This window comes from Erpetoichthys calabaricus, chromosome 6 (genome assembly GCF_900747795.2).
Source record: "Erpetoichthys calabaricus chromosome 6, fErpCal1.3, whole genome shotgun sequence".
Taxonomy (NCBI): domain Eukaryota; kingdom Metazoa; phylum Chordata; class Cladistia; order Polypteriformes; family Polypteridae; genus Erpetoichthys; species Erpetoichthys calabaricus.
The window spans coordinates 205,042,740-205,331,097 of record NC_041399.2 but is presented as its reverse complement, the minus strand read 5'-3'; the positions used below and the strand labels follow the sequence as shown (position 1 = coordinate 205,331,097).

The 288,358-nt window shown below is 42.7% G+C and overlaps 2 protein-coding genes and 1 long non-coding RNA gene across 3 annotated transcripts; 1 reads left to right on the top strand and 2 right to left on the bottom strand.

Moving 5' to 3' along the window:
• Positions 1-24,739: 24,739 nt before the first annotated feature.
• On the bottom strand, positions 24,740-57,553 carry nell3 (NELL (neural EGFL like) family member 3). The gene is made up of 5 exons (XM_028804363.2): positions 57,373-57,553; positions 52,393-53,058; positions 46,511-47,049; positions 31,553-31,619; positions 24,740-26,719 (listed from the first exon to the last, which is right to left on the bottom strand). Exons 2-5 carry the CDS (start codon positions 53,033-53,035, stop codon positions 25,200-25,202), a joined length of 2,769 nt encoding a protein of 922 aa, XP_028660196.1. The 5' UTR covers positions 53,036-53,058; positions 57,373-57,553; the 3' UTR covers positions 24,740-25,199.
• Positions 57,554-141,327: 83,774 nt separating this feature from the next.
• On the top strand, positions 141,328-273,326 carry apbb1ip (amyloid beta (A4) precursor protein-binding, family B, member 1 interacting protein). The gene is made up of 14 exons (XM_051928803.1): positions 141,328-141,339; positions 143,740-143,799; positions 151,342-151,423; positions 165,141-165,418; positions 178,722-178,799; positions 184,852-185,011; positions 192,087-192,208; positions 195,858-195,923; positions 196,213-196,356; positions 202,436-202,546; positions 223,814-223,912; positions 237,609-237,723; positions 263,435-263,538; positions 272,911-273,326. Exons 1-14 carry the CDS (start codon positions 141,328-141,330, stop codon positions 273,298-273,300), a joined length of 1,821 nt encoding a protein of 606 aa, XP_051784763.1. The 3' UTR covers positions 273,301-273,326.
• Positions 255,167-262,418, bottom strand: LOC127528401 (uncharacterized). Its single transcript, XR_007935288.1, has 2 exons — positions 262,237-262,418; positions 255,167-255,268 (listed from the first exon to the last, which is right to left on the bottom strand). It is a non-coding gene; the product is annotated as an uncharacterized LOC127528401 (long non-coding RNA).
• Positions 273,327-288,358: the final 15,032 nt, after the last annotated feature.

The window sequence follows — 288,358 nt, the reverse complement described above, 5'->3', positions numbered from 1 at the left end:
CCCATCCATGCTGCAAGAATGTTTTGGAGCCTTCTGTACCTTGATACAATATTGTCTTTGAACTCTGCAGGCAGTTACTTCAACCTCGTGGCCTGTTTAACCTTTGTCATAGATGCCTGGGGCCCTTGCCTGGCTGGGACACCTCTGCTATGGATGGACCGAGGGAGTCAGTGTGGACAAAACACTACCTCCCCCGAAACACTAGATGGCAGCCCCCCTGTACCTCAGACTCCTGTGGGGCTTCGTGGGAGATGGAGTCAGGATACAGGCCTGTTGGGATCCAGGGGCGCTGCCAGGGGGCGCTGGAGCTGTTCCTGAGCCTGAATGGGCAGTTCTTCCTCCACACCCGGAAGTGCTGCCGGAAGTAGGGCAACGAGCACCTGAAGCACTTCTGGGTGCCTTATATAAGGGACCAGTGGACAGTACTCGGTGAGCCAGAGTCGGGTGGAAGGTGGACTAAGCTTGCTGAGGAGGAGTGGAGGAGAAAGAGAAGAGAATTTATTGTATTGTGTGCTTTTGTGTTGGTGGGACTGAGTTGAAACCTGTGGCTGTGGGAAATGGGAAAGGCGTTTCCCACGTGGTGAAGAAAAAAAAAACTTTGTTTTTATCAGTGTGCCTCTAGTGTCTGTCTGTGTCAGGCTGGGTGGCTGGCATGCCCCCTACAGTTGTTACACCTTCTATAGACTGGTGTGTGAACTGACCAAACTGACCACAGGTGAAATCCCATCAAGGTGTAGAAACATCTCAATGATGATCAGAAGAATGGGATTCACTTGAGCCACATTTCAAGAGTCATCGAAAAGAGTCTGAATACTTGTCTCAATTGGATATTTCATGTTGTGGCATGGACCCCGGCCAGGACACCCTTCGCTAGATGTTCAGGGGGAGCAGCCATGGACTGTGCAATAGCTCCCCCTGGATGCTAGATGGCAGCCCCCCTGGGTTGGAGCGGTGCCTCGGTTTACCGCAGGGCTCCTTGGGAATTGGAGTTGGGTGCAGCCCTGTTGGGTCCCGCAGGCGGTGCCAGGGGGTGCTGCAGCTGGCACTCCTGAGCCCTTATGGGCAGTATATTCGCCACACCCAGAACTTGGCAGTCAACCACCTGGAGAACTTCCTGGTGGACTATAAAAGAGGCCAGCAGCCACCACTCAATGGCCAGAGTCAGGAAGAGGAGGACAAAGATTGAAGGAGGAGTGGTGGTGCAAAAGAAGAGTGTTTGTGTTGGTGTTTTGGTCTGTTTTGGGACTGTGTTGTTCCTGGTGGGGGTCACGGGGAAGACGTGCCCCACAGGTGAAGAAAAATAAATGTTTCTGGGTTTTATACATGCCTCCGGTGTGAGTCTGTGTCGGGTCAGGTGCCTATATAGCGCCTTTTGTTACAATGTTTACTTTGAATAAATTTAAAATTGTGTTTTTGCTTTGACATTCTGGAGTATTATGTGTATTTAAATGATTAAATGATTTCAGCACAAGGCTGCAACATAACAAAATGTGAAAAAAGTTAAGACATCTGAATACTTTCTGCATCCACTGTAAGTGGAAGTGTACTTAAGTAAAATAAATTTAATCACATTAAATAGAAATTAATGTAATACTTTCCAACACTCTCTGTGATCCTTTAGTGGATGTAATGGATTCAGAAAATTGACGGGCGTGTTTATGAGCTGGCTGGAGGGCTCCCTTCATGCCCTGGTAGTCATCCTCAAATGATTTGAAAAACGCTTCAATCTTTGCATCATTCCATACGTCTTGTATCAGTGTGGCCAGACAATTTGTTTAGTTTTTATTTTAAGAATGATAAAGAAGACCCTGTTAAAATTAAAAAAAAACCACACAGTTCAATCAATCAGTAACAAAGATCTCAAAGAGTCCATCATTTAGCAAATCTGAGGTTTGAAACATTAAACGTTACACTAATGCTGCATTCTTTCTCCTTTTATTTTTATATTTGCTTTCTTTTTTTGTTTTTCTTCTCGAAACACAAATGGCAGAGAAGCATTTGTTTGATGTGAAATGTAAACCAGCTGCTCATCCTGTCGCTGCACATCCGCTTCCAATATACTCTACAGGCGAGGCCTTCTGTAACATTACTGTACTTCATAACAGATGAAGGGCTCAGTCAGTGATGATTAGGCTTTCTGGTACTTCATGGGAGTTTTTCTTTCATATCGAATTCACTTACTCTTTGTTTTTAACTTTCAAAAATGGCAGGATGCATTAAAAGTAAAAAACTTCACTACATTACATTGTTCCAGAACTATGAATTGGATTAAAGGGGTCTGAGAGTGTTATGTTATGTTATGTTATGTTATGTTATGTTATGTTATGTTATGTTATGTTATGTGAAATGGTTGACTTTTTCAACACATTTGAACAGGCACACAGTAAATCTTCACGCCCCATGGGAGTCTGAGGTACAGGGGGGCTGCCAGAGCGAATCTGTATGAATGAGAGGCAGTTGCATTGCTCCTAAGCTTGTGTGCTGACTTGGCGGGTATATAATAACGAGGAGGTCCATCTTTATCAATCTGAGCTGGAGATGGAACCCCTTCATCCAGGCTGAGATATCAGTGAGATATGCAGAAATTCTTGCTAGTACCGTGTGATCCTCTGGAGGTAATGAAAGGTACAGCTGCCCATGATCAGCATAGCACTGATAGAAGAAACCATGGGACTGGATGACAGGTGCCAGTGAGGTTGTATAGTTATGAGTTTTGCCTCAATATAGCTGCTTTATAGCTATATCAGGTACACCAGGTGTACAGTCTAACCTGCATGTGGACAGCTGCCTCAATCAAAGAGACTTACTAACTCAGGATAAGCAGATCTAACCATTACGTTACTCCTGTGCCAATCATTAAAGCAGGTGCCCACTCACTGTAATGCTACTATTAGAAAATGTCTTTTCGTTACCTGCTAAACCATCTGGGAATATGGCCATCACTCACACCAGGCGCTTTTATCACTATAACTTTGAATATATTATTATTTTGGTTCTCCTACATTACAGTTAATGACTGGCTGTTTACTCAGGTGACCTTTTTGCTGGCAGGTTCATTAGTGTTAGTTCACACAGTCGACATTTTGACTAGTCTTTGCAGTCCATTTCCTTATTTATATTTATATTTATTGATTAAAAGACAGTTCAGAATTGTGAGTTTTGAACATGAAAATCTTCATATGGTTTATTTTTATACCAATGCAGAGGTGGTGTACAGAGAGAAAATAATGAGGACTCAGCACCCGTCCTTGGGTCATCCCCGTACTTGTGTGATGCACCTTTGACATATTTTTCTAGATAAATGATTACATTGAGCATATAATATGGCAAAAAATCATTTAAGAAGACACAGCAGAGGATTGTAATTTTAATAATAAGTTATTGATGGAAGCTTATAACTCATTTTGCAAAATATGGGATTGTGCCCCACTGGCACTTAATACAGAAATGCCATGGGAAAAGCCCACAGGAACCAAAGCTCAGCCTGTAAGGCAGTCACACTAACCACTCTGAAATGTTATATATTAATTACAAGAGCAAAATAGAAAACATATCTGTCCATTTTTTAGATTACTGTATTATACAGAGGTAGATTCAATTCTAGAAGCTTCAACCATGAGAAAGATTCAGCCCTGCAATGGTACTCCAGAGGTAGAAATCTGTGTATCTGCAGGCAGTGTCTGAGATGTTAATATTAAGAGGCCATCAAAATAAGAGAGATGGTCATTTATGTGAAACAGGGAGGATCCATCCATCCATCCATTTTCCGACCCGCTGAATCCGAACACAGGGTCACGGGGGTCTGCTGGAGCCAATCCCAGCCAACACAGGGCACAAGGCAGGAAACAATCCTGGGCAGGGTGCCAACCCACCGCAGGACACACACAAACACACCCACACACCAAGCACACACTAGGGCCAATTTAGAATCACCAATCCACCTAACCTGCATGTCTTTGGACTGTGGGAGGAAACCGGAGTGCCCGGAGGAAACCCACGCAGACACGGGGAGAACATGCAAACTCCACGCAGGGAGAACCCGGGAAGCGAACCTGGGTCTCCTAACTGCGAGGCAGCAGCACTACCACTGCGCCACCCAACAGGGAGGATGCTAATGCTAATTATGGAAGCTATTCTTTAAATAAGACATACGGCCAGCGTGTTAAATAATGTTACTGACGGCAAGGCACCCCTTTTGTCTGAAATATATTTTTACTAAGCTAAAGAATTCAGGGGCGGCACGCTTATGCCTGGCAGTTAGGAGATCTGGGTTCCCGAGTTTGCATGTTCTCCCCGCGTCTGCGTGGGTTTCCTCCAGGTGCTCCGGTTTCCTCCCACAGTCCAAAGACATGCAGGTTAGGTGCATTGACGATCCTAAATTGGCCCTAGTGTGTGCTTGCTGTGTGGGTGTCCTGCAGTGGGCTGGCACCCTGCTCGGGATTTGTTCCTGCCTTGCACCCTGTATTGGCTGGGATTGGCTCCAGCAGACCCCCGTGACCCTGTGTTAGGATATAGCAGGTTGTAAATTGGATGGATAGATGGATAATCAATTCAGAGTTGATATGTTTACACTTACAATACATATTGTGATACAGGGTTCATAATATTCAGTATGTCCTCAAGAAAATAGGCAAAATATGTGAAAGGATGAGCTTCAAATCAATGAAATGAACAAAAAAGGCATTAAAAGATACAAACGTGTACATTTTTCAACCAAAAATATATTTTATTGAGTTTTGTGACAGCGAAACTGTAGGCACCGGAAGTATGCAAATCCTCTTCTAGAATATCGTGGTTGCTAGGTAACGACAGGGAGGGGAGGGTGGCAGTGGTGACGTTCTGGGTGCTGACTTGTCCAATGGTGTGTTTTAGTATGTGTTAATGTTGTAATGAGGGGACAAACAATGTAAGTGTTTGGGGGCATCCACCTTCCAGCCAACCCAGTATAATTGAAATGAAATTAAAAAAAAATGTATGTAAAACGCAATTCAAGTCTTCCGCAGACTTTTGCCTGACTTGGATGACTGTCCAAGATGGCGGCTCTTCCAGTTATCAGGCATTCTGGCAGGAAGAAGAGGGTATCTAGGTAGACGGAACCCAAGAAGTGACATCAAAGGTAGAAAACCATCAATCATCTTTTCTGCAGCAGAAGGAAAAGAGAGTTTGTTATTACATAGCGCCTATCCCTGCCTCGATGGAGAATTACCTTCACCCAGGCCTTTAAGCGGATGAACATGACGGTGTATTTCTGTGAAACATTTGCAGCATGCCACATTTGTAAAAAAAATGTTCTGCACTCCTCCACTGTGATACAAATGACAGGTATAAAATAAGTGATCTTACCAATGTGGTATGGATTACATTCTTTCGAAAAGAACCCAGGTAAACACGACAATGTGTTTGAGGCTTTAGGGAGCAGAATTCCTTGTTTCCCACTTAAAAACAAAGCCTTCAGAACTCCAAAAAACCCTTCAGTGAGTTTCATGTTTGGCGATTGCGAAATTGCCTGTATAACAAATTTCAGTGTCAGATTCACAAAGCTGTAGGCAAATCTAAACTCCCTAGGGAATAGGAAACATGACCCTAATTGTTTAGTGATTAGTGGGATTACAGCTAATCTTTATGGACTGGTGGCTCCAAATCAACCCCACTGGAGTTCGGTACAATACAGGGGAAAAGGCAGATATAGACATAGGCTGATGAAATTAGAACCTATTGTATTTTATACTATTATAAAACCAACACTTAATACTGTACATACAGTACCTTGCAAACATATTCAATCTTTGACCATTTCTCCAATTTCATTGATTTATAAATCCTATACAGAAATTTTATTTCCATGCACCAAATAAATGCTGAGTTGCCTCGGATTGTACTTGAACAACTTTTACAAAACACAAACTCCAAAACTTGATAAGCATACAAATCCTAACACTTACAAATCAAGGCTTTCAAAAATCTACATTTTGTTTGTGAGATCTAAACTTTTGAATAGCAATGGCCACTAGGGGCCGCCTGAGAGCCACTTTCAGCTACCTCTGTGACCCTTAAGCACTAAAACACCGGCTGGTCAAGCGAGGCAGCCATCTTTTCATTCACAACATCTTCCAGTCTCTCAGTACATCACAAAGTCCTGGCAAGGTGGAACTGATCCCAACAGTATTGTGTTCCATTGTAGAAAACACACACTCTCACACACATACACACACAGGTTCATTTATAACTGGTGATGAGCAAACAGTCAAGTTTGAATTTAAATAGAGCATCACAAAACTGGCACTAAAAGGAGTCTTCTTTTTTTCTAGCAATAAGTAAGTAAGTAAGTAAGTGAACTTTATTGTCATTCATACCATTCATCAGTACAAGAACGGATGCACAGCTGAACGAAATTGCATTTCTCCAGGCTCAATGTGCAGACATAAAAGGCAGGTGCATAAAAGACAAGTTCACGCAAGACAACATACAGACATTACAAACATTTCACTTCTTACACAGAAAGTAAGTAAGACAGCGTAAGGCAGCACAGTACAAACAATAAAAACAAAAGATATATATAAATGTAAGCCAGTCAGTTGGTGAAATATAACGTGAAAGAAAATATTGCACATCGTTTTACAATGATTGTGATATTGCATTATATGGATACAATATCTTAATGCATAATTCGCCAGCCTCCTCACTCACTCACTCACTCACTCACTCACTCACTCACTCACTCACTCACTCACTCACGTCCGTCCAAAGCCGAATGCACAGTCGCCTTCTGCACACGTCCGAAGCCGAATGCGCAGTCGCGTTCTGCGCAGCTGCCCGAAAAACCTTACGAGACCGACATCACAGCAGGCGGCGGATTTATGGCCGCGAAAATTCAAAGAGAAAGGCAACTTCGACCGCCATCCAACCCCAACATCGCGGCAGGCGGCAGATTTACAGCCGCAAAAATTCAAAGAGAAAGGCGACTTCGATTAAAGCTCTAGAGGCCTGAAAGGCGATTTCGACTACAGCTCGAGGCCTAATTACGCATTCTGATTCAATTACGCATTCATTCAATACACCTATATCAGGTTTGTGGTACTTACTGTATACTTATTACTATTCCATTCGTGCCCGTTTCATCTTACGTTGTCGAAACAGGCTCTTTGTCTAGTTTATACATAATATATACAATAAAGACAATGTAATATTGTACGATATTACAATACAATATAATGTAAACTTAAGACCTATTTGTGGTAATAAAGTGCACAGTACATAAGTGAGCAAAAGGTTATTTAACAGAGTTTAGTATTCTGATGGCCTGAGGGAAGAAGCTCCTGTTAAATCTGGTCATTCTGCAGTGCATACTGTGGTAACGTTTTCCAGAGGGCAGAAGTTCAAACAGCCCATGTGCCAGGTGTGTGGGATCTTTTATGATCTTAATGGATCTGCTCTGGCAACGTGAGTAGTGTAATTCTTGAACAGATGGGAGTGAGGACCCAATGATTTTCTCCACTCTTCGAAGTATCTTCTGTTCAGCGAAAGTACAGCTACCATACCAAACTGAGATGCTGCTGGTCAATACACTTTCTATAGTGCCTCCGTAGAAAGTTGTGAGGACAGGAGAGGGAAGGTTTGCTCTTTTCAGCCTTCGGAGAAAATGAAGTTGCTGTTGTGCCCTCTTGACAAGACTAGTGGTATTTGTGGTCCATGTCAGGTCATCTGTAATGTGCACTCCCAGAAACTCGGTGCTTCTCACTGACTCCACACTGTTTCCATGGATTGTAAGTGGCCGGTATGGCATGTGCTTTCTCCTGAAGTCAACGATGATCTCTTTTGTTTTGTTGACATTCAGTGCCAGGTTGTTTTTTTCCACACCAGGCAATGAGTTGATTGACTTCCTCTCTGTATGCTGAGTCATCGTCATTACTGATGAGGCCCACTACTGTTGTGTCATCTGCGAATTTTATGATGTGATTCGAGTTGCAATTGGCACAGTAGCCGTGAGTCAACAAGGTGAACAGTAGGGGGCTTAGAACACAGCCCAGTGTTCATGATGGTAGTCTCAGAGGTGTTTTTCCAAGACGTACTGTCTGGGGTCTGTCTGTGAGGAAGTCCTCCATTCACACTTCAAGTCAAGTCAAGTCAAATTAGGTGGTTTATTGTTATACCATTTATGCACCATACAGTGGCATGAAATGATGTTCTCCGACATATTCAAAAACTACAGGACAAGAGCAAGACAGGAAAAATATTATACTGCCTGTGTAAGGCCGTGATGTAAAAAGCCAGAGCTCCTAGAAACCATGGATTCTGGCATTTCAATCAATCAATCGTATCAGTTGTGCATTAGCGGCTAAGCGAGGTTCTCTTTCCTCGCTTTGCCGATGTGCTCACCTCGCTTGTGTATTAAAGGCTAAGCGAGTTTCTCTTTTCTCTGCGGTTTCACTTTGGTGACAGAGTCGCTTTCTTTGAGCGTCATGCTGTAGCCTCGCACTTCCAGGCCTAACAGACAGACACACACGTTTCCACGCGTAGACGTTTATATATAAGACTATAAATAGATTGTGACAGATAGGGGCCGCCACTGAACTCCAAGCAGAGACTTTTATGGTTAAAACTACCTCACAAACAGGTTTCTCCCAGGTCTCTTCTCTCTCTCCGTTCACCTCCCTCCAGCAAGTGTTGTCTTCCTTCCTCTCGACTCAGCTTTCTTTTATGTCAGATCCAGGACTACTATGAGTGCCAGGCCACAGCATAAAGGAAACACTTCTAGCTCATGTTACTCAATTTACCTGCATTGCTATCAATCTTTAATGTAATATTGTTTTTTGTATCAGTATGCTGCTGCTGGAGTATGTGAATTTCCCCATGGGATTAATAAAGTATCTTTATACACAGGAAAACCGGTCTGATTCAACCCTGAAAACGTCACTTCCGGTTCCGGTGTCCAGAACTCATCACTTCTGGTTCCTGACATCACTTCCGGTCTTGGCATTTAAAGCCGCCATCTTAACAACAATGATTCAGTTCTTGTTTGGACTCCATCAAAATACATCTGTGTTAATTCTCAAAACCCATTGCAGCCAGGGATATTATATGGGTGGCTGCCCCAAACCTTTTTAAGTGTGTCAAGTCTGATCATTTCAAAACTTATATATATATATATATATATATATATATATATATATATATATATATATATATATATATATATATATATATATATATATATATACACATATATATACATATACATACATTTATATAGCAGGATGGGCGCTCCATCCTCATAGGCTCAGGTCCAAGAAATGATGCCTCTTTCAATGCTTGCTCGGTTTTTAATATATTATATATATATATATATATATATATATATAAATGCAATATTTAAACACACTTTTTTACTGATATTTTTATGTATATGTATTTACATATTAATTCATTTTACCAGTTCTGTATAAATGCTTCCAGGAAGAGACAGGGACAGGGGCAGAAGAGAGCTCTATCTATCTATCTATCTATCTATCTATCTATCTATCTATCTATCTATCTATCTATCTATCTATCTATCTATCTATCAAGCGGCAGTCCCAAGAAGTAGGGATTGTGAATCACTGCAACACCCTCTGGTGTGGCCCCCATGTGACCCAGCAGGGATGACTCTTGGCACCACAAATCCCATCATGCCTTGTAGGGTCCCACTTGGTTACCATAAATGTGAATAATTTGTGAATTTCCCCTTGGGATTAATATAGTATCTATCTATCTATATATCTATCTATCTATCTAATCTTGGGATGCTGCCATCTAGTGGATGGGGGATAAAAATATACAAGATTAGGAGCTTTCCCCAGCTGTCCCCTTGTCTTGTCCTCCCATCTGGGTAAGGGTCCCGTACTCATCCCATCCTGCCAGATAATCCTGCTTGGCACTTACACGATAAATAAATACTACAGTAGGTAAGTGAATAGATAATAATAATTTGAAATACATAGTAATTATTAAATTAATAACAACAACCTATAATTAAAAACCACAGTAGCGACAAGTGTAACAGATGTACTGCATATTAATTTGTTACTGAGGGCAGGGGGCTGGCACTGAATTCAAAGTAGAGGCAGCCAAAGGGATAGAAGCTGTTGCAGAATCTGGCAGGACTGGTTCAAATGCCTTCTACCCAATGGAAGTGGGACAAATATACCATGAAATGAGTGGGAGCGGTCCTTCACACTGCTATAGGCTTTATAGATGCAATGCTTCGTAAATGTGTCTTCAATGGTGGGCACAGAGGTCCCAATGATCTTTTCTGTGCACAATAGGACCTTATGGTCAGAGGCACTGCCATTTCCAAAGCAGACAGTAATGCAGCTGGCATTAATCCTCTTGATAGTGCCCCCCGTAGAATGTAGTGAGAATGGGGGAGGTAAGTTTGCCTTCTTCAGCTGCAGAAGGAAGTGGTGACAGTGCTGCACCTTCTTGGCTTTGGAGTTTGTGTGAATTCACCAAGTAAGGTCAGCTGCCAGGTGCACACCAAGGAATTTGATGCCCTTGACCAGTTTCACCATAGAGCCCTCTGTGTGCAATGGGGGTGTGGACAGCATGAGCCTTCCTGAAGAGAAATGTTGGGGTGCCAACCACATTTACTTCCAAGACATAAATAAACAGAACAAGAGCACGATGGTGACATTTATAAACAAAAAGAAAAGTAAAAACCTCCCCAGCTCTTCGATTAAAGGGTCTCTGCACTGGAGCTCCGTGCTCTTTCCTAGTCTTGTTGCACTGCCTGGCTTTTATGGCCGTTGGACTGGACTTGGAGTCAGTTGTCGTCAGTGGGCGTGCTTAGTGCTGAGAAGGGAAAAGGAGACAACACCATTGGTGACAGTGCCACTTTTCACCGCAGCCGGATATTGTTTACCTTTGACGAGTCCATAAGGTGGTCCACGGGTGTGCATGAGTGACGCGGATGAAGAATGACACAGAATAATTAAAAAATATTTGCTATCTCTTGCTGTACATGTACCTTCAGTGCCTTCCTGTGGTATCTGCATGTGCCTGATCCTCCACTGACTGAAACCCCCTTCTCTTGAGCATCTTAGGAGGCGACTCTCTCAGCATACGTCTTTGCTTCTTCTTTCATGACATCACCAAGCCACACTGACCAACCAGATTGCTCTGAGGGACTGGATACACACACCTTAGTGATGATTGCTAGCAAAAGGAGGCAACATAACAAAATATATAAAAGGTGAAGATGTCTGAATACTTTCAAGTTCAAATTCAAAGTTTATTGTCACGTGCACAGTAAGGAAACACGTTACCCTGTACAATGAAATTCTTTCTTTGCTGTCTACACCAAATGACAAAACCAATGTATAAAGATAAATAATAAGTAGCAGATAGATAATAAGTAACAGAGGCAGCAGAAAGTATAAAAACAGAATAGAAGTATAAAGTGTAATGTGCAGGTAGGTGTGTGATGGACAAGTCCAATACAGTTGTGTGAGGATGATAGAATGAGGTGGACCACAGTTATAAACTCCAGTCAGTTATTTTGGAGTCTAATTGCTCTTGGGAAAGAAAGAGTTCTTTAGCCTGGAAGTCCTGCATTTCATACTGCCTGAGGGTCAAAGTGTGAACAGTTTGTGTTGGCGGGCAGGTGGGGTCCCTGAGGATCGAGGCAGTTCTCCTGCGGACTCTGCAGTTGTAGATGCTCTGCAGAGAGGGCAGTGGGGTCCTGGTGATCTTCTCAGCAGTCTTTACCACGCTCTGCAGGCGTTTGCGGTCCATAGCAGTAGTGTTGCCGTACCACACGGTGATGCAGCTGGTCAAGATGCTCTCAACAGTGCAGCTGTAAAAGTTGCTGAGGATCATAGTTGACATACCAAACTTCCTCAGCCCTCTTGACCAGCTGTGTGGTGTTAAGTGTCCAAGTGAGGTCCTCACTGATGTAGACGCCCAGGTATTTAATGCTGCTCACCCTCTTCACTTCAAGCCCACTATCATCTCCTTCGTCTTGTCTGTGTTGAGGGTGAGGTTATTGTTCTCACACCATGACACCAGACTGGCCACCTCCCTCCTGTAGGCCACCTCGTCCCCTCCAGTGATGCTTCCTATCACTGCAGTGTCGTCTGCAAACTTTAGGATGATGTCATCTTTGTGGGAGGCGACACAGTCATGGGTGAACAGGGTGGTACAAAACGGGACGCAACTCTGAGCAGGGCACACACACATCCAGCACATCAAGCACACATCCACATGTGCCCATTTTAGATCTGCATAATCGCCTAACCTGCAAGTTTTGGGGCATCCAGAAAATCCGACACAGACATGAGAAGACCAAGCAAACTCCAGTCAAACCCGGGACTCTGGATCTGTTAGTTAGTGGCCCACTGCACTGCCATCCCACCTGGGCATTCAAGATTAAAAATGTAAACAAGTGGATGAAAGCCGAGGCAATCGGGGGTCTTGAATCCAGCAGGGTTAGTTTAAGGAAACCTGAGCAGCACTCCAGTAATAACAGCGTCCAGATGCACACAGAGGAAAAGTAAAGGAATAGCAGGAAACGCTTGTCTCCTCCATGCAGGAGCTTTGGATAAAAACGGTTTTTTTTTTTTCCTCTTTAGAATAACCTTTTAAAAAAAAAAAACGATGCCTCATAACATTTCAATGCCTCGCCTCGCGTCTCTGCCGTCTCCACATTGCTGGCATATTGGGTTTCACCTCCTCTTTAACTCTGAATGGAAGGGAAATGCTCATGGGGTCCAGATGGATGTTGGTCTTACAACTGAATCCAAACATTCTGAACCAAGTTTAGGCAGCGCTGGGGGAATCTGAAAAATTTGAAAGTGATTTGTTTTCTTAATTAGGGTCAATACATCTGCACTTTTGCGTCTCTCGTTCTTTCATCGATGGGGATTGAGCAAAGTCACATTGGGAAGATTTTAATTGTTTAAAGATTTGCACATGCTCAAGTATTCATTCAGGTCGACACGAGAATAGGAACTCTGGATTCAGGAAAAAAGGAAAGGAATTAGATTGGGGGTAACCCACTTATGGCGCCTATAGAACATAATTCATAAAATTATTTCTTTTGTCGTGCAGCCTGACATCAAATCTGATAAAATTATCTCCAGCTTTACAGACTAGTGAAACACTCAGACCAACAGTCCTAAATTAAAATGCAAATAAAAACCAAGATAAAGAGTTATTGATACTTCTTATGTTTCCTAAACAGTTATTTCTTTCAGTTCCTCTCAAAGTTATACTGTATTTTACCATATCTGGTGCCTTCTATACTGCAATCTGAATGTTTCTAGTTTGGCAACACATTCTTTAGATAGATAGATAGATAGATAGATAGATAGATAGATAGATAGATAGATAGATAGATAGATAGATAGATAGATAGATAGATAGATAGATAGATAGATAGATAGATAGATAGATAGATAGATAGATAGATAGATAGATAGATAGATAGATAGATAGATAGATAGATACTGAATAGGACCGGAGAAAGTACAGTCCCCTGTGGCGCTCCTGTGTTGCTGACCACAATGTCAGACGTGCAGTTCCCATGACGCACATACTGAGGTCTGTCTTTAAGATAGTCCACGATCCATGCCACCAGGTATGAATCTACTCCCATGTCGGGGCGCCAATGCAGCCTTCCCCGTTTCTGTGTAAACTGGAAATGAATCGGAAAGGTTGCTGACTCAAATCCTGTTAACTACCAAAAGGGATTCTACTCCATTAGGCCCTTGAGCAAAGCCCTTAACCTGAAAATTGCTTCAGGGGTGCTGTACAATGGCTGACCCTGCACTCTAACCGACGAAATGGTCATGCAAAAAGACAATTTCCCCTCGGGGGATTAATAAAGCATATCAAATCAAAATCAACCAGCACTCAATAGCACAAATACAGACAAAAAAAGTCATTCACCCTCCGCAGTTCCAAGAAATGAACTGCTGCATTTCAAAGCTTCTTTATGAGATGTATGTATTCTGGGCTTAGTGGATCTCCATCTCTTCTGCCTCCCAGGGAGGCTGAGTTTTTATGGTCCTGGGACCAGAAGGGGTGGAGTCAGTTACCCTTACTGGGCAGTTTCTTGGCAATGTGGAGGCAAAGGAAGATGACACATTTAGTGGCAGTGCCCCCTCATTGCCTACAGTGGTATTAGATACCTGTGAGAAACCCAGATGGTGACTCTCTGATGTGTATGTATGACAGTGGGTGTGCATATATATATATATATATATATATATAATTGATTTACAAAATTAATAAAAATGTATGTTTTGTTGTAGATACAAAATACTTGCACACTACATTTATCCATTTTATTTTCTATGTACAGATGTTGCAATTGACGTTGACAATGAAATAGATTGAGTTTGTTTGTTATGTTATACACATAGATAGATAGATAGATAGATAGATAGATAGATAGATAGATAGATAGATAGATAGATAGATAGATAGATAGATAGATAGATAGATAGATAGATAGATAGATAGATAGATAGATAGATAGATAGATAGATAGATAGATAGATAGATAGATAGATAGATAGATAGATACTGAACAGGACCGGAGAAAGTACAGTCCCCTGTGGCGCTCCTGTGTTGCTGACCACAATGTCAGACGTGCAGTTCCCAAGACGCACATACTGAGGTCTGTCTTTAAGATAGTCCACGATCCATGCCACCAGGTATGAATCTACTCCCATCTCTGTCAGCTTGTCCCTAAGGAGCAGAGGTTGGATTGTGTGGAAGGCGCTAGAGCAGTCCAGAAACATAATTCTTACAGCACCACTGCCTCTGTCCAAGTGGGAGAGAGATCGATGTAGCATATAGATGATGGCATCCTCCGCTCCCACCTTCTCCTGGTATGCAAACTGCAGAGGGTCGAGGGCGTGTTGAACTTGTGGCCTCAGGTGGTGAAGCAGCAGCCTCTCCATGGTCTTCATCACATGTGATGTCAGAGCAACAGGCCGGAAGTCATTCAGCTCACTAGGACGTGATACCTTTGGGACTGGGGTGATGCAAGATGTTTTCTAAAGCCTCGGGACTCTCCCCTGTTCCAGGCTCAGGTTGAAGATGCGCTGTAGAGGACCCCCCAAGTCCGATGCACAGACCTTCAGCAGTCATGATGAACTCATTTTAAAATAACAGTCTCGATTCACTATACTAATTCCCTTCATAATTTTTAAACACTTCAATCATGTCACCTCTTAATCTTAATGTAGCCCTGCAATCAGCCTAGTCGCTCTTCTCTGGACCTTCTCTAGTGCTGCTATGTCCTTTTTGTAGCCTGGAGACCAAAACTGCACACAGGACTACAAATGAGGCCTCACCAGTGCGTTATAAAGCTTGAGCAGAACCTCCTTGGTCTTGTACTCCACACATCAGGGCGCTATATAACCTGACATTCTATTTGCCTTCTTAATGGCTTCTAAACACTGATGGGAAGTTGATAGTGTGAGAGTTCTCTATGACTCCTAAATCCTTCTCATAAGGTGTACTCTCGATTTTCAGACTGCCCATTGTGTATTCAAACCTCACATTTTTACTTCCTATGTATAATTCTTTACATTTGCTGACAATAAATGGTTAACAGGTTCAGCTCCTTCAATTTTTTCTCATAATTCATCCCCTGTAGTCTTGGTATCAGCCTGGTCGCTCTTTTCTGGGCCTTTTCCAGTGCTGCTATGTCCTTTTTGTAGCCTGGAGACCAAAACTGCACCCAGTACTCCAGATGAGGCCTCACCAGTGTGTTATAAAGCTTCAGCAGAACCTCCTGTGACTTGTACTCCACACTTCAAGGCGCTATATAACCTGACATTCTGTTTACCTTCTTAATGGCTTCTGAACACAGACTGGAAGTCGATAGCTTAGAGTCCACTATGACTCCTAAATCCTTCTCATAAGGTGTACTCTCGACCGCCCATTGTGTATTCAGACCTCACATTTTTACTTCCTATGTGTAATTCTTTGCATTTACTGACATTAAATTTCATCTGCCACAAATCTGCCCAAGCCTGTATGCTATCCAAGTCCTTCTGTAATGATATAACGGATTCCAAATTATCTGCTAATCCATCCATCTTGGTATCATCTGCAAACTTAACCAGCTTGTTATTTATATTCCTATCTAAATCATTTATATATATTAAAAATAGCAGCGGCCCTAGCACTGCCCCCTGCTGGTCACCACTCTTAACATCGGCCAATTCTGGTGAGGTTCCTCGCACCATCACCCTCTGCTTCCTGTGTCTGAGCCAATTCTGCACCCACCTAAAAACATCACCCTGAACTCCCAGTTCTTTTAATTTGATGCCCAACCTCTTCTTCCCTCAAAGATGTCTGTATCACAGCAACACTTGCTCCCAGTTTGGCTATTTTGAAAGTCCTGGTTGGATTGTGAACAATGGTAGGACTGTTATCTCTCAAATGAGGGGGTGTTTCATCTTTCAAATGACACCACATTCCATTTTCTATGTTTTTCACTAATGTTATGCCTCACGTGACCACGCAGGGTTATTGGTTTCAGTGTTACTTTGGACACCAGTCTGTTTTGATTAAAAGAGGTGTTGGCGAGGCCAGCAGGGGGTGCTTACCCTAAAATCTGAATGTGGATCCCAATGCCCCAGTGCATAGATAGATAGATAGATAGATAGATAGATAGATAGATAGATAGATAGATAGATAGATAGATAGATAGATAGATAGATAGATAGATAGATAGATAGATAGATAGATAGATAGATAGATAGATAGATAGATAGATAGATAGATAGATAGATAGATAGATAGATAGATACTTTATTAATCCCAGGGGGAAATTCACATATTCCAGCAGCAAAAATATTAAATTAAATTAAATTAAAGAGTAATAATGATGGGGGACACTCTGCTGTAAAACTTGTGTCATCTTTCAGATGAGACCTAAAATTGAGGTCCTGACTCTCTGTGGTTATTAAAGATCCCTGGGCATCTTCATAAACAGTAGGGTGTATCCTGATGCCATGGCTAAATTCCCTTCACCACCTAACAGCATAGTGAATGTACTGGCACAAAAATGTCTGCCATTGCCCCATCCAGGTGGATGCTGCACATTAGTGGTGGTTGAAGTGGCTCCCCATTCACTATGTAGAGCTCCATTTAAATGTGACATATTATTATTATTATTAATGTTAAATTTCCCACTTTCCCCATTAATCTATACTCAATATCCCATAGTGACAAAATGAAAACATTTTCAGAAAGGTTTGCAAGTGTATTAAAAATCAGAACTGAAATCTCGCGTTTCTGTAAGTATTCGGACCCTTTGGTGTGGCACTCCAAATTATGGGTCAGGTCCATCTTGTTGGCTTTATTTCTCCTTGAGATGATTCTAGACCTATGGCTGCATTCCATCTGTGGCAAACTGAATCAAATAGACATTGTTAAGAAAGGCAGACATGAACCTGTGTACAGAAGGTCCACATTACATGCTTTGACAAAAATCAGCCCATGACATTCAGGGAACTCTTTGTAGATCTCCACAAACACATTGTGGTGGAGCATAGATTGTGGTAAGCGGTTCAAACCATTTCTAAAGCTTGGAGTGTTCCTTGGAGCACAGTGGCCTCAATACTTGTAAAAATGGAAGAATTTCCAAACCACCAAGACTCCTCCTGGAGTTAGCTGTCTGACCAAACTGAGTAATCGGGTAAGAAGGGCCTGGATCAGAGAGGTGACCGAGAACTCACTGGTCACTCTAACAGAGCTTCAGAAGAAGTAGGGAAGGCTCGACTTTCTTTGGTCTTCCCAAAAAGTGGAGGCATTTATGAGCCTTCTTGTTAATACCTTAGGCGTTATTATTGAAGGTCAGGTCATCAGTCAAACATACCCCCAGAAACTTGATGCAACAGAATCACTGATGGTCAATGGAGAATGATAATTGGGGTTGACCTTCCTGAAGTTAATGATCATCTCTTTGGTTTAGACCAGGGATCCCCAACTCTGGTCCTGGTGGGCCCCAGTGGCTGCAGATTTTCATTCTAATCAGTGCACTGTTTTTGCTGCCAATTAACTCCTTTTTCGTTCATTTTAATTGACTTGGTTTTTAAGATTTGTTCCCCTGAATTTCTTCATCGTTCCTCTGAATTGCTTCATTTCTTACTTAAATGGCACCCAAACAGAAATTAAATGTGACGTGAGTGAGCCAACAGAAGACCAACTAAGTCAGGGCCTCAAACTCCAACCAATTTCACCCCAACCAGTTGCTTAATCAGGCACCGATTCTTGTTGTTAATTAAACGCGTTCTTTAATTCCATGGCTTGTTACTCCTCTCATTCTGCAATAGCAGACATTTACGAAATTGTTGATTTTGTCTTTTCGAAGAGCACTGGTCAAATGTTTTGTGGACCTGAGCAGATCAACATTCCTGAGACATTTCTTTATTTTCAGACTGTCTCCCATGGAGAAAAACTTTAGAAACCAATAAACAAACAGGTATTGTTAGCAAAGCAGAGGCAAGGTACACTCCAAAACGTGGTGAGAGGTACACCGACTCGAACAGAGGCTGCCACGTGAGTGAGGAGGGCTTCACTTGGCTCCCCACTCCTGACGTCACGCTTCCCCCTCCACTCGGCCCGCAGCAGCTCTCTCCGATTAGCGCGAATAAATTGCTGTCGCAAGTGAACTATGACACTTAGCGCGATGAGAGAAGTTGTGAAATCAACTGGAATGTTCAAGCAAATTATAGAAAAAATCCTGATCTAAATCCATTAAGTAGTTCTCTCATGAAAAGCGGACAGACAAACAGTTGGATTTTATATAGAGAGAGATATTGTATGAGTGACACAGTTTGCTGGTCATGTTTTGGCTCATTTTGTATTTCATTATTATTTGGTTGCTAATAAAGGAAAAAATAAACAATTAAGGGGTCTGTGTCTTTAAAATAGCGCTTGTGGTTTACAAAGCCTTAAATAATCTGTTCCATCCTACTGTATATCTCGGAATGCCTTTCACCTTACACTCCAAATCGTAACCTTAGATCTTCAAATGAGAGTCTGCTTATAATTCCAAGAGATAAACTTAAAAGAAGTGGCGAGGCGGCCTTATGCGGTTATTCATGTAAAATCTGGAATACGAGTTTACTGATAGAAATTCGCCAGGCTAATACGGTGGAGCACTTTAAAAAACTGATAAAAACCCATTAAAGTGGAACCTCGGTTTGCGAGCATAATTCGTTCTGGAAACGTGCTCGTGGTCCAAAGCACTCGTATATCAAAGTGAATTTCCCCATAAGAAATAATGGAAACTCAAATGATTCGTTCCACAACCCAAAACTATTCATATAAAAATGATTAATACAAAATATAAAGTAAAAATACATAAAACAAATTAACCTGCACTTTACCTTTGAAAAGAATCATGGCTGGTGTGAGTGAGTTTCTAAACTCTTGTGGGATTCCACCCAATGGGACGACACGCGGAAGAGCGTCCCAAAGCAATCACAGTCTCCCAGCGCTGTAGCAGTTCGCCGTAAAAGGGAATCTGAAAAGATCGCGGACATGCTATAAGCGCCTGCCATCGATGGGTGATACAAGGAACATTATAAATGTGCAGGGCCCTGCCTGACTGCTGTGTCTGTGTATAAATAACCGTGCTGTTGCTGTTTCAAACTGATCAAAGCTGGTGTTGGTAAAGTACTGAGACTCAGCTTCGTGTTTTAGGGTGCAAGACAGGGACTCGCACTTCTCAGCACACACACGCGCGCGCATGCACACACACACACATACACACACACACGCATGCGCACACACAGTCACAATGCTAATGCTGCAGTAAACAGTATAAGATTGTATGGATGTTTACTATGAGTGAGGCACGCTGACTCAGACGGAGAATAGAAGACGATTGCTCACAATCCCACAGCGAGAGAGAGAGTTGTGATCACATGACGCTCAGCCGACAAAGCGTATACATTTTTTTTCATAGTTCCACAATCCATACTAACTCCTGCTTTCTCTGCTGTTCTCTTTCCGGTTTTCTGTGGTGGTGATCTGCACCACCACCCCCTGATCAAAGCCCCGTGATGTCCCTAAATTGATGGATGGAAGGCCAGAGGTCCACATGACCATCATCGTCTAATTCTTCCACATGAAGCTTGAAAACCATGAGGACTGATTGAGATTATTGATGTTAGGTAGGATGCCCAGTGAGGGCTGGATGGTCTCGTGGCCTCGGAAACCCCTTCAGATTTTGTTTTTTTTTTCTTCAGCCCTCTGGAGGTTTTATTTGTTGTTTTTTTTGTCCTCCCTGGCCTTTAGACCTTACTTTATTCTTTGCTAATTAGTGTAAGAGCCATTTTCTAGTTATTTAAGTTATATAAATGTTTTCCTAAATATTAGTGCACCAGTAACGGCACACTGCGAATGCACTTGACACGAGCATTCCTAGTTTTCCTCCTCTTTCTTTCTCTGTACGTTTATCATTCGTTTGCTCAGAGGTTAATGTGCTTGCTGCTTCCTGAGCAGCTCTTTGTTTCTCCACCCTAGTGGCCCGCTTCTTCTCTTCTTTTGTCACCATCTTTTCACGTTAAAACTGATTAAGTCAGTGGTTGTGTTGCAATTACTGAGTACGTTTTTCTTAATTTTTCACTTAAGCTGGCAAGAGGTAGGGGAAGTGACGGCGAAGGTGGTAGAGATGTGCTGCATGGCCGCCCTGCTGCTGAGAGTTAATTCTACAATAAAATAAAATAAACATAAAAAGAGGAATAACCTTGGAGATCAATCAGCACCCAGAAAGTGGATAGTAGACATCACGTAGTATATGTGTACCAAATTTCAGGTCAATCGGTCAAATGGTTTGTGAGCTACAGGTGACTTAATATCCTGGACAGACAAACGTACAGCAACGGTAGCGTATTATATAAGAAGATAGTCTATGGGAGGTTCCTACAACCCCCATAAGTTTAATTCTAACTATTTCAAGCCTCTCTGACTGCACATTATACTCAGTTAGATGACCTGCTTTGCCAGGTGTAAGGAGTCAACAACAACAACAACATTTATTTCTAGAGCACATTTTCATACAAATAATGTAGCTCAAAGTGCTTTACATGATGAAGAAAAGAGAAAAAAAAGACAAAGTAAGAATCAGAATGAGACAACACTAATTAACATAGAATAAGAGTAAACAAAAACAAAAAAACTCCAGACGGCTGGAGAAGAAAAATAAAATCTGCAGGGGTACCATGAGACCGGCCAGCCCAAAGGAGTATGGTTTTAAACCATGCCTTGCGTGCATCCATCCATCCATCCTGCTATATCCTAACTACAGGGTCACTGGGGTCTGCTGGAGCCAATCCCAGCCAACACAGGGCACAAGGCAGGGAACAAACCCTGGGGGCACACACACACACAAACACACCAAGCAAACACTAGGGACAATTTAGGATCACCAATGCACCTAACCTGCATGTCTTTCAACTGTAGGAGGAAACCAACGCAGACACAGGGAGAACATGCAAACTCCACGCAGGGAGGACCCGGGAAGCGAACCCTGGTCTCCTTACTGTGAGGCAGCATCGCTACCCACTGCACCACCGTGCCACCCCTTTGCGTGCATTAAATGCCAAATAACATGAAAGACAACGCACTTTATTGAATGTACAGCGCCATACGTTTAAAGCATACAGAAGAAGAAGTAATGTATCTATAAGTATAGAAACAAGTAAAGTTTGACAAGAAAAGCTAAGTTTAGAGAAGATACATTTTTTCAATTTTTTTGCCTTTTATTCTACGTGTGTAACAACTTTTCTCTTTATTCTTGTGTGGATTGTTTGCTTTGGATTTTCACTACATATTTTAAAACAAAGTTTTGGACTGAGAGATTTCTTTCGGCACTTGTTTTACCCGCCTTACACTCCCGTAGCTACAGTTAGTATTGCCTAATTTTTATATATTTTTTTTTCTTTCTTTTTCTTGTGAAGCACTTTGAGCTCCATCATTTGTATGAAAGCTTGCTATTAGAAATAAATGTTGTTGTTGTTGAGTCTTCGAGAGGAAATCCAATACAATGAATTAAAAAAAAAATTCAAAATGAATTGGAGGGGTCCTTTCATCGGATTGGCTGGCCCAGCGCTGTTTCAGCTGTGGAATGGCCAAATGGGGGAGGCAGCTTGATGGATGAGGTCTCCAGGACTCTAAATATATCCAAATCTTCTTAAGTGATATCATCCATCCATTTTCCAACCCGCTGAATCTGAACACAGGGTCACGGGGGTCTACTGGAGCCAATCCCAGCCAACACAGGGCACAAGGCAGGAACCAATCCCAGGCAGGGTGCCAACCCACCGCTGGACACACACAAACACACCCACACACCAAGCACACACAGTAGGGCCAATTTAGAATCACCAATCCACCTAACTAGCATGTCTTTGGACTGTGGGAGGAAACCCACGCAGACACAGGGAGAACATGCAAACTCCACGCAGGGAGGACCCGGGAAGCGAACCCAGGTTCCCAGGTCTCCCAACTGTGAGGCAGCAGCGCTACCCACTGCGCCACCGTGCCACCCTATGTGATATCATCTACTGTTAAATTCTGCTCCATACTTCTAAAATTTTTGTTTTTATACTGTATTGAGGATTTGTTCTGTTCTGTGTATTGTATTGTATTGTATTGACCCCCTTCTGTTTGACACCCACTGCACGCCCAACCTACCTGGAAAGGGGTCTCTCTTTGAACTGCCTTTCTGAAGGTTTATTCCATTTTTCCCTACAAGGGGAGTTTTTCCTTGTCTTCTTAGAGCAGGGGTGCCCAACTCCAGTCCTGGAGGGCCGCAGTGGCTGCAGGTTTTCATTCTAGCCATTTTCTTAATTAGTGACCTGTTTTTGCTGTTAATTAACTTCTTTTGAATTAAGTTTAATTAACTTGGTTTTTAAGAAATGTTTCCCTGAATTTCTTCGTCGTTCCTCTGAATTGCTTCATTTCTTTCCTTAAATGGCACCAACACAGAAGTGATATGTGAAGTGAGTGAGCCAACAGAAGGCCAGCTAAGTCAGGACCTCAAACTCCAACCAGTTTCACTCCAACCAGCTGCTTAATGAGGTGCTGAGTCTTGTCGTTAATTAAGCCCTTTCTTTAATTCCATGGCTTGTTGCCGCTTTCATTGTGCAATAGCAGACATTTCCAAAATTAAGGATTTTCTCTTTTCTAAGAGCAGATCAGCATTCCTGAGACCTTCACCTTTCTTTATTTTCAAATATTGTATGATGGCCACTGTTTACTGGGCCTGTTTTGGCTCATTTTGTGTCTCGTTATTGTTTGGCTGCTAATTAAGGAAAAAGAAATAATTAAGGGGTCTGAGTCTCCAAGAGCAAGTCAAAGAAAATGAATTCAAAAGAAGTTAATTAGCAGCAAAAACTGGTCACTCATTAAGAAAAGGGTTAGAATGAAAACCTGTGGCCACTGCGGCCCTCCAGGACTGGAGTTGGGCACCCCTGTCTTAGAGAGTCAAGGCTCCGGGGCTGTCAAGAGGCAGGGCCTGTTAAAAAGCCCATTGCGGCACTTCTTGTGTGATTTTGGGCAACACAAAAAATAAATTGTATTGTATTGTAAAAGAAGTTGATTAGGAGGAAAAACAGATCACTAATTAAGAAAAGGGTTAGAATGAAAAGCTGCAGCCACTGTGAGCCCACCAGAAGCAGAGTTGGGGACCACTGAGCACGATTATGAATTTTTTTACCAAGTTACTGACTGCTCCACCTCTCTTCCATAAACGGACTCATCGTCATTACTGATTAGGCCTACAAGTGTGGCAAACTTTATGAATTTCCCCCTGGGATTAATAAAGTATCTATCTATCTATCTATCTATCTATCTATCTATCTATCTATCTATCTATCTATCTATCTATCTATCTATCTATCTATCTATCTATCTATCTATCTATCTATCTATCTATCTATCTCTCTATTATATAGTGTCTTTCATTACCCATCTATCTATCTATCTATCTATCTATCTATCTATCTATCTATCTATCTATCTATCTATCTATCTATCTATCTATCTATCTATCTATCTATCTATCTATCTATCTATCTATCTAATGTCATTTTTGTTGAAACTGGCGGAAGTGTAAGAAAAGTCAGTAATAAAGGGCTCAAGTCTTGAGGCGGTCCTGTGCTCATCATGATGGATTCAGATATATTGCTACCACCTCTGAATGTCTACCGTCTCTGCGTCAGGAAACCTAATATCCAGTTGGAGGTGCCAGTGTCCACATCCAGCAGCCTCAGCTTCTCTACCAGCTGTTGTGGCAACACTGTATTAAATGCCATGCTAAAATTAACCAAAATGAAACTGGCATAAGTGTTCTTGTTTTCAAAATGAGGTAGAGCCTAGTGGACATAGTGTCCTCCATAGAACAGTTAGCTCTGTAAGGGACCCTGGTCCTGCCACACCTGTTCCTAAGACTCCTCTTTATTCAATCACTGTATGATGACCTCTCTTTGGGTAAAATGTCTGCCAAGCAAACAAATGTCCAATACATGTAAAACATCTCAGTATCACTGATCACAGCCCTGTGATGTTTGAATGTTTGAATTGTTGTGCATTGTTATTCTTATCTCATTTTAGTTTGTTGTTTCTTTGCATGCAATTTTTTCTTTGACATCTTGTAAAGCATTTTGAGCTACAGCCTTTGTACAGAACTAAATGTTGTTGTTGTTGTATTAGGTGACAATGAAGACACTTGGTGCGTTGGCCTCCATTTTAGGAGAAAGCACAATTAAACGTTTATTAATACTGATGTATTGTGCTCATTAGAAAGCACAATCTTGTTAAAACACATGTGAAGCATTGATGTGGTTAATCGCATACATGTCATATCAACACATTTGGAGTTCTGTTCCCCTTATGGGGCCGTCTTTGTGGCCCAAAGGCCCTCTTGCACCATATGTCCCTGAGCATTGACATCAAGGTGACACAGAACACAGAGATCGTTTATTGCTATTTACTTATGTTCAGATCTGCACAACAAACTGCCTTATGACCTAAACACCTTTTTTGAGAAAACAAAATTCCTGGGAAGATCAACTCCACCGCCTTTGTTGTTGTATCCATGCTCTCTTTTCTCTTAACACCAAATTGAGATCTCAAGGGCATCAACCTGCAAACAGAATGACTTTACTTTAACACAAGGGTGCCAAAACTCAAGAGGAAATCCAAAGAATAGAGAGGTTGGTGCCACGTTCATGAGCAATTTGGTTGATTCTCCCCCTCACGCAGTCCAGGGAAATGTAAATCATCGTGCCGTTGCGGACGTCAAAGGAAGTGCGGAGGCTGACGCTTGTCCATTGGCTTCCTTCGGGCATGTGACCTCCGATTTGCTGGGCTATGCTGGTTGGCTGCAGCTGATCACCCAGCAGGCGATTCAGCGTAAGCTTAACGATGTTGCAGGAATGAATGAGCTTCAGATTAAAGGCAATGCTTGCCGTCCCGCTTTCCCGGAAAACGAAATACTTCTGCGCAAATTGTCCCGAACTCACCAGCTGAATCTGTTTCTCGTTGGAAGAAGCTTGATAGAAGTGGAGAGCTTTATTTCTCACCGCTCCTGTTGGTAATCCGTCCCGTGAGACTGTCGCCGAGAGAGCACTCGAAACTGCTGAAGGAATCCAGATGAGACTTAACATGCTAATCCCGGAGTTGTCGCCGAAATACCTGATGTTGCACTGTGACGGAGACAAGATCTCGAAGTTCATCATCTCTCCTGCGTTTACCTTGGCCGCGCCAGACAAGGAGATTGATGTGTCTCTGTAGTTCACTCCGGACTTGAATACGTGCATCAACTCTTCGTTAGTCCCATTTCTATTGACATAAGCAACCAGGGAATAGCCATCCCGAACACAGGTGTGCCCCATGGAATACAGCGCCTGCTGAAAGACAAACTTCACCACCCCACTCTCTGTAAACTTTACTCCTCGGCCATCATGTGACAAGCTTATCATGTAGGGATCGGATACAGAAATTATTTTAAAGGCCGGTCGATAATTAGTCTGATACTGCATGGACATCGATATCTGTGCCGTCATTGCCACCGCCCCCGTGTCATGAGAGAGCCAAAAAAGGCTAAAGGGGGAGCTGAGGTCATACGTAGTAAAGTCTTTGCTCTGATTACAGTACTGATTGGGACTCTTCAGGAACAGCGACAGAGTATAGTTGGGCTCCACCTCGGCGGTGGCACTTAAACTGATGCTCTGAAAGTACTTCCTTTCGGGCTGTTCGATGCGAACGGCACTTATTTCTTGACCTTCTTCACTGTCGTTGAGCCTGAGGGAGAGCTGAAGGAAATTTCGGCAGTTGTGCTTCAAGGCAAAATTGTAGTCAGTCCAAATGAGACCATGTTGCTGGAACAGGAGGCGCCCATCATCGCTCGAAAGAAGATCTGACTGGGCTTTCCCCTTTATATTTAAGATCATCCCTGGATAGATAGAATGGGAAAAGGACTTGGGGGAAGGCACAATCACAAGAGCCGTCCACGATTCCGAAAGCTTGTTTTCTGAAGAGACGGAGCAGACTGTGTCACTTGCTGCCGTGCAAGGAAAAGAGACCGACTCTCCCAGACACTCGGAGCACGCTTGACATTCCTGCAGTTCCCTATTGAAGAAATAGGCATGGCCGCAAACTCCTGCTGAGGCGTCTCTTTCAGAAACTCCCAAGCACCTGAAGCCCCCTAAAGCAGAAAAAGACATTTATGATTAAAGAAAATTGAGGAATGAATGAAAAGTTGAATGAAAGAACAGCCAGTCATAGAGGTTATCACCTTCTCTTGCTAATAAGGTCATTGATTTCTATCATTGATCATCAGCCATTACTAAGCAGTCTGTCCTCCTGGGGTTCAGACTTATAAAAATGTGCATATACACAACTTACGACAAAAAACTCAGGATTGACAAAAGAAAACTTGATGGGATGAAGCCATTCTTATAATGTGCGTTGACGTGACAAACATATAATACCTCAAAAGTGATGAATATGATATACAGCTTCTGTTCTAGTTCCCTTGTAAGAGGGTCAATAGTATACAGTGGTGTGAAAAACTATTTGCCCCCTTCCTGATTTCTTATTCTTTTGCATGTTTGTCACACAAAATGTTTCTGATCATCAAACACATTTAACCATTAGTCAAATATAACACAAGTAAACACAAAATGCAGTTTTTAAATGGTGGTTTTTATTATTTAGGGAGAAAAAAAATCCAAACCTACATGGCCCTGTGTGAAAAAGTAATTGCCCCCTTGTTAAAAAATAACCTAACTGTGGTGTATCACACCTGAGTTCAATTTCCGTAGCCACCCCCAGGCCTGATTACTGCCACACCTGTTTCAATCAAGAAATCACTTAAATAGGAGCTGCCTGACACAGAGAAGTAGACCAAAAGCACCTCAAAAGCAAGACATCATGCCAAGATCCAAAGAAATTCAGGAACAAATGAGAACAGAAGTAATTGAGATCTATCAGTCTGGTAAAGGTTATAAAGCCATTTCTAAAGCTTTGGGACTCCAGCGAACCACAGTGAGAGCCATTATCCACAAATGGCAAAAACATGGAACAGTGGTGAACCTTCCCAGGAGTGGCCGGCCGACCAAAATTACCCCAAGAGCGCAGAGACAACTCATCCGAGAGGTCACAAAAGACCCCAGGACAACGTCTAAAGAACTGCAGGCCTCACTTGCCTCAATTAAGGTCAGTGTTCACGACTCCACCATAAGAAAGAGACTGGGCAAAAACGGCCTGCATGGCAGATTTCCAAGACGCAAACCACTATTAAGCAAAAAGAACATTAGGGCTCGTCTCAGTTTTGCTAAGAAACATCTCAATGATTGCCAAGACTTTTGGGAAAATACCTTGTGGACTGATGAGTCAAAAGTTGAACTTTTTGGAAGGCAAATGTCCCGTTACATCTGGCGTAAAAGGAACACAGCATTTCAGAAAAAGAACATCATACCAACAGTAAAATGTGGTGGTGGTAGTGTGATGGTCTGGGGTTGTTTTGCTGCTTCAGGACCTGGAAGGCTTGGTGTGATAGATGGAACCATGAATTCTACTGTCTACCAAAAAATCCTGAAGGAGAATGTCCGGCCATCTGTTCGTCAACTCAAGCTGAAGCGATCTTGGGTGCTGCAACAGGACAATGACCCAAAACACACCAGCAAATCCACCTCTGAATGGCTGAAGAAAAACAAAATGAAGACTTTGGAGTGGCCTAGTCAAAGTCCTGACCTGAATCCAATTGAGATGCTATGGCATGACCTTAAAAAGGCGGTTCATGCTAGAAAACCCTCAAATAAAGCTGAATTACAACAATTTTGCAAAGATGAGTGGGCCAAAATTCCTCCAGAGCGCTGTAAAAGACTCATTGCAAGTTATCGCAAACGCTTGATTGCAGTTATTGCTGCTAAGGGTGGCCCAACCAGTTATTAGGTTCGGGGGCAATTACTTTTTCACACAGGGCCATGTAGGTTTGGATTTTTTTTTCTCCCTAAATAATAAAAACCACCATTTACAAACTGCATTTTGTGTTTACTTGTGTTATATTTGACTAATGGTTAAATGTGTTTGATGATCAGAAACATTTTGTGTGACAAACATGCAAAAGAATAAGAAATCAGGAAGGGAGCAAATAGTTTTTCACTCCACTGTATATTTGCACGGAAGAACATTTTGTTGTTTTTTTCGTCAGTTTATATTAGCTATCTGTTGTCACTTAGAAACCAAAACCATCACTTATCAATAACTGCATGAAGCAAAAACAGCGATGTGATTCACTCACTGAGTACAGAAGGCTATAAACATCATGTCCTAAAAATATGTTTTGTCTGACACTGCTTGAAGACTACAGTGCATCCAGATAGTATTCACAGCGCATCACTTTTTCCACATTTTGTTATGTTACAGCCTTACTCCAAAATAGATTAAATTCATTTTTTTCCTCAGAATTCTGCACACAACACCCCATAATGACAACGTGAAAAAAGTTTACTTGAGGTTTTTGCAAATTTATTAAAAAAAAAAAACTGAGAAATCCCATGTACATAAGTATTCACAGCCTTGAAGCCGAGTCCTACCAAGAAAAAAATTCATTATGTGTATTTATAATGACAATAAATAGGGTCTGCTGGAGCCAATCCCAACCAACACAGGGCACAAGGCAGGAAACAAACTCCGGGCAGGGCGCCAGCCCACCGCAGATCTATCTATCTATCTATCTATCTATCTATCTATCTATCTATCTATCTATCTATCTATCTATCTATCTATCTATCTATCTATCTATCTGTATGAGATAATTAAATCTCGATAAATAAAGTACATTATTTTCATTGCTTGCAAAGCTGTGTTTATGTGAATATCTCTAGGGAAGGGGGTCCGAAACTTTCATTAGATTCTTAAAGGGGTCCGATACTCAAAAAAGGTTAAGAATCACTGTTCTACAGGATAGCAGTATATTTTCGCCCATGATGATGACTGGCTTATGAACAGATTTAGATTTCCAAGACCAGCCATACCACCAGTGCTTGAGAAAAGTCAATCCACCTGAAGCTAAACATGTAGGACCTGAACCTAGGAAAGGTTTGGGTTGTTGCTGGAAGAGGTGTTGGCAAGGACAGCAGAGATTGCTTAACCCATGTTCTATGTGTGGATCCCAGTGCAGTCACAGGGATTCAGTGCTGTAAATACGGTTCTCTTCTTTCAGATGAGATGCTAAACCGAGGCCTTGACTCTCCATGATCATCAAAGATCCCTGGACATCTTTTGAAAAGAGTAAGGTTTATCCCAATGTCCTGGCTAAATTGCCTATCATGGCCTAGTCATTCTGGCCCCCTAACCACCACCCGTGTCTAATTGGCTTCCTCTCTCACCCTTTCACCTCCTAGACGTGTCTACACTGTTGCCCGGGTAATGTTCAGGCCTGACACTTACGCATGACACGCCTATACGGTTGCCCGAGTAGCGCTCATCATGAATGCTGTTGGCAATTTTATAGCCCAAGTAATCCTCGGATCTTATGTGAGACACATCTATATCGTTGCCCAAGTAAGACTCGGGACTAACGCTTTTAGCACTGTTTTTACTGCCCCACTGATGCTCGGGTATAACGCTAAAGAGATGTGACAGATAGGGGGTGCTATCGCTCCCTTGAACCCTCGGATCAGATGCCAGACACCAGGTAAAAGTCCAATTCTTGACTTTATGATAATAATAATGTGCACCAAGCACCCTCCACTCCACAAGGCTCATAAATATACACAATAACAATAATCAATAAACAATCCTCCACTCCCAGACGCATTGCCACCCTTCCTCCCGACTCAGCTCGTCCGTCTGGGATCTCCCACAATCCTTTATAGTCCTTGACCCGGAAGTGCTTCTGATCCCTCAGTTCATATGACTTCCCAGCACTTCCGGGTCAGGTGAAAACTCCTCTTCTTCATCCTGGAAGTACGTAATTTCTTCAGTCGCTGTGACTAGGACCTACTTCCGGGTTATAGTGCGCATAAAACTCCTTATGCCTCCCTGCATCATCCTCTGGTGGCCCCCATGGTATCCAGCAGGGCTGTGAAGGAAAATTCCAATGTCCATGATTCCCTGCTGGCATTCAGGGCACCTCCATGCTGCAGGGAGGACTCCATCTGGCGGCCTGGGGGTATTGGCAAGGATGAACAGCAGCCATATCCCACCGAGGTTAATTCAATATGGAACCCTGGCTACAGGGCAATTTTGGATTGGGTTTGTAGAGGGTCTGTTGTTGATAATCTATTCCTCTTTCAAAAAATCATAAATCTATTTTATATAATTACTAAATTTAACATATTGGGTTTTTTTTATTTTAAAAAACAAAGTGATTTCAATGCATTCAGGGGTAATTATGAACACAAAGGTTCCAAAGCCTGAAGATCTACACTCAGCACGTTTGAACAGGCTTTAGAAAATATCCACAGCTTGGAGAATGAAGAATATATGCTGGTGACTTAAATATTGCCCCGCACATGAGCATGGGGAGGGTCTCAAGGGCTCTGGTGACAGGAAACATATGGGGAAGATGAAGGATGTCGCACATTTCCTAACGAGGTTTCCATTTCCACCCATAGAGTAGAGGAGAAACCTCCTGTAGACACCTGCCATCACTTCTGCTCTGTCGCCACAAGCCTCACCTCTTCTGGTTCCCAGAGAATATAAACCACTACTTCACTGGAAGACGGCACTCCATTTTGGGAGCAGATTCTGAGAAGAACGGAACTCATATGAAGGTTGTTTGAATTCGGCAACAAATATTGGCCAGAAATACAAGAAAACAATGATGTCCTTCTTTCAACTCTGGACATTAAACAGAACTAGCCTGGAGCCCCAACTCTTTAGAGGTTTGCTTGCAGTTATTCCACAATACCATCACACTGCTCACGTCATGCAGATTGGACTCCACGAACAAGCCCCTTCACAACAGATTGTCACGTCACAAAAATTTGACGTATTTTGTTTTTTTACCACTGCATTGTTTCCTTACCTGGTGTGTTCATGCACTTGACTCGTTCACCACATATGCTCGGCAGTTCCATGCACTCATCTTTGTCCTGAAAGAAGAGAACAGCATTATGCATTCCAGCAGAATCTTACATTTCTAATTATTAGCAAACATCTGAGTTTGTTCATCAGCACCACTCCACTTGATAATAACAATAATAATAATAATAATATAATAATAATAACAATTCTTTAGATTTATATAGCACTTTTCTCACTACTCAAAGCTCTTCAGTGAGTGGGGAGCCACTTCAGCCACCACCAATATGCAACATCCACCTGGATGATGTGATGGCAGCCATTTTTGCTCCAGTACACTCACCACACATGAGCTATTAGGTGGTGAAGTGGTGCGAGACAGAGCGATAGCTAATTAGAGAAAGAGTATGATTAGGGGACCAGAATGACTAGGCCATGGTGGACAATTTAACCTTGACATTGGGGATACCCCCTAGTCTTTACAAATGATACCCATGAATCTTCTATGACCACAGAGAGTCAGGAACTCGGTTTTACGTCTCAGCTGAAGGACGGTGCCATTTTTACAGCACGGTGTCCACATCAATGCACTGTAGCTTTTTATATCCACATTCAGACCACAGGGTAAGTGGCTCCCCGCTGGCCTCACCCGCATCTCTTCCAGCAGCAACCCAAGCCTTTTCCTAGGTGGTCTTCATTCCAAGTACCCGCTAGACCCAAACATGCTTAGTTCCCTGTGGATGACCTTATTGTGTTGTTTTTCATATTGTTTTCATATTGTCTGGCTGGTGATCTTCTTAGATAGCAGCAATGTTGTGACATTATGGATATGTTGACTACCTGGTGAAGTGGTCCTGGCCAATTGAGTCCTTGAAGCATACTAAGATTATCATCTTTCCTGAATTCTTTTGAAAGTGAGTCAGTGGGTTCCGCTATTAAACATAATTTGTCAGGCAGTTGGAGAGCAGATTGGATCAGGAGATGGAACGTATAGTCAGAAAATGAGATAAAGGGTCGATACCCAAAGTCAAAACGATTGTAGGACTGAGACAACAAAAATTGAACGTAAAAAACCCTGAATTACTATAAGCAGCCCTAATTAGGGGTGTTCATAAGAAATGTAATGATTTAGTTCATGAGGTAGGTCAGGTCAGGTCAGGTTGAGGAGCATGCACTGGTACAGCATCTTGCCGCTTCCACCACACTGTTTGGGATCCTGGTTGGCATTCCCCCAGGCAAGCACACGGTCCAGTCCCACCCTCCGAAAATGATAGTCTATCTGCCCCAACCATGAGAGCGTCCCCTTGGCCTGGTCCAGCCACTCGGGTCCTCAACAATGAGGATTCTGCAAGCCAGATCACCCTTGTGGGAATCAAGCCACATGGCCGTAGAGCTGTAACTGAGGCTCCCTCACAATGCAGGTAATGTGCCTCTTTCGGGACTCCATGAGCACAAAGTCAAATCAGTGGTACCCAAGAATTCTCCGAAGAGAAACACAGTACAAAAGGAGTTCAGTCTTTGTCTTAGGTCACTGGATAACATCCATGTCTCACAACCATATAGCAAAACAGGAAACACCAGGATTTTAAAGACTTGGACCTTTGTCCTTTTGCATAGATATTGTGACCGCCACACACCCCTTTTCAGCAACCTCATGATACCCCCAAGCTTTCCCAATCCGTCTACTGACTTCATATAAAGAGCCGCAGGAAACAAGAATGTCACTGTGGAGGTAAGTAAACCTCTCAACAAGGTCGACACTCTCTCCACAGACAGACACACTGCTGATGGTTGTAGGTCATTAAAGGCCTGGATCTTGGTTTTTATCCAGGACACTCATGAGGCCAGACGTTCAGATTCCTTGCTCAGTCTCTCGAGAGCCCCAATTAGAGGTAACAAAATAAATCAAATATTTGAAATATTAAATGTTTAAAGTCGCAATATTCTGGATGGTAATAGAAATGTGTCATTTTTAACACCCTGATGGAGGTCCTTTAGAGGACTAGTTTCCTACTAAAGAATCAAAAATAACATCATATTCATAATTACTGACCTTGAAATAGTCTAAAGTGATACCCCGCATGCTTATGTTTGAAATTAAAATATAAAATAGCGGAGTGCCAATCTGTCACATGACCCATTTGCACACATTGGGCTAATTTATTGTCACCAATTAACCTTACATGGAATGTGAAAAGAAAACCAAAGCACCAGGAGAGACCCGGACATGGACATGTGGAGAGCAACCAGACACACTGAGGCAGCTGTGCTAAAAAGTGTAATACAAAAAGTAAGGCATGAATACGCTGCCCAACATTTAAACACCTTGTGCTGCAGACCTGATTAAGAATGAGGTGGGTCATACCAAAATAACGACTAGCGCTCCAACAGTCTTTCTTTTAATCTTTTTTTTACAAGTTTTTAAAACAAGCCAGATGTTCTAAATGAGCCAAGGAATACTGCAGGCTTACCCGGAAAATAAACAATGGATGCAAATATAAGAGCAGGCGTAAGGAAGAATACGCTTGTGGAGACGATTCTGTTTAGACTTTACCTTCAGGAGTGCAAACACAACCCTAAGTGGTTTTTTTTCTTAGCAAAGATTTTTATTTAACTTAAATAAAGAATTCTGTTTATTTATTTATCTTGTATTAATTGAAAAAGTGGTCAAACGAAGGTAATTAGCAGCAAAAACAGGTCACTAATTAAGAAAAAGGTTCGAATGAAAACCTGCAGCCACTGCGGACCTCCAGGAGTGGAGTTATGGATCCCTGTTGTAGACAAGCAAGCAGATAGACAGACAGACCTGGCTACCACAGTAGGTGCTTTTCGTCTACGAAATTACCAATGCATTCGTCTGTTTTCTATTTCTTTTTTTCTAGTCAACAGCTTTCGGCCAGCAACTGGCGTAAAAGTGTGACAGGATGCCAGTGCATTAGAAGGTGAAGCTCTCAGGACCAGTAAATTTAGAGTCCATAAAAACCTAAATGCACGTGATTGGTCTGTTAATGGAAGTCGTCACCACTGGAGATAAGCAGTGCAGACACCCAGAGAGCATGCTAACTCCTCACATAACTCAAATGAGCCAATCACCCAACCACTAGAGACAGAGAGAGAAGTTAGGAGCACAAGCTGATACAGCGCGTTGCCGTTCCCACCATATGATAAACCAACTCAGGATCCAGATTAGGACCCCAGCGCAGCCATGCAATGGGTGACACCTCAGCACCACACAGTTCAGATGGAATGGAACAGTGTGAGGTTTTTAATAAAAGCTGGAGTGCCAACTCTGCCACTAACCCCCAAGTTCCCCCTGAAGGTTGGAGGGTCTACATGCAGTGATGGTTGCAGATTAACGTCATACCCAGGACGGAGCAATTGCAGGTTAAGGGCCTTGCTCAAGGGCCCAACAGAGCAGAGTCCCTTTTGTCATTTACGGAATTCGAACCAGCAACCTCCCGACTGCCAGTGCAGATCCCTAGCCTCAGAGCCACCTCTCTGCTCCCCAACCACTGGGAAGTAAAAAAAATATTTTTACATACTTTAGAATTGAATTACATTTCAAAATTAGAGTTTGGTCTAAGGGTTCTCAATACATCTGTGGCTCATTTCTCTCTGTATGTTTACCGCCATCTGAGAAGCTTCATTCACAGAATAGAAAGGCAGACACCTGCAGTGTGCCAAGGTACTTTATTCCTACAGCACCACACATCTACAAGAACACAGAGAGCCATACAATGCAGCTTTGCATTATTGGAATTCACAAAACACACAAAAAGGGTCCAAATTTCACGTATCTGTGTTAGCAAACATGAGGCCACGACCTGGCAGCCTGGACTATGGGGGTCCATTTAGCCAGAGAGGTCATGTTGCCCTGAGTCACAGCCATGCCTTCTTAGCTCTTCTTTTTTGTTTCACACATCTGGAGTTCATTTGAGTGCATCAATGACTCCAGAAAATACACAGGATGGGCTTCATCTGCTTCGGTAGCCAGAGGGTAAGAATAACTGATGGAAACGGCTACATTTTCACGTCTGGCAATTGCATTTTCTGGTAATGCATGTCATTCAACATGGGTTGATGCAAACGTAAAAATGAAATGTTTAGTCCATAATTGAGGTATGTGTGATGGTCTGGGTTGGCTCCGCACTCCCTGGTTGCTTCAACTTGTAACCATCGATTGTCATAGACCGTGATGAACCGGGCAAAATGAGGGCTCACATGTTCATAAGTGGTTCAGTACTTTTATTAAAAACCAGACCAAAACAAAGTGTGTTCAATAGATCAGCACAAAAATGAATCGTCCATCAAATAATCCAGAAAATCAGGTGAATGTGGAAGTTAAAATATCTCATAAATATTTTATTAAAAAGAAGGTTAAGATCCATGGGCAGAATCCATCTATTAAAACAATGGCCAGCCAAAATGACATGCCCTCAGCTCACCCATACAGGACACCTCAGCATGAGGAAACATCTCCCCACAGGTACAGTCAACTCTTTAGCGGGGCTCGGGTCCTCATCGCCAGTTTTTCAGGATCTGCGAGGTGCTGCACCGAGCCTTACTTACCACCGGCACTCCTCGGCCTTACATGGGAGTCCACCTGGAGTGGTTGGTCACTCCTGCTCCCCGGGTTACTCAACAGGATTAGTCCTCAGCCCCCCCTCTTGATCGTCGGCCGCACACTCCTCTCCTGGGGCTCACTTTCGCGACAGCCTGCCTCCACTCTACATCGCACCAGCTCCTCTGCAGATCCTGCCATTTTTTTTATCACCTCTTTAACCTCCGTCTTGCTCTTTCTTTGTTCTCCATTTCTGTTCTGCTATTCCTTTGTTCCCATTTTTGTTGTGCAGGCTCCTCTTATATCCTGGATGATTGGGTGCAAGTGTGCTACACTGCCTCCTCCGAGGTGAGAATGAGGCACCTGACTGATCTGCTACCATTTGCACGTGAGTGCACAATGAATCAAGCACCCCATTCAACCCTAAAGTGACTTGTGCCTTTGCAGATCCGCACCCGATCGGAACCTGTACACTGCGGCACGTGATTATTTATTTATTTAAAATCGCAGATCGCCACGGAACTATTATCACCAACTCCCCACTTAAGTCACCAGCTGCAAGGGAAGGGTCCACACTCCTCCCTTCCCAGTGCAACTGGTAGTCCAAGTCTGTTCCGTAGCTGTAACACTACACTAAAACAATAAAATCACTAAAACAAACCCCTCAATAAAACAAATCCCCATGCCCCCTTCTAAGAACAGGACAATAAAAGAACAAGAAACGCAAAAAACAATAAAATAAGCAATAAATAAATAGTCCATAAAAAGTTCAACATTCTAAAAAGTCCTCTTCTGCTCTTCATGCCTCACTGCAACAGGATCATCCCACCGCTGCCACCATTTGTATGGTACAGGGAGGAGGGTGGCACACAGGTTCACATGTGGCAATGTGCCTGGCCAGGCATCACTAAGGCAAAGGAAAAAATGACCTTTTAAGTATCATTTACAGTGGGGCACAAAAGTATTTAGTCAGCCACCAATTGTGCAAGTTCTCCCACTTAAAAAGATGAGAGAGGCCTGTAATTTTCATCATAGATATACCTCAACTATGAGAGACAAAATGAGAAAAAAAATCCAGAAAATCACATTGTCTGCTTTTTAAAGAATTTATTTGCAAATTATGGTGGAAAATAAGTGGTCACCTACAAACAAGAAAGATTTCTGGCACTCACAGACCTGTAACTTCTTCTGTAAGAGGCTCCTCTGTCCTCCACTCGTTACCTGTATTAATGGCACCTGTTATCAATATAAAAGACACCTGTCCACAACCTCAAACAGTCACACTCCAAACTCCACTATGGCCAAGACCAAAGAGCTGTCAAAGGACACCAGAAACAAAATTGTAGACCTGCACCGGGCTGGGAAGACTGAATCTGCAATAGGTAAGCAGCTTGGTGTGAAGAAATCAACTGTGGGAGCAATTATTAGAAAATGGAAGACATACAAGACCACTGATAATCTCCCTTGATCTGGGGCTCCACGCAAGATCTCACCCCGTGGGGTCAAAATGATCACAAGAACGGTGAGCAAAAATCCCAGAACCACACGGGGGGACCTAGTGAATGACCTGCAGAGAGCTGGGACCAAAGCAACAAAGGCTACCATCAGTAACACACTACGCCGCTAGGGACTCAAATCCTGCAGTGCCAGACGTGTCCCCCTGCTTAAGCCAGTACATGTGCAGGCCCATCTGAAGTTTGCTAGAGAGCATTTGGATGATCCAGAAGAGGACTGGGAGAATGTCATATGGTCAGATGAAACCAAAATAGAAGTTTTTGGTAAAAACTCTACTCATCATGTTTGGAGTAGAAAGGCAGCTGAGTTGCATCCAAAGAACACCATACCTACTGTAAAGCATGGGGGTGGAAACATCATGCTTTGGGGCTGTTTTTCTGCAAAGGGACCAGGACGACTGATACGTGTAAAGGAAAGAATGAATGGGGCCATGTATCGTCAGATTTTGAGTGAAAACCTCCTTCCATCAGCAAGGGCATTGAAGATGAAACATGGCTGGGTCTTTCAGCATGACAATGATCCCAAACACGCCGCCCGGGTAACAAAGGAGTGGCTTCGCAAGAAGCATTTCAAGGTCCTGGAGTGTCCTAGCTAGTCTCCAGATCTCAACCCCATAGAAAATCTTTGGAGGGAGTTGAAAGTCCGTGTTGCCCAGCGACAGCCCCAAAACATCACTGCTCTAGAGGAGATCTGCATGGAGGAATGGGCCAAAATACCAGCAACAGTGTGTGAAAACCTTGTGAAGACTTACAGAAAACGTTTGACCTCTGTCATTGCCAACAAAAGGTATATAACAAAGTATTGAGATGAACTTTTGTTATTGACCAAATATTTATTTTCCACCATAATTTGCAAATAATTTTTCAAAAATCAGACAATGTGATTTTCTGGATTTTTTTTTCTCATTTTGTCTCTCATAGTTGAGGTATACCTATGATGGAAATTACAGGCCTCTCTCATCTTTTTAAGTGGGAGAACTTGCACAATTGGTGGCTGACTAAATACTTTTTTGCCCCACTGTAAGTCAAGAAAAGGGGAGGATGGAAAACTATGAAGCGCACTCCCCTTTCTTATTTAGCAGCAGTGAAGGCAAGGGGACGCTTTTGGTAGCGTTTTAGCGCCGCTTCAGCAGGGTGACATGGTGAGGCGCTGCCGGCTCGGCCACCTATGGAGCTATGCAGACCTATTTAACCTCACAGGGTGACCAGATTGAACACTGGCAGCTCGTGGCCCCCCGCCATTGAAGTAAAAAATAAAAAACTTGCAGAGCATTCGGTTTAGTTTACCGCAAGAAGTTAAAGGGATCCCAAAGGTTGACCTAAGCCAACGTTTCTCAACCTTTAAGTATTTGCGACCCGAGTTTTCATAAGTTTAAATCGCGCCCCACTAAAATTTTTTTGAAACCCTAATAAAATTTATTCCTATTATTTTTGCTGCCGATACACCGCTACAAGTTTAAAGTTTTGCCACGAATACCGAAATTACGTCACATATGGCAACATTCGCGCCCCCTTTTTTGTTACTTCAGTTTGAGAACCGCTGACCTAAGCAGAGTTTTAGAAAGCTCTTTAGAAAGCATGGCATTAAAACATTTACTTCTGGAACATGTATTACCAGTACGCTGCAGGAGAGGTCTATACATCTCTATCTATTTAAAATCCAACGTCTGTCTGTCTGTATGTTTGTCCACTTTTCACGAGAGAACTACTTTAGTGATTTAGATTGAGTTTTTTTCTAGAATTTGCTGTAACATTCTGGTTGATTTTGTGACTCCTCTTATTGCACTAAGTATCATAGTTCAATTGCAGAAACGATTTAATCGCACTAATCCGAGAGAGAGAGGCTGCGGGCCAAGGGGAGGGGGAAACATGATGTCAGGAGTGGGGAGTCGGGCGAGGCACTCCTCACTCACGCACCAGCCTCCGTTTGAGTCGGTCTACCACTCACCACGTGTTGGAGCGTACCTTGCCTCCACTTAGCTAGTGATACTTGTTTGTCACTGCTAGGCGGGCGAAGCCGCGGAGGACAACTACTATCATATACAGTGCATCCAGAAAGTATTCACAGCGCATCACTTTTTCCACATTTTGTTATGTTACAGCCTTATTCCAAAATGGATTAAATTCATTTTTTTCCTCAGAATTCTGCACACAACACCCCATAATGACAACGTGAAAAAAGTTTACTTAAGGTTTTTGTAAATTTATTAAAAATAAAAAAACTGAGAAATCCCATGTCCATAAGTATTCACAGCCTTTGCTCAATACTTTGTCGATGCACCTTTGGCAGAAATTACAGCCTCAAGTCTTTTTGAATATGATGCCACAAGCTTGGCACACCTATCCTTGGCCAGTTTCGCCCATTCCTCTTTGCAGCACCTCTCAAGCTCCATCAGGTTGGATGGGAAGCGTCGGTGCACAGACATTTTAAGATCTCTCCAGAGATGTTCAATCGGATTCAAGTCTGGGCTCTGGCTGGGCCACTCAAGGACGTTCACAGAGTTGTCCTGAAGCCACTCCTTTGATATCTTGGCTGTGTGCTTAGGGTCGTTGTCCTGCTGAAAGATGAACCGTCGCCCCAGTCTGAGGTCAAGAGCGCTCTGGAGCAGGTTTTCATCCAGGATGTCTCTGTACATTGCTGCAGACATCTTTCCCTTTATCCTGACTAGTCTCCCAGTCCCTGCCACTGAAAAACATCCCCACAGCATGATGCTGTCACCACCATGCTTCACTGTAGGGATGGTATTGGCCTGGTGATGAGCGGTGCCTGGTTTCCTCCAAACGTGCCGCCTGGCATTCACACCAAAGAGTTCAATCTTTGTCTCATCAGACCAGAGAATTTTCTTTCTCGTGGTCTGAGAGTCCGTCAGGTGCCTTTTGGCAAACTCCAGGGTGGGCTGCCATGTGCCTTTTACTAAGGACTGGCTTCCGTCTGGCCACTCTACCATACAGGCCTGATTGGTGGATTGCTGCAGAAATGGTTGTCCTTCTGGAAGGTTCTCCTCTCTCCACAGAGGACCTCTGGAGCTCTGACAGAGTGACCATCGGGTTCTTGGTCACCTCCCTGACTAAGGCCCTTCTCCCCCGATCACTCAGTTTAGATGGCCGGCCAGCTCTAAGAATAGTCCTGGTGGTTTCGAACTTCTTCCACTTACAGATGATGGAGGCCACTGTGCTAATTGGGACCTTCAATGCAGCAGAAATTTTTCTGTAACCTTCCCCAGATTTGTGCCTCGAGACAATCCTGTCTCGGAGGTCTACAGACAATTCCTTTGATTTCATGCTTGGTTTGTGCTCTGACATGAACTGTCAACTGTGGGACCTTATATAGACAGGTGTGTGCCTTTCCAAATCATGTCCAGTCAACTGAATTTACCACAGGTGGACTCCAATGAAGCTGAAGAAACATCTCAAGGATGATCAGGGGAAACAGGATGCACCTGAGCTCAATTTTGAGCTTCACGGCAAAGGCTGTGAATACTTATGTACATGTGCTTTCTCAATTTTTTTATTTTTAATAAATTTGCAAAAATCTCAAGTAAACTTTTTTCACGTTGTCATTATGGGGAGTTGTGTGTAGAATTCTGAGGAAAAAAATGAATTTAATCCATTTTGGAATAAGGCTGTAACATAACATAATGTGGAAAAAGTGATGCGTTGGGAATACTTTCCGGAAGCACTGTAAATTCTCTTTGTGAGAAATGGTTCACAATTTTTTTTAGCGATTCATTAATGCTATTTTAAAATACATACGTCAGGTCTTGGCCACACTTTTCTTGCTGTCTTAATGGACTGTATATGAGGAGCGAGATTAGACTGAGTCGAGTTCTATGAATTGGACAGGAGAAGCCGGTCGAGTCTTCTTTTTGTTTAAATTTAAATTTATAGGACACCTTTTTTTTTTTTTTACTGTTCCAGAAATCTTCTCCTTGCTTAGGTTCCACCAGATATCCACCAAGCCCCACATCCCCTGAATGCAATTATTTTTAAAAACACATATCAGGGGCTCCTGCAGCCTAATTACTACTTTCCTTGAGCACTCTTGAGTAAAATTTATCCGGTGCCAGCAATGTATTTGATTTCAGTGTTTTTTTAATTATAGCAGCACTCGTCTTTCTTTAATCTCTCTACACCATATAGGACTTCATTAATATATTCCCTCAAGTTACTGGAACAGTTCTAACTTCTTCATGTGAGCAGAATGTAGAAACACAAAAATAGCTTTTGCTATTTCCTCTTCAGCAAATTTTATTTCCCTCTGACGTTTTCAAATAAGTTTTGCCTCATCTTTGACTGACCTCTTGGTGCTCTAACTGCCGTTTTTTGGCATTTCATATTTCCCTTTCACGATTGTTAAATATAGACCCAGGGTTTCTTAATCTATGGGACGCAAGTTGCCTCAGTTGAGTTGTGAGTTACTGTCCTATCTAATGGTAACGGGTGAGTGATGGCTTGCAAAGTGGGTCACAGTGGGTTGCCGTGGGTTGATTAAGCAATCAGCATTGCTGTGACGATTGTCTTTGACAACCCCTGCCCCCCACACTCTGCCAATTTCCCACAATTCCCCAAGGGGGACAAAGACGATTGTCTGACCAATCAAGGAATGGGCCTCCAAGACACTAAAAAAAGGGTAAGATTGGGTGGCAAAAAAAAAATCTGCAGTAAGGGTCTTCTACGCTGCTCAAGAAATGAAGGGAACACTTAATCATTGAAAAACCCTAACCCTAACACTAAGTCAACGAAGCTTCGGAGATATCAATCTGTCTGGCATAAGTGATGGTGAATCAACTTCACCTGCTTTGGTGCAAATGAAAGTGACAACAGGAGTACTGGAGAGGCAACAGCAAGACACAGCCAACCTAAAAAGGAATGGTGGCCACAGACAATTGCTCTCTCCTGATCCTTCTTGACTAATTCATCTCTAGTTTTGCATTTTTCTGGTAGCATGAGGTGGTATCAGCAGCCAATTCAGGTTACACAGGCAGTCCAGCTCCTTCATATGCAAGAAGGTTTGCTGTGTCTCCCACGCAGTCTCAAGAGCATAGAGGAAATACCAGGAGACAGGCCATTACACAAGGAGAGCTGGACAGGGCATCATAGAAGGGCATCATCCCAGCAGCAGGACTGGTATCTGCTCCTTTGTGCGAGAAAGAACCGGCAGAACATGGCCAGAACTCTACAAAATAACCTCCAGTTGGCTACTGATGTGCAGGTTTCTGACCAAACTGTCACAAACAAACTCCATGAGGGTTGCGTGAGAGCCCAATGCCCTCTAGTGGGACCTGTGTTCACAGCCCATCACCATGCAGCTTCTTTGGCATTCGAATACCACAATTGGCAGCTCTGCCATTGGTGCCCTGTTCTCTTCACAAATGAGAGCACAATGAGCACATCATCCAACATGACCGGTTTGGTGTTTAGTTAGTGAAGGTCTGGGGTGGCATATCCTTGGAGGGTCGCACAGACTTCCATGTGCTAAGCAATGGTACCCTGACTGCTATTAGGTACCAGGATGAATCCTCAGCGCCATTGTTTAACCTCACAATGGTACAGTTGGCCCTGGGTTCCTCATGACAATGCCCAGCCTCATGTAACCAGAGTGTGAAGGCAGTTTCTGGATGACAAAAGCATTGATGCCTTTGACTGGCAGGCATGTTTCCCAGACCTGAATTCAATTGAGAACCTCTGGGATGTTATGTATCGGTGCATCTGATGCCATCAAGCAGCACCACAGACTGTCCAGGAGCTCAGTGATGTCTTGATCCAGGTCTAGAAGGAGATGCTCCAGGACACCATCTGCTGTCTCATCAGGAGCATGCAGGAGTGAATGCAGGCATCTGGGGGGCCATACACACTACTGAGTCATATTATGAGTTGCCATGATGAAATTCACACAAATTGGATCAGCTTGTGATTTCAATTTTTGACTTTGATTTTCGGTGTGATGTTGAATCACCCCTCAATGGGTTGGTAATTTTGGTTGCCATTGACCATTATTACATCATTGTCTTCTCCTCGAATGACACGGTCATTACTCAGTTAAGATTTTCCACTTGAGTGGAAAAGCAAAGCAGGCATCTGCCCTCATTCATTTTTTAATGGTGGGGACAAAAGGATGCAGTAACAGCCATTGGGAAACAAGTGGACCACTATCTTAATTTGAGCTGTTGGACTTGAGGTCACATGGTGTAGGCTTGTTATTAGACATTTTGGACTTTAGTCCATCTACATACCATGTCATTATTGTTCCGTGGTACTTCCTTTCTCGGGAGACAGACCTCCAGGATAAATTTATAATACCTCATCCTTCAGTGTTAAATTTTGTGATTAGAGTTCCCTAAATTAGGTTTATTCCCTTCTTATTTTTTAACTTTTCAATTATTATTTCTCCTGTATTTTTGGTTTTTATGCAGCTTTTTATGAAAGGAGTACCTCACCCAAAAATGATATTTTCTATATCTTACGTACTCCATGTAGTTTATAGCGATGGCTAAGAACATAATGACCTGTTTTCAAACAAAAAAAGGTTTTTGATAAAATAGGCATCTAATTTGGGGCCAATTAGTGAAGTCCTGGTTTCTCTCATAAATATAGCAAGAAGGAGAAATTACGCCTCCAAAAGACCCACAAAGATGGCAAGGACGTTCACTGGCCTGCCCAGAAGAGGCTCATCCCAAGTTAGCCAATCCCCAACTACTACAATCAGGCTTCAAAAATAAAATAAAATGCCATATTTCACCAAAATACCTTATATAAGGGAGAGAACCTATAAAAACTCTTGCTTGTAATTAACAAGTGCAACGAGCACATTTACAGTATAAATAGGCACATCTAACAAAAAATGCTCAAAAGAACAAATAGGAGTCAAATGCTAACAAGCCCAAATACACTTAACCGAAGGCAAAGATCTGGAGGCAGAAGCTGAATAATTCCAAAAACCAGAAAATCCAAACTGGGCATGGGACCTGGCCGCCCATCACAACGTTTACAGTGAAAGTATTCACAGCGCATCACTTTTTCCACATTTTGTTATGTTACAGCCTTATTCCAAAATGGATTAAATTCATTATTTTGCTCAGAATTCTACACACAACACCCCATAATGACAACGTGAAAAAAGTTTACTTGAGGTTTTTGCAAATTTATTAAAAATAAAAAAATTGAGAAAGCACATGTACATAAGTATTCACAGCCTTTGCCATGAAGCTCAAAATTGAGCTCAGGTGCATCCTGTTTCCCCTGATCACCCTTGAGATGTTTCTGCAGCTTCATTGGAGTCCACCTGTGGTAAATTCAGTTGACTGGACATGATTTAGAAAGGCACACACCTGTCTATATAAGGTCCCACAGTTGACAGTTCATGTCAGAGCACAAACCAAGTATGAAGTCAAAGGAATTGTCTGTAGATCTCCGAGACAGGATTGTCTCGAGGCACACATCTGGGGAAGGTTACAGAAAAATTTCTGCTGCTTTGAAGGTCCCAATGAGCACAGTGGCCTTCATCATCCGTAAGTGGGAGAAGTTCGAAACCACCAGGACTCTTCCTAGAGCTGGCCGGCCATCTAAACTGAGCGATCGGGGGAGAAGGGCCTTAGTCAGGGAGGTGACCAAGAACCCAATGGTCACTCTGTCAGAGCTCCAGAGGTCCTCTGTGGAGAGAGGAGAACCTTCCAGAAGGGCAACCATTTCTGCAGCAATCAGGCCTGTGTGGTAGAGTGGCCAGACGGAAGCCAGTCCTTAGTAAAAGGCACATGGCAACCCGCCTGGAGTTTGCCAAAAGGCACCTGAAGGACTCTCAGAACATGAGATAGAAAATTCTCTGGTCTGATGAGACAAAGATTGAACTCTTTGGTGTGAATGCCAGGCGTCACATTTGGAGGAAACCAGACACCGCTCATCACCAGGCCAATACCATCCCTACAGTGAAGCATGGTGGTGGCAGCATCATGCTGTGGGGATGTTTTTCAGCGGCAGGGACTGGGAGATTAGTCAGGATAAAGGGAAAGATGACTACAGCAATGTACAGAGACATCCTGGATGAAAACCTGCTCCAGAGCGCTCTTGACCTCAGACTGGGGCGACGGTTCATCTTTCAGCAGGACAACGACCCTAAGCACACAACCAAGAAATTCAAGGAGTGCCTTCAGGACAACTCTGTGAATGTCCTTGAGTGGCCCAGCCAGAGCTCAGACTTGAATCTGATTGAACATCTCTGGAGAGATCTTAAAATGGCTGTGCACCGACGCTTCCCATCCAACCTGATGGAGCTTGAGAGGTGCTGCATAGAGGAATGGGCGAAACTGGCCAAGGATAGGTGTGCCAAGCTTGTGGCATCATATTCATCAAGACTTGAGGCTGTAATTGCTGCCAAAGGTGCATCGACAAAGTATTGAGCAAAGGCTGTGAATACTTATGGACATGGGATTTCTCAGTTTTTTATTTTTAATAAATTTGTAAAAATCTCAAGTAAACTTTTTTCATGTTGTCATTATGGGGTGTTGTGTGTAGAATTCTGAGGAAAAAAATGAATTTAATCGATTTTGGAATAAGGCTGTAACATAACAAAATGTGGAAAAAGTGATCCGCTGTGAATACTTTCCGGATGCACTGTAGATATAAGACACACACCAAACTGCATATTAATGTGAGTGTCTACACCACAAAGACCACCCTTCTGCATTACCTAAGCCTTGGCATAGCTCTGTTTTCCTACATTTTCCTGAAAATGATTTTAAGAAATCATATTTTCAAATTTAAAATTCTCTTAGAGCTTGTCAGTTTCTACCCTGTGTGGCCAGTTCAAGAGATACGCTAAAAATATTTCCATTGTCATCCTGTAAGCCGAATGACCAGAATTTAAACTGAAAAGTAGGATGAAATTTATTACCTGGCAGATGCGGTCAGCATTCTGTGCGCACTCAGACACCAGAAAAAAGCCAGGTGGGCACAGGGTGCATTTTTCACAATGGGGCGGATTGCTCTGGAAGTTACAATACTGGTCGCGAGCACAGGATCCGCATTCTAGCAGAGGCTCTCCCACGTCAATCACCTTGGCATCCACGTCCACCTTATGCACGGCGTAGGACTTCTGCAGGTGACTTCGCACTTGGTTTTGGAGGCCCTGCAGGTGGCTTTCAATGTAACTCTGGATGTCCCCCTGCAAGCTTTGGAAGGACATCTGCTTGACTGCCTCGAAAAGCATGCCATACTGCACTTTGACCAGGTCCATCTGCTCATACATTTTCCTCTGCTGTTCCAGGATTTCCCTTTGTTGGCTGATCAGGGCACTTTGTTGCTGGGCCAGCTTCTGCTGTAGATCGCTTATCACCTTCTGCTGGCTCTTGAGGGCCTCAACAAACTTCTCCTGCCCTTTGGCTAGCTGGAGCTGAAGTATTAAAGCATCTTCAGAAGGAACTTCATTTTCACCTATGGAGAAGAATGAAGAGATTTAATGACATAAGGTCATGTGAAGCATTGGGCATTAGGGCTGGCACCAGCCCTAAACAGGACAATTTACTATCACAGAAAACATTTGCTCATTTAAAGTCACCAGTCAATTTCAAAAAGAACAAGTTAGAAAATATACACATGGCATAACATTCAGGTGCGCTCAAGAACTGTGCAGGCATTGAGACCTTCAAAGAACTGAGTTCTACAGCCTTCTCCATCCACTTCAGGGTTACAGGTGTCAAAGGCTTCCTCACCAGGATTGGGCAAAAGGTTGAAAATAGACCTGGACAGGACTCTAGTCCATCACTCTCACACACACACCTCATATTCACACACAAAGACAATTGGCAATCAACATAACCTAAATGAGAGAAGTGCAGCGTAGATTAAATAGATGGAAATCAAACAATTCACCAGGGCCAGATAAGATCTATCCTTGAGTTTTTAAGGAGGTTAGCGAGTACAGATATAAACCCTTGACACGTATATTTAGGAAGTCACTGCACACTGAGGACATTCTGAATGACTGGAAAATGGCAAATATTATCTTGTCATATAAAAAGGCAGATCCAAGCAATTATACACCAGTAAGCTTAACCTGCATCACAGGAAAACTAATGGAAGGAATTATTAAGGAGAAGATTGAGCAACACCTGGCAAGGGCAGAAGTTTAACTGAACAGTCAGCATGGGTTCAGAAGAGGGAGGTCGTGTTTTACTAACATGCTGGAATTCTATGAGGAGGCAACAAAAGGATGCAATCAAAGTAGAGGATATGATATTATTTATCTTGACTTTCAGAAAGCATTTGATAAGGTGCCACATGAGAGGTTGGGCATCAAACTAAAAGAAGGGAAGTTCAGGGTGATGTGTGTAGATGGGTGCAGAATTGGCTCAGACATCGAAGGTAAAGGGAGATGGTGTGAGGAACATGAATTGGATGATTTAAGAGTGGTGTCCAGCAGGGGTCAGTGCTGCAGCTGCTATTATTTTTAATATTATGTCAATGATTTGGGTAGGAATATAAATACCAAGAAAGATGGACTGGCAGATAATTGTGAATCCGTTGAATCTTTACAGATGGACTTATACAGCATGCAGGATTTGGCAGTGTGGAATATGACCTGGACACAGACAGGCAGACACGTTAGATTTACCCCACACACGTTTATTTAGGGTCTCCATTACAATATGTCACTCTCACAAACCCCAATACCCCACAATTCTGGCCAACACACAATGCCTTCAGACCGCCTCCTTCTCCCCTCCAGAGACCTCGTCCACTCTTCTCTCCCGACTCAAGTCATCCTCTGAAGGGAGGCGGCCCCTTTAAATAAGCACCCGGATGTGCTCTCGGTGCATCCCCGGCAATCTCCCACCGACACGCCCCAGTGTGGCATAAGTGCCAGCTGTATCCCCGGAAGCACTGTCCCTGTTCCTCTTCCCCCCAGCAGTTCCTGGTGTGGCGGAAGTGCTGAGGTACAGGGTCCTCCAGGTATTAGGGTGGCCCCTGGCAGTGACCATGGGCCCCTACAGGGTCGAGCTTCCCAGGTCTGTACCTGTGGCCCCCAGGGCAGTCGCCCACACAAGGTCTGGAGGAGGCACAAGCCCTCCTCCGGTCTTCTCGGGCGTCCCGGCTGGGTACCACCCCCATCCGGGTACCACAGCAGATATGAAACGGCACTAACACGGGTTGTAAATGACATTCTGATATCCTCTGATGAAGGAAAGTCCACTGTAATTATGTTGTTGGACTTAAGTGTAGCATTTGACACCATCGACCATTCTATTTTACTACACAGGCTAGAAAATGATGTTGGGCTTACAGGCACCATGCTCGCTTGGTTTAGTTCTTATTTATCAAATCGATTCCAATATGTACAGAAATGTGCTGACAGAACTCCATCATTATACACAGAAGTTCAATATGGTGTCCCGCAGGGCTCAGTACTGGGACCTTTACTGTTTTCACTTTACATGCTTCCACTGGGATCTCTCATTAGGAAACATCATGTTAATTTTCACTCGTATGCAGATGACACCCAGTTATACCTTTCATTTAAATCAGATGAAGTTTCTCCGATGTTCTCTTTAATTAGTTGTGTTAGCGAATTAAAGGAGTGGATGGATGAGAACTACTTGTCTTTAAATACAGATAAAACAGAGATGTTAATTGTTGGAGGGAATGACGCTGATCATAACAATATTTTGTCATCATTTAACTCAGTTGGAATCCCAATTAATTTTACTGAATCAGCCCGCAATCTAGGAGTTATCTTTGATTCTAGCATGTCATTTAAAGCGCATATTACAAAGTTGTCCAAAACATGCTTCTTCCATCTTAAAAATGTTAGGAAATTAAGGCGCTTTCTAAATAAACAGGATTCTGAGAAATTAATTCTAGTAGGATTGACTACTGCAATGCGGTGTTCACTGGATGTTCAAACTGTTCTTTATACAGCCTCCAGTTAATACAAAATGCGGCTGCAAGAATTATTACAAGAACAAGAAAATACGAACACATAACTCCAGTTCTTAAATCCTTACACAGGCTCCTGGTTAAGTTTAGGGCAGATTTCAAAATCCTTCTTTTAACATATAAAGCATTAAATGGCCGAGGTCTGGCTTACTTGTCTGAACTTATCATGACTTACAAACCAGAGCGCACATTAAGATCTCAAGATGCCGGTCTGCTTATGGTTCCAAGGATTAATAAAATAACAGTGGGAGGTCAAGCTTTTAGTTACAGGGCCCCTAAACTGTGGAATGGTCTGCCTGCTACTATAAGAGATGCCCCTTCGGTCTCAGCTTTCAAATCTTCAGTTTAGCACACCCTGACTAGAGCTGCTGATTAACTGTACAGACTGCATCTCTGTTGTTAGTCATTACAACTTAAACATAAGTAACATGACAGTTAGAATTGGATACTAACTCTCACCTATTCTGTTTTTCTTCTCGGTACTCAAATGTGGCACTTGGTGCCACGGCCCACCTGCCAAGTTGTTTTGCCTGCATAAGGTAAAGTCATCTCTGACGGAGGATCGCAGGAATCGTGAGAAAGAGGGGTCCTTTCATCGGATTGGCTGGCCCAACGCTGTTTCAGCCGTGGAATGGCCAAATGGGGGAGGCAGCTTGATGGATGAGGTCTCCAGGAGTCTAAAATTATCCAAATCTTATTATGTGATATCATCTACTGTTAAATTCTGCTCCGTACTTCTAAAAAAAATTTTATTTTTTATTTTTTATTGAGGATTTGTTCTGTTCTGTGTATTGTATTGTATTGACCCCGTTCTTTTGACACCCACTGCACCCCCACATTACCTGGAAAGGGGTCTCTCTTTGAACTGCCTTTCCTAAGGTTTCTTCCATTTTTTCCCTACTAGGTTTTTTTGGGAGTTTTTCCTTGTCTTCTTAGAGAGTCAAGGCTGGGGGGCAGTCAAGAGGCAGGGGCTGTTAAAGCCCATTGCGGCACTTCCTGTGTGATTTTGGGCTACACAAAAATAAACTGTATTGTATTGTATTGTATATGCAAAGATGAAATTTAATGTCAGTAAATGTAAAGTGTTACATGTAGGAAGTAAAAATGTTAGGTTTGAATACACAATGGGTGGTCAGAAAATCAAGAGTACACCTTATGAGAAGGATTTAGGAGTTATAGTGGACTCTAAGCTATCGACTTCCCGACAGTGTTCAGAAGCCATTAAGAAGGCTAACAGAACGTCAGGTTATATAGCACCTTGATGTGTGGAGTACAAGCCACAGGGGGTTCTGCTCAACCTTTATAACACACTGGTGAGGCCTTAATTACGCTTTCCCCATCATAGTGTTGGCCATGCTATTATACTTATATTATATCAAACTGGGAACAGGCTGCTGTCTAATCACTCCACCACAAACACCTGATTGATGGAGGGCTAGTTGCTGCTATCTATTATAGGCAATGAACGTCACCCACTATACACCACCATAATTAAGCAGAAGAGTTTGTTTATCTGCTATCACAGAACTGCCATACAGACAGACACAAAAATTCTTTTGCCCCCAGTGCCATTAGACTCTTTTACTCTTCCCAAACGGGGCAGGCGTTGGTTGATTTCAGGGCCTGATACTTCTTCTCTGCCCATAAGCTACAGTATATTAGCTACAGTATGTCTAGGGTTGCCAGACGTCCCTTATATACGGGACATTTCCCATATTTGATCATTTTGTCCCCTCTCCCTTACTGACCTTTCAGGGACACCCAAATGTCCATATTTAGTTCATTTTCAAATTTCGTAATAAAAATATATTTTTACTACCTTCTTAAGGTATTTCGTTGTAACTTTATAAGTTTCTTTTCTCAGATTCTCTTGATGAAAATAACCCAAATGTAACGAGGAAACGAGTGTTTGCTGCCTGTGTGCAGCTTGTTCAGTTGCGATGGTTGGCTGAGGACGACGACACTCTTACCGTTTTGGTCTCCAGCCACGCGGCTGTGCAGTTCTGGATCAGCACTACAACATACAGCGACTGTCGACAAAGGGTGTTGTTACTACTTGCCACGGCCCACTTTTTCTCTAACTGCCTGTATTAAATAATAATAATATTTCTCTGTTGTCTGTATTAAATAAATATTTTCAAATGATTTCACTTTTACTGAATGTTTTTTTAGCTTGCATTAAATAATTTTCAAATGATTTTACTTTTGTTTTCCTCATAACCCATTAAAATCCTTGCTTTATGTTTTTAACTTTTGTCTCTACTTTTATATAATATATTGGTCTGGGTGTGTAGGGGCCATGTATAAATTTTTATATATAGTAATATAGAGAGAGATTTTAAGAGTGTCCAGTATTTCTAATTTTCTAATCTGGCAAACTTAGCTATGCATGACATCAAGTATCTCACTACTTGGTCATAACTTTTTTTTCATAATGTGTCACTTTAAACAAAGTCACTATCTTTGACTTTAATATTATGTCACTTTAGTGATTTTTATTATGTGCCACCTGTCACTTTGGTGGTAATGTTATCTGCACTATTCCCACTGCACTGGCATTATTGGATGCACCATCTACATTACCTCTTTTGGACTGAAAGATTACAACCCCAATTTACTTACTTAATGTTATTTGTATCGTCTGTACTTACATGTTTGTATCTAACTTTGTAACATAAACAGCGTTTTAAATAAATTTTACTCTTTGGAAAACGTCACCAAAGCGACAGTTCCGAGATGCTGCATTATTTAATTATTCAATTCGGTTTCACGGAGCATCACGGTCCATTTTTTTCTCGATGAAAACTCAACCAAAGTAATTAGTAAGGAAACGCGACTCACCAGGTTTAATGTCACACGTAAGCTGCACTCCTGCAGAGGCGCCTCCGAGCTCGACTGGCGGATACCCAAAGTCTGGAATCTCTCCGAGAAACTGAGCAGCCCTGTCCGGCAGGTGCACCACAGTGGGCTGCGACTGCAGGGCATCAGTGGGACATCCTTCTCCAAAACACGGGTGTGGCCGTGGCCGGGGCTTCAGCCGGATCTTCAGAGGCAGTTTACATTCGATGCCCCGACAGTCCCTGGTCTCGTTGGCGGCCTGCCTGACTGCTGCGCCACAATCCGCTCCGCTGCACGCGGTCACCGGGTGATTGGCTGTGTGGCTACCGCTTGAATCGGTGAGAATGCCCGCTTGTGGGTTCAAAACGGCGTTGGGATCAACGCCGCTTCTGGAGTTAAAACCGTGCTGTCCATTGTGCTGACTCGGGAAGAAGTGCGTGTTCCTGCCCTGAACTCCTGAGCTCAGCGGCCGCACCGGTCTGGCTGAGCGCGCCGGGCAATGGGTGCCTAGGCACGGCCGGGAATCGTCCGCATCCGTCGAGCTGTAGCAGTGGGCACCTCTGCAGCCCTCGGGCGAGACCCCGTGTTGTCCAAATACCGGGACGAGCCAGAGCCAGAGCCATGGGGAGAGCCGCCGCAGCAGCATACCGGGCAACACCAATGCGGGATCTGGAACCAACAAGAGACTGAGTGATAATACCAAAGAAAGAAAGAAAGAAAGAAAGAAAGAAAGAAAGAAAGAAAGAAAGAAAGAAAGAAAGAAAGAAAGAAAGAAAGAAAGAAAGAACAGAGTAGTAATGCAAAAGAAAGAAAACAGCAATAATAAGAAAGAAAGAAAGAAAGAAAGAAAGAAAGAAAGAAAGAAAGAAAGAAAGAAAGAAAGAAAACAGCAATAATAAGAAAGAAAGAAAGAAAGAAAGAAAGAAAGAAAGAAAGAAAGAAAGAAAGAAAGAAAGAACAGAGAAGTAATGCAAAAGAAAGAAAACAGCAATAATAAGAAAGAAAGAAAGAAAGAAAGAAAGAAAGAAAGAAAGAAAGAAAGAAAGAAAACAACAATAATAAGAAAGGAAGAAAATAGCAATAATAAGAAAGAAAGAAAGAAAGAAAGAAAGAAAGAAAACAGCAATAATAAGAAAGAAAGAAAGAAAGAAAGAAAGAAAGAAAGAAAGAAAGAAAGAAAGAAAGAAAGAAAGAAAGAAAGAAAGAAAGAAAGAAAACAGCAATAATAAGAAAGAAAGAAAACAGCAATAATAAGAAAGAAAGAGAAAGAAAACAGCAATAATAAGAAAGAAAGAAAGAAAGAAAGAAAGAAAGAAAGAAAGAAAGAAAGAAAGAAAACAGCAATAATAAGAAAGAAAGAAAGAAAGAAAACCAGCAATAATACAAAAGAAAGAAAGAAATAAACCTTTTTGAGTTTTGAATTGAACTGTATTAATCAATAAACAACAAACAATTTACATTATCAAAAGTAATGAAAGCAAACAAAAAATAACTCAACCCCAAAAAGAAAACAATACCTAATTTAAATTTCAAATAAGAAAAATCAATTATACTCCGGTTTACAGATTGCCTCATAAACACATCATCTTTTCACAAAAGAATTCACATTTGCAGTCATTTTGTCGAATTTATATTCTAAATAAACTCGGGCTTTCACAAGTCCATGAAATATCCTCTTCATGTCACATGGCCTGTTTGACTTGACGTTCTCTTCTCTTGATTTATGATAATGGCCAACTTGGCTTCTCCAACAAGGAAATTTCCAATGTGACATTAATTTTGATTATTCTTATTTCCGGTAAAACCATAAATAAATCCACAATCGTTAATAGGTAAGTTAAGAACATTTAAAAGTGGTTGAAGCCTAATACAGAAAATTAAGAAAGAAAGAAAGAAAGAAAGAAAGAAAGAAAGAAAGAAAGAAAGAAAGAAAGAAAGAAAGAAAGAAAGAAAGAAAGAAACAAACAAACAAACAAACAAACAAACAAACAAAGAACAGAGCTCAATTGCTGATTTGGGACAGTGCAATATAAAGGAAAAAGTTGTAAGCAAGAGCTGTTGTTTAATTGTGGTGTCCTAAATAGCTAAAAGTTTCCGTAAAAATTTCAAACTTTCTCTGCAGGAAAAAAATCACTAAACAAGTGGAAAGGCTGAAAAAGCAAGACAAACAAGGGAAATAAATAACAATTGAGTAAGAATGATTATATGGCAAAAAATAATCAAAATAGAATTTGTGTTGGATTGTAGCCAGTTCAGAGATAGTTTTTGACTTAATGCCTGGTCAGGCTTATGTCCCAGAGACCCTGTTTTGGATTAAGCTGTTTTGAACATGTTATGTTACCATCCTTTCATCCATCTTCACAACCTGCTTATCCAGGAAAGGGTTGCACATCAAAATCACCGGACACAAGGCAGGAACAACACCTGGACGGGGGGTTGCAGTCCATCATTCTGTTACCTTATTTTAGAGTTGGACATACACTCTTACAAATAACGGTCTATACATTTGCATTTTACTGGGCTGTGTAGTTCTCATTTCCTCCCACAGTCCAAAGACATGCAGGTTAGGTGGATTGGCGATTCTAAATTGTCCCTGGTGTGTGCTTTGGTGTGTGGGTGTGTGTGTGTGTGTGTGCCCTGTGGTGGGCTGGCGCCCTGCGCAGGGTTTGTTTCCTGCCTTGCGCCCTGTGTTGGCTGGGATTGGCTCTGGCAGACCCCTGTGACCCTGTAGTTAGGATATAGCGGGTTGCATAATGGATGGATGGATGGATGTGTAGTTCTCATAGAACCATCACTTGATAAAGGACCATTTCATTCTGGGAAGAGTTCTTGGCATATGACATTGGATCTTTGGGCTTTGAAAGGGTTCCCAATATATGGACAAAACAGAAATCTTGAATGTATAGTAGACAACCTAGAAAGATACAACAGATCAAGCAACCCTGAAGTTAGCCTGTGGTATTGCATGCAGTGAGAGTCTCTTTTAGATAGATAGATAGATAGATAGATAGATAGATAGATAGATAGATAGATAGATAGATAGATAGATAGATAGATAGATAGATAGATAGATAGATAGATAGATAGATAGATAGATAGATAGATAGATAGATAGATAGATAGATAGATAGATAGATAGATAGATAGATAGATAGCAGAAGCTCTTTAAATAAATAAATCAACCAATAACACACACCACAATGACTAAAAAGGAAGACATTTTAAAATGAAAGCAAAACGTCTGACTTGGTAGTCCTAGTCCCGGTAATTCCTCTCCTTGTCTACTCCACCCAGGGGGTCCAGAGTGTGTCCAAAATATGAGCCTGCCCTTTAGCAGCCCCTTACACCACAGCATTCAAAATCCCACTGGCCACCCCAGACTTGTAGAAGATGTAAAGATGTCACTACCCAAACTAAAGGAACACAGTCTACTAAGAAAGAAGAGTCTGCTCTGCCCTTTCTTCTACAATTCCTCTTTGTTACGCAACCCATTCAACCTGTCACTAATGTGGACCCCCAAGTACTTTAAGGAGAGCACCACCTCATCATCCACTCCCTGAGCAGTGACTAGAAGTGGAGGCTCGTTGGTGCAGTGAAAGTCAATAAGCAGATCCTTGGCTTTGCTGATGTTAATCTGCAGACAATTCACAAAGTTCTCCCCCTGATTCCTCTCCTCTGTCTCATCCCCCTTTTCAATGCACCCCATAAGTGCAGAATCATCTGAGAATTTCTGCCAGTGCCCTGACCTGCTGTTATATTTATAGCCTGAGGTGAAGTGAACAGCAGACAGGTCTGTTCCTTGTGGTGTTCCAGTGTTGCTCACACAGTCCTTGAGTTCAGAGGTCTGTCCAGATAGATGGCCCATTATGTGGACACCATGTCATCCACCTGCATATCTCTGAGTTTACCCCTTAACAGGGATGGCTGAATGGTACTGAAGGCACTGGAGAAATCAAAACCCATACTCCTCACACTGCTGCCAGCTTTGTTCTGGTGACAATGAATCTTGTGGAGCAGACAGATAATTGCATCTTCCACTCCAATTTTTGTCCAATAAGCAAACGTCAGTGGGTCCAGGTGGTCCAACACAAGAGGACTCATATATTTCAGGACCAGCCTCTCAAAGGAACTCACTAATATTTCACAAATATGTTACAATCTATTCATGGCTATTCATGTCACCTGTTACAGATCTTAACAGATAACAGTTCTTTCTGGAACCTTCATGTGGATGGTTTGTTTTGGAACCAAAGATGGTTCCCCTATGGCATCACTCTAATAAGCCACTTTGGCTCCTTTATTTTTGAGAGTGTACAGTACTGATGAAGTTCATAACGACTTTCAGCGTTGTCAATATTGTAAAGGCATGAGCGAGACCTGACGCATACTGTAACATAAATAGCGTTTTAAATAAACGTGGCTCTATGGAAAACGTCACCAGAGCGACAATTCAGATTTGCCGCATCATTTAAACGGGCTTCACAGAATGTCACCTCTCCGCTCCCGCAGCATCCGCAGCAGCTCTGAACGGGACGCCAGTCCAGTGACTCGCACACAGTTAATGAAGTCGTGCACGTAATGGAGTGTCAAACGAAACTTCAGGACATACATGAGAATGTCATGTTCGCTGAAGTCCCGAGCCCACTTTCTGCGCCATTGCCAGTCACCCCCGAATCCCAGTTTCCTTGCGGATGGCATTTAGCATCAATAAGATGTCAGAAACAGTTAACAGTATAATAAAAGAGAAAAATAACGTCCAAGGCGCTATATATGTCAAATCAATCGGACACTAGAAAGTCTGCTGCTTTTTATTCCCGAAAAAATAAAACCTTGTGATTTTTTTTTGTTAAATATTAATAAGATTTAACGCATGCATTCCATACTCAGGCAGACATACGGTACACAGACGCGCCAGCTGCTCCAAGTAATTTTATTCTGAACAGCACCGATGATGTCTTTTGAAATAAAAATATCAAAAGTTACCTTTCAAGTGTCCGAAAAGAGACGGCAGAAGTTCACGGACAGATGCATGGAAAGCAAAGCTGAAAGGAGCAGAAACCGCGTCTGCTTATCTGAACTTCTTCATGCGTTTGAATGTTTTGCAGTTTGGCACTGCGCTCTCGGTTTTTTTTCCCCAGCGATCTCGTCTGACCTCCTCTGAAGTTTTGGGGGGATTGTTGTGCACGGCATTCCAAAGGCGTTCAATTAGAATCAGGTTTCTCAGCGGCTCCCAAAACTTAACCCTTTCTTAGCACTAGTTGCTGCATTGTGCCATAACCATGGTGGAGTTTTTCCTTTTTAGACTTCTGTTTGTTTTAAGGGGTTGTTTTGTTTTTATTCTGGTTGTCAATTCCTTTTTTTGGCCCCCACGCCCAACACCCCACCTCACCCCCCTACTTCTTAGAATCACAACTGAAACACAACTCTATCCTTGCTCACTATCAGATTGAAGTTTTCCGTTAGGGTGGTGCAGTGGTGGCGCCCCAGCTTCGCAGTGAAGGAGACCGCGGTGCGCGTCCGGCATGGGTGATCCCTGCTTGTGGGGGTTTTCTCCCAAAGACACGTGAGGAGCCCTTCAGAGCCACAGTACGTGAGTTACGTGGTTAGCTACGCTAAATTGTCACTACAATCCAAAAATAAAGATGTCAAAGTGATTCTTCATAGTCAAGCCAGCTTTATTTAAACAGCGCATTTCACACAACCGCAAGTTGACCAAAGTGCTTTACAACAAAAACACCGCTTCCAAAAGCTAGAAGGTGACAAATACACACGAAAAAATAAATGACTAAAAAACTATACAAAGTATTAATACATAAACATCTTTCAAAAATTAAGAATAAGCTCTTTCTTATGAGTTATGCCAGCTTATAAAAAATATTTTTCTAATTGAGATTTAAATGTAGGCCCAAACGTGTTGTGAGGGTCTGCTGGGAACGTCTGGCAGAGCCCCCTGTCAGAAGTAGCTTCAACTCCCACCTCCGGCAGAACTTCGACCATGTCCCGAGGGAGGTGGGGGACATTGAGTCCGAATGGGCCATGTTCCGTGCCTCTATTGTTGAGGCAGCTGACCGGAGCTGTGGCCGTAAGGTGGTCGGTGCCTGTCGTGGCGGCAATCCCCGAACCCGCTGGTGGACACCGGCGGTGAAGGATGCCGTCAAGCTGAAGAAGGAGTCCTACAGGACCCTTTTGTCCTGTGGGACCCCGGAGGCAGCTGATAGGTACCGGCAGGCCAAGCGGAATGCGGCTTTGGTGGTTGCTGAGGCAAAAACTCGGGCGTGGGAGGAGTTTGGGGAGGCCATGGAGAATGACTTTCGGACGGCTTCGAGGAGATTCTGGTCCACCATCCGGCGTCTTAGGAAGGGGAAGCAGTGCAGTGTCAACACTGTATATGGTGGGGATGGTGCGCTGCTGACCTCGACTCGGGACGTTGTGGGTCGGTGGGGGGAATACTTCGAAGACCTCCTCAATCCCATTAACATGCCTTCCAATGAGGAAGCAGAGCCTGGGGACTCAGAGGTGGGCTCCCTCATCTCTGGGACTGAGGTCACCGAGGTGGTCAAAAAACTCCTTGGTGGCAGGGCCCCGGGGGTGGATGAGATACGCCCGGAGTTCCTCAAGGCTCTGGATGTTGTAGGACTGTCTTGGCTGACACGCCTCTGCAACATCGCATGGACATCAGGGACAGTGCCTCTGGATTGGCAGACCGGGGTGGTGGTCCCCCTCTTTAAGAAGGGGGATCGGAGGGTGTGTTCCAACTACAGAGGGATCACACTCCTCAGCCTCCCTGGAAAAGTCTATTCAGGGGTCCTGGAGAGGAGGGTCCGTCGGATAGTCGAGCCTCGGATTCAGGAGGAACAGTGTGGTTTTCGTCCTGGTCGCGGAACAGTGGACCAGCTCTATACCCTTAGCAGGGTCCTGGAGGGTGCATGGGAGTTTGCCCAACCAGTCTACATGTGTTTTGTGGACTTAGAAAAGGCATTCGACCGTGTCCCTCGGGGAATCCTGTGGGGGGTACTCCGAGAGTATGGGGTACCGGCCCCCCTGATAAGGGCTGTTCAGTCCCTGTACGATCGGTGCCAGAGCTTGGTCCGCATTGCCGGCAGTAAGTCGAACCCGTTTCCAGTGAGAGTTGGACTCCGCCAGGGCTGCCCTTTGTCACCGATTCTGTTCATATCTTTTATGGACAGAATTTCTAGGCGCAGCCAGGGTGTTGAGAGGGTCCAGTTTGGTGGGCTCAGGATTGGGTCACTGCTTTTTGCAGATGATGTTGTCCTGTTTGCTTCATCAGGCCGTGATCTTCAGCTCTCTCTGGATCGGTTCGCAGCCGAGTGTGAAGCGGCTGGGATGAGAATCAGCACCTCCAAATCCGAGACTATGGTCCTCAGCCGGAAAAGGGTGGAGTGCCCTCTCAGGGTTGGTAGCGAGATCCTGCCCCAAGTGGAGGAGTTCAAGTATCTCGGGGTCTTGTTCACGAGTGAGGGAAGAATGGAGCGTGAGATCGACAGGCGGATCGGTGCGGCTTCCGCAGTAATGCGGGCATTGCATCGGTCTGTCGTGGTGAAAAAAATTTACCAGTCGATCTATGTTCCTACCCTCACCTATGGTCATGAGCTATGGGTAGTGACCGAAAGAACGAGATCGCGAATACAAGCGGCTGAAATGAGTTTCCTCCGCAGGGTGTCTGGGCTTTCCCTTAAAGATAGGGTGAGAAGCTCAGTCATCCGGGAGGGGCTCAGAGTAGAGCCGCTGCTCCTCCGCATCGAGAGGAGTCAGATGAGGTGGCTCGGGCATCTAATCAGGATGCCTCCTGGACGCCTCCCTGGTGAGGTGTTCCGGGCACGTCCAACCGGGAGGAGGCCCCGGGGAAGACCCAGGACACGCTGGAGGGACTATGTCTCTCGACTGGCCTGGGAACGCCTTGGGATTCTCCCGGAAGAGCTAGAAGAAGTGGCCGGGGAGAGGGAAGTCTGGGCATCTCTGCTCAAGCTGCTGCCCCCGCGACCCGACCTCGGATAAGCGGGAGACAATGGATGGATGGATGGATGTATTAATCAATGGAGCATCTCTTACTACTTATGGCAGAGCCCCGGGCCACAGCTGCAAATCTATCTATCTATCTATCTATCTATCTATCTATCTATCTATCTATCTATCTATCTATCTATCTATCTATCTATCTATCTATCTATCTATCTATCTATCTATCTATCTATCTATCTATCTATCTATCTAATAGTGCCTTTCATATCTATCTATCTATTTATCTATCTATCATATTGTGCTTTTCTCTATCTATCTATGTCGGTCTATCTATTATACAGTTCCTTTCTCTATTTAGCTATCAATTATATAGTGCCTTTCATATCTATCTATCTATCTATCTATCTATCTATCTATCTATCTATCTATCTATCTATCTATCTATCTATCTATCTATCTATCTATCTATTATACAGTGCCTTTCATATCTATCTATCTATCTATCTATCTATCTATCTATCTATCTATCTATCTATCTATCTATCTATCTATCTATCTATCTATCTATCTATCTATCTATCTATCTATCTATAATAATAATAATTCATTACATTTATATAGCACTTTTCTCAGTACTCAAAGTGCATCTATCTATCTATCTATCTATCTATCTATCTATCTATCTATCTATCTATCTATCTATCTATCTATCTATCTATCTATCTATCTATCTATCTATCTATCCATTGTGATACATGTGCATCACAGGACCTTCTCACATGCACTATTGAGGAAAATAATAATCTGCCAGGACAAGAGGAGGAGCTATTGCTAACACTGTCATCATCTTTCCCTAAAGTGCAGAGAAACCGCCCAGTGATGGCAACTAACCCCATCCCTTCCATTTCAGCATCCATAAAATCCTGAGCCTCCCAATAGTAGGTGTCATTACTGGCATGCGCAACCTACTGGGCAGAGCTCCGCTAACAATGTTACCTTTGCTCAATAGCCCAACAAGCCTTATCTATTTATTTTTTGCTACATAATGAGGAGTACACGCCAATTAGTGTCCCTTTTTGTTTTGCCATTTGTGTCCTCAGACAATAAATGGGATGACCCAGTTGGCACCCCAAATTTTATTGCTTCAAAGAACTGTCATTCCTCCACCAGGCCACACTGTCTATTCATCAATCGTATAGTGCCTCTATCTATCTATCTATCTATCTATCTATCTATCTATCTATCTATCTATCTATCTATCTATCTATCTATCTATCTATCTATCTATCTATCTATCTATCTATCTATCTATCTATCTATCTATCTATTCTAAGCACCAAGGTGGATGGACTAGCATCCCAAATGGAAGGAAGGCAGATCCTTGTCCAGCCAGGATGCAGTAAAGGAAGGACAGCATGCCAGGATGCGTATGGTTATTGTTTCCCATCTATCTCTTTCTCTTTTTTATCTCCGCTGAGGTGGTGTAATGGATAGCAAATGCAGTGAGATGGCCAACGGCAAAATAGGAAAAGAGTCTTCCTGGGATGGAGCAGCACTGCAAATGTTTTCTTTGGCCCTTCAAGTCACACCTTCTGTGTTTAATTAGCATTCAGCTGCAGCGGAGATGTTCTCTTCACTGAAATGAAGAATGAATTGCTTATCCCATCTGGGACTGCAATGTGTGCCTCAATTAACACAGGGGCGGCAGTTTGCTTCATAAATGTTACAGTTAAGCTAAGGTTTTGTCCTAAGCTCAAGTAAAGTTTTCTTCAATTTATTATTTATGTTTATCGTAAAATATAATTATGTATATTCTGTTATTGGTATTCTATCTATCTATCTATCTATCTATCTATCTATCTATCTATCTATCTATCTATCTATCTATCTATCTATCAAATACGTGATAAAAGACAATGGTCTCTTTGTCTAGTCCCTCAGAACAATCTGATTGGTCAGTTTGGCTTTGGTGTGATTGGTCAGTTTGGCTTGGGTGACACGATCGAAAAGGAAGTTTGAGTATGAGATGCTTGATCAGGAGTAATGCTGCATTCAACTAAAATTTCTAACCTTCGACTCACATTCCTATTACCAAACTCGGGCCAGGCCTCTCACGTCTGGGTTTGTCTGACTTTAGATTATGACATCAACCCAATGCACTGTGAGCAGTTAAGAACAGTAACGCTTTATAGGTTTAATTTATTTATTAGAACAACTTACTTTAAATGACTCCCCTCAATCCATAATACTGAATATTGAGAAAGTGAGCATTAGCATTACTAGAACGAACAGTAAAGGATTAATTGATGTTAGCTTGATACACACTATTGTTTGTACATTGTGCTAAATGGTTGCTTTGTGAAGTTTTTAAATTGCAGCTTCCATGCAGAAATAGAACAATTTATTGTGGCCAAGACAGTGACATGACAACATACTTTTGGTGCCTTTCTTGCTCATTGGTTTCTTCTTCAATCCCCACTATAGACCTGCTTAGTAAGTTTTTGTTGATGAAACACCACCATTCACGGGATGATCCGTGTTTTCTTTCCTACTGTGGGAATCACTTGTGTGCAGTGATGGCCTCTGACGGTTGTTCAACAAAACGTGAGGTTTTAAGGGTCCCATCATTTTTGTTCATGCCATTTTCATATGTGTTCTTATTTGAAATATTCTGTTCATTCAAAACACTAAAGCAAAGTCTCATTTTTGATAAATTTGAAATAAACAACGATGGGTGCCGATTCCTTTTGTCAGCTTCAAGTTATTTCAGAGACAATTGTGGGTTTTTCTCCTTTATCGTGGAGGGGTCCCAACAAATGTGTCTACGTCTGTAAATGGAGCCAATGGTCTTGGATATTTTGCAGTAATATTAATAGATGTAGGAGGACCGAATAGGCTGAATAGAATAACCTCTGTCTTGGATTTATTTAACTTTTGCTGTCCAAAATGTAATATCCTGAAGGTACTGCAAAAGGAAAGTTATTGAAGCCATCTCACCTCACCAGAACTTGACATGGCTTAGCATGAAATGCAAAAGTTCACCCAACTTATTTAAATCCAATTGAACTTTCCACATTTATGGAGACAGGCCAGTTCTGAGTACCTTCCACCTCACTTTTATCCTCGCTCCTATTCTTTCCATCTTTGGACGAGCTGCTCTTGTGATTAGGTGCAATGGTGTGGTGATCACAGTGCTACCAGCTGAGTATGGAGACATTTTTAATATATGGCACTTTATATTCTCAGAGTCTCTTACATTCTCAGATGTTTAGATGTCGGTAGCCATCAACGTGTTTTGATCCTCTTAACTCACCTTATGACAACTTTCACATTTCTAGCTCATCCAAAGGGCAGTTGATGCTTGCTGACCGCTTGGGTGATGTGATGACAGCAGCATATATTCAATTTAAAAATTCAATTAAGATTTATAGTAGCAAGGCAGGGGTGAAATCTTCATCTTAATGTTGATAATAAGTATAAATTGGTTAATAATTATAAAAAAAGAAGAAGAAAAAAGGAGACCCACCTCCTCCAAAAGAACTTTGGCACAGCACCTAATAATCACTTAACAGCCTGCTAAGCTTTTTCTTAAGAGTTTACAGCCACCTAATTAAAAGTCTTCAAAAGGTTAAATGAAATAATTAGACACCATTATGATCTCTGTGCAGCTAAAGGTAGGGTGGTTTGTTGTTCAAAGGAAGCGAGAATTCCTTTCTCCTTTTTATCTCCGCTGAGGTGGTGTAATGGATAGCAAATGCAGTGAGATGGCCAACGGCAAAATAGGAAAAGAGTCTTCCTGGGATGGAGCAGCACTGAAAATGTTTTCCTTGGCCTTTCAAGTCACACCTTGTGTGTTTAATTAACATTCAGCTGCAGCGGAGATGTTCTCTTCACTGAAATGCAGACCTGCTCATCCCATCTGGGGCTGCAATGTGTGCCTCAAGTAACACAGAGGCGGCAGTTTGCTTCATAATTGTCACAGTTAAGCTAAGGTTTTGTCCAAAGCTCAAGTAAAGTTTTCTTTAATTTCTCATTTGTGTTTATCGTAAAATATAATTCTGTATATTTTGTTATTGGTAATCTATCTATCTATCTATCTATCTATCTATCTATCTATCTATCTATCTATCTATCTATCTATCTATCTATCTATCTATCTATCTATCTATCTATCTATCTATCTATCTATCTATCTATCTATTGTGAGAGATGGCCGGCAGTTTATCCCGGACAGCACCCCCAGGCCGCAAGATGGAGTCCTCCCTGCAGCATGGAGGTGCCCTGGATTCCCGCAGGGCATCGTGGGAGATGGAGTTCTACTTAACAGCCCTGCTGGGTGCCGTGGGTGCCATCGGGTGACGCTGCAGGGAGACACAGGGATTTCTGTTTTCCCTATAGCCCGGAAGTACTCCCAAGTCACGGGGACGGAAGAACTGAAGTACTTCCGGGCTGAAGAAAAATAAGAGTTTTCATCTGACCCGGAAGTGCTATGGAATCACATGGACTGAAGGACACACACACACACACACACACACACACACACACACAGACATAATTCCAAAAATGGTATTTTCAGACTCATTTTCAGAAGGTAGAATTTTTGGACGGTTATAATACTTTCTGTCCGAGAAAGAAAATTGGACTCAGGGAGGTCTAAAACATTGAGATTCATAGAAATCTTGAGGTCGAATTTTTGGATGGTTACAATACTTTCCCTACGAGAAAATAAATCGGACTCAGGAAGGTCTAAAGCGTCGTGATTCATCAAAATCTTAAAAGCAAAATTTTAGATGATTTCAATACTTTCCCTACGAGAAAGTAAATTGGACTCAGGGAGATCTAAAATGTAGAGATTCATCAAAATCTCGAGGTCAAACTTTTGGATGGTTACAATACTTTCCATACGAGAAAGTAAATTGGACTCAGAAAGGTCTAAAGCTTCGTGATTCATCAAAATCTTGAAAGCAAAATTTTAGATGATTTCAATACTTTCCCTACGAAAAAGTAAATTGGACTCAGGGAGATCTAAAACGTAGAGATTCATCAAAATCTCGAGGTCGAACTTTTGGACGGTTACAATACTTTCCCTACGAGAAAGTAAAAAAGGACAGAATAAGAAATGAGACAATCAGAGGTACAACAAAGTGGGAAAGAAATCTAAGAAAGTACAGGAAAGTACAGTACTGTAGATTGAGGTGGTATGGAGATATGATGAGGAGAAACACTACATATGTGGGCAAAAGTGTGATGAGATTAGAAGTACAGTGGAAGGGGAAGTGGAGGTGGATGGATAAAGTGAAAAATGATTTGAAGGGAAAGGGTCTGAATGAGGAGAAGATGTAGGACCGAGCTGTCCTCCATGACCAAGGCCCTTCTATCAGTTACTGGACAACAAACTCTGGGAAGAGTCCTAGTGGTTCCAAACTTCTTCCAATTCACAATTATTATTACACTCTAAACTTAATGGTTTTAAACCTTTGCCCTGATTTATACCTCACCACAACTTGATCATGGAGGTCTACAGAGAGTTCCTTAGACTTCATGGTTTGGTTTTTGTCCTGACATTCAGTGTGAATTGTGAGACCTTCTACAACCAGGTACACATGCGCCTTTATAAATAATGTCCAATCAATTCAGCTGGCCACAGGTGAAGTCCAATCAAGTTCTAGAAACAATTCACAGAGAATTAAAGCAAACAGGATGGACCTGACCGCAATTAGGAGTGCCACATCAAAGGGAATGAGACATTTCAGTTTTTGATTTGTAATAAGTTTGCAAACCTTTCTGAAAACATGTTCACCTTTTGTCATTATGGGTTATTGAGTGTAGATTGGTGGGCGAAACTGGAAAATGTATCCGTTTAAAATTGAATCTACAACACAATATATTGTGCAGACAGTGAAGGGGTCTGAATACTTTCTGAATCCCCTGTAGATGTATCCTTTGTTATGAGTGCAGGTTCATGATTTAGTCAGGTGGGAGCCAAGGCTGATTCATTCTGGTTTCCGCTCTTTTCCTACAGGGCTACATCACCAATGTCAGTGATGAGAGTGTCCATGATGGGCACTACAACAGAGGTCCAGCACCTTTTAACAACTAAACACCCCTCATATAGAACAAGTATTTCTACGGTCAACTATGGAAACTGATGACAAACATCCTTAACTCAAGTACACTGGAAATATATAGGTAAGTAAAATCAATGCTTGTGACAGTGTCAATGTGTCCCCATGGTGGTTGGCCCAGTCAGAAAAGGCTTGTCATTGCAGAAAAGACAGTCAAGTGGAAAAAAATGAAGATGCCACATATATGGTGAAATAGACTATCAGGAACAGACCATCTATAGAAAAGTTATTTTAAGCAGAAGTGTGCAATTGATGTGTGGCAGCCACACGAACTGCAGGAAATGAACTGGCCAAAGAAAAAAAAATGGAAACAACCACAGCTCTTCTCTTTTTACAAACTCTCTTAACAGGAACCTTCTGACGAGAAGTTTAACATGCAGTTGAAAGTGTTTCAAGAGTATCTCAACCTTTGAAAGGGTGAACTGGGTGAGGGTTTACTAACGCCTGGGACCCCCAGAAGGCAGCACACCTTATAAAATAATAACACCAGGTTTGTGTTATGGTGCCACATCTTTTGGTCAGTACCTGAGGTATCTAGAGATCTCAGATGTAGGCCCTAGGCTTTTTCTGGTCTCCTGGTCTGAACGTCACAAGGAGGTGGTATTATGCTTAGTTGGAAAAATGGCCAACAGAGTAACATAGATAGAGATCAGGAGATCAAGAAACAGAAACATGGTCAAGAAGCAAGCCAGGTACCTGAGAACATCACTCAAAATGAGAATCAGAATCAAAAGGGAGTACCTTCTTCTTTGCCTTGAAAAGCTAAACCAATACATAACACTGACAATTGTTTACACAATCTTGGACGAAGTATGGTCCACCATGCCATCTTTTAACCGGACACAATAATAACATCATCACATGTGACTTCCATGAGCATACCGCCCTAGCGACAGGTTGTCGCATCATGGAAACAGCTTAACAAAATGGTGGCACCCATGAGAAAACAAAATAGCGTAGTCAGGGAATTCAAAACATTACTTTAAATAAATAGAACAAAGTAAAATGTAAGAAATTTAGTAAATGAGAGGAGAACATTCAGTCCATCAAGCCCATCTGTTTAGCTAATAGCTAAGCTGTCCCAAAATCTCATCCAGATTCTTTGTAAAGGTTGCCCAGGTTTCTGCTTCAATTCCATTGTCTTGGTAGTTTTTTCCAAAGTCCCAAAACCCTTTGTGTAAAGAAGTGCTTCTAGACTTCAGTCTTAAAAAAACCCCTTAAGTAAAAAGAATGTTGCAGAATCTACTTTATCAGTGAATAACAATTGTCACACATGCGTATCAGTAGATCATCCCCAGGGCTCTTCTGAGGTATGTACCCTGGGTCTAGAGGGTGCACTGGTACAAACCTTATCCTTTTCTGTTCCCTCCACAGTAATGGCATTTGACTCCACCCCTTCTGGTCCCCCAGCTATAAATCCCGCTGCCCCTGGAAGAAGGCATCACTCCATACAGGAACATACTGCAGGATGGAGTTCCTAGCTACCGTGACTAAAGCAGGCCTTGCAAGCTGAGAGAGATTCCTTAACTAAAGGAAAACCCCTGTTGGATTTGCTTTGGTGCTATCGAGCACGCATTTTGTTTGTAAGTTTAATTTAATTAAACGGGGATTACCAGGTTGGCACCCCAATGTTTCTACTTGTCGACCTGCAATTCTTCCATCGATCACAGAATATTAATAAAGGAAATACTAAAGTATTTAAATTCCTTAGCACTCCATACGTGAATTGGAGTTCTGTTTATGACATTATATATCAGCATATATGAGCATAGTGTCACATACGAGAAATCAGGAGCATCCCCAAGACATTGCTGATGTAAGGACACTGACACCAGCATCAAGGGAACAGTTGCTAACAAATGTCACAACAAACTGATGTCATGTCTGCTTTGCGGAGGTCCCACTTCTTCCACCTGTCACACACATGCACATGGGAAGCAGCTAGAAGGACCAAAAAAAGGTAATCCCATGCCAGGCCAGGGGGTGGCGGGGTGCAGTAAATCTTTCTTTTTTATCCCTGCAGACCAGACACAGGAAATTCTGCCTGGTCCCAATGACCTCACTTCCGGTTCCGGCCCCGATGACCTCACTTCCACTAATCTGCCTTAAAAGCAAAACAACTTCCATCCATACATTATCCAACCCACTATATCCTAACTACAGGGTCATGGGGGTCTGCTGGAGCCAATCCCAGCCAACAGAGGGCGCAAGGCAGGAAACAAACCCCAGGAAGGGTGCCAGCCCACTGCAGGCAAGACAACTTCCCACTTTGAATTCAGTTCTGTTTTGGACTCAACCCGTACACTTCTGTGCTACCAAACCTCAATTTTTGCAGCCTTATTCAGGTATACGTTTGGCTGCCCCAAACCTCTTTTTGTGTCAAGGTCTTTCATTTTACACACCCCCCTCAGCGAGAAAACCAGATGGAAGATGAGATTCTCGGAAGACGCCATTCAGATTGAATCCAAAGCTGAAGAATTCAGACTGCCACTATGATGAGAATCCCAAAAATATACACTCACGAAACAAATTATTAGTAACACCTGTACGTCTGCTTGTTCAGTCAATTATCTAATCAGCCAATCATGTGGCAGTAGCACAATGCATAAAATCCTGCAGATACAGGACAGGAGATTCAATTATATTTATTTTTGGTATTTGGTATACTTTATTAATCCCTGAGGGGAAAATGTCTTTTTGCGTGACCTTTGGGGGCCAAAGTGCAGGGTCAGCCATTGTACCACACCCCCTGGAGTGATTTTAAGGTTAAGGGTCTTGCTCAAGGTCTCAACGCAGTAGGACTCTTTCTGGCAGTAATGGGATTTGAACCAGCAACCTTCTAGATACGAGCACAGATCCTTAGCCTCAGAGCCACCACTAATGTTCATATCAAACACCAGAACAGGGACAAAATGAAAATCTCAGTGATCTGGACCATGGCATGATTGTTGGTGCCAGACTGACCGGTTTGAGTATTTCTCTAACTTCTGATCTCCTGCGATCTTCAAAGGGTTTACTCAGAATAGTGGGAAAAACACAAAACATCCCCTGAGCAGCAGTTCTGGGAACAGAAACACCGTCCTGATGTGAGAGGTCAGAGGAGAATGGCCAGACTAGTTTGAGCTGACAGAGAGGCTACGGTAATTCAGTGTTGTGGTGTGACATTTGCATATAAGTTGATAAATATTTTGCATGTCTTCATTTGTAACTTATAACACTAATGTCTATCATTGAACCTAAGAACCCCCCCACGCTTAGGACTGAGTCTCTTTGTAATTTTACGACAGGGTTGGGTGACGTGCCTCAAACCAGTGTGGTAAGTGATTCTCTGTAGGACTCTCTCAGTCAACCCCCACAGGAAAGCCAAAGCTACCTAGCTGGCAAACATCAGCTTGTAGCAGTGCTACGAAATAAGAACTGCATCTCCCAGCAGTCCTGTCAGGGGCTGCTGGGGTCAAAGGTGGTCAAAGGAAGTTAAAAGGAGGGCAGAGGGCAAAAGAAAAAAAATGTTTGTTTTGTTTTGGTGCGTTGTGTGTTGCGTTTATCTGTCGTGCTGCCTGCTGTTATTGGAACTTTAATTAATCATTGTGTCCTGGACTGTATTCGTTTCTTGGGGTCTGGTTCGTCTGTCTACCTGTGTTCTGAGGACTGCGTTTGGATTTCATTTGCTTTCCCGTAAGAAAAGGAGCACTCCTGAACAATCCATCCGACTTCATCCTTTCAGCAACTACCGGTAGGACTGTGTTTTCCTTCACCCTTTCAACCTACAGATCGCTGGACTTAATTTCGTCGCCTCTCATTTTTCATCCTGGTTTGGTTTTCATGGACTTTGCTGTGTGGTGTTTGTGTATATATGTTAAATGTAATATCGCCGAAGGGGTCAGGGGTAGTATTACTGTTTTCATTTAGTTAATTTTGTTTCATTATATTCTTAATTGTTTGCCTTTCCCAGCGTGCTTTATTGGTCTCTGTTGTGAGTGTGTGTGGGTCGATCCAAAGCTGGGGACATTCCTGGGATTTCCTCTGTTAAAATAAATAAATCACCGTCACCTTTGACGGTGTGAATCTCAGCGGCCCCTGACCGCTACAAACTGAACAAATGGTTTTGGGGGCAGGTGTAAAAAATATTGTGTGCCCCATTGGTCTAAAGTTGCCTCAAACCATTAAGCACCATGATGCCCCATTGGCTCTGGGTTTGGACAGAGAATCTATAAATTGGCTTGCTTTACCCCTCCCTCTCTCTCTTACCAACTGATGAAGGAGCATCTCACACACCATGAACTGAAAAGGACAACACAATGAAGAGCACAGCTCGGCGGCCATATTGAGACAGGCATGCGGCCTGGTCTGAAGAGAGCTGACCAAGAATGAGGGCTTAACTAGAGACATTTTAAGTAACTAACAAGTCTGTGTGCTGCCTGAAACAACAAATCAGCATTTATCAGGTTGTTTGGTTGCTAGTGTTCACTTGTACTTTGCTAATTGTTATTATTTATGAATATTATCAATAATACATTATTTAAAGTGTAATTTAACTCCTGCTTGTCTTTTACTACGCCTAATTGCATGAGGTTATAAATGTAGAAGGGAAGATGGGGAGAAGTTACAGTATATACTACAATGCCTTATAAACAGTGGTATATTTGTGAGATTTTAGGCATTCTGACAAAGGCTACACATTAATAATACAAAAGGGGAAAGTAGAGTAATATAATAGTCTACCACGACAAAACATTCAGAAAACAAACTGCGGTGAGCAGAAAAGAATCACAGAATGCACAACACATCAAACCTTGAGGCAGATGGCCGACAACAGTAGAAGAGTACGCTTGGTTCCACTCCTGTCAGACAAGAACAGAAAGCTGAGGTGGCAATGGGCACTGGCTCACCAAAACTGGAGAGTTGAAGACCAGAAAAATGTGGCCTGGTCTGATGAATCTCGATTTCTGTTGCGACACATAGATGGGAGGGTCAGAATTTGGCACCATGAGCATGAATCCATGCATCCAACCTGCCTTGTGTCAACAGCCCAAGCTGGTGGTGGTGGTGGTGTAATGGTGTGGATGAATGTTTACTTGTCACACTTTGGTCTTATTAATACCAATCAATCATCCCTTGAATGTCACGGCCTGTTTGAGTATTGCTGCTGACCATGTGCATCTCTTCATGACCCATATCCTAATGGCTACTTCCACCACGATAATGTGCCATGTCACAAAGCAAAAGTCTTCCGAAACTGGTATCATGAACATGACAATGGAGTCTGATGGCCTTCCCGGTTACTGGATCGGAAATCAAATTGAACACCTCTGGGAAGTGATAGGGCAGGAGACTCACAACATGAAGGTGCACAACAGCGAGGAAAAAATGTGGTGTCTGCAATTTCAACTGTTGGTGCCAGATGGGCTGGTTTGAGTATTTCTGAAACTGCTAATCTAATTGGACTTTTAACACAAAACAGTCTCTAGAGCAGACTCAGAATTATGAGGAAAACATCCAGTAAATGGCAGTTCTGTGGATGGATGTGCTTTGTTGAAGAGAGTGGTCATACTGGTTCAAGCAGGCTGGTAACTCAGATAACAAAACTGTGGTGAGCAGAGAAGCATCTCAGAATGCACAAGATGTTGAACTTTAAGGTGGATGGTTTTCACCAGTAGAAGACCCTGTTGGGTTCCACTCCTGTCAGCCAAGAACAGAAAGCTGAGACTGCAGTGGGCACTGGCTCACTAAAACTGGACAAGTGAAGACTGGAAAAATAAGGCTTGGTGTGATGAATCTCAATTTTTATGAGGCATGTGTGAGGGGGAGTCAAGCTAAAGAATTTATGAGGAAATGAAATGCAACTTAACAAAACTGATCATGTAATTTTTCAGTGATGTCTCCACCCTTCTCAATGCACTTGTGTCACCTACCTGAAAGTGCCAGGAGTCCAGCAGAAGAAAAGGTTTTGTCTTGTCCTCGCCGCCACTCATGCACCGCTTTCTTCACATCCTCATCTGTCTTGAATCGACCATCACCCAGATGTTTTTTTAGCAGAGGATGTGGCAATACCTCAAACTTCAGTTTCTCCAGACCAGCCTTGATGTTCTTAGCAGTGTGTAGGTGGGCGGGCAGGCATTGTCTTGCAGCAAAAGGACTCCTAGAGACAGCCATCCCCACCGCTTGGATCGAATAGCAGGCTTCACATTGGTCTCCAGCAAGTCACAGTAACTTGCACTAGTGACTGGTGTACCCCTTGGCATGTAGTGTTCGACAAGAACTCGGGTGAATGTGTGGTTGAGAGGATGAGACAAAGCCTTTTATTCTGCTGGAATCCAGGCACTTCCAGGCAGGGGGCAAAAATGCACTGTGAAGGGTGGCCAAAAGTCTTGAGAATGACACAAATATTAATCTTCACAAAGTTTGCTGCCTCGGTTTTTATGATGGCAATTTGCATCTATTCTAGAATGTTCTGAAGAGTGATCAGATGAATTGCAATTCATTCCAAAGTCCCTCTTTGCCATGAAAATGAACTTAATCCCAAAAAAAAAACATTTCCACTGCATGTCAGCCCTGGCACAAAAGGACCTGCTGATGTCATTTCAGTGATGCTCTAGTTAACATGAGTGAGAGTGTCGACGAAGACAAGGCTGGAGATCACTCTGTCATGCTGATTAAGTTAGAATAGAGAGGATCAATAGTGGTGAAGAAGGCTTCAGGGCGCCCAAGAAAAGCCACCAAGTGCCAGGACTGTCTCCTAAAGTGGATTTAGTTGTGGGCGCCACAAGGGCAGAGCTTGTTCAGGAATGGCAGCAGGCAGGTGCGAGTGAGGCGAAGACTTTTGGAAGTTGGCCTGGTGGGTGTCAAGAAGGGTAGCAAAGATACCAAGAAAAACATCAGGGACAGACTGATATTCTGCAAAAGGTATAGGGATTGGACTGCTGAAGTCTGCTGGGGTCAAATCATTGTGTCTGATGAATCCCCTTTCCGATTGTTTGGGGCATCTGGAAAAAAGAACAGGTGAAGAGCGCTGCCATCAGTCCTGTGTCATGCCAACAGTAAAGCATCCTGAGACCATTCATGTCATGTGGGGTTGCTTCTCAGCCAAGGCAGTGGGCTCACTCACAATGTTGCCTAAGAACACAGCCATGAATAAAGAATGGCACCAAAACATCCTCCGAGAGCAACTTCTAACAACCATCAAGAACAGTTTGGTGACCAACAATGAACAATCCAGCAGGATGGAGCACCAGGTCATAAGACAAAAGTGAGAACTAAGTGGCTCGGGAATTAAACATCGACATTTGGGGTTCATGACCAGGAAACTCCCCAGATCTTAATTCCATTGTGGTCAAGAGGTGGGTGGACAAAGAAAAAAAACCCAAATTCTGACAAACTCCAAGCATTGATTATGGAAGAATGGGCTGCCATCAGACAGGATTTGGACCAGAAGTTGATTGACAGCCTGCCAGGGCGAATTGCAGAGGTCTTGAAAAAGAAAGAAGGGCCAACACTGCAAATATTGACTCTGCACATAAACTTAATGTAATTGTCGATAAAAGCCTTTGAAACTTACGAACTGCTTGTAATTCTACTTCAGTATACAATAAAAACATCTGACAAAAAGATCTAAAAACACTGAGGCAGCAATCTTTGTGAACACCAACACTTGTGACCTTCTCAAAACTATTGGCCACGACTATACAGTACATTGAGAAATGACATGATCAGTTTTGTTAAGGTTCGTTTGATTTTGTAATAAATCCAATTTTCTAACTTTAGCTTGACTCCCCCTTATAGATAGATAGATAGATAGATAGATAGATAGATAGATAGATAGATAGATAGATAGATAGATAGATAGATAGATAGATAGATAGATAGATAGATAGATAGATAGATAGATAGATAGATAGATAGATAGATAGATAGATAGATAGATAGATAGATACTTTATTAATCCCAAGGGGAAATTCAGATACTCTTATGGATGGTACAGTCAGAATTTGGTGGCAACAGCATGAGTCCAGGCACCTAACCTGCCTTAGGTCAACACTTTCTGATAACTTCACCTTCATTTAATCCTGATACTCTGTATATTCAATTCATTATAATAACTATTCATGGTGGCTCTAAAATCCATACTAACCCATACTCTCTCTTCTGTTTCTGTTCCCGGTTTTCTGTGGTGGCGACCTGTGCTACCACCACCTAATCAAAGCACTGTGATGTTCCTGCATTGATGGATTAAAAGCCAGAAGTCTACATGACCATCATCATCATCAGGTCCTTCCATGAGAACCCTAAATACAAAGAGGACTGTTTCATTTATGTTAGGTTGAATGCCCAGAGAGGGGGCTTGGTGGTCTCATTGTCTGGTACCCCTGCAGATTTTATTTTTTCTCTCCAGCCATCTGGAGTTTTTGTTTTGTTTTTTCTGTCCCCCCTGACCATCAGACCTTACTCTTACTCTATGTTAATTAATGTTGTCTTATTTTAATTCTTACTTTGTCTTTTATTTCTCTTTTCTTCATCATGTAAAGCACTTTGAGTTACATTATTTGTATGAAAATGTGCTATATGAATAAATGTTGTTGTAGTTCAGGCTAGTAGTGGTGGTGCAAGGGCATGAGGAACATTTTCTTGGCACACTTTGGGCCCACTAACACCAAACAATCATCACTAAAATGCCAGGGCCTGTTTGATTATTATTGCTGACCGTGTGCATCACTTCAGGGCCGTAATTTACCCATCTCCCAATGGTCCATTAGTAACGGATACCTTCCAGCATGATAATGCATCATGTCGCAAATCAAAAATCATCTCAAACTGGTATTACGAACATAACAATGAGTTTGATGGCCTTCCCAGTCACTGGATCAGAATCCATTAGGGCACTTCTGGGGTGTGGTAGAGCGGGTATGAACATGCAGCTGACAAATCTGCAGAAATCGCAAGATGCACTCATATCAACATAGACCAGAATCTCAAAGGAGTGTTTCCAACATCTTGTGGAATCCATTCCATAGAGAACTGATGCAGTTTTGAAAGCAAAAGGAGGCCCTCCCCAGTGTTAGTCTGCTCCTCAGAATTTGCTCAGTGACTGCTGTTGTTTTATTTTTTTGTAATGTGTACAGGCAGCTGGCATCAGGGTGGAGCCACACTGCATCTTGACTGGGGCGGCTGAGGTGCTGAGCCTGCTGGTCTGATACAGATAAGCTGAACGTTGCCACATTCTCTTTCTGAAAGCCCTCTGACGTTACGTGGCTTTTCCTTAATCTTCAGATACCCACCAACCGAAATCAGAGACATGTGCTGACTCAATGTTTAGGGCCAGGCCTGTGCCTTCTTTCAATGTTTGTCAACGCTGACTTTCTATTCCTTTCACAATTTGAAAAACCTACCTTGGTGAATTTCCGCCAATTCAGGAAGTAAGAATAACTGAAAGAAAAAAAAAGAAAAGAGAAAAGCCTGACGGGCAAAAGAACAGCCAGCAGCAGAGAAAGAGGAGCTGCAAGATCCCAGCTAATGTGCTTCATTTGACTATTAAGTTGGACTCAAGACGAGATCTCAAGGTAAGAGCTCCTCTAAAATGTCCGTCTGTACCTACTGTACTCTATATGTTACATGTGAATACTGTACCTCCATATATATAGCGTGTATAGCTCACGTCTCGTACAGGGTATCTGGAATTTACTTGGACTTCATTTTATGTAATCACTATTTAATCTTTTTGATATGCTGCCAAATGTAAATATAATTAGAATAATTTGAAGCATTGCTTGTGATCTTATCATGTGCCTTAGGAGACATTTGTTACTTTAGCCTTAGCAGATTTTAAGCAAATGACAAAAGTTTTCATTTCTGAGTTTAACTAAATTGTACTCTTCAGGGTATATATACACAGCATACATATATATATATATATATATATATATATATATATATATAGCATATACACATGTATATGTACATACATACAAATTTGATAATACGCATACATACATACAGCTGTACAGGTACAGCATATACATAATACATACATTTCTACCTGTTATTCTATACTATGCTTTAAGTTTATCAAGGAAGAAAAAAATGTCTTTTATTTTATTTCATTGTGTTTTGTGTTTCCTTTTCGGTGTTATTCTAACGGACGCAAAAACAGGAAACTGAACTGTGGTTTTGAGCTATAAAATGTTGGTTCACAGTGGTGTATCACAACATGAGACTAAGGCGTTGGCACACGGCGACAAAGAAAAGCAGCTAATTACATGTTGTTCATTGCATTTCATGGCTTATATAATACGTCGGGCATGCTGATTGCCTATTCAACAAGACAGAGGAGTTGGGGGGGGGGGACTTAAATAAGAAATGTCGCCAGACTCCCCCTCTTTGTGTGTATCGTAACACCCTTAAGCTTTGCCGAGAGAGGGTGTTCTAATCTGATGTCCGCCTCTTCGCTGTCAGGCTCTTTGAGATTTCGCAACCACGCGCCTTCAGATTTTTTTTTCTTTCTTTATTGCTCTGTGCTTGCTGAAAAGAATTGAAAAACGTGTCTCCACACATCAGTGTGCTGAGAGCACACCTAATTTACCCTAACCCTTCACTGGCTGTTCCATTACGCAGTGGCAGCAGGTTTTCACTTTAACCAGTTTCTTAATTAGAACCTCATCCATCCATCCATCCATCCATTTTCCAACCTGTTGAATCCGAACACAGGGTCACGGGGGTCTGGTGGAGCCAATCCCATCCAACACAGGGCACAAGGCAGGAACCAATCCCGGGCAGGGTGCCAACCCACCGCAGGACACACACAAACACACCAAGCACACACTAGGACCAATTTAGAATCGCCAATCCACCTAACCTTCATGTCTTTGGACTGTGGGAGGAAACCGGAGCGCCCGGAGGAAACCCACGCAGACACGGGGAGAACATGCAAACTCCACGCAGGGAGGACCCGGGAAGCGAACCCAGGTCCCCAGGCTACCCACTGCGCCACCGTGCCGCCCCTAGAACCCCATTTATCTACCAATAGAGCTATTGTTTTTTTGTTTTTTTTTGGGGGGGGTGCTTAGTTTTAGTTAACAATTCAGAAGCCTTAATTGCCTGTTTTAGGTTTGAATTGCTGCATTTGGGTTTTAATGGCCACCTGTTTTCTCATCCAGCCATCGATTAGAGCACAGTTGTCGAACTCCAGGCCTGGAGGGCCGCAGTGGCTGCAGGTTTTCATTCTAACAGTTAACTAGTTTTCACTGCTAATTAACTCCTTTTCCCTTCGTTTTACTAGCCATATTTTTAAGGATTCAGTCCTCTCAATTGATTCTTTTCTTCATTAAATGGCAGCCCAACAGAAATAAGACATGAAACGAGCCAACAGATGACCAGCTAAATTGGGGCTTCAAACGCCAACCAATTTCACTCCAACCAGTTGCTTAATGAGAAGCCAATTCTGGCTGTTAATTAAACCTGTTGTTTAATTCCACGGCTTGCTGCTGCTCTCATTCTACCACAGCAGATATTTCCCAAACTGTTGATTTTCTGTTTCTGATTACTGACCTGAGAGATCAACCTTACCAAGACCATCACCTTTCTTTATATTCAGATAATGTGCTTAGCTTGTCCCCTGTTTGTTCATTTTGTGTCAAATTATTGTTTGGCTGCTAATTAAAGAAAAAGAAAGAACTAAAGCGTCTTAGCTGAGTTAATTCAAACTAAGGCAAAAGTTAATTAGCAGCGAAACAGGTCACTAATTAAGAAGGTGGTTAGAATGAAAACCTGCAACCATTGCGGCCCTCCGGGACTGGAGTTCGACACCCCTGGATTAGAGCATTAGAAAGATTTAGAGGAGACCAGGCCATTGGGCCCAGCAAAGCACAAATCTTATCCACTGTGATGGATGGCCGGGGATCGTGGCCTACCGGGAAACCTGGAGGAGCAGGAGAACAGGAGAAGGGCAATTTATACCCCGGGACATGAGAGGGCAGCCCCCCGTGCTGCACTGGGGCCACGGGCTTGTGGGCTTTGAAGCTCTAACCTGCTGTGGTCCGTGGCCACCACCAGGGGGCGCCTGGACAGGTTCGGAAACAAGATCTGCAGCACTTCCGGGTTGTGGCTGAAGTGGAGCTGGATTCATGGGCAGCACTTCCGCCACACCAGGAAGGCACCTGGAGCACTTCTGGGTATACTATAAAAGGGGCCGCCTCACTCCAGTCAGGGAGCCGGAGTCGGATGGAAGAGGATACAGTTAGTGAGGAGTGGAGTAGAGGCAGCAATAGAGTGAGAAGAAAGGACTGTGAGCATTAGTGCTGGTGGGTCATGCACTGTGTGTGAGGTACAAAGAACTGTGCAGTGAGAAACGAAATAAATTGAGTGTGCTTTTTGGACATCTGGCTTTCTCAGTGTCTGTCTGTGTTCGGGCTTCTTTAACACCACTTGATTATTCCCAATTAACATCAAGTGGAGTGTTGAAGGTCCCTGAAGTTTCCTCCCACAGGGCAAAGATACGCAGTTTAGAAGATTAGAAGATTAGAACAGTCTAGACAACAACAGGCCATTCAGCCCAACAAAGGTCGCCAGTCCTATCCAGTTCCTCCAAATTAACATCAAGTCGAGTTTTGAAGGTCCCTGCAGTTCTGATCACTTACTCCATGTGTCTGTGGTCCTCTGTAGGAAGAAAAACGTTCAAATATTAGCACTTAATAATGAGGTGTAAATGACAACACTAACATACTTCCATTAAAACCTGTGTGCAGGTATTTGTGTTCATACCGTGTTTTGATATAAATGAGAGAGAAGGGTATGACCACAAATGATATGCATGAAGTTCTCAGAAAACAAAAAGTATATAATTGTTGTCTTTGAAGTGTGAAAGCACCAACAACTAAGATTCATCATCTGTTAGGCCTGGCATCTAATTAACAAAGTTATCTGGAATAAAAACCTGCAGCCACCGCAGACCTCCAGGAAAGAAATTTGGGGACCGCTGCCCTAATATGCGTGTTTACACCTTGTTCAGGACTGACGCCCTCTTCAGGGCTGTTTTCTGCCTAGCACCGGCTGTTGCTGCCACCTCCGAATGTGTGTTTGTCTATGGAAATGTCACAAAATTTTTGGCTGTTATTGTTATGAATTGTGAATTCAAAATGTGGGTATTTTAGCTGTTTTTTTTTCCTCTAGTATCGTTCTTATGGTTCCCTCACAGTTATACGCTTCTTGAATATAACGGCTAATTACTCACGATTATTTTATTTGACAATTGGGCACCGCCATCACGTTATTATTACTATTACTACATCCTGATTAACTCTTTTGAGGGGGATGTCGACATTTGTCGACACAAGAGGTTGAGGGCAGATAACGACTAAAGTCGACATCCAGAGGCAGAGGACAATCTTCTTCTTCTTCGCCATATCTCAGTGTTGTAATTACACGTTGACGTGGGCTCCAGCATGAGGAGACATCAAACACCACAGATCTCTGTCTTGGGCCGTCCGCATTACATCTTGCAGTCCCATGTCATATCTTGAGAGTGCTGCCGACACCCATGTCATTCTTGGGCGCCCTTTCTTGTTGGTTCCATCCACTCTTCCATGTAGTGTGATGTTAGCAATCCTGTTCTTGTCCATCTGGAGTACATGACCTAGCCACTTATGTTGTCGTTCATGCACTCGTTGCACTATCGTTTCTGTCTGGTTGAGGGCCTTCCTGATGTCTTCGTTTCTCATGTTGTCTATGATGCGTACTCCAAGTATCTTTCTGAGCGCTGTCATCTCGAACACGAGCAGTTGTCTTTCTTCAGCACTTCTAAGAGTTCACGTTTCGCATCCGTACAAGGCAATTGGTACTATAAGCGAGTTGTATAGTCTCATCTTGGTTATCTTGTTGATGTTCTTGTTCTTCCAGATACTGTCCAGGTCGCTAATTGAACTTAAGGCTATGGCTGTTCTCGTTCTGATGTCTTTCGAGCTGTCACACGTTATGGTTAAGGTCGATCCTAAATACTTAAAACTGTCTTCATGCTGCAGTTTCTTTCCTCTGAGCAACATGCCCTCTTCAACTCTATTCTTCATTTCTTGCTCAGGCTTCGAGCTCAGCAGCATCCATACTGTCTTGGTGTCGTTTATCTCTTGTCCGTATCTTGAACTGACGCTTTCCACCTTATTTAGTAGGAGTTGTGCGTGACTGCGGAGTTCAGTTATAAGACCGATGTCGTCAGCAAAACGAAGGTTGTTAATCGTTCTGCCATTCACGCATGCTCCTTTGCTTTCTAGTCCGTCGAGTGCCTCCCGCATGATGTGCTCTAGATAGATGTTGAAGAGATCCGGCGACAATATGCAGCCCTGGCAAACTCCGATTGCTAGTTGGAACCACTCTGTCACATCTCTTCCAACTCTTATGGCGCTCTGCGTTCGCTTGTACAGGTTCTCCATCAGACTGATCAGCTTTGGGTGTATGCCGTAGTGATGTAGTACTTTCCAGAGGCCTTGGTGCCACACTTGGTCAAATGCTTTCTTGAAGTCGATGAAAATCAAGTGAAGCTCTTTATCCTGTAGTGAGAGATACTTTTCGCATAACATTCTGAGTGAGAAGATCTGCTCAATTGTACCGCGTTCTGACCTGAATCCGGCTTGCTCCTCCGTCATTTGCACTTCTATCACGTTCTTCATCCGGCTCCTGATAATCTCCAAGATGATCTTACTTGCGTGACAGATAAGGCTTATCGTGCGGTAGTTCTCTCGTTTGGTAGAGTCCCCTTTTTTTGGAATAGTAACTACAAGAGACTTAGTCCAAAGCGTCGGAAATTTTTCTGTGTCCCATATCTTGTTGCAGATCTCGTGCATGATTTGAACCATTGCTCTTCCACCGGTTTTGATTAGCTCTCCTTCAATGTCGTCTTTACCAGGAGCTTTCCGTGTCTTGATTTTCGTAATGGCTGCTCGTACTTCGCTTTCAAGAAGGTCTGGCTCTTCTTCCTCTCTCTTGCAATTAGGCCATAATTGTTCAAGAACGTCACCATCCGTTTCAATGTTTGCACTATAGAGGCCTCTACCGTATTCGTACCATCGCTTAAGAATGTCGATGTCCTTGGTGAGCAGGTTGCCATCCTTGTCTCTGATGTTGTTGCACCTTTCATTCAGCTTGACTCCTTTCTTGAGCGTTTTGACCTTTTGAAAGAGAGTGCGCATATCATTTTTTCGGCTTGCTTCCTCTGCCTCGCAGCACTGTCTATTAAACCAATCCTCTCGGCACTCCTCAACCTTTTTGTCTATGATGGTCCTGAGCTGTGAGTATAGTTGTTTCAAATTCTCGTCCTGTGGATTATTGTTCTTCATTACCTTCACAGCTCGTCGTTGGTCAGACAGATCGAGCACTTCATCACTGATCCATGGGGCCTTTCTGTATCTCTTAAGGCCAATTACCTCCTCCGCTGTTCTCTTAATCGTGTCGTTGATGGCCTCCAGTGCTTCGTCCACATTCGTTTCTTCAACTAGACCGCTAAGCGCTTCAAAACGATTTTTTAGTTCAATCTTATAACTTTCTTTGACTTCGGGTATTTGCAGTCGTTCGATATCCACCTTCTTTGTGACCGTTCTTTTTTGGATGTTGAATCTTAACTTGAAGTTGCCCATCACGAGGTTATGATCGTTGTGCACATTCGGCACTATTGCGCTTGGGAAGCTGCGTGTGTTATGGATACAGCTACGCCATCTCTGATCGACCATGATGTAGTCGATCATCTGCTGGGTTCGATCTCCAGGTGAGCTCCATGTCCATTTCCTTGATGGCTTGTGGTTGAACCAGGTGTTCATGATGTTCAGTTTGTTGAGCCTGCAAAATTGGAGAAGTCTTTCCCCTCTTTCGTTCATTGAGCCGTAGCCAAAGTGTCCTAGCACGCCTTTCCATGTGTCATGATCAATACCGACTTGCGCGTTGAAGTCGCCCATTATAATCTTGACATCCCTTCTTGGCGCCTTATCGATGACTTGCTGTAAGTTCTGATAGAAGTGATTGACAGCCTCATCACTATGTCTTGTAGTTGGTGCGTACGCTTGAAAGATGGTGATGTTCTGGCCTTGTCCAGTGAGCCGTGCACTGATGATTCTTGGCAACGCCGGGTTCCAGTCGATTAAGCTCTTGACTGCCTTTTTTGAAAGTAGCAAACCGACACCTCCTTGATGTACTTTCTCTTCGCCTGAGTACAGAAGTTTGTGTCCATCGTGTTCCACTAAGCCCTGTTTCATTCTTCTCACCTCTGACAGACCGATCACATCCCATCTGAACCACTTGTTAAGATGGTCAACAAGCAGTTCAAGGCTCTCGTCCTTCCAGAGTGTCCTCACGTTCCATGTTCCGATTGATGCATAATATTTTGCATCAATCAGCCTCTCTGTTTGTCTGGTCCTTCCCTGTAGCTTATTTATCGAAGTAAACCCCAGGGTTGCCCTAAGTCTGGCATTCCGTTTTGTTAAGTCGTCCTCTCATGTTTTGTTTCTTGTGGATTGTTTCACGAGACGGTTCCACAGTCCTCTCCTCGCTAAGCTAGTTCTCTAGCATAGGTAGACGTCGTTTACCTCTCTGTTAGGTTCATCCGCCGTTTTGGTAGCTTTTAACTACCAAGGGTATCACCACACCCTGCTCGCAACTAGCGAGTTAGACCAGTTACTTGACCGGCGCCAGTCGTTCGCCGTTGTTATTCGGCTCGGTTTAACGTCATGAGCAGAGGACAATAAAAGCTGTAAATGTCGATATGTAATGGGTTGACCCTCTTAACGTAGAATCCCTGAGTGTGTAAGTAGCGCAGAGTGAACAATGTCTAGAATGGCATCGACATCAGGCGAGAGAGCAAAGCAAAGCTCATTTATTGATTTATTATTCTTGTTGAATCGGACTCTGACTTATCGAACTCTGATTTTGATGCAAATGATCTGTAGATCGAAAATGAAAGTCAGGTACCTGCATTAGTTGATTGGTCACCTATGGCCTATGGCAGCGTTCACCTGGGAGGACTACACAGACTTCGATTTTGATGCAAACGATTTAGAAATCGAATATGAAAGTCAGGTACTTGCATCAGCTGATCAATTCCCTGCTGATTGTAGTGCTGAACACGCTCGTGTAGCTGATACGCCTATGGCAACGGTTTCCCTGGGAGGACTACACAGATGTAGATCTCTGGGAGGCAAACTGGCAACTGGACTTCATGAAACGACACAGAGTGCTGGTGGACACTATGGATTACCAGCCACTCGACTACTTCAAGCCGTTTTATTCCAGTAAGTGCCTTTCAGTTTATGAGTGATGAGACAAATGGGATTGTAATAAGTACGTGAATTTATATACTGTAGGCGCTCATGGAGCATAAAACAGAGTGACAACTGTCATAAATAAGTATTTTATGTTGATTTATGTGTGAAACCATAGCTTTGTGTGCTTTTCAAGAAATTGAGTTTTTTGGAAAAATATTCAGCCCTGGGATTAAAGGGAAAAAAAAAATAATTAGTTCTTAAAGAGTTATTATGGAAGTTACGTAGCACAACACCACACCTTACATCATAGGTGTGGCTCTTTACATCCGGCGTAAACAGTCATACCAACATTAACAAGTGAAACGCATATTCTTTCTCGACTTTCAGGTTTCTGATTCCATCGTTTCTCTCTCTGATTCTGATATCTGGGTTATGATTAGGCTTTGGTGTATTCATTTTACTTCGTTTCTGAATCATAGATGTTTCATCTCCTGGTCTTCTTCACACCTTTGGTTGGAATAGTTATTGTTTTATAATAACAATTATCAGCAATGCATTTGTTATGGGAGCTGATATCAATGATCTACTGCAGGGGTGCCCACACTTTTTTGGCTTGCGAGCTACTTTTAAAATGACCAGGTTGAAATGATCTACCTACATTAAAAATGCTATATTATATATATATATATATATATATATATATATATATATATATATATATATTGTGGGAGATGGCCAGCTGTTTATCCCGGACAGCACCCCCAGGCCGCTAGATGGAGCCCTCCTTGTGGCATGGGAGTGCCCCAAAGACCAGCAGGGAATTATGGACAGTGGAGTTTTTATTCCCAACATTGCTGGACACCGTGGGGCCCACCAGAGGATGCTGCAGGGAGGCTCAAAGACTTATACATGCCCTATAACCCGGAAACATGTCATCATCATATGACCAGAAGGGATGACGTGTGTCCGGGTTGCAGAAAAGGACTTTTAATCTGACCCGGAAGTGATAAGGACTCATGGACTGCTGGGCTGGAGCCACTTCCGGGTCGGAGAGTATAAATGGACTATGGGAAAGCCCAGACGCTGAGCTGAGCTGGGAGGAAGGGTGGCAACGCGTCTGGGAGAGGAGGATTGGTTTGATTATTGGAGAAATTATAGTATTGTATGTGTAGTGAGGAGTGTAGAGTGCTTGGTGCACATTATTATTGTAAAATAAATAATTATAGTTTTACCTGGTGTTTGGAGTCGTACCTGAGGGTTCAAGGGAGCACTAATACATCCTACTGCTACAATATATATATATATGTATACTGAGTATACTTTATACATAAAATATATGTTGTCGTACCTTGCATAACTGAATAACCTTTATAGCACAATAACAATTCAATACATTTATGGTCACTACAGTATTTGGATTTAATAATCTTCATGTGGTAAAAGGCTGACTCACATAAATAAGTAGAGCCGAATAATGCAGTCAAGGAGGTAGCACATTTCCTCATGTTTGGGTACTTTTCCTCTGTGTGTAAGTTCCAAAACTGTCCATGAGCCCCAGACTTCAGCTGAATGTCATCCTGTAGTGTCAAAATCTCATCCTCCACTGTAGAGGAGTTTTAGGTGAAGCAGTGTTGCAATTTTTGATGCGAGTGAATCCCCCTCAACATCTTCCCTAAATGGATAGCACTTAAATGTTGCGATTGGCTCAAGTAAAGCCGAGTCTTGAAACCGTCTGTCAAAGTCTGACAGACAATTTTCAATCTGCTCTGTGCAGCGTATGCTGTCAAGTTGCGCATACGCCTTCCATTGCGTCTCCAGCTCTGACGCCAGGTTTTGGATGTTCCCCAAATCAAGGTGCTGCAGCTTTGAGGACAGATATTGCATTTTTCGTTTGAAAGCATTAACTGAGCTAATCATATTGACCATGGAGTTCTCTTTTCCTTGCAGCTGTAAATTAAGCTCATTCAACATGTTGGTCAGATCGGAAAAAAAATGCCAAGTCTAGCGGCCATTGATCGTTATTAAGTTGCTTGCATTCTGCATGTTTAATGACAAGGAGAAACTCCTTTTTCTCTGGCCAGGGGTCTCGAAATCTCAGCAGGAATTTCTCCTTAGCCATCTGCCTCAACAAAGGCATCTTTTATCATCTCTCCATCTTGGAAGGACTTCTTATGCTTAATGATACGAGTGACTCACCCAGAACGATGCTTCGGTGTGTCTGCCTTTGCTTTTGAATTCAGCCGAGTGAAAAATGACGGCTGTCCGATTAACTGTGATTTTAGTTCCCTCTTCTTTCTCTTTCTCAGATCGCTTTTCGGAAGGAAGTCAGTTTCGTAGTTTTTATGAACAGTTCAAAAGTGCCTTTCCACATTTTCCTTCTTTGGAATAGCAATGATAGATTGACAGATCAGACAAACGCACTTCGATTGTGACATTGTGAGAAAAAAAAATCATCTTCCAATTCCACATCCAGCCCATAACCAACAATTTTTTTTCATATCCCTTCTTTAGTTGATATAAATTGGAAGGCTAACTAGATCACTTAGATAGCCAGAGTTTTGCAGTAGCTCGCGTGTTTGATCTTGCATGCGGGATGACCAGTGTGTTAAAAGAAAAGAGATCTCAGACTGGCCACCCTGTATGTCAACCAAGTGGCAAATGCCATAGGGAGGATATATGATAGACTAACATTTAAAAAAAATTTTTTTGAATGCAACGCAATCTACCTGCACTACCTTTCCGATCTACCGGTCGATCGCGATCGACGTATTGGGCACCCCTGATCTACTGTATTGTGAGAAGAAAGTGCCAGATCAATGGAGAAATATTGAGATATTGCCTAGTATAAAGAGAAGGAAGTCATCCAGGACTGTGTAAATTATAGGGGTATAAAGCTCACGTCACACACAATGAAAATATGGGAAAGGATAATGGATGAAAGGCTGAGAAGAGAGACAGCAATAGGGGAAGAACAACATGGATTTACATGAGGAAAATGTACAACAGATGCGATTTTAGTCTTGAGACAAGTTATGGAAAAATATAGAGAGGAACTGAAACGACATACATATGGTGGTTATGGATTTAGAGCAGGCCTATGATGGAGTCTCCTAGAAAGAAGTGTGGAGTTGTATGAGAGAAGGTAGTACTGGAGAAGAATATAAGGATAGATAAGGATATATCTGAGGGTGCCAACACACAAATGAGAAGTAGCGATGGAATAACAGACTTCTGCAGTTAAGATTTGGGTTACTTCACAGATCATCGCTAAGCCCATATCTTTTTACCGTAGTTATAGATGATATTGTTATGGGAATAGTAGATCAGACCCCATGGTGCATGCTGTTTGATGATGACATCATGTAATGTGGCACCACCAAGAATATTGAGGAAAGGAAACTGGAGCAGTGGAGAAGAGCTACACTCTTAAAAATAAAGGTGCCAGAGAGGCTCTTCAGAGCGATGCCATAGGGGAACCATCTTTCTTTCTCAAAAGACCCATCCACATGAAGGTTCCAGAGAGAATGTTTATTTATTTAGACCCGTAAAAGGCTCCATACATTGAATTGATGGTAACAGATTTGTGAAATACCAATAGGTCATGATTTTAAATGGATTCTTGCTACATACGTACAGTAACTCTGACTAAGTCCTGGTTTTCTTAATCTGTCAGTCTGCTAGGTAGCCTACCCACACATTAGAGATGATATATCCATCCATTTTCCAACCCGCTGAATCCGAACACAGGGTCACGGGGGTCTGCCGGAGCCAATCCCAGCCAACACAGGGCACAAGGCAGGGAACCAATCCCGGGCAGGGTGCCAACCCACCGCAGGACACACACAAACACACCCACACACCAAGCACACACTAGGGCCAATTTAGAATCGCCAATCCACCTAACCTGCATGTCTTTGGACTGTGGGAGGAAACCAGAGCGCCCGGAGGAAACCCACACAGACACGGGGAGAACATGCAAACTCCACACAGGGAGGACCCGGGAAGCGAACCCGGGTCTCCTAACTGCGAGGCAGCAGCGCTACCACTGCGCCACCGTGCTGCCCGAGATGATATATACATGTATATATTTTTTAATATATTAGAAAGTTTTTCAAAGCACAAAAGAACCAACAACATGTGCAGAGAACCCTTCCATGAATGAAATGGTGCTCAGTCAAGCACTGGCACTATGAGGAACCAGTGAAGAACCATGTAGTGCATTTAAGAACCAGGATTTTTAAGACTGTTTGAAGGATATGGGCCTTAAGAGTAGCATGAAAAGGACTTAAGGGTCGATAACAAGATGGAGAAATTAACCTCCAGGGGGAATGGCTGAAAGGGGTGGAAAAGGTTAAATATCTAGGTAGAATGCCCAGAGGGGACTGGGCGGTCTCGGTCTCGTGGCCTGGAACCCCTACAGATTTTATTTTTTTCTCCAGCCTTCTGGAGTTTTTTTTTGTTTTTTCTGTCCACCCTGGCCATCGGACCTTACTCCTTTCTATGTTAAATAATGTTGTCTTATTTTAATTTCTTATTTTGTCTTTTATTTTTCTTCTCTTCATTATGTAAAGCACTTTGAGCTACTTTTTGTATGAAAATGTGCTATATAAATAAATGTTGTTGACAGTAACAGAGAATGGAGGGCTACATTCAGAAATAATGCATAACAGGCAATCAGGTTAACAAAAACGGAAACAGGTATCAGGAGTGTTACGTGCAAGAGTGAACAGTAAACAGTGGTCTGACCAGCATTGTTGTTGGCATCTCCTCGCAGCTGTGGGTGACAAAGGAGACATCGATGTTAGCGACTGCACTCCCTCTCACCCCAGGGTGGTAATCGTTTACCTCTGATAAACCTGGTAGATAAACCGCTGATGCGCATGCGTGGCACAGTGTAGCTTGTAACTTCTTTTCAGTTTCCATAGGTCTCATTTGTCTTCTTGCACAATCATTTTTTTTATATGGCCTGCTTTAGGCAGATGTAAAGCTGTGATGATTGATTTCAGTGGATATTCAGCAACTTGGATATCTTCTTGTCTCCATTTCCCAACTTGTGCTTTTCAACACCCTGCTGGTTCAGTTCCTTTGTCTTCATTGTGTGTATTTTCTCATCACAAGCTGGCATATTTAAGTGCATTTATATTGCAACTGAGTAGGTGATCTCCATTGAACAAATTCTGGGACTTCTAAAGCCCATTGGCTGCACTAGTGATGATTTAGGGGTGAATACTTGTGCAATCAGCTTTTTTGTGTTTAATAATCTGTCTTTCATGTAGACCACTTTTTGGAACCATCCAGATGAGAACAGGCCATTCAGCCTAACAAGGTTTGCCAGTCCTATTCACTTAATACCCCCACATTAACATCAAGTCTATTTTTAAAAGTCCTACTGTCCACCACACTACTTGGTAGCTTATTCCATGTGTCTACAGTCCTCTGTGTGAAGAAAAACTTTCTAACTTTTGTGTAAAACTTATCCTTAATAAGTTTCCAACTGTGTCTCCGTGTTCTTGATGAACTCATTTTAAAATAACCATCTTGGTCCACTGAACTAATTCCCTTCATAATTTTAAACACTTCAGTCAGGTCTCCTCTTAGTCCCCATTTGCTCAAACTTTAAAGGCTCAGATCTTTCAATCTTTCTTCATAATTCATCCCCTGTAGCCCTGCAATCAGCCTAGTTGCTCTTCTTTGGACTTTTTCTATTACTGCTATGCCTTTAAGGAGACCAAAACTGCCCCCAGGATTCCAGATGAGGCCTCCCCAGTGCTTTATGAAGCTTTAGTATAACCTCCATGGACTTGTACTCCACACATCAGGGCACTATAAAAGCTGACATGCTGTTAGCCTTCTTAATGGCTTTTGAATACTGTCTGGCACTTGATAGTGTCAAGTCCACTATGACTCCTAAATTCTTTTACTCGGGTGCAATTTCAATTTTCAGACCTCCCATTGTGCATTCAAACCTCACATTTTTACTTCCTGCATGTAACACTTGACATTTACTGACATTAAATTTCAGCTGCCCAATCCTGCATACTGTCCAAGTTCCTATCTGATGATTCAATGGATTCTCGATTATCTGCCAATCCACCCAGCTTGGTATCATCTGCAAAACCTAACCAGCTTGTTATTTATATTCCAATCCAAATCATCTTATATACGTGAAAGTGTGCGTGTCTGTCTGTCCAGCCTGGATGGTGAAGAGAGGTGGAGTCGGGGCAAGGACTCCATCTCTGAAAGATACACAAGCGAGGCGAGTACGTCAGCAAAATGAAACCTCAGAAGAAAGACAGTCGCTTAGCTGCTAATGCACAAGCGATGTGAGTACATCAGCCAAGTGGTATCCCTTTCACTTTTCCTCCCGCCACTAATACACAAGTGAGGCGAACATGTCGGCCAAACGAAACATCCAAAAGAAAGACAAAGTCGCTTAGCCGTTAAAGCACAAGCGATGTGAGCATGTCAGCAAAACGGTATCCCTTTTAACATTTCCTCCCACCACTAATACACAAGTGAGGCGAACATGTCGGCAAAACAAAACCTCCGAAAGAAAGACAAAGTCGCTTACCCGCTAAAGCGCAAGCGATGTGAGCACGTTGGCAAAACAGATCTTCCTAGGAGAGAGACGCCCAGAGTAATTCCTTTCAATTATCTGACATCTCTACATTTAATTTTTTTTTCTGACAATTTCAATAGTTTTTAGGCCCCCGGGCTTTATACAGCACATGGGATTACACAGCTAGTTCATATATATATTAAAAACATCAGCAGCCTTAGCGCTGACCTCTGTGGGAAATGACTCCTAACTCACTTTGCAGGAATCTGTTTCTGTTTTCTGTTGATCAGTGTCAAAAAAGGCAAATTAAACCCACTGTGATTTAATGTCCCATAACAATAAACTGTGAAAACTTCCATGGAGTGAATATTTTCAAATGACGCACAACACACAACCCACTGTTAAGTGTCAAGTGACCGTCAACTGGCACAGTGATTGTACAGGTGGATTATAAAGAGAATACCACAGAAGGTTTAAACATTTAAAGCCATGCCAAAAAAGACTACAGTGATCCCTCGCCATATCGCGCTTCGACTTTCGCGGCTTCACTCCATCGCGGATTTTAAATATAAGCATATCTAAATATATATCACGGATTTTTTGCTGGTTCGCGGATTTCTGCAGACAATGGGTCTTTTAATTTCTGGTACATGCTTCCTCAGTTGGTTTGCCCAGTTGATTTCATACAAGGGATGCTACTGGCAGATGGCTGAGAAGCTACACAACCAGAGCACGTATTACATATTAAATAAAACTCCTCAATGATATACAATATGCTTCCCACGCGGGGCTTAAAAGCCCAAACAGCCCTATTGATTTTTGATTGTTTGTTTTTCTCTGTCTCTCTCTCTCTCTCTGACATTCTCTGCTCCTGACGGAGGGGGTGTGAGCAGGGGGGCTGTTCACACACTGGCCTAGAGGATACGGACGCTCCTCTAAAAAATGCTGAAAGACTACCTTCACATTGCTCCCTTCCTTGCTGGGCTTACTTGAGGCTGCTTTGTCGCGCAGTGCTTCGCATATTTAAAAGCCCGAATGGCACCTATCGGTTTTTGATTGTTTGCTTTTCTCTCTCTCTCTCTCTCTGACATTCTCTGCTCCTGACGCGCACTCCTTTGAAGAGGAAGATATGTTTGCATTCTTTTAATTGTGAAACGGAACTGTCATCTCTGTCTTGTCATGGAGCACAGTTTAAACTTTTGACTAAAGGATGTTATTTCATATCTAGAGGGCTCTAATAATGTTAAAAAAACGTATTTAGAAGGCAGTAAACAGGTTTTCTATGCTCTAACTGTGAAAATATTCGATTTATAAATAAAGAATCCTACTTCGTGGAAATTCCTTTATCGCGCTAGAGTCTGGAATGGATTAACCATGATAAACGAGGGTTTACTGTATTTCTTACGACCATGCCTTTTTGAGTGCAGATCTTTGTAGAATAAGGAATACTTGATCTCTTGTCACACTGGCTTTGCTTTACTCAAAGAACAAAAGAAGTTCTGGTTAATTAAATTAAATGAAAACCTGCAGCCTCAGAGGACCCCCAGGACTGAGCACGAAAGCCACCAGTCGAGGTCTTAATGCGAATTAATGTGAATTTCCCATTGGGATTAATAAAGTATCTATCTATCTATCTATCTATCTATCTATCTATCTATCTATCTATCTATCTATCTATCTATCTATCTATCTATCTATCTATCTATCTATCTATCTATCTATCTATCACATAGTGCAGTTCATTTCTATCTATCTATCTATCTATCTATCTATCTATCTATCTATCTATCTATCTATCTATCTATCTATCTATCTAGGTCAAGCAAGCATTGCAACATTTCCTTTCCTCTGTCAACAGGGCTGATTGAGTCATTTTATACAAATGTGGTGTTCAGGGTGGGTGAAGTAATCTGCTGCTTCAGTAGAGCAGCAGCAGATAAGATAAATGAATAAATGTTGAGTTTGAGGACAGTAGGGTGGCAAGAGGGACAACTGTTGCTGCCTCATGAATCCAGGATCCTGGGTCTGAAATGCTCATCTGGGTGTTGTATGTGTGGAGCCAGCATGTTCTTCCTGTGTTTCTGAGGGGTTTTCTCCAACATCTTCATAGGCTCTGTGTGAGTGTAAGCCTGGGTTTCTGCATGAGAGGGCTATGCAAAGCAGTAGGCTGATTCCTGCTTTGTACCCATGATGCAATCTGTCACCACCTCACCCTTGAATGTGACGTGGACAAATTTGTTGGTATCCTTCCACAAAACGGAAAAACCCACAATTGTCACTGAAATAACCTGAAACTGCCAAAAGCAAATGGCACCCATCAATTGTTTATTCCATATTTAGCAAAAATCAGACTTTGCTTTAAAGTTTTAATTCAAGAGAATATTTCAAATAATGACACAAATAAAAAGGGCATGGACACAAATGATGGGACCCTTAACCTCATATTTTGTTGCACAACCTTTTAGAGTTTGCGGTTTCTACACACAAGCGATTCCCAGAGCTCCCCATGAGACTTCTGCACCTGTCCACAGGTCGTTCGGCCCACTCGTTCTGATGAACTATTCCAGTGGTGACAAGTTTGAAGGGGTCTTCTCCAGACGACATGTTTCAGTTCTTTTCAGAGATGTTCAATTGGATTCAAATTATGGCTCATAGAAGGCCCACTTCGGAATAGTCCAATATTTTGTTATTAGCCATTCTTGAATGCTTTTTTCTGTGTGTTTTGGCTCCTTATCCTGTTGGAGGATCTATGACCTGCGGCTGAGACAGACCTTTATAACGTACTGGGCAGGATGTTTCACTCCAGAATGTCTTGATAGTCTTTAGAATTCATTGTTTCCTGCACAGACTTGAGGTGTCCTGTACCAAACACATCAGAGTAGCCCCAAAAACTAAGTGAACCTTCTCCAGGTTTTACACCAGGTCTGGTGTTCTTTACTGTGAAAGCTTTGTTTTTATCATCGGTGGACATAGAGCTGATCTGACTTGCTAAATTCCAGTCTGACATTGTTATGTGGAATCCTCCTGTGTTTCTTTATATTGATCCCACTGTCACTCAAAAGTGACGGATGGTGCGATCAGACACTGATGGACCTTGATCTTGAAGTTCAGCTTGTATCTCCTTGGGAATTGTCCTTAGCTTTTTGTCTGCCACTTTCACTATCCTTCTGCCCATTCTGGGGTTGATTTTCCTCTTGCAGCCACGTCTAGGGAGGTGGGCAACAGTCCCATGGACCTTAAAAGTCTTAATAATCTTTGAAATGATTGTCACAGGAACATCAAGCTGCTTGTTGATGGTCTTCTAGCCTTTGCTTTTCATATGCTTGTCTATCATTTTTTTTCTGATCTCCTCAGACAACTCCCTCCTTTACTTTCTCTGGTTCATGTTCAGTGTGGGACACACAATGTCACCAAACAAACAGCAGAGTGATGACTTTCCTCCATTTCAATGAGCCAAATGACTGATTGCAGACATGTGTGATATGAATTCAAGAATGCAGCAAGTTTCAAGAAATCACTCCAATCCAATTATTTAGGATCTTTTCTAAATGTGTCCAGGCCATGTTAGAAGATCTTTATAGAATAAGGAATACTTGATTTTTTGACACATTTGCTTTGCTTTACTCGATGATATGTCAAAGGCATGAAGGTACACAGGGGATTGACTTTTATTTCATCACTTATCAGGAGTCATACAGCACCTTTTGAGCAGTAAATATGGCAACAAATGTGTCCATATCTGTAAGTCAGGAATAGGGAATTCATTATAAACATCACCTGCTTTTAAATTACTGGCTTCACCACTGAGACATTGTCTAATTAACCTGACCATTACTATCCATATTTGTTAATATTTGGTGGCCTGTGTTGTCATGACTGAAAATAACTGCCTACAGTTATATATATATATATATACACCGAGAGGTCGTGAACGTGAAAGAGAGCATTGGTGTTGGTGTGGAGAGACCCCTTCTGATGAATGAGCGAGAACTTATAAGGCTGCAGGTCAAAGAACCACCTAGTGACCCGAGGCTTGGACTCCTTGTGTAGAGCCATCCACTGTAAAGGTGCATGGTCCGAAACAAGTGTAAACTCCTGACCCAGGAGGTAGTACCTCAATTGTGTAATCACCCACTTGATCGCAAGATCCTCTCTTTCCAGCACCACATACCTGGTCTCCCGATCCAGCAGTTTCCGGCTCAGGAACATGACGGGGTGTTCAGCACCATCGATGCTTTGGCTCAGCACTGCTCCAAGGCCTGAGTCCGAAGCATCCGTCTGGAGTGTGAAAGGAAGGGCAAAGTTAGGTACTTTCAAAACAGGTGCTGACATCAGGGCCCATTTTCATCCATCCATCCATCCATTGTCCAACCCGCTGAATCCAAACACAGGGTCATGGGGGTCTGCTGGAGCCAATCCCAGCTAACACGGGGCACAAGGCAGGAACCAATCCTGGGCAGGGTGCCAACCCACTGCAGGACACACACAAACACACCCACACACCAAGCACACACTACGGCCAATTTAGAATCGCCAATCCACCTAACCTGCATGTCTTTGGACTGTGGGAGGAAACCGGAGGGCCCGGAGGAAACCCACGCAGACACGGGTAGAACATGCAAACTCCATGCAGGGAGGACCCGGGAAGCGAACCCAGGTCTCCTAACTGCAAGGCAGCAGCGCTACCCACTGCGCCACCGTGCTGCCTTGGGCCCATTTTAAGTCACTGAATGCAGCTTCTGTCACACCAGTCCATAGCACAGTGTTGGGGGCCCTCTTCTTTGTTAAATTACTCAAGGGTGCCACTCTCTCCGAACAGCAAAGCACAAACCTGTATAATATTTCCCAGCTGCAAAATCTGTCAAAAGACAAAGACATGTGCACACAACTGAGTCCAAAACAGAACTAAGTATCATCTTTAAGATGGCAGGTTTTAAACACTCACGGAGGAAGTGATGTCATTGGCTACCCCAAAACAGGGCGGGATTTCCCAAGAATGGTCTGTAAGGAATTGAGAGAGAGGATTACCACCCCCTGGTCTGGCGTGGAACTACATTTATTCAGGCCCTTTGGTTGTCCCCTAAACACGCGTGTGTGACAATATATATATACTAATGGGCTTTGCCCCCTTCTCGCTTTTCTCGCCAACCCCCCTGGCCTGCGCTACGCGCCAGCCACTTCGTGTCTCTGCCACTTGTGTACGTGGATTTCACTTTCACCAAACAAGGAATCTTTTAATTCTCGCGGATACGGACACTGCTATCGTGGGCCGCATCAGGAGTGGGCTGGAGGAGGAGTATAGGGACCTAATCAATGACTTTGTGAAATGGTGCGACTCAAACCACCTACAACTGAACACCAGCAAAACCAAGGTGCTGGTGGTGGATTTTAGGAGGACCAGGCCCCTCATGGACCCCGTGATCATCAAAGGTGACTGTGTGCAGAGGGTGCAGACCTATAAATACCTGGGAGTGCAGCTGGATGATAAATTGGACTGGACTGCCAATACTGATACTCTGTGTAAGAAAGAACAGAGCCGACTATACTTCCTTAGAAGGCTGGCATCCTTCAACATCTGCAATAAGATGCTGCAGATGTTCTATCAGACGGTTGTGGTGAGCGCCCTCTTCTACGAGGTGGTGTGCTGGGGAGGCAGCATAAAGAAGAAGGACGCCTCACGCCTGGACAAACTGGTGAGGAAGGCAGGCTCTATTGTTGGCATGGAGCTGGACAGTCTGACATCTGTGGCAGAGCGACGGGCGCTCAGCAGGCTCCTATCAATTATGGAGAATCCACCGCATCCACTGAACAGGATCATCTCCAGACAGAAGAGCAGCTTCAGCGACAGACTGCTGTCACCGTCCTGCTCCACTGACAGACTGAGGAGATCGTTCCTCCCCCAAACTATGCGACTCTTCAATTCCACCCGGGGGAGTAAACGTTAACATTTAATATTATACAAAGTTATTGTCTGTTTTTTACCTTCATTATTATCAATCTTTAATTTAATATTGTTTATTGTATCAGTATGCTGCTGCTGGAGAATGTGAATTTTCCATTGGGATTAATAAAGTATCTATCTATCTGTCTATCTATCTATCTATCTATCTATCTATCTATCTATCTATCTATCTATCTATCTATCTATCTATCTATCTATCTATCTATCTATCTATCTATCTATCTATCTATCTATCTATCTATCTATCTATCTATCTCTATCTTCACTGGGAAGAAACACTACTTTTCCCTGATGGCAACACGAATTAGACGATCTACAAATCTCTGACTCAAAGTTTAAATCCAAACAATATATGTGATCTCTTTTCACTGCTCTGTTATTTCACCAAGTAATAATTTCCGTTTGTTTGTGCTAATGTGATCTTTACAATCATTTTTCAGAGACTTTTGAATTTTCGTACTTCCATTATCTCTAACCTGCTCTGCATGTGTATCATGCCAACGTTTTTGAATTCTTTACAATGTTCTACTTTTTCATCTACTCTTTTATTTCTGGCCCCGGAACGTGGTTAAATCTCTTGGCACAAAGTCTCGTCTCGTCTCATTTTGACTCATCAAACAAAACAAAGAGCAAAACAAGTTTGTACTCACAGACCACTGAGTGAAAACCCTTGAAGCATGGTCACATGTTACATGAAGCATATGTAGTTACAGTGTCGTCCGCTAGATGTAACGCACAGTACTCTTTTAACACAACTTGTCTAAATGCTTTTGAGTCGCACCTTATATTTATATATATATATATATATATATATATATATATATATATATATATATATATATATATATATATATATACAGGGTGACGCAAGGAAATGGGAAATTTTCAACTGACGTTCAATGCACGAATAAACACATTAAAAAATACATTTAATGATGAAATGTATTGTACAGGATATGAAAATTACTGATGGTAATCAATATTCATTCAATATTCACTTTATGATTTAAGAAAACATCATGAAGGTGTTGTCCATTTCTCTGTAGACATTCTGACAGCCTGTTTTGGAAATTCTGCATTGCTTGACATAACATGTCAAGAGGAATGCCCGTGATTTCCTCTTCAGTCCTCCTTTTTAGTTTAGCAATGGTTGCAGGACGTGTGCGGTACACTTAGCTAATAAGATGTCCCCACAGAAAAAAATCACAAACAGTGAGATCTGGGGATCTCTGAGGCCATGGAATGTCACCGTTGTGTGAAATTAAAACAATTGTCGAATAGCTGCCATCAATTATCGGGCAGTATGTGAAGTGACTCCACCTGGGGACTTCATTTTTAAGGCTGAGCTCGTTTCTTGGAAATTACGCACCCCTGTTATAATCGCATGTGCAGACAGGACACAATCATGAAGTCCTAACTGGTAATGATGCTGAAATTCCCTTTGCGCAGCAGTCACACTATCACCATTCTTATAAAAGGCTGTCACATTGAACGCTTGTTGCGCACCACTCCATTGCTCCATTATAACTAATGGCAAGTGGTTTGAAACGAGGTCACATTGGTCCCAAACAACTGCCAGCGCCCCAGGGTCACCAACCCCTAGCTCCAAAATTCCCGTTTCCCTGTGCCACCCTGTACGTGAATACAGTGCCATGTGCAGACTAAGCAAATGGTTAAATTACAGAATACATTTTAAAAAAGTAAACAGCAGATTACAAAATAGATGAAATTATACATAACAGCTATTTTAAAAATCACTGTATTCTGATAACATCAAAATAAATCAAAAAGGGAAGTCTAGGAGGTCAAGTTGCTGGAAGTCAGAGCTGAAACCATACCAAGGAAATGAACAAAATAAGCTTTGAGCTCAGTGTGAGCCTTTGGGCCAGAGGAGCTGCACACACAGACGTGGTCAGGTAACCATGGAGCTGGATGGCCATTAAGATGAGACTTGTGTATGTAGAGGCTTGTTGAGGTCAGTAAAGAAGTGACCAGATATAATGAGGGTGGTCAAAATGTGATTGTTGATCACAGCAGTCCACCAGCAATGCCAATGCTGCCTAACTAGGCTAGGGCATACCAAAGCTCCTTCTCTTGTTGTCCTCAGCCCCTCTTGTGGCTCCGTCTCCTGGCGCTGCCTTGAATGGCGTAGTAGGAATGATCTGAGTACCTTCAGCAAGAGGTGGGCTCTGTTTCGCTAAAGAGTGCTTGGTCAGACTCTTCAGTGAGCCCCACTGAACGAAAGCAAGACCAGATGGCAGATGAGGTTTCACTCATTGTATAAGTACATTTGGCAAGAGTTTTAAGATTTTCGTTGAAATCGGAATGTTTTATATTATGATTTATTTGGTGTTTTATATTTGTAATTAATTCAGACCACTTTGCAGAGATCTGCTTTCATGTCGAGTCTTTTCATCAGTGTCAAGAAAGCCAAATTAAATTCACTGATGTATAACAATAAAATATGAAAACGTCTGAGGGCTGAGAACTTTTTATAGACACTTCATGTGCAGTATTTGTTGTTATGATTGAATGTTCAGCAAACTTATGACCTGTGGGTAGAAACTTTCCCTGAAGCCACTGGTGCGAGAGTCAATGGTCATATACTGTTTTCTCAGACCAATCCCAAGAATTAGTCTTACTGCTGTTCCCTGCATGGTCCTTTCTGTATAAATGTCAATGGAGGCTCTGATTGGGGCTCTCGAGAAACTGAGCAAGGAATCTCAGTGTCTGGGCTTCCGAGTGTCTTGGATAAAAAACAAAATCCAGGCCTTTAATGACCACTTGGGCACGGCCATCAGCAGTGTGTCTGTCTGCGGAGAGAGTGTCAACCTTGTCAAGAAGTTTACTTACCTTGGCAGTGACATTCATGTCTCTGGTGACTCTTCCTACTAAGTCAGTAGATGGATTAGGAGAGCATGGAGGGTCATGAGGTCGCTGGAAAGGGGTGTGTGGTGCTCTTGAAATCTATGTGAAAGGATGAAGGTCCAAGTCTTTAGAGTCATGGACGCTATCCAGTGACCTGAAACGAAGTCTGGACTCCTTTGGTATTGTTTCTCTCCCGGAGAATCCTTGAGTACCTCTGGTCTGACTTTGTGCCAAATGATCAGTTACTCTCGGAAGTCCCGAATGAGGAACATTACTTGCATTGTGAGGGAGTGCCAGTTACGGCACTATGTGGCAAGTTCCCCCGAGGGTGATTCAGCTTGCAGAGTACCAAGCGGCTGGACCAAGCCACGGAGAACACCCACGTAACACCTGAACTGCGGCAGATAGAGGATCATTTCCGGAGGGTGGGACTGGACCATGTGTCTATCCTGGGGGGTTGCCAACCAGGATCCTGAGCTGTTTCATCGTGTGGTGTGTGTGGCAACACGCTGTACCATTGCATACTCCATGACCAGACCTGACCTAACCTTTATAAACATGGATTTCTTCCACCTGCTCCAGTTTCCTCCACATGTAGTTTAGAACATTAGAACACTCTAGACGAGAACAGGCTATGGAGCCCAGCAAAGCTTGCCAGTCCTATCAACTTAATACAGTGGAACCTTGGTTTGCGAGCATAATTCGTTCCAGAAATGTGCTTGTAATCCAAAGCACTCATATAAGAAATAATGGAAACTCAGATAATTTGTTTCGCAACCCACTAATATTTATATAAAAATGATTAATACAAAATATTCACTCTAAGTAATGGAATCCCTGCTATCTGTTGGCTCACTGGAATCTTTTTCTTTTTTTTGCGACTTTAACAAGGAACCTATCCAATGACAGTTGCTTTTCTCTGAAGAGTCACTAGATAGATAGATAGATAGATAGATAGATAGATAGATAGATAGATAGATAGATAGATAGATAGATAGATAGATAGATAGATAGATAGATAGATAGATAGATAGATAGATACTTTATTAATCCCAAGGGGAAATTCACATTTCACAGTCACTACACTTGGACACAAAATTTAAAAAATGCTTTACACACTGTAAGGTTTCTAAACTCTTTTGGGATTACCCCCAATGGGACAACACGTGGAAGAGCGTCCCGAAGCAACCGCAGGCTCCCAGCGCTGTAGCAGTTCGCCGTAAAAGCGAATCAGAAAAGATCACGGTCATGCTAATAAGCGCCTGCCATTGATGGGTGATGCAAGGAACATTATAAATGTGCAGGGTACAGAATTACTTAGCCACTAACCTGGTCACGACCCTGCCTGATTGCTGTGTCTCTGTATAGGAGAGCGGTAGATGTTGCTACAATAAATAACCATGCTGTTTCTGTTTCATGCTGAATAAAGCTGGTTTTGCTAAAGTACTGAGACTCATGTTTTGGGGTGCAAGACAGGGACTCACGTGGTCACCATGTTCTAGTAAACAGTATGTGCTCATATGGATGTTGACTATATGAGTGAGGCATCCCAACTGAGAACGAGCATGGTAGACAATTACCCACAATCCCCACGTGATGCTCGGCGGATAAAGCGTATATGTACTGCTCGTATTGCAATACCTCGCTCGTTCATCAAGTTAAATTATATTAAAAACTAGTGGGCTCTGCCCCCTGCTCACTCTACTCGCCCACCCCTGTGTTTGGTTTACCGGATATACAATACAATTTATTTTTTTTATAGCCCAAAATCACACAAGAAGTGCCGCAATGGGCTTTAACAGGCCCTGCCTCTTGACAGCCCCCCAGCCTTGACTTCCTAAGAAGAACTCCCAAAAAAACCCTTGTAGGGAAAAAATGGAAGAAACCTCAGGAAAGGCAGTTCAAAGAGAGACCCCTTTCCAGGTAGGTTGGGCATGCAGTGGGTGTCCAAAAGAAGGGGGTCAATACAATACAGTACAATATATAGAACAGAATAAATCCTCAATACAGTATAAATGTTCTGGTTCTAATTGTTTTTGCAAACCTTTGTAATCCTAATATAAAAATCCTAATGCTACTGCTGCAAGCAGGAAGCCATGTGACAGGAAGCAGGAAGTAGGAAGTAGGAAGTGAGTGCAGCAGCAGTAAGCATGGTGTGTTTATTACCTCTGTGTTTGTACTCTCAAACAATCCTTCGCCATCCTGCTTAGTTAGCCCTTGTGAAGGCATTCCCTGTAAGTTCTCTTTTTTCTAGTTTTATAGTCTTTGTTTAAGTAACTTTGGTTAAGGAGTGTCAAAGTAAATGTTGTATTTCATTACATAAATTTACTGAGCCTTTGGCTGTTAAGCTCTTAGTTATAAATGCTGCTGTATTTACTCTGTTACTTATACAAGTACTTATTAGTGTTTATTTGTATTTGTATTTACAGTTTCACACCATTTTTGTAATTAAACATTCTCTACATCACTTCGTGGTTCCGGGAATTATTGCATGAAGGTGTTTAGCTTCCTGGATAATTGAACAGGAGATTCAGTGAGGCCAGTACAATAAAAATAAAAATTCTAGAAGTACAGAGTAGAATTTCATATTAGATGATATCACATAACATGATTTGGATTTGTTTTAAGTCCTGGAGACCTCATTCATCAAGCGGCCTCCCCCATTTTGCCATTCCACATCTGAAATAGTGCTAATCCGATGAAAGGACACCTCATTCCCACGTCCCCATTCATCAGGGATGACTTTACCTTAGGCAGGCAATCAACAATTTAAAGAGATTGTTATTTTCTCGGGAATTGTTACATATGCATTATTTTCACTTTTACTTTAAAATCTTTTGTAAAAACAATACTTGTTTCTTTATTTCCTGCCCCGCACGTGGTTACATCTCTTTCTTGCCAGATGTATAATGCTGCACGCTAAGGATATGTGTCTGGATCATTAGCTGTCTCTTCTGCCTGTCGCATGTCGTTGTTTTAAGAGCTCAGAGCACATAGATAGATAGATAGATAGATAGATAGATAGATAGATAGATAGATAGATAGATAGATAGATAGATAGATAGATAGATAGATAGATAGATAGATAGATAGATAGATAGATAGATAGATAGATAGATAGATAGATAGATAGATAGATAGATAGATAGATAGATAGATAGATAGATAGATACTTTATTAATCCCAAAGGGAAATTCCCATACTCCAGCAGCAGCATACTGATACAAAAAACAATATTGAATTAAAGATTGATAACAATGCAGGAAAAAACAGACAATAACTTTATATAATGTTAATGTTTACCCCCCCCCGGGTGGAACTGAAAAGTCGTATAGTGTGGGGGAGGAATGATCTCCTCAGTCTGTCAGTGGAGCAGGACATTGACAGCAGTCTGTCACTGAAGCTGCTCTTCTGTCTGGAGATGACATTGTTTAGTGGATGCAGTGGATTCTCAATAATTGATAGGAGCCTTTTGAGCGCCTGTCACTCTGCCACAGATGTCAGACAGGCCAGCTCTTGGCCAACAATAGAGCCTGCCTTCCTCACCAGTTTGTCAGGGCATGAGGCGTCCTTCTTCTTAATGCTGCCTCCCCAGCGTAGAAGAGGGTGATACATACATACATGATGCTTGTCTGCCAAAAGCAATCCAACAACTGCTACCTTAGAGGTCTGTGGACTCCTTTTAAATGATGGCTCACTGCCTGGTCTCGCGTGACATTGTAAAAACAAGACTTGTCCTTTATTTCTGGCCCCGGGCATGGTTAAATTCTTTCTTGCAGGATGTATAACGCTGCTCGTGTTGTTGGTGGGAATGGGGGGGCTGCTGTCACGCTGCCCTTCAATCTTTTTAAAGCCTGTACAGCCGCTGTCCTTTTTGCTAAGGCCCTGGGACAATCTCTTGGCACCAAGTGTCATGTTCACGGTCCCGGCGAGGCGCACCATGGCAAGTCTCTTTGGTCTTCGCGGGTCTTTTAAATGTCTTCTGAGAAGATCACGTATTGTCGCATTGCTTTTGCTTTCCAGGACAGGATTTTCTTTTTATAATAGAGAGATTTTATCTCGTCTTGCAAAACACTCGCAGACCAAGTTACTCGCAATCCAAGGTTTCACTGTACTTCTAAAATAAAATCAAGTCAGGTTTTGAAGGTCTCTAAAGTCCTACTGTCTACCACACTAATTGGTCACGTATTCCACGTGTCTGCGGTTCTCAGTGTGAAGAAAAACTTCCTAATGTTTGTGTGAAATTTACCAATTGACCAAGTTTTCAACTGTGTCCCCGTGTTCTTGATGAACTCATTTTAAAATAACCGTAGCATAAAGTACCTGAAAAGGCCCCGCTTGGTGTTGCTAAACTGGCACTAATGTCTGCATGTGTGTGTGTTTTCACTCTCTGATGGACTGGCACTCTGTCCACGGGTTGATAAGCAGGTTAAGAAAGTGAACAAATTTATGGTTAAACGCACAACTTTCTGTATGCACAGATGTCCACAGCTCTTAACATTTTGCCTGTGAGTCAAATAATCAGCAGACACAAGTCATAGCAAAATTGACCTCCACCTGTATTCTGAAACCATTTTTTCCATTGCAGGATTGTGGAAAGCAGAAGCCTGTCTCAGCAGCCTTAATTGCATGGCTAAAAAAAAATTGAAGTCACGTGTCAATCGGTGTGACGCCAGGGTTGAGCCAGGGACATTGATAGTCATAAACTGAGATGGACGAGTGTGCAGCATTAACCTCCTCTTCAGAAAATGGTGTGTGGAGTGGAGTACTTTCAATTGCTAGTAGATATGGCCAAAGAGGATAGGTGCTGCCAATAGGCAGCCACCCCCAAATTCACCATCCACTGCCTTGGAACAGATTTCTGAATTTGCTCAGATAAATGCATCGTGGGTAATTGCAGGCCACTTTGCCATATATCTGTGAAGAGCCCTAGATGACTGCATATTAAATGCAGGTGTACGTAGGCTGCAAAAGGTCAGGCGTATGGATTAGCATGAGTGACCCATCCACCATTCCAACAACGCTTGGGATATTGGCAATTGTGTGTAACCTGATGTGACTTTCAGGGGAGGATGGAAATGCTATGTAGCTGTTTGTGTGGCAAAGACGAAGTCCGCAGACTCATTTACAATACAATACAATACTCAATTAAAATAAAATACAATACAATTTATTTTTGTATAGCCCAAAATCACACAAGGAGTGCAGCAAAGGGCTTTTGACAGCCCCCCAGCTTTGATTCTCTAAGCAGACAAGGAAAAACTCCCAAAAAAACCCTTGAAGGGATAAAATGGAAGAAACTTTTGGAAAGGCAGTTCAAAAAGAGACCCCTTTCCAGGTAGGTGGACATGCAATGGGTGTCAAAAAAAGGGGGGTAAATAGAATACAATACGCAGAACAGAACACAAGTCATCCTCGATACAATATAATAGTGCAATAGAAATATTACAAGTACAGAGCAGAATTCTACAGTAGATATCACGTAATACGATTTGGATTTCTTCAGAGTCCTGGAGACCTCGGCCATCAAGCTGCATCCCCCATTTGGCCATTCCACAGCTGAGTCAGCGCTGGGCCAGCCAATCTGATGAAAAGACCCCTCTACCCGATGATTCCTGCGATCCTCCGTCAGACTTTACCTTAGGCAGGCAAAACAACTTGGCAGGTGGGCAGTGGCACCAAGTGCGATATTTGAGAACCGAAAAGAGAATCAGAGTAGGTGAGGGTTAATAACAAACTCTATCATATTCCTTATGTTTAAGTGCTAATGACTAATAACAGAGATCCATCTGCACAGTTAATCAGCAGCTCTAGTCAGGGTGTGCTAAACTGAAGTGGTGAGTCTTCAGCCGGGATTTGAAAGCTGAGACCGAAGGAGCATCTCTTATAGTAGCAGGCAGACCATTCCACAGTTTAGGGGCCATGTAACTAAAAGCTCAACCTCCCACTGTTACTTTATTAATCACTAGTCAATTAGCCCGTTACAATAATGGGCGCTAAAACAGTAGTGCATAAACATTAGTAGGAACAGTCTATATTAAATGGCAAGGGACCTTGACCTCATTTTTTTTGTTGGTCATATTTTTCTTTGTCTTTCTGCCTTTCTTTTGTTGATGTTTACTTGCTGAGCTGACCGTTCTTCGTGGGCTGCCGCCGTGTATTGTGTGTCTTTAATTTTCTGTGACAATAATACTGTCTTGTATGTCTGCTGACTTCTACGTCCGTAATATACCATTAATTTTCTCTGGCGGTAATACAGGCGTGCGCATCGGTAATATGCCGTTAATCTCCATTGACAGTAATACTGGCTTGTATGTGGCTGTAATATGAGTCACTGTATTGTGTACCTTTAATTTCCTCTCACAGTAATACTGGTTTGTATTTCTGTAAAACGCCTCTAACTTTCTCTGACAGTAATATCGCGCATCGCATCGCACCGTGCCCTGCACATGCGCACTTCACCAGAAGACACACACACACGGATACCTGGACACACACAGGGATTTTATTAAAGAGGATAAGCAGACCGGCATCTTGAGATCTCAATGTGAGATTACATGACTTATCATGTAAGTCATGATAAGTTCAGAGAAGTAAACTGGACCTTGGCCATTTAAGGCTTTATATGTTAAAAGGAGGATTTTGAAATGTGCCCTAAACTTAACCGGGAGTCAGTGCTAGGATTTAAGAATTGGAGTGATGTGTTCATATTTTCTTGTTCTTGTAATAATTCTTGCAGCAGCATTTTGGATCAACTGAAAGCTGTATAAAGAACAGTTTGAACATCCAGTGGACACTGCTTTGCAGTAGTCAATCCTACTAGAAATAAATGCGTGAATGAATTTCTCAGAATCCTGCTTATTTAGAAAGCACCTTAATTTCCCAACATTTTTAAGATGGAAGAAACTTGATTCAGATATACACAGCTGCCAAGTGCATCTTCGACAGTCTGATGAAATCCTCTAGTGGTGTAATATCTCAACATTGCTAGGAGGTGCGCAGTAGGTGTCATGGCATAGTTCTGATGGGTGGGTCTGGACAGGTCTTCATCCTCCAGCTGGAGAAGTGCCATTATTTCAGCTCTTGCCACCCTGTACCTCTCCAATACTGCACCGTCACTTAAGGTGATCGAGCCTGTCCCGCTGCATTACCCCACACAAGTCGGCTCCGTTGACTAAGTAAACATCCTAGGATTCGTTTGCCTTGCTACTATTGTTTTCATAATGCCAATAAAGCCTGATTGTTCTTTTTGTAGCACTCGATTAAACTGGAATTTGTTCTTTTATATTTCTCTGAAGGCATTGATTAACTCTAGGGAAGTCTTTTCCACCACTACAACCCACTGAACCGTCATCACAGATGCATTATTGCATTACATCATGTATATATCTGACTTTGATAAACGTGACTTATAGTAATGCTTTTTTGTTTCATTTATTCATTTTATTTTTGCAGTGCCCTTAGCATTTCCAGCTATTTGTTATGCAATTGCTTTCTGACGCTCTCTTTGGCGGCCACATTCGGTTGCTTAGGTACTGCAGGAGGTTGCCATTTAACGTCTTTACTTTAGGATTAACGGATGAGTTGGGTCAGCTAATGAACGAGTTCAACGTACTGCCTTCGTTACCAAGAGTTTTGGAAAACCACCTTTTTCGCAACACACATACTGAATATTCCTTTAATGTGGGAAGTGACATCCTCCACATCTTCTACAACTCTGTGATGGCCCGAGTAGTTTTCTAAGCTGTTATGTGCTGGGCTGGTAACATCACTTCAGGAGAGGCCCGCCAAATCAGCACGCTAATTATAAGGGAAAACTCATCTATGGGATGAATTATAGACCCCTAGAGGTAGAAGAGGAGGAGAGAATGACGACAAAACACTGCCATTATGAACAATGCTGCACATCCTCTCTCTGACACACCAACACTGAGGACATTCAGACAACAAATTATTCAGCAGATTTGCGACAAGAAATGCTATGGGGGCTCCTTTATACCAAAAGCTATATGTCTGTGTAGTGATTCACTGGGACTGGGACATTCAAGTCAGAACTTTTCTTTCTTTTGAATTTTCTTGCTTTATAATCATCACAGTGTGTGTTTATTTATTTATTCATCCATCCATCCATCCATTATCCAGCCCGCTATATCCTAACTACAGGGTCAGGGGCGTCTGCTGGAGCTAATCCCAGCCAACACAGGGCGCAAGGCAGGAAACAAACCCCGGGCAGGGTGCCAGCCCACCGCAGGGTGTGCACACACACACAAAAAGCACACACTAGGGGACAATTTAGAATCGACAATGCACCTAACCTGCATATCTTTGTACTGTGTGAGGAAACCCACGCAGGACATGGGGAGAACATGCAAACTCCACACAGGGAGGACCCGAGAAGTGAACCTCAGGTCTCCTAACTGTGGGGCAGCAGCGCTACCCACTGCGCCACCGTGCTGCCCTTACTTACTTACTTACTTACCTATCAACTTATGATATTTATTTATGTAGAGAGCTTCCCCCCAGGGACAAGTAAAGTTCTATCTACCCTTCTTAGGTATGAGATAATGTTCTTAGTGCTACAAAGCCCCTGGAGCCCCCTGCAAGGCTGGCAAGTCCTCATACCACTACTTCTAGAGGGTTCGGTCCACTTAACTGCCTTCCTTCAGCACTGCCTTCTCTTCTCTTCTCTTCTCTTCTCTTCTCTTCTCTTCTCTTCTCTTCTCTTCTCTTCTCTTCTCTTCTCCAATCCAAGAAGGTAAATAGGAGTAACTTTGGCCACTTGTATCCCATTAGGGGGTTGGTTTCATGAGGCCTGCACAACTTCCAAGTCCTTTTAGTCATTTTACCACAAGACACTTATTGGTTTACTCTTTATCATAAAGGCGTCGTGTCATGCTACAAAGCCCCTGGAGCCCCCTGCGAGGCTGGCAAGTCCTCATACCACTACTTCTAGAAGGTTCGGACCACTTAACTGCCTTCCTTCAGCACTGCCTTCTCTTCTCTTCTCTTCTCTTCTCTTCTCTTCTCTTCTCTTCTCTTCTCTTCTCTTCTCTTCTCTTTTCTAATCCAAGAAGGTAAAAAGGAGTAACTTTGGCCACTTGTATCCCATTAGGGGGTTGGTTTCATGAGGCCTGCACAACTTCCAAGTCCTTTTGGTCATTTTACCACAAGACACTTATTGGTTTACTCTTTATCATAAAGGCGTCGTGTTATGCATAAAATATGGTCCAAAAATGTCCTATAATTGAGGATTGTTTTGAGTCTAGAGGCCAAAAATTAGGGGGGGGGGGGGGGGGACCCCAAAAAGCTCAACGTCTTCCATAAGTAAACATCAAGATGAGTCCAATGGTATATCATATGTGGAGGTTTTCTCGAGCCAGAAGGCGCCAGACAAGAAAATCTAAAGTGATTTCAAAGCATTCAGAAGTAATTCTTAAAGGACGCAAAATTTCTGAAACCTGAAGATCAGAACTAGAAGATCTACACTAAGCACTACTGAAAATAGTTTTGAAAATATCCACAGAGAATGAAGAACAACATGGTGGTGACTTAATTATTGTTGCACATGTAAACATGACTCTGGTGAAAGAAAACACTTGGGGAAGGTGAAGGACGTTCATCATTTTGGTAACCAGATTTCCATTTCCACCCATAAAGTAGAGGAGACGTGGAGGAGGAGCCACCAGAAGACGCCTGCTATCACCTCTACCTTGTCGCCACAGGCCTTGCCTTCTCTGGTTCCCAGGGACTATAAGGCACCGGCTCACTGGAAGTCGGCATTCTGTTTTGCGACCAGCCTCTGAGAAGAACTGAGCTCTGATGAAGGATATTTGACTTGACCAGAAATACAAGACAACTACGACTTTCTCATTTTTTTTTCCCTTCAACTCTGAATATTAAACAGGATTCTCCTGGAGACCCAACTCTTTATTTCACAATATCTTCATGCTGCTGATCCCACTGAAGGGATTTCAAAGTGTCCAGAAGTAATAATATTATGTTGCCCCTCTCTGGCGCCATATATGATGATGTCAACTCAAGTCAAGTCAGTTTATGAGTATAGGCTCAGAATTCCATATAATCGTGTAACAAATCTGAAGAGTGACTTCTGCTAATGTTCAAGTGGGCATTAGTCCCCAGCTGGTGAGGCCCATTTCCGGGTATGAGATGCATGATCTCCACCTGAAGGTGCCATCTTTCTGGCACCGATGACAATACATACATGAATGGGATTTAGTGACCCCTAAGTTTCTCCTGTGTGCAGTTTTGTCTTCTGTCCTCCATAATTAATTTGAGCTATTTGGGGCTGTGCAGTAGGATGGGCACCATGGGGCTGGCGCTTTATTCTGCATTGACGTTTTCATGGTTCATATTATCAATAAATAAAATTGATAATAAAAACAATGATAAGAGGTACATGATGCACCCTCACAGACTTATAGTGCTCAGTCAAGTGAGTGGTCAGGACAGTCCAAAAAAATATATTACCAGCTGCGGACCACCAGGCGGCTCCCCAACCCTGACACAAACACCACGCTTTTATTTAAGTTGGGAAGCGCTTTTCTGTTGCACCCCACTTCACAGCACATTATAAAGCACCAAATAGCACAATTACACCGTCCTTTCTTTCTTCCTTATCTCTTCCTCTTTGTTTCTCTGTCGCCTCCACTCCTCCTCACAAGCTTTGTCCTCCTCCTCCTCCTCACGACTCTGGCTCATCCTTGCGAGGCTGGCAAGTCCTTTTATATTGGCCAGACCCAGAAGTGCTTCTGCTCCTCTGCCCACATGGCCTGCAAGCACCCCATGCCATACAGCTCCTCCATTTTTACAGCACCCCAAAATAGGGCTGAGATAAAGAACTCCAAGTCCCATGGTGCCCTGTGGGAATCCGGGGCACGGCTGCAATCCAAGGGAAGCTACCATCCAGCATTCTGCCCTAAAGATGCTGCCTTCCCTGATCCTTTCATTTCTTGGGGGTCCCGGGCAGGTTGGGCTGCCGGCCATCTGTTACCCAGCGTACATGCTATCTGATCTCTTTTACTGACCTCTCCGATGTCCTATCATACTGGCCAGGGTGGGCAGCAAACACTTGCCTTTTTGAAAAATTAAATTGAAAAATCTGCCTCATGGGGATACGACAAATGTTCCAGAGCAGTGGCCTTATGAGGACATCTTGTTTCCCCCAACAAAACCCTGGCCCTGATGTTCTGACATGCAAAATTCTGACAGCTTTGTCAACCCCTAAACAAAATAAAGCAAAAAAGGGGACATTTATTTAAGATCTTTCTGCCACTCATAAAACATCCGAAATCACTGAGTAAAGAAGAAGTTTCTGTTCCTGCCAGCGTCTTATTTTTTCCTTTCATTTTTTTAAATATTTGCTGACCTAATTTCCATATTAGTTATTTTTAAGTACAGGAAAGCAGTTGCTTCTACAGTAGGTTTAGAGTGGTTACAGCGTATGTATTTTTAAACTGCATGCTTAAATTAGGCAAATGCAATAAGACATGCTGATTTTACACTAATGCACATTATTACGGGAATTTTGAGAAAGAGAAGAAAGAAATAAAAAAGGAACATGGTAGGGCTATAAAGACATTTTATTAGGATGCTAGTTAAACATACAGACCTATGGACCTAAAATAAATGGGGGGTTCATCTTGACCAAGCTGGAGTTTTCCATTTGAGTTGAGTAACACATTCTTTTGCTTTCAGCTTTTAAAAACGCAGTGACTACACTGGTGATCTAATTTTTATAAGCAGTGCTCTTCAAACTAACATTGATCTAAGGATGTAAAATCAATACCTGCATATGGATGGAGGTTTCAAGTATATGACCATGAAACTTAATTATGGCAACAAATTGTTTTGTTATCAGCATTAAAAATACAGAATAACATTGATCACATTGCTGATGTAACGTTTCCCTTCTGCTATTTGCCTGACGCTCAGCAGATGTAACTGCTTTTCTTCTTCTTCTTTCTGTTACTGACGCCCAAAGGTCATGCAAGAAATTCATTTCCCCTGAGGGATTAATCAAGTATAAAGTATGATGGTGGTTATCACTTCATTTTGAGACCACTTTGCCATAAACACAAGACCACAGGTCACTTTGACATCCTTTATTGATTTTTGATAAAGCTTGATGTTCCAGGATCAAAAAACACAATACAGTGGAACCTCGGGTCACAACCATAATTTGTTCCAAAACTCTGGTCGCAACCCTATTTGGTCGTGACCCGAAGTAATTTCCCCCATAGGATTGTATGTAAATACAATTAATCCGTTCTGGACCGTACGAGCTGTATGTAAATATATTTTTTTAAAAGATTTTTAAGCACAAAATTAGTTAATTATACCATAGAATACACAGTGTAATAGTAAACTAAATGTAAAAACATTGAATAACAGCCTTGAACAGAGAAAACTAACATTGCAAGAGTTCACGCTACAGCCTTACGAACTGCTCGCTGTAAACACTTTTAATGAGTTTTAAGCACAGGGGAAAAAATAAACATTTGAAAAATCCGTAATTTATACAAAAACTAACCATAAACAACCAAGAAAACTAACCTTGCATGAGTTGAGTTCTGGCATGAAGGAAGTGAGGAGGAACTGGTGGAGAGGAGATTACAGTTTTGAGGTAAAGTCCCTCTGCGTGATGCACGTCTGACCGAGAACAATGTACTGTACAGGGAGAGACTGAACACGTGCGGAAATCACCGGAAGGGAAACTGGCTTGTTCGTCACCCGAACAGATGCAAAAGTTTGGCAAACTTTTTGGTCGTAACCTGATTTGTACATGTTCTGAGACGTTCGTGACCCGAGGTTCCACTGTACTTGTACTTGATAATGACTTCTGAATATGTATGTACTGTGTCCTGGGGGATTATCTATTAATAGATGGATTTGCAGGGACCATGGATTTATTACAAGAAATTTTTTTGGCCACCAGGTTGTTGTGACCTGATTTATTTTTTTTTTTACTTTCTAGAAAATAACAATATTACCTCTTGCTATGTGCTTCATCATTCTTGTCTGCTTATTCTTTCTTGTTCTTTGTCACGGAATCAGACTCTGCAATTTGCTTGACACTCAGCAGATGTTACTGCTCTTCTTTTTCTTTCTGCTATTATGCTGGTTATCACTTCATTTTATAACCATTGTGCCGTGAACACACAAGAACAAGTCACTTTGTCATCCTTTATTGACTTTTGGTTATCAGGTCAAATTATGACCACCTTGCTGTAAACACAAAGCCACAGATTGTTTTGCCATGTTTTACTGATTTTTTGATAAAGTTACATGTTTGATGATCAATAAACACAATACTTACACTTGGTAATGAATTCTGAACATGTATGTACCGTGTCCTGGGGGATTTTCAATAGACTTGTTTGCAGGAACCATGGATTTATTACAAGAAACTTTCCTCTCTACCAGTAAAGTAGGCACCAGGTTACTGCAACATATATCATTTTTTTAATTTCAAGAGCATATCAGGCTATACTCAGGATTACCTCATGTTCGTCTATGTGCTTCATTCATCTTGTCTGCTTATTGTCTCATTCTTCGCCACTTAAGCACCTTCTGAGTTGTGCTTGACCCTCAGCAGACGTTGCTGACCTTTATTTTCTTTCTTCCTATTACGGCATTCTTTTTCACATAACCAGACTCTGCAGTTTGCTTGTTTTTCAACCGATGTCGCTGCTCTTCTTTTTCTTTCTGTCCTTATTGCAGTTATTACTTTTTTTGTGACTATTTTGCCGTAAACACACAACCACAAGTCACCATGACATACTTTTTTGACTTCTGATAAAGTATGATGATCAACAAACACAACATGTACACTTGAAAACTCCTAATTAGAAGTTTATATTATTGAAATCAGTGCAGGAAATCGCACAAGACAATTGACAATCACCTGTAACCACCAGAGGGCATTGCAGCACCCCAAACTACAAACACAAACGCACGGACACAAGTCTCTGTGTAAACAAAAGGTTAAATCTTGTGAATACCTTTACACTGATCTCAAAAGGACACAAGTACATACAACACACTCTGCAATATCCTCTCCTCCAGGCAATCTTCATCTGCTTCCTCCTGACTCTGCCTCAATCTGATTGAGGTCTAATGGCTCCTTTTATCTTGGACCCAGGAGTACTTCCAGTGCCAGGGCATAGCCCAATGAAACCGGAAGTCCCAAAAAGTAGGAATTGTTAATTCCTTAAGCTTACCCAGGCAGCACCCCCAGAATCCAACAGGTCTGTCACATGGGACTACAAGTCCCAGCAAGCCCTAAGAACAGCCGCGTGGGATTCCTAAACCAGGGAGGCTGCCACCTAGTGTACTGGTGAAGAAAATGTCCTGAATAAATTGTCTTCCATTGGGCGGCGCAGTGGTAGCGCTGCTGCCTCGCAGTTAGGAAACCTGGGTTCGCTTCCCGGGTCCTCCCTGTGTGGAGTTTGCATGTTCTCTCCGTGTCTGCGTGGGTTTCCTCCGGGCACTCTGGTTTCCTCCCACAGTCCAAAGACATGCAGGTTAGGTGGATTGGTGATTCTAAATTGGCCCTAGTGTGTGCTTGGTGTGTGGGTGTGTTTGTGTGTGTCCTGCAGTGGGTTGGCACCCTGCCCGGGATTGGTTCCTGCCTTGTGCCCTGTGTTGGCTGGGATTGGCGCCAGCAGACCCCCATGACCCTGTGTTCGGATTCAGCGGGTTGGAAAATGGATGGATGGATGGGCTTTTCTGTTATATTGGTTATGAGGGTCCCTGTTCAGTCTCGGGCCAGGATGTCAGTTCCTACCTGCCGTCCATTACATGTCCATTGTTAAAATTCAAACAGGAATTCACACAAAAATTGAGAAACAGCGCCGATCAATAACACAGTATGTTTCAATATTTTCTAAATGTATACTGTTAAAATCTCTGAATTCTCTAAAACATTTATAAAGCAACATTGATCGTAACACTAGGTATGTTTTCATATTTTCGCACTCATTAGAAAAGCTTTTATTAATTTGAATGCAGTACCCCAAACTCATACAGATGACACATAAATGGCTACACAGGAAGCCAAATAAGACCTGTGAGGCATCTGTTCAATTTGTATTCCATAACAGGAGCCACAGAAATTGCCAACATTATGCCAGTTTGAATTGAGCCCATCAAAGGCCGCTGAGGAATAGAAGTGGTCAGCCTTACAAGAATAACCGCTGTGCTGGCTGACACATATGCTTATGGAAGCCATCCAAAAGCTGCTCGCATTATGCTGCTGATTTCTTCTTTGAGCTTTGGCCAGGGGTTGACAATCTGCCGTAAAGTCAACTTCCTCTGATTAGTACTTTTTTTTTTTGGGGTCAAGCAGTTTCTCAGTCTCACCAGTAAAGCAACTAATATACAAAAAAACAATTCACACATTTGAACTAACAGGTCAAAACATGGCAGATCGGGGCAGCAGCACTAACGTGCATTCATCTAAATGGCAACCTCGACATGAATGTAGCATGTACATGAATGGAGATTTGGGGAGAAAACTGACATGATGGGAAATAAAACACATTCAGATATAGTAAGAACTGTGCAAACAGCTCCTAAAGACTTCTGGGAGATTTCTGAAAAATAAATTGTAATACAAATATATTAATAACTAGCCATGTGCGCCCAACTATGTTGCACGTGTTAAAGTTGTCTGTAAAAGGGCTCCCTGTTTAAACGCGGCTGCCAGTCGTCAACTGGGCCCTTCGTCGCACAGCATTTTGATTTTTTATAAGGGAAACAAAATTACAAAACAAAACCCTTGGACATTGATTCGATAGGAACGGCCTACTCAGAATCACTGTCCGAATAGTAATTATGTGGTGGTGGAGGAGCATTTCTGCTTCTCTCCGTTCACAGTCCGTCTCGTTTTCACAACGCTGTCGTTTCCTCTCACGATCTCTTCTCAACCTTTCTCCAATCTCGCAGGTTGCTTTGTGGCAATCCAAAGAGTAAGGAAGAACCAATGCTTCTTTCTTGAACTCCAAACGCCGACTGATGGAAAATCACAGAATTGTGTCCGACTTATATACTCTGACTGCCAACTCCAAGAAGTTGGTGAACATTTGATTTGGACGAAGTGGTGCCAACGACGGTCGATAGAAACAGAAAAAACCACAGTCTCGACAACGAAGCAGGTGTCGACGCCAGATCTAAATACAAAGCACGGTGTCGACGCCAGATCTAAACACAAAGAGTGCTATCGACAGTGTTTGTAAAGAAAAGTAACAACCAAGGTGTTGTGTATTCAGCCAGTACAAACAGCACGTAGTCTCCTTTAGTTCAATCCTCTTTAATCACCACACTCCAACCTCATCCAACAATCCTCCCCCTCACTTCCTCTCCTCGTGCATCACTACTGCCCTCTACTGAACACAGCAGGAACACCAAGGCATTGCATTCGCGGACAAACAAAGATCAAGATCCAAATGAAGATTACATACAGTATAAAGACTAGCCAACGAATAGGAACGGAAAACGGTGAGAAAGGAATTCAGAAATCAAGAAGAAATAAATACTTCTTGAAAGACGCATTGTGCATGTAGAATTTCCGGCCAAGCTGGATTACATGTGAAAGTGATAAATAAATCAGGCTTTCTGAATGTATATACTATGGCCATGGCATTCTGATAGTTTTGTTGCATGTATCTTGGACTTCCTGGAAATGTGGACGGTAATATGATCATTTTGCCTACATGTACGTTGTTATTTTCAGCGTTTGCTTGCAGTGCGTCTGATAGTCCTTTGTATTGTTCCACGAGCAGATCTTGTTGATGTAATCTAAGATAGTTGAGATACGCGCCCTCTGTTTTAACATACACATCTACGACATACTGTTGGAATAGTTTGCCGCTGGAGTGCAAAATACTAAATGTATTCCTCATTGCTAATCTGTACGTGTAAAATCGACATTGAGTAAGCCTTATTCGTTTGGCAGTTCTTTTATCGGGAACATGTTGTAAATCTTTGTGCCAGCCAATGTCTCCGTAAGGGAATAAAAGTGGGTAAACCATAGGATCGCAATTTATATTGAGCGTGGAAATCTGTTTACAGGAGTTGCATATGTGATAGATGCAAATGTCCCTTTTGGCAGGTGGTTCGCCATCTTCTCCGAAGAAAATCGCTGCAACATCGGTGTGACATGTCGGGGCATTGTATCGTCGTAAATCCTGCCTGGGGTTTTCCTTGAAAACCATTCGTACAGATGCTGTTGGATTGGACTGAGCGATTTCATGCATGTGTTTGTATGATTTAGCGAAGGGGTTGATGGTTCTGAGCATGGAATCTAGCTGGAGAAGTACATTTTCGTTGCATGCAGAGTTTGCTTTATTTTGTAAGCGTACTGCAGTAGCTTGCGCTGTGTCAAAAACATACAACTGTCCATATCCTGGAGAGGTGTTAGCGTATAGTGGAGAGATTTGGTGATAAATTTGTCCGTGTATTTTAAAACAGTATGGTCAGTGGTCAGGAGGTTGAGTTATCTGTGCACCCATGGAAGCAAATGCTAGAGAAGAGTTGTATTCTCAAATGTGTTCACAATAATTTTTAGCTTCTGATGTTTGCTGTGTAATAAGCTGTTGTAAAGACACAGGTGGCTCCCGCAAAGGTGGTAAAGTTACTTTACCATTGTGGCAGCACCTCAAGTACTTGTTGGACGTATTACGCTCAGCAGCCCAGTATAGTGCATGACATGGAAGACAACGAATAGGAATCGAGAAATGCCGTGTCGGCTGCGTGTGGGCGGGACTGGTTTTGAAGTGGAAGCAGGACGAACCAGAAGAGAAATATATATAAGAGATACATTTTATTCATTTGTAGGTGCCTTTCTAAACACTCAAGGACACCGAACAATAGGTAAAACACAGATTATAAACAAAAGTAAAATACAAAAGTTAAAAATCAGACAGAGCAATTGTAATCAAAGAGAAAAAGCAGTCTTAAACAAATGAGTTTTAAGTTTAGATTTGAAAAGTGAGAATGATTCAATATTTCTAAGCTCAGATGGTAGTGAGTTCCAGAGCTGGGGAGCATGGTGGTAAGATGGACGAGGGGACAATCAAGTGGATGGAGGAAGAGGATCTAAGGGTACGGGAGGGAATGGCAACATGGAGGAGGTCAGACAGATATGGAGGGGCGAGATTGTGGAGAGCCTTTAAAGTTAGTAGGAGAATTTTGAATTGAATGCGGAACTCAACTGGAAGCCAATGAAGCTGCTGCAAAACGGGAGTGATCTGGTGAATAGAGGGGGTTCTAGTAATGATGCGGGCAGCTGAATTCTGGACCAGTTGAAGCTTATAAAGAGAGAAAGACCAAAGGAAAGGGAATTGCAATAATCCAGACGAGAAGTGACAAGGCTATGAACAAGGATAGCAGTGGTGTGGGGAGTGAGGGAGGGGCGAATACGATTAATGTTACGCAAGTGGAAACACACAGACTGGGAGATGTTATTGACATGGGACTGAAAGGATAAAGTACTGTCAAGGATGACACCTGTGGGTAAGGGGAGACAGAGGAATTATCAATAACAAATGAAAAATGATCAGTTGTGGATAATGTTGATTTTGTACCAATGACTAGAACCTCAGTTTTGTCACTTGTTATTTAATTTAAGAAAATTTGAAGAAAACCAGGATTTGATTTCTGCTATGCAATCAATAAGTGAGGAGGGTGGAAAGGAAGCAGCAGGTTTGCTAGTGAGATACAGCTGGGTGTCATCAGCATAACAGTGGCAGCTAATGTTATATTTATGAAAGATATTACCAAGGGGAAGGAGGTAAATAATGAAAAGGAGGAGCCCCAGGACAGAGCCCACCTGAAGTAACAGCGGTGGGTTGGGATGTGAAAGTTTTAAGATGAACAAACTGAGTGCGGCCTGAGAGGTAGGATCTGAACCAGTCTAGTGGAGTGTGGGTAATGCCAATCGAAGATAATCTATTGAGAAGAGTCGTGTGACAAATAGTGTCAAAGGCTGCACTCAGATCAAGGAGGATGAGAATAGGAGTTAAACCAGAATCAGCTGTCATAAGGAGGTCATTAGTAATTTTGATAAGTGCCGTTTCTGTACTGTGAAGGGGACAAAAACCAGACTGGAACTGTTCATACAGATTATTTTGCGATAAATGAGAATGAAATTGAATTGCCACTATTTTTTCAAGAATTTTGGAAATGAAGGGTAGATTAGAAATAGGATGAAAATTACTGAGATTAGTCGGATTGGCACCAGGTTTTTTCAGTATTGGGGTTATTGCAGCAGTTTTAAAAGATGAAGGAACAGTACCAGTAGCGAGAGAAGAGTGGATTATAGCAGAGATAAGGGGGACCAGAGAGGAGAGGCAGGCTTTGACCAGAACTGTAGGGAGGGGGTCCAGTTGACAGGTGGATGGCTTAGACTTACAGACAAGATCTGAGATATCTGATATGTGAAAGGGCCTGCTCATTTAATTTGGATGAATTTGGAAGAAGAAATAATGAAATGTATATTTTGGCTCCTCTCTTATATTTTTACAATTAGTAAGAACATTTAACTTACCTGTTACTAATCAAAACATCAGGAGGAGCAGATTCTGCACACGCAGAGCTGCTGATAAGAGGATTGTCGTCCAGCAGACGCTGTGAGCTGGCTGACCACAGATCCAAACGGAACAAAGAATATTTGGGACATCAGCTGGGTCGTTCAGTTTAATTCCCTGCTTTTTGTCTACAAACTTAAACAAGTGCCTTCTGGCAATAGCTAACATAACCCCACAGGGTACAAAACAGAAAAGACAATCAAGCTTTTAGCTTTAGCCGTTGCAACAATTAGAGGTCTCCCTTAGAGCTCTGACTCATCAGGAACCGGTCTCAAAATTCAACTCAGCTGGGCTTTTAATAACAGGAGGACCAGAAGAGGCAGAGCTAGTTTCCCTCATTGGAGGTTTCTGTGAGCTGCAGGGAAGACAACACAGCGCCCCCTCTCACCCCGGTGGGTTACCATCTACCTCGAATGAGCCAGCAAGGAGATCCTCAGACACACATGTGTGACAACGTACACAAGCAGCCAACACTGAAATCGACTTCATACCCTGCACACACAGTCCACTGATTTTTCATTAAGTTGTATTGGGGATCTGTTTGCCATCAGTAGAATCTATCGGAGGTTAAAAAGAGGAAAATATGCAAGTCGGTGCAACTCTCTTCCAGGTAAAACTGAAACAGTGAATTAATTTATTGTTGAACTTACAGAGAACACATCCCTGTTTCAAGATGGATTAGCGTGTAAATTCACAAATGCTTTCCAATGGGAGATTTTCACATTTTAAAACTCTGAACAGTGCAATCTGTTTGAGGTATCTCAACGCAAATTGAACTGTCATGACAAATTGTAATTGTACCACATTTCAATAATATTGGTGCATGGGGGGCTGAGCTGTTTGAAATGGACAGACAGACATGGCTATCACAATAGTTGATTCATGCATTACATGTGAACACAACTAAAAAGTTTAATTTTATCCTCCAGGACAGACCCTTACTTCTGACATCACATAAAAGAATAACTTGTGCCACATTTCAATAATGTTGGCCCACAGGGGGCTGAGTTGTTTCATGTGGACGGACAGATAGATGTGGCTATCAAAATAGTCAATTCGTGCATTATATGCAAACACACCTAAAAATAAAGATTTTATCCTCCAGGACAGACCTCTACTTCTGATATCACATAATAGAATAAGTGTGCCACATTTTAATAGAATTGGTCCACAAGGGCGAATTGTTTCACGTGGACAGACAGACAGACATGGCTATCGCAATAAAGGATTCACACATTAAATGCAAACACACCTAAAATTGTGAACGCACCTAAAAATGCAATTTTATCCATCAGGACAGAGCTCTACTTCTGATATTACATAATAAAATAAGTATGCTACATTTGAATAATTTTGGTCCACAGGGGGCCGAGTTGTTTCATGTGGACGGACAGATAGACGTGGCTATCAAAATAGTTAATTTGTGCATTACTGTACATGCAAATGCACCTAAAAATAATGATTTTATCCTCCAGGACAGGCCCCTACTTCTGATATCACATAATTGAATAAGTGTGCCACATTTGAGTAATGTTAGGCCACAGGGGGCTGAGCTGTTTCAAGTGGACAGACAGACAGACAGGCAGACATACAGACATGGCTATTGCTATAGTTGATTCACACATATATACAGTACAAATACATCTAAAAAATAATGATTTTATCCTCCAAGACGTGGCCCTGCTTCAGATATCACATAATAAAACAAGTATGCCACATATGAATAATGTTGGTCCACAGGAGGCCGAGTTGTTTCATGTGGACAAACCGACAGACATCGCAATAGTTGATTCGCGCATTATATGTGAACACAACTAAAAATAATGATTTTATCCTCCAGGACAGACCCCTAATTCTGATATCCCATAATAGGATAAGGGTTGGTCCACAGGGGGCCAAGTTGTTTCATGTGGACAGACAGAAAGACACGGCTATCGCAATAGTTGATTTGTGCATTATATGTGAACGCACCTAAAAATAATGATTTTATCCTCCAGGACAGGCACCTAGTTCTGATATCCCATAACAAAATAAGTGTGTCACATTTCAATAATGTTGATCCACAGGAGGCCAAGTTGTTAAATGTGGACAGACAGACAGACAGACATGACTATCACAATAGTTGATTTGTGCATTACATACAAACGCACCTAAAAATAGCAATTTTATCCTCCAGGACAGGACCCTACTTCTGATATCACATAATAAAATAAGTGTGCCACATTTGAATAATGTTGGCCCACAGGGGGCCGAGTTGTTTCGTGTGGACAGACAGACAAACTTGGCTATCAAATAGTTGATTCGCACATTATATGCAAACACACCTACAAATAAAGATTTTATCCTCCAGGACAGACCCCTACTTCTGATATCACATAATAGAATAAGTGTGCCACATTTCAATAGAATTGGTCCAGAAGGGCCGAATTGTTTCATGTGGACAGACAGACAGACAGACATGGCTATCGCAATAAAGGATTCACACATTAAATGCAAGCGCACCTAAAATTGCGAACGCACCTAAAAATGCAATTTTATCCATCAGGACAGAGCTCTACTTCTGATATTACATAATAAAATAAGAATGCTATATTTAAATAATGTTGGTCCACAGGGGGCCGAGTTGTTTCATGTGGATGGACAGACAGACGTGGCTATCAAAATAATTCGTGCATTACATGCAAATGCACCTAAAAATAATGATTTTATCCTCCAGGACAGGCCCCTACTTCTGATATCACATAATAGAATAAGTGTGCCACATTTGAGTAATAGGCCACAGGGGGCTGAGCTGTATCAAGTGGACAGACAGACAGAAAGACAGTCAGACATGGCTATTGCTATAGTTGATTCAGAAATATATACAGTACAAATACATATGAAACATAATGATTTTATCCTCCAAAACGTGGCCCTGCTTCAGATATCACATAATAAAATGTGTGCCACATCTGAATAATGTTGGTCCACAGGCGGCCAAGTTGTTAAATGTGGACAGACAGACAGACATGGCTATCGCAATAGCTGATTTGTCCAGTACATATGAATGCACCTAAAAATAATGATTTTGTCCTCCAGGACAGGGCCCTACTTCTGATATCACATAATTCAAATACACAAAAAAAAAGGGTTTTCTGTATTTAGTCACATCTGCATCCACCTGCACACAATGACCTCTGGCAGTCTGATGACTAATTTCACACAACACCGCAGCCATAGTGTTTAAGAAGTCAGGGTATCTATGATTATACTATGTTAGTGTGGTCCATTACTTTTTGAATGGTGAGTTAAATATTTCAAATTTCATTTAGTATAAACACGTGTATGTACGCATGTTTGTGTGTGTGTGTGTGTGTGTGCGTTAAGTTCTCACAAAGTACAACCACATCCAGCTTCTACTGGACCGAGCGAAAATTTGAACACTCAGGAGAATCAGGCTGCCCAGCTTCCTGTTAAATGCATTGCAGCACATTTAGCTGAGAGCCACCACTTCCCTTTCACTTCCATTTCGGCACAAAGCAGAACTGAAATACTCCGTTTAATTTAAAAAAAAAATGAGTTTGGAATATAAAAATCATTTGAGATTCAAAATCCACCAACTTTTCTCTTGCTTGCTTTTCACAGTGTGAGGATTCAGCAGTAGGGTACCGTGAGAGAGTATGGTGATCACTGCTACAGAGCTTCAAACAAATGGCGGGCGTTGTGTTATATTAAAGGGTGTGCTCTAACACCCTTATAGGGACCACCTCGACAACCAGGGCACGTTCATGTGGATTTCATCCTGATTTTCTTCTGATTCAGACGCTGGTTCCTTCCCTTTGGTGATCCCAGAATCAGTAGGCTTGTCAATTCACAATAACTCAGCTCAAGGTGTGGCCCTTATTCTAACAGTAATAGGAAAACCTTATGGAACTACACACTGCAATTTTGTTGATGCCTCATATTTTCCATCCATCCATTATCCAACCCGCTGAATCCGAACAAAGGGTCACAGGGGTCTGCTGGAGCCAATCCCAGCCAACACATTGCACAAGGCAGGAACCAATCCCGGGCAGGGTGCCAACCCACCGCAGCCTCATATTTTCAGTATAATAAAAAAAAAAAATCGGGAGTGGTCTCCCCTCGACTTTCTCACATACTCAGATACGTGAATGGATATTTGAAGAGTAAACCATAAGATAATGATTGTATTTTTATATAATATACATTAAAGAACTGGGCGGCACAGTGGTCACAGTGGTAGCGCTGCTGCCTCACAGTAATGAGAACTGGGTTCGCTACCCGGGTCCTCCCTGCATGGAGTTTGCATGTTCTCCCCGTGTCTGCGTGGGTTTGCTCCAGGTGCTCCGGTTTCCTCCCACAGTCCAAAAGGTTAGGTGCATTGGCGGTCCTAAATTGTCCCTAGTGTGTGGTTGGTGTGCGTATCCTGCACTGGGCTGGTGCCCTGCCCAGGGATTTGTTCCTGCTTTGTGCCCTGTGTTGGCTGAGATTGGCTCCAGCAGACCCCCGTGACCCTGTGTTAGGATATAGCAGGTTGGATGATGATTGACTGACTGACATTAAAGAACCGTCAACAACAGATAAATTCAAATTAATAATGTATTGAAGAATTGTTATAAAAATGAAAGTTGAATAAATCGGACTCTGCAGCTGCATGAATAAAAAAAAAAATCGAGTATGTGTTCACTTCTGGTTAGCAAAAAATAGCCCAAAATCCATCCATCCATGTTCCAACCCACTGAATCCGAACACAGGGTCACGGGGGTCTGCTGGAGCCAATCCCAGCCAACACAGGGCACAAGGCAGGAAACAATCCTGGGCAGGGTGCCAACCCACCACAGGACACACACAAACATACCCACACACCAAGCACACACTAGGGCCAATTTAGAATCGCCAATCCACCTAACCTGCATGTCATTGGACTGTGGGAGGAAACCGGAGCGCCCGGAGGAAACCCACGCAGACACGGGGAGAACATGCAAATTCCACGCAGGGAGGACCCGGGAATCGAACCCAGGTCCCCAGATCTCCCAACTGCGAGGCAGCAGCGCTACCCACTGCGCCACCGTGCCGCTATAGCCCAAAATTTGACAGAAATCTACATTTTGTACCTAATACTTGTATGCAAAACTTGGGTGACCTAGCTTGTATTAGTAATTTGTTCATTTTCACATACCCCTTGGGGTCAGAGTGCAGGGTCAGCCATTGTACTGCGCCCCTGGAGCAGTTGCAGGTTAAGGGCCTTGCTCAAGGGCCCAGCAGAATAGGATCTCTTTTGGCAGTAACAGGGATATGAAATGGCAACCTTCCGAATACTGGCGCAGATTCTTAGCCTCAGAGCCACCACTGTTGAGCCATTTAGTTCTGTGAATGTTACTTCTGTTAATTATCTGCTGTATTTTCTTTGCCTGCGTTATTAGAACATTAGAACAATCTGAACGAGAACAGGCCATTCAGTCCAACAAAGCTCTCTGTTTCTATCCACTTAATTCTAAAATCACAACAAGTCGAGTTTTGAATGTTCCTAAAGTCCTACTGTCTACCATACTACTTGTTCACTTATTCCATGTGTCTGTGGCTATCTGTGTGAAGAAAAACTTCCTAATGTTTGTGTGAAATTTACCCTTAACAAGTTTCCAACTATATCCCCATGCTCTTGATGAACTCGTTTTAAAGCCACATTGTGTTCCATGTTTTTTATGGGTAGCCCAATTTAGGATAAGGGGTGGATGAAGCAAATCCATGCGGCACTGGGCACAAAGTAGAAGCCAGCCTTGGGACTTTGCACCAGTTCATCTCAATCTTCAGAATTTGGTTGTCCATTTTATAAAATTTTTTGACTAATTGTTTTCAGGTGTCCTACATACAATCAAAATGTTTTTCATTCATTCTGCAAAGTGCAGAATTACATTTCCCACTGATTTATGGCGACAGTAAGGTGACCCATTCAGTGATGTTATGCAGAGCCCAGCCGGTTTAGGATTTCTTCTGTCCATCTGGAACATTACGATTTCTGCATCTGCTTTCAAGAGGAAGTTTTTTCTACAAATCACCGGCATTTGTGTTTCTTCTTTCCAATGATTTCACCCTGCAACCCTCAGCATAGCAGCCAGAGAGCAAAACTCACCACCCGTCCTGTAGTATTTCATGAATCGCTGCGGCTCCAAGACTGGCAAGGCAGAGAACACATAAAATCACATCTGAAGTCCTTCTTTTGAACGCCTGGGATATTTATGAACACTCGTGATTCTGTGAGTCTTGCAGCATATTGAATGTCACAGGCCTGTATTTAAGCTGCTTTGATCTTGTGCGTTTTGGATGCTTGTCCTATTAAATCATTTATTCTATTTTTGCTAAAGTGAAATTCATAGTTTATTGCTATGGCGATGACTTTCTAACTTCAGAAAAACACTCTTCAGGATTTAGCCACTTCTTCAATCAAAGCTGAAGAAACATTTCAACTTGTCTAACTGTACTTGTGTGGTGAGGTTCAACTGCTCGGGCCACAAAGGTTAGTAGACAGGTACTGGGAGGGATGCAAGTGCTGAATTTTCCCAGGTGCTTATATAGCACAGTACATTTTTAAGTCCTCACTCTGCCAGCTGTGTCTTGTTCATAACCTCGACTATACCATGGCACTTCTGGGGGCAACATTAGCAATCATGGAAGCTTGGAATGAATCTGCATGTTAGACATATTATACTTTAGGGCCATAGGAGCTTGACAGACATCTCATTCCAAAAACCATGGGCATTAACATGGTGTTGCCCCCTCTTTGGCCTGAAATAACAGCTTCTACTCTTCTGGGGAGGCTTCAGCGTGTGTCAATAGAAATGTGTGCCCATTCAGTCAAAAGAACATTTATGAGGTTAGGTACTGATGTTCACAAGAAGATCTGGCATTCTAACTCATCCAGACTCTTGAATGATACTCTCTCTGCCAGATGAGTCTTCTTCACATCCTTGACTCTGCCATGGAACTTCTGAAGGCAATGCTAGCAATCACGGTAGCTTGGAATGAATCTGCCTGGGAGATTGTATTAAACTTTAGAGCCAAAAATTGGGGGCACCTGACCATTACTCTCATAGGAGCTGGATAGACATCACATTCCAAAAACCATGGGCATTAAAATGGCATTGGCCCCTGTTTGGTGGAAATACCAGCCTCCATTCTTCTAGAGAGGCTTTGGTGTGTGTCTATAGAAATGTGTGCCCATTCAGCCAAAAGAACATTTATGAGGTCAGGTATTGATGTTGGATGAGAAGATCTAGCATTCTAACTCATCCACCCTTTTGAATGATCCTCTCTCTGCCACATGAGTCTTCTTCACACCATTGACTATGCCATGGCACTTCTGAGGGCAACATTAGCAATACTGGTAGCTTGGAATGAATCTGTATGTTAGACATACAGTATTACAATTTAGGGCCAAAAATTGGGGGACACCTGACCATTACTTTCATAGGAGCTTGACAGACATCACATTCCAAAAACCATGGGCATTAACATGGTGTTGCCCCCTTTTTGGCCTGAAATAACAGCCTCCACTCTTCTGGGGATGCTTCAGCGTGTGTCTATAGAAATGTGTGCCCATTCAGCCAAAAGAACATTTATGAGGTCAGGTATTGATGTTGGACGAGAAGATCTGGCATTCTAATATATCCAGTCTCTTGACTGATCCTCTCTCTGCAAGATGAGTCTTCTTCACGCCCTCTACTTTGCCATGGCACTTCTGAGGGCAACATTAGCAATCATGGTAGCTTGAAATGAATCTGTCTGAAAGACTGTAATAAACTTTAGAGCTACAAATTGTGGGACACCTGACCATCACACCCATATGAGCTTGAAAGACATCCTATTCCAATACCATGGGCATTGACATGAAGTTGGCCCCTCCTTTGCAGCTATAATGGCCTCCACTCTTCTAGTAATGTTTGGAGTGTGTCTGTGAGAATTTGTGCCCTTTCAGCCAAAGGAGTGTTTGTGAGGTCAGGTATTGATGTTGAATGAGAAGACCTGGCATTCAAATTTATCCCAATGGTATTCAATAGGGTTGATGGCAGGCCATTTGAGCTCCTCCATATCTTCATGGACATGGCTTTGTGCACGGAGGCACAGTCAGGCCTGAACAGAAAAGTTCCTTCCACAAACGGCACAAAGTTGGAAGTGCACATGTCTTTGTATGCTGTAATACTAACAGTACCCTTCACTAGAACCAAAGGCCCTCACCCAAATTGTATTAAACAGCTCCAGACCATTATCTCTCCTCTACCAAACTTTACAGTAGACACTACACAGTCCAGAAGATAGCATTTTCTTGGTTCGTCCATCACTCAGATAACACTAACAGGACCCTTCATTGGAACCAAGGGTCTTAGTCCAAACTCTGTCATCATCTATCATCCATCATAAGCAGTCCAGGTAGCAGTGTTGTCCAGGCATCCCCCAAAACCCAGATTTGTCCATCAGACTGCCAGATAGTGAAGCATGATTGATCATTCTAGACAATATATTTCTGCTGCTCCAGAGTTAGGCTTGTGTGCAACTCCTCAACCATGGAAACCAGTTCCAAGAAGCTAACTGTTCTTGTACTGATATTGCTTCAAGAGACTGTTTGGATCTGTGCTGTGAATGATGCAGCAGAGGAGATGACATTTTTAGGTGTTATACACTCGGCAGCCCCTCTATGTGAGTTTGTGTGGTCTACAACTTCGTGGCTAACCTGTTGTTGCTCTGCGATGTTTCAATTTCACAATACTGCAGCAGATCTAGAGAGAGATAGAGAGAGAGAGTTTAGGTTGTCTGTTTGTTGCACTAATACTGTACATTGCTGCACCCACTACACAACAAACCACCTCAGGATCACAGATTAGGACCCAAGCTCAGCCATGCAACAGGTGACACCTCAGTGGCTGGACACAACAGTGGCTGAAGTGTCAATCCTGCCACCAACCCTTGAGTTTTCACTGCAATTTGGAGGACCTGCTTGCAGGGCTGGATGCAGTTTAACGTCATTCCTCAGGACGGAGCAATTGCAGGTTAAGGGCCTTGCTCAAGGGCCCAATGGAGTGGAATCTAGCAGAAATTTCATATACTGACGCGGCATCCTATGCCAGTGCCACATTTAAAGTTGTTGAGATCTGCAGTGTGTCCTGATATAAACCAAGATACAGGCCTTTAATGACCTCTTGGTACACAGCCATCAGCAGTGTGTCTGTCTGCAGAGAGAGTGTTGACCTCATCGAGAGGTTTACTTACCTCGGCAGTGACTTTCATGTCTCTGGTGACTCTTCCAATGAAGTCAGTAGATGGATTGGGAGAGCATGGGGGTCCATGAGGTCGCTGTGGTGGAGTGGTGTGTGGTGCTTCCAATATCTCTGCAAAAGGACAAAGGTTCAAGTCTTTAGAGTCCTGGTGCTTCCTGGTTTGCTATATGGTTGAGAGACATGGACACCATCCATTGACCTGAGACGAAGACTGGACTCCTTTGGTACTCTCCAGAGAATCCTTGGGTACCGCTGGTTTGACTTTGTGTTGCTCCTGGAGTCCTGAATGAAGCACATTACCCACATTGTGAGGGAGCATCAGTTACGGCTCTACAGAGATGTGGTGCGATTCCCTGAGGGTGATTCGGCTCGCAGAACCCTCATTGCTTAGGACACTGGTGGCTGGACCAGGCCAAGTAACACGTAACATCTGGCTACGGCACATACAGGGTCGTTTTTACGGAGGGTGGGACTGGACCGCGTGTCTGCCAAGGGGGTTGCCAATCAGGATCCTGAGTTGTTTCATCATCGTGTGGTGGGGGCGGCAACGCGCTGTAGCAGTGCTCCCCAACCTGACCTTACCTGACCTGAGATCTTCAGTACGACCCATTCTACTGCCAATGTATGTCAATGCATGTCAATGGAGACTGCATGGCTATGTGTTTGATTTTACATACCTGCTAATAATGCATGGAGCTAAACCTGCTAAACTCAGACATTTGTGGGGATGTCCACATACATTTGGCCTTACAGTGTACCTCAGTGTACCTCAGTAACCAAACACAGGCCAAGTCAGATGGCTTTCAAAAGGATTTCCACAGTCCAACTTAGGACGTATTCTGACACTGACAAGGTGACAGAGAATATTCAAATAAAGAGCAGAAGAAGAGATGTAAGCCAAAAGACAAGCAAAGATTCCTAACCGGAAAGTCAATTAAAAACTGTTGTCAAGGCAGAATCAAAACCTAAATCATTGTCGAAAATAAGTAGTGCAGAATTTGCAACATATATACTTGCAACTTGGGTACTTTTCTAGAAGAGGCCCTGCTAATTTCCACATGACACCGCCTCACATTTCGCACTGTCGTGGTATTGTCATAAATTATGAATTGCACTTTTTTAAAAGATTATATCGTTATATTTTGATAAAGTCTGCATGTTACCTCTCAAGAATTTAGCTAAATACTGTCATGAGAAAATCCGGCGTATGTTAACATTATTTTTAGTAAATTTGCGCGCAAGTTTATACAGTCCACACATACCGGTAACAGTATTTGATGTAACGGGCCCCAAGTGGGGTTGGTCAGCCCTACGCCCCGCACACCCCTAAGGCCGCCTCTGTTCTTATATCACACAAACCGAGTATGCGGGGCTAAGTGCCCTCACTGGGCAAGAGAGAGAAAGAGAAGAGAATTTTAGCAGCAGTGCCCCCTCTTGCCTCGGTGGGTTATTGCATACCTCAAATGAGCCCCATGAGAAGATCCACCTGACACTTTCTTTCCAGTATTGTTGCCTTCTTTTTTAGTAGACACTACGTTATTTTTCCTTATTGACATGCAGGATGTCTGAATGTAACTGAGCACATATTTAACATTTCATTCATACTGTAAGCCTTTAGTAAGGTGTCCTTGTTTAAGACACTGAATCATAAACCTTTAGATTTCAAGAAGACAATCCTTCTTCCATTTAGTAGTTTCTTGATCTTTGTGCACTCGACAAGTTATGACTTTTATCACGAAACAGATAGAGTTCACTGAATGCACAGACGGCCATCTTTGTCTTTTTTACCGAGGAGTCTTGAGTTGCAGTGTGGGCTGAGAAATAAGAACAACAGCTAGTGGCAACCTAGAAAATCTATGGAAACTGACAAAAGATTTAATCCTGTAAAATGTATTGCAGTTTTATTTGACATCCATCACTGTGTGTATTCAGTTAATGTTACGTGAACTTTATAAAAAAAAAATGGAGCAAAGCACAAGACAGGATAGAAATTAAGCCTTCCTAAGAACTTCTTTTGCTAAGTTCCTGCATCAATCTTTCTGACACAAACCCACGTCTAGAATTGTAGACGTGAATTTCTCCTCGGGGTGCTTTTTGGGTTATACTCTTTCTTTATATTGCTTTGACATGATTGTCAATTCTGTGATAAAGCTCTGTTCTAAAAGCCTTCATTCTCCTGACATTAGAGATGAATGTGTGCAGAATAACATTCAACAGAGATTTCCTTTTTCTGCCTGCTGGCTTTCCGTCTCTAGTCAGTCTGCCTGATTTTACTGACCTGTACATTTTTCCAAGGTTTTGGTACTGAATTTCTTTCTGCATGATACATCACCATCCTGATAAAACAGAAAACTTTATTCATTTCTGTATCCTTGAGATATTTAGAAATGTATTGTTTCATTATGTAGAGTTGAGTCATAAGACAGTACCAGAAACTAATGCTCTCTGAATGACTTCCAATAATGTTGTGCCAAGATGGAAATAAGGGGAGGAATTCTGAAGAAGAAGGATTGAGAAATTCATGAAACAAAATTTAAGAGTTTAAGCCTATCTGGGTTTGTTACCCTTGTAAGAAACAGACATGACAAGAATAAAGAGTTGGAGTACCACCCTGGCCAACCCGTATACCTGGTAAAGTCAAAAATAAGAAGAACACGGAGATGTCGTTTCAGACAGGAGTTCCCACTTAGTCAAGTCAAGTAGAGCTTTATTGTCATCCTAACAATATACTTAGAGTACACAGTGGGGCGAAATATCGCCCTCCAGAGTCAAAAGGTGCGATACAAGATATATATATATAACTATGATTTAAAAAATTAGGGTATTAAGTATTAAGTAGTATTATGTAATCCAGAGAGTGTGTGGAGTAGAGAGTCCAGTGTGGAGGAGGGCAGCATGGTGTTCAGGAGCCAGACTGCTTGGGGAAAGAAACTATTGCACAATCTCGCAGACCTGCTCCTGATGCTGCAGAGTCGTATTCCAGATGGAAGAGGAGTAAACAGTAAGTCAGAGGGGTGGTGGGGGTCAGCCATGATGCTAGTGGCTTTATGAAGGCAGCGTGAGGTGTAGATCTCCTGCAGACTGGGTAGAGAGCTGCCAATGATGCACTCAGCAGTCCGCACAATCCTCTGAAGGGCTTTGCGGTCGGAGGCATGGCAGTTTCCATACCAGACTGTAATGCAGCTGGTCAGGACGCTCTCTGTGGTGCCTCTGTGGAAGGTGGTAAGTATGGGTTTAGGGAGGTGCACCTTCTTCAGTCGTCGCAGGAAGTAAAGACGCTGCTGGGCTCTTTTTGTAAGATAGTTGGTGTTTTTGGTCCACGACAGGTCCTCTGTGATATGAACACCGAGGAACTTGGTGCTCTTCACTCTCTCTACTGTGACGCCATCAATGTTGAGTGGGAGATGGACAGCCTTTGTCTTCCTGAAGTCAACAATCAACTCTTTTGCCTTTTCAACATTAAGAGACAGATTATTGTCTTTGCACCAAAGTGCCAGCCGTTCCACCTCTTCTCTGTACGCCACATCATCGTCATTCTCGATGAGTCCCACTACTGTAGTATCATCGGCGAACTTGATAATGTGGTTTGTGTCAGAGTTGGAGGTGCAATCATGGGTCAACAGCGTGAAGAGTAGCGGGCTCAGCACACAACCCTAGGGGGCACCTGTGCTCAGTGTGATGGTGTTAGATCTTATATTCCCAATCTGTACTGTTTGAGGTCTTTCAGTGAGAAAGTCCAGAATCCAGTTGCAGGTGGCGGTGTTGAGTCCGAGCAGATCCAGCTTACTGATCAGCTTAACTAGCAAAGATGGCAGAACTTCTGGCTTTGAGTCCTTCAGGAAGGAAGAGGTAGGTCCGTGTGGCCAGACATTGGAAGTGACATCAGAAATGTTACAGCCGTCAGTCTTCCCATTTCCACAAAGAGGAAAAGAAAAAGGCATTAGTTCACAGCGCCATCCCCTGGAGCAGTGGTAGAATTGCAGTGACTAGATCCCATAAGTTGTCCCTTATGCACACTTGCCTGACACCATTTAAACACAAAAAATCATACGAGGGGCAGTAGAAAAGTTCCTGGAATTGTAATATAGTGGGAGAGTGAGAGATCAGATTGCGCATACATTGTTGTGCAGTGCCACTAGCGTATCTGAAGCTGATTTCCCCAATTTGCACATGAACTTGATGTTAGCAAGTTGTTCGAACTGCGACATTGCATCAAATGATTATGCACACGTCTTACTCAAATGGTAATTAAAACAATACTAAAAGCCGAAACCAATCCAGACCTGTTGTAATTGGTCTACAGACACAACAATGTGTGCATAACCTGATCTCTCCCGCTATATCAAAATTCCAGGAACTTTTTGACTGACTGTCGTTAACCCAACATATTAGCCAATACTTAAAGTTAGAAAAACATGCAAATGTCCTTTGCCCTTAGTCAAATCAAAGTCTCTAAATCACACTGTGGTTTGTCTTGGGGGTGTGACTGAGGAAGCCTACTTCACTTGTAATATTAATAATTTAACCATTACACGTTTATCTGTCAGTCACACGTCAGACTTCGATATGCTTCACTGACACCGATTACAGACAGACCAATCCAGGATTGACTGTACCTATCACTTATCTTTAACTTACTCAGAAACAGTAAACTGTGTGCAGCAATCAAGCAGAGTAGTGGGTACAATTTCTTATTCACTAATTGTAAGTCTTAATTATAAATGTCCTTAATGTCTAAAGTATGACTGATTTATAGATAGATAGATAGATAGATAGATAGATAGATAGATAGATAGATAGATAGATAGATAGATAGATAGATAGATAGATAGATAGATAGATAGATAGATAGATAGATAGATAGATAGATAGATAGATAGATAGATAGATAGATAGATAGATAGATAGATAGATAGATACTTTATTAATCCCCAAGGGGAAATTCACATACTCCAGCAGCAGCATGCTGATAAAAATAATATTAATTAAAGAGTGATAACAACACAGTGCAAGTTAAAAGTGCAAGGTGGAGAGTGCGAGGCAGGTATAACTTTCAATAACATTGTATAATGTTACCGTTGAGGAACGATCTCCTCAGTCTGTCAGTGGAGCAGGACGGTGACAGCAGTCTGTCGCTGAAGCTGCTCCTCTGTCTGGAGATGACCCTGTTCAGTGGATGCAGTGGATTCTCCATGATTGACAGGAGTCTGCTCAGCGCCCGTCGCTCCGCCACAGATGTCAAACTGTCCAGCTCCATGCCTACAATAGAGCCTGCCTTCCTCACCAGTTTGTCCAAGCGTGAGGTGTCCCTCTTCTTTATGCTGCCTCTCCAGCACACCACCGCGTAGAAGAGGGCGCTCGCCACAGCCGTTTGATAGAACATGTGCAGCAATGTTAAAGGATACCAGCCTTCCAAGGATGTATAGTCGGCTAAATTCTCTCTTGTACAGAGCATCAGTATTGGCAGTCCAGTCCAATTTATCATCCAGCTTCACTCCCAGGTACTTATTGGTCTGTACCCTCTGCACTCAGTCACCTCTGATGATCACGGGGTCCAGGAGGGGCCTGGGTCTCCTAAAATCCACCACCAGCTCCTTGGTTTTTCTGGTGTTCAGTTGTAGGTGGTTTGAGTCGTGCCATTTCACAAAGTCCTTGATTAGGTTCCTATACTTCTCCTCCTGCCCACTCCTGATGCAGCCCACGATAACAGTGTCGACAGCAAACATTTGCACGTGGCAGGACTCCGAGTTGTATTGGAAGTCCGATGTATATAGGCTGAACAGGACCGGAGGAAGTACAGTCCCCTGCGACACTCCTGTGCTGCTGACCACAATGTCAAATCTCCAGTTCCCAAGACACACATACTGAGGTCTGTCTGTGACATAGTTCACGATCCATGCCACCAGGTATGAATCTACTCCCATGTGTCATGTACCCTTACCTGACCAGGATGCCTGTTTTATGGAAGGACCCAGGAGAGGACATACACAGGGCATTATGTCCGCCAGAACACTAGTTGGCAGCACCCCAAGGTTGCAGCGTGCCTCAGATTTCCACAGGACTTCATGCAAGTTAGAGTTCAGAATAGCATTGTTGTGTCCATGGGTGCTGTCAGGGGGACTGCGGAGCCCTAATTTGGCAGGTTTCCACCTCACCCAGAAGTGCTTCCAGACCACACTAATGGGCCCCCGGATGTACTCCTGGGTGCAGCATTAAAGAAGTCCGCTACCTTCATTCCAGGAGCCAGAATTGGGAGGTGAAGGGCAAAGCTTGCTGGAAGAGGAGTGGAGGTGGAGAGAGGAAGAAAGGAGACACAGAGAACGAGGCAAAGACAAAGTGCTGTGTTATTGTGCTTTATAAACTGTGCCTCATTAGCGGTATTGTACTCTGCAGGTGAGAAGCGAAAAGGAAGCGTTTCCCACAACTAAGTAAAATCTTGTGTGTAGTGTTGAACTTGTGTGTGCGCCTGTTTGTGTTGGGTTTGGGGAGCTGGTGCACCCCCTGCAGGCCACAATGGATAGCAGTTGCTCTTATTGAAGGCTAGACATTAAGTGTGCCTAGCGCTCAAGTGGAAAAACTTCTTGCGTTACACAGTGAGCTGGTCAGTTTTTATGGCAGGGCCTCCAGATGCAAGGTTTGGGGTGGAAATTAACTTCATACAGAAGCTCAAGAAAATTATAACTATCAACAAACAATTATAACAGTCAGTCAGTCATTGTCCAACCCACTATATCCTAACACAGGGTCACGGGAGTCTGCTGGAGTCAATCCCAGCCAGCACAGGGCGCAAGACAGGAACAAACACTGGGCAGGCCGCCAGCCCACCGCAGGGCATACACACACCCACACACCAAGCACACACTAGGGACAATTTAGGATCACCAATGCACCTAACCTGCAGGTCTTTGGACTGTGGGAGGAAACTGGAGCACACGGAGGAAACCCACACAGACATGGGGAGAACATGCAAACTCCATACAGACAATTACAACAACTCTCCTCAAATGCATAAAACAATTACAAAAAAGAGGAAAACTGCAGACTTGACTTATGACAAAACAGCAGTCACAGTGGGGTAATAAGCAGACATTTTGCCACAGATATGAAGGAGCCCCAGTAGTGTTTTTTGACACAGTTCTGCTGGAAAATGAATTGGAGGGAAGTACTTCATGATAATCAGAGAGGAATGTGCAGTATTGTTCATAATATTAGTTTTCTCTTCATTCTCTCTTCCACTACTACCTCCAGCAGGTCCAGATGACTTCCCAATTCAGAGCCTGCTTCTTGATCAGCTTGCTGATTCTTTGGGCCTCTTTTGAGGTTGGTGTTACCAGCCCAGTAAACCACTGGTCATCACAGAGTTATGAAACATTTAAAGGATGTCACTTCCACATTAAAGGAGTGCAGTTTCCTAAGAGAAGAAAAGAGTCTGCTCTATCCTTTCTTCTACAGATCATCATTAACGTGGACCCCAATTTTTTGCAGAAGTGCTCCACCTCTTTTCAACAGTGATCGGGCATAGACTCGCAACTTTGTGGGAACAATTTTAGGATGGCAATATGACTGCACCCCAAAGCACAAAACAATAAAGAAATGGATAAGCAAGTTTGGTGTGGAGGAACTTGACTGGCTTGCACAGAACCCGGTAGAATGCCTTTGGGATGAATTAGAGTGGAGACTGCGAGCCAGGCCTTCTCGTCCAACATCAGTGCCTGACCTCACAAATGCTCTACTGGAAGAATGGTCACAAATTCAATTAAACACACTCCAACACCTTGTGGAAAGCCTTCCCAGAAGAGTTGAAGCTGTTATAGTTGCAAAGGGTGGGCCAACTCCATATTAAAGCCTATGTATTAAGAATGGGATGTCATTAAAGTTCATGAGTTGGCAGGCGTCCCAATACTTTTGGCAATATAGCTGTATAAGAAAATATGAATCTGAAATAATCGACAGGAACTGCAGGATGAGCCGGCCGCACATGTCCTGGCATCCAGCACTGTATAAAGTGGCTTATAAAAGACATAGATAGATTCCACTAAGTGTTTTCCCTGGCACTACAGCTACACTAATTAGAAAACCTGGAAAATACATGAAGGATGATTAGTGTGATGTGATCTGTGATGATTCAGCTCTGATATTTCAATAAAAGCCACCCAACCGTACAGAAGCAGAGAACACCACCAAGGCCCATTCACGCCACATAAGGTGCACGAGGGGAGTACAGTACATTCAGAATGGGCCGAGACACACATCAGGGGAAGGAGAGCACAAACATCTCTGATGATTTGTTTTCACTTCCATTCAGCCAGCTGCTGGTGTTCAGAGCTTCAAAGAGTCTTTGAGAAGCCAAAAAAACGCTGGGCCTATCACTGAGCTCAGAGAGAGAAGCATGAAGTCCCAGATGTTTTCAAAAAGTTAGATCTTAAGCCAAAAAGAAGGGTTTTTTGGCCCTTTCAAAAACAGTAGAGTGCTGATGTGCTAGTGTATCAAACACAGCCATTTGGGGGACTATTTCTTAAACTATACTTCTTACTGAGTGTGAGTGTGTGTGTGTGTGAGTCTTAAATTAAAGTATGGTGGCACTGTGACATGAAGCTTAGTGACTTGCCTGCTTGTCAAGCTGATTGCCTACTCTGCAGTGTCTATAAAAGGCATTCACCCTCTCTGAAGTTTTCATACGTTATTGTTATGCAATATTGTGGATTTAGTTTGGCTTTTTTGACACTGAGCAAAAGAAAAAGTAAAAATGGCACCTGTAATTACCTAACATCTCACAATTACTAACAGAACTTACACTAAAACTCTGACTAGGATAAGAATTTTTCCAACCCCAGAATAAGACACAAGAAGGAGATATGCAGCTTCCTACACCCTCTTCCAGCAACGATTAGGAGTTTGCATTGGGGAATGAATGACGTCACGATTTTACAGCATCCCAATTTGCAAAATGGCTCATATGATGATGTTTTGGAGTTTTCCAATACCTATGCTAAGGTTCCTTTTCATTATTTGATTTTTTGATATACTTATAGTTAATCCTCAAGGGGAAATTGTCATTTTGCATGATCTTTGGGGGTCCTCTAGAGTGTAGGGCCAGCCATTGTACAGCACCCCTGGAGCTATTTTCAGGTTAAGGGCTTTGCTGACGGGTCCAATGGTGTAGGATCCCTTCGGACAGTAACAAGATTTGAACTGGTAACCTTACAGATACCAGCGCACATCCTTAGCCACCAATACATCTACAAAGATAATAATAATAATAATAATAATAACAATGATAATAATAATAATGATAATATTCAAAGCAGTCGAAAAAGAAGTAGGATGAAGAAGGAACACATAAGCTGGACGTAATTGCTGCCACTTCCCAACAACATCAAGTTGAATGAGAGTCTTGCTGCGTTCCATTTGAAGTAGGAAGTCAGAATTTCCAGTTTCCTAAATGTGATTTTCAACAGTCCAACTCAAAGTCCTAATTTGTTCAACATCAGATTATGATGTCAATCCAAATTTGTGATGTACAACATGAACTTTAATGAAAACTGTAGACTGAAGAGTCTTCCAATTCTCTGCCTGAATGCCATCTAGCAAGTAAGGGCAGCTCATAAGCTCTTCTAAATCTTGGTGAAGTTAGGAGTAGTTTCCTAAATTAGGAAAATTGCTAAAAAGCTTCTACTCCTAATTGTAACAATAGGACGAAGTTTGTGTCTTTCTAAGAATTATTTTAAGCAAGGAGTGTTTTCCTGCTGAGACACATAGATAGATAGATAGATAGATAGATAGATAGATAGATAGATAGATAGATAGATAGATAGATAGATAGATAGATAGATAGATAGATAGATAGATAGATAGATAGATAGATAGATAGATAGATAGGAAAGGCACTATATAATAGATAGATAGATAGATAGATAGATAGATAGATAGATAGATAGATAGATAGATAGATAGATAGATAGATAGATAGATAGATAGATAGATAGATAGATAGATAGATAGATAGATAGATAGGAAAGGCACTATATTATAGATAGATAGATAGATAGATAGATAGATAGATAGATAGATAGATAGATAGATAGATAGATAGATAGATAGATAGATAGATAGATAGATGAGACAAATGAGAAAGAGAAAGAGAAAGAGCTGGAACTCCATACAGACACCAAGTTTAATGTCCTGTATTGAAATAAAGAAAGCTGGTAAATAATGAAAAGTTGCTCACAGAGCGTTGTAATTCAGTGCTGTAGGTTCAGAGCTCTAGGGATGCCATCTTTTCCACCTCTGGATGGGATGTCGGTCCGTTGTAAAGCATATCTAAATAAAAGAATACTTGCATGGTTGCACAGTGTTTAGTTCTCTCTCATCCTTGGTGGACAGGTTGGATTTTTCAAAGCTGAGCACTGTCGCACTGTCTGTTGTTTTATTTTAGTTTATTTGCATTATTCTCAATGTGTTTGTGTGCGTTTTAATTTCCAGACACTCCAATTTCTTCTTGCATCTCAAAGACCTACAGTGCAATACACATTTAGTTCATTGCCCTGGCATGTGTGCCAATGGTCGAGTGTCTGAGTGCGTTTTTCCACCTCATCCTGGCTGATTCCTGCTTTGTGCTCGATGTTATCAGAATTCAGTCCTGAGCCACACCACCCTAAAATGTACGAAACTGGTTTCAGCATTCAGAAGTGCATTAGTGAACCAGCATCCTGTCCAGGGTTTGCTCCTGCTTTGTGCTCTGTGCTTGCTGGGATTGGCACCAGCTTTCCCGTGATCATGGTGGGCTCAGAAAATGGATGGGTAATATTACAAATGAATGATTTTAGCCCCCTATACAAAATGTGTATCCATTCTTCCATGTGCTGTACTCCATAGTCTAAATGACAGACTTAAGGACCCCCTAATGACTCCTGTGAGTGTATATTTGGTATTTGTTGTACTCTCGGTAAAACAGCATTGATGCAGTTTCGCTCTGTTCCAACTTTTGCCATTAATGTTTCAACTGAGATCTTTGAATGTAAATCACAATGGCACAGAAAGGCGTTTTTATTCATTATAGTTCGCGTTGACTGTACAAAAGTCCCGAGACAGCCTTGGCAGTTTATAAATGAGTTATCTGCCACAACAAAGACGCAAGGATTCACTCAGAATTGTCGCTGATCCAGATGTGTGTGTCTTTTTCTTTTTTATTATCTGGCAGCAAATCAGAAAACACAGCCTGTTTGGCGCACTCTCGGCCGTTCCCTCGTGGGCCTGCACAGGCAATGTGAATTACTGGCAATCAGAGACCACCATGCAGGTCAGAGCTCAAAAAACTTTGGGCGCGCTCAGTTTGACTGCAGCTGTGCTCCGTGTAATTTAATAACACAGATGCCGTCGCTCTGCGTCTCTGCTCGTAATTTTACACCAGTGCTGCGTAAATGTAATTCCCTCCAATACGTTATTGTACCTTGTGCAGAATTTGTTTGGCAAGTTCATCACAGGTGTTTTGTTGTCTGCATTGGCCTCATATTTAATATAAATGGATGCTGGACAGCGAACAGCATGAGCAGGTAGCAGAACTTACGTTAATAGAAGTGACGAGCACAGTCATGGGAACAGGGCGATGGGGGACAGTTTAGTATCATTCATTCATTTTCTGTGTAGTGAGAAGTCAAGCAAAATAACTAATAACATTACAATATGCAAGCTTTCGAGGCAACTCAGACCCCTTCCTCAGGCAAGATGGACTGAATCAGTCAGTCAGTTACATCTTGCCTGAAGAAGCAGCCTGAGTTGCCTTGAAAGCTTGCATATTGTAATACAACAACAACAACATTTATTTCTAGAGCAAGTATTCATACAAATGACGTAGCTCAGAGTGATTTACAAGATGAAGAAAGAAAAAAGAAAAAATATGCCTGTTACTGCCTGTAGATGTATTGGTGGCTAAGGATGTGCGGTGGTATCTGTAAGGTTACCAGTTCAAATCTTGTTACTGTCCGAAGGGATCCTGCACCATTGGGCCCTGCAGCAAAACCCTTAACCTGACAATTGATCCAGGGGTGCTGTACAATGGCTGACACTGCACTCTGAACCCCAAAGATTATGCGAAAAGAGAATTTCCCCTCGGGGATTAGCTATAAGTATATCAAAAAATCAAATCATGAAAACTCCAAAACGTCATCATGAGAGCCATTTTGCAGCTTGGGGTGCCGTAAAATCATCACGTCATTCTATCCAGCAGGGGGCGCTAGCTCTCTGGTTGTCAAGTCAAGTCAAGTTGGGGAGCGTGCACTGGTACAGTGTGTTGCTGCACCCACTACACAGCAAAACAACTTGGGATCCCGGTTGGCAACCCCCCTGGCAGACTGTCCAGGCAGTCCCTGGTTGGAATAAGTTCTTTTGCAATTGCGGCATCTTAAGTAGCCTGAGCCTAAATAGATATATTATAAAGAGGCGATATCCCTCCCTTAGTGATACGGCGGTAAGAAATCACATAAGAGAAAATAACTTTAATGACGGTTTACACGGCATAACAGACGAGAAGCCATGACAAGACCTTTGTGTAGAGTCTGCCATTTTTGTCTCGGTGTTGGAAGGATTTTCAGGATCGGATGACAGCATCTCCCATCTGTCCGTCGGCTTCAAAGGTGTGCCGGGCAATGTTTCAAGGCTTTACATATTCTTTCTCCATGTGCAGGCCCTTACTTAGGTAAATCATGCCATTCCAAACAAGGCAAAGAGAAGATCCAATGTCATGCTGACTATGTCACACAGAAATAGTGCACGTTGCCCATTTGTCTTTATCTATCTTGTCCTATGCTTGGCCTAGCAGTTCAAAATGCTAAGCCCCTTTGTACTAAATCTGGCTCAGCTGTGCATATAGAAAGAAAAGAAAAACAGATTTACAATACAGAGCACAGTGTCATATTAAACATATAAATTTATTACAATCATTTATTCCCAAACGTCAGTTTCTAATCCTTGCTGGAAGAGGGTGTAGGACACTTCATATCTTCTTCTCCTGTCCTACTCTGGGCTTGGATAAATTATTATTTCCATCAGAGTTTAAGTGCAAATCCTGTTAGTAATTGTGAGATGTTTGATAAATATGGACGCCATGTTTACTTTTTCTTTTGCACAGTGTCAAAAAAGCCAAATTAAATCCACAACATTCTTGTTATCCAATAAAAGGTGTCACTTTACTTCAGAAATGATCAGAATTGCTAATTTGATACTTGACTTCACACTACATCCATAATGTGTAACACAGTACAACATCCTAGTACTACATTTATTTTCCAAGCACTCTACTACTGAACAGGGATGTGGGGAACCTGCATTCTCACCCAGAAAGCATGGGGCGCAAGGTAAGAAAAATCCCTGGACAGGATGCCAGTCCATCACACACACACACACACACACACACACACAAGGGCCAAGTTAGTATCATCAATCCACCTAATCTGGAAGTCTTCGGACTGCGGGAGGAAACCACTGTGGAAGAAACCTCTGAGGAAGACAGGAATACCGTATATACTTGCGTATAAGTCAGGTCTTGAAACCTGAAAAATCGATCATAAAATCAGACCCCGACTTATACTCCCGTTCAAAAATGCGACACTTACATTTTTTTTTTACATCTTCTTGCCTCCTCCAATTTCGCATCAGTTTCTCAGACACATTGAATTTTATTGCAGCAGCGTCGTTACCAATTTCTTTCGCTACTTCAACAACGTTTAATTTAAAACCAGCTTCATATTTTCTTCTGATCAAACGCTCCATCGTAGATAAGGGATGCTCTTACGATAAAGGTGTATGAGGGTGTGAGATACAAAAAACACAAATCTGTGCAAACATCATTTCGGAATAGTTTGGGTATCACTGTGTGGTCACTTAGGCACAATACACAGAAACAAAAAGGCTGTGTGCTCCGTGGTTACTCTCTCAGGTGGGCTAGCGTTAGCATATCGTAATCTCTTGGACCAACAGCAGGAGTTTTCCGCATTCGACTTATACGACCGACATTATAAAATACCAGAAATTATACGGTAAAATCAAGTTATGACTTATCCGCAGGAGAACTTAAACACGAGTATACACGGTAAGTGAAATCAATCAGCTTTTATTTAGTCGCAGACGAGTACGTGGATTCATGCGTTGCAAGGCAGAACAGCGCAGATTCCCCTTCTCGGTTGGCTTTTTATTTTTTTCCTTATCAAAAAGGATAATATCGTTTACCTAAGTATTTAATTTTATTACGCAAATGGGCCATCTCTTTTGTGTATGTGTCAGATGGGGCCCTAAAGAAGGAAAGATCATCTTTCCTGTGTCTAACAGATGCGTTCCTAAAGAGGAAATTGTCCCAGGTCAGCTTACTGCACCCTGTCTTATGACAGACGCCTGTTTGAATAACATGCACAAAACAGCTTTGTCAGCTTTTAACCCTTAGTAGCTTGTGAGCAGTTAATTTTTCTTTCACACCACAGAGCCAGGAGACAAACACAAGTAGAGAAGGGGAGAACATGCAGACTCCACGTAGGAAGGACCCAAGATGTGAACCTCCTTGTTGTAAGGCAGCAGCACTGCATTGCACCATCATGTCACCCATTTATAGTATCATGTTTTATGCCAGCGGTTCTCAAACTGTGGGATGCGAAGTAACAAAAAAGGGGGCGCGAATGTTGCCATATGTGGAGTAATTTTGCTATTTGTAGGAAAATTTTAAACTTGTAGCGGTGTATTGGCAGCAAAAAAATATAGGAATAAATTTTATTAGGGTTTCAAAAAAATGTTAGGGGGCGCAATTAAAACTGTTATGAAAACTCGGGTCGCAAATACTTAAAGGTTGAGAAACGCTGTTTTATGCAGTCATGTCAGAAAGGAATTCTGTTAGAATCACAACCCCACTTAGAGGTTGTGCGGTATAGCAGAACTGGAAAATTACCAAAAAAAAATAATTTTAATATGGTAACAGTATCAGCATTTTGGAATTTTCAGTACCAGAGGTAAACGTAAGCTTTTCTACCAATCTCCCGTCCCCCTATACTTCTCTTGAGACTCGCTATTGCAGTTGTGGATAAACATTGGTTTAGTAGACTTCACGAAAGAAAACTACATGAGAAACTCCTAAAATTGGTTCACTGCAATCTGGTTATCAAGAGGTAAGTGGTGCGTAGTGTGGTGTAACAGTGTGGCACATGAGAAAAGGTGAGAAATTATAAGGGAGCCTGGAGTAAGATGGGAGGTTTTGGACTTGACCATTGTTTGTCGTGAATGAGGAGTCCCACAGTACACAAAAAAACCTCAAAAAATTCCCATTAAAGGGGAAAAACATCAAATCCGGGGATAGTAACAAGCGCAAACACATAGACTTATAAAAATAAAATGGTTTCATTTTCACAAAAATGCTCAGCTAAACAGCGAATATCCATAGAGTACAATAGGCAGAATGGATTTGTCTTGAAAATGAAACAATCCCAAGCACAACATTTACAAATCCAAAGTAAGGTCAAAATACCAGGCAGAAGGTCACAAATCCAAAAATATCAAAAAGTGTAGTAGAAACACAGAAACTCACCAAAACTGCCTTCTCTGGGAAGGATTATAACTATATCTTTGTTTTTTAAAACTTCATGACATAGGTGCTCCTTTAAGGACTAGCTTCTTGTTATTAGTAAACTAGAAGCACATCTGGGGTTGTAGAACTTATGAAATTCTGTTATTTATGTTTCATTTTCTAATTTCCACTTTTTCTTCTTCTTTTAAAGATGGATGACATTGAAGCAATGTTTAGCGACTTATTGGGGGAGATGGACCTCCTGACACAGGTAAGCCATCTTCTAAAATGTCTTACTATGATCCACACATGAAGACATAAGGAATCTGACAAACAAGAAGGAGGCCATTCAGTCCATCAAGACTGTTTGTTTAGCTAATAGCTGAGCTGTCCCAATGTCTCATCCTGGTTCCCCTATAAGGTTGTTGGGGTTACTGCTTCAACTCCATGTCTCGCTAGTTTGTCTCAGAGTCCCACAACTGACAGGCCTGAAAACTGACTGATATAAAATGCAGGGATGGAGGGGAAATGAACAGAACTGAACAGAAGGCTGGGACATTTGTTTGCCACTGATGAAGACTGTTCCTTTATATTCCTTATGGCTATTAATTAATCAAAGATAAATTCTAAATGAGTGGTGGCAGTGGTTAGCACTGACACTCTGATCTCTCCAGAAACATGAACATGAAATATCAGTTCTCTGCCCGTTATGAATCTGATTGAAGTTATGTGTATTTTATGGTGTAAAGGACAGCCTGGTCCCATGCCCGGCAGGGACGCCCCTGAATCATCTGTCCCGGGGGAGCAGCCATGGACACTTCAATACTTCCCCCGGGACGCTTGGTGGCAGCCTCCCTGGCGGACGATGATTCCCCAACCTGGCGCATGGCTCCATGGGAGATGGAGTCCTCCACAGCCTGGTTGGGGGCTCGGATGGCCGCTAGGGGGAGCTGCATGGAGTTTGCAGCCCGGCTGGACGAATCTTCAGCCCCACCCGGAAATGCAATTAGGACCAGGTGGTCAAGCACCTGGAACGCTTCCGGGTGGGGTATAAAAAGTGCCAGTCACCACCACTCGAGGAGCCAGGGTCGGGAGGAGGAGGACTACGCTTGTGGAGGAGTGGTGGGAGAGAGAAAGAGAATTGTGCTATTGTGGTGTAGAAAAGAGTGCTGTTGTTGTTGTGGACTTGTGTTTTGTGGGACTGTGTATTACCTGTGGGTCACGGGGAAGACGTGCGCCCATGGGAGAAGAAAATAAAAAGTCCATTGATTTTATACGTGCCTCTGTGTCCTTCTGTGCCGGGGCCTTTTCACAATGGTTTATTGTTGTTTTTGTTCATTTTGAGTTATTAGTGTTGGGCAGAATTCTCTAAAACAGCGGTGGGCAAAGTCGTTCCTGGAGGGCTGCAGTGGCTGCAGGTTTTGGTTCCAACCCAATTGTTTAATGAAGAAGCACTTATTGCTCTAGTAACATTTCTGCTTCGTTTTAGTTGTCTGACTCGTTAGGATTTTGAACCCTTATTACTTATTTTAGTCTTAAACAGCTGTATTCTCGGATTTTAATTTCTCCTTATTAGCCATAAGAAGCAAATGACAAAAGAAACCAGCAGTTCTCTGTTTAGCTTGTTTCCATTTACACCTGTGTGGATTTATCATGCACTGTTTGGTTTAATGAAATACTTGGAAGGAAAGTGAAGAGAAAAAAGTGAAGGACTGAGAATTACTCCTCCGTTTTAGGCTTCCAATCATTTGAATGATATCCTGACAAAGAAAAAAACAATTCCAGGATATGAGAATGACTTGGCATAGCAGAGTTAAAGCTCCAACAAGCCATGAAACAAAATTATTGGCAGAGGATTGTTTTCAAATTAAGAAACTGGGTTGGAAAAAAAACCTGTAGCCACTGCGGCCCTCCGGGACTGACTTTGCCCAGCCCTGCTCTAAAAGGCATTGAATACTGAATATACAGTCCTTAATGTATTGTGAACACTTTATAAATAATTTTTGAATACTTTCAGAAACTGATATATAGCCTATATATATATATATATATATATGGGCGGCACAGTGGTAGCGCTGCTGCCTCGCAGTTGGGTGATCTGGGGACCTGGGTTCGCTTCCCGGGTCCTCCCTGCATGGAGTTTGCATGTTCTCCCCGTGTCTGCGTGGGTTTCCTCCGGGCGCTCCGGTTTCCTCCCACAGTCCAAAGACATGCAGGTTAGGTGGATTGGCGATTCTAAATTGGCCCTAGTGTGAGCTTGGTGTGTCTGGTGTGTTTGTGTGTGTCCTGCGGTGGGTTGGCACCCTGCCCAGGATTGGTTCCTGCCTTGTGCCCTGTGTTGGCTGGGATTGGCTCCAGCAGACCCCCGTGACCCTGTGTTTGGATTCAGCGGGTTAGAAAATGGATGGATGGATGGATATATATATATATATATATATATATATATATATATATATATATATATATATATATATATATGTATATATATATATGTGTGTATATATATGTATATATATATATATATATATATATATATATATATATATATATATATATATATATATATATATATATATGTATGTATATTGTGGAACTTGACCCGGACACAGACAGGCAGACACGTTGTAATCACCCCACACACTTTTATTACAATGCTTCATATTTACAAAAGTGCTTTACTGTCCCCAAAAGTCCCCAATACCCCACAGGTCTGGCCAACACACAATGCCTTCAGACTGCCTCCTTCTCTCCTCCAGAGACCTCGTCCACTCTTCTCTCCCGACTTAAGTCATCCTCTGAAGGGAGGTGGCCCCTTTAAATAAGAGTGCTCCAGGTGTGCCCCCGGCAATCTCCCACCAACACGCCCCAGTGTGGTAGAAGTGCCGGTTGTATCCCCAGAAACACTCCGGGTGTCCCTGTTCCTCTTCCCCCAAGCACTTCCTGGTGTGGCGGAAGTGCTGAGGTCCAGGGTCCTCCAGGTATTGGGGTGCCCCCTGGCGGTGACCACGGGCCCTTGCAGGGTCGAGCTTTCCAGCTCTGTACCCGTGGCCCCCAGGGTGGTCGCCCCCTCGAGGTCTGGAGGAGGCACAAGCCCCCTCCTCCGGTCTTCTCAGGCGTCCCGGCTGGGTACCACCCCCATCCGGGTACCACAGTGCCCCACCACCAGCGAAAAACACGTCGGTCGCAGCGACACGTCTCGTGAGGGCAATTGCTCCACGAAGTGGGTCCTACTACACGTCCAGGGTCCAAGCCGGCACCCTGAGACATACCCCTTCGGCACCACATCCCAGGTTTTCGTGCCCCTTTGGTCCAAGCCACTCGCGCCTCCGTAGCCTCTGCCAGCAGTGGGAGCACCCCATCGCCAGCAAAGAATCCTCCAGTGAAGCGTCCCGTCCCGTGAGGGCAGGTCTCCAACGAAGCAGGTCCTACTAAGCGCCCGGGGTCCGAACCGGCACCCCGCGACTTGCCCATCTGGGTACCACAATATATATACATGCTGTCAAATGAACGAACCACACACCGTGGCACAACGTAAGAGGCTTTGCCTCTGACGCTGATGTCCGAGGTTCGATTACCGAGAGGGGGTACAGTGAGTGTGTACGCCTGATGAGCCCAGAATGAGGGCGAAACACGTGTCGTGTACTCTTTGCATTATTTGACAGTAAAACTATTTTCAACCATTATATGATCTGCTTCTCGCAACTGAAAGAGGGCACCTTGGCAGATGTTAGCCGACTTGCTGACCAACCACAAGCGTTACCTGGCAGGTAACCACCCATACAATCAGATTGTGATTCAGACTACGAATTCCATGAATATATATATATATATATATATATATATATATATATATATATATATATATATATATATATATATATATATATATAGTGACCTGCAGAGGGCACTCCTGCCACCAAAATCCAACACAGACAGACACAGGACACAAGTTCAGCACACACATTTTTAATTTTTCTTCTTTGTCCATATGGGAAATGCCCCCATTTCCCACCTGCACAGCACAGTTCAAGCATTAGAATACAGAACAAAACATTTTCTTTTCTTCCTTTTCTTCTAATTTCTTTCTCTTCCTCTCTCTTTGCCTCCACTCTTCCTCCAGCAAGCTTTGTCCATCTCCTCCGGACTCTGGCTCCCAGAGTTGTGGTGCCTGGCTCCTTTTATAGGGCACCCGGAAGTCCTCCAGGTGCTTGATGACCTTCTTCCGGCAGCACTTCTGGGTGCTGTAAAAAAAGGCTTAGCAGTTCCTGTAGCACCCCCTGGTGGCACCCACAGAACCCAAAAAGGCTGCACCAAACTCCAACTCCCATGAAGCCCTGTGGGAGTCCAAAACACCCCTGCAATATGGGGGTGCTGCCCCCTAGTGCTCCAGGGGAGGTAATGCCATGAATAAGCTCTCTCCCCCCCAGTCATTCCACTGTGGAGGCGTTCCGGCCGGATAAGGGCCCCAGCCGTCTGCCACAATATATATAGGCTATATATATTCTAATATATATCTGTATATATATATATATATATATATATATATATATATATATGTATATACAGTATATATGTTTGAAATAGTTTACTGTCAAATAAATACAAAGAGTACGCGACACGTGTTTCGCCCTTATTCGGGGCTCATCAGGTGTACACACTCCACTGCACTCCCTCTCGGGATTCGAACCTCGGACGTCAGCGCCAGAGGCGATGCCCCTAACGTTGCGCCACGGCGTGTGGTTCGTTTATTTGACAGCATGTAGATCGGGGTAATTACATTCACGGCACTCGTAGTCTGTATCACAATCTGATTGTATGGGTGGTTACCTACCAGGTAATGCTTGTGGTTGGCCAGCAATCTGCTAACATCCGCCACGGTGCCCTCAGTTTGTGAGGAGCAGATCATAGAATGGTTGAAATAGTTTATTGTCAAATAAATGCAAAGAGTACAATCAGATTGTGACACAGACTACAAATGCCGTGAATGTAATTACCCTGATCTACATGCTGTCAAATAAACGAACCACACGCCGTGGCGCAACGTTAGGGGCATCGCCTCTGGCGCTGACGTCCGAGGTTTGATTCCCGAGAGGGAGTGCAGTGGAGTGTGTACGCCTGATGAGCCCAGAATGAGGGCGAAACACGTGTCGCGTACTCTTTGCATTTATTTGACAGTAAACTATTTCAACCATTCTATGATCTGCTCCTCACAAACTGAGGGCACCGTGGCGGATGTTAGCAGATTGCTGGCCAACCACAAGCGTTACCTGGTAGGTAACCACCCATACAATCAGATTGTGACACAGACTACGAATGCCGTGAATATATATGTTTGAATATATATATGAATTAATTGAATCTTTTATTCTGTAAAGATTCTACAAGACCGTTTATGTGTCTAGCCAAGGTTTTTGACGGGGTTTCCCCTCTAGTAGTGCTTTTGGGACTTTCATGCATTGGGACTCCTAGTTCATGACTGAAACACTCAATACTCAGAATGACAAAGCAAAACCAAGATTTTAGGAAGGTTTACAAATGTGTCAAAAATAAATCACTGAGATATCACATTGACAAAAGTATTAAGACCCTTTGCTATGACACATCTGGCTCAGGGGTATGGACGATCCATTCTGTTGATCACCATTGAGATGTTTCTACACCTTGTTTGGAGTCCACCTGTGATTAATTCAGTTGATTGCACATGGTTCAGAAATGCACACACCTGTCTATAGCGGGGGTCCCACAGTTGAGCAAGGAACAACCAATGAGTTCAACAGAATTGCCTGTAGTGCTTAGAGTCAGGATTGTGTCAAGGCACCAATGTGGGGAAGGCTACTAAATATTTGTGAAGAAGCACTGAAGGTTCCTAAGCACATTGTGTCCTTCATAATTCTTAAATAGAAGATGTTTGGAATACCCACGACTCTTCCTAGGGCTGGCCACCCAGCCAAACTTAGTAACTGTTGGAAAAAGGACATGAAAAGAGAGGTGACCAAGAACAAAATAGTAACTGTGGCCGAGCAACAGAGAACCTGTGTGCAGCTGGAAGAAACTTCCACAAGGACAACCATCACTGCAACACTCAACTGATCTGGGCTTCATGACAGAGTGGCCAGAGAGAAGCCTCTCCTAATTATAAGACACATAAAAGACCACTTGAAGTTTGCAAGAGAGGCACCTAAAAGCTTTCAGACTGTGAGAAACAAGATTCTCTGGTCTGATGAAGCCAAGATTAGTGTCATGTTTGGAGACAACCAGGCATCGCTCATCACCTGTGCAAATACCCTTCCAACAGTCAAGCATCGTGTTGACAGTGCTGTGAGGCCCACCACTAGACAGGGTTTAAGGGAGCAAAGTACAGAGATATCCTTAATGAAAACCTGCTCCAGAGCACTCCACACCTCAGACGTTCACCTTCCAAAAGGACAATGACCCTAATTACAAAGCAAAGACAGTGGCTTAGGGACAACTCTGAGAATGTTCTTGAGTTGTCCAGCCAGAGCTTGGACTGCCATTGATAATCTCTGGAGAGACCTGATGATAACTAAGAACCAATGGTATCCATCCAACCTGACAGAAATTGAGAGGATCTTGAAAATGGCAGAAATCCCCAAATCCAGCTTGCGGCATCAGACCCTAGAAGACTTCTGGTGGGAATCACTGCCAAAGATCTTCGGTTATACTGAGTTAAGGGTCCAAATACTTGTGTCAATGGAATATTTATGGATTTTTTAACACATCTGCAAAATTGTCTAAAATCCTGTTTTTGCTTTGCCATTCTGGGGTATTAAGTGTTGCTTAATGAGGGAAAATGGATTTAAATGATTTTACTGCAAGGTTGCAATATAACAAAATATAAAAAAGTTAAGGGGTCTGAACACTTACTGAACCCACTGTTTATGTGGGCTCTATGATAGACTGGCACCACATACAACATGGGTTCCTACTTTGTGCCCAATGCTGTTAACAATAACTTTTGGCCTTCATTACCTTGATCTGGCGTAAAGGGTTTGAGAATGTTATGCTATGGACCTAAACCTAAAGTTAAACCTGCAATCTGCTTGTAGAAACTGTACATCTCATCTCAATATGTCGGACTGGGTGGGAAAACTCCATGGAATGATCTCCTCAGAACTGGTCCTAAATACATTTGTTTTAATAGAATTCTGTGATGCCACAATGGTTAGCACTGCTGACTCACAGTTCCAGAGTCCTGGGTTCATAAAGGTGGGATGATGTAAAGAAGAAAGCAAAGTAACAAAGGATAATTTACTACCCTACTGGACTTTCCTAGCTTGTCAAGGTGAGCACCACCAGGTCTCATTGTGCCCCTAGAATATACTCAGAAGGTGATCATGAAGTGTGTACTTGCTCCAGTATATGGCTCTGAGGGTCTAAAAGGAAACCTTCTCTGTCAGACATCAACAGCGCAACAGTCTTTTAATATTTGCAAAGTGATACATAAATGCCAAGACTGCTAGACATTACATCACATTCATGAATGAAAATGCAGACACGAGTTTGGACTTCTTAATCTTCCATATGTAAATGCCATTCATCAATGGAAATGAGGGGGCAGCTGCTGTTACTTAATCTGATAATGGGTGCCGCAAAACAAATGGGATTCATTTATGTGCTGTAATCAAATGAGCCAATAGGGGCCGGAGGATCAAAACATGAGGGGAGCTGGTGAATCCAAAATTCTCTACTGATGGAAACAATCATTTAGTTTATTGTGAATATGACAGAACAATTAGACGAAGAAGTGTGACCTGAATTTTTACTGATGCTTATCCCATATTATTTCTTCCAGAGCCTAGGGGTGGAAACCGTCCCACCAGAGGCTCCCCTCCAGAAAGAAGTTAACTATTCAATTGGATTTAAAGATTTAAATGGTAAGTTCCATCTTCTTCTTCTTCTTCTTCTTAGCATTTGAAGTGACCAGCTTGAGTTGAATTCATCACTTAATGAGCATCCCACTGACAGGACAGATTGGAAAATGCTTTGGTTTCATTGCTTGTGCACATTGTGCTTGGCTGCTCTAGTCAATGTTTGATAGTGAAATTGGCCTGCAATGGAGCTCATCAGCTCATGAGTCTGATGCTGAAGAGGAGTTTGAGTGCATCTTCTGATGTTAAATGGCTACTCATTAAAAGATTTAATGATTCCACTTTATAAAGTTTTATATTTTACCATTGTAGTATATTGTGATTTTCTTTTTCTTCCAATGGCTGATGTCATTTTCCAGTGTTTCTCAATGACTGGATTGTGACAAATTTTGGGCTGCTGCTGGTGGCTCGTGAGTTGCTATTGTTTAAAATGGTAGTGGGTCATGGTGGGTCACAAAGTGGGTTGGGATCCCTCTAACGATCCTTCTCAATCCCCTCCCTGCTCTGAGCAATTGTTGGATTCACCAAGGGGGACCAAATGCTCTGATGATTGTGCTAGATTCACCAAGGGAGGGGGTAATTCATTCTGATGATTGTGCGCCATACATCAAGGGGACCCTTCTACCCTGTTCTGATATTTGTGCTTAATTCACCAAGGTTTTATCCCATTCTGCCGATTGTGCTTGATACATCAGGGGGACCTCCTGCCCTGCTCTGACGTTCATGCTTACTTCACCAAGAGAGAAACCCCGTCCGTTTTGGTGGGTTCTGAAGGCACTTACATGGGAAGAACTGGGTCACAATGTCATTATCAGGGCTGAAATTTAAAGCCCTATTATGGAAGCCATTTTGTACTGTTGTCAGGGTCCAGTCCTGTGATTCTAGGAGCGTGGTCTTGAATTAATCAGCAGACGGAATAAAAGGTCAGCCTTTTGTGTGTACCTTCTATACCTTCTGAATTCTTGTGTCATTATTTTTTGTGTCTTGCCTGGTTTTTGTCTTATTGCCTGATTACTTTCTGTGATTTTTGCTCCTCATATGGGTTTTGCTCCATTCATTTTATTTTTATTTTAGTTTGTTTTGCCTTTTGCATATCCATTGCAGGCCACTTTCACTATCAAATATTGATGCATCTTCCAGTTTGACTCAAGGGAATTGGTTATCTGTTTTCCTGCCAGGTCAGGACACATGAAAACAGAAAGGTTGAGAAAAACTGCTATATGCCATGGTTTATAAAGATAAACACCATTTTTAAAAAGAATAATAATAATAAATTACATTTATATAGCGCTTTTCTCACTACTCAAAGCACTTAGACAGAGGGGAGCCACTTTAACCACCACCAATGTGTAGCACCCACCTAAGATGATGCAGTGGTAGCCATAACCTGGTTCTGCTTCAGCCTCACTACAAACCAAGAGTGAGGGAGCTACCTGCAACCACACGCTCATTCAGGAAGTGGTCCCCTGAGGCAGAGCAGGTCCTGAGGGACTGTTTTGGAACTACGGACTGGGATATCCTGCAGGGATCTCATAGTGAGAACATTGAGGAAGTTGTTGACTGCACTACTGACTACATCAACTTCTGTATGGACATTGTAGTTCCAGTAAGAACAGTACGCTGCTATGCTAACAACAAGCCATGGATTACAAGTGACATCAAGGGCCTTTTGAAACAGAAGAAAAGGGCTTTTAAAGGCAGTGATAAGCATGAGCTCAAGCGCGTGCAGAAGTAACTCAGAGTCCAACTCAGGGCGGCAAAGGAGCAGTACAGGAGAAAGCTGGAGCAGAAGTTGCAGAATAACAGCATGAAGGAATTGTGGGATGGGATGAAGATCATCACTGGCTGCAGCTTGAAGCGGGGTGCCACCATCGAGAGAAACATGAAGAGAGCAAACCTTCTTTAACAGGTTTGACCACCCTAACCCACTCTCACCTCGGAGTACTGCACCCTCCAACCATCCTTCTGCTGATACCAGCATATGAGAGAGTTTCTCCCCACCCACAATTACAGCAGCCCAGGTAAGCAGAGAGCTGAGGAGACTTCGTGCCAGCAAAGCAGCGGGTCCAGATGGAGTATCGCCATGACTGCTGAAGGCCTGTGCATTGGAGCTGAGGAGTCCTCTACAGCGCATCTTCAACCTGAGCCTGGAACAGGGGAGAGTCCCGAGGCTTTGGAAAACATCTTGCATCACCCCAGTCCCAAAAGTGTCACGTCCTAGTGAGCTGAACGACTTCCGGCCTGTCGCTCTGACGTCACATGTGATGAAGACCATGGAGCGGCTGCTGCTTCACCACCTGAGGCCACAGGTATGCCATGCCATCATCTATATGCTACATCGATCCCTCTCCCACTTGGACAGAGGCAGTGGTGCTGTAAGAATTATGTTTCTAGACTTCTTTAGCGCCTTCAACAACATCCAACCTCTGCTCCTTAGGGACAAGCTGGCAGAGATGGGAGTAGATTCATACCTAGTGGCATGGATCGTGGACTATCTTACAAATAGACCTCAGTATGTGCATCTCGGGAACTGCAGGTCTGACAATGTGGCCAGGAACACAGGAACACCACAGGAGACTGTACTTTCTCCGGTCCTGTTCAGCCTATATACATCGAACTTCCAATACAACTCAGAGTTCTGCCACGTGCAAAAGTTCGCTGACGACACTGCTATTGTGGGCTGCATCAGGAGTGGGCAGGAGGAGTATAGGAACCTAATCAAGGACTTTGTTAAATGGTGCGACTCAAACCACCTACACCTGAACACCAGCAAAACCAAGGAGCTGGTGGTGGATTTTAGGAGGACCAGGCCCCTCCTGGACCCCGTGATCATCAGAGGTGACTGTGTGCAGAGGGTACAGACCTATAAATACCTGGGAGTGCAGCTGGATGATAAATTGGACTGGACTGCCAATACTGATGCTCTGTGCAAGAGAGGACAGAGCCGGCTATACTTCCTTAGAAGACTGGCATCCTTCAACATCTGCAATAAGATGCTGCAGATGTTCTATCAGACAGTTGTGGCGAGCGCCCTCTTCTACGCGGTGGTGTGCTGGGGAGGCAGCATAAAGAAGAGGGACACCTCACGCCTGGACAAACTGGTGAGGAAGGCAGGCTCTATTGTTGGCATGGAGCTGGACAGTTTGACATCTGTGGCAGAGCGATGGGCGCTCAGCAGGCTCCTATCGATTATCGAGAATCCACTGCATCCACTGAACAGGATCATCTCCAGACAGAGGAGCAGCTTCAGCGACAGACTGCTGTCACCGTCCTGCTCCACTGACAGACTGAGGAGATCAAACTATGCGACTTTTCAGTTCAACCCGGGGGGGGTAAACGTTAACATTATTCAAAGTTATTGTCTGTTTTTACCTGCATTTTTATTACTCTTTAATCTAATATTGTTTTTTGAATCAGTATGCTGCTGCTGGAGTATGTGAATTTCCCCTTGGGATTAATAAAGTATCTATCTATCTATCTATTGTATAGTGTCTTTCCTATCTATCTATCTATCTATTTTTGCGCCAGTACACTTACCACACATTAGCTGTTAGGTGGTGAAGTGGTGAGAGAGAGAGAGACAATTAGAGACAAGGGATGATTAGTGGGCCGGAATGACTAGGCCATGGAGGGCAATTTAGCCAGGACATTAGGATACACCCTACTGTTTATGAAGGATGCCCACGAATCTGTTATGACTACAAAGAGTCAGGCCCTCGATTTTACGTCTCATCCAAAGGACAGTGCCATTTTTACAGCACTGTGTCCCCATCACTCCACTGGAGCATTGGTATCCACATTCAGACCACAGGGTAAGAGCCTCCTGCTGGTCTCGCCAAGACCTCTTCCAGCAGCAACTTAAGCTTTTCCTAAATGGTCTCCCATCCAAGTACTGGCCAGGCCTGAACACGCTTAGCTTAAGATGGATGGCCACTTATTAAGCGCAGATGGTATGGCGGTATTACTATTCACATGCTCTTGACAGACCCATGCCACCCTTATTTAAAGAACTTCTCCACCCAAGAATGTGCATTTTTTTAAATGCTTCTTGACCCATGTGGTTTGCAGTGATGGCCAAGAAAAAAATTAAATCTCATATTTTCAAGGAGAATAGTGATAACTTTTTTGATAGAATTGGTGTCTATGCAGAACAATGGCAAACCACAGCAAACAATATAATAAAGTCCATGAACAAGTTTCACATTACTCGTATTACATAATTGACCTTTCAGGTTAGCCAGTCATGTGCTCAAGATGGGCAAAACCATGTGCATTTTTTGGTAAATTAGTGTTAAATAAATACAGAGAAGTATGCGCCAAAGATGACAGCTGTGAAATTGAAGACTAGTGATGAGTTCAGCAAAAACGCGGAAATGTTTGAGAATTTCGACAACCTCAAGTGAAATGCATTGACGTCAATTGAGTGGATTATAATGGTGCAGTGGTCTTTCAAGTATCACTCAGAACTAGGGAAGAGTCTGCCCGCTATGCCTAACTGGTTATTGTGGCCAAATAAGTGACCTGAGCTGTGAAGCTGCAGTGAGATAAAATTATACTCCAAGTTCACAATACTGCAGACGAGTGTGGTTCGGCTAGTATATTCACCCTCTTCAAAGGAGCCTGAGTAGGATAGTGAGGAGGACAGATGGAAAAGAAACCGCAAGGCAGGATCAGGAGAACAAGACAGTGAGGTGGAGAGGAGACAGTGTGGTCAGAGGGAGCGAAGGAAATGACTCTGAGGGGTGTCCAGGCTGAGCAGGCTTTAGGAGCAGGGGCACTAGTGAAGTCTTCGGTAGATGTCAAGGGAGCATAAGGCAAGAAGGAGAACCAGCTCCACGTGTAACAGTCACAGTGATGCTAAGATTAACACCATCAGAAAGATGGTGGTGACTCCAGGAACACACTCAGCCTTGACCCGGCACCCACACACTTACTCACAGAGACATAGTTATTGAACAAATTAATCAATTAATAATGAAAATATATTAATCAAATGAAGAAAAAAAACAAGCACGCAATATAACAAAAAATATGTATGCAAAAGGCCCTCCCCAAATACCTAACAGCGATTATAACACAGCTTAACAACAATAAACACTAATGTCAATATCCAATGTAGCAGAGGCAGATGATGATGGATGGTGAGTGGAAAATCCTATGAACGGTTCACTGTAAGCAAATGTAAAGCTTGTCCTACCAGTTTCCTGATGCGTTGGGGATGAGGTGATTGGGAGCGCCAGTTCTGACGAAGCCGTGTCCAATCTGTACAGACACTCACGAACAAGCAGGCCCCGTACATCCAGATAGGAACAGCATTCCAAATGGTAATCCAAATGTGTGAAACAGCATTTTAACAGACAGATAAATGATCGCAATCCTCTCAGTGTCTTGCCAGACCGTTTTTTAAAGGGCCCATCCGGTCAATCTTCTATCTAGCAGCCCCCATGGCCTCCAAAGCTGTCCAATATCATTATACTGTCAGGACTGCTGGGAGATGTAGTACAAATCAAAGTAATACTGCTACACGTGTGTACCAGAAAATGCCGTTGGAGGCAAGCAGGATGAGAACTGGAGAAAGAACACCACAGTGGTTGCCATCTCCGCCAGCTGAGAAGGACCCAATGGGGTGACCTGTGCAGAGAGGGGCATGCTAAGCTGGCTATAAATCGTAACACGATGCCTGGATAGTTTTACATTTGGAATTTAATCGTTGGGTTTTTAATCCTCCACATGAGTGCACCTCAAGAGACCCATCTGTTAAAATCCTGAAGTTCGCAGATGATATGACAGTCATTGGCCTCATCAAGGACAGTGACGAGTCTGTATACAGACGAGAGGTCAAACAGCTGGCCCTCTGGTGCGGTCAAAGCAACCTGGAGCTGAACAAGTTTAAAACTGTGGAGTTGACAGTGGACTTCAGGAGGAGCCCCCCAGTGCTGCCCCCTCTCACACTACTCAACAGCATTGTGTCTGCTGTGGAAAACTTTAGGTTTCTGGGATCCACAATTTTCCAGGACCTAAAGTGGGAACTAAACATAAACACAATTGTTAAAAAGGCCCAGCAGAGGTTTTACTTCCTGCGCCAGCTCAGGAAGTTCAACCTGCCTCAGGAGCTGCTCATCCAATTTTACTCTGCAGTAATCCAGTCTGTTCTCTGTTCATCTATCACAGTCTGGTTTGGCTCAGCCACAAAACAGGACAGGAACAGACTTCAACGGACAGTCAGGATTGCAGAAAAAATCATTGGTGTTGATCTGCCCTCCATTCAAGACTTATACAGATCTCGAGTCAGGAAACGGGCAGAAAACATCATTGCAGACCCATCACACCCTGGTTACAACCTTTTTCAACTTCTTCCCTCTGGTAGGCGCTACAGAGCACTGTACGCCAAAACTACCAGACATGTGAACAGTTTCTTTCCTCAGGCCATCACTCTCATGAACACTTAAGTCAATCTCACAGCATCAGGGACAATACTAGGTAAAACCGGAGTCCAATTCCTTGTATGTGTACATATACTTGGCCAATAAAGCTGATTCTGATTCTGATTCTGATTCTGGTTTTAAGAAATCATTTATTTATTTGATGAAGACTGCGCTACACTTTATTTTTGGTGCATTGTTAACTTTGCACCCTTCTCTGGCTGTGTCAGTGTCCTCATTGGCCAGCTCATCTCGGTCATGACTATTAACGGCGATGGCAGCTGCAGCCATCCAGGACCGTCACAGGTGGCGTTGCAGACACACAACTGTTCAAGGGAGACACTGTAATAAAGACCAAGCAAGTGCACCTAATGAAGTGCCGTCATTCTTCTGACCTCCATCTTTGAGTATACTGTATGTAGTGTAATAGTGCACACTGGAGTGATCAAAATGTTTTAAAAATTTTTCAACACAAATAACCGCCACGATTATTGTGACTGGGGGACAGAATATCACAAGCTGCTTCAAATGTTTGGGCACCAACGGATTTTCCCTGTTTAATAAACAGGATAAACAAAAAACAATGCAACGTGGCTCAAATGAAGCAAGAATATCTCATCCGATTCACTTTTCTGAAAGGGTTACACTATACAATATCTTAGCAAAGGCCAAGAGCTGCTTGAAAAACTGTACCCCTGCCGAAATTCATAGAAGTGGTGCTCTGCCCCCACATAGCTACCTTCGAAAGGGCTGCACAAATACTCTGCTTGTTATACAGTATTAAAACTCATCAGTCATTGATAAATATCCATAAACAACAAGGCCACTTCAACAAGGTAATACCCAAAACTTATTTCAATCATTACTTGGGGTTATCTTGCAGAAAAAACAGGCATAAAATCTACATATAGATAGATAGATAGATAGATAGATAGATAGATAGATAGATAGATAGATAGATAGATAGATAGATAGATAGATAGATAGATAGATAGATAGATAGATAGATAGATAGATAGATAGATACTTTATTAATCCCAATGGGAAATTCACATTCTTCAGCAGCAGCATACTGATACAATAAATAATATTAAATTAAAGAATGATAATAATACAGGTGAAAAAAACAGACAATAACTATGTATAATGTTAAATATTAACGTTTACCCCCCCTGGTGGAATTAAAGAGTCGCATAGTTTGGGGGGAGGAACGATCTCCTCAGTCTGTCTGTGGAGCAGGACAGTGACAGCAGTCTGTCGCTGAAGCTGCTCTTCTGTCTGGAGATGACATTATTTAGTGGATGCAGTGGATTCTCCATAATTGATAGGAGCCTGCTGAGCGCCCTTCGCTCTGCCACAGATGTTAAACTGTCCAGCTCCATGCCAACAATAGAGCCTGCCTTCCTCACCAGTTTGTCCAGGCGTGAGGCGTCTTTCCTCTTAATGCTGCCTCCCCAGCACACCACTGCGTAGAAGAGGGGCGCTCGCCACAACTGTTTGATAGAAACATCTGCAGCATCTTATTGCAGATGTTGAAGGAAGCCAGCCTTCTAAGGAAGTATAACTGGCTTTGTCCTTTCTTGCACAGCGCATCAGTATTGGCAGTCCAGTCTAATTTATCATCCAGCTGCACTCCCAGATATTTATAGGTCTGCACCATCTGCACACAGTCACCTTTGATGATCACTGGGTCTATGAGGGGTCTGGGCCTCCTAAAATCCACCACCAGCTCCTTGGTTTTGCTGGTGTTCAGGTGTAGGTGGTTTGAGTCGGACCATTTAACAAAGTCATTGATTAGGTCCCTATACTCCTCCTCCAGCCCATTCCTGATACAGCCCACGATAGCAGTGTCATCAGCGAACTTTTGCACATGGCAGGACTCCGAGTTGTATTGGAAGTCCGATGTATATAGGCTGAACAGGACCGGAGAAAGTACAGTCCCTTGTGGCGCTCCTGTGTTGCTGACCACAATGTCAGACGTGCAGTTCCCAAGACGCACATACTGAGGTCTGTCTTTAAGATAGTCCACGATCCATGCCACTAGGTATGAATCTAATCCCATCTCTGTCAGCTTGTCCCTAAGGAGCAGAGGTTGGATTGTGTTGAAGGCGCTAGAGAAGTCTAGAAACATAATTCTTACAGCACCACTGCCTCTGTCCAAGTGAGAGAGGGATCGGTGTAGCATATAGATGATGGCATCTTCCGCTCCCACCTTCTCCTGATATGCAAACTGCAGAGGGTCAAGGGCGTGTTGAACCTGTGGCCTAAGGTGGTGAAGCAGCAGCCTCTCCATGGTCTTCATCACATGTGATGTCAGAGCAACAGGCCGAAAGTCATTCAGCTCACTAGGACGTGATACCTTTGGGACTGGGGGTGATACAAGATGTTTTCCAAAGCCTCGGGACTCTCCCCTGTTCCAGGCTCAGGTTGAAGATGCGCTGTAGAGGGCCCCCCAGCTCCGATGCACAGACCTTCAGCAGTCGTGGCGATACTCCATCTGGACCCGCTGCTTTGCTGGCACGAAGTCTCCTCAGCTCTCTGCTCACTTGCGCTGTTGTTATTATGGGTGGGGATGTCTTTCCTATGCTGGTATCAGCAGAAGGATGTGTGGAGGGTGCAGTACTCCGAGGTGAGTGTGAGAGTGGGTTAGGGTGGTCAAACCTGTTAAAAAAGTTGTTCATTTGGTTTGCTCTCTTCACGTCTCTCTCAATGGTGGTACCCCGCTTCGAGCTGCAGCCAGTGATGATCTTCATCCCATCCCACACTTCCTTCATGCTGTTATTCTGCAACTTCTGCTCCAGCTTTCTCCTGTACTGCTCCTTCGCCGCCCTGAGTTGGACTCGGAGTTCCTTCTGCACGCGCTTGAGCTCATGCTGATCACCGTCTTTAAAAGCCCTTTTCTTCTGATTCAAAAGGCCCTTGATGTCACTTGTAATCCATGGCTTGTTGTTAGCATAGCAGCGTACTGTTCTTACTGGAACTACAATGTCCATACAGAAGTTGATGTAGTCAGTAGTGCAGTCAACAACTTCCTCAATGTTCTCATTATGAGATCCCTGCAGGATATCCCAGTCTGTAGTTCCAAAAAGTTCTCTCAGAGTATTCTCAGCCTCAGGGGACCACTTCCTGAATGATCGTGTGGTTGTAGGTAGGACTCTAACTTTTGGTTTATAGTGAGGCTGAAGCTGAACCAGGTTATGATCTCCTTTCCCAAGCGCAGGCAGCGGGGTGGCGCTGTATGCGTCTTTAACGTTTGCATACAGTAAATCAATAGTCTTATTTCCCCGGGTGTTGCAGTCCACATACTGGGAGAATGCAGGCAATGTTTTGTCCAGCGTCACATGGTTAAAGTCTCCAGCGATTAGCACAAGCGCCTCAGGGTGCTGCGTTTGTAACTTAGCAACAGCGGAATGGATGATGTCACTCGCTGACTCCACGTCTGCCCGAGGAGGAATGTATACAATAACAACAATGACATGTCCAAACTCTCTGGGCAAATAGTAGGGACGTAAACTTACGGCCAACAGTTCGATATCCCTGCAGCAAGTGGAGATTTTGACGTTAACATGTCCAGAGTGACACCACCGTGTATTAACATAGAGAGCGAGTCCTCCTCCTTTGTGCTTACCACAGGTACTTGCATCTCTGTCCGCTCTAACTGTGCTAAACCCGGATAGCTCCACGTTGGCATCTGGGATGGTGTTATTTAGCCAGGTTTCGCAAAAACACAACAAACTGCATTCTCTGTAGGTTCTGACATTTTTCACCAGCGCAGCCAGTTCGTCGATCTTATTTGAGATTGCGTTTACATTCCCCAGAATCACAGAAGGCACCGAAGGCTTGAAACATATGAAAAACATACAACGTGAACGATTCATATTTGGGGTCACACAGCAAGCTTTGTACCAGGTGGCTGTAGTTTTACCTGTTGTAGTCTTTGTCTTCTTAAAGGTAAGTTTAGTATTTTTGAAGTCAGTTATTTCTCCAAAAACATGACATATAGGCAACTGTGCGGAAATTGTCTTCTAAAGTTAAACATTTTCTATACATTTAAAAAAATACAGAACCAGTCCTTGTGTGAAAATACACGTTAGCTAACAATCAATCAGACCATGGGAGATCATCAGTTGTCCAAATTTGGTTGATGAAACATTTTACATAAAGTAGCCATCAATGGCACACTATAAAGGACAAGCATTTTCAGAGATATCACAACTGCTTGAGAGAGAAAACAACTCAACATCTCTCAAGCATCACACCTGGCTTAAAGGAGAAGTCTGGCACTTTTCAAGTCAAACTTTTTCCTTCACAAACATAGCATATATGCATTTGCCACAAGAAATTGTTTTCTGAAGTTTTTATAAATTTAAAAAATACACAGCCAGTCCTGGCATTTTACAATAAGTCCTTTAGGAGATGGGGCATCAATGGAAAATAAAACCAAATGTTAATGCCTTTTAGATGTAAACCTGTGGAACAACTAGGCAGATCTGAGTACATTACTGCCACTTACAAGCCTGTTAGCAGACAGTAGCAGCTCTCTTATTATCGAAGCCAGAAGTTCTTATGTGTGCTTGGGGACTTGTGCTTTGTTACAATATTTGTATTTTTCTTGAGCTTTGGTAAAGTTTGGTAAAGTTTTAATTTCCACTGGGAAATTATCTATCTATCTATCTATCTATCTATCTATCTATCTATCTATCTATCTATCTATCTATCTATCTATCTATCTATCTATCTATCTATCTATCTATCTATCTATCTATCTATCTATCTATCTATCTATCTATCTATCTATCTAATAATTAAAAAACAACACTAGTGACACGTGTAACAAATGTACTGCACCACTGGGGGTCAGATCTGAGGGCAGGGAGTAGTCACACAGATTTCAGTGTCCAGACTGCCTAGGCGTAGAAGCTGTTGCAGAACCCTGTAGAACTGTTTTGGATCTACAGTACCTTCTGCCCAATGGAAGTGGGACAAAGGGACTATTGGAGGTGTGGCCGTGGTCCTTCACACTGCAATAAGCTTTGCAGCTTTACAAAAGTGTCTTCAATGGAGGGCAGAGAGGGCCTAATGATCACACACCTGGGTTCTCATGTATAAATGGTGCGTATGCACAATAATGTTTCGTACGCCCGTTTCCACGCTCACTTCGAGATGTATAAAAACTAAACTTGGTGTAAAGCCATGCTCATTTTCACAGCAGCTTCACACTATACGTACGCACTTTTCTTCTCGGTTTTGCAAACGGACGGCACCCAGTGTCACAGCAGTGCTACTGTTTCTATGTGGTCTCCCTTTCTTTTTTAGATTCACATCCATGATGGTGGGCTGTTTCAAATATACCAAAATTAATGGCATATCGTTTACAAATCTATCATATAGTGTCTTTCATATCTATCTATCTGACATGGGAAAGATGCTATATAAATAAAATGTATTATTATTATTATTATATCATGTCTTTCATATCTATCTATTATTATTATTATATAATGTCTTTCATATCTATCTATCTATTTTATAGTGCCTCTCCTATCTATATGAGCATGGAAAAGGTGCTACATAAATAAAATGTATTATTATTATTATTATATATCCATCCATCCATCCATTTTCCAACCCGCTGAATCCGAACACAGGGTCACGGGGGTCTGCTGGAGCCAATCCCAGGGCACAAGGCAGGAACCAATCCCGGGCAGGGTGCCAACCCACCGCAGGACACACACAAACACACCCACACACCAAGCACACACTAGGGCCAATTTAGAATCGCCAATCCACCTAACCTGCATGTCTTTGGACTGTGGAAGAAAACCGGAGCGCCCGGAGGAAACCCACGCAGACACGGGGAGAACATGCAAACTCCACGCAGGGAGGACCCGGGAAGCGAACCCAGGTCTCCTTATTGCGAGGCAGCAGCACTACCACTGCGCCACCGTGCCGCCCTATTATTATATAATGTCTTTCATATCTATCTATCTATTTTATACTGCCTCTCCTATCTATATAAGCATGGAAAAGGTGCTACATAAATAAAATGTATTATTATTATTATTATTACTAGGGGGTTCGCCCCCTGTTCACTTTGCTCACCAACCCCAAAACAACCCCCCCATGCCCTCCCCTCGGGCTTGCACTACGCGAAAGCTACTTCGCATCTCTGCCACTTGTGTTGTGAAGAGGGGGGCTGAATGCACCTCAAGTGGACGCAGTTCCTCATCCGAAACCCCCTTTCAAATGGTGATACAATAGGAAACAAAAACAGTTTGTTTTTACCTCCTCTTTGCTTAATTAGCTGCTGAATTGCTGCTGCTGCCGTGCCGCGTGATCTGCATCTCACGCAGTGCTTCGAACATTTAAAAGCCTGTACAGCAGCTGTCCTACTCTTTGTCTTTTATTTCTGGCCCCAGGTGTGGTTAAATCTGCTGGCACAGAGTGTCGTCTCACGGGACGTGAGTTCTTGGTATTTTTTAGTTTATAATTAAAAATGGAATAAGAATCTGAAAATCTAACAACATCACATTAAAGTTCAATAAATTCTGAAAAGAATGATACCAAACATATATATGTAGGTTTTAAAATAAGCCTGATTTAACGCGTGACAAAAAACGTCACATAAAATCGTTGCACTTTTAGGCTAAGGATTTTATATACTTTATAGGGAGTAGATATAATGGCTTTCGTGTCTATCTATCTATTATACAGTACAGTGCCTTTCCTATCTATCTAACATGGGAAAGGTGCTACATAAATAAAATATATTATTATTATTATTATTTTTATTATTATATATTGTGTTTCCTATCTATCTATCTATCTATCTATCTATCTATCTATCTATCTATCTATCTATCTATCTATCTATCTATCAAGTATTTCATTCAGTTAATAAAATAACCAAATCTTTATGGTGTAATATACTGTACTGTTTGTACATAATTGTGAAGTCTGTGGAGTCCACCAGTGAACCTAACCTGCACATCTGTGAAATGTACAAGGACAACTGTACGGATGAAGGTTTCTATGCTTTTGCCACTGAAGGACCACAGAGGTCTAAGAAATTCTATACATAAAACCCCCTATGCTGCCCATATATAAATGCCATCCATTGTATTGGATTAATTTTTTGTTTCTTTTTTTGTTTAACTGTGGACAGCTCTAACTTTTCCTTGATCCCTGGTCACTATATTCCATAATGATGGGCCTTGCAGAAGTGTACTGATATGACTGAGTGTGCTTCTTTTATCAACAGAGTCACTCAATGCCCTCGAAGACAATGACTTAGATGCATTAATGGGCCGATTTGGCAGCAGAGATCGGAGAACCTCAACAGAGCCAAAAAGGACACAGTAACACCCTCGGTGTTGTACCAGGACAGCCAAGCTGCTTTGCTCCCCACCACCTCAGAGCTACTCAAGTGGGCCCCCCGGCAGCCACTACTCTTCCCCCCATTGCATACAGCAGCAGCGCCTCACCTGCTCCATCGTTTCCAGCTGCTCCTTCTCCTTCTCCAGCTCCAATTGTTACTTCAACTCCAGTGCCTTCTCAGCCTTCTAAGCCCCTGACAAAGGTATGTCAATGTCAATGTCAATTTATTTATATAGCACATTTAAAACAACATAGTGATGCTGTGGCCAAAGTGCTTTACAATAATAGAATAAAAGAAAAACAAAACAAATTAACATAAAACATAAATAGAAATAAAATATCCATCCATCCATCCCGCTGAATCCGAACACAGGGTCACGGGAGTCTGCTGGAGCCAATCCCAGCCAACACAGGGCAGGAAACAATCCCGGGCAGGGTGACAACCCACCGCAGGACACACACAAACACACCCACACACCAAGCACACACTAGGGCCAATTTAGAATCACCAATCCACCTAACCTGCATGTCTTTGGACTGTGGGAGGAAACCGGAGCGCCCGGAGGAAACCCACGCAGACACGGGGAGAACATGCAAACTCCACGCAGGGAGGACCCGGGAAGCGAACCCAGGTCCCCAGATCTCCCAACTGCAAGGCAGCAGCGCTACCCACTGCGCCACCGTGCCGCCCGAAATCAAATATATGAACATAAAATAAAATACATAATAAATAGAAGTAATGTTATATAATCACAAAGAGGAAACCATCAGTATTACTGAAGGTCACGGAATGCAAGTGAATAGAAATGAGTCTTTAGTCTTGTTTTGAACAGTTCAATTGTAGACGACTCCTTTATATGATGAGGTAAAGAGTTCCACAGGCGAGGAGCAGCAGCTGCAAAGGCCCTGTCCCCCTTAGTTTTACACTTGGTACGAGGGACAACCAGAGACAGCTGACCAGAAGATCTAAGCACTCTAGATGGCTCATGTAAAACACACAGTTCAGATAAACAGGCAGGAGCAAGCCCATGTAAAGATTTAAAAACTAGCAGCAAGATTTTAAAATCAATTCGAAAACTGACAGGAAGCAATTGTGTAAAGAAGCTAATATTGGAGAAACAGAGTCATACTTTCTTGCCCCAACCAGAAAGCAAGCGGCAGCATTTTGGACCAACTGTAACCTGTGTATCAGAGATCTGTTAATCCCAGAATACAGCGAGTTGCCACAATTGAAGCGAGAAAAAATAAAAGCATGAGTAGCTTTCTCAAGATCCCTAGAAGATAAAAAAGGCTTGATCTTACCTAATAGACAAAGTTGGAAAAAGCAACTCTTGACTACAGAATTTACAAGTTTCTCAAAAGAGAGGTTACTATCAAAGGTAACACCAAGATTGCGGACTTGAGGTTTGGAAAAGACAGAGAAAGATCCGAGAAGTCCAAGACCCATTTGGCCTTTAGCTGATGGACCCACTATAAGCATCTCCGTTTTATTTTGATTTAGATCAAGAAAATTATTAGCCATCCAGGATCTTAGTTCAGACAGACAGTTGTGGAGTTGATTTGTTGCAGAGTTGCAGACAGGAATATAAACCTGAGTATCATCAGCATAGCAGCGAAAAGAAATGTTAAATTTCATAAACATCGCTCCAATAGGGTGAAGGTATATGGAGAATAAAATGGATCCCTGAGGAACACCATATTTAAGAGGAGCAGTAGATGAAGAAGAGGAATTAAAAGTCACTGAAAAGTGTCTACCAGTTAAATATGACCTGAACCAGTTAAGAGCAGCCCCTTTAAGCCCAACAAGATGTTCAAGACGCAACAGCAATATCTCATGGTCAATAGTGTTAAAGGCAGCGGACAGGTCAAGGAGGACAAGGACTGCAGCGCCACCTGAGTCAGTAGTAAGAGAGATGTCGTTGAACACTTTCAGGAATGCCGTTTTAACACTATGAAAACGCCTAAAGCCAGATTGGTAGATCTCAAATAAATTATTGGAGTTATGGTGATCAACCAATTGATTATAAATAATTCTTTCTAAAATTTTAGCCAGTGCATGTTCAGCACTCCATCGATTGTCTACGACATCAGTCAGTGATGAGGAGGGAGTGAGAAAAATCTGTGGGATTACAAAGGATTGTGGGTCATATGGTAACAGATTGTGTGTTCATGGTTTCCTGCTAAATCTTTATTAGAACATTAGAACAGTCTGGACGTGAACAGGCCATTCAGCCCAACAAAGCTCACCAGTCCTATACACTGAATTCTTCTAAGAAAATATCAAGTCGAATTTTGAAAGTTATGGTACCCGCTGCTGCTTCAGAAGAAAGAATAGCCAAATAGTTAACTCTAAGCAATTTCTTTTTTTTTATTTTATCAATATTAATTTTTAGATAATCCTGTTTATTTAAAGTAACTTATGAAGCCCTGGCAGATGAAGCAACTCATCCAGAGTCACACAGTGAGGGTAGTTCAGGGGTGTCCAAACTTTTTTCACCTTGGGCCACATACAGAGAAATATGCGAAAGGCTAGGCCACCCACTACAGCTGAGGTATATTGCCTCACCCCTTGTGTATTAATCTAGCAAAATCAATCAAAAATAGGTCGATTATGCTTCATAATTGAATATACTTAAAGAAAAAACAGCATCGCAGCTCTCCATTAATGGGTTTTCATTTATTGTATTATTAGACATCTCGCCCGCGTGAATTAGTGAATCAGGACAGTGAGGAGGCCCCGCCCAGCTCTCTACTCCTGACGTCACTCTTCCCCCTCTCCTTGGCCCACAGTCTCTGTCTCGGATTAGTGCGAATATATCGCTCCTGCAAGCGAACTATGATTCTTAGCGCAATGAGAGAAGTCGCAAAATGAACCGGAATGTTCAAGCAAATTATAGAAAAAAAAGATCTAAATTCATGAAGTAGTTCTCTCATTCACTAACTAAGCGGAGTTAAGGTTACGACCCGAGGCAGATGTGTGAGTGAGGAGGGCCCCGTCCCCCTCCCCGTAGACCGATGAGTCTCTCTCAGATTTGCGCTAATAAATCGGTATCGCAAGCAAACGATGATACTTAGCACGATGAGAAAGTCGCAAAATCAAAGGAATGTTCAAGCAAATTATAGAAACAACCCAATCTAAATCCGTTAAGTAGTTTTCTCGTGAAAAGCGGACAGACATAACAAATGGGTCTAAAAAACTATAAGAAATTTCACACTTCTTAGCGAACACCAATGGGCCAAGGGTAAACCCACATTCCAAATTTCAAGTCCCAGGTCCTCATGGTTTGAGAGATTTCGTGATGAATGAGTCAGTGGTATTTGGCTTTTATATATACAGTATATAGAAGATAAAGTGCTCTCATCACATGCAAATGAGTAAAAATCAAAAGCACAAGCTTTATCTGACATTTGATGTTTTAAGTCAGCTGTCAAATCTTCAATTTGTCGCACATCTGCGTTTCTGGACAAGCGAACATTGTTGAATTCTGCCATTTTCTCCAGGCACATGATTCCTGCGACTTTAGTGAGGTACTCTTTTATGACGTCACCACCTGAGAAAGGTTTCCCGTGTCGGGCAGTGAGTTGTGCTAACTCGTAACTGGCTAATGTGGCATTTTCTTGTGTTTTGGTAGCACGGAAAAAAATAGTGTTGTTGAGCTAGCAGACTAGGGCTGCCCTTTGTCACCAATTCTGTTCATAACTTTTATGGACAGAATTTCTAGGCGCAGCCAGGGCGTTGAGGGGGTCCGGTTTGGTGGACTCAGGATTGGGTCACTGCTTTTTGCAGATGATGTTGTCCTGTTTGCATCATCAGGCCGTGATCTTCAGCTCTCTCTGGATCGGTTCGCAGCTGAGTGTGAAGCGGCTGGGCTGGGAATCAGCACCTCCAAATCCAAGACTATGGTCCTCAGCCGGAAAAGGGTGGAGTGCCCTCTCAGGGTTGGGAGCGAGATCCTGCCCCAAGTGGAGGAGTTCAAGTATCTCGGGATCTTGTTCACGAGTGAGGGAAGAATGGAGCGTGAGATCGACAGGCGGATCAGTGTGGCATCCGCAGTAATGCGGGCTCTGCATCGGTCTGTCGTGGTGAGAAAGGAGCTGAGCCGCAAGGCGAAGCTCTCAATTTACCAGTCGATCTAATGTCCAACCCTCACCTATGGTCACGAGCTATGGGTAGTGACCGAAAGAACGAGATCGCAAATACAAGCGGCTGAAATGAGTTTCCTCCGTAGGGTGTCTGGGCTTTCCCTTAAAGATAGGGTGAGAAGCTCAGTCATCTGGGACGGGCACAGAGTAGAGCCGCTGCTCCTCCGCATTGAGAGGAGTCAGATGAGGTGGCTCGGGCATCTGATCAGGATGCCTCCTGGACGCCTCCCTGGTGAGGTGTTCCGGGCACGTCTAACCGGGAGGAGGCCCAGGGGAAGACCCAGGACACGCTGGAGGGACTATGTCTCTCAGCTGGCCAGGGAACGCCTCGGAATTCCCCCGGAAGAGCTAGAAGTAGTGGCCGGGGAGAGGGAAGTCTGGGCATCTCTACTCAAGATGCTGCCCCCGCGACCCGACCTCAGATAAGCGGAAGAGAATGGATGGATGCATGGATGAGCTAGCAGACTAGACGCCATTTCTGCTCTCCCTCGGCGCCAGTGTAGGATTTATAGGTTGTTTGCGTAGTGTCAACGCACATTATACTCTTTCATCATTGCAAATCAAACAGACACAGTTGCCCTTGACTTCTAGGAAGAGATAGTCATGTTCCCCACCTTGTCTGAAATTTTCTGCAGTCACTTGCTATTGTGCGTTTCTTTGGTTCTGCCATTTTTGGTTACGCTTGTTTGTGAAGACGCTGACTTGATCAAGACAGTAGCTCCACCTTGTGTTAAGCCTAAGAAGTACAATACAGTTGAGAACAAGTGTCTTGTGTGGGCCATTATATTTTTAGAATTTGCTGGGGGCCAATTAAAAATGGACCAAGGGCCGCAGTTGGCTTGCGGGCCATATTTTGGACACCCCAGGGGTAGTTGAACCAGGGGCTCTGTTATAAACAGTCATATTATTGAATTATTAACCTACCCACTTTGCTAGAAACTGAATTACTGGCCTTCTGCTTTAGATTAGATTTGATTAACTTTACGAGTATTAATCCTGTGGGGAAATGCGGATGCATACAGCAGCAGAAATATAAAAAATAAGAATACAGACTCTGAGGACAAATAACACAATTGATAAATAAATGTATATTTTGCAGATATTTCAAAATAAACTTAACAAGTACATGAGGTGGAAGCATTGCATTTCCTGTAACAGTGGGCAGAAAAGATCCCGAGAGACGCTTCTTAGCACACCATGGTGGAATGATCTTGTGGCTAAAAGTGTTCCAAGAGAGCGCCTCCTGCAGTGGATGGTGTCCAATTTTGACATTATCCTCTTTCCCACAGCAGCTTCCAGTGTGCCCAGGGTTCACCCATTGATGGTGCAGGCTTTCCTGATAAGTTTGTTCAGGGGTTGTGCTTCTTTTGAGATCTTTTGAGTTTTGCTTCCCCAAGAAGCCCGCATTGGCTACTATGGACTGGTAGAACATTTCCAGTAGCTTACTGCACACATCAGAAGACCGGAGTCTCCTTAGGAAGCGGGGTCTTCTCTGGTTCTTCTTGTCCAGTGCCACTGTGTGGTCCATCCAGTCCAGTCTGTAGTTCATGTGAAGCCCCAAGTCCTTGTAGCTCTGCACCACTTCAACATCCTTCCCCTGAATGGTGACTGGTCTCCATGCCAAAAGTCCACCACCAGCTCTTTTGTCCTGCTGATGTTGTTCTCTCTGCACCACAATGTTCCTATACTCTGACACATCTCCATTACTAATGGACCCTATGATGAGGAAGGCATGTGGAAATTTATGTAGATGGCAAGTGCTGGTATTGTGCTGGAAGTCTGTTGTGTAGAGGGGTACACAGGAAGGGAGACGGGACAGTTCTCTGAGGTGCTCCAGTACTACGCACCACCATTTCTGACACACAGTCCCTCAGCCTGTCTGTTCGTCAGGTAATCCATGATCCAGGAAATTGCTGGCACATCAAGATTCAAGGCCTTGAAGTTTTTCCCCAGTCGATGAGGCAGAATGGTATTAAAAACACCGGAAAAGTCAAAGAACATGAAACTGACTGTGGTGCCGGCACAGTCCAAGTTGGAGTAGTCTGTGAGCATGCAGATCAGAGCATCCTCCATACCTGTATGTGTCTGATAGGCAAACTGAAGATGGTCCAGATGTTTTAGGACAAGACTCTCAAAGGCCTTGATGATGTATGAAGAAAGAGCAACTGGTTTGAAGTCTTTGGGATAACTGGAATGCCCTTTCTTTAGCAATGGGCCCACACAGGATATATTCCACAGCTAGTGGTCCTCCTGCAAATTCAGGGAAAGGGAGAACAGGTGTTGAAGCACCCTGCAGAGCTGACAGGCATCCTGGGGCTGATTTACAATGCTGACATGAAAATTGTGTGATTTGCTTTCATATTTTATCTCATAATATTATGACAAAAGTATGTGATATACAAAAAACTTGGAGATGCTTTTGTTGTAAGAGTACTTATTACTTTCCAGGTCAGATCTCGTTAATTATTGAAAGATCTTGAGATGCTGGGACCTGTTCCACTAAGAGAAAGAGAACAATCGTTTTAACCATTAGTAAATCTGAAGAAAAACTTTCAGATTTCAAAACGTGTGTTCTACTCAGAGAATACCAGATCAGAACCAGTATGAGCTAAAGGTATAAGTTAGGCCTAGCCCGGGGGGCTGCAGAGGAGGGCTGGGTTGGTAGAAGTTTTCAAGAATGCAAGTCATGACTAAGAGGGATCGGTCTAAGTACACAAGGCGTGAATCAGGGGAGCCGGCACTACAGTACAACGTCCCATTGGTCCAAGAGGGACATCAAGGAAGCACAAGACTGGCATAAATTCAGGCTAATCGAGAACTCTCTGTCTTACTCCATTGTTCTATCCAGAAACCAAGCTGGCTGATAAAGCTGAGAAAAAGAGTCACCTGGGGCCTCATGTATAACGCCGTGCGTAGAACTCACACTATAACATGGCGTAAGCACAAAAGCGGGATTGTGCGTACGCACAGAAAAATCCAGATGCAGGAATCTGTGCGCACGCATACTTTCACGTTCTTCTACTACATAAATCCCGATTTGCGTGAAAAGTAACGCACGTGCACGCGCCTTCTGTCCCGCCCCAACTCCTCCCAGAATTACGCCTCTTTGAATATGCAAATCAATATAAATAGCCTTCTGTGAAAAGACAATGGGAAAAGCACGGGAGAAAATATAAGAATTTCAGCGAATACCAAGTGGAGGCAAATGAAAAACGTACTATTTGTTGGTTTTAAACAGTGGTATAATCAACAAAAGAAAGCTGATCGAGTGACAGTGTGTCGGAGAAACTCGAAGGCTCAACTTCACAAAGTCGCACAGTGCCCGAAATAAAAAAGAAATCACATATCAAAGTCGCCGTGAAAAAGCGAGTCGTAGCCCACCGTCTGAGTGTCATATGAAAGCTTATTAGGGTACAGACTAAAAAAAGGCACACAGTGGGGAAAAAGCACGAAATGTCAACTTTAATCTCGAAATTTCACTTTAATCACGTAGTTTATTTTGCCATTAAAGTAGAACATCTTAAACTTCATCTTAAAATCGTTTAATTTACTAGTTTCTCAAATCCTATTGTAACTAAAGTGGCATGTTAAATGCTTTGTTCTGTATTTGATCTTCTATGTGCTCTATGTGTATGAATCACTACCTGCTTTTTAAACGGGCTTTCACTTTCTCCGACGGGACACATACTCCATTACATTCTTGATATTACAGCTCTCTGAATAATTAAAATACTGAGATGTATACGTGATATCTTTTTCATGATGATAGGAATGAAAGCATGTTATTAAACATGGGAACACGGTGGCGCAGTGCTTGTTCATGTCTCACGCAAGAGGCTTGCTGCGCCATGCGCAACCTTCAGTTAAATAATTTATCACAGCAGTACTGTCTCTTTCAAACGTACTAACCTCCAATTCCTGTCCTTACTTTTCTTTCTCCAAAAACTCAATCGCCACACAATAAGCTATGTAATAGACGTGAAGCCATCTGTAAGCTTAGAACTTCGATTCTTCAAAACTTTTAAGGAACATTGAAATATCTTAGTAGTACGTGTTTAATTATTATATCCGTCTATCTTTCCAGTGTCGCGTCAGCACCAGCAAGAATACAGCGCAAGGCAGGAACAATTACTGAACTAGCTAGCACTGCGGCACCGTGTCCTCACATGTTTAATTATTAACAATACAGATTATTTAAATGAAGTTAAAGTTTTATCTGTATAATATAATCAACATGTTTTGCTGCATTTCGTCTTAGAAATGAATACCGTCATCACATGTAAATACGCGCTTTATAAAGTGGCGCAGGTTGTGCAATATTATAACTGTAGTGCAAGTTTACAGTGGGGTAATTGTACTTATAAGTCCAAATATTTCTACAAGGAGCACTTGATGGACTGATTTAGTGTGTTTAGAGTTCTTGGGATGAAACTGTTTCTAAACCGCGAAGTCCGTACAGGGACTAAAGCGTTTGCTGTGGCTCAGGCAGCATCTGCTTCATGCTGTGTACCGATAATTCTCTTTCCAATCAGCTGCTGCTGTGATTTCCCACTCAGATACAGTGATATAAATACTCCGAGTGGTGCAGTGAGAGTAATGTGGAAAAAGATGATCTGCTGTGGCAACCCTTAACGGGATCAGCTGAAAGAACATGCAGTGAGAGTTATAACGCTAAAGCAGTTATGGTATTTGGAATACTATGGCTATTCCCTGGACCATTATATTGCTACAGGTTAATTACAATCAGATGCATTACACTAATAAACAATATGCAGTTAATTTCAGTGTATTTATAAAGCCGCGCCAGGAATGTGGATTTAAGAAAGAAAGAGTGATCACACAGGAACAGTAGCACTGCTTTGACACTGGGTGCCGCCAGTCTGCAAAACCGGGCGGATAAATTGCGTACGCCAAGGAATGAGTTACCGTGGAAATGTGCGTGGCTTTACGCCAAGTTTAGGTTTTATACATCGCGATTTGAGCGTGGAAAGGTTCGTACGCAACATTTCTGTGCGTACGCACCGTTTATACATGAGGCCCCTGGTGTGCTGAATAAAGAATATGTCTGTATTTTTCTTTATATAGAAAGAATCCAGAGAAGACGTGGTCAAGAAAATAAAGCAAGCTCGATAATGGAAAAGCAAAGAAAACCGGTGGTCAAAGGCAAATCCAATGAGCAGGGGTCAAAAACAAAGTCAGAAAGTAGTCCCAGGTTAAGGCTATCAGATCAAACCCCACTATTTGAATTGTGATAAGAAATGCACTCCAGACATCATAAAATTTTGGGACAGCCACCCGTATAATATATCCTGGCTGCAAAAAGTTAATTGACAGAGAGTCCAAAACAGAACTGCCTGACTGGAAGCAAGATGGCGGCTGTAAAGGCCCGTAGAGGAAGTGATGTCATCAGGGCCAGAACCGGAAGTAACACCATCTGGACCGAAAGTGACGTCATCTAAGGCCCCCGGAACCGGAAAGGATCTTATCAAAGGTGCCAGCAAACTGGAAGTGGCGTCATCAAAGGCGCCGAAACCTGGTAGGATTTCCCGGGAATGGTCTGCAAGGAACTGAGAAAGACAGCCAGTGCACCCTGCCGCCCCCGGTCTGATGTGGTATTACAATTACTCAAGCCCTTTAGCTGCCTCCTACTCACACGTGTGACAGAATATAAATCAAAATTATTTTAAAAAAGGTTTTCTTTGAAGGCTAACGATGACTTTTGATTTGTCCAAGAACACTTGCCCACTGGCTTTCGTAAGAAGAAACTGGCGATGCCATATCACTGGCAGATGAGTCCTATTAATCTTCTTATTAATGAAAACTCCTCCAGATAGACAATGTTTTTTGGTGAAAACTTCAAGCCTTGCCCTCCATTGCTGAGATGTTTCACTTGTATGTTGTTGAGCCTCACCGTTTGCTTCGTTTCGACGTTGTGCCTCTTCATCTGTGTTATTAGCACTGTAACGATGTTTCTCCTTCTTTTGTATGCGGGATGTAATTTCCAATTAATTAATTTGTTGCTTAGACTTGACGCAGTCCTTCCCTTTTAAAGTTCAACAATTTTATTTCGAACAATAACAAGTTAATCTTGTAACAGTTTGTAAAATTAAGACAGGGCCAAAATCTGTATTGCTCCATTTCCTTCTGCCTGCCAACTTCCCACTTCTCACATCCGGAATCACACAACACCTTTCTCACATCACACAAGAGCTCTCACTGAAACACATGAAATGGTGCATTTACAAATATTTAAAACTGCTCTTGTTTAAATTCAAAGGTTCACTTACATTAGGGCTCTTATAACCACGATGTTATTGCACGGCGGCATTTGCTGCACACACAAGTCTGTCATAGTGAGAAAAGAGGAGAAGGAGGAGGTTAGGAGCACACACTGATACAGCGCTTTGCCGCACCCACCACATAACAAACCAACTCAGGATCCCAGATTAGGACCCGAGTGCAGCCATGCAACGGGTGACACCCTAGTTCAGCTGGAGAGGAACCAGTGTGAGGTTTTCTATAATGGCTTCCAATTCTGCCACCATCCCCCAATTTTTTCCTGCTGGTTGGAGGGTCTACATGCAGGGCTAGATGCAGATTGACGTCATACCCAGGACGGAGCAATTGCAGGGCCTTGCTCAAGGGCCTAACGAAGTAGAGTCACTTTTGGCATTTACAGGATTTGAACCGGCAACCTTCCGATTGCCAGTGCAGATCCCTAACCTCAGAGTCACCACTGTGCCCATGTGCATGAAACTGCTGAAAAAATATGAAAGTGCATACATGCGCCATCTAGTGGCTGTGGTTGAGCGTGCGCACAGCAAACTGCTCTAAACACACAGGTCTTTTGTTTACACAGTGCATCCGGAAAGTATTCACAACGCATCACTTTTTCCACATTTTGTTATGTTACAGCCTTATTCCAAAATGGATTCAATTCATTTTTTTCCTCAGAATTCTACACACAACACCCCATAATGACAACGTGAAAAAAGTTTACTTGAGATTTTTGCAAATTTATTAAAAATAAAAAAATTGAGAAAGCACATGTACATAAGTATTCACAGCCTTTGCCATGAAGCTCAAAATTGAGCTCAGGTACATCCTGTTTCCCCTGCTCATTCTTGAGATGTTTCTGCAGCTTCATTGGAGTCCACCTGTGGTAAATTCAGTTGACTGGACATGATTTGGAAAGGCACACACCTGTCTATAGAAGGTTCCACAGTTGACAGTTCATGTCAGAGCACAAACCAAGCATGAAGTCAAAGGAATTGTTTGTAGACCTCCGAAACAGGATTGTCTCGAGGCACAAATCTGGGGAAGGTTTCTGCTGCTTTGAAGGTCCCAATGAGCACAGTGGCCTCCATCATCTATAAGTGGAAGAAGTTCGAAACCACCAGGACTCTTCCTAGAGCTGGCCGGCCATCTAAACTGAGCGATCAGGGGAGAAGGGCCTTAGTCAGGGAGGTGACCAAGAACCCGATGGTCATTCTGTCAGAGCTCCAGAGGTCCTCTGTGGAGAGAGGGGAACCTTCCAGAAGGACAACCATCTCTGCAGCAATCCACCAATCAGGCCTGTATGGTAGAGTGGCCAGACGTAAGCCACTCCTTAGTAAAAGGCACATGGCAGCCCACCTGGAGTTTGCCAAAAGGCACCTGAAGGACTCTCAGACCATGAGAAAGAAAATTCTCTGGTCTGATGAGACAAAGATTGAACTCTTTGGTGTGAATGCCAGGCGTCACGTTTGGAGGAAACCTGGCACCATCCCTACAGTGAAGCATGGTGGTGGCAGCATCATGCTGTGGGGATGTTTTTCAGTGGCAGGAACTGGGAGACTAGTCAGGATAAAGGGGAAAGATGACAGCAGCAATGTACAGAGACATCCTGGATGAAAACCTGCTCCAGAGCGCTCTTGACCTCAGACTGGGGCGACGGTTCATCTTTCAGCAGGACAACGACCCTAAGCACACAGCCAAGATATCAAAGGAGTGGCTTCAGGACAACTCTGTGAATGTCCTTGAGTGGCCCAGCCAGAGCCCAGACTTGAATCCGATTGAACATCTCTGGAGAGATCTTAAAATGGCTGTGCACCGACGCTTCCCATCCAACCTGATGGAGCTTGAGAGGTGCTGCAAAGAGGAATGGGCGAAACTGGCCAAGGATAGGTGTGCCAAGCTTGTGGCATCATATTCAACAAGACTTGAGGCTGGAATTGCTGTCAAAGGTGCATCGACAAAGTATTGAGCAAAGGCTGTGAATACTTATGGACATGTGCTTTCTCAATTTTTTTATTTTTAATAAATTTGCAAAATTCTCAAGTAAACTTTTTTCACGTTGTCATTATGGGGTGTTGTGTGTAGAATTCTGAGGAAAAAAATGAATTTAATCCATTTTGGAATAAGGCTGCAACATAACAAAATGTGGAAAAAGTGATGCGCTGTGAATACTTTCTGGATGTACTGTATATGTCTAATATATATTTTGATGTTATGTATATTGTTCTACAGTGTCCTTGGGTACTTTGAGAGGTGCTTTTATATAAAATATATTATTATTATTATTATTATTAAGTGCATATTAAACAATTCCTGAACTCAGTATTATAGTGCAGACATGAAAATAAAAAAGTACTCCCACATATCCAATAAGAGGGGAGGTAGTTCAATCTGTCACTTGGTGGTCTCTCTTTTCTGGCTTGTTCAGACGGTATCCAATGTTAGGTGATTACAGACAAAAGGTCATACAGTAGAGGGGAAGGGGGGGGATAGGGGGGAGGCAGGCACCATCTTGCACAGCTGGATCTTCTAGGCTGATCTTTTCTTTCCTTTTTTTTCTCATTTTTGGTTTTATTCCAGCACACATTATCCCAGCTGGGTATTCTCTATATCAAAGAGAAGAACTGTTATGAGCGTCGAGGCTTGGACTTGCTCATTAATCATGCGGGGATATGACTATATTACAGGGAAAAAAACAAAAAGAGCAGCTCAGATTGCAAGACATGGAGAGAAATCAATTCAAAGACTCAATTGCAGGCTTACCGTCTCTTTATGGAACAGGCAGACAATGAGGTCACATTTAAAAATATTACCTTGATGACATAATTGAAGCCAATCTGGAATGCGTTACCTCTGAAGAAAACATAAAACACTGGGGTGTGTAAGTCGCACAAAACAGGCTCATGTTTGTTTCATATTTGCTTTTCTAAACCTGCAATATGGTGTTGCCAGCCACAATTAATGGGTAAGAATAAAAATTACTGTTAATAATATGAAGGGGAACAGAAAGGTGAGGAGATCAGGAGCAGCAGAAGTGCTCTGTTTATTGGTTTAAAAATATTAAATTTTTTCTTGTATTGTTTCAGGAAGAAGAAGAGGCCCAGGCAAAAGCTGACAAAATTAAACTTGCCCTGGAAAAGTTAAAAGAAGCCAAAGTCAAAAAGGTAAGCCATGCTTTTTTGGTTGAGTGTCTCTCACAGTTTGCCTTGCAAGAGAGGAACATTCGATTAGATTTGATCAAGTCAAGTCAAGTTCAAGTTGGGGAGCATGCACTGGTACAGTGAGTTGCCACCCCCACCACATGACGAAACTGCTCGGGATCCCGGTTGGCAACCCCCCAGACAAACGGGCAGTCCAGTCCCACACTCCAGAAATAACCCTCTATCTGCCACAGCCAGGTGTTATGTGGGCAACCCCTTGGCCTGGTCCAGCCACTCGGGTCCCCAACAATGAGGATCTTACGAGTTGGATCACCCTCGGGGAAAGAGGGCCACATGACCGTAGTGCTATAACTGACGCTCCCTCACAATGCAGGTAATGTGCCTCATTCAGGACTCCATGAGCAACTGCACAAAGTCAAACCAACGATACCAAAGGATTTTCCGAAGAGACACAGTACTGAAGGAGTCCAGTCTTCGTCTCAGGTCACTGAATAGCATCCATGTGTCACAACCATATGGCAAGACAGGAAGCACCAGGACTCTAAAGACTTGGACCGACGTCCTTTGGCATAGATATCGGGAGCACCACACACCCCTTTCCAGTGACCTCATGACCCTCTATGCTCTCCCAGTCCGTCTACTGACTTCATAGGAAGAGTCACCAGAGACATGAATGTCACTGCCAAGGTAAGTAAACCTCTCAACGAGGTCAACACTCTCTCCGCAGACGGGCACACTGCTGATGGCCATGCCCAAGAGGTCATTAAAGGCCTGGCTGTTGGTTTTTATCAGGACACTCACAAACCCAGACACTCAGACTCCTCACTCAGTCTCTCGAGCGCCCCGATCAAAGCCTCCATTGACTCCGCGAAGATCACAGCATCGTCAGCAAAGTCAAGATCAGAGAATCTTTCTTCACCAACAGATGCCCCACAGCCAATGGACCGCAAGACCTTGCCCAACACCCTGTCTATACAAGCATCGAACAGAGTAGGAGCAGAACACACAGCTGACGAACCCCAGAATCAACTGGGAAAAACACAGAGGTCCTAAATCCACTCTGCACAGGACTCACAGTACCAGTGTACAGGCCGGCCATGATATCCAGCAACCTCGAGGGGATCAACTTTAATTAATTCCATTGGGACATAACATCTAGGTTTATTTAGCTTTGGACAACAGCTAGGGTTAGGGTTACACATACGCCATACGGATTAGTTATTCTCCTTTCATCCACAAGCAGATCTCAGCTAGCCCATGGGAGGCCAAGTCAGCAGTGTCATGATTTTGTGTCCCTGCACTGCCTTCATGAGGTGTTTGATTGGTTTAAAAATGTGACACTCAGTGAGCCGTCTAATTGTTCCCACCCAATTTTAAGCACTATTCACTCATCTCCAGATGTATAGATTATATGTCTGGCTTCAGTGAGACTACACATTTTATCATTTTACAACATTTGGATTTTTTGACACTGATCAACCGTGTAAAATGAAAGACCCTGACACAAAAAAAGGTTTGGGGCAGCCACCTGTATACTTGAAAAGGCTGCAAAATTGAGGTTTAGTAGCACAGTAATGTACGGGTTGAGCCCAAAACAGAACTGAATTCAAAGTGGGAAGTTGTCTTGCTTTTAAGGCAGGTTGGCAATAGTGAGGTCATCAGGACCTGGGACCGGAAGTGACGTCCTCAGGGCCCAGAACCGGAAGTGATGTCTTCGGGGCCCAGAACCAGTAGTGATGTCATCGGGTCCCAGAACTGGAAGTGATGTCCTCTGGCTGGAACCGAAAGTGAGGTCATCGGGCCCCAGAACCAGCAGTGATGTCATTGGGGCCAGAATCAAAAGTGACGTCATCAGGACCCTGGACCGGAAGAGAGGTCATCCGGGCCCAGAACCGGTAGTGATGTCATCGGGGCCAGAACCAAAAGTGAGGTCATTGGGACCCTGGACCGGAAGTGAGGTCATCAGGGCCCAGAACCAGTAGTGATGACATCAGGGCCCAGAACCAATAGAGATATTATCGGGTCCCAGAACTGGAAGTGATGTCCTTCAGGGTTGAAACCGGAAATGAGGTCATCAGGCCCCAGAACCGGTAGTGATGTCATCGGGGCAAGAACCAAAAGTGAGGTCATCGGGACCCAGAACTGTAAGTGGCATCCTCAGGTCTCGGAACCGAAAGTGAGGTCATCGGGGCCGGGAACCAGTAGTGATATCATTGGGTACCAAAACTGGAAGTGACGTCCTCGGGGCTGGAACCAGGAGTAAGGTCATCACGCCCTAGAACCAGAAGTGATGTCATTGGGGCTGGAACCGGAAGTGAGGTCGTCAGGGCCGGAACTTGAAGTGACGTCATTGGGACCAGGCAGAATTTCCGGTGTCTGGTCTGCAGGGATAAAAGAGAAAAGTTTACTGCACCCTGCCACCCCCTGGCCTGGTGTGGAATTACCTTCTTTTGGTCCTTCTAGCTGCCTCCCACGTGTGTGACAACAGAAAAAGACTCTTTAATGTCAAATTGAAAAGAGATTTCTGCAAAGTGGTCTAAATTAATTATAAATATCCATTCCATCCATTATGCAACCCGCTATATCCTAACTACAGGGTCACGGGGGTCTGCTGGAGCCAATCCCAGCCAACACAGGGCGCAATTCAGGAAACAAACCCCGGGCAGGGCACCAGCCCACCACAGGGCACACACACACACCCACCAGGGACAATTTAGAATCACCAATGCACCTAACCTGCATGTCTTCGGACTGTGGGAGGAAACTGGAGTACCCGGAGGAAACCCAGACAGACACGGGGAGAACATTCAAACTCCACACAGGGTGTACCCTGGAAGCGAACCCGGGTCTCCTAACTGCAAGGCAGCAGCACTACCCACTGCGCCACCTTAATTATAAATATAAAACACAAAATAATTGATCACATAAGTATTCACCCTGTTAATATGGGACCCCCTAAATCATCACTGGTGCAGCCCTTTGGCTTTAGAAGTCACAGAATTAGTTCACTGAGGGTCACCTGTGTGGAGCGTCTGTTGATTGTAACCTAAATGCACCTGAGGGTTGATGGGCCAGCTTGCAGGGAGTCATTTTGGTGGTCTAACCTACACAACAAAGACTAAAGAACACTCCAAAGAAATCCGTGAAAAGGAGACTGAAAAGTATGAGCCACGGGATGAAGACAAGAAGACGTCCAAAGTCACTGAATATCCAGTTAAATCAATCATTAAGAAATGGAAAGAGTATGGCTGAGCTGTAAATCTGCCCAGAGTAGGCTTTCCACAAAAGCTGAGTGATCGTACAAGAAGCAGACGAGTGAAGGAGACCACTAAGAGACTTCTGAGAACTCTCAAGCAGTCACAAGCTACAGTGAGTCAGACTGGAGAGACTGTGCAGACAACAACTGCTGCCCGGGTGCTTCACCAGTCGTAGCCTTATCTGAGGGTGGCAAAGAGGTAAAACCACGCATGACATCTCAGCTGGTGTTTGGAAGACTCGTAAGTGAACTGAAAGAAGGTTCAACGGTTTGATGAAACCAAAATTGAGCTTTTTGCCCATTAGACTGAATGCCATGATACACGGGACAGTGTCAGAAACACCCCATTCCCACTGTGAAGCATGGCGGTGGGCAGCATTGTGTTGTGGGAATATTTATCTGCATTAGGCTATGGAAAGCTAATGATGGTTAAATGAATCTAAAAGGAAAACCTGATGAAGTCTGCAAGAAACCCATACCTTGGGAAAAGAATTGTTTTCCTACAAGACAAGAAGCCCAAGCATGAAGGCAAAGATACCCAGGAATGGCTTCAAAGCAGCCTTGTGAATGTCCTGGGATGGACACGTCAGAGTCCTGATCTCATTCCAGATAAGGATTTGTGGCCGGACTTGACAAAGGCTGTTCACTCACGAGCACCATGGCACCTGACGGAGTTTGAGCAGTTTGGCAAAGGACAATGAGGAAGAATGGTGGTATGGATAATGGAAAAGCCAACAGCGAGAAAGAGAGAAAGAGAAAGAGAGAGACACTTACCCATAAAGACTTGAGGCTGTCATGTCTGCCAAAGGCTAAGTCTACTCAGCACTGACTTGAAGGGGGTGAATGCTTATGTGATCGAATCTTTTGTGTTTTTTTAATTTGTAATTCATTTAGATGACTTTGCAGAGATCTGTTTTCACTTTGACATTAAAGGGTCTTTTTCTGTTGATCAATGTGAAAAAAGGCAAATTAACTCGAATGTGACTCAATATTATAAACCAATTTGATTTGATCTACTTTATTAATCCTCAATGGGAAATTGTCTTTTCACACAACCCTTTTTAGGATCATAGCACAGGGTCAGCCATTGTACAGCACCCTTGGAGCAATGGCCATGCTCAAGTTTCCAACAGAGTAGGGTCTGTGGCCTGTAGGGGGCGTTGCAGAGCCCTAAACCCCCTGACACAACTTCATGACACACTTCTGGGTTGAACAAAAGGCGTTAATTCAACAAGTTTCCACTTTCCTTACTTCAATTCCTTGCTTCATTAAGCTTCTCCTTCTTCATCTCCCATGAAGTCTCATCCACTTCCTCCTGATTCTGACCCCACCGAGTCGAGTGGAGGGCTTGGTTTCAACTCCAGACGTGAGAGTATTTCTGATGCTCAATCTATGATCCTGGGCAGGACCCCAACAGTCCTTGCACCGTCAGTATTCGATAGCTCCCCCAGGTGGCTCCCACAGAACCTGGCAGGACAGACCCCTGGGACCCCAACTCCCACGCTGTCCAAACTGGGGTGCTGCCACCCCATATTAAAAGGGACATACTATCCATAGTAGGCTGTCACCCACTGTGCTGTCCTTTGCCGTTCTTCTGTCCATCCCGGGTGTTGCTCCTGCAGCCTTGTCCTGGCCTGGCAGGAGAATATCACTGCTCCCCAGCTGTGCTTCGTATCCCCTGGCTGACCAGCCCAAGTGAGGGAGCAGGACCCATCTCAGCAGGGAAACCTGTTGGTCCCTCACAGATCCCTTCTGGCAGTCACAGGATTTGAATCGGCTACCTTCCAGTTATCAGTGCAGATCCTTAGCCTCAGAGCCATAACTGTCACAATGTCATGCCATTTTCTCAGCCACTTAATCCATATTGGGGTCATGAGGGGTGTTTGAGCCCATCCCAACTAGCATAGTTGGGGGCAAGGCAGGAGCAAACCCCAGAGAGTCCGCCAGTTCATCGTAGATGTAGTAAAACAATAAAATGAGAAAACCTCTGACTATGTTTTATAGACATTGTATATCAGAAACACTCACTGTACCTACAAGACAGCCACTAAAAATCATGATTCATGTACGTAATTTTTGTTGGATGATTTTTTTTTTATGAAATGAAAACCATTTCAAATTTTTTGATTATAAACAGAAACAAAATGTCTTTATGCTGATGATGTGCAATTATGATGGCACAGTCTGTTCTGCTAAGTAATTTAGCCACTTATACTTGAAACATTAAGCACCATCTCCTTCTGCTTGCACCCATAATCACAGTCATTAATCAGGCTTTAGAAACCTGTCATCTGGGATGTGCTATGAAAAGAGAGTAACATTCAATACAACTCCTTTTGCTGGGGCAAATCAATATGAATGTTCCAGTAAGACACTGAACCGTGATGCAGATCAGAACAAATAATTTGTGTATTCCCTAGTTAAGAAGTGTCCATCCATCCATTTTCCAACCCGCTGAATCCGAACACAGGGTCACGGGGGTCTGCCGGAGCCAATCCCAGCCAACACAGGGCACAAGGCAGGGAACCAATCCCGGGCAGGGTGCCAACCCACCGCAGGACACACACAAACACACCCACACACCAAGCACACACTAGGGCCAATTTAGAATTTAGCCAATAAAACATTGTTAGTGTGTGGAAAACTATCAGCCCGTAACAATGGCATTCTTTTTAAAGCTCCTGCAACTCTTCTCAGTCACTTTTTTTTTAACTTCCTTACTTTAAGTCATAACTAACTCCCAAAATCAGCTTCTCTTTGGAAATCTCACTTTCACCTTCCTCTCCTCCATTGTCACAGCTTGTCGTCAAAGTGATCATGACAGACAACAGCTCCAAGACCCTGATGGTGGATGAAACACAAACTGTCCGTGACATTCTGGATAATCTGTTTGAGAAAACCCACTGTGACTGCAATGTGGACTGGTGCTTGTACGAGGAAAATACGTATCTGCAGATAGGTGAGTCTCGTCATTCGCCATTCATCTTTACAGACGTCATGGAGGAGGACGAGCAAAGGGTGTCTCGGGGGGAATGGCGCATGCTTGTATTTCTTCACTGTGAGGTTTGTATTAAAGTGGTTTGAGTACACACAGGGTATATTATTCATAGAAGATCAGATTAGATTGAAATCAATTACATTATGTTATATTATTTTATATTAGATTAGATCAGATTAGATTCAGTTTGATGACATTAGATTAGATTAGATTAGATTAGATTAGATTAGATTAGATTAGATTAGATTAGACTAGATTAGATTAGATAACATTAGATTGGAATGAATTAGACTATTTTATATCAGATTAGATTTGATTTGATTTGATTTGATTTGATTTGATTAGATTAGATTAGATTAGATTAGATTAGATTAGGTTTGAAAACATTAGATTGGAATGAATTAGATTCTATTATTTTAGATTAGATTAGATCAGATTAGATTACATTACATTACATTTGACAACATTACATTGGAATGAATTAGATTATTTTATATCAAATTAGATTGGATTAGATTAGGTTTGACAACATTAGATTGGAATAAATTAGATTATTTTATATCACATGATTAGATTAGATTAGATTAGATTAGATTAGATTAGATTAGATTAGACATTACATTGGAATGAATTAGATTATTTTATATCAGATTAGATTGGATTGGATTAGGTTTGACAACATTAGATTGGAATGAATTAGATTCTATTATTTTAGATTAGATTAGATCAGATTAGATTACATTACATTACATTTGACAACATTACATTGGAATGAAATTAGATTATTTTATATCAAATTAGATTGGATTAGATTAGGTTTGAAAACATTAGATTGGAATAAATTAGATTATTTTATATCACATTAGATTAGATTAGATTAGATTAGATTAGATTAGATTAGATTAGATTAGATTAGATTAGATTAGATTAGATTAGATTTGGTTTGACAACATTAGATTGGAATGAATTAGATTCTATTATTTTAGATTAGATCAGATTACATTACATTACATTACATTTGACAACATTACATTGGAATTAATTAGATTACTTTATATCAAATCAGATTATATTAGATTAGATTCAGTTTGGCGAGATTAGGTTGGAATTCATTAGATTAGATTAGATTAGATTAGATTAGATTAGATTAGATTAGATTAGATTAGATTAGATTAGATAAATGCTATTCATCCTATGGGGAAATTCAGATACATACACCAACAAAAAGATAATAAAACAATGTTACAGACTCACAGGAAAAACAATACAATCAATTTTTAACAATCTATAAATAAATAAATACATACACAATTGCAAAATGAATTTAAAAGACTATCAACTTTTAGTTTGAAACATCGGGAGGAAGTATTGAATTACCTGATACCAACAACCACAAAATGCCCCCTTATCAACACTTATCAAACATCAGTAGATGGGTTATTCATTCACCTCTGTGTGGTGTGGCATATTGACATGATGGTAAAATTACTTGTTAATATGTAGGATTAACTGGTCTTATACTAAATATGGAATCTCAAGAGCAATGTGTCTCAGTTAAGCCACCTCAGACCACTCCAAAGTGTGGTGCTGTTACTAGGCCACATTGCACAAATGCATAACAACAACACAAATGTATTTCTTGTAAAGGCTAAAATCACACAAACAATGCCTTGATGGGTTTTAACAGGCCCTTTGTTTTGACAAGGGCCTCAACTCTTTGAGAACACAAGAGAAAAACTCCACCTCCCCCAAAATGCCCCAAATTGTCATTATTTTTTATCATACTATTATCCATCCATCAATTCATCCTCTTCCGCTTATCCGAGGTCGGGTCATGGGGGCAGCAGCTTGAGCAGAGATGCCCAGACTTCCCTCTCCCCGGCTACTAGCTCTTCCGGCGGAATTCCGAGGCGTTCCCAGGCCAGCCGAGAGACATAGTCCCTCCAGCGTGTCCTGGGTCTTCCCCGGGGCCTCCTCCCAGTTAGACGTACCTCACCAGGGAGGCATCCAGGAGGCATCCTGATCAGATGCTCGAGCCACCTCATCTGACTCCTCTCGATGAGGAGGAGCAGCGGCTCTACTCTGAGCTCCTCCCCGATGATTGAGCTTCTCACCCTATCTTTAAGGGAGACTCCAGACACCCTGCAAAGGAAACTCATTTCAGCCGCATATTCGCGATCTCGTTCTTTTGGTCACTACCCATAGCTCATGACCATAGGTGAGGGTAGGAACATAAATCGACTGGTAAATTGAGAGTTTTGCTTTATGGCTCAGCTCCTTTTTCACCACGACAGACCGATGCAGAGCCCGCATCACTGCGGACGCCGCACCAATCCACCTGTCGATCTCACACTCCATTCTTCCCTCACTCGTGAACAAGACCCCGAGATACTTGAACTCCTCCACTTGAGGCAGGATCTCACTCCCAACCCTAAGAGGGCACTCCACTCTTTTCCGGCTGAGGACCATGGTCTTGGATTTGGAGGTGCTGATTCCCATCCCAGCCGCTTCACACTCAGCTGCGAACCGATCCAGAGAGAGCTGAAGATCACGGCCTGATGAAGCAAACAGGACAACATCATCTGCCCACAAACAAACAGCAACTGAAAGCTGCTGCAGTAAAGGCCTGGCAGAGCATTAAAAAGGAGGAAACCCAGCATTTGGTGATGTCCAGGAGTTCAAGACGTCAGGCTGTCATTGCCAGCAAAGGGTTTTCAACCAAGTATTAGAAATGAACATTTGATTTCCAGTTATTTAATTTGTCCAATTACTTTTGAGCCCCTGAAATGAAGGGACTGTGTTAAAAAAATGCTTTAGTTGCCTCACATATTTATGCAATCGTTTTGTTCACCCCACTGAATTAAAGCTGAAAGTCTGCACTTCAACTGCATCGGAGTTGTTTCATTTAAAATTCATTGTGGTAATGTACAGAACCAAAATTAGAAAAAAGTGGTCTCTGTCCAAATATTTATGGACCTAACTGTAGCTATCTATCTATCTATCTATCTATCTATCTATCTATCTATCTGAAACAATTAAGTGTTATGAATAAACAAAAATAGAGAAAATCACTGTAGGTGCCACAAAAAAAGAAAATCTTCATGCTGGTGTTGTTTTGTGGTTTGTACGTCAGCTGCTATCTGAGAACAAATACTGCAGCTCTGACGGCTCTGTAATTATTACAGATATTGCCGTTATAACTCCCAAATCTCTTAGGGAATATCTGTATCCTTCTCTGAGCCCGCAGGCCCCCCTGACTGTTTCTTTTTAAGTATTCCAGTGTTTGCCCCCTGCCACATAAGGTTAATGCAGGGTTACCTCTGTGGCTGCTGGCTTTCTTTTTTAACCCGACGTATTTATTAGAGGCACACAGCTGCAGTAAGCAGTACTCCAAGTTCATTCGATTTCAAACTTTTGTTCTACTGGTTAATGTTCAGAAAGTGTTGTTTTTTTTTCACTTTCACACATTTTGTTATGTTGCAGTCTTGTGTTAAAATTATTTAAATTCATTTTTTCCCTCATTAAGCAACACTTGATGCCCCCAAAATGATGAAATGACAGCAGGGCTTTACAAACTTTTGCAAATTTCTTAAAAACGATAAACTGAAACACCACATTGACACGAGTGTTTCAGACCTTTAACTCGGTACTACCTTGAAGCCCCTTTAGCAGCCATTACAGCCTGGAGTCCTCTGGGGTCTGACACCTCAAGCTACACACACCTAGATTTGAGGATTTCCTGGCATTCTCAAGATCCTCTCAAGTTCTGTTAGGTTGGGTTGGTGGACACCGTCGGTGGTCCGCTATCGTCAGGGCTCTTGGGTCAAGTCTGAGCTCTGGCTGGGCAACTCAAGAACATTCACAGAGATGTCACTAAGCCACCGTCTTTGTCTTCTGCTTGGATTCATTGTCCTTTTGGAAGGTGGACTTTCAGCCCAGTCTGAGGACCAGTGCTCTCCAGAGTAGGTTTTCATTAAGGATATCCCTGTACTTTGCTTTGTTCAACTTTCCCACAACCTTGTCTAGTGTTCTAGGCCCCCAACCTCACATCATGATTCTGCCATCACCATGCACCACTGTTGGAACAATATTACTCAGGTGATGAGCGCTTTCTGGTTTTCCACAGACATAACGCTAATCTTGTCTTCATCAGACCAAAGAATCCTGCTTTTCACAGTCTCAGTCTTGCAAACCCAAGTGGACTTCTATGTATCCTTTTAATGGAGAGGAAGCGTCTCTCTGGCCACTCTGTCATAAAGCCCAGATCAGTGGAGTGTTGCAGTGATGCTTGCCCTTCTGGAAGTTTCTTCCATCTCCAAACAGGTTCTCTGTTGAACAGCCACAATGACAAGTGTGTTCTTGGTCACCTGTCTTTCTATGGCCTTTTCCAGCAACTGCTAAGCTTGGTTGGGTGACAAGCCCTAGAAAGAGTCATGGTTGTTCCAGCATCTTCCATTTAATAATTACGAAGAACACTGTTTGCTTAGGAACCTTCAGTGCTGCAGGAATTTTTTGTAGCCTCCCCCGGATTGGTGCCTTGACATAATCCTATCTGTAAGTACGGCAGGCAATTCTCTCGACCTCATGATCTGGTCCACAGTCAACTGTGGGATCTTCTATACACAGGTGTGTGCCCTTCCTGAATCATGTCCATCCAACTGAATTGACCACAGATGGACTCCAAACAAGATTAAGAAACATCTCAATGATGATCATCAGAATGCCTCCTTAGAGTTGCTTGATTGGTTTCAAGATTGGGCTCTCGTTGGGCTATTTAACATCCTTAGAGTCAGGCCCGAGCGTTACCTCAGCAACAGTGTAGATGCATCTTCTTCTAGCCTCATAATGGCATCTCATAAGAAGCGCCTCTCATTAGCAGTGATGACGAGGTGAATCTGTCTTCAGGTAGTGAAACTGAATCAGTCAGTGAATCTGAAAGTGATTGTGGTGAATCAGAAAGTGACACTCACATTACTCGCACATGTGCAGTGTGCTGTTCATATTATTTTTATTATTATTATTACAGGGAGATTCACTCGAAAGAGGCCCCAAATATTCTGTTGTAACTCCCATTAGGATGAAGCAATCTCAACCAAAAATAATATGCTCTATACCTTGATGTATGCGTAATCAATTGCATTATGTGCGATGCTGGATGTGGTTTCCGTTTTCTGCCAGACACATTTCGACGCCGCACTCCATGTTCCTGAACTTATCAGCAAGCGTCTCAGGGGGGAATAGCAGTAATTTCACGTTGGATGTTTTTCTTCAAATCTTCTACAGTGCGAGGCTTGTTCTGATAGACTTTTCCTTTGAGGAGACCCCAAAGGAAGGAGTCTGGTGGTGTCAGATCCGGCGACTGTGGTGGCCAAAGCCCCTTTGAAATTACCCTGTTGCCGAAGGGCAACTCAATTTCTGGCATGCTCCTTGCCGACGTGTGACACGTTGCTCCATCTTGCAGGAAGTAACCTTTCATTAACTCACGATCATCCAGTTGATTCTGACATCTCTTAAACGAATTGGTGACCCAATAGGTTCGCACCACGAAGATGCGTTGCTCAATACTGTACACCACCATCCTGACGAGAAGTCGAGTGACTGAGTGAGGGTTACGGGCGATGCGCACCCAGAAGTTGCAAACAGAGGTTAAACATCACGATGGCTCTCCGGCGCCTACCTCATCACTCCGAAACAGGGGCATCCCAGCTTGATTGAAGCTCCATATACTGAGGAGCACATTGCATGTTGCATTGTTCAGATTGCTTCATCCTAGCGAGAGTTATTTCAGAATATTCAGGATGTTTTTTGAATGAATCTCCCTGTATTACTATTATTATTATTATTACTATTATTATTATTACTATTATTATTTTTAGTAGTAGTAGTAATAGTAATAAAAGTATCATTATTATACTTTCTAAATGTATGACTTTGTACTTTTAGTTCTGCTAATACTTTAAGTGCTGTTCATATTATTATTATTATTACTATTATTATTTTTAGTAGTAGTAGTAGTAAGAGAAGTATCATTATTATACTTTCTAAATGTATGAGTTTGTACTTTTAGTTCTGCTAATACTTTAAGTACTGTTCATATTATTATTATTATTATTATTACTATTATTATTTTTAGTAGTAGTAGTAGTAGTAGTAGTAGTAGTAGTAAGAGAAGTATCATTATTATACTTTCTAAATGTATGAGTTTGTAATTTTAGTTATGCTAATACTTTAAGTGCTGTTCATATTATTATTATTATTACTATTATTATTTTTAGTAGTAGTAGTAGTAGTAAGAGAAGTATCATTATTATACTTTCTAAATGTATGAGTTTGTAATTTTAGTTCTGCTAATACTTTAAGTGCTGTTCATATTATTATTATTATTTTTATTACTATTATTATTTTTAGTAGTAGTAGTAGTAGTAGTAAGAGAAGTATCATTATTATACTTTCTAAATGTATGAGTCTGTAGTTTTAGTTCTGCTAATACTTTAAGTGCTGTTCATATTATTATTATTATTATTCTTTCTACACTTTTGACATTGTACTTTGAGTGTTTTACACATTTTACAGTAGAAAGGTGAGATTTAATAAAAATGTAATTTTTCCAGAAAAAAAATGCAACAATTTTTACATTTTTTTGAGAAAAAATGTAACGCTAAGGAAGTTATGGACATTCCCAGGGTTGTCCCTAATCCACTCCTGTGTCGTCTTTGCTTTGTGCTTTGTCTCGTTGTCCTGTTGCAATGTCATCCTTTGTCCCAGTCGGAGGTTGCTGCTTTTCAATAACCTCCTTAGCACGATGTCATCCAGCGGACTACCTCACCAGACTCCACTAGTGGTGGATTCTAGAACTACACACTACTCCCATGCTATCGACTGATTCTGTGAATTTCTGGGTCCCCACTCATATGTTCTGATCTCTCACTTGACAGTGTTTATTTATTTGTATTTCTCAGGATATTTAATCAACTGATTTAATGGCTATGGGAGTACATTTTTTAAATTAATTCTTGCTGGTTTTTTTATTTAACAGAAAGAATTTTTGAAGACCATGATAACATGGTGGAATGCCTATCACAGTGGACAAGAGACAGTGAAAACCGAATTCTTTTCATAGAACGAAAAGATAAATATGCAGTTTTTAAAAATCCACAGGTATGCTTAACTGCTTTTCTGTATCACAGATTCCAGAGGCTGACCTTTCTTTTCTTTCCGCGGGTTTTAGGCTGTTTTTGGGTTAATTGTGTTTATCGAGTGAATGCTCAATTAGCAGCTGCAAACCGTGATACCCCATGTGCCCATAGCCTTGGCACTACTCGCTTCCCGGGGCATCTATAGTCAAACATGAGGCATACTGCTCCACAAGCGGTAATGGTGTTTATTCAGAACTTATTAAGAATTCAAAGTACAGACAAACACGGGCAAAACAAATAAATATTCCATAAAATGAATATCACGTTTTCATGTCTTGGAGTGGTTAAGAATGACTTCTTTAATGAATAAGTTAAAATCCACGTGAAGAGTTAAAAATAGGAAAACTGACTTATTTTCTTCCATTTCCTTTCCCAGTCCTTATCAGGACCCCGGGTATGCCATGGATGCATCCCACCATATCCTTCTCGATCCACCACATCAACAGGCCCCTGCAGACCCAGAGATGCCATGGCATTCAGTCTCCATAACTCTAAGGGCACCATTTCCAAAGCCTGCTTAATCCTGAGCAGGGTCACAGTGGGGTGGTTGGCCTGGGGGTTGCGGAGGGTCTGGGGTTTATCCCAGCAGGCACAAGGCAAGAGCAGTTCCTGGACAGGTTATACCATACAATGAAATTCTTACTCTGTGTACTCTAGCTCTGACTCTTTACTTTGTTTTGACAACATCTCTGTTTCACGTTAACCTTCTCCTCAGACACGTTCTGCATTCCAACAGTAGTATGATACCAAAAATTCAGTTAGGACAGAGGATGGCACTTGATCAGCTATGGCTCTTATTCACATTAAAAATCTATAGGCTACACAGTCCAGGATAAGGCGTGAAGGTCTTCAGGGTTTCGGTACCAACCAGGGACCTCCTTTTCTCTTCACTCTGTCCACCCCTGACTATAAATATAACAGCAGATCATGTCACTTGCAGAAATTCTCAGATGATTCTGCACTTATGGGGTGTATTGATAAGGGAGATGAGACAGAGGAGGGAAGACAAGGGGAGAACTTTGAGAGCTGTCTGCAACTTAACATCAGCAAAGACAAGGAACTGCTTATTATTGACTTTCAATGCACCAAAGAGACTCTGTGTCGGGTCAGGGAGTGGATGTAGAGGTGGTCCACTCCTACAAGTACTTGGGGGTCCACTTGAATGACAGGGTGGACTGGTCTCGAAACACAGAGGAACAACATAAGAAAGAGCAGAGCAGGGTCTTTTTCCTCAGAAGACTACTTCCCTTTAATGTGGGTTGTGACATCGTTCACATCTTCTATAACTCAGTGATGAGCAATGGGATTTTCTGTGTTGGGTTCTATTGGGCTGTAACATCACGTCAAGAGAGGTCTGCCTAATAAGTAAGCTAATTAAAAAAGTTATGGGACACACTATGGACGCCCTGGAGGTAGCAGAGGAGGAATTAGAACTGAGTGCCATTGTGAACAGCGCTGCACATCCTCTCTGTGACACACCAACACTGAGGACTTTCAGCCAACAAATTACTCAGCAGAATCGTGTCAGGAAACATGAAGGGGGCTCCTTTATACTAACAACAACTCACTGGGACTGGGACTGGGACTGGGACTGACAAGTCAGAAGTTTTCTTTCTTTTTAATTTTCTTGTTGACCGGTCAGGAGTATCTCTATCAAGCTTCACTCCGTCATTCCTGCTTTGCTGAAAGCCACTGACTAACCATCAAGGCACTCCTTTGTATGGTGTGGGCATATGTACTTAAAAAAAAACATGTTCTTGCCAACATAATAAGGCCATTTACGGTAATGTCTGGTTCTCCTAATGCAGTGGTTCTCAAACTGTGGGGCGGGCCCCCCTAGGGGTGCATGAAGTAACAAAAAGGGGGGCGCGAAGATGTGAAAAAAAGAAAACAAGAAAAAAACAAAAATACATCTATTGAAACCAAAACAAATTTGCAAACTACATTCTGATACTAGAAAAATAAATATAGAGTTAGATAAACATCGATAAAAGTTAAGTAGGTATAATAAAATATGCATTTATGATATATCGTTAATTAAAAAAGAACAAATTGGTATTACTGGGCTCCTTTCAAAAAACGTTAGGGGGGGGCGCGATTAAAACTGTTATGAAAACTCGGATCGCAAATACTTACAGGTTGAGAAATGCTGTCCTAATGTAATCATAGCATTTTGCTGCAATTGTATTGCAATAAAGGCACCTAGTGAGAATGAAGCTGCTTTTGTTAACTGTGAGTAGTGACATTGCACTAACACACAAGTCATCTAAGATGTGACTGGCAAACTTCATGTTTCGATGGCCTCGTTCAACTCTTGGTTCATTTATTTTGAGGTAAAGTAGCTTTGACAGTTATGATGGTGCTGTGCATGGTGGCTGTCATGACTCAGGAGTCCTAAAATCACACAGGACCCAAAAATGCTTTCAAGGTTGACCTCTGTGGGGGAAGTACCATTAACACCCTGACTAGAAACACAAAAGGGCCTTGAATAATCTTTATAAAATAAAGGATTGATTTTAAATATAGGCGCAATATCCATGAAGCTCTTAAGAGCCGATAAAGAATTGCCCCAGAAGGCAAAGCAATCAACTGCAAATCAAGTCCCAATACAGAATCCAAAAGCAAGGTCAAAAAGCAGAGCACAGGTTCAAAAATCTAGAAATCATGAAAAGTAATAAGCCACTGCAAAACACAAATGACACTCCACTCCCTAGCATGTTCAGAATGAACTGCCAGGAACTAAGGAAGGCCCTCCAATAGATAAGGGTGGAGGGTAGTTCTTGGCAGTGATTGGCAGGTGGCCCCGCCCCTTGGGGAACCACCCACAAAAAACATGGGATATAATCAAATAAACACAAAGAATAATATACATGATAAACAAAATAAACATTAATACAGCTACATGATACAAAATTAGATAAAAAACATAACTTTGAACCCCAACCAGAGGAGAAATGCTGGCTGAAACCTGACAGCTAGCTGGCTGGCTGGTAATATAATTGGATGAACCCTCAGTGTTTCATATGGCCTGTGCTATTCATTGTAAAAGAAGTCACCATGTACCTGGCAAGAGGGGCTACTTGCTACCTTTCCCAGACCCCCACAGCACAGAGGACAGGCCCTATAATACCACACATGATCTTGTGCTCTCAGTTGCAGAGCCCAATCAGAGTCTCATGAATACAGGAGGCGGGGTCTCAATGCATAAGGAGTGAGACTCTAAAGTTCTGCAACATAGTGATTGCATATGCATGAGGTTGATTTGCATGCTCCATATATGGATGTTTTAGGGCGGCGCTCAGGTGCGTGTGATTAATAGAGTAAATTGTGTAGAAATGCGCATACATCAGGTTTTATAAATCTGATTTTTTTTTTGGCATGCGCATTTTCCTGTTTGTTGCCATATGCGCATATTTTTACACTTGAATCCACACAAAGTTTTATAAATGAGGTCCCAGTGATGCCTTGGACTGTATCCAGCTCAGCAGCTAGTGTCCTCTTATGACCGCCACCTCCTGAATCTAGAACAAACCAAGAGTTTCACTTTTGTGGATGTATCAGTACCTCAACTCAATTCAAGTAATTGTTTGTTTCTTTTTTCCCCCCAACAGAATTTTTACTTCGGCAGGAAAGAAAAAAAGGAAATGAAAGAGAAAGACAAGGAATCTTTACTTGAGGTGAGTAGGTGTAATTTCAGACTAATTATCCATTACAAATCTTGAACTTTTCATCTCAGGTTATAATAATCGTCACATTTGTCTTGTGTCAGAAAGTCACTGAGGAAGCATTTGTTGCTGTGAGGTTTGCCCCTCGTTATAAATCGCTCCGTCAGAGCAGTAATTGAAACTGTTCGGCCATGGAGATCGCATTTTTTGATAAAACTGCCAAAGAGAGTTCTGAAAAATCTGAACCAGACAAGTGTTTCAAGTTACTGATTAGACGATTTCTTGTTCTCATTTACTACAGGAGAACTTCTGCGGAACGTCCATCATCGTGCCTGATTTAGAAGGAGCCCTTTATTTAAAAGAAGATGGGAAAAAGTCCTGGAAGCAGCGGTATTTTCTTCTACGAGCTTCTGGCATTTATTATGTGCCAAAAGGAAAGACAAAGGTTAGAAAGTCAAAGGAAAAAAAATACTCCTGAAAGTGCAGCTCACACCAGGGAAAGGAAATATTGAGCTAATGACACATATAATATTTCATCCCAATATCTGATGATGTCCTCCCAGTTAGCCACAAAACCATCATTCTTACTACATACTGTACATGAAATGAATTGGAATCTGACTTGTTCACCAAGCTAAATCCAAGGAAATTACAGAAAGTATTCAAATCTGTTCAGTTCTTACACATTTTATGTTACAGTCTTGTGCTAAAATCATTTGTATTCATTTTTTTTCTCCACATCAAGCAACACTTGCTATCCCAGAATGAAAAAGAAATATTGGCTTTGTTTCTTCTTTGCCACTGTAAGGGCAAATCCTGGCCTGGATGCACATGCATTGGAAGGATGGGGGATGGCAGCTTCTTTAGGGCACTGCCTCTCCTAAAACACTAAATGGCAGCCCCCCCTGGGTTGCAGCGGTGCCTCGAATTCTAACAGGGCATCATGGGAACTGGAGTTCAGTCCTGTTGGGTTCCGTGGGTGCCGCCAGGGGATGCTACAGGGACTGGGAAGCCTTACTTCATGGGGCTTCCACTTGACCCGGAAGAACTTTCAGACCACTTGTATGGAACACTGGAAATACGTCCGTATGGTAGATAGAGTTAGTGTCGGGTGGAAGGTAGATGAAGCTTGTGAGGAGGAGTGGAGGAGACAGTGACGAGAGACAGAGAAAGAGTTGTGCCTGTGTATTGCTTATACTTGTGGCTGTGGTGGGAAACGCTTGCTTAAGCAGAGTTCCCACAATAAAAGATTTATTTGCCTTTTAATTTGGGTCTGAATCTGTTTGTGTTGGGAGTGCCCCCTGGTGTCCACACCTGATAATTTTCTCAGTTTTTGACCTTTCTCTATCTCCGAGTACAATTTCAGCTAAAAAAAAACATCTCCTGGGGCCCCATTTATAAAGCTTGCGTACACACAAAAAGAGGGCAGAAATTGTACATAATCTATGTAAAGTCATCCATTTGAATAATCAAAAGCATGTAAAACATGTATTTTTTGCTAAAATATTGTTAAATTGATTCTTCTGTTAAAACTAAAGAAACCCACAACTCGGTACCCTAACACACAGGGTCGTGATTTTGAATTGAAGACCTGCCTCTCCCTCAGTACACTAGCCATCTTTGATTCACACGCACAATATTGTGGGAGTACATCTATCCTGTTAATCATTTGCATGGACTTTCCCATGAATACTAATAGCATTTTAGCAAAAAATGCACATATTTAGTATGTTCCAAGCATAAGAATGAATAACGGACATGTGGATTATGCAACACAAGCTATGTAAGAAGTTTTCATGGGGGGTTTTCACATCACTAAATGGTTGGTCACCATTTGGACCCATTCAGTTTGAATCTGTTATATATAATTTCTCCATGAAAACGTGACATTAAAGGTTTTTCTCGGACACTACTACAAACTACATGGGGTAAGCAAAATATAAAAAAATACTATTTTTGGGCAAAGTTTTCCTTTACAACAAAGTTTCTTAAATGTTCTTTTTATTGAGACCCAATCTTGCCCTTCTTAGTGCCTTCGAGACCCAGTCCATGATGACTGTCAGATTAGAGAGGGTCCCCCATGGAGAACTGCCACCAACAGCCATAGCTTCCCCCTTAGAGAATCACCAGTGACAATCATTGCTTCCCCCTTGGTGAATCATCACCGATAGCTCTGGGTTCCCCCTTGGAGAGTCGCTGCTGACAATCATAGCTTCCCCTTGGTGAATCACCACCGATAGCCATACTGTAGCTTCCCCTCAGAAAATCGCCACCAGCAGTCATAATTTCCCCCTTGGAGAATCACCACCAATAGCCATGGCTTCCCTGATGGAGAATTTCAGCTGACAGTCATAGTGGAGCAATGGCCATTGCTTAAACTGACACTTTGCAAACCGAATACAACGGTGAGTCACAACCCTGCGCAATCCAAAAGGCAGCTGCGATCATAGTTTAAGGACCTATGCTTTAGTGCAGTGATTCTTAATATTTTTTGAGTCACAGACCCCTTTAAGAATCTGATGAAAGCTATGGACCCCCTTCCCCAGAAATATTCACATAAACGCAACTTTGCATGCAGTGAATATAATGTACTTTATTTATCGAGATTTGATTGTCTCATACATATATGACGTAAGATATTATTAAACTTTATAAAGTAAACAATCTAAAACAAACACTCATTTTTTATGTAAAAAGTAATGGACACTCATTATAAATATGAAATACAACCCTCTTGTGCAAATTAAAACAGATCTACTACTACTATGTTTCTACTACCATTATTACTACTACTGCTACATCTACTCTGTCGTTATCTACTTTATTTCAATGAGAAGGTTGTTCCTGTTTGCCTTGAATAAGAGTATGAAACAGTGGAGTAGTCTTCAACAAGGTGACCCGCATATCATCTTTGACATCCAATCTATGTCGACTTTTCATTTTGAAAGAAGCAAGTGCTGAAAACTCTGATTCACAATGGTGTGCAGTAAGAAAGGGAATCAGAGCACTCATAGCTCACTTTACCAGACGAGGGTAGGCTTGTGTCAATGCTCACCAGAATTCTCCAAGACTCTTCGACTCTTGTGTGTAAGCCTGTGCTGTAAAAAGCATGGGTCCTAGAAACCATTGAAATCGTCACAAAAAAATAGAAATGTAGAGACGTCAGGTAATTGAAAAGAACGACTCTGGAGGTTTCGTTTGACTGACGTGCTTGCATCGTTTGTGCATTAGCGGCTAAGCAACTGTCTTTCTTCAGAGGTTTTGTTTTGCTGATGTACTCGCCTCTCTTCTGTAATAGCGGATAAGCGACTGCCTCCTTCTTCAGAGGTTTCAGTTTGCTGACATGCTCGCCTCGCTTGTGTATTTGCGGTGGGAGGAAAAGTAAAAGGGATACCATTTTGCTGATGTGCTCGCTTCGCTTGTACATTAGTGACTAACCGACTTTGTCTTTCTCCGAAGGTTTCGTTTTGCTGACATGCTCGCCTCGCTTGTGCGTTAGCGGAGGAAAGGAAAAGTAAAAGAGATATCGTTTTGTTGATGTACTCGCCTCTCTTCTGTAATTGCAGATAAGCGACTGCCTCCTTCTTCAGTGGTTTCGGTTTGCTGACATGCTCACCTCGCTTGTGTATTTGCAGTGGGAGGAAAAGTAAAAGGGATACCATTTTGCCGATGTGCTCGCCTCGCTTGTGCATTAGCGACTAAGCAACTTTGTCTTTCTCCGGATATCTCGTTTTGCCAACGTGCTTGCCTCGCTTGTCTAATTGCGGTGGGAGGAAAAGTAAAAGGGATACCATTTTGCCGATGTGCTCGCCTCGCTTGTGCATTAGCGATGAACCAACTTTGTCTTTCTCCGGAGGTTTCGTTTTACCGACATGCTCGCCTCGCTTGTGCATTAGCGACTAACTGACTTTGTCTTTCTCCGAAGGTTTCGTTTTGCCGACATGCTCACCTCGCTTGTGCATTAGCGACTAACCAACTTTGTCTTTCTCCGAAGGTTTCGTTTTGCCGACATGCTCGCCTCGCTTGTGCATTAGCGACTAACCGACTTTGTCTTTCTCTGAAGGTTTCATTTTGCCGACATGCTCGCCTCACTTGTGCATTAGCGACTAACCGACTTTGTCTTTCTCCGGAGGTTTCGTTTTGCCGACATGCTCGCCTCACTTGTGTATTAGCAGCAGAAAGGAAAAGTAAAAGGGATACCATTTTGCCGATGTGCTCGCCTCACTTGTGCATTAGCGACGAACCGACTTTGTCTTTCTCCGAAGGTTTCGTTTTGCCGACATGCTCGCCTCGCTTGTGCATTAGCGACTAACCGACTTTGTCTTTCTCTGAAGGTTTCATTTTGCCGACATGCTCGCCTCACTTGTGCATTAGCGACTAACCGACTTTGTCTTTCTCCGGAGGTTTCGTTTTGCCGACATGCTCGCCTCGCTTGTGCATTAGCGACGAACTGACTTTGTCTTTCTCCGGAGGTTTTGTTTTGCCGACATGCTCGCCTCGCTTGTGCATTAGTGACGAACCGACTTTGTCTTTCTCCGGAGGTTTCGTTTTGCCGACATGCTCGCCTCGCTTGTGCATTAGCGACGAACTGACTTTGTCTTTCTCCGGAGGTTTTGTTTTGCCGACATGCTCGCCTCGCTTGTGCATTAGTGACGAACCGACTTTGTCTTTCTCCGAAGGTTTCGTTTTGCCGACATGCTCGCCTCACTTGTGCATTAGCGACTAACCGACTTTGTCTTTCTCCGGAGGTTTCGTTTTGCCAACATGCTTGCCTCACTTGTGTATTAGCGGCAGAAAGGAAAAGTAAAAGGGATACCATTTTGCCGATGTGCTCGCCTCGCTTGTGCATTAGCGACGAACCGACTTTGTCTTTCTCCGGAGGTTTCGTTTTGCCGACATGCTCGCCTCGCTTGTGCATTAGCGACAAACTGACTTTGTCTTTCTCCGGAGGTTTTGTTTTGCCGACATGCTCGCCTCGCTTGTGCATTAGCGACGAACCGACTTTGTCTTTCTCCGGAGGTTTCGTTTTGCCGACATGCTCGCCTCGCTTGTGCATTAGCGACAAACCGACTTTGTCTTTCTCCGGAGGTTTCGTTTTGCCGACATGCTCACCTCGCTTGTGCATTAGCGACGAACTGACTTTGTCTTTCTCCGGAGGTTTTGTTTTGCCGACATGCTCGCCTCGCTTGTGCATTAGTGACGAACCGACTTTGTCTTTCTCCGAAGGTTTCGTTTTGCCGACATGCTCGCCTTGCTTGTGCATTAGCGACGAACCGACTTTGTCTTTCTCCAGAGGTTTCATTTTGCCGACATGCTCGCCTCGCTTGTGCATTAGCGACGAACTGACTTTGTCTTTCTCCGAAGGTTTCGTTTTGCCGACATGCTTGCCTCGCTTGTGCATTAGCGACTAACCGACTTTGTCTTTCTCCGAAGGTTTCGTTTTGCCGACATGCTCGCCTCGCTTGTGCATTAGCGACTAACCGACTTTGTCTTTCTCAGAAGGTTTCGTTTTGCCGACATGCTCGCCTCGCTTGTGCATTAGCGACTAACCGACTTTGTCTTTCTCTGAAGGTTACGTTTTGCCGACATGCTCGCCTCGCTTGTACATTAGCGACTAACCAACTTTGTCTTTCCCCGGAGGTTTCGTTTTGCCGACATGCTCGCCTCGCTTGTGCATTAGCGGCTAAATGACTTTGTCTTTCTTCTGAGGTTTTGTTTTGCCGACATGCTCGTCTCACTTGTGTATTAGCGGCAGAAAGGAAAAGTAAAAGGAATACCGTTTTGCCGATGTGTTCACCTCACTTTGTATTAGCGGCTAAGCGAGTGACTCTTTCTTCAGAGGTTTCATGTTGCCGATGTGCTGGCCTCACTTGTGCATCCTTGGAGGTGGAACCCTTACCCCGACTCCACTTTTCACCTCCAGGTCGGACAGACAGACACACACACACTTCCACACGTAGACATTTATACATAAGATATAGTATGAATAATATATACACTATAGGCTGCATAATGAATATAAATGTTAATTTTTATCTGACCCTCACGGACCCCCTGAAACCCATCCATGGACCCCTTAGGGGTCCACAGACCTCAGGTTAAAAACACCTGCTTTAGTGGGTGTAAGTCTCTAAAAGCAAGCCAGTTAAGTCAGGCAAAAGAAGTTAATTAGATACGTAATTGAAAAAGAAGAACGAAAACCTGCAGGCACTGCAGCCCTCCAGGATCAGAGTCATACACCCCAGCCGTAAGTCATGTGTTTGCCTGCAACGAGAAAACAGTTGATCATTCTTACACCCCTGCACCTTTATTTTCTTGTTACAGTCAGATTTTTTAGAAAGTCTCTCTTTTGGAGATCAACAGAAATGTCATTCTTTTGAGTACGGGTCTTTATTTTTTTAACATGGCATCAGCATGACTATCCCCTTCACATGTGTTTTCCTCAACAGCATGCTTTTAATAAAGGTTGGCTTGTTCTGCTTTGAGACCTCCCAAGTTTAAAGACTTCATCTGTTTTATTGCAGACATCCCGGGATCTGGCTTGTTTTGTACAGTTTGACAATGTGAATGTTCATTACGGAACGGACTACAAGAACAAATACAAAGCACCCACAGATTATTGCTTTGTTCTAAAGGTAAGAACATTTTCAGCAAATAAACCGCAAGAAAACTTACAGTATAGAGTGCTGTGTGATGTTTTGAATTCTGTGGGTCTCGGGACTATCCCAACAAACGTCTCAGCAGCCTTCCCGCTGACATGAATTAGTTTTCATATTTGGTCATTTTTTAATTTGTTAAACTTTTTCTTTAATCGACTTGCCCCAAGGATTTTGCTTCAAATTATTGGCCTTGACTCCTTCATTATTCCTTGTTATCTCTTCAAAAATCAGCTATGGATTAAGTTTCTTGAGGTCCTGATATGGACAGGTCACATATAAATGCCATGATCTGCGTGAACTTTTGGGTCAACCTAAAACAGATGTGAACATAATTTGCTCAAATAAAACCATGAACAAATTAAAAAGAAAAATGATGGAAATTAGTTTTATCCCCAGAGGGAAATTTGATTTCGTACAGAAGCTCAATAAATAAATAAATAAACACAACAGAATGATTAAAAAAAAAGAAAATGTAACACTTGTCAGTCCCAGTCCCAGTGAGGCTCTATACTGGCATAGTGCTTTTACTATGAGGGAGCCCTCATAGTGTTTCTTGACACATTTCTGCTGAATTACTCATTGGCTGAAAGTCCTCAGTGTTTGTGTGCCAGAGAGGGGATGTGCAGCATTGTTCATCATGGCACTCAGTTTTGTCCTCCACTACTACCTCCAGGGGGTCAGGAGTACGTCTCATAACTAAGCCTGTCATTTTGATTAATTTGTTGATCCGGTGGGCCACTCTTATAGTGTAGAAAATCACACACTGGCCATCACAGAGTTGTAGATGTGAAGAATGGCACTTCCCATATTAAAGGAACACAGGAGAAAGGAGAAAAGAGAGAGAGCCTACTCGGCCCTTTCTTCTATAATTCCTCTGTGTTACAAGACCAGTCCAGTCTGTCATTAATATGGACCCTCAAGTACTTATAGGAGTGGACCAACCCCTACATCCACTCCCTGAATAGAGACTGGACATAGAGGCTGTTTGGTGCAGTGAAAGTCAATCACCAGTTCTTTGATGTTGCTGATGTTAAGTTGTAATGAGAAGTCGAGCAAAATTACCCCTTTCATTGGCCAACTAAAAAGATTACAATATGCAAGCTTTCAAGGCGACTCAGACCCCTTCTGCAGGCAAGATGTAACTTCTTGACTTCTCATTATACACATAATGGCTAACACGTTATTAACCTGATGTTAAGTTGCAGACAATCCTCTTTGCACCAAGAAATAAAGTTCTCCCCCTGACTCATCTCCTCTGTCTCATCCCCCTCATCAATTTACCCCATAAGTGCAGAATCATCTGAGAATTTCTGCCAGTGCCCTGACCTGCTGTTATATTTCTAGTCTGAGGTGTACAGAGTGAGGAGTAAAGCAGACAGGCCTGCTCCTTGTGGTGCTCCAGTGCTGCTCACACAGTCCTTGAGAGTCACAAACTGCGGTCTGCCTGACTGATAGTCAATTATCAGGACACTTGCATATCCCTGAGGTGACCCCTTAACAGGGATGGCTAGATGATATTTATGGCACTGCAGAAATCAAAACACGTAATCCTCACAGTGCTGCCAGCTTTGTCCAGGTGAGAAAAAGCCTAGTGGAGCAGACAGATAATTGTGTCCTCCACTCCAATCTTTGTCTGATAGACAAACTGCAGTTGGTCCAGGTGGTCTACCACAAAGAGGACTTCTATAGTCCAGGACCTTCCTCTCAACGGTTTTCATAATGTAAGACATGCGTGCCACTGGTCTGTAGTCATTATTTAAAGAGTCGCCTGCCTTCTTATTGACAGGGACAAAGTGGGATGTTTTCCACAGCAGCAACACTTTTGCAGCCTTCATGGCAGACTGAATAGGTGCAAGAGGACACCACATTGGACAGCACAGGCCTTAAGAACATGAGGACTGATTTCATCTGATCCCGTGGCTTTTCCTGTGTGTTGCTTCCACAGTTTTCTCCTCACATGGTCTTTAGTTATTTACAGTCCATACTGATGGTCAGAGGTGGACTAACCAATGGCCAAACAAGTTGAAGTGGTAGATGTTATTGAAGTGGTAGGGTTGGTTGGAAGAAGGTGACTATGGGTGTAATAATCTATTAAAAAATGGTGCAACAAAGAGACATCAAAGGTTTGGGGCAGCCACCCGTATAATATGCCCTGGCTGCAAATGGGTATTTTTTGCAAGTTGTGTTCAAGTTAAAATCCAAAACAGAACTGATTTTCGTTTGATAACATAGTGGCTTTAAAGGCTGTGGCAGGAAGTGATGTCATCTGGACCGGAACCGGAAAAGTGATGGTGTCACGACCGGAAGTGACGTCGTCCATGGCAATGGTACCGGGGGGTGACGTCGTCAATAGCGCCAGTACCAGAAGTGAGGTCATCAATAGCCTAGTGGGATTTCCCATGGATAGTCTGCATAGGATGGACAGAGAAAGTTAGTGCAGCTTGCCACCCCCTGGTCTGGCATGGTGCTACCATTATTTAGGCCCTCTATCAGACTCCCAATCGCCCGTGTGTGACAATGGGTTCAAGGCATTAGCATTGTCTACATGCCCTTCTAGCACCTGAGCCCTGGATTGCTCGAGCCCAGTAATTATACTCCGTCCATTCCTGGCATCACTTCATGTTATTCCGAGTGAGGTTGTTTTCTCTTTTAGCTCTGTAAGCTTCTCTTCTTTCCTTTCTTCAAATACACAATCTTCTAAAAGTGACACTGGTGTGCTTATCTGAATGCACAATAAGACGAGTTAAAAAGAGACCAGATCATGAAATAAGATTAGTTAGAGGTAAAATGACCGAGTGATTGTGAAACTGGTGGGAACAAAGACCTGCAGCCACATGTGGTCACCAAGCCTGTGTTAGAGGCTCGCTGTACACTACTAACCACTAACCCCTAAATCAGCAAGTCATACCGACACTGATCTTTCCTTATTTAGCAAAACTAAAAGATGAATTTCATAGCTTTCGAGCAATCATTCATGGTAATGTATCAATGATTCTGTGTGTGTTACGGCGAAAAACACATTACTGGCATTTTAGTTTCATTTTATATTGTTTGTTTCATAAGTAAATTCAGCCTCCCAGGTACAACAGTTGGGGTTAGAGAGTCAGGACCTCAGTTTTACGTCTCATCTAAAGGACGGCACCATTTTTACATCACAGTGTCCCTGCCACTGCACTGGGATCCTCATTCAGACCACAGGGTAAGCGCCCCCTGCTGGCCTTACCCACTCCTCTTCCAGCAGCAACCCAAGCTTTTCCTTGATGGTCTCCCATCCAAGTACTGGCCGGGCCTGGACATGCTTAGCATCATAGGATGACCTGTGCATGTGATATACAGTTGCTAGTTTCTTGAGAGCTCAAGAAAACTAATCTGCATTTTCTCGAGATAACATAATGTTTCCTAAAACATATAATTTAATGCTTAGCTTACTGAATACCACATGATGGCTGGATTGTGGGCTACTGAAATCCTCGAGTATAAGAACAATCATGTTTGGACCAAGATGGCATCCAGCAAATAAGACTCCAAAGAAGGGAACCAAATCACATTTGGCCCATGGAGGGCTATGATAAACTCACAATAGGGGAGAAAGGATTGTGGCTTTGCCCAAAAATAACCAGAGCAGATGTCGGTACTGAAATCGCACCACCGTTAGCCATTGCAGTTTCAACTGAAGCCAGGTATATACTTCACACGACGCGACGTGTGCTCCAGCAGACGTTCCTGCTACGCAAGCGTTTTACTGTTCATACTTGCACGCATACTTTACGCAAATCTGGAATATTCCCCCAGATGGTAGTATGAGATATTATCACGGTGAGAAAACGTTCACCTTCACTGTGTTGTGAATTGCCTGGAACACCCATTAAATTCTGAGGATACTTTGCCGCAATATCTCTGAAAAGGATGTTTAATGATTAAATTCATTAATCCAGGGATGCACCCATTCCAGCAAGCATTGGGCACAAGGCAGAAACAATCCCTGGATGGGGCATCAGCTCATCGCATGGTGAATACAAGCACTCACACACACTGGTGTCATTTTAGCATCACCGAATCTGCATATCTTTGGAAGGAAACTGGAGCACACTGTGGAAACCCAGCAGGAAAACATGAAAACTCCAGGCAGGGAATACCAGCGATGTGACTCCCTGCGAGACAGCAATGCTACCGCTCCGCCACCGTCTCACCCCCATCTGTGTAGTTATTAACATCCATCCATCCATCCATTTTCCAACCCACTGAATCCGAACACAGGGTCACGGGGGTCTGCTGGAACCAATCCCAGCCAACACAGGGCACAAGGCAGGAACCAATCCTGGGCAGAGTGCCAACCCACCGCAGTAGTTATTAACAGTATTCATTAATTAAATGAAATTAACGACTTATCTGTAAAATGTAACATACATACTTTAATGCATTTCATCATGAAAGTGATATCAAGTATAAGTCTATAGATTGTAAATGTGCAAAGAGATGGAATATCATACATTTAATGTGTTCTGTGTGGTGATCTATTGCTGTTTGCCGCTGCTGTCAGGTCAGGAGGAAACCCCAGGAGCTCATAGCGATTAACAAGTGGGTCGGTTTTAGGATGATGTTTACGACGGTCTACTTTAATGATAAACTACGAGATTAAAGTGGACATTTCGAGATTTAAGCCAAAATTTCCACTTTAATCTCAAAATACACCTTTTCACGGTGTCCTTAATTTTTTTCTTTGTGGCTCAAATACAGCGCTTTATATTCTGTTGCTGTTGTTTAAGTGCAAACAAAAAAGACGGCACAGAAGACTTTTAAAATGTATCGTGTCATTACGATGGGGAATATGCAGCGCTTGAATATAAAAGCACCACGAATGTATTTGTATGTTGGCATGTTGCTTCACTACATCGAACCATTCATCAAACATCAAAGCACGCACATCGATCCCAACCACATCATCAAGTTTGTGGATGATACGACGGTGCAGGGACTGATAAGCGGGGATGATGAAACAGCATACAGAGATGAGGTGGACCAGCTGGGTGTGAAGACAACAATCTATCTCTCAATGTCGACAAGACAAAAGAGATAATCGTGGACTTCAGAAAATCACATCCTGCCCACATCCCACTCAACATCAACGGTTTAGATGTGAAGACTGTTAGGAGTACCAAGTTCCTCGGTGTGCACATAACACCTCATCACTAATCAAGAAAGCTCAGCAGAGACTACACTTCCTGAGGCGGCTGAAGCGAGCAAGTCTTCCCCCTTCCATCCTCACCATGTTCTACAGAGGCACCATTGAGAGTGTTCTGACCAGCTGCATCACTGTCTGGTATGGCAACTGCAACATATCCGACCGCAAGTGCCTGCAAAGGATAGTGAAGACAGCAGAGAACATTATTGGGGTGCCACTCTCTTCACTAAAAGGACATATTTTACAAATGCAGTGTCCACAAGCCCTGCAGCATTGAGCAGGACCCCATACACCTCTCACATGGACTTTTCACACTTCTGCCATCCAAGAGAAGATACTGCAGCATCAGAGCTGCAGGAGAGTTTTTACCCCCAAGCTCCTTAACACCATGCTGCCCCCTGGGATCACACGGCCTCAACCACCTCTAAAAACAGAACTTTTATACATGCAGGCCACTTTCCTGTAAAGAAGAACTGAAAATCTCATACTGACCTTTAAGTATTTTGACACTCTTGATATCCTTCTGCTGTGAAACATTCTGACCTGTCATTGTTTACACGTCTTAAACAACAATTATCATACACTGATAATTTATTCATCCATTCATCCATCCATTTTCTAACCCGCTGAATCCGAACACAGGGTCACGGGGGTCTGCTGGAGCCAATCCCAGCCAACACTGGGCACAAGGCAGGAACCAATCCCGGGCAGGGGGCCAACCCCATCGCAGGACACACATAAACACACCCAGCACACACTAGGGCCAATTTAGAATCGTCAATCCACCTAACCAGCATGTCTTTGGACTATGGGAGGAAACCGGAGCGCCCGGAGGAAACCCACGCAGACACGGGGAGAACATGCAAACTCCACGCAGGGAGGACCCGGGAAGTGAACCCAGGTCTCCAGGTCTCCCAACTGCGAGGCAGCAGCTCTACCCACGGCACCACCCTCTTGATAATTTATGTATTATCTATATCATTATTTATTTAGTATATGACATATTTATTGACTATATTTATGTATCTAGATTGCATAATACCATAAATTGCATCAATCTTGTCTTTGCACAATGTCTTGTCTTTTTAGTGTTTTAATTTTAATTTTAAATTTAAACTTTAATTTTAATTCTGTTTTTAATTTAATTTTAATTTTTTATTTGCACTTCATGTTGTTACACTGTGGACCCTGAGCTTAGCAATTTCGTCTGTCTGTATACTTGTATATGGTTGAGATGACAATAAAGTTCGCTTTGACTTTGACTTTGATCCTGGAGAATGCTCAAAGCGTGTTTCTGTCACATGTAGATAGTAAACAGAGACTCTGACGTCACATTCCAACTTTTATCACACTGCGCACCCCCCCCTAGCCCCCCCCCCCAAACTTTTTGCTGGGACTGCAAATGGCTCATGAGTCTCATTAATTTCTGAGGACCCGATCAGAGGACGCGTCAAATAAATGCTGGGAACGTTTGGCAGCCATGATGCGTGCGCGTATGCGTTCTGAGTGTGAAGTGTAAACGAGCCCTAAAACAACATAAAGCAGACATAATAATAATAATAATAATAATAATAATAATAATAATAATAATACACTGGTGGGCGGCACGGTGGTGCAGTGGGTAGCGCTGCTGCCTCGCAGTTGGGAGACCTGGGGACCTGGGTTCACTCCCTGCGTGGAGTTTGCATGTTCTCCCCGTGTCTGCATGGGTTTCCTCCCACAGTCCAAAGACATGCTGGTTAGGTGGATTGGCAATTCTAAATTGGCCCTAGTGTGTGCTTGGTGTGTTTGTGTGTGTCCTGCGGTGGGTTGGCACCCTGCCCGGGATTGGTTCCTGCTCTGTGTTGGCTGGGATTGGCTCCAGCAGACCCCCGTGACCCTGTGTTCGGATTCTGCGGGTTGGAAAATGGATGGATGGATGGATGGAATAATACATTTTATTTATTTGTAGGTGCCTTTCTAAACACTCAAAGACACCGAACAATAGGTAAAACACAGATTATAAACAAAACTAAAATACAAAAATCAAAATCAGACAGAGCAATTGTAATCAAAGAGAAAAAGCAGTCTTAAACAAATGAGTTTTAAGTTTAGATTTGAAAAGTGAAAATGATTCAATATTTCTAAGCTCAGATGGTAGTGAGTTCCAGAGCTGGGGAGCGGAGCAACTGAATGTTCTGCTCAACATAGCGGTAAGACGGACGAAGGGGACAGTCAAGTGGATGGAGGAAGAGGATCTAAGGGTACAATAGGGAATGGCAACATAGAGGAGGTCAGACAGATATGGAGGGGCGAGGTTGTGGAGAGCCTTAAAAGTTAGTAGGAGATTTTTGAATTGAATGTGGAACTGAACTGGAAGTCAATGAAGCTGCTGCAAAACGGGAGTGATCTGGTGAATAGAGGGGGTTCTAGTAATGATGAGGGCAGCTGAATTCTGGACCAGTTGAAGCTCATAAAGAGATTTGCGAGAAAGACCAAAGAGAAGGGAATTACAATAATCCAGACGAGAAGTGACAAGGCTATGAACAAGGATAGCAGTGGTGTGGGGAGTGAGGGGGGGGGCGAATACGATTAATGTTACGCAAGTGGAAATACACAGACCGGGAGATGTTATTGATGAGGGACTGAAAGGATAAAGTACATGCAACAAATCATCCACCATGATTACCCCACTAGCAGAAATGCATGATGCAAATAAGTTGACATTTGTGTACATATCACGTAAGTTTTTATCCGTCGCTATCATTGTGGGTTTCAGTTGTCGTCACGCAAACTCACCCACTAAAGTTTTGTTTTCTCGAAACTTCGCGAAAATTATTTTGTTGTCTCGAGAAAAAAAAAAAATAATGATATTGCACTTCCTGGAGGAGATCATTCCATTACCTCATGAAAACGATCCAAAAGATAATAATATTGCATGTCCTCTCTTGGTCAATCAGTTTATTCGCTTAATAGACTATCCATCCATCCATTTTCCAACCCGCTGAATCCGAACACAGGGTGACGGGGGTCTGCTGGAGCCAATCCCAGCCAACACAGGGCACAAGGCAGGAACCAATCCTGGGCAGGGTGCCAACCCACTGCAGGACACACACAAACACACCCACACACCAAGCACACACTAGGGCCAACTTAGAATCGCCAATCCACCTAACCTGCATGTCTTTGGACTGTGGGAGGAAACCCACACAGACACGGGGAGAACATGCAAACTCCACGCAGGGAGTGAACCCAGTTCCCCAGGTCTCCCAACTGCGAGGCAGTAGCGCTACCCACTGCACCACCGTGCCGCCCGCTTAATAGACTACATTTTATCTAAATAATCCCAACATAAAAGAAATTAAATGCTACAAGTCTTATTTAATAAACTGAAAAAAATATTTTTATTTAATCTCCCATTACAGACTTGCTCTCCATTATGACATTTTTGATAATTAAACCTCCATGTTTGGAGGTAGCTGTATTTACAAGGAACCTAGACGTAGATGTTTGTAGAGAAATCATTAAAACATATAATCAGTAGTTTCTTTTTAAAACGCTCCCATTCAGCAGTCTTTCTAATGACCTTCCACCATGCCTGAAAGAAGATCTAATCGGGAGCCATTATCTTCAGCACGTAGCAGCCAACACACAAAGACGTATTTCTGCCCGTGAATTCAACAAAGAAATAGCAGAGACAAATCCACTTTACCAAGCACAAATTTAGTGATTAAAATCTAATCTGCCTTTCACAACGCACCTCCACCCTGAGTATCTGTCCAAGGATGCTGAGTCAGTGACAATCACGTGGCTAAAAAGTGTCAACGCAATGAGAGGAAGCTTTGAGCACACAGTGGAGTCACAAATTATTCAGACTCCAGACACTTTCTGTGTCGTAGATTTCTGCAAAAATTTCTTGTGGACAGACAAGACAAAGATGAAAACTGATCAGAGTGATGGGAAGAGCAAAGTGTGGAGACCAAAAGGAACTGCCCAAGATCCAAAGCAGATCACCTCATCTGTTAAACGTGGTGCTGGTGGTGTTATAGCTTGGCCATGTATGGCTGCCACAGGTCCTGGCGCACTTCTCTTCATTGATGATGGAACTGCTGACAGCAGGGGTACAGAAACATCTCATCTGCTCAAGTTCCAGTAAATGTCTCCAAACTCACAAGACAATGAACCAAACAGACTGCTGTGGCCACACAGGAGTTTGTCAAAGCTAAAAAACTGAAAAATTCCTGAATGGCCAAGCCAGTCACCTGAATAAAATCTAATCGAGTAGGTTTTCCATATGCTAAAGAGAAAACTTAAGGGGACGAGTCCCTGAAACAAGCAGGTGCTGAAGATGGCCGCATTAGAGGCTTGGCAGAGCAACACTAGAGAAGATCCTCAGCACCTGGGGATTTCTGTGAATGGCAGACTTGAAGCAGTCATTGCATGTGAGGGGTGAGCGATAGACAAAGTCCTTAACAGACCTGCCATTGCTGTGCGCCAAACATTATGCTGCCCTGAAATAGGGGGAACTATGTAGAAAAAGTGTTGTGTGACCGAAATGACTGCAAATCTTCATAAATGAAAGTCAGCAATGTGCACTTTAATTACAATATCTGATTTGTAATTTTAAACTGTGGAGCAGATGGGTCAATCAAGAAAGAATGTGTCTTATTTTATATTAATTATGTCTTAGCTTATATTTTTTTGAAGCCATCCATCCATCCATTATCCAACCTGCTATATACTAACTACAGGGGCACAGGGGTCTGCCGATGCCAATCCCAACCAACACAGGGCGCAAGGCAGGAAACAAACCCCAGGCAGGGCACACACCAAGCACACACTGGGGACAATTTAGGATCGCCAATGTAACTTAACCTGCATGTCTTTGGACTGTGGGAGGAAACATACGCAGACACGGGGAGAACATGCAAACTCCACGCAGGGAGGACCCGGAAAGCAAACCCGGGTCACCTTACTGTGAGGCAGCAGCCACCATGCCACCCTTTTTTGAAGCTTTACTTTTAAATTCATAGTTCTCCTTCCACTTTGGTCATGCTCAACATAATACTTTATAAATGGCAAATATATTATTTAAAAGCTTTACATTTGTGACCACAGTTCCTGACATTGGCTGCCTGCACGTTCTACACTGTGCCACTCCCTGGCTCAAAGAGGACTGTGGTTTTGTACGTGTCAGTCAGGTGGGTGGCTTTGTTCTCAATATTCTACAAAAAAAAAAAAAGAAAAGCTGTGCTCACTCATCTTAAGCAACATGTAGGCCAGGGTGTTAAACTCAATTTCAGACACTATGGAGGGCACTGTATTTCTAGTGTAATACTTTTGCAGATGTTAAATGGCTGCACCTTTGCTGGTGACTCTGCACATTGTGTGACATCACTGACAGCCAAACCAAATGAAGATGAGTTCTCGAGATTGTGGTTGTGATGCAGGATACCACGCTGCAGAAATGCCACACAGTTTATAAGCCAGCTATTGGGGGGCTGGGACATGGGGGGTGGGGGCACTGGACATTTTGCATCAAGTGCTATCAGTCAATTCACTCAGTTTCAGTTTTTATACTGCTATTAGACAGTCTATCCATTTTTTATTTTACACAGCGGATTTCGTATCAAGTACTATCAGGAAATTCATTTTATTTCATACATATTCGTTTTTACAGTGGATTCCAAACATTTTGAGGCTAATTCTGTTGCAGATTTAATTTTAAATGGATAAATAAATCTACACTCCATAACCCATAATCTTCTTCTTCTTCTTTCGGCTGCTCCCATTAGGGGTTGCCACAGCAGATCATCTTCTTCCATATCTTTCTGTCCTCTACATCTTGTTCTGTCACACCCATCACCTGCATGTCCTTTCTCACCACATCCATAAACCTTCGCTTAGGTCTTCAGTATTATCCATCCATCCATTTTCCAAACCTGGTATATCCTGAGCCAGGTCATGGAGAAGGTAAAGCCTATCCTAGTATGCATATTGTGCAAGGCAGGAACAACGCTTAGACAGGGTACCATTTCATTGCTGGGGGTATCTTCTTTTTCTTCTTCTTTCGGCTGCTCCCATTAGGGGTCGCCACAGCAGATCATCTTCTTCCATATCTTTCTGTCCTCATCATCTTACTTTGTCACACCCATCACCTACATGTCCTCTCTCACCACATCCATAAACCTTCGCTTAGGTCTTCGTCTTTTCCTCTTCCCTGGCAGCTCTATCCTTAGCATCCTTCTCCCAATATACTCAGCATCTCTCCTACACTCCGTAACCCATAATAACAAAGTGAAAACATGTTTTCAGAAAGGTTTACAAGATTATTAAAAGTCAGACACTGAAATCTCTCATTCATGTAAGTATTCAGACCCTCTAGAAGCCACCTTGGCAGCAAATTCCAGTTTTGAGTCTTTCGTTTTGGATAAGTCTCTACAAGCTTTGCACACCCAGATTTGTTCCTGGCAGATCCTCTCAAGCTCCATTAGATTGCTTGGGAAGTTGCCGTCTTCTGGTCTCTCCATTGATGTTCTATGGGGTTCAATTCTGAGCTTTTGCTGGGCCACTCAAGAGACTTGTCTTGAAGCCACTCTATGGTTGTCTTGGCCATATGCTGTACTTTAGGTCATTGTGGTGCTGGAAAGTGAAACGCAGTCACTGTCCGTGGTGGTGTGTACTCTGAAGCAGCTTTTCTTCCTGTCTATATTTGCCTACATTCATCCTTCTCTAAGTTCTGACCAGTCTCATTGTCCCTGTTGCAGAGAAGCACCACCATAGCATGCTGCTGCCACCACCATGTTTTACAATATATATGGTATTAGGCAGGTGATGAGCGATGCCTGGACTTCACCAGTCAGAGTGCATGGAGTTCTAAACAATGAATTTTGTCCCATCAGACCAGAGAATCTTTGTCCTCATGCTCTCAGAGTCCTTTAAATTTCTTTTATTCAAGAGTGGCTTCTATCAGAGGCCACTCTGCCATAAACACCTGATTGACGGAGTTCTGCTGAGATGAACGTCCTTCCAACAGGTTCTCCCATCTCAGCAGAGGACTTCTGTCCTCACAGGTGAGGCAGTGGTAGTGCTGCTGCTTTGCAGTAAGAAGACTGTGGAAGATTGTGGGTTCGCTTCCCGGTTCCTCCCTTTGTGGATAGCGCTTTGAGTACTGAGAAAAGTGCTATATAAATGTAATGAATTATTATTATTCTGAAGCTCTCTTAGAGTGACCATTGGGTTCTTGGTCATTTCCCTGTCCAAGGCCCTTCTTGCCTGGTTACTCCATTTGGTTAGGTGGCCAACTCTAAGAAGGGCCTTGGAGGTTCCAAACGCCTTCCATTTCTGTGCTCCTTGGAGCACTCAGAGCTTTAGAAATGGTTTTAGCTCCTTACCCTTATCTACAGTATGTCCGGAGCACAATCGGGAGTGCCACACCAAAGGGTCTCAATTACTTCTAGGAATGAGAGAGTCGAGTGTTTGATTTTTGATAAATTTGCAAACCTTTCTGAAAACATAAAGTATTTTCACTTTTTCATGACAGGCGTAGACTGATGCGCAAAAAATGCCAAATTTCTTCTGTAAGGGACGGCTGGCAGCCTTACCTGTCTGGAATGCTCATGAGGTGGGCACTTCTTTTGGGCACTGCCTCCCCCGAAACTCCAGATGGATGTCCCCTGGGGTTGCAGCAATGCTTCAGATTCCCACAGGGCATCATGGGAACTGGGTTTCTTTGACCCAGACTTGTTGGGTTCGGCCAGGGGGTGCTGCAGGGACTGGGGAGCCTTACTTCAGGCTTACTTCAAGTGCTTTCAGATCACATGTATGGAACACCAGAAGTACTTCTAAGTGGTAGATAAAAGGAGCTGCCTGCCTCAGTTCTGGGAGTTACAGTCGGGTGGAAGGTGGACAAAGCTTGTGAGGAGGAGTGGAGGAGGCAGTGACCAGAGACAGAGAGAAGAAGATAAAGAGTTGTCCCTGTGTATTGCTTATACTAGTGGCTGGATGGAATGGGGAAAGGCAGCTTTTTTAGGGCAATGTGCCCCCACAGCACTAGATGGCAGCCCCCCTGGGTTGCAACATTGCCAGAGTTTCCCACAGAGCATCATGGGAATTGTAGGTCATTGACAGCCCTGCTGGATGCTGTGGGTGCCACCAGGGGGGTGCTGCAGGGGCTTCTGCCTCACCCTGAAGTGTTTCTGGACCGGGTGCAGGATAAAAGAAGCCCGCCTCATTGCTCCAAGAGCCAGAATCAGGAAGTGGAGGCGGAAGGAGAGACAGAGTGGTGTGGGTTTTATTGTGTTTATTTGTGCTTTATACTGTGCTTACTGTTTGGGTTAACGATGGGGAAGCGTTTCCCACAGCAAAATAAAAGCCTGTGTGTTGCTGGGCTTGTGCCTCGTCTCTGTCTGTGTCAGGTTTAGGTTTGGGGAGCTGGTGCGCCCCCTACAGGCCACACTCCATTTTAAATTAAATCTACAACACGATAAAAAGTGCAGAAGGTGACAGGCATTCACACAATCGGAACTCTTTCTGAATCCACCGTTTGTAGCAACTTCCGCTATCTCACCCGGTTTTACTTTAAATGCAGCAATTCTTCTCAAGTGCTATCAGCCATGTTGCTATTTATTTATTTTGCATTATTTAACACATTTCTCATCAAGTACTATCAGCCAGTTTATCGATGTGTGTGTCATGCAGCATTCAAACTTCAAATGGCACATTTCATATCAAGAGCTATCAGCCTATTCACCCAATTTTTATTTTTATAGCACATTTTTCATTGACTGCTATCATGCGGTTCATCCAGTTTTATTTTAGCGTATATGGTGAATTTCCTATCAAACATGATCAGACAATTCATTCATTTTTCTTTGATACGGCATTTCAATTTGATACAGCACATTTCATATCAAGTGCTATCAGCCCATTCACATAATTTCATCTTTATAGCACATTTTTAATCAAATTCTACCAGCCATTTCCCCCATTTTTATTTTACATAGCACATTTCTTATCAACCACTATCAGCAGATTCATTCATTTGCTTTCCTGTACAGTACATTTTTTTGCCAATTTTATTTTAAACGGCGCTGTTCTTACTGAGTGCTATCAACCAGCCAGTCCATGTGATTTTCTGTTGTCTGCTTCTTCTTGAGTTCTGCCAGTGAGCCCAAGCATGCGGCACAATTTATAATAAGCATATTCAGCCAATAAATCCATCTATATTTCCTTTTCCTTTTTTCCAGTTCATTCAATTTATTTTTTTATGACATACTTTTTATTTTTATAGTGATGTCATCTGATCCATCCGTCCATTATTCAAACTCGCTTACCCTGAGCAGGGGTATGGGTAGACTGGAGCCTATCCTGGCAAATATCGTTCACAAGGCAGAAGCAAACCCTGAGCATGGCACCAGCCGATCGAAGGGTAAACATTGTGATAGATAGGGGCGCTATCGCTCCCTTGAACCCTCAGATCAGACGCCAGACACCAGATAAAAGTCCAATAATTATTCATCTATATATATAAAATCCCTTTGTGCGTCCAGGTGTCCGTGTGTGGGTGTCTTCTGCTGAAGTGCGCATGCGCGGGGCACGGTGCGACGCGCGATATTACTGTCAGAGACAGTTACAGGCGTTTTACAGAAATACAAACCAGTATTTCTGCGAGAGGAAATTAAAGGTACACAATACAGTGACGTATATTACAGCCACATACAAGCCAGTATTACTGTCAGAGGAGATTAAAGGCATATTACCGACGCGCACGCCTGTATTACCGCCAGAGAAAATTAAAGGTATATTACGGACGTACAAGCCAGCAGACGTACAAGACGGTATCCTTCAATAAGGGCGCGCACAAAAAGGCGAGCCTCAAAAGGGCGACCTCAATTGGGCGCAGCGAATAATGGCATGCGTAAATAAAGATCTGCACCTTTGTTGCTCTTCATATATTCCAGAGCCATTTGAACTAAATTATCTACGAACGCCTTTATTCGTCGCGCTCAATTGAGGTCGCCCTTTTGAAGCTCACCTTTTTGTGCGCGCCCTTATTGAATCGAGCCGTACAAGACAGTATTACTGTCACAGAAAATTAAAGACACACAATACACAGCAGCAACCCTACGAAGAACGGTCAGCTCAGGAAGTAAACAGCAACAAAAGAAAGGCTGAAAGAAAGAAAAATACGACCAACAAAAAGAATGAGGTCAAAGTCCCTTGCCATTTAATATAGACTGCTCCTACTAATGTTTATGCACTACTGTTCTAGCGCCCGTTATTGTAACGGGCTAAATGACTAGTTTTATAATAATTATGTGCACCAAGCACCCTCCACTCCACAATACTCATAAATCAAATCAATACTCAATACAATAAACAATCCTCCACTCCCAGATGCGTTGCCACCCTTCCTCCAGACTTAGCCTTAGTCCTTTATAGTCCTTGACCCGGAAGTGCTTCTGAACCTTCAGTCCATGTGACTTCCTAGCACTTCCGGGTCAGATCAAAACTCTTCTTTTTCATCCCGGAAGAACGTCATTTCTTCTGTTCATGTGACTGGGACGTACTTCCGGGTTGTAGGGAAAATAGTCCTTAATCCTCCCTGCAGCGACCCCTGGCTAGGGTTACCACTTTTAATACAAAAAAATAAGGGACGCATACGTATTGATTCAAAACGGGACGCGCAATTTCATTCTCAAATACGGGACGATTCCATATTTTAAAGGACAGGTGGCAACCCTACCCCTGGCAGACCCCATGGTATCCAGCAGGGCTGTGCATTAAAACTCCAATGTCCATGAGGCCCTGCTGGAATTTGGGGCATCTCCATGTTGCAGGGAGGGCTCCATCTGGCGGCCTGGGGGTATTGGCCGGGATGAATGGCCGGCCATATCCCACAACACACACATGCACACATCTGTATACAATACTAGCCGCCCCCCCCGTGGTTCTGCCTGTGTATTAGTGAAACAGAACAGTGAGGAGGGCCCCACTCCTGATGTCACGCTTCCCCCTCCCCTCGGCCCCCAGCCTCTGTCTCGGATTAGCGCGAATATATCGCTCCTCCATCGCTCCAACTATGATACTTAGCGTGATGAGGGAAGTCGCAAAATCAACCGGAATGTTCAAGCAAATTATAGAAAAAAACCCGATCTCAATCCGTTAAGTAGTTCTCTCGTGACATACAGACAGACAGATAGATGTTGGATTTTATATTGTAGATGCCACATGGGCTGGACGGGCATCCTGGCTGGGGAGGAAACAAGAAACAAAGAAGGAAAGATTGAAAAGATATCGCTGGGGGGTTTTTATTACCCCAGCACGCTAGATGGCAGCAGTACCACATATCCATGCCCAGTAGGAAGCCAGCAGGGCTGCCCTGCCTAGAGGGCGCTGCAGGGAGACAAGCTCCCTGTTATAATGGACTTCCGTGTGACCTAGAAGAGCTTCCATCGGGCGGTCGCCCTGGCACCTGCAGTACTCCCACATGTGTAATAAAAGAAACCGCACTGGCTTATCCATGCGAGTCAGAGCTGGGAGGTAGCGAGGCAACACTTGACTGGAGGAGAGCAGTGTGAGGGTGAAAGAATTATTATAACGTGTTTAAGGTGATTTGCTTAATAAACCAACCTTTATTTGAACCCGGTGACTGTGCTTGTGTGTTCATGATGGGGTTTGGGCCATTGACGTCCCGGTTTCCATCACAATATACAGAGAGATTGTAAGGGACAGCGGGCCGCTCAACCCAGCCAGGACGCCCCTGTGATGGAAGGATGGGGGAAGGCAGCTTTTCCAGGACACCGCCTCCCTCAAGACGCTAGATGGCAGCTCCCCTGCACTGCAGCGGTGTCCCAGATTCCTGCAGGGTACTATGGGACATGGACTTCAGCAACACAGCCCTGCTGGGTACCATGGGTGCCACCAGAGAACGCCATGGGAAGACAGTGAGAAAATAAATTCTCACCTAGTACTAATGGATCATGAGGACGGAAGCCCAGAAATATGAGGGGCGTTCAGATATAAACAGGAATTTATGAGCTATGCTTTATTGATTGAATACAATGAAACGACTTACACACTATTTTTCTGTGTAGTCTACTGCCACCACAATACGCTTGTTCCAGTGCTCAGGAAGCTCCTTAATCCCCGGAGAGTAGAAGTCTTTTGACTGCATGTTGAGCCATTTTTACACAGCAAGAACCTCCTCATTCGGCTTGAATTTCTTCCCACCGACAAATTCCTTAAGTGGAACGAAGAGATGATTGTCCTTCTCTGAATGACTTGCACCAATCATACACTCCAGATTGAGAGACAGAGAGACACTCATCCCCAAGCTGTTTTTTTAAGTGGAATGACGACATTGTTTGTCAAAAATTTAATAATAATACGCTGTGCAACACTACTATGTACCTTAATTATAACTGACTGGAAGGGGGGAAAGAGCAGCTAACACTACTAACGACAAGTTCATATATGCGTGTGTTTGTCCAATGAGTCACGTCTACCTTTCACTATTTATAACAGTCGGGCAACCGGTGCACCGCGGAATTTTCTAGGGGTGCCGCGAAAACTTTTGTAAAATATTTAAAATTGCTAGTGCTTTTGAACTTTTGGTTGATTAAAAAGATAATGTTTAAAAAAAATATGTCATGTTGGAGAAACAGATAACGGTTAATCAGATTGTTGAATAAACGAATGTATTTATTTTGAATGCAAGTTAAAATTTTCGCTGTTCAGCATTCATCATAATATCAACACCAGCGGTGTCAAAAACACATCTCGTGAGACTTAAAAAGTCTCGATGTTAGAAGATCTCGCTCACTGTACAGAAATGAAGTCTAAGAAATGCGAGAGACTTCAAATGATCGACAAGGAAATGCGCGTCTGTCTTTCGAAAATTGATCCTCGCATCAGTCTCATATGTGCTGAAAAACAATCTCAACGTTCACATTAATTAAATTTAAGATTTATCCTTTGATTCCTTTATTAATAAAATGTCTTTCAAACTTGTAAAATTAACTGTTTTTATTGGCGATTGTCCATAGATTGTGTCATCACGACTTTATTTATGGGCAATCCCTCAGGTGCGCCACAAAAGAAAATTTTTGGACTTAGTGCACCGCAACTCGAAAAAGGTTGCCTTTCACTGATTTATAAGAACAGAGCATGAAAATTCCTGTTTATAATTGAACACCCCTCATACTTCCGGGCTGATTAAAAACTTTCATTCTCCATTTGACCCGGAAGTGCTGGCAGGTCACATGGACAGAAGAGCAGTAGCACTTCCGGGTCAAGGATTTTTTGAAGGACTTTCAGAATATCCAGCAGGCGAGCCAGAGTTGGGAGGACCTGGGAGGTGTGGAGGAGAGAGGATTGTGATTATTACTGTTGATTTGCTTGTGTTTATTGTGGCTGTGCTGCTTGGAGGCACTGAAAATGGAGGAAAAAGAATTAAAATACCTCTGAGTGCTTTTACCCCCGTGTCCTGAGTGTCTGTCTGTTAGGTTTAAAGGGGCAGCAGTGTCACCTAGCGTTCTCAAGATACATATATTGTGAATTGGACTGACTCACTCGCTCATCAACATAAACACTTTTTCCCATTTAGTTAAAAAGCAGAGTGGTACATCTAGGAGAGTAGGTATCTGCTGTTTCACCCGTGGAATGGCCAAATGGGGGAGGCAGCATGATGGATGAGGTCTCCAAGGCCCCCTAAAAATATCCAGATCTTATAATATGATATCACCTACTGTTAAATTCTGCTCCATACTTCTAAAATTTTTATTTTTATTTTTTTACTTCTAAAGAAATTTTTTATTTTATACTGTATTGAGGATTTGTTCTGTTCTGTGTATTGTATTGTATTGACCCCCTTCTTTTGACACCCAATGCACGCCCAACCTACCTGGAAAGGGGTCTCTCTTTGAACTGCCTTTTCTGAGGTTTCTTCCATTTTTTCACCAATTAGGGTTTTTTTTGGGGGAGTTTTTTCTTGTCTTCTTAGAGAGTCAAGGCTGGGGGGCTGTCAAGAGGCAGGGCCTGTTAAAGCCCATTGCGGCACTTCTTGTGTGATTTTGGGCTATACAAAAATAAATTGTATTGTATTGTATTGTATTGCTAAGAGAGGACGTGTCAATATGTCAGTATTTAGGGGTAACCCCCCCCCCAAAACAGAAAAAGTAAATGCCCTGATCTGCATGATCGACTCACCCCTTGTGTTCATCCATCCATCCATTTTCCAACCCGCTGAATCCAAACACAGGGTCACGGGGGTCTGCTGGAGCCAATCCCAGCCAACACAGGGCGCAAGGTAGGAAACAAACCCCGGGCAGGGTTATCCAGCCCACCACAGGGCACGCACACACACACACTAGGGACAATTTAGGATCACCAATGCACCTAACCTGCATGTCTTTGGACTGTGGGAGGAAACCCATGCAGACACGGGGAGAACATGCAAACTCCACGCAGGGAGGACCCGGGAAGCAAACCCAGGTCTCCTAACTGCGAGGCATCAGTGCTACCCACTGTGCCACCGTGCCGCCCTAATAATATTTATTATTATTATTATTATTATTTGTATTACTAGATAGCACGAGCATTTAAAAAATATTGCCCCATTATAGCAGGTTAGGCAGTGTGCTGTAGTGGTTAAGTTTTTGGACCTCAAACCCTGAGGTTGTGGGTTCACATCCTACTACTGACACCAATGTGTCACCATGAGCAAGTCATTTGACCCGCCTGTGCTCCATTTGGAAAACCATAAAGAAATGTAACCAATCTTCTTCTATAATATGCTATCGTGGCTGTCCGTTTGTCTGTCCAGGATTTTAAATCACCTGTAGCTCGCAAATCGTTTCACCTATTGACCTGAAATTTGGTACACATATACTACGTCACGTCTACTGTCCGCTTTCGGGGGCGATGATTTTTATTCCTCTTTTTATTTTTATTTTAGTTAATTGCAGAATCAACTCTCGGCAGTGGCCAGCATGGCGGACGTGCATTGCATGCGTACGGGCGCCATTCTCATCCCTACCACCTTCGCCGTCACTTCCTCTACCTCATCATATTTTAAATCATTCTTGAGGCAGAATGAAGACTTAAGTGCCAGCTTAAGTGAAAAATTAAAGAGAACATACTAAGCAATTGCAACACAAGCACTGAATGAATCAGTTTTAACGCAAAAAGATGCCAACGAAAGAAGAGAAGAAGTGGGCCGCTAGAGTGGAGGAAAGAAGAGCTGCTCAGGAAGCAGCAAGCGCATCAACCTCTGAGCAAACGAATGCTAAACGTACAGAGAAAGAGGATGAGAACTAGGAATGCTCAAGTCAAGTGTATTCACTGCACGTTATCATGCAGTGTGCCGTTGCCAGTTGTATCATAAATGCTGTTAGTCACCTTGGATAAAGGCAACAGCCAAATATGTAATAATCCACTCAAAACTAGTTGTATTTCGTCTTGTTCATTGACTTCAGTGCATTTTGTGAAGTTCAGCAAAGTTCTTGACCATTGACATTGTTTACCTTGAACCGAGGCGCTGGGGTCACCGATCACTACTGGTAACTCTAATGGCCCCTTATGTGGATGCGTGCCCATGTGTGCCATGTGATCAGCTGGTACCACGTCAAGGGTTGGTTCCAGCCTTGGTTCTACTGCAGCTTGAATACACTCCAAATCCAAAATGGCCATGTAATGGGATAAGTGGGTTCAGCAAGTGATTGGATATTTGTAAATTTGTGGTGCACTCTGCATTTATCACTGGGAAGTACAATTAGTTCAATTTTAAAAACTCATAAGAAGGCAAAAAGAAGAGGCTGCAGTTCCTTTCAGGGTGAGATCCCACAATACACCAGTTGCTGTTGGCTTCAGTATTTGAATATTTAGAATATTTTTTTCTAAAAATAGGTACATAAAAAGATAGATCAGGAAAATGGTGATCTGTTATACAATAATTAATTGTCTTACTGTTTATCAGAAATCTTTTCAGACTATGTATGTAATAGAATTTGTGCCATCCACTCAGCATTGACCACAGATTGAGACTGAATACTTTTTAAGTAAATCCTGTTCTGTTTCAGCATCCACAGATACAGAAGGAGTCCAATTATATAAAATATTTGTGCTGTGACGATCGGTGGAGCTTGCAGCTCTGGGTCATGGGAATCAGAATTGCGAAGGTAAGTTGGCAAGTTTCACTTCCTCGATACAGAGTGCTAGTGCTCAGCTGTTTCCTAGCTTGTTGTTACATTCTGAGTGCTTGAACTTTCAGCTTTTACAGGCTTCACAAAATAGAGATGGGCAATTCACAAGCAATGTGTTCTTTTTGAAGGACGATTTTCAGTGAATCACATGAACGATTCATGAGCAGGAACGAATCGACTCAGTGGAGCGCAGAGGGAGTGCCGCAGTGCATGCGTGTATCGCCTGATGTTGACAGCATCTTTCATTTCGCTGACAGTGGTGGATGTTTAAAACACGTGTGCAAGAGAACCAACTGAATCAGGAGTCTCAACTCGTTTGATTTGCGAATGAATCACTTCCCTAGAATCAGTCTAACGACTTTTGATCATTTGATTGTTGTTCATTCTTCTAAACATTCTGGTTCATTTGATTCTAGAAGAAAATCATTACAAGCTGCTCAATTCTCATTCACTTGTGATTCTATAATGAAACACCTCATTTTAATTATGCATTGTAACAAGAAAACAAGGAGAAAGAATATATTGTATATTGTACGGCAAAATAAATATGCAACCGAGTAATCAAAAAAGACTGAGTCCCAACTAGACTGAATGGGTAGGAGAGGTGCGGGCTTTTATAGGTGGTGTGCGGAAATGTGGAAATTGATGCTGGTCTAGCTGGATTTCCCTTCTGATGATCTATAGAAGAGGGAGAACAGAGGTTAGTGCACTACATCAACCCCTGAGCTGACATCTTACCCTCAGTTAAGTCCTTTGAATGTCTCCTATGTGCACGTGTCTGACAGCATCTTAAATTTATTATCATGCTTTCTGTACGGAAACAGAATCGTCAAGTTAAATATTTTTTTGTACAGTAGAGTTTATTAATCCTCGAGGGGAAATTGTCTTTTTGCATAACCTTTGGAGGTCAGAGTGCAGTGTCAGCCATTGTACAGCATCACCCTGGAGCAGTTTTCAGGTTAAGTGCCTTTGCTCAAAGGCCCAACAGAGCAGGATCCCTTATGACACTAATGGGATTTGAACCAGCAACCTTCTAGGTAGCAGTGCGGATCCTTAGCCACAGAGCTACCACTCTGCCTTAAAGGGATAGCATAGAATGAAGAAAAGGTCTTCCGGGACGCCACCCCAAAACACTTTGACGCTACACTGCAAAAACAGCATATGCAAAAAACTTTAAATGGGAATTGTTTTGCTTGTATTTAGCAAAACAATCTGCTAAACAAATAAGCAAGTTAAATAATCATAAATACACATTTTTGGATAAGTTAATAATTCTTACAATAAGGAAAACTAGATTTAATGTTTAAATACTTTTCACATGGCTTAGATTTAATTTTTTGCAGTGTAGGCAGCAGCAATAGCTCAGCACCATCATGCCACTTTAATACAGTGGAACCTCGGTTCACGACCATATTTCGTTCCAAAAGTCTGGTCGTAACCCGATTTGGTCGTGAACCGAAGTGATTTCCCCCATAGGATTGTATGTAAATACAATTAATCCGTTCCAGACCATACGAACTGTATGTAAATATATAATTTTTTTAAGTTTTTAAGCACAAGTATAATTAATTTAACCATAGAATGCACAGCGTAATAGTAAACTAAATGTAACAACATTGAATAACACTGAGAAAACCTTGAACAACAGAGAAAACTAACACTGCAATAGTTCGCGCTATAGCGCTACCAACCGTTGGCTAAAAACACTTTTTTTTTTTAACGAGTTTTAAGCACAGGGAAAAAAATGAACATTTGAAAAATCCGTAATTTAATAAACCACCAAGAAAAGTAACATTGCAACAATGCAGGCTACGAACCGATCGCTGTAAACAGAAGTGAAAACAAAATCAAGCCCATTGCATTTTTAACTGCCTTCCTACCTTATGAGTCCAGCCCTCACTCGCTCGCTCTCTCGTGTGTGTGTCTCTGTCTCGTGTGTGTGTGTGTGTGTGTGTGTGTGTGTGCGTGTGTGTGTGTGTGTGTGTGTGTCTCTCTCTCACGCTACTCTGTGTGTGTGTGTGTGTGTCTCTCTCGTGTGTGTGTGTGTATCTCTCCCTCTCGCATCCCTGTGTCTCTATCTCCCGCGCGCATGTGTGTGTCTCTCTCTCTCATGTGTGTGTGTGTGTGTGTGTCTCTCTCGCTCTCTCTCGCACTCGCTCGCTCACTGCACAGGAAATGCACAGGGAGAGACTGAACACGTACAAACTGAAAGGGAAACTGGCTTGTTCGTATACCGAGTGTGTGGTCGTGAACCGAGGCAAAAGTTTGGCGAACTTTTTGGTCGTTAACTGATTTGTACGTGTACCGAGACGTTCGTGAACCGAGGTTCCACTGTATAATGAATCATATACAGTACATATTTATATACAAGTTAACTGTTATATTATTTATGTATTTATTTGCACATATACATACATAGATCTATAAATGCAATGTACAAATTATTAAATTAAATATTTGCAATATGATCAGAAGGGACCCAAACCCATACCTCAGGCTTCCAAAATATGTCCTTTTCTAACCCACTTAGTCCAGACCAGGGTGGCAGGAGCCTATCCCAGCTAGAAGAGGGCGCAAGGCAGGAACAAACCTTGGATGAAACAAATCACTGGATGAACACACACACACACACACTAGAACCAATTCAGTAATGCCAATTCACGTAACCTGCATGTCCTAGGACAGTGGGAGGAAACCGGAGCACACCCATGCAGACACGGGAAGAACATGCAAACTCCACACAAGAAGGACCTGGAATGCAAACCCTGGACTCTTTACTGGCAGACAGCAGCGCTACCACTGCAACCACAGTGCCGACCTTCTCATATATGACATACTCTAAATGAATCAAACAAATCAAAAGAATTGATTCACTTAAATAGGCAGTTCGAAAGAATCAAATCAATAAATTGAAATGCCCATCACTATCATAAAAACAGGAAGCAATCATTTCACTCTGCCAAAACTAATCTTTCTATTATATAAAAAAAATCCTGGAACGAGATGAGACTTTATTCTTTTTCAAGTCCCACGAGACGACACTTTGACCATGAGATTTTTTCAAGTCCCGCCCTCCTCTCAACCATTTTCACCCACGCACACGGTCCTCTCACTTCTCATTCGAGTGAGTGTTTTTGTCAGACACAGTTTCTGCTCTCTCAGCTCTTATACATTTTTAGGTGTTCCCCACTTTGTTTCCAATTAAAGAAGATGTATTATGTCCAAATCCTATTGAAGAATTTCATCCCAAGGGGCTATCAAAAGAAGAAATGAGTACATGGGCAATCCTAGCAGCGAGAAACGATGAAGTCAAATGAATTTACATGAAAATTGTTGATCAGTTACACGACAAATTGGTTAAATGCGTATCAATAGACTCTGCTGAAACAGTTGGTGGTGATGGTGAGGAAGATGAAAACATCAACTTACAATATCACAAAGAATATCTACAAACGTTAACACTGTCCGGTATTCCACCGGCTGAATTACTGTTGAAAGAAGAATGTATCCAAGAAAGGTAATGTAGTAATTCTTCAGGGCATAACATTAGACAACAAAGGAGATCTCGATATGCCATTCGTATTAAAATGTTAACAGTCTCACGTTAGAATAGCTTTTGCAAAGACAATTAACACATCTCAGAGACAAATATTCAAAAAAGCTGTTTTATTTAATAAAGAGAAAGAAACAAAATTCAATCACGGGCAGTTATACGTTGCATTGTCACGATGAAAGTCCAAACGCAGAATCAAAATTCAATGCGATATTGACTAAAACGTAATTAAAAAACTGTTTAAACTTGTTTTAAGTTTAAAAAGTATTTGCGTTTTAATCTCAAAGCCAAACAGAACGAAAATGTATAACGTAATGAATACCTCTAACGCAACATGAAACATAATTTTCTTTCAATTTCTTTCAAAATTTAATTCAAAAAGTTGTTTTTACCGAAGTTTTACAGTAAAAGTGTAAGTTTAACAAGTATTTGTGTGTTAATTTCAAATCCAAACAGAACTAAATCGTATTACGCAACAAATAACTCTAACGCAACATGAAACATAATTTACTTTCAATTTATTACGTTTTACTATTTTTTAATATGGTTCATTACTCTCTGTAATGTAAAATAGTTAGTTCTATTATGCATATATAACAATTTCCATGAAAATAACAATCTGTTTAAATTGTACATTCGCATCCCCACACACGAGCAGCAAAACCACAAAGAGGCTCGTGTGTAGCGCAGGCCCGGGGCTTAGCGAGTGAAGCGAGCAGGGGGCAAAGCCTCCTAGATAATTCTACAAAAATAAGAAAAGGTGTATAATTCTAAAATGGTACCACAGAGGCAAAATTGTTAGCAGTGCTGTCCCACAGTACCAAAGTCCTGGGTTTACACCCCAGTCTGGTCGCTGTCTGTGTGGAGTTTGCATATTTTTCCCCGTGTTTTCATGGTCTTTTTCTGAAGATGGTTGTGATTTTCTGTCATACGTCAAAGACACACAGCTTAGGTTACTTGGTGACTCTAAACTGGTCCTGCGTGAGTGAATGTGGGGAGATGTGCATGTCCTTTAGTATACTGGCATCCTGTCCATCCTGCACTGCAAATGTCTTCAGCAACTTGAACTGGATTAAGCAAATGTATGTATGGGTGGATGGATAAATTGTAATATAATTAATATAATTTACAATATAATAATATAAAATATAACTAAAACTTTTATATATAAAATTTTATAAAATATATATATGAGAGAGTGTCATGGTGGTGCTGTTACCTTAGAGATTCAGCATCCTGGGCTCGAAATCTGCTGTGGTCATTGGCCATTTTCTGACCATGTCACCATGGACGTTTCCTTCATGTACAACCAAAAAGGTCTGGATGCTGTGTAAAATGTAAATAAAAACAAAATGCAATAATTTGCAAATCATCTAAACACTATATTTATTTCGAAAATAGAACAAACTGAGAAATGTTATTTGTAGCTGCGTTTTTCCAAAGTTGCCAAAGTTCAGCAGCTCTAACTCAAAAAATGAGATTCAACAAAAGCCTGACACGCAGAAATGATTCCACAGACAAAATATCTTCGTTTTTAAAAGTTTAGTTAAGTTTCAAAGTAAAACAGTTCACACAAAAAAGAACATTAAAATAGCAAAAAAGGGAAAAAATTCATGTTAAGAAAAGTTCAGTTCTAAGCTTAATCTTGTTACATCTCAAATCGTTTTATTTGTCATTTCGGAGCCATTTCAAAACGATGTTTCTGAACCATTTCTAGATGGTCAGAACACTGTATGCTTATCCCATTTCTAACTTGAAAATGGGTCTTCAAGTCCCTGCTTACTGGGACCTGCTCTAAACACAACTAGATCTATTATTGCACTGTTTCTCAGTTATAGCAAGAAGGTTCTCTCTCTTACTAACTTATAGGGGGAAAAGTCTATACCATTGTCTATGACTATGGAAGAAATTATATTCTATTCAAATTAAGCAAACAGTAATATGAGTTTAACTCAAAACTTTAACTTTCTAAGATTGTCTCTTACATTATTGTTTTATGAAAATTACATTGTGGAAGACAGGGGTACCATAGAGCCCCAAACCCCAAACAAAAGTGACACTCACACAGTCACGGGTTCAAATAAAAGGTATTTATTCTCCACAATACCTTTTTATAACCCGTCTGTAGCTGCTGAAATATAAGGTGTCATCAGGCACGGGTAAGACGCGTGTCAAAAGAATTCTCAGAGTCCAAGAGTTTGTTTTTAAAGGTATTTAGTGAAAGTTAAAAGCGAATAATCCAAACAAGAATAAAAGAAAAAATAGTTACACACGTAGAATAAAAGGCAAAAAAAAAATTATCTTCTATAAACTTAGCTTTTCTTGAAAGACTTTAGTCATTTCTATACTTAAAGGTTCTTAATTTCTCCTTCTCTACTTAAAGGTTCTTAATTTCTTCTTCTGTACGCTTTATGTACGGCACAACACGTACATTAAGTGCTGTTTTCTTACATATTTACTTCTCACACTCAAAAGGCTCGTAAGCCGGTTGGCACGTAGGTAAGTGCCCAGGCACGGTGACGTGCGGTCACGGTTAAAAACCGTATGCCTCTACACCTTATACAAGGCAAGGCTGTCACTAACTAACTGAAGAATAGTGTTTACTCCAAGCTATTAGAAATGGAAAGAATATACCAATACGATTCTATTTACGGGGGTTATAGGAACCTCCCATAATTTATGCATTGTCATCTAAGAAATATTCATGAATCTTATAGAACAAGGAAAATGGCTCTTACACCGTCAATCACAATCAACAATGATTTCTCTCTCTTCTCTCATGTTTTCCTACTCCACTCCTCTTCCTCCCACAAGGGTTGCCATCTACCTACCAACCCAGGAGTACTTCCTGCGCCAGGACATAGCCAGATGGAAGTACTTCCAGGTCAACTGGAAATTCTCTAAAGCAGGGAGCATAACTACCTATAGCGCCCCCTGGCATCACCCATGGATCCCAGCAGGGTTGCTTCACTACACTACAAGTCCCAAGATTCCTTGCGAGTTTCATAATACGGATGCTGCCATCTAGTGGGCTGTTGAGGCACATACTTTTGAAACAATGCCCACCTCCATCATTCTGTCACATTGGCCTCCCAGCTGGTTATTGGAATGGAACCAATCCCAGATGGGACACCCATCCAGGTATGTAGTCCTCTGCAACCTGCTCATGTTGAATTTGATAACAGCCAGCAACATGTTTCAAAAAAGTCAGAAAAGGAGCAACAAAAGCCTGAAAAAAGTTGTGAAATGCTAAAAAAAAAAAACAGCCAGTGGAACATCTCACAACTAATGAGGTTAATTGGCATCAGGTCAGTCACATGACCGGGTATTTACAGAGAGAGGCGGAGTCTCTCAGAATAGTAAAGATGTCGAAGGGTTTACCACACTGTGAAAGACTGTACAGGCAAATAGTGCAACAATTTTAGAATAACATAATCCATCCATCCATTTTCCAACCCGCTGAATCCGAACACAGGGTCACGGGAGCCAATCCCAGCCAACACAGGGCACAAGGCAGGAACCAATCCTGGGCAGGGTGCCAACCCACCGCAGGACACACACAAACACACCCACACACCAAGCACACACTAGGGCCAATTTAGAATCGCCAATCCACCTAACCTGCATGTCTTTGGACTGTGGGAGGAAACCGGAGCGCCCGGAGGAAACCCACGCAGACACGCTCCTTAACATAAAATTGCAAAGTGTTTGGGCATTTTATCATCTACAGTAGATAATATAATTAAACAATTTAGAGAATGTGGGGAATTTTCTGTACACAAGGCACAAGGATGAAAACCAGTATTGGATGGATGCAATCACTGCATTAAAAACAGACATACTGTATTTCTGTAATGGAAACCATTGCATGAGCTCAAGAACACTTGTTGGTGAACACAGTTTGTCACAAAAGCAAGTTAAAACTCTATCACGTAAAGAAGAAGCCACACAAAATGTGATCCAGAAACACCGCCACCTTCTTTGTGCCCGTGCTCATTTAGTACAGACAGAGGCAAAGTGGAAAGCTGTCCTGTGGTCGGACGAATCATAATTTGAAATTCTTTATGGAAATCATGGACATCATTTCCTCCGGGCTAAAAAATAGAGGGACCAACCGGTTTATTTACAGCGTACAGTTCAAAAGCCAACATCCGTGGTGGTATTGGGGGTGCATTAGCGCAAATGGCATGGGCAACATATGCTGCCATCCAGATGGCTTCTTTTTCAGGGAAGGCCTCACTTATTTCAGCAAGGCAACGCAAAACTGCAATCTGCACGTATGGCAGCAGCATGGCTCTGTATTAGAAGAGCCCTGGAGCTAAACTAGCCTGCCTGTAATGCAGACCTGTCGCCCATTGAAAACAGCTGGGGCGTTATGAAACAAAAAAAAAAAAAAAACACGACAAAAGAGGCCCCAAACCATTGAGCAGCTGGAATCCTACAATGACTAAAAATGGGACAACATTGCACTTTCAGATCTACAGCAGTTGGTCTCCTCGGTCCCCAAATGTTTACAGAGTGTTGGTAAAAGAAGAGGTGATGCATCACTGCAGTACACCCTATTTTGAAATTTCAAAATTAGTATATATATTATAACAGAAAATCTTGAGACAAGACTTTGGCCGTGAGATTTTTTCAAGTCCCGCCCACGTCCTCCTCTTAACCATATTCCACCTCGCCCGCGGTCCTCTCACCTCGCATTCGTGTGAATGCTTTTGTCAGACGCAGTTCCTGTGCTCTCAGCTCTTATACATTTTTACGTTTGCCTTACTTTCAGTTGCCAATAAAAAAAGACATATTATGTCCAAATCTTATTGACGAATTTCATCCCGAAGGGTTATCAACAGAAGAAATGAGTACATGGGCAATCCTAGCACCGAGAAACAATGAAACCAAATGAATTAACGCAAAAATGGTCGATCGGTTACACGGCAAATTGGTTAAATGCGTATCAATAGACTCTGCTGAAACAGTTGGTTGTGATTGTGCGGATCACTTCCACCGGCCACATTACTGTTGAAAAAAGGACGTATCGTAATGTTATTGCGTAATTTATGTCTGAGTGATGGGCTATGCAGTAGGACAAGATTAGTTGTATTCAAAATTGGTCGAACAATTCTGACATGTAAAATTTTAACAGGCAACAAGAAAGGTAATGTAGTACAGGGGATAATATAAGATACCAAAGGAGATCTCGATATGCCATTCGTATTAAAACATTTACAGTTTCCCGTTAGAATAGCTTTTGCTACGACAATTAACAAATCACAGGGGCAAACATTTGAAAAACTCGGTGTATTTATTAGAGATAAAGAAACAATATTCACTCACGGGCAGTTATACGTTGCGTTGTCACGATGTAAGTCCAAACACGGAATCGAAATTCAATGCGATATTGACGAAAAGTTAATTACAAAACTGTTTAAACTTGTTTTAAGTTTTAAAAGTATTTGCGTTTTAATCTCAAAGCCAAACAGAACGAAAATGTATAATGTAATGAATACCTCTAATGAAACATGAAACATAATTTTCTTTCAATTTATTATGTTTTACTATTTTTTACTATGGTTAATTACTCGCTGTAATGCAAAATAGTTAGTTCTATTATGCATATGTAACAATTCTCATGAAAATAACAATCTGTTTAAATTGTACATCCGCTTACCCAAACACGAGTGGCAGATCTGTGAAGTGGCTAGCATGTAGCACCCACCCGGGTGTTGGCAAGCAAACTGAGCAGGGGGTAGAGCCCCCTAGTATTTTTTCAAAAAACAATAACTTTTCTCAGTTTCAACATTTGATATTTGTACTATTTTCAATAAAATATAATTTGAAAATCATCACATTCCGTTAGGAGCCTAACATTTTTTGGAAATGGGGTTGTAGTAATAATCTTCTCACATCCCCTAAGATGTCCTGGTCAGGGCACCCAAAGATGCCAGGATACACTCCTGCCCAAGTCAGCCTGAATTGGATTGAATGGGTTTGAGAGTGTTACAGTATTATATTTTCATATTCTGTTTACAATATACTTATACTCACATGTACAGGGCCTTCAGAAAGTATTCAGACACCTTCATTTTTCACACATAATTTTATTTTGCAGGTTTAGGAAATAATCATTTAAATGATTTTTTTCTCCTCATCAAACAACACTCAGTTAAAGCAAAATCAAAATTTTAAAATAAAAAAACTGCAATATGACATTGGCACAAATATTCAGACCCTTCAGTTGAAGCACCTTTGCCAGCGATTAGATAGATAGATAGATAGATAGATAGATAGATAGAGAGATAGATAGATAGACAGATAGACAGATAGACAGACAGACAGACAGACAGACAGACAGACAGACAGACAGACAGACAGACAGACAGACAGACAGACAGACAGACAGACAGACAGATAGATAGATAGATAGATAGATAGATAGATAGATAGATAGATAGATAGATAGATAGATAGATCCTCTGTCTGGAGATGATCCTGTTTAGTGGATGCAGTGGATTCTCCATAATTGATAGGAGCCTGCTGAGCGCCCGTCGCTGTGCCACAGATGTTAAACTGTCCAGCTCCATGCCTACAATAGAGCCTGCCTTCCTCACCAGTTTGTCCAGGCGTGAGGCGTCCCTCTTCTTTATGCTGTCTCCCCAGCACACCACCGCGTAGAAGAGGGCGCTCACCATAACCGTCTGATAGAACATCTGCAGCATCTTATTGCAGATGTTGAAGGACGCCAGCCTTCTAAGGAAGTATAACCGGCTCTGTCCTTTCTTACACAGAGCATCAGTATTTGCAGTCCAGTCTAATTTATCATCCAGCTGCACTCCCAGATATTTATAGGTCTGCACCCTCTGCACACAGTCACCTCTGATGATCACGAGGTCCATAAAGGGTCTGGGCCTCCTAAAATCCACCACCAGCTCCTTGGTTTTGCTGGTGTTCAGGTGTAGGTGGTTTGAGTCGCACCATTTAACAAAGTCCTTGATTAGGTTCCTATACTCCTCCTGCCCACTCCTGATGCAGCCCACGATAGCAGTGTCGTCAGCGAACTTTTGCACATGGCAGGACTCCGAGTTGTGTTGGAAGTCTGATGTATATACAGTAGGCTGAACAGGACCGGAGAAAGTACAGTCCCCTGCGGCGCTCCTGTGCTGCTGACCATAATGTCAGACCTGTAGAACCTGAGACGCACGTACTGAGGTCTGTCTTTAAGATAGTCCACGATCCATGCCACCAGGTATGAATCTACTCCCATCTCTGTCAGCTTGTCACTAAGGAGCAGAGGTTGGATGGTGCTGAATGTGCTAGAGAAGTCTAGAAACATAATTCTTACAGCACTACTGCCTCTGTCCAAGTGGGAAAGGGATCGGTGTAGCATATAGATGATGGCATCCTCCGCTCCCATCTGAAACACACCTCCTACCTCCACAGCCTGGAGTCTTTTTCAGATATGAAGACTTTGTGTTCAGCTTTCCTTCAATCCTGACTAAGCTCTTGGTCCCCAACCACACAGGCATGATGCCTCCATCACCATGTTTGCCCACTGGAATGGTATTGCTTAGGTGACGAGCGGTGCCTGGTTTCCTCAAGATGTGATGCGAAGTTATTAAAACTGAGGTCAAACAGTTTGATCTTGGTTTCATCAGACCAGAGAATCTGGTTTCTCATAGTCTGAGAGTCCTTTAGGTGTCATTTTGTAAACTCTGAGGAGGCTATCATGTGCAATCTGGTCACTCTGTCATAAAGCCCAGTTTGATTGAGTCTTGCAGTGACAGTTATCCTTTTGTAAGATGCTCCCATCTCCACACATGTTCTCTGGAGTTCAGTCAAAGTGACCATTGAGTTTTTGGTTTCCTCTTACTAAGGCCCTTCTACCTCGATCGTTCAGTTTGGCTCAGTTGTGTGTGTGGATATTCTCGGCCAATGTTGGCAGCAGGGGTTTCGCAGCAAAGTCCATGCACCACTTACTCTGTAAGAATTGGAGTAAGCAAGAAGAAGAAAAGAAATGTGATAGCATGACTGTGTGAAGAGGCAGAAAATACATGAAATCAGTTATGGCTTAGAAGAGAGGAGCCACACTGGAAGCTCTACAAAGAGTTAGAGTTGTTCTGAACTTCTTCCATTTTAGAATTCTGGAGGCCACTCTGCTCAATGTTGTAAGGTTTGTTTGTACACTTTATCAGATCGATGCCTTGACACAGTCCTGTCTCTGGCTTGGTTTGCTCTGCTACGCATTGTCAGCCGTGAGACCTTCTATAGACAGGCGTGTGTACCTTTCCTAATCATCTCCACAGGAGGACTCTGATCTAAGTGTAGAAACATCTCAAGGAAGAGCAATAGAATGGGATCCACCTGAACCAAATTTCAAGTGTCACGGTAAAAGGTCTGAATACATTAGAACATTAGAACACTCTAGATGAGAACAGGCCATTCAGCCCAATAAAGTTCGCCAGTCCTATCCACTTATTTCTTCCAAAAAAACATCAAGTCGAGTTTTGAAAGTCCCTAAAGTCTAACTGTCTACCAAACTACTTGGTAGTTTATTCCAAGTGTCTATCGTTCTTTGTGTAAAGAAAAACTTCCTAATGTTTGTGTGAAATTTACCCTTAACAAGTTTCCAACTGTGTCCTAATGTTCTTGATGAACTCATTTTAAAGTCACTGTCTCGATTCACTGTTCTAATTCCCTTCATAATTTTAAGCACTTCAATCAGGTCACCTCTTAATCTTCTTTTGCTTAAACTGTAAAGGCTCAGCTCTTTTAATCTTTCCTCAAAACCCATGTAGTCCTGGAATCAGCCTAGTTGTTCTTCTCTGGACTTTCTCCAGTGCTGCTATGTCTTTTTTGTACCAAAACTGCACACAGGACTCCAGATGAGGCCTCATCAGTGTGTTATAAAGCCTGAGCAGAACCTCCTGTGACTTGTACTCCACACATCAGGGCGCTATATAACCTGACATTCTGTTAGCCTTCTTAATGACTTTTGAACACTATCGGGAAGTCGATAGCTTGGAGTCCACTATGACTCCTAAATCCTTCTCATAAGGTGTACTCTCAACCGCCCATTGTGTATTCAGACCTCACATTTTTACTTCTTACGTGTAATTCTTTACAATTACTGATATTACATTTCATCTGCCTCAAATCTGCCCAAGCCTGTCTGCTATCCAAGTCCTTCTGTAATGATATAACAGATTCCAAATTATCTGCTAATCCACCTATCTTGTGTCAATGGGATATTTCAGTTTTTTTTCTTTTTAATAAATGTCCTAAAAATTCCTGAAATCCTGTTTTCGCTTTGCCATTCTGGAGTGTTGTGCTGTTTGATGAGGTAAAAAATGAATTTCATTGATTTTAGCATAAGATTGCAACATAACAAAATGTGTAAATTACTTTTGAAGGCACTGTAGGTATACATTTTTGTTTTAGGAGCAGGTCAGAGGGTATTAGGACTGATAACCAAAATACGTCCAGGATGATGTTCAACCTAATGCCATGGTCATTTTAACATTTTTATTTTACATTGAGGAGCGGCATGGTGGTGCAGTGGGTAGCGCTGCTGTCTTGCAGTTAAGAAACCCGGGTTCGCTTCCCAGGTCCTCCCTGCGTGGAGTTTGCATGTTCTCCCCGTGTCTGCATTGGTTTCCTCCGGGTGCTCCGGTTTCCTCCCACAGTCCAAAGACATGCAGGTTAGGTGCATTGGCGATTCTAAATTGTCCCTAGTGTGTGCTTGGTGTGTGTGTGCATGCCCTGCAGTGGGTTGGCACACTGCCTGCCCGGGGGTTTGTTTCCTGCCTTGCGCCCTGTGTTGGCTGGGATTGGCTCCAGCAGACCCCCGTGACCCTGTAGTTAGGATATAGTAGGTTGGATAATGGATGGATGGATGGATATATTACATTGAATGAATCCATACGTTTGCTAATAACTTGACTTTAAGTGTTACCCTCCTGGTTTGTGTTTGTGTCTGCAAAATGAAAGCCTGTGTTCTTTGAATTATTTCTTTCATAAGACCTCATGCTGCTGTGTTTTATTTTATATAAAATGCAAAAAAATATTATGAGACTAATCAGAATTCTTATAATGGTTTTCATAATGTTTTTCTTTCTTTTATTGCAGTATGGAAAGATTTTATATGACAACTACAGAACAGCTGTGCAGAAAGCAGGCCTGGCATCCCGATGGTCTAACCTGGCAAATGTAGAAGCCATTGCATCCTCTGTTAAGACAAAAGGTCTGGATTTTGAATTTTTGACATGGCTGAATTGTCCTATTGTGAGCGAGCGAGTGAGTGAGTGAGTGAGTGAGTGAGTGAGTGAGTGAGTGAGTGAGTGAGTGAGTGAGTGAGTGAGTGAGAGAGCGAGCAGGTGGTTATGTGGCAAAGTCGGTTCCCGACTTGTGCCCCAGAGTGCTAGGATAGGTGTCAAAATTGGCCGTTCAGATGATCCTGTGAGAAATCAGGAGGAACAGCAAGGTACTGGTCTGTTAACAGTAAGTAGAAGGCTTCTTCATTCCAAAAGAGTAAAACATGAAGGAATTCAATCTATTCCACAAAATCTACTCCATAAAATATGTAAGGGAAGATCTTCTTTGCAGTACCCACCAAAGGCTGGATAAAATATACAACAACTGACCAATGTGTTGATATGTCAGTTTAGAAGGAGAAAGACCATGGATGTCAAGGTGTACAAAACATGCCTGTGTGGTCCAGCATCTAATACAGCAGCTGTGCGCAACCTGCGGCCGTACGGCCGCATGCGGCCGTGGGCAAGGACTTTGGCGGCCGTGGACGTGTATATTAAAGTGTACGTAATGGCGGCCGTGCAGGTGTAGGGTCTCTGGACTCCAGCGAGTAAGGGGTCTCAACGCCGCGGAATCTTTGTCGGCCGGGTCGGTATGGTGACACCGAAAGCCGATTTGGACTCTGGGGTCTCTAGACTCCTGCAAGTGTAGAATCTCAAACACCGCAGAACCTTCCTTAGCCGGGTCGGTATGTTGACCAAAATGTTGCCCTTTATATATTCATCGAGGCCTAGGGACTCTCGAGCTTACTCCGCATTTCCTGGGAGAAATGGGGTGAGATGGTGCAGCGTGGATAAACAAATGGAAGTAGCATTCGATGTAGCACTGCCATCTCCTAATGGTCTCCAGCGAGTCCCCTGACTTTGCAAGTCTGTCTGCAAACATGCAAGAGCAAGGAAGCCATTAATGGCGATGTTTTCCAAACTTCCTGAAACAATTGCTGTAAAGGTTTTTTGTCCTATATGACGTTTCGTAGACATTTTTTTACATATGTAGACCAGTAAATTGAATATTGTCAGATATATCATACTCTGTTTTAATGTGTAATCTGTAAATTTTTACATAAAACATTATTAAGTTTACTTGGACTTACTGGCGGCCGTTATTAAAGTAAAAAGTCTGTAGTGCGGCCGTCAATAGCGGAAAGGTTGCGCATGCCTGTAATACAGGAAGCCAAAAAGAATTACCATATATACTCACAGATAAGTTCTCCCGCGGATAAGTCGGGGCTTGATTTTACAGTATAATTTCTGGTGTGTTATAATATCGGTCGTATAAGTCGAATGCGGAAAACTCACGCTATTGGTCCAAGAGATTTTGATATGCTAACGCCCAAATGAGAGAGTAACCACGGAGCACACGGCCTTTTTATTTTCTCTGTTATTGTGCATACATGACCACACAGTAATACCCGAACTATTCCAAAGCAATGTTTGTGTTTTTTGTGTCTCACACCCTCATACCCCTTTATCGTAAGAGCATCCCTTATCTACGATGGAGCGTTCAATCAGAAGAAAATATGAAGCTGGTTTTAAATTAAAAGTCGTTGAAGTAGCGAAAGAATTTGGTAACTGCGCTGTTGTGACAAAATTCAATGCCTCTGAGAAACTGATGTGAGATTGGAGGAGTCAAGAAGATGTCAAAAAAAATTAATTGCCTCATTTTTGAACAGATGTATAAGTCGGGGTCTGATTTTTATGACCAATTTTTTTGGGTGTCAAGACCCGACTTACAGTATACATGAGTATACAGTACATGGTAAGTACAACTTCACTGTAGTCTGAGTGGACTTGGCCATCATCTACGGCAGCGTTTCTCAACATTTAAGTATTTGCGACCCGAGTTTTCATAACAGTTTTAATCGCGTCCCCTATCGTTTTTTTTGAAACCCTAATAAAATTTATTCCTATATTTTTTGCTGCCGATACACCGCTACAAGTTTAAAATTTTCCTACGAATAGTGAAATTACACCACATATGGCAACATTCGCGCCTCACAGTTTGAGAACCGCTGATCTATGGGTCAGTGTCACATAAACTGTTGGAGAAAGAGAGCACTGGAGGTGCATTGTTTAACCAGATCATGCCCTAAGTCTGCTAAGGGGCTATCTGTGTGGCATGACGTTACGGTTTAGCTCTTTGAGGGTTGAATATTTTTTGCATGCAACTCCATTTTCTGAAAAGCACACAAAGCAAACGTTTCCCATGTAAATCATTGTAAAACATCTGTTGCTGTGAATGCTATCGGCACCTGTTCAGCGTCTCTGGTGGCTGTGTAGGGGCAGCCCGATGGCCGGTAGGAATGCATGGCGGGCTGGCTGCCTGGCCTGTCTTCACGTTTGCAGTGTGATGCAATTTGGTTTGTACCTCTTGTCATCATAAGTGGAGGTCCTCCCAGGCAAACGTTGCCATATACACAACAACTACACAGGCGTGATCAGCTGGGGACCAATCAGCTGAAGCCAGTACCTGACTTTCATTTTCAATCTCCATCTTCAGATCACTTGCATCCAAATCGGAGTCTGACAAGTCAGAGTCCAATTCGGCGATACTACACCAAATGTCATCCACGGACTATTTTTGCTTTGTGCATTCACTTTGGTCTTTCGCCAGATGTCGATGCCATTTTAGAGATTGTTTGCTCTTCGTTACTCATACATGCGCATGTAATCGAGGTCAAATCAATGAAGCCACTGTGAAGGACAGCCGGGTCCCGTGCCCGGCAGGGACGCCCCTGCTGCATCTGTTCCGGGGGAGCCACCATGGGCAGCTCAATATCTCCCCCGGGACACTTGGTGGCAGCCTCCCTGGCGGACGATGATTCCCCAACCTGGCGCATGGCTCCATGGGACAACCTGGTTGGGGTCTCGGATGGCCGCCAGGGGGAGCTGCATGGACTTTGCAGCCCGGCTGGTTTATTCCTCAGCTCCACCCGGAAATGCAATTAGGCCCAGGTGATCAAGCACCTGGAATGCTTCCGGGTGGGGTATAAAAAAGGCCAGCCACCACCACTCAGGAGAGCCAGAGTCGGGAGGAGGAGGACTAAGCCTGAGGAGTGGTGGTGATAGAAGGACTGTTGTGGTATTTGTGAGTGTTTTTGGGACAGTGTTGGGCCTGTGCAACACAGGAAAGGCGTGCCCCACGGCTGAAGAAAAATAAAAAACTATTTTATTTAGGTATGTGCCTCTGCCTCAGTCTGTGCCGGGTCAGGCGCTATATAGCATCTTTCACACCAACTTTCCTTCTAACAAAGAGAGTTGATCTAAAACATAACGGCGAGTCTGTCGTTGTTTACAGCTGATTACCGTCCTCTACCCCTGAATTTCGATAAAAGTCAACATCCACCCTGAAAGAGCCAAAGTGAATGATCAGATTACACCCAAACAGGACCTGGAGAAAGAGCTAGTCAGTCACAGGCTGACCTACCTGTATATCATTAGAACACTACACTCTTGTGCAAATTAATTAAAGCAAACTCTGAAAACAACAAAAATCTTTTTTTTTTTATTATGAATAATATTCATATACTCACATCAGTACATGATATGTGACCTAATTGACTCTTGAGAAGCATCTGGATGTGATTTGGCAGGGAATCCACCAATTTTGAAAACAGTCTTGGAGGATTCTGGGGGATCTCTGTACCAAACTTGAATTAGGGCCTGAATCGTCTTCTCCATGGTTGTATGGTCCATTCCATAAAGTTGTTGCTTACAAACAGACCACAAATTTTCAGTTGGGTTCAGAGTTTCCAGGCCACTCCGATACGTTCTTTTGATTCTCATTGAAATATTTCTTCACTTCTTTCAATGTGTGACACAGGGCCAGATCTTGTTGAAAAACACAGGATCTGTCGGGAAATAACTTTTTCAGTTCTGGAATAACTTTTCTGCAGAGAAGATCAATGTATAAGACTTTCAAAACTAGCATTGATGTTTTCTAGAAGAATTAAGTGGATAGGACTTTGTTGGGCTGAATGGCCTGTACTCGTCTAGTCAGTCAGTCATTGTCCAACCTGCTATATCACAACACAGGGTCACGGGGGTCTGCTGGAGCCAATCCCAGCCAGCACAGGGCACAAGGCAGGAACAAATCCCGGGCCAGCCCACCACAGGACACACACTAGGGACAATCTAGGATCACCAATGCACCTAACCTGCATGTCTTTGGACTGTGGGAAGAAACCGGAGCACCCGAAGGAAACCCAAACAGACATGGGGAGAACATGCAAACTCTACACAGGGAGAACCTGAGAAGCGAACCCAGGTCTCCTAACTGTGAGGCAGCAGTGCTACCACTGCGCCACCATGCCACCCCTGTTCTCGTCTAGATTGTTCTAATGTTCTAATGTATTGTGGTGAACGCATCATGCCCTTGTCTGGGCACAAGAAACCAATGCCATAATAGCTGATGCAACACCAGAACAACATCTTTTGTGGGTGTTTCATGCAATCTGGTGTAGAACATTAGAAAGATTTAGATGAGAAAAGGCCATTTAGCTCAACAAAGTTTGTCAGTCTAATTCGCTTAATATCCCCCCCACAAAAAAATAACATCAAGTTGAGTTTTGAAGGTCTCTAAAGTCCTACTGTCTACCACGCTACTTATTCTGTGGTTCTCTGTGTAAAGAAAATCTTCCTAATGTTTGTGTGAAATTTACCCTTAACAAGTTTCCAACTGTGTCCTCGTGGTCTTGATAAACTCAAGTCACAGTCTTGATCCACTGGACGAATTCCCTTCATAATTTTAAATACTTCAATCAGGTCTCCTCTTAATCTCCTTTTGCTTAAACTAAAATGACTCAGCTCTTTTAAACTTTCCTCATAACTTATCCTTTGCAGCCCTGGAATCAGCCTAGTTGCTCTTTTCTGGACTTTTTCCAGTGCTGCTATGTCTTTTTAGCAGCCTGAAGACCAAAACAGCACACAGTACTCCAGATGAGGACTATTCCTTTTTGGTTTGAACCTCATCATCAAGTTTGCAGTTGGAAAAACCTACTGATAGGTTCAGGCTTAAAGGTACCGTCACTTTGAGAGTACATTGATGACCTAACAGTGACAACAGAAGCCTACATACTGGCTGGCAGGGTGCTGTCACCATTAGAGAAATCTATGGCATGGGCTTATATGCAGGAACTCAAGGAGCCTGGTAACTGGGAAGGATCGAAAAAAGCCAGAAATTCATATTGAAAGTTCAGGAAAAGGTAAACCCTTTATTAGTTGACAAACTAAGGAAATCCCAGCGGAGATGGTCTGATGAAACCTTGGAAGGTTTAGGCTAGGAATTCCACCTAGTGTCTCTAATAATGGGAAGTCAGTTCCGTTGCAGTTCCCCCTTATTTTCAGGGGTCTGTGGTATACAAGGTCATGAAAACCAGGCTGGCAGTGACCTTGAGTGATGCATAGGATGAGATGGTGACAGATGCCAAAAATTGTTACACAAACAGGCAGCAGGGAAAACAGAAGCAAGACTGAAGCCCAAAGAGATCTTTGGGACACACTCATCAGGACTTTGCAATAATGGATCCCAGTCGATTGATCCATCAGGAGGTCCATGATATTAGAGGAGTTACGGGCTAACTGACTTTATCGGTCTGCCCAGGTACCCAAGGAGACTGGTGAATTTGATGAAATGGGAAGCAATGAGACAGAAACTAACCTGGGCAGATATGTGGCAATACCAACCGCTGAGTCTCAAACTCCTGTTAAGATCCATTCATGATTTTTTATCCTAATCGAAGGATTATCAGGGGACAATAAATGCAGGCTTTATGACAAGACAAGAACTTTGGAGGATGTGCCATTATGCAACCCAGCACTGGCCGAGGGCAATACAGATGGAGGCACAAGTGCATTCACAGGGTGCTGACTGATTCTCTCTGGAAGAGAGAATATATAACAGCCAAAGCGATGACCAACAAAATTCAAACAACAAGAATCAGGTTCGGAAGCTTAGGTGTGAAACCCACAAAAGATGTGACAGAGTGTTGTGGTCACCTCAGTGCAGGAGGACTATAATGATTTTACAGGAAACCAGATGCAAGGAGGCAAACAAGAGGAAGTCCGTAAAGTACTCAGACCTCACAGATGAATGCTGTCAAAAATGTGTGGGGTGTGTGTGAGTGTGTGTGCGAGTGTGAGTGTGTGTGTGGATGCTTGCAGCATAAGTTAGCTGCAGGGTCTTCACAGTAGACACTCTATAGTCTAGGACAGTGTTTCTTAACCTGTACTTTGGGTCATGGGTCATCAGCTTAAGTTAAAAATGTTTTAAGGGTCTACTGATTTCAGATTTCAGTTCTGCACCCAGTCAAAGGGACATTTTGCTTCTGCATACTGAGGAATAAAAAGAATTGACAGTAAGTCCAATTATGAGCCGATGACAACCTGCTATACACCACATGCTTTATTAAGAAAGCCAAAGGACACGGACTTCAAATGGCCTGAAGCATCTCCTATTCTGAACTCTTTTTAATTCCATTTCACCCTTACTTGATTCATCCCAAACAACTGAACAAAACAGAAAAATTAAAATAAAGTACAACCCAGATTTTCTGAGGTGTAGATTTACTTTTACCCATTAAGCATGGTAAGCAATGGCCATCTGTATTGCATGAATCCTTCATCTATTAAGACAACTGGAAACAAAGCATTCTGCATACAGAAATAAATCATTTGACATTATTAAATCTTTCTTCCTCTTTTGGCTGCTCCCGCTAAGGGTTGCCACAGCGGATCATCTTCTTCCATATCTTTCTGTGCTCTGTATCTTGTTCGGTGGCACCCATCACCTGCATGTCCTCTCTCACCACATCCATAAACCTTCTTAGGCCTTCCTCTTTTCCTTATCCCTGGCAGCTCTATCCTTAGCATCCTTCTCCCAATATACCCAGCATCTCTCCTCTGCACATGTCCAAACCAACACAATCTCGTCTCTCTGACTTTGTCTCCCAACCATCCAACCTGAGCTGACCCTCTAATGTCCTCATTTCTAATCCTGTCCATCCTCGTCACACTCATTGCAAATCTTAACATCTTTAAACTCTGCCACCTCCAGCTCTGTCTCCTGCTTTCTGGTCAGTGCCACCGTCTCCAGCTCACATAACATGGCTGGACTCACTACCGTCATGTAGACCTTCCCTTTCACTCTTGCTGATACCCATCTGGCACAAATCACTCCTGACACTCTACTCCACCCACTCCACCCTGACTGCACTCTCTTCTTCACCTCTCTTCCACAATCCCCATTACTCTGTACTGTTGATCCCAAGTATTTAAACTCATCCACCTTCGCCAACTCTATTCCTTGCATCCTCACCATTCCACTGACCTCCCTCTCATTTACACACATGTATTCTGTCTTGTTCCTACTGACCTTCATTCCTCTCCTCTCTAGAGCATATCTCCACCTCTCCAGGGTCTCCTCAACCTGCTCCCTACTATCGCTACAGATCACAATGTCATCAGCCAACATCATAGTCCACGGGGACTCCTGTCTAATCTCGTCTGTCATCCTGTCCATCACCATTGCAAATAAGAAAGGGCTCAGAGCCGATCCCTGATGTAATCCCACCTCCAACTCGAATACATCCATCACTCCTACCGCAGACCTCACCACTGTCACACTTCCCTCGTACATATCCTGTACAACTCTTACGTACTTCTCTGCCACTCCCGATTTCCTCATACAATACCACAATACCCCTCTAGTCACCCTTTCATATGCTTTCACCAGGTCCACAAAGACACAATGCAACTCCTTCTGGCCTTCTCTATACTTCTCCATGAAAATGGAAATTCTGAGTAAAACATTCTAGTGTGTTTGTACAACAAATCAACAGACACTCCGGGCATCGTTTTATTGTGCATTGAATTGCCACAAACAAGAATGTGAACACAACTACAGAGCGGCTTGTCTTGTTGGTGCTGTAGATGTTGCCAAATGAAAAGACAAGAGCCAGAAAAAGGTCTGGGGCAGCCTCCTGTATACCTGAAGCACCGATAGCAAATTTGAAAATTGGTTGTACAATACAGTAGAGCAAGTTTGAGTCCAGAACAGAACTGATATGGATGAGGCAAAGATGGCGGTCTTAAAGGAAGGCTGAGGAAGTGACGTCGTCGGGGCCGGAGCCAGAAGTGGTGTCATCGGGGAAATGGGGTGCTCAGAGTGTAACAGCATTTCAACTTTGCAACATAAAAAGGTAATTAGTTCGGGTATGCCTGATCTTCTTCTATTTTCTTGAAGCTCGTAAGCATACCTCATCCATTTACTTCACAAAGAAGATAAAAGGAGATCAGGTATACCCGAACTAATTACCTTTCTGCATTGCAAAGCTGAAATGCTGTTACGCCCTGAGCACAGTACCTCAGAATAGTTCAATTCTTTTTCTTTCGTTGACGAGTTCTGGAGCACAAGCGTCCTCAATCCTCAGATGGTAGTTTCCAATTCAAGTTCAACGCCTTCAGATGGCAAGTTTTCTGACAAAAATGTAGCTGCGTTTTCCCAAAATTACCAAAGTTCAGCAGCTCTGGCATAAAAAATGGAAATCAGCAAAAGCCTGACACCCTAAAATGATTCCACAGAGAAAATATCTGATGCAGTGTGTTAATTGTGTCAGTTGTTGTTTAGAATAAGTCCCAGTGTACAGGGACTTATAAGTCCCATTTTCAACTTAGAAATGGGATAGGCATACAGTTTTCTGACCGATTACTTTTGTCAGTTTCAAGTTACATCAGAGACAATTGTGGGTTCTTCCTTTTTGCGTGGAGGGGTACCCACAAATGTGTCCATGTCTGTAGCAAGCAGGAAGAGAGATAGATAGATAGATAGATAGATAGATAGATAGATAGATAGATAGATAGATAGATAGATAGATAGATAGATAGATAGATAGATAGATAGATAGATAGATAGATAGATAGAAAGGCACTATATGATAGATAGATAGATAGATAGATAGATAGATAGATAGATAGATAGATAGATAGATAGATAGATAGATAGATAGATAGATAGATGAAAGGCACTATATAATAGATAGATAGATAGATAGATAGATAGATAGATAGATAGATAGATAGATAGATAGATAGATAGATAGATAGATAGATAGATAGATAGATAGATAGATAGAAGAGAAAGGCACTATATAATAGATAGATAGATAGATAGATAGATAGATAGATAGATAGATAGATAGATAGATAGATAGATAGATAGATAGATAGATAGATAGATAGATAGATAGATAGATAGATGTGAAAGGCACTATATAATAGATAGATAGATAGATAGATAGATAGATAGATAGATAGATAGATAGATAGATAGATAGATAGATAGATAGATAGATAGATAGATGAAAAGGCACTATATAATAGATAGATAGATAGATAGATAGATAGATAGATAGATAGATAGATAGATAGATAGATAGATAGATAGATAGATAGATAGATAGATAGATAGATAGATAGATAGATAGATAGATAGATACTTTATTAATCCACAAGGGGAAATTCACATACTCCAGCAGCAGCATACTGATAAAGAACAATATTAAATTAAAGAGTGATAACAATGCAAGTATAACAGACAATAACTTTGTATAATGTTAACGTTTACCCCCCCGGGTGGAATTGAAGAGTCACATAGTGTGGGGGAGGAACGATCTCCTCAGTCTGTCACTGAAGCTGCTCCTCTGTCTGGAGATGATCCTGTTCAGTGGATGCAGTGGATTCTCCATGAGTGACAGGAGTCTGCTCAGCGCCCATCGCTCTGCCACAGATGTCAAACTGTCCAGCTCCGTGCCTACAATAGAGCCTGCCTTCCTCACCAGTTTGTCCAGGCGTGAGGCGTCCCTCTTCTTTATGCTGCCTCCCCAGCACACCACCGCGTAGAAGAGAGCGCTCGCCACAACCGTCTGATAGAACATCTGCAGCATCTTATTGCAGATGTTGAAGGACGCCAGCCTTCTAAGAAAGTATAATCGGCTCTGTCCTTTCTTGCACAGAGCATCAGTATTGGCAGTCCAGTCTAATTTATCATTCAGCTGCACTCCCAAGTATTTATAGGTCTGCACCCTCTGCACACAGTCACCTCTGATGATCACGGGGTCCATGAGGGGCCTGGTCCTCCTAAAATCCACCACCAGCTCCTTGGTTTTGCTGGTGTTCAGTTTTAGGTGGTTCAAGTCGCACCATTTAACAAATTCCTTGATTAGGTTCCTACACTCCTCCTCCTGCCCATAATATAATATAATATAATAATAATATAACATAATATAATAGTGTGATTGTGTGAAGAGGCAAAAAAAATGCATTGTGGCTGAGAAGAGAGGAGCTGTCCTGGAGGCCATTTACAAGCATGCCGTGTCTGATCCACACCACCAAACCTGTCACCCTGAAGGAGTGTCCTGTGCTTAAAGGGTCAAAACACTCGGTGACTGGTGGTGCCTAGCTTTGGATGTTAGTGGACAGGGCAGCTCTTAGATGGATTTTATAACTAACGTCAACGCTATAAGTCCAGTATTGTATGTTTGGCTGCTTTGCTGAGGTCAAGTGTGACATTAAGAAATGTCTCTTTTTCTACTAAAACTACTAACTAACTAACACTTGTACCATATAAGATCGCTAAAAGCACAGTTTCATCACGGTAACCTTTATTTAAAGCAGAACGGTCAACTAACCTTTCGAACAGCAGTGGAGAGCCGGCTGCTCCATTTGGCTTTGCCTCATTTCATGTGGGATCTGTCAGCACAGTGTTGTGTATCCACATCTGAATTCCAGCTGCCAACAAAGGGATAAATAGAAGGGAAAATATAATGAAAATATCTCCATAGCCACTATTGTGAGACAGAGTTGATTACGTTTCTAAGTATTCTTTGAGTTCTTAATGTGGCCCACATGCTTGTAGTAAGGCTACATAAGACTCAGAAAGCATGTCATCTGGTACTGTACAGTATGTATAGTCAGCGTGATAAATATAATATTGCTGTATTAGGATTCTGCGGTGGGCTGGCGCCCTGCCCGGACTTTGTTTCCTGCCTTGCGCCCTATGCTAGCTGGGATTGGCTCCAGCAGACTCCCGTGGTCCTGTAGTTAGGATACAGTGGGTTGGATAATGGATGGTTGGATGGAACTATTAGGATTGTTAGCAGTTGGAAAGTGTGAACCTGGTGAGCTATGGCATTCTTCAGGATAATTCCATTACATTTTAAACAACAATTGTGAAAAAGTAAGTACACTGTGTGAAACTTTTCCTTCTTTTGTAACATATCTGGTGCAGGTGCTGTGGAGGAAGGATGGATTCTTGCCTGGAAAGGAGGCCATTATGGATTAACTGTGACAACATACATACCAGGAGCAGTTCATTCCCCCATACAACTGGTGGCAGTGAACCTGATTAGGACACCCGCAGGGTAGCATGGGAGTTGGAGTCCAGAAACGCAGCCTTGTCAAAGTCTTTGGGTACCACCAGAGGGTGCTGCTGGAAGAGGACAGCCTCTGGTTTCCACACAGCCCCAGACACATTTGTTACATTAATAGGTCGTCAGGGGGGAAAAAAGAAGCAAGAGTGAAGTATAAAGAGATCATTGGTGGATATTCAGTCACTCGTCAGGGTTTGGTCTTCATCCCAGTGTGATAATGGATCCCAGCTGATAGAACCATCTGGAAGTCCATGATCGTAGAGGAGCTCCGAGCAGCAGATGAGGAAGCTAGTAGACTTTAGCAGTCAGTCTAGGTACCCAAGGAGATTGGTGAAATTGATGAAATGGGAAGCATTGAGACAGAAACTAACCTGGGCAGACATATGGCAATACCAAACATTGAGTCTCAAGCTCTTAAGATCCATTCATGATTTGTTATCCTAATCTGAGGATTATCAGGATACAATAAATGCAGGCTTTATGACAAGAGACTGATGAAGTGCTCTGGGAAGTATGGAAACTACGGAAGTCATCACCTGGCAGAGCTCTCAGACTGTACCCAAAGGCCCCAACGTGGCAGCGTTTCCAGACTCCAGCTCCCATGCCACTCTGCGGATGTCCTAATCAGGTTCAGCCCTAAGAAACATTGCCACTTGTCATGTGGGGAAATTAACTGCTCCTGGTATGCCTATTCGCCCAACCATCCATTATGGCCTCCTGCCTGTGCAAAAATCCATCCTTTATCCCGGCCGGGATGCCCGTTCTTCCTCCAGTGGACATATCAAGATTTGATCTTCATTTAAATAGTATTTATGCATAAAGGTGATATACTGTAATAAAAAAATATATATATATGTGTTAGCAAGTCAGCTAACATCCGCCACGGTGCCTTCAGTTGTGAGAAGCAGATCATAGAATGTTTGAAAATAGTTTACTGTCAAATAATGCAAAGAGTACGCGACACGTGTTTCGCCCTAATTCTTGGCTCATCAGGCGTACACACTCACTGCACTCCCTCTCGGGATTCGAACCTCGGGCGTCAGCGCTAGAGGCGAAGCCCCTAACATTGCGCCACGGCGTGTGGTTCGTTTATTTGACAGCATGTAGATCGGGGTAATTACATTCACGGCATTCGTAGTCTGAATCACAATCTGATTGTATGGGTGGTTACCTACCAGGTAACGCTTATGGTTGGCCAGCAAGTCAGCTAACATCAGCCACGGTGCCTTCAGTTGTGAGAAGCAGATCATAGAATGGTTGAAATAGTTTACTGTCAAATAATGCAAAGAGTACGCGACACGTGTTTCGCCCTAATTCTTGGCTCATCAGGCGTACACACTCACTGCACTCCCTTACGGGAATCGGACGTCAGCGCTAGAGGGGCTTCGCAGCGGTGAAGTATTGCTTTTAAATTTTAATTAAGAAGAAAAGAAAACCTTTTTAAATTGAGGGAAAATATACCAATAACAATTTGTTAAGGATCTGTTTTTTTGTGAAGCTGCCTTTACACAGCCTGTCCGCTGTTTTATAAACGAACGCCATATAAGGCCGTCCTTTCTCCTTGCTTAGCGGTTCTGTATTGTTTTATTGTTCGTTTATTACGATTGTTATAGTTCTCTTTGTATACCACGTTGTCAGTTCAGCACTCCGGTTGTAATATGACCAAGTCGTGCAAGCTTACTGTTGAGAATGCAACGTATAGTTGTACAGGAGAAAAGCAATCTTGCCAAACTTAATTTAAACTTACGGTTTACACTGTGCTTTGTTTCCGCCTTAGCTGCACTTATGAATATGCTTGTATGTGTCACTCGCTCGCTTCTTATTGTTTCGCTGCCTTCTCAATTGTGTAATGAATGTTTTCTTCAGTGCTCTTTGGGGCTCTTCCTTGTTTTCTACGTACTGCGTTCACAGTCAGTTCACATGATTACGTGGGAGGCGTGATGACGCGATACGCAAGTCCGCCTCCCACGGCCAGAGAGCTGCAGTCCATTACAGTATATGGACAAAAAAGAGGTTCCAGTTATGACCGTTATGCTTTGAATTTCGAAATGAAACCTGCCTAACTTTTGTAAGTAAGCTGTAAGGAATGAGCCTGCCAAATTTCAGCCTTCCACCTACACGGGAAGTTGGAGAATTAGTGATGAGTGAGTGAGTGAGTGAGTGAGTGAGTGAGTGAGTGAGTGAGTGAGTGAGTGAGTGAGTGAGTGAGTGAGTGAGTGAGTGAGTGAGTGAGTGAGGGTTTTGCCTTTTATTAGTATAGATATATACCACATTTATATTTTGCAATCCATTTTATAATTAAAATAAATTTCACCAGTTGAAAAAGTAAATAGGCCTATCTATTTCCAACTACCTTAATTACCTCAAATTAAAATCAGGTGCTCCAGATCAGGTGCAAATGATTAGGACGTCATCTGAGGAGGTCTCATCTCACCCTGCTCTCTTATTTAAAATTCACACATTTAGTTTAGTTTCCTCTTTATGGTTGAAGTGTGGTGTTATCACCATGCCTGATCGAAACAGCTCTCTGAGGCCTTCACAGAGGAGGTTATAAATGCCTAATAATCCAGGAAGCTATTCGAAAAGATCTCTAAGCAACTGGAAATCAACCATTCCATCTCCCACAAGATCATCTACAAGTGAAGAGGATTTCAAACAACGGTCAGCTTGTCCGAGCCAGGACACTCCAGCAAGTTCAACCCAAGAGGAAAACACAAGATGCCGAAAGAAGTCTTGAAGAAACTCTTTCATTTCATTACGGGACCTACAGGTAGGACTTGTCACTGTTGATGTTAAAGTGTATGAGTCCTCCATTAAAAAGAGGCTGCATGGTCTACAGGTAAGCCAACAGGAAACCTTGCTGTCCAGAAAGAACATCAGGGCAATGCTTAAGTTTGTCCATGAAACCCAGAGAAAGACCAGGACTTCTAGAAAAATGCTATCTGGAGAGGATATTTGGCCACAGTACCTGAAGACGTTTTTGGGAAAAACCAAATACAGCATTTGATCAGAAGAACCAGATGCCAACTGTAAAGCATGCTGGTGGAAATGTTATGGTTTGGGGTTGCTTTGCTCCATCAGGACCTTTGTTGCCTGGAAAGAATATCAGGACAAAGCTTAGGTTTGCACATGAAAACCTGCGCAAAGACCAGGACTTCTAGAAAAATGTCCTCTGGAAAGACTATTTGGCCACAGTATCAGAAGATATGTTTGGGAAAAACCAAATACAGCATTTAATCAGAAGAACCTGATACTAACTGTCAAATATGGTACTGGAAATGTTATAGTTTGAGGCTACTTTGCTGCATCAGGGCCTGGGCTACTCACCATTAGATAATCAGAAGGATTTAGACGAGAACAGGCCTTTCAGCCTAACAAAGCTCACCAATCTGCTCCACTTAATTCCTCTAAAATAACATCAAGTCAAGTTTTGAAGATCCCTAGAGTCCTACTGTCTACCACATACTTAAGTTATTGCTATAGAATCTACCAGGAAGTCTTCTTCACTAAACCAGAGGATGCTTGATGATGATAACGTGGGACCATCTGTTAGAAGATTCAAGCTTAACTGCAAGTGAGCCTTGCAACAGGCCAAAGACTCCAAATATTCTAGAAATCCATCAAGGAATGGATGAAAAGAAAGAAATGGGGGGCTCTGGAATGGCCGAGTCAAAGCCTGGATCTGATTTTAAAACAGGCTGTGCACACCAAGACAACCATCAAAGATTGCACAACTGTAAGAATGCCGCATGGAGGAGCGAGAAAAACTTTCTTGCGGTCGATATCAGAGACTGCTAGACAGTTCTAAGAAGTGCCAACTTCAGGGGGAAACACCAGCTATTAGAATGAATGGGGGACTTAGTTTTCCGCAGATGTTTATTTTTGTATTGAATAAATTAGTTCAAATTCAAAATGTTCATTTTTCCAGTTACATTACCTTTATCTAAAGATACTGTTGAAATGAAGATCAAATCCTGATATGTCCACATACAGTATGTTAAAAAAGAAACATTTTGTGGGGTGCACTTATTTTTTCACACAACTAAATTGACACCAACTCCCAGTATCTCTGCATATTAAGTGCCATCTCAAAGTGCTTTACGAATATAATTGTCAACATATTGTCTTTTTAATCAGAATATGGGCAGGTGACAAACTGGGGGCTGAAAAAGTACACTTGTGGTCCACAGTCTAGTATCGTAGCCATTTTAGGCCACACAGCCTGAACAGCTGCACAGGATGTTGGTCTGCCACCCTAGTGCTGCCAAATAAAAAAGAAGGCCTTGGTTATAAATACACATTCTGAATGCTTACCACTGAGACTCTGTGCCACCTGTGTGTAGAAGATTGTCATTTCCTTTTTTTTTATTTCACTTTTGGGGCGTTTTTCCCAGATTGATTCTGAGGTTCATCAGGGGTGTGTTTTTGCTCCTACTCTGTTCAATGCTTGTATGGACTGGGTGTTGGGCAAGGTCATGGGGTCCAGCGGCTGTGGGGCATCTGTTGGTGAAGAAAGATTCACGGATCTTGACTTTGCTGACGATGCTGTGATCTTCACAGAGTCAATGGAGTCTCTGATCTGGGGTCTCGAGATGACTGAGCGAGGAGTCTGAGTGTCTGGGCTTGCGAGTGTCCTGGATAAAAAACAAAATCCAGGCCTTTAATGACGTCTTGGGCACAGCCACCAGCAGTGTGTGTGTCTGCGGAGAGAGTGTTGACCTCGTCGAGAGGTTTACTTACCTTGGCAGTGACATTCATGTCTGTGGTGACTCTTCCTATGTAGTCAGTAGACAGATTGGTAGAGCATGGGGGGGTCATGAGGGCGCTGGAAAGGGGTGTGTGGTGCTTCCAATATCTATGCAAAAGGACGAAGGTCCAAGTCTTTAGAGTCCTGGTGCTTCCTGTCTTGCTATATGGTTGTGAGATATGGACGCTATCCAGTGACCTGAGACGAAGACTGGACTCCTTCAGTACTGTGTCTCTCCAGAAAATCCTTGGGTACCGCTGGTTTGACTTTGTGTCGAATGAGCTCATGGAGTCCCAAATGAGGCACATTACCTGCATTGTGAGGAAGCATCAGTTACGGCACTACGGCCATGTGGCGCGCTTCCCCGAAGGTTGATCCGGCTTGTAAGATCCTCATTGTTGGGGATCTGAGTGGCTGGACCAGACCAAGGGGTCGCTCACGTAACACCTGGCTGTGGTAGATAGAGGGTCATTTCTGGATAGTGGGACTGGACTGCGTGTCTGCCTGGGAAGTTACAAACCAGGATCCCGAGTTGTTTTGTCGTGTAGTAGGTGTGGCAACATACTGTACCAGTGCATGCTTCCCAACTTGACTTGACTTGACTTTGGGGGCTCTAAAAGCTGGAAAGCCCATTCAAAAATGTATAGTGGATTCAGAAAGTATTCCCAGCTCTTCACTTTCTGCACACTTTATTGTGTTGTAGATTTCATGTTAAATGGTGTCACAAAAACCTCAATGAGCCATGAAGAAGGTTTGGTTCAGCCAGCCATATAATATGTCCTGGCTGCAAAAATGGAATTGAGAATAGATATACAGATCTTTCCAGATCAGAGTCCACAACTGAACTGCTGGTACAGAGACAAGATGGCCGCTTTAAAGGCCAGTGTAAGAAGTGACGTTGGCACAGGCGGGACCGGAAGTGATGTCCTCGGAGGCGGGACCTGAAGTGAGGTCATCATAGGCGGAACCGGAAGTGACATCATCAGAGGCGCCGGAAACGGAACTTATGTCATCACAGGTTGCGAAACCCTGTGGGATTTCCCAAGAATGGTCTGCAAGGGAACGAGAAAGACAGTTAGCGCAACCCCGCCACCCCCTGGTCGAACGTGGAATTGCCATTATTCAGGCCCTTTAGTTGACTCCAACTCGCATGTGTGTGACAATGGATTCATTTATCATTTTTGCCCATCAATCTACACTCAGTAACCCATAATGACAAAGTGATAAGATGTCTTCTGAAAGGTTTGCTCATTTCTTAACAATCAAAAAGTGAAGTCTTTCGCTCATAATAGTATAGTCGGTGTTCTGATCTCACTATTACGTGGTAATAGATATTCAGGCAGCTAAACTCCTCCCTTCATCAATATGACGACCCGAAGACTGACTTGACACGATGTATACAAATCTCCAGTTTATTAATAAAGAGCAGGTGTGAAACTACAAGTGAAGAAATATAATATTCAGAATGCAAATAACAAAGGTTTGATAACAGCTTTAAACTACAAGTAGCAGTACAGAACGGTAACATTTTGCAAATATAAACTTACCGGCTATGCTACCATAGGACTAAACAGACAGGATGAACTTCACTATATGTGTTTGTGGCAGATACATTACTTACAACGGGAACGCCCCACTCTAAGGCGGCTCAGGAAGGACAAATGTTACAAGCATGCATATATGAACACAACAACCGCCTACCAATTGAAATGGTCAATAATTGAGCACTTTACCCTTCCCAACAAACATGACACTCCCCGCCTGATATTGAAGATATCATCCTTAACAACTATGACGAAATAAGAAGAACAAGTTCAGATATAGGCCTATTGTAATGCTTGGTCTCATTATCTCTACAAACCTTAACCTCCACTTTACGAACTCTACCATCCTCACTAGGACACACTTTAGTCACCAGTCCAAGAGGCCAATCATTCCTTTTGGATTGACAATCCCGCACTAGAACCACATCTCCAGTTTTTAGGTTTGGCCTTCCAGATTGCCATTTACTGCGCGGCTGCAGAGTGGAGAGGTACTGTTTCCTCCATTTGTCCCAAAAGACATTAGCCAAACACTGCACTTGTCTCCAATGGCGCCTGTACAAGTCTTTCGTGTTGAAGTCACCAGGAGGAGCCTCAATCAGGCCGATCTTTTGGGTGAGCAGTGTGGAAGGAGTTAGAGGCTGTGGATCCTCTGGGTCATCAGACATTAATGTCAAGGGTCTGGCATTCATAATAGCCATTACTTCAGCCATGAAAGTTACAAGAGAATCATGAGTGAGTCTTGCCGTCCCTGCTTGTAAAAATATGGAATCGAGTATTCTCCGGGCTATACCTATCATGCGCTCCCACACCCCTCCCATGTGTGAAGAATGTGGAGGGTTAAATGTCCAGGTACAACCTTGCTCAGACAAGTATCTCTCAATGCAGTCAATATCGAGGTTTGATGCAATTCTTAGCTCTTTACAAGCTCCAATAAAATTAGTCCCTCTATCAGAGCGGATTCTTTTAACTGGGCCCCTAACAGATATGAACCGCCGGAAAGCATTAATGAAGCTTGAGGTGTCCATGGATTCAACCACCTCTATGTGGACAGCCCTGATACTCATACAAGTAAATATGACTGCCCAGCGTTTACTGTTCACCAGACCTCCTCTAGTATGACGTGAGGCAACAATCCAAGGACCAAATACATCGAGCCCTACATTAGAAAAGGGAGGTTCCATACTAAGCCGGTCAGAAGGTAAGTCAGCCATCTTCTGAGTCTGGAAAACTCCACGAAGTTTTTTGCAGATGACACATTTAAATATGATGCCACTTATAACTCTTTTTGCACCTATGATCCATATACCAGCAACACGTAGAGCTCCCTCTGTAAACAGACGCCCTTGATGTTTAGTCTGCTCATGGTAATGGTACACTAACAAAGGAGCAATGTGATGACTTCCAGGGATTAAAACAGGGTTCTTTTCTTCAAGAGAAAACTTGGCTTCCTTAATACGACCTCCGACTCTGAGCATCGCTTTCTCATCTATGAAAGGATCGAGTTTTCTCAGAGCACTGAATTTGGGAATGGCTTCTCCGTTTCTGAGACACTGCAACTCTTTAGCATACGTCTCTTGCTGTACAGTGCGGATGATAATATCCCTTGACTGTTTAAGCTCTTGTGCTGTGTGTGCTCTCTTACAGTAATGCCATCCCTTACAGCTGCTCTTACCTGCAGCAGAAGCTTTGAAGAGCTGAACAATATGAAGAAGACTGGCAACAGCACGGACCAAGGATTTCCAAGTTGAGAATTTTTCAAAACGATGTGACCCGAGAGTCTGAGTTGAGGTGGTGGTATTGAATACTGATACCTCAGGGCGGATTTCCATATCAGAGCCCGGGTCGACTAGCTCAAATGTTTCACGCATTGCAGTGTATTGCTCCACTTTTGCCAATGAAGCAGGTCCAGTAAGCCAAGTGGTATCTTTCAACTGACTAGCTGAGACTGTTCTTGTGGCGTGGTCAGCTGGGTTTAAGTCAGTAGGTACATAATGCCACTGCTTTGGATGTGTGGACTTCCGAATCCGTAAAACCCTGTTATTAACATATACATAGAATCTCCTTGTCTCATTGTGAATGTAGCCTAACACTACCTTGCTGTCTGTGTAAAATTCAGTCTCTTCAAGTTCAGCATCTATTTCTGATGAAATGAGCTCTGTCATTTCTACTGCTAACACTGCAGCACAGAGCTCTAGTCTTGGTACAGTGACCTCAGGACGTGGAGCTAACTTTGCTTTTCCCATAACAAACCCAATGTTACATTGTCCCTTAAGGTTTATGGTTTTAATGTATGCTACAGCAGCTATTGAATTAATGGAAGCATCAGAGAAGACACAGAGTTTCCTAGTTTGTATTTCCTCTTGGGGAATAAAGGAATATGAGCGTGGGACTTGAAGGTCTGACAGAGCTTTCAGAGAGTTTCTCCACCCCTCCCACAAGCTTTCTTTGTCTGGAGACAGTGGACAGTCCCAATCACTTGACTCTGTAGTCAGTTCCCGGAGTATTGCTTTGCCCCGAATAGTGACTGGAGCAGCAAACCCTAGGGAGTCGTATAAACTATTGATGGTAGACAAAACACCTCGGCGAGTAAAGGGTTTCTCCTCATTGTTGACCTTAAATTCAAAGGTGTCAGTTTTTAAATTCCAGATCAGACCAAGACTGCGCTGTATTGGCAATGTGTCTGCTCCTAGGTCTAAATCCTTCAGGTTGCTTGCATAGTCTTTGGATGGAAAGGCCTTAATAACCTCCAAACTATTAGAAGCAATTTTGTGCAACCTAAGGTTTGAACAAGCAAGCATGTCTTGTGTTCTTTTCAGCAAGCTAACCGCAGCTTCGACAGATGGCAAGGACTTCAGTCCATCGTCCATATAAAAATCTCTCTCTACGAATTGCTTAACGTCCTTTCCATATTGCGCTTCACCTTCCTGCGCACACCGATTGAGGCCATAAATTGCAATTGCAGGCGAAGGACTGTTCCCAAATACATGTACTATCATTCGATATTCGATTATGCCTTCGGAGGGGTTATTATCTTTAAACCAGAAGAACCTTAAGAAGTTTCTGTCTTCTTCTCTGACAAGGAAACAATGGAACATTTGCTGAATATCGGCTATAAAGGCGATAGAATCTTTGCGAAATCGGATAAGCACCCCGAGAAGTTTATTGTTCAAGTCTGGACCAGTAAGGAGGACATCATTTAAAGAAACTCCTCTGTATTTAGAGCTGGAGTCAAACACGACTCTAATCTTCCCCGGCTTCTGTGGGTGATACACCCCAAATATTGGAAGGTACCAACGTTCTTCTTTTTCTTTAAGACTAGGTGCAATCTCTGCATGCTTATTTTCAAATATTTTCTCCATAAAGGAAAAGAAGTGCTCTTTCATCTCTGGTTTCCTTTGGAATGCACGTCTGAGTGAACAGAAACGATTGAAGGCTTCCTCCCTGTTATTAGGGAGACATTGTCTCTGAGGTCTAAAGGGGAGTGGAGCCACCCAGCTGTTTGAGGCATCCTTAAACAGTCCTGCCTTCATGATTTTTAGGAAGGCTGTATCTTCAATAGAAGGAGCAATTTTGTTGTCCTCTTTTGTCCTCAGGAAAACTGTGCACCCTAAATGATTCTCATCCCCATCGCAGAGTGAGTAAACATTGTAAGGGCTCTGGAGCTGGCTGGGTTGTTTGGTAGAGTTGTAAGTTTCTTTCACAGAGAGACGATTAGGGCATGGCTGAAAAAGGGATGGACGACCATTTCCCAATGTATTTGTAAACAGAGTACTAACACTTGAAGGCTTGTGCACATCTCCCAAGCAAACGTCACCTACTATGACCCATCCTAGATCTAATTTCTGGGCATAAGGAGAATTACGTGGTCCATTTACTTGTTTTCTGACTTTATGAACCCTTATAATGTCTCTCCCAAGGAGCAATAGTACCTGAGCCTGTGGATCAAGTTCAGGGATCTGGGAAGCTAGATGTTTTAGATGTGCATAATGAAGGGCTACCTCTGGTGTGGGAATTTCTGATCTGTTATCAGGAATCTGATTGCATTCGATCAGCGTTGGCAGGGGTATGCAGAGCTGTCCATCTAGCGACTCAATCTGATAACCAGATGCTCTCCTTCCAGCTGTCTCCACTACTCCTGCACAGGTTTTAAGAGTGTAAGGAGGACAGGGGCCTTTTATTTTAAAAAGGCTGAAAAATGTTGGGCTTGCTAGGGACTTATTACTTTGTTCATCGAGGATAGCATAAAGTCTTATCGTTTCACTTGGATGGCCTGCAGGGTATACTTTCACAAGGCATATCTTAGAACAAGATCTGCCTTTAGTACCCTCTCTACAAACATCAGTACAGTGAGTATTTACCTCTGGTTGGGGTGCAGCATTTTGGTCCTCCCCGCCATGCTCTCTGACCTGGTTTCTATCTTGTGCAGTCCACGGTGCTGGGCCAGGGTGCAAAGCTGTATTATGATTGTCACTGTCGCACTCTGAGCATTTCACACTGGCCTTACAGTTCTTTGCAAGATGGGATGTTGAAGAGCAACACTTAAAGCATATATTGTTGATCTTGAGAAAGGTCTTACGGTCTTCCAATGACTTTTCCCGAAATGCACGGCATTTCTGGAGCGGATGAGGTTTCCTGTGTATAGGGCATTGTCTACTTGGGTCCTTTACCTTGGACCTTTCATCTTCATCTGCCAAACTAGACATAGGGACTTTGCATAACGACTCCGAGGAGGCTATATTCGTTTTGTGGGCTGCTACAGTTGTACTCCGGTGTGTGAGGTAGAAGACTTCTCAGATTTGGGGCAAGCAATATTAGATAACCCTAAAACAAAGCTAGGGTCATTCTTAGCCTTTGCTTGTTCACAAATAAAGTCCACAAAAAAGGAAAACGGGGGGAAGGAGACTCTGTATTGCTGTTTATACTTGAATCCTCTTGCTGCCCACTTCTCTTGTAGGTTGTATGGCAGTTTTTGCACAATTGAGTTGACGCCATATGCAGTGTCTAAAAATGTGAGACCCTGCAAATCCCCTTCAGTCTTGGCAATCTGGAGTTCCATCAACATGTCACCTAACTCTCTGAGTTTCTGGTAATTTTTGTTGGATATTCTTGGAAAGTCATGAATTCGTTGGAAGAGTGCGTTTTCGATCATCTCTGGTGAGCCGTAACATTCCTCCAGCCTTACCCAGACCATTTTCAGTCCCCTGGCTGGGTAATTTATGTTTATCATTCTGATGCGTTTTGCATGCTCAGCTGATTCACTTCCAAGCCACTTAACTAAAAGGTCTATCTCCTCATTGGCTGACAGGTCTAGGTCTCTAACTGCACTCCGGAATGACGATCGCCAGGCTCGATAGCTTTCAGGACGGTCATCAAATTTTGTGAGACCTTTACTGACAAGTTCACGCCGAGCAAAGAATTTAGCAAAGTCTGAAGGAGTTTGATTAACATTTAAACGAGTGTCAGGAGTGCTATTGTACCCTGGAGCATAGTTATATCTGTTGGTTGTCCTTTCCAAAGGACTACCTGCATCATACTTTTTACTTGTGAATGGAGTTTCTTCCATATTGTAGCCTGAAGGTCTTTGCATTTGCTGTATGAAGAGGTTGTTGTGGGCAATTCCCCCTTTAGAAGCATCTTCTTCTTTAAAATGTAAGACTAGGTCGCCCTCTTGAAGCTGCTGGTTCTGTGTACAGATCGATCTAGTGGTTGGAATATGCTTTACATTTTGAATCGGGTGGGGGTTGCAGTGCAAGTCGCCGTGTTCAAGTATGTACTGTGAAGTGCGTTGGGCGGTGCTGTGGAGACCGAGCTCTGCATCAAGAGCTAAGTTCCGTTTTCCGTTTTCATATTCTGCCTCCGAATTCGTAAGTTCTGCTTCCGCAATGGCTGCTGCTTCTAGCGCTTCAGCTTCGGCCACAGCCGCTGCCGCTTCTCTTCTTCTCGCTAGTTTTTCCAAAGTAGCCTCTATACGAGCTTTCTCTATTTGTATCTGCATTTCTTCGTCAGCAAACGCTGCCCGCGCCTTTGCTGCTTCAGCTTTTGCGCGCGTCGAAGCAGCCGCTGCGCTGCTGGATGACTTGTTTGAGCGTTTCGTGGAGCATGACACGCGGGACTTGGTCTCAAAGACAGACGACCGTTTCTCCGACATTGTTTGGAGCTGGTCCGCGTAACTTCTGTACAACTCAATAGCGGCACAGATGCAGTATCTGGTCCGTTCAGTCCGATCCGTAACCCGTTTTTTAAAGCCTGCCAGGAAGCAGCCGTTTCACTGTTCTGATCTCACTATTACGTGGTAATAGATATTCAGGCAGCTAAACTCCTCCCTTCATCAATATGACGACCCGAAGACTGACTTGACACGATGTATACAAATCTCCAGTTTATTAATAAAGAGCAGGTGTGAAACTACAAGTGAAGAAATATAATATTCAGAATGCAAATAACAAAGGTTTGATAACAGCTTTAAACTACAAGTAGCAGTACAGAACGGTAACATTTTGCAAATATAAACTTACCGGCTATGCTACCATAGGACTAAACAGACAGGATGAACTTCACTATATGTGTTTGTGGCAGATACATTACTTACAACGGGAACGCCCCACTCTAAGGCGGCTCAGGAAGGACAAATGTTACAAGCATGCATATATGAACACAACAACCGCCTACCAATTGAAATGGTCAATAATTGAGCACTTTACCCTTCCCAACAAACATGACAGTCGGTACTCCATATCCACAGGTTCCGCATTTGTGAGTCCAACCAAACAAATCTAAAATATTTGGAAAAAAAAAAACAAAATCTAGAAAGTTCCAAAAGGCAAAATCTGAATTTGCTGTGCGCCAAGCACTAAACTGAATTTACGCAAGTAAACTGATCTGTAGGCATAGCATGTGGTAGCCGCCATGAATAAAATGGCTCATAGTGTCATGGGAAAAAAACACACTCCTCCATCTTCAAATAAGGCAGTCATGGAGCCCAGCTGAGAATGCAGAACATTTCTTTATTTGTTCAGAGTTATGAACAAATGGCTCAGCCCATGGAGTGAACAATCCATTCAGCAATTCATCTGCTTGTATACTGTTTTCTGACTGCATAATCTTATCTAATACATCACATCATCTGACTCTTAATATGCAGAACGTTATCATCTCCTCCAATCAACTAAAGCCACCAGTAATTTCTGACTCCTGTCGACTCTCCCATTAATCTGAATACCGCTTCTTTAAGAGGGATGTTTCGGCTTTCCCATCAGTTTATTCCCATTTTCTGGAGGTGAATGTGCTACTCATTTACCTCATTCTAATCTTGGAAAGTTACATTGGTAGCTTCTCTAAGATGAGGCAAAGACTTAGTGTGCTTAAGCTTTAAGTTACGTTTAGATAACCCTTGAGTTACATTCAATCCTTTTCCTTATGTTTAATAATTCATTCTTAGAAAGGTTCATATACACTTACTGGCCACTTTATTAGGCACACCTGTTCAACTTCTTGTCAATGCAAATATCTAATCAGCCAATCACTTAGCACTTAGGCAGGTAGATAATTGTCAAGATGACCTGTTGAAGTCATCAGAATGGGGAACAAAGGCAACTGAAGTGACTTTGAACGTGACATGGTTGCTGGTGCCATACAGGGTGGTCTGAATATTTCAGAAAATGCTGATCTTCTGGGATTTTCACACACAACCATCACTAAGGTCTACAGAGAATGTTCTGGAAAAAGGAAAATATCCAGTGAGTGGCAGCTGTCTGTGCGAAAATGCCTTGTTGATGCCAAAAGTCAGAGGAGAATGGCCAGACTGGTTCAAGCTGATAGAAAGGCAACAGTAACTCAAATAATCCCTCATTACAACCGTAACCGTAGCCTTCATTTTCATCTCACTTTTTTGCCGTATTTACTTTGTCTCTCTTTTCTCTTCTTACAGCTGTACCCACTCAGGCAAATGGATGTCCAGCCCAGGCCACTCCGCCCGTAACATCTGTCAGCTCAGCCTTCTCAGATGCTTGGAAGCGGGCTGACATGTCTAAGGTGAACGGATTTCCTTACTATTACTATTCTAAAGCAGCTTTCCATATCCTCGAAGTGATGGGACAAATGCACTTTTGTCATTCCGGGTCATGTTCAGAGGTGGTGGATGTTTATTTGCTTGTTAAGTTAATAGCTTTTTTGTGGTCTTGAGTCTGAATAAGTTCATCAGAAAGTGCCTCATCTCAGCAATAACAGTGCAGTTTTTCTTTTATGTCAGGAGCTGGAATGAGCTGTTCGTTGAATTCACAAATGTGAATGAATGTAATCAATAAGAATGTTTTACTTTAATCACATATCACGTAACATGAATCCCAGGACATGGGATGTAGGTTTATGGTTAGAGAAAAAGAAGCCTGAAGGCAGGCCTTGGTATACTGATCTCAAAAATAATCTTTTACTTAAAGTCATATGCCCCCGATCCATTATTCATTATAAATACTCTAAAAACTCCATCTTTTTTCTTTAAAATTGTTTTTAAATAGTGTCTAAAAACCGTTTTAGAATGGAACATTTTTCTATTTTGTTTTTTTTTTTTTGGAATAAAAAAATCCAGATTACAATAGGGGGTTCAAATGAACTGTCCCCTACTGGCCGAATTTAAAATTACACTAAAACACAAATAAATAAATATACAATTCAAATTGACACTAAAATAAGACCCAAATAATTGAATAATAAATTAGAGTATAAAGTTTTTGAATAAGGTACTTTAAAATAAGAAGTTTAAAAAGGGTAAGTATATAGGTTAAAATTAGGGCCCTGAAGACTCATTTTTAACATCAGGGCCCTACATAAGTTTTAAGATTAGGGCTGACATTATACTAACTTTAAGATTAGGATTATAGATAGGGAAAGATCATAAAAGGGAACGATTAAGATTAAACTAAAAAAGAACAGTTTAACCTCAGGGCCCCAGTGGCGTAGCTAGGGGCGGGCAGAGGGGGCAGTTCGCCCCAGGCGGCACATTTTTGGGGGCGGCATTATTGGCCAAAAGGCTCAGTACAACTCATGTGTAAGCAGCAGGGTTCGGAAAAATATCACTCATGAATGAAAAAAGTCAAATTCTCTGATTTTTATCCACAAATGCTTCAAAAATAATTTTCAGACTACACTTCTGTGATGGCATCACACACAGCAGTTGAAATTTATGAGGCAATAACAAAAACAAACATAAACATTACACCGATAATTTCCAAGAAGATAAAACAACTAATTTACAATTTATAACTTTGTTTCGTTATCAGTCCGAATGCGTTCTTGCTCTGCACAGAAAACATCTCCACCTATCTATCACTTGTACACTACACTGGTTCTGGTTTTCGCAGCGTAATTAAATTAAACTAATAATTAGAACACGGCTTATCAGTGTGTCTATACTATATTCTTGTCCAGTTGATGCTTATAAATAATTATATGTGAAAAATGATTGCTGTTTCTCTATATATGAATAAATCTATGCAAAATTGATCTTAATTTTTCTCTATATGTCATTTTAATTTTCTATTTAAATAGGTTAACATATTTCGATATGTTGGAGGGCGGCAAATTGAAGCACCGCCCCAAACCCAAGCGGCACAAACTCCAGCTATGCCACTGCAGGGCCCTAAACACAAATTTTAAGATTAGGGCCGTGTTTACTGACCTTAAGATAAGGGTTAGGGGAGGGAATGGATCATAAAATGTTTATTTTAAGTTATTAAACCTTCATCAGACAATAATCCTGCAATAATAAAGCAAGTCTGAGGCAGATTCCCGAGTCAGATAATGACAGTAATCTGTAATCCTCTCCAATGAAAACCTCGGGGCCAATACAACTGAGGAGAATGCAGCACCCCCTAGTGCAGGGGTCTCCAATCACAGTCCTGAAGGGCCGTAGTGGCTGCAGGTTTTTGTTCTAACCCGGTTGCTTAATTAGAAAGCAATTCTGCCAATAATTTAATTTCATGGCTTGTTAGTGCTTTAACTCTGCTATGTCAGGTCATTCTCATATCCTAGACTTTCTTCCCCTATCTAAGGATATCATCCAAATGATTTGAAGGCTAAAATGGACGAGCAATTCTCAGTCCTTCACGTTTTTCTCTTTACTTTCCTTCCAAGTATTTAATTAAACCAAATAATGCAAGATAAATACACACTGGCGTAAATGGTAACAAGCCAAATGGAGAAATGCTAATTATTATTGCTAATTAGGATCCATTAAAAACTGAATGAATACAGCTGTTTAAGATGAAAATAAGCAATAAGCATTCAAAATCTTAATGAGCAAGACAACTAAAGTGAAGCAGAAGTGTTACTTGAGCAATTAGTGCTTCTTATTAAGCAATTGGGTTGGAGCAAAAACCTGCAGCCACTGCGGCCCTCCAGGACTGTGATTGGAGACCCCTGCCCTAGTGGATGGTACCAAACCTCCTGTGTAACTAACTTGCTTTTTAATGCTCTGTTGAGGCCTCATCTGGAGTCCTGTGTGCAGTTTTGGTCTCAAGGCTACAAAAAGGACATAGCAGCACTAGAGAAGGTCCATTGGAGAGTGACTAGGCCGATTCCAGGGCTACAGGGGATGAGTTATGAGGAAAGATTAAAAGAGCTGAGCCTTTACAGTTTAAGAACAAGAAGATTAAGAGGTGACATGATGGAAGTGTTTATAATCATGAAGGGAATTAGTCCAGTGGATCGAGACTGGGACTTTAAAATGAGTTCATCAAGAACATTAGGACACAGTTGGAAACTTGTTAAGGGTAAATTTCTCACAAACTTTAGTAAGTTTTTCTTTACACAAAGAACCACAGACACTTGGAATAAGCGACCAAGTCATGTGGTAGACAATAAGACTTTAGGGACTTTCAAAACTTGACTTGAATTTGGTGGATAGGGCTGGTGAGCTTTGTTGGGCTGAATGGCCTGCTCTCGTCCAGATTGTTCTCATGTTCTAACTTTAACATACTGATTTAGTGAATTGGTCAGCTGACTCACAACATGGTGGCACAAAACCACATGATGGATTTCTGTACGAATCTACTAAATGCTAAAAACAAAAAAACACTGCCAACATCTGGCATTGAAACTAACAGCTGGGCCACAGTGATCTCATTCTCACTAGCATGAGGAAGTTAGTCAACAGCCTTGACTCGACATCTAGGCCTGGTACATTTGCTGATTGCAGCAGGAGGAACGTTAACTCAATGCGACCGGCTTCACCGCTTTGTTTTCCGGCTAAATGTTTTGGAGGTGCCAATTTTGTTTGTCCTTTTCAACCACAGGGCTTTAACAGCTCGATGCAGTTGAGACAGATTTTACTGTTTTGTTTTGCATGCCTCTGGCTGTGCAGAAAGAATAAGTGGATTTAGATGAGTACCTGCAGATGGATAGGATTTTCATGGATAGAGTGAGGATTTTCCAATTGGCACAAAGCCACATCAAAATGAGTTGTTTTTTTTTTTTTACGAGGAACGGTTTACTCTTAAAGATACTCTGACTCACTAAGAAGGAGTAAAGTGTGGACATTGGCAAATTATTTATCACAACGACAGCCGAACGAGACCCAATATCACTCAAACAGGTTTCCACGACTATGCACACATCTGTTTAGAGCAGGGGTCTCCAAGCTTTTTTCCTCTGAGAGCTACTTTTACAAAATGAAAATGGCCGAGAGCTACTCATGTCTTCTAACGTTTATTCTCATAGCCCACACAAACTGAATAAGCTTGTTTCGCCTGAACATTTACAAAATGTTGGTGTCCACAACTCACATTTTGCATTAAAACATCACAAAAAATACTTAGTTCACCTGCAATTGCATTTTGTATGTCTGTATGCATTTTCTAGTATATCTCACACTATTGAATTAAAACGTTAATGCTGTAGAAACAAAACAATGCAATTCCAAATCCACAGATATGACTTCTTCATTTGTCATTTTGTCACATGTCACTGTGTCACTTTATTCACAGGTCGCAGTCGCATGTGTGATGTGTTTTTTGAGTTTGTCAGATGACTGGCACTGAGGTGTATGGTGGAGTGGAGCCACTCAAGTTCACTCTTATGGAGTCATTTAAATGTTCGTCTCTCAGTCTTGTTCTGAACTTTGATTTCATGACATTCATGTCTACGAAGCTCCAGAAATGCTGAGAGACTTGAACTGCACATTATTTTGAAGGTTTACTAATATATCTTAATACATAATTCACCAGCCTCCTCACTCACTCACTCACTCACTCACATCCGTCCGAAGCCGAATGCGCAGTCACCTTCTGCGCAGCTGCCCGAAAAAACTTACATCGTGGCAGGCAGTGGATTTACGGCCGCAAAAATTCAAAGAGAAAGGCGACTTCGATTAAAACTCTAGAGGCCTACAGCTCGAGGCCTAATTATGCATTCTGATTCAATTACGCATTCATTCAATACACCTATATCAGGTTTGTGGTGCTTATACTTATTACTATTCCACTCGTGCCCGTTTCATCTTACGTTGTCGAAACGGGCTCTTTGTCTAGTAATATATAAAATCCAATGTCTGTATGTGTGTATGTCTGTTTGCTTTTCACAAGAAAACTACTTCACGGATTCAGATCGGGTTTTTTTCTATAATTTGCTTGAACATTCCGGTTGATTTTGTAACTTCTCTCCTTTCGCTATGTATCAGAGTTCGCTTGCGTTAGCGATTTATTTGCGCATATCTGAGAAACACGCAGCAGGCCAAGGAGAGAGGCCTTCCTCCACTTAGCTAGCGAACGAGAGAACAATTGAATTCAACTTTGTGTGATATTTAAAATAAAGTGTTACTTAGGTCTTGATGAGTTTGAGTCCGGATATTCTCTTAAGTGTATGCCACATTGAAAAGATAGATTGCAATTCAGATTGTGGATCGTGATTCTGTGTTAAAAGGATCGTGATATGATTTTTTTGGAAAGATCGCCCAGCCCTAATTTGACTAATCAAGTTTTCAAATTTATGTAGGATTCATTAACCCTTTGGCGAGCTACTTGGAAAGGGGTGGCGAGCTACCGGTAGCTCGTGAGCGACGTGTTAGAGACCCCTGGTTTAGAGACATACAGTTAGTATTTGTACAGTGACACAATATTCATAATTTTGGCTCTATACACCACCACCATGGATTTGAAATAAAGCAATCAAGATGTGATTGAAGCGTAGGTTTTCAGCTTTAATTTAAGGGGTTTACCCAAAAATATTGTTTAGGAATGACAGCCATTTTTCTACATAGCTCTCCCCCCAATTCCAGGGGCTGAAAACTATCTGGATGTTTGACTGACAGGTTGTTTCATATCCGTGTGTCAGCAGGTCCCTCATTATTTCATTAACAATTAAACAGGTCAAAGCTCTGGAATTGATTCCAAGTGGAAGCTGTCACTCAATGTGAGGTCCAAAGAGCTGTCCAAGCAAGTAAAAACAGGCCATCATTAGGCTGAGAAAACGAAACAGCAGAATAGCAGAAACTCCAGGAGTGGTCAAGCCAACCATTTGGTAGATACTTAAAGAGAAGGAACTTACTGGTGAGCTCAGCAGCAGCAGGAGGCCTTTAAAGCCACAGAAGACAACAGTGCTGGATGATTGCAGAATTCTGTCCTTGATGAAGAAGAACTCCTTCACAACATTTAGCCAAACCAAGACCACTGTCCGGGAGGGAGACCTATCATTACCTATCATCAAGTCTACAATCAAGAGAAGACTTCATGACAGTAAAGAGAGACGGTCTGCCACAAGATGCAAACCACTGGGAAAACTCAAGCATAGGAAGGACAGATTTGACTTTGCCAGACAACATTTTTAAAAAGCCTGTCCAGTTCTGGAACAATTTTCTTTGGACAAATGAAACTAAGATCAACATGCACCAGAATAATGGAAAGAGAAGAGTGTGGAGAAGAGAAGAAACACTCACACCTACACCCCCAGACTGGACACAATTGTTTGTTTTCTTTTTTTTATAGCCATGTACCCCCACGGACCCCAGACACACTTCACCGCACTACAGGACAGGTCTCAGACTGTCCTTGAGTGGCCCAGACCTAAGCCCCATGTGGGGGGGGGGGACACACCTAAAGATGACAGATTACAGGCACTTCCCACATAATTTAACAGAGCTGGAGAGGATCTGTGCGACAGTGCAGGTTTGCTCCACACTCCTGGTTGAAGTATCGGGCGCCTTTTGAACCCGCCAATGTTGATAACGTAATCGGACACATACACAATCAGCAAGGGATGGGTGAACAAGTGCAGGTGCTTTTTATTTAAAACAAATTAAAAGCAAAACAGACCAGAGAAATTGTGCAGTGCTCAGTTCCATGCAAATAAATAACTAATCCAAAGAGTTCTTCTGTAGACGTTAAAATCCAGAATAACGGAATCCAAAACAAATCCATAAAAACAAGGATAAAACAGCATGGGCATTCTCTAGTTAAAAACCGCTGAACCTAGATACCCCTTTAAAACTCCTCGACTTACCCTTTCTGGACCTTCTTGTTACAGAATGCTGTGTGCGTCTAGTTACAGTGTCCTAATAATAATTCATTACATTTATATAGCGTTTTTCTCAGTACTCAAAGCGCTATCCACACAGGGAGGAACCGGGAAGCGAACCCACAATCTTCCACAGTCTCCTTACTGCAAAGCAGCAGCACTACCACTGCGCCACCTGTAATAGGAGTGCTCCCTCTTCGAAGAGAATAAATGGTTATGATTTAAACTTCCTCCTGCCTGTTTTCTCTTAGAGCAGCGTTTCTCAACCTATTTACGACCGGAGTTTTCATAACACTTTTAATCGCGCCCCCCCCCTAATGTTTTTTTGAAACCCTAATAAAATTTATTCCTATATTTTTTGCTGCCAATACACCGCTACAAGTTTAAAATTTCCCTAAAAATAGCGAAATTCCGCCACATATGGCAACATTCGCGCCACCTTTTTTGTTACTTCGCCCCACAGATTGAGAACCGCTGTCTTAGAGGTTTTAGGTCACCCAGGGTGTGACGATCATTTCTTCCACAATATATATACAGTACAGTGAACCCTCGTTTATCACGGTTAATCCGTTCCAGACTCTACCGTGATAAATGAATTTTCATGAAGTAGGATTCTTTATTTATAAATCAAATATTTTCACAGTTAAGAGTATAGAAAACCTGTTTACGACCTTCTAAATACATTTTTTAACATTATTAGAGCCCACTAGACATGAAATAACACCCTTTAGTCACCATTACACTCGTATTACCCAATATAAAATAAGACATATTAGACGTTACAAATATCATATTATTACTAGGCTCACCCGCCTTTTAAGGCGACCGACTTTTATCCTCAGTTTGTGTGCGCTCCATGTGTACATCAGGCATGTAAGTGTAGGGAATGAGAACATCAAAGTGCCCATTCATAACATCTCCCGAAAACCTACGTTTTTTTATCCCCTCGAGTGCCTGTCCAAAGTCGTACAATGTCAGCCCGAATCTGTACCACTAAAGATGGAGTTTCATGCACTAAATATGCTATAGATGAGAATAAGCAAGCACTATCTCCCCTGATATTTACTACGCGGTGTGGCATTTGTACTCCATCAACATTAATTATTTCCAGAGACATAATTTTGTCTATTTTTCCAGCACATCGCACACAAAAGCAAGGGAACAATGGGAGCACCAGAACTCGCGTCGCTTTGTACCGCAAGCTGCAAATAGTAAGTTTGTGATAAGCAGAATACCACTACGCCTTGCACTCACGGGACGGAAGGACAATCCCGACTGCTTTTATATAGTAGATTATTGTACTGTACATTTAATTACACACAGTTCTTACACATAAGCACTAACCTATGAAGGCACAACCTCAGTAGGAGAGTCTTCAGGTGGTGCAGTATCTTCAGCAGGTGCGTTGTTGTCTTCTTCCGCTGAAGGAGTACTAGGAGTAGGCAGTGGGTGTCTGGGTGCGCGGCTGAAGAACATCTTGATAGGCCGTTGCTGGCGCTGTCTTTTCATATGCGTGAGGAGGCTTTTGTAGGGCATTGCCATCTTTGATCATATCCAAGAGTTTCACCTTCTCCTGGATAGTAAGTATCTTCCTCCGGCGCTTAGTTATTTTGTCAGAAGGCTTAGAAAAAGCAGCACGCTTAGGAGCCATCGTGGGGCTTAGATAAAAGTTCTCAGAAAGCGCATGCGTAGTGACGTAAGCGTGTATGAGAAAAAATCACGATAGAGTGAAGCCGCGAAAGTCGAAGCGTGATATAGCGAGGGATCACTGTATATACATATATACAGTGTAATTTTAAGACCAAAAGACCACCTTCTCAGTGATACAAATTAATGCAAACGTTGCTTCGGAATAGTTTGGGTATTACCATGTGGTCACGTAGACACACTAGAGAGAGAGGATAGGAGCTCACGCTGATGCAGCGCATTGCAGCACCCACATAAAAAAAAATGGCGTGTGGTGTGTGGTTACTCTCTCAGGTGGGCGTTAGCATATCATAATCCTTTGTACCAATAGCGTGAGTTTTCCGCATTTGACTAAAACAGCCGACATTATACAAATACAAGAAAAATCAAGTCCCAACTTATCCGTGGGAGAACTTATCCACGAGTATATACGGTAATATGTGATTTAAAACTCAGGTCAGAGTCAATAGTTACCCCTAAATTCTTTACCTCCGTCTTGACTTTTAATCCTAATGCATCAAGTTTATTTCTAATACCCTCATTATATTCATTTTTGCCAATCACTAAAATTTCTGTTTTCTCCTTATTTAGTTTGAGAAAATTACTACTCATCCACTCAGAAACACAAGTAAGACATTGTGTCAGTGAATCAAGAGAGTTGGGGTCATCAGGCGCTATTGATAAATATAGTTGTGTGTCATCAGCATAGCTGGGGTAGCTCACGTTATGCCCCGAGAAAATCTGACCTAATGGAAGCATGAAGATCGAAGAGAGGAGTGATCCCAGGAGAGACCCTTGTGGACCACCATATACATAGAATATCAGGTGTCTTTGAAGTATAACTACCACCACTAACAAAGAATTTTCTACCTGCCAGGTAGGCCTCAAACCAATTTAAGACCATGCCAGAGAAGCCCACCCATTGACCCATTAAGAAGCAGTGACAGGCCTGTCATAACGTATCTGCCACCGGCAGGGTTAACACAGCATCTCTAACAGGCTGGGTAACAATGCTGAAGTAAGATTTCAAGTTCAGATAGTAGTCCGCTGATTTGAACTTTGACTCAAAGATCATGTAAATATCAGATAGAAGATAATGGCAGGGTATGTTTAACGTGTCACTCCATTTACAAGAAGGACTGGTGGTCATAGTTATCTGCTGATTGCGCTCTAATATTGTTTCATATTTTTTTTGTTCTTCTTTTCTTTTTAAAGGCTAACCCTGCTGAAAGTAAACCTGCGCCGGCACCACCTGCTCCCACCATGCAAGAAATCCTGCCGCCCCCACCACCGGACCCCATTATGACTCAACAGGAATGCTTTCTCCCTCCACCTCCCCCAGACTTCTACGACCTCCCCCCACCACCCGATGATTTCTCGGAGCCTCCCCCCGATTTCCTCCCCCCTCCTCCACCTTGCCCCAATGCTCCTCCACCTCCCCCACCCCCACTCCTCACCCCTGCCCCTGCCCCAGTCTTGAAAAAAGTGGGGCCCCCACCCCCAAAGAGAACAACACCTGAGAGGTCAGGGTCATTGCATGGAGGGGAGCAACAAGACTTCATGTCAGAGCTGATGAAAGCCATGCAGAAGAAGAGCAGCAAGTAAGAAGACGCATCGACGGGGAGAGGAAATGGTTCACGTCCAGAATGTTGTGTTGAAATGTAAATAGTTTCTTTGGTTTTAACCTCAGACATATTCATATATAAGGAATCTGTAGAAACCGTTTGGGACGACTGGCTTAGGTTTTACAAACATTAGACATTTGCTGATAATCATTTCTTTGTTCACGAGAACAGCTTGTAAATTACGCTTATTTTGCAGAATAAAGAGCTTTTTGAAATGTTGAGTTACAGTGTCTCCATACCTTGCAGAGTCCTTTCAATGGTCACAACGAGAGAAACATCACGGCTCCGTCCATTCTGGACCCCTAATCATCCCCTGGTAGGTAACCACCCAAATATCAGATTGTGATCAGACCTCTGCATGTAAAACTCCAATCTACGCCTTGTTAAGTAAGTGAAACAGACACAAACTCATGTAGACTAAACTGGGATCATAAAGAGCAAAGGGGTGGGCAATGTCAATCCTGGAGGGCCGCAGTGGCTGCAGTTAATGAAAGGTTAATTATTGTTGATGAAGCGCTTATTGCTCAGGTGACATTTTGATGCTTCATTTTAGGGGTCTCGCTTGTTAAGGTTCCATCCATCCATCCCTAACCCTAACCCTAACTACAAAGAGGACTATTTCATTTATGTTAGGTAGAATGCCCAGAGGGGACTGTGTGGTCTCGTGGCCTGGAACCCCTACAGATTTTATTTTTTTCTCCAGCCTTCTGGAGTTTTTTTTTTGTTTTTTCTGTCCCCCCTGGCCATCGGACCTTACCCCTTTCTATGTTAGCTAATGTTGTCTTATTTTAATTTCTTACTTTGTCTTTTATTTTTCTTTTCTTCATTATGTAAAGCACTTTGAGCTACTTTTTGTATGAAAATGTGCTATATAAATAAATGTTGTTGTTGTTGTTGTTGTTATCCATCATCCAACCCACTATATCCTAAGTACAGGGTCACGGGGGTCTGCTAGAGCCAATCCCAGCCAACACAGGGTGCAAGGCAGGAAACAGACCCCGGGCAGGGCGCCAGCCCACCGCAGTTGTTAAGCAATTAAAGGTGGGGAACCATATTTCAGTCTTAAACAGCTGCATTCTCTGTTTTTAGTGGCTCCTTATTGGCAATAAGATGGAAATGACAAAGGAACAGGCAGTTCTCCATTTAACGTGTTTCCATTTACACCTGTGTGTGGATTCATCATATATTATTTGGTTTAATAAAACACTTAAGAGAATAAAAATGATCCGTTTTAGTCTTCAAATCATTTAGATGATATCATTGGAAAGGAATAAATCTACAATTTAAGAACCTACCGCGATGAGAGAAGTCAAAAATCAACTGGAATGTTCAAACAAATTATAGGAAAAAACATAATCTAAATCCGTTATGTAGTTCTCTCATTCACTAGCAAACAGACATTGGACTTTATATACTGTATATTTAGATGAATTAAGTGGACCTTCATGTCTAGAGTGATTGAAGTAATAAGGTAGATTTCTTTGAGCACCTGGTACAGCCGGCGGTTTGCCATACACTCTATGCTATGAGGTTTATTAAGACTGAGGGTGTGAGCTCCACCCAAAAGCAGGACTGTGGAGTCGGTAGATAAATCCTTCAAATCCGACCCCGACTCCTTAGTTTTCGGTACTTCTGACTACGACTCCCCGACTCCTCTGTATTTAATTTTTTAATGTATTTTCCATGTTGATTGAAGGAAGGCAACATACACGTCATTTAACCACAGAACTACTGGCTAGGAAGCTGACTGTCTGCCATATTGGCCAGTTTTTAAACAAAAGACAAGAACCCCTGAACACACATCAGGCCATAGCACACACCTCCACTTACATCAGCGGTTCTCAAACTGTGGGGCGCGCCCCGAAGTAACAAAAAAGGGGGTGCGAATGTTGCCATGCGTGGCATAATTTCGCTATTTGTAGGGAAATTTTTAAACTTGTAGCGGTGTATCGGCAGCAAAAAATATAGGAATAAATTTTATTAGGGTTTTCAAAAAAACGTTAGGGGGGCGCGATTAAAAATGTTATGAAAACTCAGATCGCAAATACTTAAAGGTTGAGAAACGCTGACCTACATCATTACACTTGTTTACACTCGAAATTAACTTGTTAAACACATTATATCTGAAATAAAATGAAAACACTATTTGTAATGTACCATAATCCAGATTACAATATGTGAATGTCAGGTTGTATAATAGCTCAGCTGAACTTCACATTAGTAATAACACAAGTATGCACTGGGCTTTATTCCTACATCACAGTAGTACTTAATTATGACTATTGTTTATGAAATCGGACATTTGAACTTTCTGCCTTGTTTTTTCATTACAATTTAAATTTATTAGGAGTCGGAGTCGGTATATTTTTGCCGACTACAAGTACTCAAAATTGTCTCTGACTCCTCGACTCCAACTCCACAGCCCTGCCCAAAAGTAGGGAACAGTATGTAAAGTAAGGCATTGTTGGCTGATAAATGGCCTATAGTCAAGAGTGCTGAGCCTTTGTATGTTTAAATGTATTCTTGTAGACCAAAAGTAATATTTAGGTCTGAGATATCATTAAAACATCGTATGTTGTTCATGCCGATAATAAGTAAGTCTCTTGAAGTGCTGAGAGAGTGACAGGCTGTGTTATTCCTTGTGTGGTTTAAAGTGCCAGAAGTTAGGTGTGGTTAGGGTCTGTGTGTGTATGCGTGTGTTAACCCCTTGTAGACGAATGTCGCGAAATCGCTTCAAACCGCTTCCAGCCTGAATGCAGCCGAGTTGGCGTATGTATTCCGCCAATGCCAGTTGATGCGTATTTGATACGTACCAAGGATCGTATTCAAAGATCTGGTCATGCCATCTAGCAGTCGTGGTGGAAACTGGATCCACCTGATGGAAGCAAAGGGTTGGTGTGGCTATTAATTTGACTATTAATTTCGAGAAATTGTCCAAATTTGAGATAAGTTGTGCTAAGATAAAAATATGTACCAGCTTATTGTTTGCGTGTGTGCTATATTCAAATGAACAATCTCCACTTAATTTCAACAGAGTATAATTGCAGACCACAATACCTAAGAGGTCAGCTATGTAATGCCCCAACATCACAAAACGCCCTCAACGTCAGTCACGTAACACCCATTGCATTAGACTATGGTTAACATTAGGGGCCCGTTACCCTATGGTTAAGATTAGGGTTGTAGGAGGGTTATCTAAGTCAAAGGGCATTTTGTTACTGACGTGGGCATCACCTGACCTATGTCATAGGTATTGCAGGCTGCAGCTAGACCCTTCTCCTTAATTAGCATCTGCTTGACAGCAAAAACTCAAAAGTATGTCTTATTTTATGTAATTGTAAATAAAGTTAGGCAACAAGGGGTTCATCTTAAAGTGCAACAGTAGACCAACACGGCAACGAACTTGACAAGTACATTTACAGGTAAAGGGTAAGTAGAGGGAAATACTACGATAATACACACGTGTGCTGCTTTAGAGTTCAGTAGCCTGAGTGTAAAGTTCACCTCTAATGGGCTGTCCTTTAGCCCTTTTCTACTGAAATAATTAGTCAGGTATGGCTAATGTGGCAAAGGTGCTACATAGGCGTCAGTGGTGGACCATGCATTTCACACCTAGGCCTTCAGTAGTGCTCCGTCTGAATCAACCCGCCCCTCAAAAACTAATTTCTTAATACATAATTCGCCAGTCTCCTCACTCACTCACTCACTCACTCACGTCTGTCCGAAGCTGAATGCGCAGTTGCCTTCTGCGCAGCTGCCCGAAAAACCTTACGAGACCGACATCGCAGCAGGCGGCGGATTTTTTGGCCGCGAAAATTCAAAGAGAAAGGTGACTTCGACCGACATCCAACCCCAACCACTCACTCACGTCTGTCTGAAGCCGAATGCGCAGTCGCCTTCTGCGCAGCTCCCTGAAAAACCTTACGAGACCGACATCACGGCATACGGCGGATTTACAGCTGCGAAAATTCAAAGAGAAAGGTGACTTCGACCGACATCCAATCCCAATCACTCACTCACGTCTGTCCGAAGCCGAATGCGCAGTCGCCTTCTGCGCAGCTCCCTGAAAAACCTTACGAGACCGACATCACGGCATACGGCGGATTTACAGCTGCGAAAATTCAAAGAGAAAGGTGACTTCGACCGACATCCAATCCCAATCACTCACTCACGTCTGTCCGAAGCCGAATGTGCAGTCGCCTTCTGCGCAGCTCCCCGAAAAACCTTACGAGACCGACATCGCGGCATACGGCGGATTTACGGCTGCGAAAATTCAAAGAGAAAGGTGACTACGGCCGCAAAAATTCAAAGAGAAAGGCAACTTCGACCGACATCCAACCCCAACCACTCACTCACGTCTGTCTGAAGCCGAATGCGCAGTCGCCTTCTGCGCAGCTCCCTGAAAAACCTTACGAGACCGACATCACGGCATACGGCGGATTTACAGCTGCGAAAATTCAAAGAGAAAGGTGACTTCGACCGACATCCAACCCCAACATCGCGGGAGGCGGCGGATTTATGGCCGCAAAAATTCAAAGAGAAAGGCGACTTCAATTAAAGCTCTAGAGGCCTGAAAGGCGATTTCAACTACAGCTCAAGGCCTAATTACGCATTCATTCAATACACCTATATCAGGTTTGTGGTGCTTATACTTATTATATATTATACTATTCCACTTGTGCCCGTTTCATCTTACGTTGTCGAAACGGCCTCTTTGTTTAGTATGGTTATAAAAACCATCTTAATATGCAGAAATACAGTATAAAGAGCCGTTGCATCGCAGATAGATAACTCCTGTAGCCACAATAAATGCCTTTATTGAATAGACAAACCAGGGGTGAACAAGTTCCTTTCTACTGCAGCTACAGCCCGCGACACACATAAAAAACATCAATAATAACTCATAAACTTGCAATATTATTTAGGAAAATCACAGTTTACTCATCAAAAATTTGGAGTATTTGTAAACAAAATCCATCCTCCTCTCTTTCCTCAAAAAGAGTTCAATTACTCTGTCGTACAGATTATCCGTGCGCTTCAGTTCCATCACGAAGTCCGTTTCTATCGCCATGGAAGCTAATGCTGAAAGTCGAACCTGCCCTGTCGTATTTCTGGCATAAGTTTTAATTCGCTTTAGGGCTGAAAATGTCCGCTCGACAGAAGCAGTGGACACAGGAATGCTCACCGCCAAACACACCAATGTGTACAGCTGCCCCATGATGCTCTCATTCAGATTTTTATATTACACCATCCTATCCAATCAATGGGTCTGAATACGGTGACGTTGCCATACGCCTGCTAGAGGGCCCTAGTGAAACCAACTCAAAATCTGATTGGTTGAAGCAACGGTTTAATCGACATTTATTTTGTGTTAGAGGGCCTGCAGAACGGATTGTGAAGGCCTCCTGGCAGACTTCTTTGACTTTGACCCTGCCTGGCAACAAATGATGGCTGAAATGTGATTGGTTAAATGCTTTAATACGAAAATACATGTCTGGAAGCAGCACAGCCATCGGAAAAGATATGAAAGGAAGCGGACAGACTATTTGGAATTTTTTAATAAGTATTCATGGACAAAATATAATTAACATCAGTTAGTGATTCAGATATTTTTTTAGGCCAGCAGAGAAGGCCTTGCAGGCCCTGATGGCCCGCCAATGAGTTAGGTGTTGACCCGACACAAACTGACAACGGAGGCACGTAAAAATGAAACAGAAAGATTTTATATTCTTTCCCATGTCCTACAGGCCCTACACATTCCCCAATACACACAAAAGAAAAACACCAACACACTTCTTCCTCCACTCCTCCCAGGCAGCTTTGTTGCTGTTGTTGTTGTTGTTGTTCTTCTTCTTCTCCTCCTCCTCCTCCTGACTCTGGTGCCTCGAGTAGTGGCTGCAGGCTCCTCTTATAGCCCACCCAGAAGTGCTCCAGGTGATGACTGAGCTAATTCAGGCTGCACTTCCAGGTGTGGCCTGCGTCACAACCCAGACGGGCTCAAGAAGCCGTGCAGCCCCCCCACCCTGCCGGTAGCCACGGAGCCCAACAGGGCTGAGCTCCGGTGTTCCACGATGCAACCCAGGGGGGCTGCTACCAAGCGTTTTGGGGGACGTAGATATGCATTCCATGGCTATTCTCCCGGATTCAGTGCCAAAGGGGCGTCCCGGCCGTCCGCCACACTGAGCACAAAGTCCCATCACACTGAGATATCAATGAGATCAGAGTTATCAGAAAGAAAGGCTGCAGTGTTCGGAGAAGAAGTGGAATTCAAATGCCACAGAAAAAAAAACCAGTCCACCCGACTGACAATTAGACCTGCATTCATCTGGGTCAGGAAGAATGAGAAGAAAAGCTCCAGTTAATCAACGTGCAAATCTATTAAGACTACACAAACTCTGAGACTGGCTGTTAATACTGAACGCCAGTTGAGCCTTACAATGAAAAAAGAAAAAACCCAGAATGGCCCTAGAGACAGAGAATCAAATGAAGTAAAAATGAGTCTCTTTAAAAATATTCCTGTGGGCGTCTAACCCCATTACCCAAATACATGATTAGGTAATAAAAGCTATAAATCAAGTTATTATAGCGATGCCGCTGTTCTGGAAAGCCTGTAAAGCTCCCTGTAGAACAGCCAACGGGGTTTTTGATTTTTGGTCTTGTATTTCAAAAAGTGAGTTACTGTAGCATGAAATGTAGCATACAAGTATAGCGGAATATCAATATTAACTGAATGCTGTAACTAGAGTATGTAAAATCTTGCATCGGGCCTTTAATGCAGAGGCGGAGTGGTGGCTCTGAGGCTAGGGATCTGCACTGGCAATCAGAAGGATGCCAGTTCGAATCCCGTAAATGCCAATAGGGACTCTGCTCTGTTGGGCCCTTGAGCAAGGCCTTTAACCTGCAATTGCTGAGCGCTTTGAGTCGTGAGAAAAACACTATATAAAAGCAAAGAATTATTATTATTAACATACACAATGAAGTACTTTACTTTACTTTACAGTTCCATGAAAAAGTATTTGCCACTTCCCGGTTGCCCCAGAATACTTCAAGGATTTCAACCAAAACTAATAGATGGGTTAAAATCTAAGTATTCCTCCCACAGTCCAAAGACATGCAGGTTAGGTGGATTGGCGATTCTAAATTGTCCCTAGTGTGTGCTTGGCATGTGGGTGTGTTTGTGTGTGTCCTGCGGTGGGTTGGCACCCTGCCCGGGATTGGTTCCTGCCTTGTGCCCTGTGTTGGCTGAGATTGGCTCCAGCAGACCCCCGTGACCCTGTGTTCGGATTCAGCGGGTTGGAAAATGGATGGATGGAAAATCTAAGTAATCAATTAGGGATGCACCGATACCACTTTTTTGGAAAACGAGTACGAGTACGAGTATTTGCATTTCAGTACTCGCCGATACTGAGTACTTAATAATACTGATGTTTTAGGTATACCCCATGTCTGGAGCATTTCCTCAAACACATGTGCTATAGCCTGGCTGGTGTGCGAGCCGCGGAATTGTTTCGCATGTAATATGGCTCGTTGCGGCGTGAAACTCTCGTCTATCCACAGGCAGGTTAGGCTAATTAGCGACACGGGGCTAACACTGCTTGTCCAAATATCCGTGGTGAAACTAAACGCAGAGGAGGCTTGCAGTAGGCTGTGGATATGTTTTTTCACGGAGTCGTGTAGTTTAGGCAGCTCCGTGTCAGTCATGTAGCGGCGGCTTGGGACATCATATCTGGGCTCCAGAACATGGAGGAGACGCAGGAATCCCACATTTTCTACCTCCGAGAGTGGCTGGTCACTCAATGCAATGTACTCGATAATTGCCTGTGTTATTTTCACAGCACGTGGATTGTCTCTGGACATTTTCTCTCATCTTGCAAGAGTTTGCTGCAGCGTGGGTTGTGTTGGTTTAGAAGCGTGGGTAAACTCTTTGTACTCGTTGTCGTGTTGGGATTTTAGGTGCTTGATTAAATTACTTGTGTTAAATGCGCTACCTTTTGAGCCTCCTCTGGACAATTTCGCTGAGCACAATTTGCAGTCCGCCTTTGTTTTGTCGTCTTTATTCACTCTGAAATAGTTCCACACGGCTGACATGTCTCGCCTCGCCTTCTCCCCGCTCTGAGCTGCAGCCGGGGCCTGGGGGCGGGCACTCGGCGCCTGTGATTAACCCCTTACACGCCGCTCAAACATAGACATTTCTCAGACCGTGGTTTCGGTCCCCGGTATCGGGGGACTTTTAACGAGTACGAGTACTTTAGAAAATGTGGTATCGAGGCCAATACCAGATACCCGTTTCGGTATCGGTGCATCCCTATAATCAATACAGACCTCAGTATTAAGGTTTTCAGGCACCTTCTATTGCAATGTATTTTTTTAATGCATGTAGTAATTAAATACATTGTATCTGTCAATCCAACGCATGGCGCATCACAAACATTTGTAGTAATAAAACGCATTGCACCTTAGACTGACTGAGACATAGCCACAGGACAGACACACAGACACATATTCCTTCACTAGCCGAAGACAGGTAATAGAACTTTATAAAAATATTTGCTATCTCTTGCCCTATGCGTCCGTTCATCGTCTTTCCTCTGTAGTAACGTTGTGAAGAAATAAGACCACAGAGAAACAGATTAAGGGTTGGGGATCTGTCCCCGTTACTGTCGGCGGAACAGGCAGTCAATCAGCACTGATACAACGGTCGAAATGTTTAAATCGGAACATTGACATCAAAGCAAGGGTAGACGGAGCTGTTATGTAGTCGTGGCCTTAAGTATCACAGACAGAGGAAATGGGGATGACGTGGATAGACAGTGACGGAGATGACGTGTTCATCGGGGGCCAGAGGTGAGGACATTGGAGAGCGACTGGAAATTCAGTCATCACGGGAGGACGGATGAAACAGAGACGGATGGGATACTGAAGTGAACTTGTCTCCTGGCATCGGGATGGTGTTTCCAAGCATAGAATTCAAGTCGTTTCAGTCTTTGGATCTTCAGAAAGGCATTAATATGTTCTCCTATACCCCCATCTTGCGTTCCTTCACGCTCTGTCGGGCCCGTTGGCTGCCCCCCTAATCAAGCGTGTGTGACAACGTGTGTGAACTTCTCTGCCCCAGCCCTCCCTCTCTCAAGTGCATTCCAATTTAACCTGCTAAGCAGACTCTGTCATTATTTTAGAGGTCACCTTTCTCACCTCCTGTCCTGTTTTATACTTGCCATCTTGGACTGCAACTCTCTCAGTGTGCTTCATACACCTTTACTCCTCCTCGTGCGTCTCACACTCACGCTTCCACTTTCATCACATCACCAAAGCCATAGCTTTCCTGGCTTGAATCGCCCACTCATCTTCTTCTTCTTCCCCTATCACTCAGTTTTTAGTGGATGGGCTTCTCTAGATAGATTTGCAGCTGTACGATACTCTCTCCATGTCTCTACACATTCCTCATTTCTCTCTAATTCATTTAGCTGGACTCCAACAGATGTTCAGTAACTTGGATACTTTGTTGTCTCCATCCCATGTACTTTTCAGTCACCTTTCAACTTGGAGTGTTCTTTTATCTTCATTGTGTAGGTTAGCCCACCATATTGACGCAATACAAGCTGAAACCCCAGACAGGTGACCTCCATTGAACTAATTCTGCGACAGTTGTCTGGATAGTCTCTCCAAAAGTCATCTGCTAAGGCCTGAAACTCCTTCAGAGTTCTGAGAAGTCAAGAATCAAGAGTCACACACACAGTCAGTCATACAGGCACAACGTGCAGTGAAATGACAAAGCGTGCCGTCTCCATGATTGTGCAAAACAAAAGCAAACACACAATAGAATCAATATTAAAATTAAGAAAAAGATAGTAAAATGAACAGAATTAACTAAAACTAAGTAAATTAGTTTAAATTAAATTAAGTTAACTAGATAGATAGATAGATAGATAGATAGATAGATAGATAGATAGATAGATAGATAGATAGATAGATAGATGTGAAAGGCACTATATAATAGATAGATAGATAGATAGATAGATAGATAGATAGATAGATAGATAGATAGATAGATAGATAGATGTGAAAGGCACTATATAATAGATAGATAGATAGATAGATAGATAGATAGATAGATAGATAGATAGATAGATAGATAGATAGATAGATAGATAGATAGATAGATAGATAGATAGATGATGAAAGGCACTATATAATAGATAGATAGATAGATAGATAGATAGATAGATAGATAGATAGATAGATAGATAGATAGATAGATAGATAGATAGATAGATAGATAGATAGATGTGAAAGGCACTATATAATAGATAGATAGATAGATAGATAGATAGATAGATAGATAGATAGATAGATAGATAGATAGATAGATAGATAGATAGATAGATAGATGTGAAAGGCACTATATAATAGATAGATAGATAGATAGATAGATAGATAGATAGATAGATAGATAGATAGATAGATAGATAGATAGATAGATAGATAGATAGATGATGAAAGGCACTATATAATAGATAGATAGATAGATAGATAGATAGATAGATAGATAGATAGATAGATAGATAGATAGATAGATAGATAGATAGATAGATAGATAGATAGATAGATAGATGTGAAAGGCACTATATAATAGATAGATAGATAGATAGATAGATAGATAGATAGATAGATAGATAGATAGATAGATAGATAGATAGATAGATAGATAGATAGATAGATGTGAAAGGCACTATATAATAGATAGATAGATAGATAGATAGATAGATAGATAGATAGATAGATAGATAGATAGATAGATAGATAGATAGATAGATAGATAGATAGATAGATAGATAGATAGATATGAAAGGCACTAGATAGATAGATAGATAGATAGATAGATAGATAGATAGATAGATAGATAGATAGATAGATAGATAGATAGATAGATAGATAGATAGATAGATAGATAGATAGATAGATAGATAGATAGATAGATAGATAGATAGGGCAGACGTCTGTAAGATGCTGCACAAAGTAAAGAGTAGAAAGTACAGACATGTTTGTAATTGGGAGTGAAAGACCCAGGTAGAGAGTGTTTTGGAAGAGGGGCGATTTGAGAAATTCCACATGTTGTTAGCACTGACCGGCGCTGTAGGTACAAAAGAAAACAGAATAAGGGAAATTAAAATATGCTCATATAGACTGGAATGAACACTTTAGTGATTAATTATTTTGCGTTTTGTAATTAATTCAGATTGTGCTGCAGATGTTGATATTGATATAGACGTTGATATTAAAGAGTCTGTTTCTGTCAATGCTGAATACTTTTTATAGGCACTGTATGTTATGGCTTTGCATTTGGCTTTACATTTGTGACTTATTCCTACAAAATATCACCTAACACATGATTCTTGAATCTACTTAATGCAATTCAGTATCACAGGAGGCCACAGCCTGTCCTGGCATCTTGGGTGAAAGGCAGGGAGCAACCCGATGACAACCACACAATACCAGTTGAGAATGGGCAAATACCGTAACACACAATCACACAGAACTTTGAGATGTGGTGGAAAAACTAGAAGACAACTATAAAACGCTCTGCATAAACATTTCGTCCACATCAGTACACGAAAACGTAAATCAATGTTTGCTTCTCATAGCGTAGCAATCAGCGCCCAATGGTAAAACTACATCAATAAACAAACAAATAAATAAATAAAGGAAAGGCTCAGGTGGCTTTCTTTTTCAACTTTTCATTATTGCTTGCTCAAAGCTTTGACTCGCAAAAATAAAAGTTGAAATTTAAATTAGTTTCCATCTTTTTTTTTTTTAAAGCCATATTATTTCACACTTGGATGAACATGGCTCTTGAAGTAAATGAATACAATATCAATATTTTTTTTAATTTTGTTTGCAAACTTGGGAATTCTACTCCACAAGAGTGGTTAGAAGAATATAACTTTTGGTCAAGATATCCACTGTGACCTGTGGACCACCAGGGGGCGCACCGCCACCCAAACCCCTCACAGACAGGCGTGGGACACAAGTTCAAGGAACACACGTTTTTTTTTATTTTCTTTTTTCCTCGTGGGAAACGCCTCCCCCTGTTTCCCACAAGCACAACACAGTCACCAAGCACAATAAAAGCACACAACACTCTTCTTCTTTCTTTCCTCCTCCACTCCTCCTGGCAAGCTTTGTCTTCTCCCACCCTCCTTTTATAAGGCACCTGGAAGTGCTCCAGGTGCTTGTTGTTCCACTTCCGGCAGCACTTCCAGGGTGTGGTAGAAGAACTGCCCTTAAGGGCTCAGCAGGAGCTGCAGCACCCCCTGGCAGCGCCCACGGAACCCACCAGGGCTGTGGCACACTCCAATTCCAATGGAGCCCTGTGGGAGTCCGAGGCAGGGGGGCTGCCACCTAGTGCTCTGGGGGAGGTAATGCTCTGAATATGCTCCCTCCCCCGGTCCTTCTAGGCTCAGCTCTTTTCATCTTTCCTCATAACTCATCCCCTGTAGCCCTGGACTCAGCCTAGTCGGTCTTCTCTGGACCTTCTCTAGTGCTGTTAAGTCCTTTTTGTAGCCTGGAGGCCAAAACTGCACACAGGACTCCAGATGAGGCCTTACCAGTGTGTTATAAAGGTTGAGCAGAACCTCCTGTGACTTATACTCCACACATCAGGGCGCTATATAACCCGATATTCTGTTAGCCTTCTTAATGGCTTCTCAACACTGTCTACAAGTCTATAGCTTAGAGTCCACTATGACTCCTAAATCCTTCTCACAAGGTGTACTCTCGATTTTCCAACCGCCCATTATGTATTCAAACCTCACATTTTTCCTTCCTATGTGTAATACTTATTTTTAAATTTCATCTGTCACACATCTGCCCAAGCTTGTATGCTGACCACGCCCCTCTGTGAAGATTCAATGGATTCCCAACTATCTGCTTATCCACCTATCTTGGTATCATCTGTAAACTTAACAAGCTTGTTCCTTATATTCCTATCTAAATCATTTATAGATATTAGAAATAGCACCGGCCCAGCACTGACCCCTGCTGGTCACCACTCTTAACATCGGCCAATTCTGATGAGGTTCCTCTCACCATCACCGCCTGCTTCCTGTGTCTGAGCCAATTCTGCACCCATCTAAGAACGTCACCCTGAACTCTCACTTGTTTTAGTTTGATGCCCAACCTCTCATGTGGCACCTTATCAAATGCTTTCTGAAAGTCAAGATAAATAACATCATCTGCTCCACTCTGATTGCATCGTTTTGTTGCCTCCTCATATGCAATCACATGAAAACCCCTCTTAATTCTTTGGATTTTTGTTTCTCATTGGCTGAGCTTTCAAAGTATCAACTTCCTTTTAATATCTGACATGCCTTATGGAAACAGTAGTATTACAGCAGTGACATTAAGTTTATTGGATTAACAGAAAATATGCATCATAACAAAATTAGACAGGTGCATAAATGTGGACACCCCAACAGAGATATGACATCAATACTTAGTTGAGCCTCCTTTTGCTAATCTAACACCCTCTAGACGCTGTCCTCCTATAGACTTTGATGAGTGTCTGGATTCTGGATGGAGGTATTGTTGACCATTCTTCATACAAAATCTCTCCAGTTCTGTTCAATTTGATGGCTGCTGAGCATGGACAGCCTGCTTCAAATCATCCCATAGATTTTCACTGATATTCAAGTCAGGGGACTGTGACGGCCATTCCAGAACATTGTACTTCTCCCTCTGCATGAATGCCTTTGTAGATTTCCAACTGTGTTTTGGGTCATTGTCTTGTTGGAATATCCAACCCCTGCGTAACTTCAACTTTGTGACTGATGCTTGAACATTATCCTGAAGAATTTGTTGCTATTGGATTGAATTCATCTGACTCTCAACTTTAACAAGGGCCCCAGTCCCTGAACTAGCCACACAGCCCCACAGCATGATGGAACCTCCACCACATTTGACAGTAGGTAGCAGGTGTTTTTCTTGGAATGTAGTGTTGTTCTTCTTTCGCCATGCAAAGCACTTTTTGTTCTGACCAAATAACTCAATTTTTGTCTCATCACTCCAAAGCACTTTGTTCCAAAATGAATCTGGCTTGTCTCAATGAACATTGGCATACAACAAGCGAGTCTGTTTGTGGCGTGAGTGCAGAAAGGGCTTCTTTCTCATCACCCTGCCATACAGATGTTCTTTGTGCAAATTGTGCTGAATTGTAGAACGATGTACAGATACACCATCTGCAGCAAGATGTTCTTGCAGGTCTTTGGAGGTGATCTGTGGGTTGTCTGTCACCATTCTCACAATCCTGCACATATGCCGCTCCTGTATTTTTCTTGGCCTGCCAGACCTGCTGGGTTTAACAGCAACTGTGCCTGTGGCCTTCCATTTCCTGATTCCATTCCTTACAGTTGAAACTGACAGTTTAAACCTCTGAGATATCTTTTTGTAGCCTTCCCCTAAACCAGGAGACTCAACAATCTTTGTTTTCAGATCTTTGGAGAGTTGCTTTGAGGATCCCATGCTGTCACTCTTCAGAGGAGAGTCAAAGGGAAGGAAGCCCAACTTGCAATTGACCACCTTAAATACCTTTATATCTCATGATTGGACACACCTGTCTATGAAGTTCAAGGCTTAATGAGCTCATCCAACCAATTTGTTGCTGCCAGTAATCCGCATTGAGCAGTGACAGGCATTCAAATCAGCAAAATGACAAAGGGACCCACATTTGTGCACAGCCAGTTTTTCACATTTGATTTAATATCATACAACTAAATTTTGCTTCACTAAAAATCTTTGTTCGGAAAACACCGCAGTACTCAGATGTTCCTAGGAAATGAAAGACATACCACTGTTATCTTTATGATTGAAAGTAGAGTCGATTATTATACAGGCGGAGAGGGGTTCAGAAACTTTTTCATATGACTGTAGAATTCCAGAATGTTAGTAAAACACGACCACAACAGTTGATAGTGACATAAGGTTTACTTTCAAGGTTCAGACCTCTCATTGTGTGTTCAACCCTCACATTTTGACTTCCTACA

Bases quoted from the DNA above. Each gene is read 5' to 3' on its own strand.
- nell3 (XM_028804363.2), bottom strand. From the start codon at position 53,035: ATGCTGCTGCGGCGGCTCTCCCCATGGCTCTGGCTCTGGCTCGTCCCG. The intron at 47,050-52,392 runs GTGAGTCGCGTT...TCTTCTCCATAG, and splicing joins TACGTGTGACATTAAACCTG to GTGAAAATGAAGTTCCTTCT. The intron at 31,620-46,510 runs GTAATAAATTTC...CTCTTCTTTCAG, and splicing joins ATGCTGACCGCATCTGCCAG to GACAAAGATGAGTGCATGGA.
- apbb1ip (XM_051928803.1), top strand. The intron at 151,424-165,140 runs GTAAGTTCCATC...CTTAGATGCATT, and splicing joins TGGATTTAAAGATTTAAATG to AATGGGCCGATTTGGCAGCA. The intron at 223,913-237,608 runs GTAAGTTGGCAA...CTTTTATTGCAG, and splicing joins TGGGAATCAGAATTGCGAAG to TATGGAAAGATTTTATATGA.